This window comes from Eleginops maclovinus, chromosome 22, assembly GCF_036324505.1.
Source record: "Eleginops maclovinus isolate JMC-PN-2008 ecotype Puerto Natales chromosome 22, JC_Emac_rtc_rv5, whole genome shotgun sequence".
NCBI lineage: Eukaryota > Metazoa > Chordata > Actinopteri > Perciformes > Eleginopidae > Eleginops > Eleginops maclovinus.
The window spans coordinates 5,436,127-5,724,484 of record NC_086370.1 but is presented as its reverse complement, the minus strand read 5'-3'; the positions used below and the strand labels follow the sequence as shown (position 1 = coordinate 5,724,484).

The window sequence follows — 288,358 nt, the reverse complement described above, 5'->3', positions numbered from 1 at the left end:
ACAACAAAACAACATATGTCAGGCCCTCAGAGACTGGCAGCAGCATGTCCTGCAGGCTCCACAAATGATGAGTGATGCTTAACAAATGAACACTAGATTGGCTACATAAATTAGCCTCTCTGTATAGGCACCATTTAACGACAGAAGCCATGCAATCACATCAATCAGAGCGGTGAGTGAGGGAGAGCTGAGTGATAGATGGAGGAAAAAACTAAAAAACAAAGAATGGAATATTAAAAGTATTAGACAGCGGGAACTGAAATGGATAGATAAATGTGATGGAAATCAGGAGGAACAAGATGTGAAAAAGTGCTCAGATCTTGAATTTAGGATACACTTCCACAATGTAGCAAACCATTTATTCAAGTGGAATCTAACTGTGCAAATTATATGATTTTCACGGCCCTACTCTGTTGTGTTCGGGGAGACAACAGATAGGGTCCAAATCCGACCAATTTAATACTTTCATCGTTCATAAATATTGTGTTTTACATTTGATTGCCTCAAGGCCATTTGAACATATACAATTACTGATCACCACTTTCATCGATTTGTTGTGGTTTAGTCCACTTTGTTAGACCTGTGGTGTTCCCAGTCATAAATGGCTGCCATAGGAAGTGAATCGGTAACTACAGATTATGTTCATCATCAGATAGTACACACCCACAAATCGACAACTTTGTTAATTTGGTATACATTTTCAAGGTCTATTCTTTGAACATTCACTGCAGTTATTCATGTTGACCAGTAGTCTGAGAGACTGAGCATACCTTAAAAGGGGATTTAATAAAATGTGTTGATAATTAAACACCAAAGTATGGGGGAAAACAACAGAAGAGGTTAAAGCTGCATTACTAATATACTGTATATTCAGAATATAATATAATTGATTTTAAAACGTAGTATTATACGAGTGTCTGCAGTTCAAATTAAGAATATCAAACCCATATTGTTGACAAAAAAACAGACTGATATACATATAACTTTGTGAAAAGGTTAACTTTAAACTGCCAACACATGAGGCCAGGCACGGTCCTGCACCAGGACAATGGGTCAGACCTTACGCCGGATCAGTGGGCCCTGGGTTCCTACAATGGGTCTGAGGATGTCCTCCCCTAACAGCAGTCAGTGTAACGCTGGCTAGCACATGGAGGTTTGTGCGACCCTATAATATTTGTTTTTCCCAGACCATCACTGAACTACCAACAGGTCATGCTGAAAACATTTTCAGGTATCATAATGTTTGCAACAGCGTCTACAGACTCAGGAGAGAGAACTGTTCTGTGGCCAACATCCAAACAAACATTGTCGCCTCTTCTGTCTAGCTGTTGTTGATTCATTGGCACTAACAGAATGAATTTGAATCACAATCAGTTATAATTTCCTAGCTAGACAGGTTGATATCCCAGAAGTTTAATTGACGCTGTCTTACTGTGATGATTGTGTGTTTGCTTAATTTTTGGGAGTAGTGTATTTTCCCCTGTGTATCTTACTTCTCACATGGGTGTTATGCGACTAACTCAATGCAAGTGTGCTGTATATGAAATGCAGGGTGGAGTTTGAAGACGTTTGTACGAGTGGTCGTTAAGAAAGCTGAAAGCAGCAGGTTTTACGAGCACTGCAAACTTTTGAAAGAAAAGACACTTTTCTTATCCACTTAATTACAATGTATTTATTTTTTCCACATTTATTAACATTAATTCTTAAAGATGTATAACAGATCCACATTTCATTTTTATAAACAACAATATCCAAGATTACCTAGTCTTGAATGACTGATGAGCCATAATATGACAACAAATTAAAACAGGCTATAATAACAGTTACATACTTTTAACAAAGCAATTAATCGCATAAAACAGATACATTAATGGAAGGTCAATCCCATCCTGGCTGAAACCTGATTAAAATCCTTAAAATGATTTCAAGGTAATTCCTTGATGAGTTTGACCACACTCTTTGGAATGTATTACATGTCAGTCGAGAGTGACACATCGCACAATTCAGTACAGGACATCAAGCAGCGAAGCTGTTTACAGGGACATTATCGGGTTGGGTGCGAGCCTGGTGAAGTCTTTGTTTTTGGACACTATGGCGAACCCCATAACCAAAATAGATGATGAGCCCTGAGGAAAGAGTTGTAAAGGCTTGTTAATGTTTATTCAAGGACACCTGTGTCTATTAAGATCTGTCGACCATCTCCAAATGATGCACAGAATAAAAACATTAAACATCGAGCTGGTTATGAAACCAGGAAGTCCTTACCTATTACCATCCAGACTGCATAGCTGATCCACGTTTCCCCTCCCAACTGAACCATCAAGTAGGTATTGATGAGGACACTTAAAACTGGAACAACAGGTAAACCGGGAACCTATAAAAATATAACAACTTATGACTGGTTTGCTCAAGCAATAGTTTGAAATTCTGTTGTGACAGGAGTTAGCTTTTTGCAGCTAAAGATTGCGGCAGATAGCACGAAGAAAAGAGTTGTGATGTAAAAGTCTTGTTTGCTTATGAATGGTCCTAATGGAGTGGAATGGCTGCGTTTTACAACTTACCGCTATTATAAAATCACGCAACAAGAATGCACAGGGCAAAGTATCTGGATGTGCTTTAGAATAATTACACACGGAACATTTTAGACTCCTTAGCACTGTGGTTGTCTTTTCCAAATTACTTTTGAATTTTCCTTCTCATCTTTTCCTAACCCATGATTTCTTTTTTTATTTTTTTAACAGAGGCTAAGGTTAAAGTGGTTAGGTAAAGACATAGGACCTGATTTCTTTGACTTTCCAACCGCAGCCTAGAAACAAGGGAGGAAACAACTTTGTATGCAACAATACTCTTAATACCTCGGTCTCAAAAGATGTTTTCAAGGGAGTTATTGATGCAGACAATCACTGGTCATTTAGTTAGGGTTTAAATTGGGTGGCCTTTTTTGTTTTGTTTGTATCAAGTCTTTGCCATTAACTTTGTGTGCCCTGCAACAAACCGTCAGTAAGGCCCACCAACTGACCCAGCTAACCGGACATCCTCATTGAAACACTAAAGAGACAAATGTTCAAGATGCATGAAATCTAGCCCACCACCACCCCTGCAGTTTACCATGAAAGTAGCTTTAGCAGTGCTCTGTGGCTGTCTCCAGATGATTGCAACAGCGAGGACCAGTATCAGCACAAGGAGAGAAACGATCAGCACGCTCCACAGCTCTCTGTTCCGGAGGGAATAAGCAGCCTCGGACAACAGCAGGCTTAAAACGACCACCAGGAACACTAAAGAGGAATATGAGCAGGCAGAAAATACTTTTATATTGTGTTCAGCGCCCAAATTTCAAATAGGAGATTACTTACAAATGATGATGGTGATCATGTTGACATTCTTAGAGGTGCGGCGGGTGGGTCGAGATGGAGGAATTAACAGCCCCATTACAGTAAATGGTTCCCGTCTACGGACGAAACCAGGGTCTTCCTTGTACCTGGTATAAAGATAAGCAATAAGCGTATGCTATAGTATATGTTATTTTTGGTCTGAAAAAGATTTAAATAAAGAGTTTTGCTTTTCCTCTGAACAAATTACATCTACATTTAGTTATTCCAAGCGTACAGTACATACCTTAATATGAGAATACACACTGCAACAAGAGTGTAGGCAAAGATGGTCCCAATTGAGCTCAAGTCGACCAGTGCCTTTAGGTCAAATAACAGGACCATGAAAGCTGTGAAGAAAACCAACTATACATTACTGAGTCTTAGGGAATAGATGACATTAAGGCCTTGGTAAAAACTCTAACATTTTTTTCTTTCAGTGTCAAAGACTCATATCAAGCAAGAATATGTTCAGTACCAATGTTTCTACAGGAGTGTCTAAGTAGAATTGTCAGCCAACCCTAACCCGTATCTTCAAATCTGTTTTGTGTTTTTGCAGAAAGTTGGATCCTTGGTCTGATTCTGTCTGCCTTTTTTAAAAGCTTACCCTAAAACTGAAGTAGGTACCATAACCCATTGCCACCGGTCATGCTGTAGAAATGCTGCACTGAAATGTTGGATGAAATGGGGAACTTTTCACAGACCTATAGATATGGACACACTGTCTGTTATTTCAGGTCGGCCAAATAGATATCTAACTTATTCTGCCAGTGAAATATTACATAATGTCCTTGCAAATGTACTACTACAGTGGACTGAAGATAAGGGCCTCTCACCTAAAGGCTGTTGCAAAGATATATTGAGTTGGTTCCCCTTGGATAACTTACAAAAGTTCAACATGCCAAATCTGACCAGTTCTAACAAATCTGGCAGCTTTACTAGGATTTTCTTGGGGCTGATTTGTCAGCTAATAGTGTTCTTACAAATGAACAAAAGTAATAACTCATTAAAAAGCTTCCCCTCGGCGCCGGCCGTGGCGCAACTGGCTGGGGCACCTGCACCGTACGACGGCAACCCGGGTTCGATTCCCGACCCGTGGTCCTTTCCGGATCTCTCTCCCACTTTCCTGTCACTCTCCACTGTCCTATCCGATTAAAGGCAAAAAGCCCCGAAAAAATATATCTTTAAACATTTTTTAAAAAAGCTTCCCCTTGGGCAAACACATTTTAAAATCATCTCCCTTCATTGCTATAATGAGTATATTATTTATACATCTATATGTTTCATATTGTCATTTAAAACACAGTTGTGTTTTGCTCTCGTCTCAGCTATGGTTTTTCCTCCCAATATCCAATTCCTAATTAAATTCAAAGTTCTTGGGTTTAAACAAAAAAGAAACTTAAACTCCAGAACTTTTCAATATAAAAAATGTCAAAAACTTCTATATACAGTGCATGCTATTTCAAGCCACAGGGTTATTAATCTCATTTTTATCCCTTTTGCATGTAGTTCTAGGTATAATTGTAATTTCTTACCAGCCACTGCTCCTGAAGTCAGTGTGGCAAAGACCGGACTCTGCCTGGAGCTCATGTAGTGAAGAGGCTTGAAGAGCAGGCCGTCTCTCGCCATGGCAAAGAGCACCCGTGGCATTGGAAACATCACTCCCAGAAGACTGAAAAAAACAAAAACACACCACCAACAATTCAGTGGAATGAATTACACAAATATAAATCATTAATTCAATTTAATTCGATCTACCCTCAGGATTTGATTCATTCGTGCACATGTGTATAAACAATTGGATCCCTAAAAAGAATCATTTTATTTCTATTTTGCCTCTGCAACAAAACACAATACATTTTCCTTTGGACGGTCTCCCACCATTAGGTTTCAGTTTTTACCCTCTAATGAAAACAGTTTCTGACAGCCATGCTCTTACTGGAGCGGTGTTGCAGGCCACTGGTTACATATCTCGAAACTTTTGTAAAATAAAAATTCTTATGTTTACAGAAAAAACAACAGAAAAAAACCCACAACCATGATGATGAGAAAAGGTCACTCGATTGATGTGACCTTCCTGGATGGGATTGACATGATGTAGTATTGTGTGTGAACATCTAGATTACTGCTCGCATTAAAAGGGGTAATAATATTATATAGTTATTATTTTCACATGCAAGAAGCTAGTTTTCATCTCAATAATGGCAAAGTCCATTTAGGTTTAGTTTTAAAACAAATAAAAGTCAACTGGAGACACTCAACTAGCAACTGGAACTGGGCCTTTTACAACATAACGCGAGAAAAATGTACATGAAGTTTTTGACTTCCTACTTAAATCTGAAAGGTTGACTTTACCCACCCCTTGTGTAAGACTCCAGATTAGTACCTTGTTGACAGTGCGCAGAGAGATCCCACAGCCACAACATACTTTGCGGGCTCCCAGTGGATATATTCAAAGGCCACAGGAAGAGGGCTGAGGCTGTCGAGCAGATAGTAGGGCATCATGAGAGTCAGAGCAGCTGACACGCCAAAGTAGGCAATGAAGCAGATGAGCAGGGACGCCACGATCGCAAGAGGTATAGCTTTCTGCGGGTTCTGCACCTCCTCCCCTGAAAGAGCATGTCGATTAGCAATTAGCTATTGCAACATATCTTGGGCAATACCACTACAGACGTCTCATATTTAGTGATATATTTGAAATGTTGTGGTATAAATAAATGTTTACATGTGAAAATGGTAAAGTCGTTTTTTTAAACAAAGTGCTTATTCATGCCAAGACATCATTCTTCTCTTGTTATCAATTCAACCAAAAGGAGCTTTACTCATACTTATCTATTCAACATTACCTGTTGTGGCAATGCAGTCAAATCCAACAAAAGCATAGAAACAGGTTGCTGCTCCTGCAAGTGTGCCATCAAAGCCAAAAGGGAAGAAGCCACCAACCCCATAGTCAACCGTTTCATTTTGTGTTGGGTCAAGTTTCCTGTACAAAGAAAACTAACAGCTTTAAAAGTTTGCTTTCAGTTAGGAGTGTAAAGTATCCTCAGGCAGCAGCTAAAGCACCTCTGCTTTGGTTTTGACACTGGTGGAAAATGTTTGTGACCCTCACACAGATCATTCATAAATCCTTTCCTGCCCTCAAAGCATTGACAAATTACACATGGCAATCTTTCCAGATTCAGCTCTGGTTGCTATGGTTAATTAAGAGAAGCCACAGCTCTCTTTGGTTGTCGAATAAGTCGTTTCAAGTACTACAATGTGTAGCTCGCAGTTAGTTTCAGAATACCGTCAAGCATCTCTGACTTGGACCTCACACTTATCCCCTGAATAAAAGTTTTGTTCTTGTTCTTTGCTAGTTTGGTTTGCAGTCGATTAAACGGTTTCTCTCTATCACATGGATGTGTAAGCATAGCCACTATCGTCAGTTTGACTATCTTCACAACTTGTTGCCATCGTAAGCTGTTTTCTACCAGCATACTTTGCCAGTCTATTTTTCTCTATGATCTTAATTGTAATAGTCTGACATGACACTTGCGTAATTATGTACAGTATTGACAACACTTAATTGCTGTTATAAAAGATGAAGCCACCAAAGCAGTGTGTAAATGCTCAGGTGTAATCCCACCCTAGCCTCTGGCATGAAGCCCTGACTTGTATGGTTCTTGGCTCCAGCCCAGCACATTGTTGGTTCCAAATCAGAACCAGTTTTCGGGGCATACAGCCAGCGACGAAAATTTGTTCGCAATAGGGCACCTACTCCAAGCCGGCCCTGAAACCGCTTTTGTGGAAAAGGGGTAACACTATGTTTGCCTAACTTCTTTCCCTTCACAAAGAAAACAAATGACCTAAGTTTAAATGAAAGACGCAAGTATCTAAACAAGTAGCATCTGCATGGCTAAATACTGGAGTTCATTTTAAACTTAAAAAAGATCCACCTACACCTGTGAATTTATATTTAAAAACAGAAAAAAAGGACCTGTCTCTAGACCCAAGAAGACCATACTGGTAGGTACGATTCCGTTTTACATGTACTTTAGGTGAGCTGATCCTCGAAAGAACACAACATGATCATTTGAATGCCAAATGGGTAAAAAGGACAAATCTTACTCCATGAGTCGTGTTGCGTTCAGGATAGTCTCCTGACTGATGCGCCAGTTGTTGATGTCTCCATTTACAAAGCCAGAGATGATGATAAAAACCAGAACTACTATGTTAACTGCAGTAAAAATAATGTTCACAACGGCCGATTCCTTCACACCGTAGGCAAGAATACCTGAAAATAAAAAGGAAAAGCTATAAAATGTGACTGAATTCTGCTTTTGCTTATCTTTACAGATATTACCGGCAAGCAGCATAATCAGCGCAGCAGCAAAGAAGTCTGGGTATGTCGCCAAGCCCGGTGAGTCCATTGGTGTATGTTCTTCCAGAGTGTCAGCAATAACGTTGTGTATCAGGTCATCAAAGGTCCCAGTCCAGGCTTTGGCTACACTAGATGTTCCTGGGAAGAATGAAAAACGATACAACCAGTGGTTTGTCAGTGATTTACCACCAGATAAATATGGTCAATAATTCTTCGGGACTGCAATTGTTTAACGGTTTGTTTGTGTGGGATGAATGAGAAACATTCCCATGACAACAACTTGTAAACTTTCTTCAAGATGTTTGCGTTATTCAAGATTAAAACATTTCATCCATTCGCTTAAATACATCCATTATAATTTAGTAAACTTGTTCATGCACTTTCATCAAAGTCTAATCAGAGCTTTTGAAAATGTGGAATTATGAACTGCATGTTGACATGGATGCTTTTTACATATTTACAATAACTCTGATATGGCATGAACACGGCATAAATGGGAACGTTGGCTTGTTCCTGATTGATATTTACTGACCTGTGATGGTAAATATGGAGACTTATGGAAGTAAATTTGTTCAGCAATTGGTATTTGATGTTGAAATAAAATGGCATTTTACTGAAAAATCAAATACCGAATAATTATGCACCAAAAGGATGTATCTGAGTCTTTTGCAACTGAATTTCATTGTTCAAATTTTCTAAAACTCATTTTCAGCTTGGTCACAAATTCAGAATCAAAACTTAAAAAATAAAAATACATACACCATTAAAAGTAACTCAAATTCAGTTGGCCAATTCATTTGCAAAAATACCATCTATAAAATTCAGATTAAACATTCGGGAACCCAAGGAAAAGCAATCGATTCTAGATCAATTCAAACTAACATCCAAGCGAAACTCATAGGCTTCCTTGGTCAAGGCCGGCCGTTGGGGGAATTTAGTCAGTTTAAAACATGGAATCCCGGCTGAAGGGTGGTGATCTGTCAGTATAAATACTCTTCTATATGCCATTGTTAGTTTGTTTTAAGCTTTAGTTATAAACAAAAAAACTGACAGGGCATTTCAGTCAAAGTACGATGCCACAAGATAAACATGCATCTTATTGTGTGTTTAATTTACCTATCACGTATGACAGCAGCAGGTTCCAGCCAGTCACAAATGCCCACACCTCTCCAACGGTCACATAGCTATAAAGGTAAGCCGAGCCCGTCTTGGGGACCCGGGCTCCGAACTCAGCATAACACAACCCCGCAAAGACCGAAGCCACGGCTGCGACCAGGAAGGAGATGATGATGCTGGGGCCGGACACAGTCCTGGCCACCTCTCCAGACAGCACGTACACACCGGCTCCCAGCGTGCTACCAACACCCAGACCCACCAGGTCCAAGGTGGTCAGGCATCGGCAGAAGTTTGACTCCTCGCCTTCTGGCTCCAGAGGCTTCTTACGAGTCAGGCTCCGAAAGAACCGTAACACTTTGGGACCATTAATTCTGGAACAAAAACACAAAAATGAATATTACCAGAGAATATACGAAGAGTTTCGTCTTAAATTCAAAATATGAGCTATTCTTAACTGAACGATAAACAAATTCTGTATGAACATCTTCAGTGTAAAGAAAATGTATAGATAGAAGAATGTTGTGTCTTGTACGTTACTGTAACATAGTTCATTATTGGCAGCTGCAATTGACTGACCATCTATTTTTGAGTAAGGGGTAGGTAAAATAACACCCTTTCTCCCTGTTCCTTTCCATTATGGGCTATACACACTGCTCAAAGTGTATGTAAAAAAAAAAAAACTTTACTGAAAAGAGTTCAGATGGAACAAAATAAAACAAATAAATAAATAACAAGTATGGAGTTAAAGAGTGGAATAAATTATAAAAGGACAATAAAATAACATGTTACAAAATTCAAGACAATGTAAATATATTCAAAGAGCTCAACAGTAAAGATTTCGAAACAATTAAATGTGTCTAAAATGCTATTGTTTACTAAGTTACTTACTAAACAATAGCATTTTTAAAAAACACCACCTGCTGTGTAACCTAGGCAAAACACTTTATTTGAATGAAAAACTCAGTATAAACGATATAAAAGAAAGTCACAGTTTAGGTGGACATTAAGATCCAGAAAGCCTGTAAACTTGACTGAAGCAAAGTGACATGATGAAACCTTACCTGCCAGCCATTTCCAAGCCGGTGTGTTCAGACTGCAGAGGACATTGGGAGAAACAGCGTGTGTCCACTGCTGTTTGATCAGAGCTCCTTCCTCCCTGCAGACTGCCACCTGCACTGCAGCCCGGCACTGGTCCACACCTGAAATCAATTCAGGCAATCAGTGCACTGAGGAGGCCTCCTGAGCCGGGCTGGGAGAGTTTTTCTTTAAATGCTTTCTCTGCTTTGTGAGTTTAGTTTATCAATGTTTGTGGGGGAGCTACGGAAAAAAGGAGCTTTTCTGTTGTTTTTGAGCAGTGACTAACATAGTTTTATCTAAATGTTCTAAATAAATACAAGTATTTCGTAAGTCTCTTGGGTTTGAGATTTCACTTATATGTTGGTGTCACAAGTTGAGCCACAAAGGTAGGGTGACCAAACGTCCTCTTTTGCCCGGACATGTCTCTTTTACGTCCTGTCCGGAGCGTCCGGAGGGGTTTTATAAATTCATGAAAACGCCCGGTTTTCACTGTTGGGACCATTAAGCGTGTATTAAATTGACTGGCGCTTCCCCCCACCCCCCAACAATCGCAAGTGTCCTCTTTTTCGCCACCTCAAATCTGGTCACCCTACACAAAGGGTTTATTTTGACTCGCCTTAACACAATCTTAATTAGATTTTACACATTGTACTTTCACTATTGTTATGTGTCTTTTCAGCACACACAACTTCTAATTCAAATCATGGAGGAGAGACATCCTGTCCTTACAGAATATGTAAGGGAATAAAACAAAACAAGTCCCAACTTCCTTAAATAGTTGGAGAATATAATAAAAGGAAGCAAAATATTTCAACTTATAGGTAAACTTGATTGATTAGCACATCAAAGTCAGTGCTTAAATAATGATGGAAAACATTTCCAGCCTGTAAAATGCACATAATACCACAAGATGGCAGCAGCAGTGTTCTGAATAAACGCAGGGCTGTGTCCTACACCCTTCTCTCCTCTCATATCTCAATCGATGACATAATCCTTCCTGCAATGAAAAGAAGGGGATTCTGTTTGAAATCAAAGAAGATAGGGAAAGCAATATGTCTCTGTATGCTAACGAGTAAGAGGGTGGTGGCCAATTATCATTTTTGGCCTTGTCCATTTCAATAATGATTATGTGTTCTTTTAAAATGTAATAAAGTAAATCCTACACTTTCCCTCATTGACTCTGATATGTTATGACATCTTTTGGATTTATGGCTCTGCTTCTTGTCCTGTCCAATTCATTATTTAGCATGCTGAATTAGCATGCTCATTTGACAAAAACAAAATACCAAACACATTTCCACTCTCTACTGTACCCACCTCCCACATCAGTGTGTGTGTGTTAGTAGTTGTAGTAATGCTGAATGTGTGGAAGGCACAATGCCAGCAGTGTGTGTGTGGCTGTAAAGTTGTTCTCTACACTATCTTTCTGCTCTAATGAAGTGGTAATTGTTAGCAGCGTATCAAAGCAATTTTTTAACCTGCTCTTGGCAGAGGGGTGGCAAATCGATGCTGTGTGTCATTGTTCTCACCGCTGTACAACATCACACCTATGTGTGTGTGTGTGTGTGTGTGTGTGTGTGTGTGTGTGTGTGTGTGTGTGTGTGTGTGTGTGTGTGTGTGTGTGTGTCTGCATCTGAGCAGTGCAAGCTTGACACATCAGAAGTTAAGGCTGGTCTCCATGGAAACCCCCTAGCCTGGAACAATTTCCCGTTTGGCAAACGTTTGCCTGGATGGGGTGGTCCTCAGTGAGGAGGCTGCTACTGTATGCAAATGACGAGAATGCTTACTGTACATATCAGCCGGAGGAAACAGACCTTTCCTTGAAGATTAAACAGGCAGCTTCAATAATTTCTAAAGGGTTTACAGAATGCAGTCTGATTTTTCCATATGTACTAAGACACTGATTATTAATTGATCATTACTAGGAAGCACTCATAGAAATTGGTATATAAAGCATCATACCAAGTCGACACCGTTAGGCATAAATGTTACCACAATACTTTGAGGCACAAATGAATGTGATGGAAACTTCTGGAGCCAATGGAGACGAAACTCAAGAGAGACACAGGGAGAGCTGGAACTTGATGGCAAACAATGAAGGTTTATTATGAAGTTAACGGCCGGAGAATTGACAAGACATGTGCTACAGCCACGAGTTGACACAGCGTTTGCCCGACCAATTCTGAAGAACTCTACTGCAGTCTGAGGTTTTAACCAGCCTATAATCAACATTCCTCATTAATGAGACTAAACAAAAATGGACCCTAAATCTAACTAAAGCTGTCGTTCATGGAACCTACGTTCCAGATAAGAAGGGCTTCTAGACGTCGTTAAACAATGAAATCTCAGGTCAGCTTGTGCTCGTTCAGAAACTGGCATCAACAAAGCGCCCAAGCTGCCCCTTCTTTTTTTTTTTTTGTCAATGTATTTTTATTGAGGTTTTAAACATAGACATAAACAAGCCCTTGAGACAACACATAGGAAATTGAGACAGAAATAACAGCAAATTATCAAATAGAGATACAAACAATCACACAACACACAAACACACAACAACAACAACAAAAAAATATATACAAATAATTAAAAAAACATCCACAGTGATTACCCAATTACTTCACATCTCAGTCAGAGTGACCCCGTCAGCTGTTCTACATAAGAAATAGATGGACGCCATGCTACATCAAATTTCCCCATTGAGCCATTCAGTGTGTATCTCAGTTTTTCAATCTTAAGAAAAAACCTAACATCACAGATCCATCTACCAAATGAAGGCGGGCGGTCACTTTTCCAGTGTAAAAGAATGAGCCGCCTCGCCAGGAGGGAGGAGTAGGCCATACCATTCAATTGTGGCTTTCGTAGCGGAAGATCCTCCATTGGTACACCAACAATTCCAATAAAAGGACAAGGATGAATAGTGCAACCTGAAATTGCTGAATATATCTCGAATATTGAGGACCAAAATGCTGTTAAACTAGAGCATGACCAGAATGTATGATAAAGTGTGGCAGGTGCTTGCTTACACCTATCAAACATAGGACTTACCCCTGAAAAGATTCTGGATAGTTTAACCTTGGACATATGAAGCCTATGTACCATTTTAAACTGAATAAGGCTATGTCTCGCACAAATGGAGGAAGAGTGAATTCTTTAAATTGTGCTATCCCATTGATCCTCAGATATATTTGTATTCATATCCATTTCCCAGTTTTCTTTTATGATGGAAAGGGAAGAACCTTCTATTTCAAATATATATGTGTGTAGCCTTGATATCGTCCCCCTCACCTCAGACGGGGTTTCAAGGATCTAATCAAGCAGTGATTTTGGTGGTAGTGAAGGAAATTGAGTAAAGTAATTCCGTACAAAATGCCTGACTTGTAAGTATCTGAAAAAAATTATGAGCTGGCTAAGAAAATTCCTGTCTAACCTGATCAAATGACATGAAGATGCCATCCTTGTATAATATCTTTAGACTCGACACTGAGTAAATGTATTATCCAAAAGAGAGGCAGGGAATAAGTGATTGGCTGTGATGGGAGAATGAACTGACATGGAGACTAACCCATCATGTTTTCCGAACTGCGACCAGATTTTTACGGGGTGACGAACTACTGGATTCAGGCAGGTCTGGGGAAAATGTAAGGGAATAGAGGAACACAAGAGAGCAGAAAGTCAGATGGGACAACAGGAACTAGATTCTATTTGCAATCAGCCTGGGAGATCCAGGCAGGACATATCCCATCGCCAACACAACAAGCTCCTAATATTGGCAGCCCAATAGTAGATTTGAAAGTTAGGTTGAGCCATCCCACCATGTATTTTAGGTCTTTGCAGGAACAACTTCCCGATCCTAGGTGTTTTATTATTCCAAATAAAGGATGAGACGAGACTGTCAAGTTTTATAAAGAATGCTTTTGTAAGAAAATAAGGGATGCATTGAAACAAAAATAGAAATTTGGGGAGGACATTCATTTTAATGATGCTGATTCGTCCAGCTAAAGATAGGGGCATGGTGGACCAGCGAGTGAGATCCCGCTGAGTACGGTCCAGAAGTGGTGTAAAATTGGCCCTCAAGAGTTGAGAATGGGACTTTGTGATACACACACCAAGATAATTAAACTTATTATCAGTCACCTTGAAAGGTAGAGAGTGAAATGAGAGCTGACAAGATGCTGTAGTAATGGGTAGAAGCTCGCTTTTGCCTAGGTTGAGTTTATACTCTGAGAAACTGCCAAAAACCTTAAGAATGCTAAGAAGGCGAGGAATAGATGTAAGAGGGCCAGATATATATTGAAGGACATCATCCGCATATAAAGAAATGTTGTGTTCCTGGTTTACTCTGAAGATCCCCTTGATGTCTGTACACTGTCTGATGGTGGTTGCAAGAGGCTCCATTACTAAGGCAAAAAGCAACGGAGACAAAGGGCAGCCCTGTCTAGTCCCACGCTGAAGAGGAAAATATGATGAATAATTGTCATTGGTTCTGACAAAGGCCAAAGGAAAACCACACAACTCTTTGACCCTAGAAATAAAGCTATTCCCAAAACCGAACCGCCCAAGAACATAGAGCAAATAATTCCATTCCACACGATCGAAGGCTTTCTCAGCGTCCAAAGCCAGAAGTACTTCTGGACACTGAGATGAGGAAGATGAATAAAGGATATTAAAAACGCGCCTGATATTAAAAAATAAATGCCTATTTTTTATAAATCCAGTTTGGTCAGATGATATAATGGCGGGCAAAACAGATTCAAGGCGGAGAGCCAACACTTTTGCCAGAATCTTTACATCGACATTAAGGAAACTTATTGGGCGGTATGAGGAACAATTGTAGGGATCCCCGCCCTTTTTAAGAAGAAGGGATATTGATGCCTGGCGCAAAGTGGGTGAAGGCTCTGAGAGTCCAAACTATCTTCAAAAACTTTTTGGAGTAAAGGGCTTAATTGCGCTGATAATTTCTTATAAAATTTGGTGGGAAAGCCAACTGGACCTGGACACTTCCCATTTGCATGCATGAAATAGCACGACTAGGGCTATCTAAGGATTCCCCCAATTCCTCCCCCACAGTGGGAACATCCAGACCTTCAAAAAAAGTGTCCATTACCCCCAGGTCAGTGGGCGGTTCAGATGTATACAAATTGGAATAAAAATCACAAAAACATTTATTGATATCCGTAGGGTCCGATACCAATCCTGACTCAGATTCAATTTGATCAATGACCTGAGTAGTGGTAGTATGTCTTCAAGCTGCCCCCTCTTAAGGGAGATAACAACACACCGAGGCTGAAAGAACTATGCCATGAACTAGGTCAAAGGTTACAAAATATTCCCAAACAGATTCCACATTTATATTTTATGTACGTGTTCCCTTTTTATGTTAAATTGTTTCTACATTACTTTTTATATTAGGTCTATTTTTGCACTTTTTGTTACGACTTATAATATGGGCCCTATTATGCTTGTTGGGGTTTCGCTTTCCTGTAGTGTGTTTTAATATAGGTTTTTGTGCATGTAAATGGTCTGCGGAGGCAAAAATCCTAAAGTTCCTTCCAGGGAAAATTTCTCTCCCACAAATCCCCCGCCCCCCCCTGTCTGCAACGCCTACACTCTACACCTTTATTTACTTCTGTAACACAATGAAATCACTATGTAACGCTTACGCTTCCAATCAGAGCAGACTGGCTGGTTCAGACAGAGGGTGAAAAGAGCTGTGTGTCTATTCCTCTATAAGTACATTTTGATCTTGTACTTGCAGAAATAAAATATACATTTTTGAAAAAACACAACAATTAAGGTAAAAAAGACTTTCAACCATCTTAAAAATATAGAATTGTGCTGGTTTGATTCCATCCAGAGACAATGGAACTAGTGTTCTTCTCTCATAATGTAGAGCCGTTCATGTAGTTCAGCTATTCACAAGGCCAGACACCGTAAACCAAAGTGAGACAGATGGTCAGACCTGCAGCATCTCTGTATGCCGTGTGTGTGTGTGTGTGTGTGTGTGTGTGTGTGTGTGTGTGTGTGTGTGTGTGTGTGTGTGTGTGTGTGTGTGTGTGTGTGTGTGTGTGTGTGTGTGTGTGTGTGTGTGTGTATTGCTAAATCTAAGTAATATTGTGAAACACTCTCAAAACACTATGAATCCCTTGTACCATTTGTCACTCAACTCCTTAAAATCCAGCAAATTGTAGAATGGCTATTTGTGGAGGCTGTATCAAGGAAGAAATAGGTTTAAGTGTTTATGTTGAGTATAACTTGAGATTTAGTAAAATGTCCTCTTTCTTTTTTGTATATATAAAGTGGAGGATATTCTGTGAGGAAAATGCGTAAGGTCTGTTATTCCTTTTTACTTTTGTTGCTATGGTTAAGGAGGTAAAGCGGTCGTACACCAATTGGAAGGACAGTTGTTTGTTCCCAAGCCCCTGCAGTTTGGCAAGAACCCTAATTGCTCTCAATGGAATGGCGACCGGTGTGTTTGAATGTTCATTTTCCTGAGCAGATGACACCTTGTAAGGCAGCCTCTGCCTCTTTATTAATGTGTGCGGTTGCTGACTGATGTAGAAGCACTTTTAAGGGGCAAAAAGACTGGGAAAGCTCCATATATGTGCGTCAAACATAATATAAATAGTCTTGAATGCAATATATGATTGTTGTGCAGGTTCAGAACTGCTAGAACTGCCTCTGTGCAGGAGGATAATATTGTTCTTGGGGCTTCAAATCAGTAACATGTTTGTTTAAACAGATGGATGTAGACCTTTGGATGACCTCTAACTAAAAATCATACCTTATGTATCATCCTTGAATTGTACTTCACTGCTTAGTAACAACGGTTGCTGTATAGAGTTATCTGAGATCCGACACAAGGGCCAAGTGATTAGATATGGCTTAATCACTGACAAATCAACATCACAACGCATGCCTCCAACACTCCAAGGAGCTGATAGATAGTACGCCTCCTCCTTTATAATGAAGACAGCTCTTTCACTTCCTTTATGTCTACTACATCTCACGGTCAGAGGCCCCCTGCGAAATCCTGCACTCGGAAAAGGTGACGGCCTTTAAAATATCGAGGCATTTGCCACCGCGGCACCCAGCGCAGCCCATTAAATACTAATTTCGAGAAGGAGACATTTGTTGGGAAGGGGGAGGGGTGCACAGAGAGGGTGAGATATGTTACACTATTATTAACACGGTCAACACGGGCCAATTATCTGCTCTGTCTTCATTTAGAAGACGGCAGAAAGAATGAGGAAGGCAGGAGGGGATTATGGAGTTGCTGGAACAAAATAGTGCCACTAAGAACCATTTATCTTGTATTATCTGAGTGCTGCTACTCATTTAATGTCATTTAATTTTACATTGCCATAGGGAAAAACATGACTGAAATTACCATCTTTTTTCAACCAAAGTAGCTCCTGGATTAATAACCATTTACATCCTGTTGTTCTCTAGCAGGAAAACGTCTGCTTTGACTGTCCAACATTTTTCTATGAGTAGGTGTTACTAGTAAACACAAAAAATTTAAAAGATCATAAAACAATCATCATTAGTGTCAGATGGCAAAGTTTTTTTTAGTTACAGTATATCTCATGGTTTTGGTGTGTTTTATACTTTTTATTCAGATTTTATTGTGTACTTTTATTTTGAAGTGTTTGCACTGTTGAATTTTATGTGATTATACTTCCTTTAGCATGCTCTTATTTTGAAATGTTTTAACCTTATTTTAACGCCATGATGATTTGGACAATTAGCAGCACCTGGGGCCTACCTGTAAAGGGAGAGAGAACACAGGAACAAAACAGGTAATTGTCCAAAGGTTATACTGTTGCTGTAAGAGGGTTAGGGTTAAGGTTATGGTTAGGGTTAGGGTTAGTGCGGTTGTCTTTCAATTGGAAAGTTGATCTGGACCCGACCCTAACCTACTCTCAAATGCACCCTCTCTCATCCTCCTGAAAAAGCCGGACAGGCGAAACGTCGAGGAATCTTCCTACTCTGCTTCCCCATCCTTGCTTTTATTTTGTTTTACTTTTAAGCTTTTGGATGGCTCAGCCTCACAGGGCTCACTTTTAAAAGCTCCAGGCCAACTCATATTAAACAGGAAAAGCTACAAGACCTGCAAAATCAACCTTTTCCAGCGCTGCACAGCTGGATTTATTGGGCTTATCATTCATCCCCAGACCCAAACCCAGACCCGACTGGAGCTCAGGGCGGACCTCCATGCCTTCCACAGACGGATAAACTGCTGGATCATTTCTGGGGTAAACAGGGGCGAGAGCCTGTTACATTCACCGGACCTTCTATCTTGGAACCACACACGGATACTGTTTATTATTTATAAATGCAGACTATAGTGTGCAGTCTCAAATATAAATGACGCTGCCAGTGTGACACAGCAGGAAGTCTGTAAGGGGAAGTCTGAAAACGTTTTTTGACCCCACATATCCGTATGCCTGTTGGTTTTTGTTTGTATTCATTTATTAACAATGCTGTGCAAAAGTTGCAAGTCGGAAGTGGGCCGCCAACGGATCAATTGGACTATCGAAATAAGGATAGGTTAAAGCGAGTTAATACTCAAGTTGGCCTCGAATATTCTACTATGCATAATCGGCCACTACAATTATTATAAAATCAATCCATTATCCAAACTCCACCCCAGTTACAGTGGGGCAAAAAAGTATTTAGTCAGCCACCAATTGTGCAAGTTCTCCCATTTAAAAAGATGAGAGAGGCCTGTAATTTTCATCATAGGTACACTTCAACTATGAGAGACAAAATGAGAAAACAAAATCCAGGAAATCACATTGTAGGATTTTTAAAGAATTAATTGGTAAATTCCTTGGTAAAATAAGTATTTGGTCACCTACAAACAAGCAAGATTTCTGGCTCTCACAGACCTGTAACTTCTTCTTTAAGAGGCTCCTCTGTCCTCCACTCGTTACCTGTATTAATGGCACCTTTTTGAACTCGTTATCAGTATAAAAGACACCTGTCCACAACCTCAAACAGTCCTACTCCAAACTCCACTATGGCCAAGACCAAAGAGCTATCAAAGGAGACCAGAGACTAAATTGTAGACCTGCACCAGGCTGGGAAAACTGAATCTGCAATAGGTAAGCAGCTTGGTGTGAAGAAATCAACTGTGGGAGCAATTATTAGAAAATGGAAGACATACAAGACCACTGCTAATCTCCCTCGATCTGGGGCTCCACGCAAGATCTCACCCCGTGGGGTCAAAATGATCACAAGAACGGTGAGCAAAAATCCCAGAATCACACGGGGGGACCTAGTGAATGACCTGCAGAGAGCTGGGACCAAAGTAACAGAGGCTACCATCAGTAACACACTACGCCGCCAGGGACTTAAATCCTGCAGTTCCAGACGTGTCCCCCTGCTTAAGCCAGTACATGTCCAGGCACGTCTGAAATTTGCTAGAGGGCATTTGGATGATCCAGAAGAGGATTGGGAGAATGTCATATGGTCAGATGAAACCAAAATAGAACTTTTTGGTAAAAACTCAACTCGTCGTGTTTGGAGGAGAAAGAATGCAGAGTTGCATCCAAAGAACACCATACCTACTGTGAAGCATGGGGGTGGAAACATCATGCTTTGGGGCTGTTTTTCTGCAAAGGGACCAGGACGACTGATCTGTGTAAAGGAAAGAATGAATGGGGCCATGTATCGTGAGATTTTGAGTGAAAACCTCCTTCCATCAGCAAGGGCACTGAAGATGAAGCGTGGCTGGGTCTTTCAGCATGACAATGATCCCAAACACACCGCCAGGGCAACGAAGGAGTGGCTTCGTAAGAAGCATTTCAAGGTCCTGGAGTGGCCTAGCCAGTCTCCAGATCTCAACCCCATAGAAAATCTTTGGAGGGAGTTGAAAGTCCGTGTTGCCCAGCGACAGCCCCAAAACATCACTGCTTTAGAGGAGATCTGCATGGAGGAATGGGCCAAAATACCAGCAACAGTGTGTGAAAACCTTGTGAAGACTTACAGAAAACGTTTGACCTCTGTCATTGCCAACAAAGGGTATATAACAAAGTATTGAGATGAACTTTTGTTATTGACCAAATACTTATTTTCCACAATCATTTGAAAATAAATTCTTTAAAAATCCTACAATGTGATTTTCTGGATTTTTTTTTTTCATTCTGTCTCTCATAGTTGAGGTATACCTATGATAAAAATTACAGGCCTCTCTCATCTTTTTAAATGGGAGAACTTGCACAATTGGTTTTGACTAAATACTTTTTTGCCCCACTGTATATTGGAGGACACATAGGACTTTGTTCTTAAAATCAATAACCTTCAGGGACCCCATCATAAACTCTTCTTCTCCATAGACATGGATTCCCTTTACACAAATATTCAAACACCACTTGGCCTTACTGCCATCAGACACATTTTCAATAAACATCCAGACCCATCCAGACCCGACAGCCAAATTTACAGTAACTCCACATCACCCTCACAAGCAACGGCTTCCTCTTCAATAACCAACACTACATCCAGCTGTGCGGTTGTGCCCTGGGCCGGAAGCACCCGCCATCGTACGCTGATATCTATCAGGAGGAAGCAGTTTTCCATAAAACTCCCTTACAAACTCCTCCTGTATTTCCGGCACCACAGCAGACCCGACTTTCATGGACACATTACCCCAAAATAAAACTCAAACACCATTTATAACCTATAATAATAAGACTATAATTTCAGTCACATTTTGGACACCTGTGTCTTCTTTCGACTCCAGCGACCACGATAAAACACTTTCCACAAAGGTTTTTTTTCAATGATACGTCATGCTCTCCTCCATCAAACTAGTTAACCCTAGGCACACGTACAGAGGCTTAATTAAATCCCAGCTGATACCCTTTCACAGTTCTAGTGCCTGTAGCTCCTCCTGTCTCCCTAAGCCAGATTCCTTCCCTCTTCTTCATGTGGAAAAATGTATAGAAAGAGTTGGAGCTGCCCGCTATGTTACAAAGTTAGACCAGCTGAAGTGCCCTTCACTGCCCGTGCTTCTGAGATCTCTGCTTTTGTTACTCCTGACAAAATTCTGCAATATACTGTGATGGCATTTGGAATGTGCAACGCCCCTGCCAACTTTTAGTGCCTAATGAAAAGGGTGTTAGGTAAAGTTGCAAACTGTGAGGTCTAACTTGAAGATGTTGTGGTTTACTCTGCAGACTGGCATTCTCATGTGGAGACCCTGGCCATGGTGTTTAATGTGTGCAAGATATCGCTCACTTTGAACCTTACAAAATTTGAATTTGCTAAGGCTACCATCACCTATCTGGGCAAGCAGGTTGGGCGGGGCCAAGTGCGCCCAGTTGTTGCTAAAGTAACTGCTATTTCCTCACTTGGATGTATAACAGCAACCAGCGACTTATGCGTTGGACCCTTAGGGTCCAACATTTTAATTTAGAAATCCGCCACAAAATGGGGCGAGATAGCATTGTTAAATGTTCTTAAGGATGACACCTGTTTGGCATCATCTTAAGGAAGGGGGTGTCAGTGTGTCTGCTTGTGTGTGTTGGGGTGTGTCTCCCCCTCTTCCCCTGATTGTCTCACCCAGGTGATCCCCCACTTGCTCCATCACTTTTCAGCTTCAACCTCACGTCACCCACACGGAGCGATCTACTCTCCCAGTACTGCCCACACCCCCTGCTCCAATCTCCCCCTACCCTAACCAGGGTCTGTATCCTTACCCAAATCCCAATCTCCCCTACCCAAAAGCAGGGTTTGCATCCTTGCTCACCTAACCCTAACCTTAACCATTCCCCCCCGGCCACACATTATAACCACCAATACCAGGAGTGCCATTTGTAAAACCTTGCGTATAGGATTGACGTGAAAAGATGCCTTACGTACGTATTGCTTAGGCGCAGCTTTTGCGGACTTCCTGTATTGCCCACGCTTTTCTATAAATAGTCAGTGAAACGCCCATAATAATATTCATTCAACCGACTGCAGAAACTATGAGCATGGCAGACTCTGAAAAAAGAGCAGAAAAAATGAACTTCTCTTAATGTGAGGTAGAAATCCTTGTAGGAGTGTTTAACACAAGGAAATAAGTTTTGTCTGGTGGCCATAGGGTTGGCGTAAGAGTGGCAGCATGTGGCAGATGCCGTTAACTCTGCTTCAGCACAGGGTCCAACTGCTGCTGAGGAAATGAAAAACTGTCCGGAATTATCGGTGAATGGAGCGGAGTGGCAGAGGAGGACACCAATGTTCAGGTCGCACCGGATATACCAGGTAACCAAATGTATATTCTCTTGTCTGAAATTAGAGAAAACCAAACACATTCAAGTTGTGTTCAAGTTGCTGGTATGTATAGAAAAAAAACGTGTCTATTTTGATAAAGATATCATTACTTTATTAACAAAACAATTTGCATTCAGAGGGTGCTTGTTCCAGCGGGGCTCCTTCGAGGAACCTTGTGCATCGAACCCTGGTGCCTCCTCCGCACCTTGTCCGCAGCCGTGTCCTCACTGATGCTGTCCTGCAGATGCAGAGGAAAACCATTTACTCAGTTAACGAGTTTGCAAGAGCTTCCAAGAGACAAATGTGTCATGTTTGTCTGATGTAAGCACCTTCTTAAAAAATGAGCTAATAAATATTTTTGTTTCCATACCTTGGTGATCTGTTTTACAGCATCACCTCCAGACGCTGTTGCAAGGCGCCAGCGTTTGGCTCACATTCCTGGGGAAGGGGGTTGGGATCTTGTTCAGCACAATCAGCATCAGGGGGTAACGCCACATTCTCGCCCTCAAAAATTGGCACATCTTGTCAGGCGTGTGTTAAAGTTTCCCTCCAGTGGCATTGAGGCAGCTTCATCTGCCTTTTAGCATCCCAATAGTGCGCTCTACAACAGATCGTGCCTGACTGTGGCAAGCATTGTACTGTCTCTCTTCTGCACTCTGCGGGTTCTGAAACGGGATGAGCAGCCACCGGTATCCACTGTCACCCATAGGGTTGATAAATAGGTTATGTAAAACCCAGATATAAAAAACAAAAATGTATTTAGGTGTTTCACATTAATCATTCTTACCCAAAAGCCAGCCATCACGCACAGCTCGGCCCTCAAGTCTGCGCCCAATACTGCTGTTTCTCAGTGTGAATGAGTCATGGGTTGAACCCGGCCATATGTTGAACTGGCTTCATCGTACAGGCCTCTGCTCCAAGTGTCCCATAATTCATTGATTGCTGGTCAGGCAGCAGCTATTTGAGTTAAGGTGGTCTTCAGAAAGAGATAAGAGATAATTGAGAAAGCCAGAGCAAGGTATACATCTTGTTAACAGTGTTGACATGTTGAATCGCATCCTTCATTTGCAGTAGAACGTAGTAGCCTGTAAAAACATTTCGCTCTGCTTCAGTGCTTTCATTATATGAAAGGATGCCTACACGGACTTGAATGTACTTTGTACTTTCTCTTCACTAAATATGTTTATGTGTGTAAAAGAACAATTAGAATTGTATTGATGTGAGGGCTCTTTTATATGCATTAAAGGTGCAACAATGAACCAATTACAGTGGGGCAAAAAAGTATTTAGTCAGCCACCAATTGTGCAAGTTCTCCCATTTAAAAAAATGAGAGAGGCCTGTAATTTTTATCATAGGTATACCTCAACTATGAGAGACAGAATGAGAAAAAGAAATCCAGAAAATCACATTGTAGGATTTTTAAAGAATTTATTTTCAAATTATTGTGGAAAATAAGTATTTGGTCAATAACAAAAGTTCATCTCAACACTTTGTTATATACCCTTTGTTGGCAATGACAGAGGTCAAACATTTTCTGTAAGTCTTCACAAGGTTTTCACACACTGTTGCTGGTATTTTGGCCCATTCCTCCATGCAGATCTCCTCTAAAGCACTGATGTTTTGGGGCTGTTGCTGGGCAACACGGACTTTCAACTCCCTCCAAAGATTTTCTATGGGGTTGAGATCTGGAGACTGACTAGGCCACTCCAGGACCTTGAAATGCTTCTTACGAAGCCACTCCTTCGTTGCCCTGGCGGTGTGTTTGGGATCATTGTCATGCTGAAAGACCCAGCCACGCTTCATCTTCAGTGCCCTTGCTGATGGAAGGAGGTTTTCACTCAAAATCTCACGATACATGGCCCCATTCATTCTTTCCTTTACACAGATCAGTCGTCCTGGTCCCTTTGCAGAAAAACAGCCCCAAAGCATGATGTTTCCACCCCCATGCTTCACAGTAGGTATGGTGTTCTTTGGATGCAACTCTGCATTCTTTCTCCTCCAAACACGACGAGTTGAGTTTTTAGCAAAAAGTTCTATTTTGGTTTCATCTGACCATATGACATTCTCCCAATCCTCTTCTGGATCATCCAAATATCCTCTAGCAAACTTCAGAAGGGCCTGGACATGTACTGGCTTAAGCAGGGGGACACGTCTGGAACTGCAGGATTTAAGTCCCTGGCGGCGTAGTGTGTTACTGATGGTAGCCTCTGTTACTTTGGTCCCAGCTCTCTGCAGGTCATTCACTAGGTCCCCCCGTGTGGTTCTGGGATTTTTGCTCACCGTTCTTGTGATCATTTTGACCCCACGGGGTGAGATCTTGCGTGGAGCCCCAGATCGAGGGAGATTAGCAGTGGTCTTGTATGTCTTCCATTTTCTAATAATTGCTCCCACAGTTGATTTCTTCACACCAAGCTGCTTACCTATTCCAGATTCAGTTTTCCCAGCCTGGTGCAGGTCTACAATTTTGTCTCTGGTCTCCTTTGACAGCTCTTTGGTCTTGGCCATAGTGGAGTTTGGAGTATGACTGTTTGAGGTTGTGGACAGGTGTCTTTTATACTGATAACGAGTTCAAAACTGTGCCATTACTACAGGTAACGAGTGGAGGACAGAGGAGCCTCTTAAAGAAGAAGTTACAGGTCTGTGAGAGCCAGAAATCTTGCTTGTTTGTAGGTGACCAAATACTTATTTTACCGAGGAATTTACCAATTAATTCATTAAAAATCCTACAATGTGATTTCCTGGATTTTATTTTCTCATTCTGTCTCTCATAGTTGAAGTGTACCTATGATAAAAATTACAGGCCTCTCTCATCTTTTTAAATGGGAGAACTTGCACAATTGGTGGCTGACTAAATACTTTTTTGCCCCACTGTAAGTGTGTTTAGTAGAGCACCATAATTGCAACAGGCAGCTTAATGCTGTATTTGTAGCTCTTTGTCATTTCTTAAAAATAAAAAACGGCTTGATAAATATTATTTGTGGTGTCCCCGATATGTTTCAGAAAAACGTTTATTTTATTTAGTGAAGTCTCCGGTGACTTGGGAATTTGCTATTCATTAGTAATGAGGTTATTGCCCTGAAAAAAAATCATGAGATGTTTGCATAATAGCACATTTTTGTCCTCATCATGTGTGTTGGTCAATGGGTGTGTATCTGCCCCCTGTGTTTTGAGCCCGATGACATCATGTCAGTGAAGACTCTCACCCTGTCTGATGCCAAGCCATACATCATTCCTCTCAAACACACACAGAAACAACAACAAACACAAATGTTCATGCAACAATAAACTACGTATTGTATGGAAATAATGTGCCGCTCATTGTCACATGGCATCAGAGCATTTTACTAAATGTCCTGTTTTGCCCTGAATTCGGCAGGAAACCATGTGCTGACCAACACACACACATAGGAACACTGGAGTGCTAGCGGACATTGGCTCAGGTGCTCACCCCCACATTAGAACACACAGACTCTGGTGTGATTGAAGCAGATGGATCAGTAAACAGGCCAGTCTTTATGCCAAGTAAGCTAACCATGTCTCATCTTCAGCTCCCTACTAATAAAGAGACCCGCGAGTTGTATTCATCTCATCTCAAAATAAGCTATGTAGCATTCTCACTAAAGGTTGAAAAAAATGCTTTAGCTTGCATTAATTTAACCAGGGCTGCCAACTCTCACAAATTGAGCGTTTTTGTCCAAAATAAATATATATAAATATAAAAATAAAGTAAAGGAACAGCAGACCGAGCAGTCTACGAAATGAGGCGGTCTGGCCTACGGAGGACTTCCTGTTTGCGTCAACTGGCACCCGCTGCTCCGTGGCACTGTGGCCTAGCCACCTGGACAGCTGCAGTTAAAAAATCCACGGAAGATGAGTGCAATGGTCATTTATTTGTCGGACCCTATACACAATACATTTAAGGAAACACTGTACACATGAAAGATTCTATTTTTTATTCACCCCCCTCTTGACCATAGATATTTCATAAATAGTTGTGTTCCTCTGTCTAGGTCTATAAAATAAATGCAAAAGTTAAATATTAAATTACAGTAGTTGATGTATTGTGATTTTAAGGGTGTCATTATCATCTGGCCGGGGACAACAGCTGGAAATGAGCAATGTTGGCTAAAGCTGCCCCATTTGCTGTTTTTTTTGTGTGACTTGAGTTGATTAACGGGGACTTTCCAAGACACTCTAAACCAGGGGTGTCAAACTCAATTTCATCGCGGGCCACATTAGCATTCTGGTTGCACTCATAGGGCCGTTTGGAACTTTAAGAATATATATATATATATACACACATAATATCCATCCATCCATCCATCGATCTTCTCCCACTTTTCCATCAGGGTCGCGGAGGTAACAGCTCGAGCAGAGAGCCCCAAACTTTCCTTTCCCTGGCCACATCAACCAGCTCTGACTGGGGGATTCCAAGGCGCTCCCAGGCCAGCGAAGAGATATAATCCCTCCACCTGATCCTAGGTCTACCCCTCGGTCTCTTCCCAGCTGGACGTGCCTGGAACACCTCCCTAGGGAGGCGCCCAGGTGGCATCCTCACTAGGTGCCCGAACCACCTCAACTGGCTCCTTTCAACGCGAAGGAGCAGCGGTTCTACTCCGAGTCCCTCCCGGATGACTGAACTTCTCACCTTATCCCTAAGGGAGATGCCAGCCACCCTGCGGAGAAATCCCATTTCGGCCGCTTGTATCCGCGATCTCGTTCTTTCGGTCATGACCCATCCTTCATGACCATAGGTGAGGGTAGGAACGGTGGCCCGGTAGACGAAACAGAGCTTTGCCTTCTGGCTCAGCTCTGTTTTCGTCACAACGGTGCGGTAAAGCGACTGCAGTACCACTCCCGCTGCTCCGATTCTCCGGCCCATCTCACGCTCCATTGTTCCCTCACTCAAGAACAAGACCCCGAGATACTTGAACCCCTTCACTTGGGGTAAGGCTTCATTCCCTACCTGGAGTGGACAGTCCATCGGTTTCCTGCTGAGAACCATGGCCTCAGATTTGGAGGTGCTGATCCTCATCCCAGCCGCTTCACACTCGGCCGCAAACCGATCCAGTGAGTGCTGAAGGTCACAGACCGATGAAGCCATTAGGACCACATCATCTGCAAAAAGCAGTGGTGCAATCCTTAGCCCACCGAACTGCAGACCCCCTCCCCCACGACTACGCCTCGAAATCCTGTCCATGAATATCACAAACAAGATTGGTGACAAAGAGCAGCCCTGGCGGAGGCCAGCACTCACCGGAAATCGGTCCGACGTGCTGCCGAGGACCGATTTCCGGTGAGTGCTGGCCTCCGACACAGCTCTCGCTTTGAGAGTACAGACATTTGATGGCCCTGAGTAGAGACCCCCTCACCCCATACTCCCGCAGCACCTCCCACAGTATCTCCCTGGGAACTCGGTCATACGCCTTCTCCAAATCCACAAAGCACATGTAGACCGGATGAGCGTACTCCCAGGCCCCCTCCAGGATCCTTGCGAGAGTGAAAAGCTGGTCCGTCGTTCCACGACCAGGACGAAAACCGCATTGTTCCTTTTCAATCTGAGGTTCGACAATCGGCCGGCCCCTCCTTTCCAGCACCTTAGAGTAAACTTTCCCAGGGAGGCTGAGTAATATGATGCCTCTGTAATTGGCACACACCCTCTGATCCCCCTTTTTAAAGAGAGGAACCACCACCCCGGTCTGCCACTCCTTCGGTATTGTTTCCGACTTCCACGCAATGTTGATGAGACGTTTCAACCATGACAGTCCCTCCACACCCAGAGCCTTCAGCATTTCTGGGCGGATCTCATCCACCCCCGGGGCTTTGCCACTGTAGAGCTGTTTAACTACCTCAGTGACTTCCCCCCGTGAGATTGGAATTGATCCCCCTTCATACTCCAGCTCCGCCTCTAACATGGAGTGCGGAGTTGTCGGATTCAGGAGTTCCTCAAAGTGTTCCTTCCACCACCCTAACACACTATCAGTTGAGGTCAACAGCGTCCCATCCTTACTGTACACAGCTTGAATGGTTCCCTGCTTCCCCCTCCTGAGGTGTCGGACGGTTTTCCAGAACAACTTTGGTGCCAACCGAAAGTCCTTCTCCATGCTTCTCCGAACTTCTCCCACACCCGCTGCTTTGCCTTGGCCACGGCTGAGGGTGCTGCCCTTCGGGCCCGTCCATACCTTGCAACTTCTTCAGGAGTGCCCAGGGATAACATATCCCGGAAGACCTCCTTCTTCAGTCGGACGGCTTCCCTGACCACCGGTGTCCACCAGGAGGTTCGAGGGTCACCGCCCCTTGAGGCACCTAAGACCTTGAGACCACAGCTCCCCGCCGCAGCTTCGGCAATGGAGGCTTTGAACACCGCCCACTCTGGTTCAATGTCCCCAGCCTCCACAGGGATGTCTGAGAAGCTCCGCCGGAGGTGTGAGTTGAAGGCCTCCTGGACTTAGGACTCCTCCAGACGCTCCCAGTTCACCCGCACTACACGTTTGGGCTTACCAGGTCTGTCCAGAGGCTTCCCCCGTCACTCGACCCAACTCACCACCAGATGGTGATCAGTTGACAACTCCGCCCCTCTCTTCACCCGAGTGTCCAAAACATGCGGCCTCAGGTCAGATGATACAATAACAAAATCTATCATGGACCTTCTGCCTAGGGTGCTCTGGTACCACGTACACTTATGAGCATCCTTATGTTCGAACATGGTGTTTGTTATGGCCAATCCATGACTAGCACAGAAGTCCAGTTACAAACCAACACTCCAGTTCAGATCAGGGAGGCCGTTCCTCCCAATCACGCCCCTCCAAGTGTCTCCATCATTGCTCACGTGTGCGTTGAAGTCTCCCAGCAAGATTAAGGAGTCCCCTTCAGGAGCCCCATACAGGACTTCTTTCAGGGTCTCCAAGAATGCCGAATACTCTGAACTGCTGTTTGGTGCATAAGCACACACAACAGTCAGAGTTTTCCCCCCCATGACCCGCAGGCGTAGGGAGGCGACCCTCTCGTCCACTGGGGTAAACTCCAACAAAGCGGCACTCAACCGGGGGCTTGTGAGTATCCCCACACCCGCTCGGTGCCTCACATCTTGGGCAACTCCGGAGAAGAATAGAGTCCAACCCCTATCCAGAAGTAAGGTTCCAGAGCTGATGCTGTGCGTAGAGGTGAGCCCCACCAGATCCAAATGGTAACGCTCCACCTCCAGCACAAGCTCCGGCTCCTTCCCCCCCAGAGAGGTGACATTACACGTCCCCAAAGCCAGCTTCTGTCGCCTGAGTCGGGTCCGTCGAGACCCTCTGCTTTCACTGCCACCCTTCTGGCAGCGCACCCGACCCCGTCGTTGTTTCCCGTAGGTGGTGGGCCCGCGGGACGGAGAAGCGGGCCTCCGTGGCAAGCCCGGCCACCAGACGCTCGCTGATGAGTCCTCCTCCTGGGCCTGGCTCCAGAAGGGGACCCCGGGCTTCCTCCGGGCCGGGTATCCTCGCTTCCAAGTGTGTTTTTCATGAGGTCTTTTTGAACCAATCTTAGTCTGGCCCCTTACCTGAGACCAATTTGCCATGGGAGACCCTACCAGGAACACAAGGTTCCAGACAACACAGCCTCCAGGTTCATCGGAGCACACAAACCTCTCCACCACGATAAGGTGCTGGTTCTATATTCATCGTGTGAATATAGAGAAAACTAATTCATAAGCTGTCAAGTCAAGACCTCATATCTTTCTCATATCACAAAAGTGGAAATAACCGTAATGCAAGTTTCTTTTAAAACATAATTTAATAGTCTAAACAAATAAACTAAATTATAATTCAGCTGATGTATAATGCTTTTTAACATGATGCTGTGATGCAAATATCCACTTTGGGATTGTTACAAATTGGCTCCTCCTTGTAACAAAAGAGAAGATTCACACAAGAGCTGAATTTAGTTGACCGAACTGAAAGTCTAATACAAAATAAAAAACAAATAGAACCGTTGCAAGCTGTACTGTCCGCAGCGTGTGGGAAGAGAGGGAGAAGGTGGTCTGCAGCCCTCTTGAATGCCGGTGAGCCAGGAGCTGCAGGTGTGCCACATCTACTCTAACGACCCAGGCACTCTGAAAGACAACCCACATGAGCACACAGACACACACCAAACATCGGACAATGCCAGGGTTGTCACACGATAAATAAAGTATCCAGTCTAATCTATAAATGCTTTTATTTTTTTAATTAAGTTACATTCATCATCATTTTTAATATTTAAACCCTTATGTCACTACAAAGTTTACCTAATATGCACTTAACGTCAAGGTAACCAGACACATATTTTACAGACAGATACTGCTAGGTTTATTATAAAATGACTACCAATTAGAAATAATCACTCTACAGTAGATGAACAAATATAATTGATGTATTGATGTATAATTGAAGCTTTAGGGTTATCCAAATAATACGAAAATGACATTTATATGTTTTTTTTCTTTATGGCCATTGAGTTGTTGCAATTCTATACCAGGAGAAAAAGTGAGTGACTAGTCAATACATTTACCCTTACCCATACGGCTATGGCCTGCTCTCTGCATGGTGTGCAACAAGGCTAAAATGTGGCAAAGGCAGTGAATCAGGTTAAAAATATCTGACTCAATCTGGGTCATAACAGGGGTTAAAGGATGGATGGATGAAATGGCTCATGTTCCACTACCAGGGTGTACCTTTAAAAGTCAAAATGACTTGTCTTATTATTAGAAAAGAAATACAATCACAAAAAAGCTGCAAAGATTAGAGAAACAATAATAACTTTCTCAGGATTTATTTTTCTTCTAAGTCTGTCTCACTGTCTATTCTGTTTCTGTATGTATTTGTGTGTCGTGTCTCCCATAGCCTAAAACAAATATTGGCGGTGCAGCAGGAAAGAAGCGGTGTTAAGGGTTTCTCACACTGTCTCCACTTCTTCTAGAGCCTATAATTCTTTTCTTAAATTTAGATCATGGCACGATTTTTCTACCTCATTACTTTTTGATGTCAACCTTTGGCCGATGTAGATTTCCTCCATGAGTTTAAAATAGAATTTAGATGATAATATGTATTATTCAAGGATAATTGAAATAGTTATCAATGGTGTGTCTTAAAAATAACTCTGTATCAAAAGATAAATTAGAAGATGCAAGAGATTTTTAATCAACAAGTATTGGAAGCAACCTGAGGCATGTACTATGAAGCCAGTTCCACAGAGCCTGGATATATTTGAGTTATCTGGCTTAACTAAACCTAACAAACGGGATATCAATGCACGGTGCTCCAGCGCTTGTTATCAATTCGGTAAGTCAACCCAGGATTTCTCTGTCCGGCTACAAGCACATACTGATGAAAGGGTTGGGGTTATTAACAATTGACTAATCTCAAACCTGGAAAATGGGCCTAACAGCGCAGCGTCATACTTCATGAAAAGAAAAGTAACATGTTAGACAAATATGGAGGGTAAGGTGCAAAAGGTTTGGTTGAATGTGTAACTTAATAGGTTTATGATATCACTGCCCCATCTAAGGCACAGGTGGATCTGACTGAATTACATTTGAGTGTTTTGTTAAATTAATACGCTGTTTTAAATATCACTTCCGCATAGAGTATGCTGCACTGAAGTGCTCGGCTCCGGTGTGTTGCACGGCAAAGAAGCTGACACAGATAAGTGAATATGATATGGTAGGATGTGATAATGAGATGTGCGACTCGTCGGCGTCCACACAGTGCCTCAGACTGTATGCAATGCTCTGAGTTACTTGAACTTCAATACAAGCAGAACTAATTACAAGGACAAGACACAGCTGGGTAGAGCAGGCAAAAACAGAAAGGCAGCAGGTGAAAACAATCAGACAATCACACATGTGGGAAAACACAGGAAGTCAAAGCAAGATAGAATATGTGAATCAGTGAGCTTTAGATGTCCTGGTAGTTATATTTGAACAGAGCCAAGCTTGCTGTTCCCACCAGTTTTCTTAGCCTTGGTGCTAAACTTGGCTACCCGGCATATTAATCCTCCAATCTAACTCTTTCTCAGATAGCAAGGTAGTTCCCTAAATATGAAACCATCATGTCACAGCCTTTTTCAAACAGCTCCAGGACAAAAGTAATGGCCTTCAAGCAAAGGATTTGCTGATTAAAAAAAAGAAGCAAAATGAAGAATACAGATGACACGAGACCTTCGTTTTTCTCGATTGCTAAGACACAAAACCCAGTACTCTAAACCAAATGACCAGTTGCCTAAACACATTTAGTAAAACTACCCCCCATTTGCCACAACCAAAAACACAATTCACCTGTAGACACTGTTCACAAAACCCATCCCCTTTTTCTCAAAACTCTAAACACATTTTGCCTTGCTAAAACACATTTAGCATATATCTCTGCTCAAATATGCATTGTGAAGCTCATGTGATGCAAAATGCCACACACAGTCAGCAAAACCTGAACACAATGAACACACCTGGTGTAATTCAGTAAACACAACGACTCATAATTGAAAACACCTATTGCAAATGATGTGACCACACCTATATAAGTCAGTTTGCTGAAGGTTCCAAACAAAAATGGATGATCAAGGAAGAAGAAGAGGAGTTCGTGCCAGAGGAGGGAGAGGAGTTCGTGCCAGAGGAGGGAGAGGAGTTCGTGCCAGAGGAGGGAGAGGAGTTTTTGTCAGAGGAGGGAGAGGAGCAGGCCAAGGAGGGAGAGGAGCAGGTCAAGGAGGTAGAGGAGCGGGCCAAGGAGGGAGAGGAGCAGGTCAAGGAGGTAGAGGAGCGGGCCAAGGAGGGAGAGGAGCAGGTCAAGGAGGTAGAGGAGCGGGCCAAGGAGGGAGAGGAGCAGGTCAAGGAGGTAGAGGAGCGGGCCAAGGAGGGAGAGGAGCAGGTCAAGGAGGTAGAGGAGCGGGCCAAGGAGGGAGAGGAGCAGGTCAAGGAGGTAGAGGAGCAGGCCAAGGAGGGAGAGGAGAAGGAGGGCGAGCAAGACAACGCATCTTCATCACAGATGAAATGAGAGCAACGGTCATTGACCACGTCATTGTCCACGGCATGACAATGACCGAAGCTGGACAACGAGTCCAACCAAACCTAAGCCGATTCTCAGTGGCCACCATTATTCGGGCCTTCAGAGAACACAACAGGTACTGTATGTACTATTTTTTTAGTCACTACACTAGATGTTTACAGTATACAGTAGTATAGTGGAGTGCACCTACATACAGACAAGTGCAATAATGGTTACAGTAAAAGTGTGTACTGCAAGGACCATTTCTGACCAAATGACTGTTTCTCTAGAGTTGAAAGATTGCCATATGCAGGTGGGAGGGCTTCCAGATTCACACCAGCCCAAGAGGTCGTCATTGTGGATATGGTTCGGGAGAACAATGTGCTGAGACTACGGGAGATACGGGAGAGGATCATTGGTGACAATATGAACTTTCCGAACATTGACGATGTTAGCCTGACAACCATAGACAGAGTCCTCAAGCGCCAGAGAGTACGCATGAAGCAGGCCTATAGGGTACCCTTTGGCTATGGACCTGGCCTGTGATGATGTGGCTGTGGAGGCGTTCCAAGGCTGGGTGCGGCATGCCAGGGCATTCTTCCCACGATGTTTGGCTATGGACAATATTGCCTGTGACGTGGATGAGGTACTGTGGCCCGACCCAGTCCGACGACGTGATGCCGCCCAATGATTGCAGTGTCAACATACTGTGTCAATTTACATGTACAACGTAGGCCTAATAAAAGAGATCGCACCCTGAACATTGTGTTTTCAATTGTTACTGTACTTTATCTATTGTGTGTAATGGATCCTCCATGGAGTTTACAGTACTCATTTTCTGCATTACGTTGTGATATTACTGCATTTTATGTATTATTCATTATTCCTATGAAATGCACAAATCTATAGTAAATGCCCAATACATATTTGAGAATAAATAAGGGTTGCTCAAATGCATCCTGGCAGTTGTGAAACTGTAAAAAAAGAAGTCTCACACTGAAAATGGTGTTTTCAATTTTTTGGGTAACGTGGTTAATGATGCTCAGTAGTGTTTACATTTTTGCAGGCCTTGAGTGGTATTGTGGTGTCAAAGTTTGCTTTTGAGCATATGAGCCACTGTTTAGGTGTGATGGGTTGGTTTTGAGCATATGAGCAACTGTTTTGGTGTGATGGGTTGGTTTTGAGCATATGAGCAACTGTTTTGGTGTGATGGGTTGGTTTTGAAAAGAGACTGTGAGGTTGTGTGTACGTAGCTTTAGAAAAGTGTTTTGTGTTTAGAGTTTTGTGAAAAGTGAGGGCAGTATCACAAAATGTGTTTAAGCAATAGAGAAAAACTGTAACACATGTTTTCATACCTTGTTGGTACCTGGCAAGTTGCTATTTCTTCATAGTGTTAATTGATAAATGTAACAACATGTCCATAAACATTATTTACCATTACACGCATAGCTCCTACTGAAACACTGTGGATCTCCATGCATCAATGAGTATGTATGTGTGTGTGTGTGTGTGTGTGTGTGTGTGTGTGTGTGTGTGTGTGTGTGTGTGTGTGTGTGTGTGTGTGTGTGTGTGTGTGTGTGTGTGTGTGTGTGTGTGTGTGTGTGTGTGTGTGTGTGTGTGTGTTTGCTTGAGGGGCATTTTACAGTTCAAGCTAAGTCAAGCATGGCACTGAGTGACTTGAAAAGGAGGTAATCTTGACAAACGGTGGGATTCAACAGCTGGGATCTTCATGGCTCTGTCATGCAGAGAGGAAAAGTGACGTATGATATTTAACAGAGACACATTGTATTTAGGTCTTGCGTGCAATGTGTAAAATATTGCAGAAATTACATTTGAAACATTCAGAACATGAATTAACTTTATGAACAGAATGATGTGTGATATGTTAAAGATGTTTTTGATTTGGGTCACAAAGATATCTACCAAATTCATCATGCTAAAGGACTCCTGTGTTGACAACATTGAGTCGCTGTACAGCCAATATGCCCTCAGTACAGAGGCAATAATGGAATGGTTTTACTCTTTAAAATATGTTATTAAACACACCACTGGCTTATGTCTGAAGCAAATACGTGTCTTAAAAGCGGCGGTTGCTAATAGTATCTCATTGAGACTACTAAACATCATTTTGCCAAACATTAGCCGCCTTTAGCTTAGCGGTGGTGATTTGAAGTCATGTGACCATGATGAAGTTTGTTTATAGCATAGGAAGCATTTACGCTTCAACTGTAATGTAAATATATTGAAATATCCTGCGAAACAAAACATTCAAAGACAGTAAACTTGTGTTTTTTCTGCAATATTACACAATTGTATGGAATAATCCCATTGTACTTTGTAAAGTGAGCACTTATGATGCTAAATTCGGTGTCGGCTTACAAAAACCCTCATCGCTGCAACACTCTATACAGCCATGGTACATCTCGGTGTTATATTTTTTTGTAGGATTAACTTCAAAGTAGCATAAGGAGAAAATAACTTGCAATCTTGCGTCATCCGGGCGTTGAGAAGTGGGACGAAGCTTCAGTTAGTGGTTAGCAATGAAGGTTATGCAGCTGCTGACTTAGGCTTTAGGCCTTTGACCACTTACTGGCAGGCATCTTTCATGTCAACAAGGTGGACAGGACGGGTGCCGCTCGTTTACTTGCTTACTAATGTGAGGGGACAAGGACCGTACAGAAGAAAAACATCAACTGTACATTAATGCCAAACACAAAGATTACAGTGTTATCTTGCCCTGTTGTTCTGTAGTTTTTTAGGAGTAGGCTTTTCCGGTGATAACAACATTAAATTCTGCAGGCTTGGTAGTAGTAGAACTGAAATGCTTCCCCTTATTTCTTTGGAGCAAATGGCTTGGTAGCACACATTGCTCCTTTAAAGAAATAATCTGCAATGGAGCATTTAGAATTGCTCAATTTACAGTATAATTAACATGGTGGACATTTCAGTCCATTTATTATGCTGTTAAGTCATCCATCCACCCACATTTGACAGCTATATTTTTCTTGTCTTTCCTTCTCTCCTATCCTGCCCTTTTCCCTCCATCAGTCTTTTCCACTCACCATGAGGATAGCAGAGAAATGCAGGAACAGATCTAGCCACTGGCATTTGTCACACCTCATCCCCATGCTTCATCTTATTCCCATGTGAGTTGTCATGCTCCTGTCGTTGCTGTCAGGTGAAGCAGGAATGCTGTAAAAGTAATTTTTAAAATGAATCATGTGCTTCTGGGGGGCAGGGTTGAAGAAAACGTACAATTGTTCACAGTTAATATGAACCCTGCTGTTCTCATGCCATCACACTGCATGCAATCACTGGTGGTCTTAAATTGTAAAGATTTAATCGCTATGGAATCAGTAGGGAAAGTCTTTATTTATATCTCATATAAACTTTTTGTAGGATGTTATTCAGATTTGGCCAAGGTCAAGGTCATTGCGTTTTAAAATCTATTCAATTATTTTCAATATGACTGATTGGCGGATTCATACAACAGCAATGTGAAAATCTGTAGATTTGAGATGGATGAAACAATATGTGTACAAAGGAGTAGTTCTTGAGAATATCCACAGAACTACACACAGTAACCAGAGCTGCTTATTGTGTTAACAAGATACTGGAATCAACCAGCTTTGGGATTCTGTGACAGTTGTATTCCTGCCAAATTCCAAGCCTGTTGTTTTGTTTTAAAGGGACATCTGAAAGAAACTGGTGTGTCATCAAAACCCTAACCCTGTGTCACTGTGTCTCTCGTTGCAACTGCAAGTCCCATTACAGTACATTCAGATGATACAGCAGCATGCATGCAATTGCTTTTTATCCCACATACGCACGCATGCTAACTCACAGCTAGTTAACAGCTACAAGGATTCCAAGGAACAGGAGGGCTTTGTGCTGGGTGATAACTCTACAAGTGGTAGTCTTCCCTGGAATTCTCTGGGTGCAAAGCCTAAGAGTGAATCATCTCCATGGGATTTGGGAGGATGAATAACCGGCAGAGCCCAGCGCTCTGAGGTCTGTGATGCGACCGACTGGCCTGCATTGATATAACCCAGGCCGAGCGCCTCCTCAACCCCAGTTCATACTAGGAATCAGCCGTGGACAGCTGCTAAAGGGAGGACTGCAAACAATCCTCTTAAACAACCAAGCGTGCCACTTCAGAACAGATATGGTCCACTGACACAGAAGAAGATCTTTTTCTGATGACCTGGATAACCTGTCTTCTTCACACAGCAGGGTGAGGACCAAAAGTTACTCGGAAAGTAAAAGGCTACAGGGAAAGCTAACGACTAGGCCTGAAACTCTGATTGTTGGTGACTCGGCTGTAAGAGATTTAAAAAGTCAAAACAACACCAAAGTACTCTGTTTTCTCAAGGATATGGTCTCTGACTTGGCTATCAAGATCCTGCATATTGGGGCTGAACACCCGACTGTGAAAAATGTGGTACTGCACATTGGAACAAATGATGTCATGAAACAACAGTCAGAAGTGCTGAACGAAGACTTTAAATGTCTCTTGAAAACTGCTCTCTAAATGCTGTGGTGTTCATCAGTGGCCCTCTACCGCCAGTCAGAAGAGGATTGGACAGATTCAGCAGATTGTTTGCACTGAACACGTGGCTCTCAACTGCCTGTACTGAACACTCTGTCCATTTTATTGACAATTTTAACTTTTTCTGTGACCGCAGAAATCTTTTTCAGGCAGATGGAATTTTTCTGAACAAGTCAGGAGTAAAATTGTTTATTTCCAACATATTCAACTGCCTGCGTCATCAATCTGCTCCCTATGCCAAGGACAAGCAACAAGAGGAATCAAAACAGGAGAAAGACACAACACAGTGCATAGAAAGCCTTGAAGACCTATCACTGCACCTGCCTGAGGAGAGTCGTGATTATAGACCTATGAGACAAAAGGAGGGGTCTCGACTGCCACCCATCCTCCTTATCAACGCCTTTGAGGATACTCTCCCTTCAACACCCAAACCGCCATCCAGCTTTCTGAGCCCAGACTCCTCCAACCAGCAGCTCAGCGACCGCCTACAATCCTGCCTGAACATGGTTCACGAGATTCGCAAACAGACCCCTGTCCCTCAACTACAATCACCGAAGCAGACATGTGCACCAGCTCCCCCGTATTCATCACCATGCCTACCACAATCATCCAAAACAAAATGTGCACCACCTTCTCCCCCTTCGAGACCGAATCAGCTGTCTCTGGAGCCTGATAAGGATGTGTGTGTAGAAAAGGCAACAAGCTCTAACTGATATGTGCTGGGTCCAGGCTCAAGGTCGTATGGCACTTTCAACTCTTTCCAGAACATGCCAGGACCCTGCCTGCCAATAGCTTGGCCGATATCTGTGTTGATAGGTTATAGATTACGAACGGTGAATCAGCTTAGAAACAGAAAGCGCTCAACAGTTAGTGTGAATTTATCAAATTTAGCTGTGATTCCACGTCAGTCACAGCTTATCACACAAAATCAGACTGATGGTGTATTCAACGAGCTTAAACTAGCTTTATTAAATGTCAGGTTGTTAGCAGGAAAGACGTTTGTAATCAATGATTTTATCACCAAGCACAATCTGGATTTTATGTTTTTAACTGAAACTTAGATAGACCAAAATAACAGCACAGCTGTTCTTATCGAATCAACCCCTCCCAACTTTAGTGTTATGAGTCAGGCAAGAATGCATAAGAAAGGGGGTGGAGTTGCTATTTTGTTGATTCCCTTCAATGCAAGCAGACATCTTATGGAACCTTTCCATCTTTTGAATATGTGGCCCTTCAGCTGAAATGCTCCTCTTGAGCTATGTTCCTAAACATCTATAGACCCCCCAAATACTGTGCAAGCTTTTTTGATGACTTTGCTGAACTGCTGTCTATAATGTGTATTGACTTTGACCGCCTCGTCATTGTTGGTGATTTTAACATCCATGTTGACAAGCCCGAGGACAGAAGTGACACGAGAAATGACGCGGATTTCGATCGTTATTATGTTTTACCTAGAAACTGTCAATAAGTTACTTTGCTTAAGCTTGTTAGCACATCAGCTAACGTTAACTTCAGTGAATTGTGTAGCCTAGCTACAACTTTACAGTTCAAAATCAGGTTTCAAACAGCTGTGTCGTCTTGTTGTGTTGGACAACGCTTCTTCTTCCTTTTAGAAAGTTGTGCAGCTCCTCCCCAGGGCTTTTCCTCACCCCATGTCTTGGGCTCTCATTGGCTGTAGCTCGTCGGCGCAGCCATTACCAGGCACAACCCTTTTCACACTACAGGATTTGGACTCCCCGACATATACGTGGCGTCGATGAGTCTCTCAACTCGCTCTTGAGCAGTTCACACATAACGATCAAACGCCGACTGCGAGCGCCGATTTAGAGCCGATTCGTCCCTGGCCGATTGGGCTAAAAATCGTGTAGTGTGAACTTGGTATAAGGAAAAGTAGGTATGTGGCAAGAAATTATCTCCATGGAGAAAGGCCATGAGCGTGAGAACAGAAAAAAGAGAGACTAGAAAAGCTGAACGCAGGTGGAGAAAAACAAATCTCCAGGTTCAGTTTGAAATCTATAAAGAAAGACTTGCCTTTTATAATTTGGAATTAAAAAAAGCACGACAGTCTTTCTTCTTTGACATCATTGCCAAAAACACAAACAACTCACGTGCCTTGTTTGCTACCGAGGGACTAACAAAACCCCCAGTGTCAGTAGCATCAGCATTTCAATCCACCAGGGCCTGCAATGAATTTGCTTCCTTCTTCACTGACAAAATTCAGAAAATCTGACAGGCAGTCTGTGTTTCTGTATCAGGTACAGCAAATGTGTTGTCCTTATGTCCACTTAAAATCAATTCAAACACCATGACACAATTCCATCAGATTAATGATAAAGACCTAGAGGACATTATTCAACATCTGAAGTCCTCCTCCTGCTGCCTTGATATTATACCTACAAGCTTTTTCAAAACAGCAGCGGCTGAGTCAGTAGGGGCTTGGACTGGGAATCGTAGGGTTACCGGTTCAAGTCCCTGAACAGACTTGAAATATGGAAAGTGGACTACTACTTGGAGAGGTCCCAGTTCACCTCCTAGGCCCTGCTGTGGTGCCCTTGAGCAAGGCACCGGACACCTCCAATCCCCATTGCTCCCCGGGCACTGCACAATAGCTGCCCACTGCTCCTAGTACTAGGATGGGTTAAATGCAGAGGACTAATTTCACTGTGTGTGCTCTGCTGTGTGCATGTGTGTGATTAATAAAGAGGGTTTCATCCTCCGATTCTATCTAAAACAGTTTTTCATAGCATGTCCTCAGAGATACTTCATATAGTAAACAGGTCTCTTCACACAGGTGTATTTCCACAAAAAACTGCAGTAATTAAACTGCTCTTAAAAAAGAATACTTCAATGGACACTTCAGTAATGAATAATTACAGGCCCATATCAAACCTCCCATTTGTAGGTAAAATCATTGAAAAAGTAGTTTTTAAACAGCTGAGTAATTTGTTGGATGCAAATAACTGTTTTGATGTGTTGCAATCAGGCTTTGGACCGCACCACAGCACTGAGACTGCTCTTGTTAAGCCCTCCAATGACATCCACAACACAGACAGCTGCAGAATCTCAGTGTTAGTATTATTAGATCTCAGCGCTACATTTGACACTGTTGACCACAACATATTACTAGACCGACTAGAAAACTGGTTGGGACTTTCGGCAACAGTTCTAAATTGGTTTGAATCCTACTTAAAGGACAGGAAAGACTTTGTTTCTATAGGCAGCTACACATCAGAGATGACAAATGTGACATGTGGGGTTTCTCAAGGTTCCATCTTGGGGCCTCTTCTCTTTAACATCTACATGCTACCACTGGCTCAGATAATGAAAAGCAACAAAAGAAGTTACCATAGCTATGCAGATGATACACACATTTACATTACCATTTCACTATGCTCCAATTAAAACACTAGTAAGTGCATTGAACAAATCAATGACTGGATGAGTCAGAACTTTCTCCAATTAAACAAAGACAACACCGTTTTTGGAACCAAGGAGGAACGACAAAAAGTCAGCGCTGAGCTTCAGTCAGCAATGTTCAAAACAACAGCTAATGCCAGAAACCTAGGTGTGGTCATGGACTCTGACCTGAACTTCAACAGTCACATTAAAACAATCACTAAGTCCGCCTACTATCACCTGAAGAACATATCTAGGATTAAAGGATTAATGTCACAGCAGGATCTAGAAAAAAGTTGTCCATGCTTTTATCTTCAGTAGACTGGACTACTGTAATGGTGTCTTTACAGGTCTCACTAAGAACTCCATTAGAAAGCTGCAGCTGATTCAGAACGCTGCGGCTCGAGTCCTCACTAACACTAAGAGAGTGGATCACATCAGTCCAGTTCTGAGGTCTTTACACTGGCTTCCTGTCTGTCAAAGAACTGATTTCAAAGTTCTGCTGCTGGTTTAGAAAGCATTGAATGGTTTAGGCCCAAAATACATTTGTGATCTCCTGCTACATTATGAATCATCCAGAACTCTCAGGTCTTCTTTCTGGCCCCAGACTCAGAACTAAACAAGGAGAAGCAGCGTTCAGTCATTATGCTCCAAATATCTGGAACAAACCCCCAGAACCCTGCAGGGCCGCTGTTACTCTTACTACTTTTAAATCCAGGCTGAAAACATTTCTTTTTGCCGCTGCTTTTAATGGAACTGTTCTGATCTAACTTTGCACTGTGACTTTTATTCTGCACTGTAACTTTTATTCATGTATTTTACTTAAATTACTGTTTTATAATGTAGTTATACTCTACTATTTTTTAACGCTCTTTATGTCTTTCATATTTGTAAAGCACTTTGAATTGCCTTGTGTTGAAAGGTGCTATATAACTAAACTTGCCTTGCCTTGCCTTGCTTCTCATTGGTTCCCTATAATGGCAGATGCCATCATCCATTACATACTGCCTTAGGCTCCACAGACAGTGCCACGTTAGGGAGGGTGGGCGACTCCCTCTCATTAACCCACCTTGGCAGTTAGGATGGTAATCCCAGCCATATCAATCAAGCGTAATTGGTGTAAGGCTGCAGGAAATGCTGCGTTAACGTGTTAACGATTCCCCAGTGGAGAGGAGGAGACTACTATAAAATGCAAACAGTGGGAGTAGGTAATGGGGATTTTTCCTGGGTCATATCTTCTTGTTTTAACATGAATGTAATGAAAGCCTCTTTAGAGTATGTAACTTGTTTTCAATGAGGTTAACTGAAAAAGGTAAAATGTACTGGTTTGTGCAATAATTAGTATCGTCCATCTAGCAGTGGGTTTGTTGGAAAATGTGTCACCCAGAATGACAGTATTTTATTTATTTATTTTTGCCTGTGATATACGTCAAGTTAAATTATATTTCTATTTTGCAGATATTTACTTCTAATTTAAGCTTTTAAATGGGTGAATACAAGTGTGTGTTTCCTTATGTAGTACAATGCAGAAGACCAAGTTCACCTTTGTTCAAAATAAAGATGTGAATTTCATTGCTTTCGCCAGGTGCCTTTACCTTATTTTAGTTAGTACATTGTAAACAAGAAAGTCAAGTTTCGACAAAGTAGTGCAGTGATGGAGGGTGTTTCATTTCAACCCAGAAATTAGCATCACAAGGTCTCCCTCGAGTAAAAGCGAGTACTATTTTTTCGCATATTTGTGGTACGTTTTGCCAGAAATAAATGGCCAACATAATACCATAAATGAGTGAATGACTTTTGCAAGACTTCCCATTAACGTTGAGCCTAAGGTTGACTGGTTTTTGGCGTGTTGACATTTAGGAGTCTCATTTAGCCTAGCCCTTAGTAGCAACAACAGTTTTTAACATGTAAAAGCTTGGTTTATGAGTGGGGTTTTTCCTGAAATATTGTATGTCCAAGAACAAAACGTGAAAGTCTCGTAAGCTTGTATTAACAGCAGATCTTATTTTGAATCTGTAACCAAAAACTAATTTGAAACACATTGACTCCGAGATGATGGAGCCCGGATGCTGACCCTTTTCTGAGTTGAGGACTCATTCCTGCACATCTCTGTTATCATAGAACAATTAAAAATGTTACTTCACACACGGGAGTACACACTACTTCATGCTTATGCTTATGCTAAGGTTATGCAATGCTTGATGATAAGTCCAGTGATCATAATGTTAGCCGTATGTCTCTTACTCACACGCTGTGATTTTTACCCCTTGAATGAGCACGAGTGGTTATATTCCCTGGCACGAACGCACACAGAGGGGTGGCATGATAAACGAGCTGATGTAATATTCACATTTAAAAACTAGCACACTGCATTGCATAGTCATACTTGAGGTGAGAAGACATGAAGAGAAGAATGTAGGAGGAGATATTCCTATCACTTCTTGTGAATAATCTTCCTAAGAAAAAACAGACAGAAGGAGTTTTACAGTTTGGGTTGTTTGTCAGTTTGGCTGCTCTCCAGGAGCAGAACACTTTGTACAGAGTCGTCCCCCGACTCCCCTGAATCTAGCTCTATCTTTTTGGTTCTGGGAGAAAAAATCTCATCGACTTTTGGGTGGACTGCCATGACCTTCGGTTGACAAATTCATGTCCCCACAGAATGAAGTGAGATAACTTTGCTGATCCATTGACTTTACATCAAATAATTGCAAAACTAATTCCCATGAGCTTCAGCTGTACTTTTTCCAGTCTGATTCTCATTTGCATGTTAGAAGTGTTGGAATTGTAAAATGCTTTCCTAGGCTGGTGACCAAGTTATTTTTATGTTGTAACAAAAGGTCAAAAGCATCACCGTGCCAAAAAACATACTTACAGAACAGTTAGCATATGGCTTTAGGCCTAAAAGGAATACAGCTATCCTCTATTGTTGTTATTGGCAACACTTTCCAGGAATAGAACAAAACCAACAATGAATTATTCCTGCTAAAAGAATACATGAAAAGCCTTATAATTATTATTCCAATGTTGTCAAAAAAAAGCACCAATGGGTTGCACTGCTCTTTTCTTTTTCTAATTCAAGGTCATAATGTCCTTGACGACAGGAGGAGAATTTCCCTGCTGATTGGCAAATTGTAGGTCAATACGCAAATTACCTTCATTTTATCGTCACTTGCTTTATTTGCATCGCATCATTGGCGTCTTTTGTACAACCAGGACGTGAATTAGCTTCCTTCTGCATCCTTGCCTTTACTTTATCTGTGAGACAAAATAATCACTTAGCGTCTGTTGGATAACAGAGAAAATAAATAAAGGGGAGCGTTATCGTTTAGGTCTTTATTTTGCTGCTTTAGGACTGGCATGATACACCTTATGGTTTCTGAAAACAACATTATCCATCTAGAAAAGTTAAAGGTAGACAATTTGACATCAATCGTTGGTAAGTGGATTTATCAAAGTATATCAAAGCAATTTAAAGTAATCATTCAATATCAACTTCACATTTTGCTGATTTATAAGTGTTTCACAGCTGGCTCCGCCTCATGTTGTATCCCATGATGCATCATTCTCAGAGGAAACCCTTGGGCTTGACAGTAATTCTTCTAAGCCAATTTGCCATCTGATACTGCTTCAATTGGATAGAGAACTCTGGGGATCTTTATTATGTGGCTATACTTAGATTGGAAGCTGTTCAGTGTCACACATAAATGTAACACCTCACAGTTAAGGAGTGTGGGAGTTGGTCGATTTCTGCATGTGTGGAAAAAAGTGACTCCTTGTATGCATGTGGTGTATAAGACATTATGCCACACACACAAGAAAGATGTTGGATTAAGATGTTCTTCTCCTTTGCCCTTAGTAACACCATTCTTACAGATGAAAGACTAAACAAGCATCTTAACCAATCAGAGCAAAGATGGTGGCCAGGGAATGGGAGAAACCCAGGTAAAGACATGAAAGAGGACATGAGTTAAAGTGATTGAGGTAGCGAAGGAAGACAGAATGATGATGGAAATTATACAGAGAAGAGCAGATCCAAGGCGTCGTGGTTGGGACTGCTTGACACAACGTTTCCCTTTGAAATGTTACTGAGCCTTTGCTCTCCTGTGTTGAGACGATTCATCTCAATTTGCTCGGATATCAATAGTCAAGCCAGAATCACAGTATCCTCCCCCTCTCTCATTCTTCTTATCCTGAACTATTTTTCCTCACATCACTCTATTTTTTGCCCAAGCTACTGCAGTTATTTTGCTAAAAGTTTTTTGGTGTGTAAGCCCCAAAAAAATGATTTATTCAACAAGCTATTTACATATTCTCATTTACATGACTCCAATACAACATACTAACCAGGAAAAAATATTTGAAATCCACCTAACAGCTGTACACTTTCCATAGAAATACGGAATGATTTGCCCTTCCAATACTGCTCAGTCAAAAGCTCAGAAGAATATACCCTTATTGGTCCCACAGAGGGGAAATTTACATCCTGCATTTGACCCATCCTAGTGTTAGGAGCGTTGGGCTGCCATTATGTATGGTACCCGGAGGGCAGTGTAGGGAATTGTGCCTTGCTCGGGGACACCTCGGTAGCACATGGTCTTTGGGAGACTTGAACCGGTGACCCTACGGACTTCTCCACCACTGCAATAGACCTGCAATAGTAACAAGCAAAAAGTCTGAATAGGACCTGCTCTTCTAAAATCAGTCACGCTAACTGGAAACATATTTTGAGTGGTGTACACTGTTGGAAAGAGGAGGGTCTTAACTTGCCAATAATATTCTTAATGTTTTCCAAATATTTAACTACATGTGTCACATAAAGTAATGGCAATTACCCAGACACCATTCTAGGAAATAGTCCTGAATAGTGTAGGACCATTGGATAAGCCATGATTCTGAAATCTTTGTCAATCTACAATAAAGCTTGTTCACAACTTGTCCTTCATAATGTTCAAACAGTCGGCAGCTTATTGTTCACAGAGATCCATTCACGGTATTGAGCCAGTAGAATCATGAATCTGTGAAGTGGTCAAACCTGCCTTTTCAAACGTAGAAAAATGCATGTATCGTCTTTAAGGTACATATTCTGAAAGCCCGGCCTTTGTTTTAAACCAGCAAACCCCCATACCACCTCACGTGTGTATCAAATCAATACCACCTAGCACTCCAGTCTTATTTCATGTAACAACATTGGTGTAACAAAATTCAATTTGGGATATTAAATCATAAAACTAAGAAATTTGACAGAACAAACTGAAAGGCAAGCATTTACTTTTCTGAAGAACTAAATGAATGTGTGTCATTGTGAGACGGCCGTTTACCTTGAATTATGTTTAAACGGCAATCTATAAAACTGACAGAGAGAAGAATAGAGAGTTGTATATGGCTCCATTAGGCTTACGGCCTTTTAACAACCAAAGCAAAGGGAGATGTGATCAAGGTAAAATATGTGGCTCAGGATGATGATCACTGTTCTGCATGCCAACCAAGCACCAACCCTTTTCTCTTTTCCACTTCTGTCTCTGTTTTAATCATTCATCTTGTTTTTTCCTCTCTCTGGCACTGTCAGTTTCTCACTCACTGAGGCGAGACACTGCTCACCTGATCAACTGAGGCTACCGTCAACAATAAAACCCACATTTAATAACCGCAATATCTCACAAGCCAACTGGGCCTGCTCACTGACTACGCATTGTGCCATAAAAGCCTCCACAAAGAAAAGTGGATAGAGTAATGTGTGCCTCTTTATACAGCAATGGATTAATAATTTCTCTTTGTAGGCAAGAGCTCTGGCAATAATTTGAAATCAATCGCACCACTAATGGTAAAATATATTTGACAGTTTTGTCACTACAACATGGCTTTTATATGGAAAAGCCCTTGATTCTAGCCCTCTTTTGTAAGCGTACTATAGTATTTTAACAAGACACCTCCCTGTTTTCTAATGTGCACACGCTATTATTTGCTCTAGTGCTTGATGAAAATTCCTATTAAAAAAAAACATGTCAATGAAATTTTAAATACCCGTAGTTTACAAATTAAAGTAACAAGAATGACCAAAATTACATGACTTTTTGAAATGTATCGCCACTTAGTACATTACAAATTAATTCAAATATAAAATATTCCAATATACTTCTAATTTAGTTGTTAAATTTGTGCTTCTTGGTTATTAGATGCATTTGCAAAAAAGGTTGTGAAAAGTAAATTATTCTATCAAATCATCAGCAATTTTGCAACAGTGTGGGAATGGGGCAACAGTTGGACTGTGTCCCTTCATGTACCATATGTGTGTACATTTGACCATCAAAGGAATGGATGTATGAGACAGATCTGTAGTTTGGGAGAGAAATGCCTCTGGACTGAGCTGGCTAAAAGGATTTTACATGCAGAAAAATAAACACACTACAGGAAAGGGAACACCTCCACAAAACAAAGCAAAGCAAGCATCAAAGTGGTATTCATGTTTTAAACAAGCTTCAGGTAAGCTAACATAACCTGCCTGTGGTAATCCAAATGTGATGATCAAGCCCACATGTGTTTTTCTATTTTGTATTATCCCTTGTATTAAGTGTATGTACATTTGTATCAGCGAAGTATTTGTGCATGCTAGGACAGAGACCGTCAGAGAAGAGCCTTTGAGGGCTTTACAGCATTTAGTATTCAGCTTTCATTTGTAAGCCCTCAATCTAAAGCTTTAAAACAGCTTGAAACATCTTCAAGGTGTCATCCAGCTAATTTCCAGTGAAATTGAAGTTCTGAAAGCCGGCTGCGTGGATCAATAGCAGGGCCTCTTCACCAGTCAGTGGACCGGCTCACTGAATTGGACTCTGTCACCAATGTCATTTTCTGTTAGCATTAATTGGCTGAATGGCATTAGACGACTTACAAGTCTATCACACGGTGATCCGCCCACTGTGTGTGTACACAGAAGAACACATGGACACACACTCACACATCCACTCACACATGCACATACAACACGAGTAACCTTCAGATGTGCTGCACAAGCTGTTTACCTTGGTTACCTCACTTGTAACCTTTTCACAAGTATCCCTGGCTCTCATTTTTCACCCACAATCCCTTGCAGCTTTTTGCTGTCAGCATAGGGCTATTGGGACCTGGCTTGTATCCAAATACTTCAATTATTTACCCCAATAATGTCATTCATTTCACTGACCAAACCTTTACATGTGTACACAAAACAGAACATATTGGTCTTATCATCAACATTTGAAGCCATTAATGTATTGAATACGCGCCTATGTTTTCAAAAGACCAAAAATATATTAGTATTCATCACGCAGACACTGACAAATCTAATTCAACTCTTTTTGTGACCTTCTCTTATTATACATTTCAATGTTTCTAAAAAATCTAAGAGTCCCAATCTGTTTGACAATGACTTCAAATCCAGATAATTTTACAAAATTTAAATGAGATTATACTGTATGTCAGTATTCTATGCTGCACCATTGAACTACCAAAACTAATGACCCTGACACAATGACTGCCAATCCAAATTGTATCATTCTTTGGTTAGTTGGTAGGCAATGCGCTGTGCTAAAATACTAACATTAAAAACAAATTATTTTAATGGAATGTATGGCATGTAAATGGTCCACAAAGTGCAGGCAATATCAGAAAAATAAAGAACTTTTTGAACATTAAAGCAAGGAGACATGTCACAGTACAGGCAAACAAATACCAATATGAAGCTGAAAATGAGCATTATAGGGCCTCTTTACGATACAAAGGAACTGTGTCATAGCATGGTTTTAGCCCTCAGCTGCTTCCGAATGACTTATGGCAGAAACACTTCATTTATTGTTTTCAAAATCGGCCCCTTAAATACTAGATGAGCCCCCTGTTAAACAAGAAAAGGCTAATCGGAGCAAGAGTTACGACCTCTGGTATGCGCCTGTTGGAGCTTGGGAAGCATCGTGTTCTCAAGCCCGTCGTTACTTCTTTATGGCTCTATTTCTTCTTCTTTTTATGTCTTGTCCAGCATAAAGCTCTACACACACACACACAACACACACACACACACACACACACATACACACAGTGCGAATAAAATGAACACACTGGCCTTCGGGCTGTGATCTATGTTAGCCTATCCACAAGATCTATGAAACCAAGAGCAGTCATAAAGACCCTTGAGAGATTGTGTGTGTGCCTTTGCTGACATAAACAGGAGTATAAAGGCAGAGGGGGGACAAGCACTGCACAGCCTTTTATTCTGCCACGCTGAAGGGCCTTTAAGCAATACTGCGTACACTAAAATGTAAAAAAACTGAAGAATTTGCACCAACCACAAACTCTGTCCTCTAGGAAGTCATGAGAACTACGTTAAATCTGGACAGTTGGTTGTAACATGCAACATGCAGAAAGCCACGGGCCATTTCACTTTTCTATTATGAAATCTTGCTGTACAGTGAAGTATCCTGTGGTTCTTGTTTCCCCTCATGTAACTGCACACTAACAGCCGTTCTGTTTTTGCTGACACTTACAGTTTTAATACGATTTCCGCTTTGCTTGTTGGGTTGTTACAAGATGAATCACTCCAAATGGACATTTATTTACTTTTTTATGGAAATCGAACAAGAGAAAAAGGCAAGCAAGTACAAAATGAGAAGTAAAGTAATAGGATTTACACTACAATGAAATTATGTAAAACCCATCAACCTGAAAGTGATACACACCCAGTAACTGAAAAGCAGGGGGGTCATTGAGGAAACATCTTCCAGTTTCAGAAGTGATGTGTCAAAGTGTTGCTATGGGGATTTTTTCATTTGTAGACCATTTACATACACTAAAACCTATATACCACACAACAGGAAAAGGAAAACCCCAAATAGTGCCCATTTTAAGCTCTTTTTTGGTTTTTGCTTAGCTGCCAAATGTTGACCAACTGGTTGATTATTTTTGTAACGGTGGATTTGTGAGTATAACTTGAGACAACGTTCTAACACCAACTTGGTATGTTACGCTAGAACAGCGGTTCCCAAACACTTTTTTGCGGTGCACCCCGTCTACGTCCCAATCGGGTTGACGCACCCCCCAAAAAAACGCAACAAAGCTTTGTTTTATCGCCATATAAATAACTTTGTCATTCCACTTGACAGTTTCCCTGATTTCAGCCAGTTAATCATATTTGAAAGAATGAATGAAACGACTTGGCGCGCATATATCCTAGGCTACAGTGAAACGTAGAAGAAGACAGCGGCTGTGCGCACCACACTTTGGGAATCCCTGCGCTAGAGTTCATTGGAACCTGATAGAGTACAACAGAGTATGGGGAGAACAAGTTAATATATAATATATGTGATGCCTCACGCGTCATGCCCATAGATCACGTAAATGTAGCAACATTGGATTGCCACCATCTGTTCTTAAAGTTCTGCCTTCTGGAGCATTTAACCTGTGCTGGAATTACAAGTCTTCAGTATATAGAAAAAATATATGGGAGTTCTTTACTGCTTCATATATGTGAATGTGTTAGTGGATCCTACAAGAAAACCTTAACTAATTCACAAAGTCATGTAATTATTATTTTAGACCACATGCAGCAGATTCTACAGAAAGACAGTATACGTGAAGTGCACCCACTGTTAGACCCTAACACTTCGCTGCATGTTTGTTCTCTGCCTTCTATTTGTCTGTATGTGTAACCTCCATCTTTCCGTGTCCTTGTGTTTTTTAGGACTTAGTCAGTGCAGTCTTCATTTAATTAACTGTGCCCTTGATTAGTCAGTCTTTGAACTAAAAAATGCGTGACAAATAGACTGGTATACCTGCAGAATATATTAAAACTAAATCCATGCATTAAGATACATTCAATGTATCATAACTACATATTCAAATGGAGTTACTGTAGTACTTTGGGCCCTTTAAAACAGGTGAGTGTAGAGCCCTGTTTTGCGTTGACCTCCTGATCTGCACCTATACATCTCTATACAGACGGACAGACAGTGCCCTAATGGAGATCAATAGACCACAATGCCCTGCTGTGACCCTTGACCTGGAACACTGTGCCGAGTGATTTGGCACCGGATGGCTCCTGGCTGGGTTGTTTCAGTTAAAGGCAATACCAAAATGAATAATACATATACTTTTAATCACTCACTTTCCATCAGGATTTACATGTTATATCTAAACATTTTTATCAAGGATCAATTAAAAGAAATGCATTTCACAGTCGAAAAACTATCCTGATGTTTAGAACAATTTAGCGGTTGCCAAGGTTTTCTACTGGTGTTTTTTGCTGTTATGTATTCCCCCTTTCTGGCAAACAAATACATCTTCAATATGAAATGTTTTAAAGGTCACGTGTAGTACAAAATCTACCTTTTCATGGTTTTATACATGTGTCCCCTCTGTGTTTCGGGAAAAAATAATTCCCTCTGTTTTTGTCCTGATCCTTTCATATAAAAGCATGTCTGAAAATGAGCTGATCGGATTTTGGCCACTTTGTGATGTCACAATGTTTTTTGGGATGTGCAACCATTAGCCAATAACCAACCATGGTAACACCCGCCCACCTTTTCACCTGAATCTCCTCCTAGAGCACCATTGCGATATTTAAACCAATCATCTCTCAGAGGGGCGTGGCCAGCAGCAGCTCATTAGCATTTAAGGCTACAGACACAGAATCAGCACTTTTAAAACAAGGCTGAAACAGAGGGGTTTATGGGATGCTATAATGATCTGTTTGATATTTGGACCCACACACATAACTGAAACTGAAAAAAAACACATTTAGCCTGCTATTGAATTTCCTAATCCTTCAAAATGATTGAGGACCATCATTTATTAAAAAAAAGAAAATGTTTAATTGATCAATTTAAATATTCATTCAAAACGTGGTGATTTGCAAATTCCTCTTTGCTGACCGCGAGGTTTGGTGCACAGCCTTGCGTGAAAAATGGCAAGTTATGTTACGTTTCTATGGTGGCCGCTACATACAGCTGTTATCTGATTGATCAGCGCTTAAAAGGTGAAAGTTGAAATAATCTGAACTTTGAGCGTAGTGCTCGGCAACAATATTGACATTGTACATTGAGTGAATGCAGCTTAAAAGTATTAAGTCACATACTGTAGAAGAGCACAACATATACACATTGTTTTCTGCCATTGGAGAACCTTATTTGCCGATGGGCTGATGTCAGGAAAGAGTTTGAACATCATCCATGTCCGAGTGATATATCGATGCATTTCAACCAATAACTGCCTCTTTCTCCCTTGCTGTGCGTTGTTGTTATGAATACAATAAAGTGTTCTCATTATATTGGCAATGCCATAAGAACACCTCTTCAAAACTCAAAGATGATCAATATTAAACAATGAGGTGAGAGGGCAAAGGTCGACAGATCAATAACAGTGTTCTCAAAGTGTTCTCTGTGCTTTCATTACTGGGCTCTATTTAACGAAGCAATTGGGGCATTAAGGAGCAATAATTCTGCCTTCTAGGTAATTTCTACCACAGAGTGGAGGATATTTCCATGGAAAACCTGCTTGGCCTTGTTCATTACTGCAATTTCCCCTCCTCATCAGGGAAATAACACGAGACAGCAGTTGAGTGCTTAAAAAGTAGGAGTAGTGGCTGTAGAGAATTGATTTGATTGTTTTCAATGTGACTGGTTTGTTTATAAGCTGTTTATTTTCACAGCCAGGATGAGGAGAGTGATGTTTTGGAAGCTGGCAGTTGTGCTCTAAAAAGGCCAGTATTTCAAGGTAGAAGAGTGGAGAGAGAAATAGCCAAATAGCTTGCTGTAATCTTTTTAAATTTCTATTTAATAGCATGAGACATTTATTCTATCCGATATTACTTTAGTTTGACATTGTACATTTCTTTAGATGTTTCTTCAGTTCCTTCTGAAGGGCACTTAATTGCACAGATCTTTCTTTCTATCTTATTTAGGATCCCCATTAGCACTAACATTAACATTGGTTATTTGTCCTGGGGTCCTCACATTATTCTTAAAATAAATCATTAAGACATATCATTACGGGTGGTGGTGGCGAAGTCTATAGGGCCTTGGCTTGGGAACCAGAAGGTCATCGGTTCAAGTACCCGAAAGACCAAGTGCTACCGAGGTGTCCCTGAGCAAGTCACAGTTCCATACACTTCTCGCAAGTCTGCAAGTGTTTCTTCGGCTTTACTATATCAGAAAACTAAGGAATTTTAGAATGATCAATTCCATGCATTCTCAACATGGATATGTTGACTTTTTAGCACTGACATTTTTTCCCAATGCCTCAGTATTTCATTTAATGCACTTGGCACTGAGTTGGAATGATAGCATGTACCCATCAAATTCCTATATGAAATGTCTCTTCTGTTCATACGAGTTGGCAGAAATCACGGTCAAAATTTGTTAGTTAGTAAGCTAGCTATGACAACAAATATCTGACCTTTCAAAAAATCACCTGTTGAGAAATGAGATGCCTACATTCTTCCTGCTTCTCCAAAGCCAAGAGTTTTGGGCCTCTTATGTCTATAAAAGGCTCCAGAAATCCTCTCCTTTGCGGCCGTTGACTTATCGGCCACATGTCAGGCCTTTGGAGATACGGCCCACGCTCACAGGGATTATTTATCCCGAGCTGTGACCTCTCGCATGTCAGGGTTCAAGGGTTAACTTCACATCATAACTCTTGTGGTCTGCTGGGCTGATAACAGTCAGTGGGGAGAAAGAGATGGAGGAAAAGCTGAAAGGGAAAGTGAGAGGTACAGATGAGAGGTTGTCAGGGTCAGGGGCACTGCTTTAATCTCGAAGAACAACAGGGAGTATTGGAATAAAGGAAGATTAACAATCATTTGGATATTCATTTGGAAACATTGTCCTATTTAGTGCACTTAAATAGATAGGAGGATTAAATGGGTATGTTTTAAGGATGCTGGAAAATACTTAATTCAGCTTCATTTGAATTATGAACATGATCTGTAACCTCCTTACCTCGAACGATGTGAATTATTTTTAAAGGACTGCTTTACCCTATTTTTACCTGCTTTTCCACCAACCCGGAGCCGGAGCTGGAGCTGATAAAGATTTGGTTTTTCGTGTTTCCACCGCAGCGGCACCGGCTTTAAGTGCCGAAAAAACGGATCTTTCTGTACTGAATCGGCTGCCCGGCAAGATCCAAGATCCAATACGTCACGCTTACTTCGGAGGGGGGAGATTAACCTGAGCAATAACAGTTCATGGCGAATACAAGTACAAGCAGTAACGCTGAGCAAAGTGACTACAACGCGACCTCACACTTATAAAACACACACTTAAAGTCAGGCAACACTAACAGGCTCAGTGTGATGCTGTTTATTTTTACCGTACTCTAATCACCATCCGTTCAGTGTTTTTGATCATTGGGAACAGCAGGCAGACGTTCTCCTGTTGTTTTGTATTATTGCAGCTATCGGATGGAATCAATACATGGGCTACACAGGTTGCCATCAGAAGTAAAATCATAACGAAAACTACGCCGGTAGAAAACGGATTATGACACAATAGGATAGCAAAGTAGTTAAGATAGTCAGAGTAGCCTCGCTTGCAATGCTAACATCACCTGTCTAATGCCAGAAACACTTTCCTAACAGCGTTGTGATGCCAAACTGACTGAAACACATTCAGTTATTGAGAGGGGGTATGCATCAGCTGCTTGTCAGACAGTGGAAACTTTTCAGCGAACAACGGTGTGAGTTAACAGGAGACTAAACGCTTCACGTCATGATGCAAACGATGATGCAGCTCCACTTGAGCTCCACTCGGCCTCTGAGTGGTGGAAACACAAGGGGTGCTACAGGCTAGAACCAGAAAAGTGAAAGAAAAGCAAAAGATCGGATCTTGAACCGGATCCGGTATGGTAGAAAAGGGGCATTAGATGCCAAATGTTTTAACAATATTCGCGGGCACTGACTTTTCCCTGACAGAGGACATATCTTCGCACTCACATCTTTTTCAATTAAATGACCAACATTGAGAATTACGGAAGAGTATATCAGATCACAGTTCTGAGATTGGAGGGAGCTTTCTAAATCTGGCAGATTTAGTGTTATGACTGCCGGATTAGGCACCCCCTGTGTAACTTTGAACAGGATGGTCACAATCTCACCAAAATCATACTGGTATTGGTTATTCGCATTTTACTTGTGTTTTATGGTGTATAAAGTGGCAGGGGGGGTCTCCATGCTTTAATGTTCAAAAAGCTCTTTATTTTTTATCATGCTGCTCTGCTGCACCACCTCTATTCACCCCCCTGTCTGAACCACTTAGAGATGTTTCTGAAATGTCCCACCTATCACGTACATTGTGTTGGAGTGCTTGCCAATAGAAGCACTACTGTTACATAGTGATGTCACTATGTTGCGGAAGTAAACAAAGGAGTCCTACGGAGGCATTTCAGGCGGGGGGGGGGGGAGTTTGTTGGAGAGAACACAGGGATTTTAGCTTTTGCAGACCATTTACATGCACGAAAACACTCTAACACTCTACAGGAAAGGGAAAACCCCCCCAAAACATAAAAGGGGCCCTTTAAAGTCAGAGCTTTCGCAGATTTCAGAGATTTAAGTCAGAATTATTTAATCTCAGAACTCAAAAGAAAAATGACTTTTGGTAGCACAAAGATATTCTAAGGTAAACAATAATAATAATACTGTGGTGCTTAAGCAATGTGGTTATTCCTTGCAGCAGTGCCATGATGGCAATCATTAGTTTTTTTCTCCTGGATTTTCGATCACAGCTGGTGGTCTTCTTGACTTTTAAGCTGCTGAGCAGAAGCAAATTTAGCGTTCAACAATATTTAGTTTTATTTGACAAGACAGGAGGAAAAAAATACAAAGCAGTGAGATAAAAGGAGTGTGACAAAAACAAATTGGGTGCATTGAGGGGATGACAGTGCTTAATGCAGACTGCAGTGTGACCTCCCACTGGTAGAGGAGGTGTGTGACGGATATGGCTGCTTATGGAGATGACAGAGACAAGAGTGTTAGCGCCGAGCGTGCGGTACAGTATATCGCTGCCCATCGAGGCGTGATCACCCCCACAGATTAGAGGTGTCAGAGTCTGAGGGTCAGCATGCCGATGAGGGAAGGCAGCATTAATCTTTTCACTGTCCCTGCTAACACATATATCAAACAGTTTCAGACAAAAAGCTAAATTCTAATTAATAATGACACAATAAAAACATACAAATGATTAGTCTTTAAATTACCACTGACAGCATCCCAAACATATTTTCTAATATTAAATACCTAAGGGGTTTGTACGACGGAGTATTAGGGCCACATATGAAGAAAAAAAATATTTTTGCCGTGACGAGATTAAAGTCGACACGGCGACTTTAAAGTCAACATGTCGACATTAAACTCGAAATGTCGAGAATAAAGTTGAAATATTATGTCGAGTTTAATCTCGACATGTCGAGAAAAATCTCGATTTTATGTCAATTGACACTGAAAACTATTCAGAGAGAAAGCAACCGCTCCACAGGTGCAGTTTGAGTCACGCATGGTTCTTACACTAATCACCACACTGTGGTTCTGCGCTAAAACAGCGAGGATCTCTTTATTGTTAAATCCAATTCGGAAGTATAATTTCACCAAATGATCTACACAAGCCATTTCGGATTCAGTGCAGGACCTGTGGGAGCGGTTGCTATGTCTCCCAACTAATTTCAACTATATTCTCGACATTTCGAGTTTAATGTCGACATGTCGACTTTAAAGTCGCCGTGTCGACTTTAAAGTCGCCGTGTCGACTTTAATCTCGTCACGGCAAAAATATTTTTTTTCTTCATATGTGGCCCTAATACTCCGTCGTAGGTTTGGCATGGAAGCTTAATTATTTGGCCATTAATTAAAAAAGATAAAACCAAACTGCCTTAATCTAAAAGTCTCTTAATTGATGAAGTATTTAAGGTGTGATTCAGGTATTGTTTATAAGGAGTTCTTAAAAACAACATTTAATCTTCTCTTGACACCTTGTTTATTCAAATATTTAAGTAGATTTTATTTCCCCTTTAATTTACGCATGTGGTGCCATTTATACTAGAAATAGAGCATGACATTTAAACACATTGCTTCTTCTTTTCTAAACCAAATCTGCATAGCAACTATTGTCAAGGTAACTCAACACCAGAAAAGCCAATACACCAGACACATGAAAAGCCAAGGTATATTTTAGGGGATAGTTCTTTTCTTATAGTGTTGTTGAACTTTGTATTTCCAAGCAAGCATGGACTTCTAACCTTATGGGGTCCATCAGTTTAGGTCAGGGGTGTCCAAAGACCACATACAGAAAAGCATACAAAAGGCTGGGCCACTCACCAGAGGTTGACCCAATAGTTAAGTTATAAGTTAACACAATCAATCAAATGTAGGTAAATGCTGCTTGATACTTGAATATGCTTTAAGAAAACAAACTTTCATCACAGCCATAGCCACTCCATAGGGTTTCATTTATTTGAAAAGTGTTGGCAGCTCATCCCTTAAAACAGGAGCCTCAGATTGTTATAATAAGGGGAAATAAGAGGGGCATATGTTACGCTTGTTATGAAAATACGTTTTTTTTAATCAACAAAAATGTGTTAGAAATGTTCTCAACTTTAATTGACTGAATTTATTTGAAAAGTGTGCTTTTCAACACATGAGTACTGTCTAATATATTTTTGAATATACAATTCAGAAGTACAATTTAAGACAAGCACAAGTTTCAGTCATGTTCCAGCATACTTTTAGAATCTGCTGAGGGCCGATTCCAAATGGACAACGGGCCACAGTTGGCCCCCAGGCTGTGGTTTGGACACCCCTGGTTTAGGTTAATTTGAAGAATTCTGAAGAAGTACATTTTACTGTACTGAAGTACCATTTTCTCATCCTAGTACTTTACTTGACTATTTCCATTGTATTCTACTTTGTACTTCTACTCCACTGTGTACTTCTATAAATTGTGTACCTTGATCCCATTACAGATAAACTGTTGAAGATGGATGGATGGATGGATGGATGGATGGATGGATGGATGGATGGATGGATGGATGGATGGATGGATGGATGGATGGATGGATGGATGGATGGATGGATGGATGGATGGATGGATGGATGGATGGATGGATGGATGGATGGATGGATGGATGGATGGATGGATGGATGGATGGATGGATGGATGGATGGATGGATGGATATTTTCATGACGCCGTGACAGTTTTGAATGAAGTTAAATAGTGAGTGAAGTTGGTGTGAGAATGGTCAGCAACTGCTGCTTTGATTTAATATTTGTATGAACACTATATGATAGTATATAACTATGTTCTCTATTTTCCCCTTCTGAATAGTGAGTACACACTTCCGTTCCCACCGTTATGGGAAGATATTTCCTACCACCCAGGCGCACAATGTACGTGATTGTTAGTTGTTGGCTGTAATTATTAAAGTGTGTTGAAATGCAGCTTTGTGGCCTTGTGTCATTAATGTGAGGCGACACAACACTTGTGTCTTCACAACTAGTTATGTGATGTTGCGTCAGGACTTCATCATGCAGCTGACAATGAAATGTGTGTGTGTGTGTGTGTGTGTGTGTGTGTGTGTGTGTGTGTGTGTGTGTGTGTGTGTGTGTGTGTGTGTGTGTGTGTGTGTGTGTGTGTGTGTGTGTGTGTGTGTGTGTGTGTGTGTGTTTGTGTTTAGGTGTCCAAATCTGTCTGCTGCCAGTAATTTAAGCCACTTGAGGCGTTGCCTCTGACACAAGTTTTTCTGGCGTTGTCAAGGAGTCAGACACCTTTGTTAGCACCAGTTGTTTTCAACACTTCGCTTGGATGGCTGGAGGCAATGATGAAGGAGTGAAGGGAGAGAAAATATACCGTACTGGAGACTAAAAAGGAAAAGAAAGTAATAACAAGTGATGAAACGATATAAAATGACACACAGGAAGTCAGAAAAGCCACCAAAGCAGAGCTCTATAAATTGGAGTCCCTCTCATCAGTCTGGGGATTCTTGTTGGTGTCTTTTCTGTAATTGTGTCAACATTATTGTATCTCCTGCTGTATGTTATGTCCAACAGCAAGCTGGGGACAAACAGGCAATGGAAAGTATGTTAAATTATTTGTATTATAAGTCATTTTGTTTAACATGCAAGTGAATATCTGGTTGTATTTGCCCTTCTTGCTAAAACACTTAATTCAATAGACTCACCTCCACTCAATTCTAGCATAGGTTAAGAAGGGACCGAGGGATGGGGTTTCCATGGTAACCAACAGGCATGCGGCCAGACCAAACCTTTAGGTTGCCCTCGGCCGGAAAAAAAGATGTATGGGTGTATTCCCCCGAGGCTTGGCTCCTCATGGCCGAAAACAAAGGCAATAAATCTTCATATGTCATTTCCATTGAAAAATCAATTAGAGGTATTGTCATCCCGTACTGCATGAGTCAAAAGTGTATCTTAATTCTGCTATGAATCAATGCCAGTGCATGAAGGACTGTTCTGAACCGTATAGAATATACAATGTCCTTCTAGAGCCTTAACATGTAGATTGTATTTAAATAAAATGTTGCCTGATGCACCAGATGGTTAAAGCTAACATTAAAAGAAGCCATTTCTGCCTAAAATCAAGAAACACATTGGCAGTTCTTTGACAGGGTTTTGCACAATGCTCCCTTTAAATTGCACCTACATGTGTTTACGTGTTGTGTGATATTGCTGTGTGATCTTTTTAATTGGCTGCCCCAGATGGTTCCTTTGACATTTCCACAGGCATTCCTCTAGCTTGACTTCAATATCTGTACAGGTTGTTCTGTTCCCTCTGGATAGTTGTGAGGTGGTTATTTTCACCATCCTTTTTGTCTAGCTTCATACCCAGGAATGTAAACCCACATAAGTACCAATGACGATATCAACGATGTGGTTGTTCAATATTTGTGCAAGTATAATTATTTTGAAAATGGCTAGCTTTAGTTTTTCGTGGGGGGGGGGACCTCTTTACATCACAATCTTTCGTTGTGCACAGATTGTGATTAATCATCATCATAAGGCCTCTTTAAACTTGACCTTAAATTGCCACTATGCAATTGCTACTGTACAACAGGCTGGCCAACTCTCAGACATATTCTCATTTAATTCTGCATAAAAAATGTGACATCATTTGAAGGTATATCCCCATCCACAGCTCTATTTCTCACTCTCTGTGTTCCCCACCTTCAACCTCTCCTCTCTGTTGAGGTGGGAGCAGAGGTGACACCAGCACCAACAATAGGGAAGTTTCAACTGGAGACATTTTGCAGCTTCAGGCGTGTAATATCCTTGACAACAAGAGCCGCACCAGGCTGACTGCTAACACCGGCAGACGAGAAGCAAACTGGGAAATTACATTACTTCTATATTCAATTCTGTTAGATTGGACACATTTACAGATCCTAATATTGAGTTTGGAATTCAGCACAGGGCTGTCTGCTTCACACAAGGTCATCACTTACATCTTAAACAGAAATTCAAAAGAACAAACTATTGGTTATCCATGACCCTGCTGCCACAATTTCACCATTAAGACATTATATAATCAGTATTACGTTTTTCTAGCTTTTCAGATTAATGCAGTCCAGTGTTAAGAGGTCTTGAACATATTGTCTTCTGTGATGTTGCAAATGGAGCGGCTGGTATGCAAGAAAAATGTCAGACTTGATATGACAAGTATTGTTGTATCATATTTAATTGCATCGTACCAAATCGAATCATACTGTGTCGTGAACTATGTTAATTTACCAAATCACATTGTATCATGTCATGTTGTCCCGATCGTATTCACATCATATCGTACCTTATAGTATCGTAACTTATCAGATCGTAACTCATCGTATCGCATCGTAATGTATTGCATCATATCGTACCGTATCGTCACTCATCGTATCGTCACTCATCGTATCGTCACTCATCGTATCGTCACTCATCGTATCGTCACTCATCGTATCGTCACTCATCGTATCGTCACTCATCGTATCGTCACTCATCGTATCGTCACTCATCGTATCGTCACTCATCGTATCGTCACTCATTGTATCGTCACTCATTGTATTGTAGCGACCCTGCAGCACTGACGGGGGAGAGACTCAAAAGGGGGGGGGGGGATTTATGGGGGGAAGATGTTGCCATAGTTAGCTGGACAGGGCGGGTAGAAAGAGGGGGTGGGAATTAAGAGAGTAGAAGAAGAGTGTGGAGCTGTGGAGATTGAGCAAAGCGAAGAAGAAGAGAGAAAGACAATTGGGGAGAAGAACGTGCGCCTCCTAGATAGTCTAGCCTGTTTTGTTGTTTTGGGCAGTCTTCCAACCCTGGGGTTAAGTCTGTGGTGAGGGTAATAAAACCCGGTTCTCTGGTTCAACTGAATCCTCTGTGTCCTCCTCATTCAACTAGCTAGCCAGTCGCGCGGCGGAGCCGCGACTACTACAGTATCGTAACTCATCGGATTGTAATTCATTGTATCGTTACTCATTGTATCGTTACTCATCGTATCGTTACTCATCGTATCGTTACTCATCGTATCGTTACTCATCGTATCGTTACTCATCGTATCGTTACTCATCGTATCGTTACTCATCGTATCGTTACTCATCGTATCGTTACTCATCGTATCGTTACTCATCGTATCGTTACTCATCGTATCGTTACTCATCGTATCGTTACTCATCGTATCGGTACTCATAGTATCGGTACTCATAGTATCGGTACTCATAGTATCGGTACTCATCATATTGTAACTCATCGTATGTATCGTAACTCATCTTACACATGCGGTGTTGCTTTCATGTTACTGTCTTTAGTTTTTTTTAATCACCTGGCAGATGATGCAATCCATTTTAAAGGAGGACTTCACCAGTTCTTCACTTGATGTTCATGGGGAGTACTACTCCCTGACAATCCAATGCTAGATTCAGTTTAATTCAGGCATTTAATAGAAGGCCAACCAGCTTCACAAAGTAATAGTGTGGAGGTTGAACGATGGGGCATGAGGAAACAAAGAATGATATTTTCTATCAAAAATTTAGGATTTTCTTTTGGCTGTTGCTGCAGAATGTTCTAACGTATCTGCCAAATGTTCATCAGCTTGCAGCAAATAAAATGTAATTTGTTGATGAAATTGATAGATCATGGTCAGATTGTGATTTATAGAAGACATTTTTATTGTTAAAAGTTATTGGTGACTAGAAGCCCAAGAGAAGTAAGGCTTTTGTAGTTTTTTGTAAGTGGTGTTTGTTTGAGTTTTAGGCTGTAATGTTTTCTGTAGAATTTCTGAATTAAGTGCAACAGAAGAGTGTCAAGACTCAACACATGACCTTGTTTTTCCATTACAACTTAATGTTTTATTCATGATAACATCTATTGCAGGTAGCCATTAAGAGCCGTTAATTAGCAACCTGGAGGTGTCCATGAAGAGGAGACCCGTCATTACTACACGCAGGGTGCAAAGTGCTTAGGCTGGCAAAAAAAAGTCCCTACCATTCCCCCTTCTCAGTATAATGCAGCATGTAGCTCTGCCACAGACACCATGTTATCACATTGACCTCAGACTGCAGTTTGACTGGAGAGCAGACAATGTGCAGTACAACATGTCAAATCCTAATTATGTAGCATGATATTATTAAAGGTGCTTTTGCTGAACAATATCGGAGCCTGGCATAAGAAGACTCTGCTCTCAGTGGGTGTCAGTGGAGAGATGTTTACTTCTTTTAAATGTACACCATCTATGCTTTAATTAAAGCCATGACCTTTCAAACAGCTTGCATTTCCAAACCAAGTGGGATGTTTAGTGCACATTTAAACAAGGTTCTCTGAAACACAATAGATCTTTGTGACGCCCTCACCACACATTAACGTACGTACATGTCTATGCAGCAAGTTTAACACTCATCCAATTAAAAAGTGGTCAAACAGGAGCTGACTTTAGGGTTTTTCTGTTCAATGGGAATGGTGTGAAATAACACAAAAGACGTTTACTGTCCACGTAACACATTTACATTGTGTATCTATCCATGGACATACATGAATCACTCTCAATGATTTCACTGACTGAATAGCTCTCAACCCTGCCAGCCAGCTAACAAATCAGAGCAGACTGCAGGACATGTTTATATTTAAGACCTAACTAAATAAGGAAAACTATTTTTCAACACAAATCGAATGAGACCAATTATTTTGTTATGGTTGCAGCTTGAACTTCCAACTTAGCGTTCGTTGATGTTGGACCCAGGTGTGGTCAAGCTAAAATCATAGATTCTGAAAATGCTATAACGCTACCATCAGACAGTTAACAGTTGCTGTGTGGGAGGAAAATAAAAGAAAATGGCAAACAAGGTTAAAGACTCATCAGAATTCTGTCAGCATACCGCACATAATTCTCCTGATTCACGAAAGATGAATTCATTAGCTCCTGAAAAAAGTGTGAGATGTGATTGTGAGTCACTCTGGGAGTGTCTTCTTCGTGTCACTCTCTCACTGCTAGAAGATGAATTTGCCAAGGTGAGAGGGAGCCCCGGCTCGGAGAAGCATCCTAAACATTTTAACAGCTGCGCACACACTCCAGACTTTTAATGAGGGACGAAACTGCTGAGTCATGCTTCTCACTGTCGGTGTCACTATGTGCTGCTACCATTTCAATTTCCCCCTCTATCCTTTAGTATGAGACGATAAGGCCGCATTTTACTTTAACGATGGGTTGTTGTCATATTTTTGCTATTAGGGAATTATACTGTATGACTATTTGGGCAAACAAACAGGCCACACTATAGCCTCAGAAGGATCCCAATATAATTGCACACTCTCACATCAATCCACTGTGTGCTGATTTATTTGTGGGAGATTAAGTGTATTGATTGTAGTGTCTTGCTGAAGAGCTGAATGCTTGACGTGAGCCAATGCTGTGCAAAGTTAACAGCAGCTTGTGTGAAGTATTGGATCAATTGACATGTGGGCCTCAAACCATTTTCTGAAAAAGTATTTTTCCCCTGTCTATTTCATGTGACCATCAATAGAGTGGTGTAGTGATGTCGTATTTTTGTAGGACGCCCTATAAGTTAGCATTGCAAAGCGTCCATTGACTAAAAGCATTGGAATATTTCCAGTGGATTTTTGAATATTGGCAAAAATGGGATATTGACAAACACATGTTTATGATACTTACACATTTTGATAAACAATATACTTACACAATCGCCAGAAGTAAACAATCTAACGTTATCAACAAAGTACATGATGGTCGTAAAATTTCACATCAACACTGCTAAGCTAACGGCGTCTTATGTACAGCGTGATGACGTTAAGAAGATTCATATAGTCACTTGGCAACCGCTGTTTTTAAGCCATGTAATAACAATTCAATTAGCCAGGACACTAGTGGTAAAACCAACGTTTTTGTGGTCACTCTAGAACCTCAGCTAAAGGCTTCATGCATGTTTGGTTTCATGTTATGTTTTTTTTACCCACTAGCACATGTTGTAATCTATGTAAAAGGGGCACCATTTCTAAACACATCGTCTATGGGGTGTACTACTCAATATATGAAAACACAGTTCTAGATTCAGTTCAATTCAGGCATCTAATACAAAGCTAGCATCAGAAAGTAGCAGTGTACAGGTTGAAAGATAAGTGCATTTTCAAGAGAACGGGTCCCACAAAAGATGGTATTAAGTTTTACTACGGAAACTGTAGGTTTGCAGGAGCTTGACTCAGCCAATACAACACAGTGGGACGGGGAAAGAAATCTTTATATATTCTCCAGTGGGGTATTCATTTAAGTATTTTATGTTATAGAACATCTTGTATTAATCACATACATTTATTCTCTGTTATCCAAACAACTAATTAAAAAAAAAACATTGACTTTGAGAGTAAGGAAGTGCTAAAATGCTAAGTGATATTCCGAGTTTAGGAATCATTCCTGTAACACTTTGCAATACCAAGTGTGGCCACGGCACAACACTATATGTTGTGAGAGCTGTTACAATGCTACCAAGACCATACTGGTTTAACATTGTGTATCTTTGTAGGTGTATATGCTTATAAACAATTGCTGTGCTGGTGATCTATCATTTTGTGAGAAAACATGTAAAGCTGTAATAAATCAAAGTAATGTACTTATTCAGTTCTATGCAGGCAAAACTTCACATGCACTCATTGTAGACTACTATAGTCTCAGGCCCACTGCAAAGGCATTTATCCATCTGGCCTGCAGCCACAGCGGCCTCGTTCAGGCAACACTCTTATTGATTACAGTTGGAATAAAATGGATTTCCTCATTACTGGGCCGTTGACAACAAGACCAGCCCATAACACTAACAAGAGATGTGTTAGTGCTTCTAAATACTATCTGGTAATTAATTTGTCTGCTTTGTCTAAAACACATTCATGTCAAAGATACAACAGAACAAGCTTACAGTAAAAGAACAATTTAGTGCTCCGTTGTCAGGTTGAAAGACTTGTCATCAGCATAAAACATGAGCTCCTCAGCGGATCATTGAGGTGTATAGACTTTTTCTTCTCTCACTGAAAATCTTTGCTACCTCCCCAAACGCAGAGTCACTTGGAATGATGTGATTGATCCAATTAGGTAGATGTTGTAGAGAAAAATAGACATATCCTTAAAACAAACCCTGCAGCCGATTCAGAAGAACTTGCTAAACATGTTATGTCCCCTGAAGCTTAACATTGTATAATTTCTGAATATCACAAGAAATAAACTATAGGCGGAAGTGATTTTGAGTACGTATTTGCAAGGGAAACACCACAGCCTCTCAATACTATCTCTTTATAATCATAATCAGATTCAAAGTTAATTACCAGGTACGTTTACACATTCAAGGAATTAGCTTCGGTGTCTGGTTATATCGATATATTACATCTTTTATTTATTAACTCAGTCCTGTCTCCATTTTTTTTGAAAATAAGAAGGATGGACACATATTTTGCAGTAAGATAACCATGTGTGATAATTGGTGACAAACACCAGTCAATGTATTAATCATGTCTGCACAGTTTTAGTCGATTCACCCTTAATCTCCTGTATTCGCATTAGGACTGCCAGTCTATACACTAGTCAATAAAAAGAAAAGTGTACAGTACAGTTTGCATAAAATGAACAGGAATGAAGGCCTCTGACAGTAGATGCATCAAGTTACATCATGACTGTTGATATAAATTGTTCTTGCATTATAATTACAGTAAGTCATCACATTCTGTATAAGCAAAAAGCAGCTATGATATCTCAGATAGAGTGAATGAATTCTACAATCTGGAGAAAAAAAACCTAGCATTTTACCTGTTCCCTCTCCAATGGTTTTTTGAACGTATGTAATGAAGCCTGAAATAGGGTCTGTGGTTAACACAAGCTTACAAGATGTTCATGTGTTGTTCCACGACATAAAATACGTCTGTAAATACTCTACTTGTGTATGACTGAAGCTTCAGTGTCAAATAAACAGTCCATACGAAGCGTCATTACAACGACCCAAGTCAACCGTTAGCTTACTGGTGGTGATGCGCAGCCATATGAATATAATGTTTGGGGTTTTTTAGCATCACGTTAGCTTTGGATTTTTGACGATTGCATTTATGCTTCCAAACTCACAAAGTGACGTTAATACTCTGGAGATTCTCCTGCTGAACAAAATGTGTAAGTATGATAAAAGTGTGTTGGCCACAAAGCTTGTTTTCTGCCATATACAGAAATTCAATGGGGAAAAACTAAGACAAAGTGAATGTAATTTAGATTTTCTCTCTTCTAATCAGGTTTCAATTACACCCTTCATGTTATCGCTGCCTTGTCATGCAGAAAAAAATCTTATTTTTTCAAAAAGGAAATTAAGTCTAACATTGTGAAGCTGCCTCAATTATGGCGATATGAGTCATCCACATGGATCCAGACGAGCAGGTTGTTGAGGAGTTGATCAATAAAAGTCATCTCTATCCATCTTCACCGTTCTGAAGTTACTTTGCAGCGTGGGAAAACAGCATTAATCCACCAGATTGACAATTCCCATTCCAAGTCCATTATCTCGATATTGTGAGGTGGATGAAGCAACTGGGAATGTGTGGAGCATGGAATGGGCCCCCGCCAGTCTTCAGTCAGTCTGTTTAAATAGCACGGGAGACTAAGCCCATCCATCACCATGGGAATCTCATTTCCACCATGTGTCCAATGCAAATGAACAGCGCTTGCAATCAGGGGGCTGTTGTTTTGCCAATAGTGGCAGAGGAGCAGGAGGGATGTTAGCTCATCCGTCTTGGCTTTGAGTAAACAAAGCATTGCTCACATGAGGGCTCAATTCACATTTGCATATCCAAGCTGGCCACACAGTCATTGTTTGCCATTTATTAGCATGTGTTGGCAAAGTAATGACAGTACTTTCATTGTAGAATGTTACTTAATACTGTATTCTGCTTGTGTTTTTATGTTAGATTTAGAAACAGAGGGAGTCCAGAAGGGTAGAGGAGATGGATGTCTTTCTGTTGTAAGATTGTAATTTATGTGAGTTTGTACGGTCTGACCTTTTCACCAGTAACAATGAGCCCTCTCATAGCCATTTTCACCAAATATCCCCAGGAAATAATGATGATCTAACATCCAAGGATTTAGATTTGTCATGTCATGATCCTTGTTTCTAGTTCATCTGTTTCCTGTTGTATTGTCTTTGTGTGTTTTCCCGCCTATTTTAGTGTATTTCCTGGCATTGCTAGTTTTACCTGTTCCCCATCATCCAAGCAACCGCCTGACCTCCTGTACATCTTTAGTCCCCTTCAGTTCAGCATTTGTTAAAGTCCTAGTCTTTTTCGGATTCTTGTATGCCGTGCAACGTGTTGTTCTGTTCTGTTCGCCTTACCTTGGCTTGCCTGGATTAAACTTCAATTAAAAGGTATTTTTCTTGCTCGTCGAGCTGCTTCAGTAGAGAGACGGCGTCCCGCCCAGTCATTTACAGTGGCTGATGGACGTGTTGTCCTGCATGAAAATTTAAAAGATCCAATATTCACCTCCATACTCAAACAGGACATATCAGGAAGCCTGGGGACCTTATTTAAATGCAATCCGCACTATGAAACGATATGTTATTGGTATAGCTTATTTACAGAATATGTATGTGTGTATGTATACAGTATATGTGTATGTAGCATGTATGTATATGCATATGTATTACATCCATATATATTCATTTAACAACATTTCTGGTGAATATTCGTGTGTCTGAGGCTCAATGGCAGTGAATGTATGGGATTACTTTAGTCATTGTTATGGTTTGTTTGTGTTTTTCGTTGCTATTTCGTTTTCTATTTGTACATAAAACAGTAAAACAATTGTTTCAATTTGTATATTCATATATTTTGCTTTCCATTGCGTAATGACAAACCATGATTATTTTTGATCAGGAAACATATTTTCTGTCTTCCTGTCTCCTGCATTTGGGTCAAACCTGCTTCACTCACCATGACAAATATCTTGATTGAAGTACAGATCAATTATAGCACCATGATTTCTAAGATTGATTGTGCAGTTAAAGAAAGTGACCCAATACAATGAGCTTTAAAAGATATTCAATGACATGGTTTGTCAGTCTCATCTGGCTCAGAGGAGAGATGAAGCTGCATGTCACAAGATACTTCTAACATTTGCTGGTACAGTCTATCACAATCAAAACTGCCTTCAGTCTAATCTGTATTTATATGTTCAAACCACTTGACACAACACCTGTATTTGTGAACCATTATGTGCAGTCTTTACCAAGTGTTCTTTATTTTGAAGCTTCCCCGAAAGCAACATTTTGGATCGTTCTTGTCCTTTTTACAAATCCTTGCAGGCTGGATGGCAAAAATGAAAACCTGATGTTCAAACCTTTAAGGTTTTTCATTGGACCAACACAATTTGGTTTTGAGGATTTAGGTATTTGTTTGCTACTGGTGTGTATCTGTATTACAAGTTTCACAAATAAATGTTGTATCGGTAATCACTTGTTACCATTTGTGATAAAAAACTGTATTATGACCTAAACATACACAATGCAAATAATATGTGACCCAAGACAGATCCGTGAGGCACACTGCTGGAAAAAAAACTGGAATTTCAAACATATGAAGGGAGAAAGTGACTGGTTGTGAGCTACTGTCCCTCTCCAGGGGGACAGTAGGTCTCAACCAGTCACCCACTATCTTCCTAAGTTTTTCAATCAGGATGCTGTGATCTCTAGAGTAATAGAGTGGTGCGGAAATTAGTCCTAAAATGAAGAAATGACAAAACATTTTTTCCAAAGAACTCAACAGTTTTTCGAGTGTGTTTGTGGTTGGAAGTCACAGAGCCTTTGCAACAAAGCTTATTTTCTGCATAAACCAAAATGCAATGGTGAAATGACAGTTTAAATCTGATATTTGGCTAAAAATACAGAGTTATATCCATTGAATCAGCTCTGATCTAATGACATCCTAACGTTGCTTTAACATGAGATATGTGTCTTTTCAGATGTCAGCAAAGATCTGATGAACAGTTTAACATCAGTTTGATTCTTCTTTTGCTGGCTGACTTGTATGTCTCTGAAATTAACTTCATGACCTCTGCAGGTTTTTCATGCAATGATTTTTTGAGAACAATAGGATATATTTTTCCTTTTTCCCCTCTCACTCTCTCTCTCTCTCTTCCTCAGGCTCCCATCCCAGCAGAGTGGCAATAGAGATTTTGATCTCATTTCTTAAACACCCAGATCCTTTTATAATGTCTCTCTCACACACACACACACACACACACACACACACACACACACACACACACACACACACACACACACACACACACACACACACACACACACACACACACACACACACACACACACACACACACACACACACCAGAGAATTGCAAGACAGTGGCAGCCCAGCTGACACTGAAGGATGAGAAAGCAATAAAGCTACTGAGACACTTTTTCATCATCTGTCTTTTTTGCACACACACACAAATCCAGATACACTTGTGTGTGGATGGTCAGAGTGCATATCCTGTACATGCTTGTGTTTATGCATGGTTACTGCTCAAGGACATTTTGAAAAATGGCTTAAATGATTTGCTTTTCATCATCGTGATCATTTGAATATGTGTTGCCATAATTGTTTTACTAAACATTCCATTTGTAAATAATGTTTTTTTGTGGTAGCTCATTTATTAAATATTATCTATTAATTGTACATCATTTAGTGAGGAAAATGATAAAACAGTATGTGCTGTAGGGTATGAATGGCATATAGCAATAAAAATTCAAATCAAAACGGAATCCCATTTATCATGTAATGTGCCTGGTGAGGAACGCTTCATTTTAATGTCCTTAGTGGGTGTAACCATTGATTCAATGATGGCCTAAAAACTGCATCTCCAGCATTTCAAGTCTGATTTATTGTCCCACTGGTGGTGATACATAGTTAATATAATGTTGAACTAAATCAATTAATCTGTAGTAATATATCTTCCCCTGCATAAAAAAAATTAGGTAATCTGATTAATGCTACATTTCAAACAAAGTGTGCATTACAGGCAGGATTACAATGTTAGTATACAAATGCTGTCATAAAACAAAAACAAATACAAATGTTAGTATGAATTTAAAACGGACTTCTTGTCTCATTTGTTCCTCAGGATTCATTACCTGCCAAGCTAACTGATTGAGCTAATATAGCAGATGCTAATGGTTTGCAATCTGACCATGGCTTTTTTTTTTATGTGATTAAAGTTTAATGTTCAGATGTATCTTATTGTTGGTTCGGTGTGAATGTGTATGTGTTGCATCATGTAAGGCTGGATTAAGTATCAGGATCAATGCGTGTTACCCTCTTGATCCTCATCATGAGCAACAATCCTTTACACTAATAATCTGATGTAACCTCGTGCCAATTTATGCAGTATCTAATCTGAAGTAACTCAATTCAGTACAACATATTGTAAATCTGATTCTAAACATAGAGTGGTGCCGTAATGAGTACTACAACGAGGAAATAACCAGAGGTGGGAAGTAACTAGGTACATTTCCTCAAGTACTCTACAATTTTGATATACCTTAGGATACTTTATTAGGGTATTTCCATTTTATGCTACTTTGTATTTCTACTGCACTGCAATTCACAGGCAAATGGTGTACTTTTACTCCATTAACTTTCTTCTTGTACCTTTAGTTACTTTACATTTTTAGATTATTACTATGAACTGAATCAACCCTTAAATCAGACTTTAGTTCACCTGGAGTAAATCCAGCAGCTACCCTGCAGTATGCAAAGTTAAACTAGCTGCACCTTTACCAGCTCTGAGAACACTTTAATGATCAATAATTATAAAACATATCAGAGATATTATTCTGAAATGGACCAATCAAACAATGACTACTTTTACTGTTGGTACGTTAAATATATCTTGATGCTCATACTTTTGGAAGGAACATTTTGAATGCAGGACTTTTACTTGTTTTGTCTTCATTTTTGAGACAATACTTTCTATTAATGTTTTGTATCATTATAGCATTATCACTTGAAAACATCTGGAAATATGTCCAATTAAAACTCATTTTGGCAAACAATAGAACGACAGGGAATGTTGCATATTGAGAACAGTTAATATATGAAAATGTAGTAAACAATAGATTGGTGTATAACTACCTTTACCCCTTCATGATTTTTGGAGTTTGACTCCACAGACATGCACCAGCTGTTTGGTTAGACTCAACTAAAGATAGATAGAATCGGAGGATGAAACCCTCTTCATACATGCACACAGCAGGGCACACACAGTGAAATTGGTCCTCTGCATTTAACCCATCGTAGTGCTAGGAGCAGTGGGCAGCTATTGTGCAGCGCCCGGGGAGCAAGGGGGAGGGGGGATTGGAGGTGTTCGGTGCCTTGCTCAAGGGCACCACAGCAGGGCCTAGGAGGTGACTGGGACTTCTCCAAGTAGCAGTCCACTTTCCATATTTTAAGTCTGTTCGGTGACTTGAACCGGCGACCCTACAATTCCCAGTCCAAGCCCATACTGACTGAGCCACTGCTGGACTGCTAATCACAAAGTACAGCTGTGGGAATGTCATCACAGGATCTCCAAAGTTATTGTAAGGTATCTTGATGGCAACATGGATGTCTGTAGCAAATTCTTTGGCACTTATTTGAGACATTTAACGTCAGAAACAAAATTGTCCCAAATTTGGGGGATTACGAAAAGCACCAAGATTCATCACCTGGACACCCTGTGTTCAAGCAGTCACCTGGAAATCCATCCAATAGCTGTTGATGTATGGCAGTAGAAGACGTAGCTATCCCTAGAGTGATCGCAATAGCATAGCAAAGTTTCAAAAATCCTCCTTGCCTCTTTGGGTGTTCGTCCAGTTAGCCCTCCACAACCAAACATAACAACAACACTACTGCCTTAAAGCCATCTGAAAAGGACTTGCTTTTAAAACTGCAAGAGGACTTTTGCTGTAGCTTTATTGAACTTCAACAACAGTGTACAGTAAATCATTGTTAGTTAAGGTACAGTTCTTGACTGGAATCGATTCACTGAACAGTCAAAAAATGTGCCATCAGGATGGGAGGATCTCTCCTGTGCCGGAATCAGATCAGCTTGTTTGTGTTTGCATTGTGCCTCCTTCCAAGACACTGATATTGGTTTCATGAAATTTAAACAAAGGAAACTACACTGAAAATGTTGTTGTAGAATGTGTTAGAATAAGAACACGTTTTATTAAAATAGACATTCAAGTGACAAAATACAACATGTAAGGGTTACCAAATTCATCCACAGCCAAACTAAATAAAAGTACCTACAATAGGCGTGTAGGCAGACGCGCAGCTTGTGAACAGGCGAGGCAGGCAACTGCTTGGGGCCCCGAGCCGCTAGGGGGCCCCCAAGAGCTGGCATGTTAAGCCAACTACTAGTGAAAGTAAGTGTTTATCGCTGTCAGACTGATGCTAGAGAGATAGCAGAAAACCTAGAGATTGATATGAAGTTTCCTGAAAAAAGAAAGCGGAAAACAACCAGGCAGTTCCTGTATGAGGGCAGAGAAGAAACGCAGTCCACTCCAGATGAGCACTTTAACGGAGAGTTTTTTCTGCCCCTAGTGGACACAGCCCTCACTCGTTTGGATGAAAGATTTTCAAAAATGGAGGATGTTTATGCCCTTTATGGTTTTATCTTCTCCAAAGAAAATATGTCAAAAAATATTCAGGGTGGCAAACTTGAAGACAGCTGCAAGAAACTGGAAAACACACTACATGACATTGATTCTGAGGATTTGGTTCTGGAGATCAGGGCTGCTGTCTATACCTTTCCTGATCATGTATCTGCCTCCCCAAGAGAGATGCTTGATTACATTTACAAGGAACAGCTTCTGGATCTTTATGGAAATCTCAGCATTGCCTTCCGTCTGCTATTAACTCTTCCAGTCACTTCCGCAGGCTGCGGAAGTTCAACATGGACTCCAGGATACTCTGCAACTTCTACAGGTGCACCATCGAGAGTATCCTGACTGGCTGCATCACCGCCTGGTATGGCAGTTGCACCGCCCTCAACCGTAAGACTCTACAGAGGGTGGTGAAAACTGCTCAGCACATCACCAGGACGGAGCTGCCATCCATGGAGGACCTCTACACCCAGCGGTGTAGGAAGAAGGCTGGTAGGATATTAAAGGACCCCCATCACCCCAGCTACAGTCTGTTCTGTCTGCTGCCGTCTGGCAGACGGTACCGCAGCATCCGGACCAAGACTACCAGACTCAGAGACAGTTTTATACCACAGGCTATAAGACTACTGAACTCCTGACCTCTGTGAATGTCTACTCACATCTTTTTATAGTACACACATACATATATATATATATATATATTATACACATCTGCCATACATATCTGTTTATAGTACACATATCTATATATTATACATATCTGTTATACATAATATATGCATCTGTCCATACCTCCTCATTCAACAGTGTAAAGTATTTAAATACTCTCAATGTATTCCACATATGTATTTATTTCACATCCTCAAATCTTTATTGTTGATATTGTAAATATTCTTCTCTCTTTTTGCACTATTTTATTTATCTTATTTGCACCATGTACAGTGGGGCAAAAAAGTATTTAGTCAGCCACCAATTGTGCAAGTTCTCCCATTTAAAAAGATGAGAGAGGCCTGTAATTTTCATCATAGGTACACTTCAACTATGAGAGACAGAATGAGAAAAAAAAATCCAGAAATCACATTGTAGGATTTTTAATGAATTAATTGTTCAATTCCTCGGTAAAATAAGTATTTGGTCACCTACAAACAAGCAAGATTTCTGGCTCTCACAGACCTGTAACTTCTTCTTTAAGAGGCTCCTCTGTCCTCCACTCGTTACCTGTATTAATTGCACCTTTTTGAACTCGTTATCAGTATAAAAGACACCTGTCCACAACCTCAAACAGTCATACTCCAAACTCCACTATGGCCAAGACCAAAGAGCTGTCAAAGGAGACCAGAGACAAAATTGTAGACCTGCACCAGGCTGGGAAAACTGAATCTGCAATAGGTAAGCAGCTTGGTGTGAAGAAATCAACTGTGGGAGCAATTATTAAAAAATGGAAGACATACAAGACCACTGCTAATCTCCCTCCATCTGGGGCTCCATGCAAGATCTCACCCCGTGGGGTCAAAATGATCACAAGAACGGTGAGCAAAAATCCCAGAACCACACGGGGGGACCTAATGAATGACCTGCAGAGAGCTGGGACCAAAGTAACAGAGGCTACCATCAGTAACACACTACGCCGCCAGGGACTTACATCCTGCAGTTCCAGACGTGTCCCCCTGCTTAAGCCAGTACATGTCCAGGCCCGTCTGAAGTTTGCTAGAGGGCATTTGGATGATCCAGAAGAGGATTGGGAGAATGTCATATGGTCAGATGAAACCAAAATAGAACTTTTTGGTAAAAACTCAACTCATCGTGTTTGGAGGAGAAAGAATGCAGAGTTGCATCCAAAGAACACCATACCTACTGTGAAGCATGGGGGTGGAAACATCATGCTTTGGGGCTGTTTTTCTGCAAAGGGACCAGGACGACTGATCCGTGTAAAGGAAAGAATGAATGGGACCATGTATCGTGAGATTTTGAGTGAAAACCTCCTTCCATCAGCAAGGGCACTGAAGATGAAGCGTGGCTGGGTCTTTCAGCATGACAATGATCCCAAACACGCCGCCAGGGCAACGAAGGAGTGGCTTCGTAAGAAGCATTTCAAGGTCCTGGAGTGGCCTAGCCAGTCTCCAGATCTCAACCCCATTGAAAATCTTTGGAGGGAGTTGAAAGTCCGTGTTGCCCAGCGACAGCCCCAAAACATCAGTGCTTTAGAGGAGATCTGCATGGAGGAATGGGCCAAAATACCAGCAACAGTGTGTGAAAACCTTGTGAAGACTTACAGAAAACGTTTGACCTCTGTCATTGCCAACAAAGGGTATATAACAAAGTATTGAGATGAACTTTTGTTATTGACCAAATACTTATTTTCCACAATCATTTGAAAATTAATTCATTAAAAATCCTACAATGTGATTTTCTGGATTTTTTTTTCTCATTCTGTCTCTCATAGTTGAGGTATACCTATGATAAAAATTACAGGCCTCTCTCATCTTTTTAAATGGGAGAACTTGCACAATTGGTGTCTGACTAAATACTTTTTTGCCCCACTGTATATGGAGTTGTTGGAGGAGCACGCGACATAAGATTTTCATTGCCAACATATACGCTGTATCTGCTGTGCATATGACAAATAAAACCTTGAAACCTTGAAACCTTGAAACCTAGAGAGAAGTTTCTCAGCTTTAAAACGAATCAAAACCTATCTCAGGTCAACCATGTCACAAGAGAAACTTTCAGGACTGGCTCTTATTTCAATAGAGCACAGTGTGCGAAGGTCTGTGGATCTGGAGGACATAGTGTCAGCATTTGCACAAGCCAAGGCCCGTAAGCAGCATTTGTAAAAGACACCGGTCGGAAGGGCCCCCTGGGAATTTTTGCTTGGGGCCCCAACAGACTCTAGAATTGCCACTGCGTGTAGGCATGTATGACAAACAACTGACTATCTTTGATTTCACCATCAGTTAAATATATCCTTGTGTGTGTAACCAGTATTTACTAATTTCTTAATGATAGTTCTCCTGTTTTGCTTCCCCCATTATCAGGCGATGATAAGTATAGCTCTTGGCACCACTAGAATGAAGATTGGCCATCAACAGGGAATTATCTCTCAATAACGAGCTAATTAAGTACCAGCCTGATGTTCGGTGTGTGTGTGTGTGTGTGTGTGTGTGTGTGTGTGTGTGTGTGTGTGTGTGTGTGTGTGTGTGTGTGTGTGTGTGTGTGTGTGTGTGTGTGTGTGTGTGTGTGTGTGTGTGTGTGTGTGTGTGTGTGTACAGTATGTCTACTTTATATTTCTAAGGGTAATGGCAGGGCAGGGAGACGTCTTTGGAACATTTTGAACATGTTCAAAATGAAACTACTGATAACAAATTGATTAGTAGTAAGTATTCAGCTATCACAATTCCTATAGCTGCTAAACAAATCTATGTTTAGTCCTTTTTTTCTGACAGAAAATGGACTAAATAGCACTAAGGTGCTTCAGTTTGGTCCTTTCTGCTAAGCTAAAGCCAAAGATAAGATAAGATGTGCTTTATTGATCCCAAATGGGGAAATGTTTTCGTTGCAGGCAGCATAAAAAACAAGGCAATGCACATTAGTAGAAATTAGAAGAGAAGAAGACAATTCTAAAATGTAAACATCTCAAAATAGAAAAATATATACAAGTTGACCGTGAAGATCAAGGTTTCAAGGTTTTATTTGTCATATGCACAGCAGATACAGCGTATATGTTGGCAATGAAAATCTTATGTCGCATGCTCCTCCAACAACTCAACAAGCATGGTGCAAATAAGATAAATAAAATAGTGCAAAAAGAGAGAAGAATATTTACAATATCAACAATAAAGATTTGAGGATGTGAAATATATACATATGTGGAATACATTGAGAGTATTTAAATACTTTACTCTGTGGAATGAGGAGGTATGGACAGATGCATATATTATGTATAGCAGATGTATATGGCAGATATGTATAATATATAGATATGTGTACTATAAACAGATATGTATGGCAGATGTGTATAATATATATATATATGTATGTGTGTACTATAAAAGGATGTGAGTAGACATTCACACAGCTCAGGAGTTCAGCAGTCTTATAGCCTGTGGTATAAAACTGTCTCTGAGTCTGGTGGTCTTGGTCCGGATGCTGCGGTACCGTCTGCCAGACGGCAGCAGACAGAACAGATTGTTGCTGGGGTGATGGGGGTCCTTTAATATCCTACCGGCCTTCTTCCTACACCGCTGGGTGTAGAGGTCCTCCATGGATGGCAGCTCCGTCCTGGTGATGTGCTGAGCAGTTTTCACCACCCTCTGTAGAGTCTTACGGTTGAGGGCGGTGCAACTGCCATACCAGGCGGTGATGCAGCCAGTCAGGATACTCTCAATGGTGCACCTGTAGAAGTTGCAGAGTATCCTGGAGTCCATGTTGAACTTCCGCAGCCTGCGGAGGAAGAAGAGCCGCTGTCGAGCCGTCTTGGATATGACCCTGGTGTGATGTGTCCATGTCAGGTCCTCACTGATGTTTACCCCGAGGAACCTGAAGCTGCTGACTCTCTCCACAGGAGTCCCGTCGATGGTGATGGGTGTGTGTGCCTCTCTCTGCCTCTTCCTGTAGTCCACAATCAGCTCCTTTGTTTTGCTGACGTTGAGATGGAGGTTGTTGTCCTGGCACCAAGATGTCAGGGCTCTGACCTCCTCTCTGTACGCCGTCTCGTCGCCGTCTGTGATCAGGCCGATGACGGTCGTGTCGTCAGCAAACTTGATGATGGTGTTGGAGCTGTGTGTGGCCACGCAGTCGTGCGTGAACAGGGAGTAGAGGAGAGGGCTGAGCACACAACCCTGAGGGGCTCCGGTGTTGAGGGTCAAGGTGGAGGATGTGATGTTCCCCATCCGCACTGCCTGGGATCTGCCCGTCAGGAAGCTCATGATCCAGTCACAGAGGGCGCTGTTGAGCCCAAGGTCCCTGAGCTTAATGATGAGCTTGGAGGGCACAATGGTGTTGAATGCTGAACTGTAGTCAATGAACAGCATTCTCACATAAGTGTTCCTCTGGTCCAGGTGGGAGAGGGTAGTGTGGAGGGTGAGGGAGATGGCATCATCCGTGGACCTGTTTACTCTGTAGGCAAACTGCAGGGGGTCCAGTGAGTCAGGGAGGGAGGAGGTGCTAAAAGTTTTGACTAACCGCTCAAAGCACTTCATGATGATGGAGGTGAGTGCAACTGGGCGGTAGTCATTGAGGCAGATGGGTTTTGTCTTTTTGGGGATCGGGACAATGATGGACTCTTTAAAACATGTGGGGACTACAGACTGGAGCAGTGACCTATTGAAAATGTCTGTGAACACATCTGCCAGCTGAACTGCACACACCTTGAGAGCACGGCCAGGGATGCCATCAGGTCCTGGAGCCCTGTGTGCGTTGATCCTTTTCAGAGATCTACACACATCTGCACTGGTTAAAACCAGTGAGCAGGGATCCTGGGCCTTTTGTGCCTCCACAGCCGGGGGCTTCTCAAAGCGTGCATAAAATGTGTTCAGTTCATCTGGGAGAGATGCAGACACTTCCTCAGCACCACTCGTTGTCCTTTTGTAGTCTGTTATTGTTTTTAGTCCAGACCACATATTTCTGGCGTTGGAGCCCTTGTAGTTCGACTCCACCTTGTCCCTGTATTGTCTTTTCGCACTGCTAATAGCTCTCCGGAGTGCATACCTGGAATTCCTGTACTCATCCAAATCACCGCCGCTGTGCGCGATGGCCCGTGCTTTAAGTTTAGCTCGGACCTCGCCGTTTATCCAGGGCTTCTCATTTGGGAATGTCCGTACAGTAATCCGCGGCACGACGTCATCGATGCATTTGCCGATGTAGCAAATGACCGCGTCAGTGTGTGTGTTTATATCGTCCTCCTCAAACACACACCACTCCGTGATGCCAAAGCAGTGGCGGAGAGCAGAGTCAGACTGCTCGGACCAACGCTGCACTGTCCTTGTCACAGGTCGGTCCCTCTTCAGTCTCTGCCGGTAAACGGGGAGCAGAAGAAGAGATATGTGGTCTGACTTGCCGAAGGGGGGGCGGGGGAGGGCTTTATATCCATGCCGGAAAGGAGTGTAAACATGGTCCAGTGTATTTTCACCGCGCGTGGGGCAGCTGACGTGCTGATAGTATTTCGGCAGGACTTTCTTCATGTTGGCTCTGTTAAAATCCCCGGCCACAATAAATGCGGCCTCTGGCCGAGAAGTCTCTGTCCTGTCGATAATCCCATACAGCTCCTCCAGCGCTGTGTTGTTGTCAGCGTGCGGCGGAACATACACTGCTGTTAGAACAACAGATGTGAACTCCCTCGGCAGATAAAAAGGCCGGCATCCGATCATGATGTGCTCTAGGCTGGGAGAACAGTCCGAAGAAATGATCTCCACATCTGAGCACCAGTTGTTGTTAATCATGAAGCAGACACCTCCTCCCTTGCTCTTCCCTGAGTTTATTGTCCGGTCCTGGCGATGAATGGAGAATCCGTGTGGAGCAATGGCGGCGTCCGGTATCGTGGGGTCGAGCCAAGTCTCCGTGAAAACCAAAACATTACAGGTCTTAATGTCCCGTTGAAATGCCACCCTGCTACGGAGTTCGTCCAGCTTATTATCCAGGGATTGGACATTTGCCAGAAGTAAACTCGGTAGAGGAGGCCTGTTTTCACGTTTCCTCAGCCTGACCAGGACCCCGGCCCGGGAACCTCGTGGTCTCTTCCTCCTGCGCTCCACAGGTAGAGCTCCAGCAGGTAAACACGGAGACTCTCCATTGTTTGCAGGTCGTCGTGGATTATTGCTGTCCACCAGCGACCTGACGTGTAAAAGTTGTTCTCTATCATATTGGATGATAGGGCTCGCTTGGGCGGTTTGCATGTTGCAAAAAAAAGTTAAAAACAACCAACAAAGTAAAACAATAAAAACACTAAGATGTGGAGTTGTTGAGGAGCTCGAGACACGGCAGCCATCCTCGGCGCCATCGAGATAAAAACTCTATAAAATATTTGACAAATAAAACACTATTGAAGGGCCAATTACTATGTTATATAAAAGCAGGATATCATGAACATCACGTGTGCACGGAGTGGAATATTACATTAAATATAAATGTACAATGTACAGTGTGAAGCTGCTATTTTAGACAGCCTTTGTCACAAACTTTAAACACAATGCAGTGGGACTCAAATGCACGACCCCAGGAGACAGACTTAAAGTATTCAAAAATACTGTATTTACAAAAATGCACAAAAAAAAAAAGAGATCTCAAGACACTCACATGGAGGAATAATAAACAAAATGCTGGTATGCTGGTTACTGATCCACAGACAGGACAAGACGAGCTGGGACAAGACAGCGGGAGACAGGACTATTTAAACATGAGGTAACTGGGAACAGGTGGAAACAATCAGGGGCGGGGCTGACGCTGACGAGGGCAGTGACAGGGAGCCAAGAGACCTGGACGACACAGAGGTGAGCACCAAAATAAAACAGGAAGTGGGAGACAATACAAAAATGACTAAACGAAACATAAAACATGACCAACCATAGACCTGGGGCATGATGACACAAACAAGACACTTGGCAAGACTAACATTTTTGACAAGACACAACAGCCTTAGGGTCTGATCTGTTTTAGGGTATGTACTCTAATCACCACCTTCAAACCAATCCACTCCTCCATCCATGTCTAGCTGCTTCCGTTTTCAAATCAGAACAGATTATAAAATGTATAATGATCCTTCAATTGAACAGGATAACCATGCAGCTTTGAGTATTGGCAAAATGCAATTGAACTCTTAATTGTGTTGACCTGAATCATCATTTCTGACGACTCTTAACATAAAAGATGAATGAATGAATGACTTGAAATTGTAATATTCACATGACCTTTCCAATTTGGCAAGAAAAAAGTCCTGACTAATCCCATGGTGGCAGTGTCACTGTGTTATAAATTACAAAAAGACCATAAAGGATGGAAACACATTCAGCAGTCTGCAGGCAGTATCAGCTCTTAGGACATGCATTCATTCAATGAGCTGCTGCTGAGCAAATGTCTGATCGGACAGACATCGTCACCCACAGCTTCTTTCATTCAGTCTGCAGTATGAACAAACTGATCTCAATACAGCTGAAGGGAATGAGAAACTGCACACTTGGCTGTAAAGTCATGATGCAACAAGGAGCAAAAGTGAAGTGCATGTGAATAGAATGCATAACTTTATTGAAGTACATGAGTCATTAGAATTACATCGAGTAACTGATGAAGAAGAAGAATTACCCATTTATATTTGACAGAAATGGCTCTGTTTCCGTAGGGACACAAACATGAACCTTACGCCCTAGTAGAATAAATACAAATAGTTTGAACCTATGTGATTATACGTGAACAATTAGCTGGCAACCATGGTGCCCCCTCAGCACACACATATAAAACACAACAAAGCCGTAAGCTGTGAATCTGTCCTGCACCATAACTCACTGCTCCCTCTGAAAACATGATGAGGCACAGCAGCCCGCCATGTCTCATATTGCATAATGCAAAGTCAAGTCACTATTTAGCATCCTGTCTGTAAATATCTGGAGTCACAAGCTGAAATCCTATTGAGTTTGAAATGTTTTATTAGGCCATGCATCATTTCTTGGGGTAAATGGTCTCTTTGTTGACAGTTCTCGGAGCGTATTGACTCCTGGGAAAATGAGTTTTTAAACATCCCGGATTAGTGGAGCACAGCGACTGAGACTAAACCAGCGGAACACTGCTAATCACATCATGGCATGCTAGGAGAGTTTAGGTCTGTTACCATTGTGACAAGGTCATGTAAGCCAGCAGTTGTTTACGGCTCAGCACACAATTATGTTAGAACAAGCAATGGCAGTGAGGCAGAAAGGAGTGTGTGTTTGTGTGTGTGTCTGTGTGTGTTTGGGTCTCAGTGATGTAATGGACTTATGTGAACAGAATATATGCCTACATTAAGCTTGACTATCTGCCTCAGTGCCCATTGCTCACTTATGACTGCCCGTTCCGAACAAAGTGAGATCGAAAAAGGTAATTTTAAATGACATCAAACTGCCCACTTCTCCAGATATTCATGCCAAAATCTCAAAATAGGCCCTCAGCCTCGGGGCTGGCAGTAGGAGGGCCAGGCACACTCATGACTTACAAAGTTGGCCTGTGAAATAAAGTAGATTCAAATCTTATTCAGATATTCCAGAACCTTTTATTCGACCCACAGTAGGGACATTTACACAATAACAGCAAAGGTGCAGTGAAGATAAAAGGCACAAATAACAAGTGTACATTAACATATTAAATAAATGGGCACATGTTGATCAAATAAACAATAAACTAGTACACATTTATTGTAAAAACATTATTAAAAAAAGAGAACATATTAGGCAACTGAAGTTGCAGCCTGTTGTAAAAAGTCTATATTGCACAGAGATTATGTTTCTCATTAGCAGTGTACTTTATTATTGGTGTATCATAATGCACCAAAAGGTATGTCGTCATATCAAGACAATAATATGATATAAGACATAAAAATCTTCTTGTGTTTCTTAATATTTATTACAGGCCATTGCAGTTACTTGGTGGCAATACAGGATTGTTCTGTATGTAACTGTGTTATTATCATATTGCACTCAACTGTTGGTTTTCATAGCGACATGCATGCTTTTTTTCTCGTATATTGCATGGCTCTATGATAAGAGCTGGTTTATTATATATTGTATGTTGCAATGTGCAGTGGTTCCATAGCTGGAGAGATGGAGGGTTAGTTGGAATTGCAGTCGCACATGCATGACCAGTAGAAAGATTGTAATGCATAACCTTTTCGGTAGGAAATCACTGCTGTATTGTGTGGTATTATATTTTACTATATGGTGTTTTGTATATGTATATGTTTGTAGGCCGGTCAGGAAGTCACCATCACCAGGTTTCCTTTCATTCAATGTCAACTTTTCTATTGGATTTTGGAATATTGGTTAAAATGAGATCTGTGCAAACACGCGTTTATGATCCTAACATGTGTTGTTTAGCAAGATAATCTTCACACATTGACACCACATTTATTACTATTGAAATGTAAATGCAATCGGCATGAATACTTAGCTTAAAGCTAGCCCTTTAAGCAAAAGCTGGACTTATAATTGTTGTGATGATGTGTTGTAGTCTCATCTTGTCACATGTTAGGAGCCGGAGTTTTTAAAACAAGTAAAAGCTTCGGGAATTTAGCAGTGGGGTGTTTACTGACGCATTTTATGTTGTAAAACAAAACGTGAAAATCTCGTAAGCTTGTGTTAACCACAGATCTTATTTCAGGTACCAAACAATCATCAAAACTTTGACTTCAAGACAGAAGAGGCCAGAAGTGTATTCATTTATTCAAAAACAGCTACCTTAAAACCATGTGCTTTGTCAGGTGAGAGAGCAAATTGACATTTTTTCTCAGAGCATAAACTTGGGACGAGTGACTTCTCACATTGGGAGGCACTCCTGTAGGTTCTTTCTCCCAGTTTGAACAGAGCAACACTTCCTCCTGTTTTTCCTCTTAACCCTCTCAGTGACGAAAAATAAGTAAGTGAGAGAAATTGTATGGAAAAAGGACATAGACTGACACAAAATCAGACAGGGTGACTCACCAGCATGGACAGTGGAATTGAGAAGTGGAGGAACTGAGACGACATGTTCCTATATCTCATACTGACAGACATTGGCCTAATTCCAATCTGACCCCTACTCCCACGCAATCCCTGACAGAGAAACAGCGTCTGTAGTCTCTCTCAGCTGAGGCTCTTGGTGGAGGATGTAAATACACCAGCAAGCTTTGGGACAAACTTTTGACTTCCAGGAACTGTCCTAACCTTTTGTAGCCATCGTTTCAAATCAGCTTTGGGGCGAAAAATAATAAATAATAATGACAATATAACTTTATAACTGTAATGAACTTTCATTCCTCATTTCTAAATCTGATATTTGTGAGCTGCTTGGTTTTTGCAACATTTCCTGTACATATTTGCACGGAACTGTTCGTATGGAGCGTGCTTCATGACGACCACAAACAGCATTCACGTGGTCAGGTAACGCAGCTGGTTGGGTCAGCATGGTTGCATACTTGCTGTTGAAGGGTTTATATCCCACTTCAACTCCCCGCTTGTTTGTTTGGAGCAGCACCTGACGTGGCGTCACAAGAACGCACGATCAGAGAGGAAGTGAGCGGTTGTAGGTGTCGGTTTGGATTTGATGCTGCATTGGCAGTTGTGGCTCAGGATGTAGAGAGGTGCGTTGGGGTCGGCTCTTCCAGTTAGCATTTAGAAGAGTTCTTGGGGAAGAGACTCAACCTTAAATTGCTCCCCAAGGAACAGCCTTTGTGTGTGAGTGTGTGAATGAGCTTTAGATTAGATTCTGATGAGCAGTTTGGTAGCTGCCTTTCCTGTGTGAATGGTGAAATGTAGGCATGTATTGCAAAGTATTGGCAAGTCCACTTAACTCTGTGTGGTAAATATACAACCACTATATATGGTGGTAACATGGTGGTGTATGTTTTAATATTAAAAGGAGAAAGTGAGTTTATATATGCTTACAATGATGCAACTTAATCAGCAAGTCACCTCCTCTTGCCTGTGTGTGTGTGTGTGTGTGTGTGTGTGTGTGTGTGTGTGTGTGTGTGTGTGTGTGTGTGTGTGTGTGTGTGTGTGTGTGTGTGTGTGTGTGTGTGTGTGTGTGTGTGTGTGTGAGTGCTGCGTGGGTGGCTTGTATTCAAATGAGTTTGATCCTTTGCCATCCCAGCTAATAAATAATAGGGGACCATTTCCTCTGCCAGCCAGCCATCTGTTCACTGTGAGCAGAGCACAGGCACATACAGAAAAATACACATACACTGCTGCTATAATTGAATAAAATAAATAAAGAATTCCTGATCTGCTTAACATAAAAAGACCGAACACACACAGCAAGTACTGTTATTGATCGGCCAGCAGTATATGCATCATAAGCAAAGTGTGTTGCCACAGGGCACATTGATTTTAAACTAGCATAGAGTGAATGAGTTTCGTTCTTGATTGATAACGTTTTAATATTACTTCAGTTTATACCCTGCTTGTGAATGTGCAAAGCTTCTATGTGTCTACTAACAGGGTTTTCTATTAAGTGACTAAAAGAGACTACTAAAAGTCATCACTCCGAACAGTAGCCACCTTTAGCTCAGCAGTGGTGACGTGAAGTCAATGATTATTGCATTTACACTTCAAAACTCATAATAGTAATTATGATGTGGAGATTATCCTGCTGAACAAAACATGTAAGAATCATAAATGTGTGTTTGCCACGGATCTTATTTTCTGCAACGTTCCAAAATGCAATGGAGAAAACCCATTGCTCTTGGTCAAGGGAGCACTTGCAATGCTAACTTCTGGGGATTTGGTGGGGTATTTACTGACATATTTTGTGTCGTAGAAAACAAATTAAAAATCTCTTCAGCTTATATTAACCACAGACCATGGTTAGACGCCACATGTCATGCTCCCACTGAAAAACACATTCAAAATAATGCCAAATTCTAGATTAAGTACTGGAATTTGTAAAAGGCTAACTTATTTCCGGGTTTTAGGACTTATTCCTGCAACACAGCTTTGGTGTGTCACCCTGCCTTTAGTCTTCATGCTAAGCTAGGCTAATCAGCTACTATGTTAAGCTCAACTTTTATGCACAGGCTAAAGCGATGCGGAGTAGCGTACGCAAAAACAATAGCAAATACATCACATGAACACGTTCTGCACAGGAGTCAGTTTTACATAAAGACACTTTATTAGCTTATACATACATCTCTGGTTATAATAAGTAGTTATATAACACCAGTAAGTCAAAAATAATAACTGTAGTTATATATTTATAAAACTAAGCAGATATACTACTCTTGACTTTTAGAAACATAAAGGTCTTTGATAATATATTATATATTTAGTACTTGTTTCATCTGTCACCAAATCTATAAAAAAGAAAGGGTGAAGAGGTTATACAATATGGATTCAGGATAAATGTGTTTCAGTCTGTATGTGTGTTGTGAGCCACTGTGTGTGCACATGGTAAAATGTAAAATGTTCCACACATCCACGCATCGAGTTTTATGAGGACAACAGGCCTTGATCATTTCATCTGGTAGTGACAATCCTGGAAATACTTTTCTTAGGATAAAGTAAATATCATGGAATAAATTAGCTCACATTTGCTGGCAACAACAGACATCAGCTAATGCTAATCCTGCTAAAGCTAAGCTCCCTGTCAAGCAATGTGGCAGACTTGATGCATCACTAATAGATGTTTGCTAATCACTACGTTTTTTTTTATTGGATCCTGTCCTCAAAAGCTCCACTAACCCATCCCCAGTATATCTGGGTCTAATGATGGTATGGAAACTTCAAGAAAAATAATTATTTGAAAATTAAACCCAAATAGTTATCGTTGTATTAAAAACTGTTGCTAATTTCACTGACAATATCGGGAAGTGTTTTCAGCGGAATTTGTACCATCTGTAGAACAAAACCGAAGGGAGTTTTAATAGAAAAACTGTTACGACATGTTTCTTTTCTCAAATGTACTGGTTAAATAAGACTTGGGAAGATCCTAAACCACAATAATGTAATTTAACTGACTGTGTTTGCTTCTACCGGATTATACTATTGGTTTAATTAAAACAATGCAGTGCAAAAAGAGCTCAGTAATTTAATTTAACAAGAGCAATTTATACCATTAGTGCTTAAACAATTAGATATGTTTCTTAAATAAATCAGGAATTGCTTAGTTTACCTAGGTATATTATCAGAAAAGGACTTAACCGAAACCAAAACTTAGTGTTGCTGTATAGATGTCTTCGGGCTCCTACACTTTATTTTCTTAACATGCTCTGAAAAAATATTGAACAAGGTATGTTGTCCATATTTGAATACCTGGAAGTGTGGAAAATGACAAGCACACACACAGAGAACCGTATACTGTATAAGACTGAACGCTGACACAAGGTTTAGGATACTCTAACACTGTCAGTATAGGAACAGACCTTGACACAAAAGCATGAAGAATGAAAGCAGATAATTAGTAAAACATTTCTCCTTCCATAAACAACATTACAATTCCTCCACACATCCCTGTGTCTTCTCTCTGGAACCCCTAAAGTTACAGCACCCTGGGTAAATGCCTCATAAATACACAGGAAGTTAACTTTACATAGAAGCTACTTCAAAATATGGCAACTAACATATTTCTCACTTCAAATGGAGGTAAATTCAGTTAATGCTGGTTACTGTATTGTTAATTGTGTTGTGTTTGCGAATGATGCTCATAGAAAGAAAAACCTTTTGTAAGCCTGAAATCTTTCAAGTATAATTAGTGTTTATTGCAATCTGTTTTTTAGTGTGGTTTGTTTAGCCATCATTTCTAATAACAATGTTCTCACCAATATTAGGGCTGCGATGGACTTCATTATTGTTTATTCTTCCTAAAATGCCTTACACCTAAAACATACAAATACAGAACTTGGCAGAGGTTAAGTTGATGTCTTTAAGTTAATTGCTGAGATCTGGGAATGCAGTGACATGGCTTAAAAGTTTGATGGGAAAAGAAACACAATTGCTCTATAAAACTTTAAGGAAACCTCTAAGTCCACCATAGTTTGTCTTATTCATGCTGTTTTCGTTTCAGGTGGGATGACTTGTGTCAAGTCATTAGCAGCTCTAACCTTTGAATGTCAGGTACAGCACCTTGATCTTTTATGGAGGATGTGCTTGTTTGCACAAATTCACTAAATCTGTCTCTGTAAATGTTTCCAGAGGCAGATTTGAGTTTCTTTTTTTACCTTGATCCGCTTACAAAGCAATAACGCATATGTTCAAATCTTGTCAAGCCCACTCAACAAAGCTTTAGCTAATGATGGTAAATAAACATTGTATTATGAAAATGTTTGAATGTTAAACGCTTTTACTGGTTCCTGGTGAAACATTAGCAGCAGTGAGAGTCTGTAATCTTACAGCTCTGATATTCATGACAGGGATTAGCTATCTGCAAGATATCTTTTAAATCATGGCTGCCACAACAATCTTAAATGTTCTCAGTAAATTGTTTGGTCTTTAGGATGTCAAAATATTGTCAGAATTCCTCAACTAAATGTCACATAACCCTAGGTATATAATGTCCAAAAATGTCTGACAGTTTGAAGTCCAAAGATACTAGAAGAACTCAAAAACATTTATGTATGACAGTGGAAAATATATTATTGGTTCAGATGCTATTTGAATCATTGGCAGTTGATTCTGTCAATACACCAATACCTTGTTGTAAAGAAAAGGACCATATAGTCAAACTAAATCGAAACCACCAGAGATTTAAACATTGCAAATGTACCGGGATTTAAAACTGTACGACTTTTAGAAGTGGCAAACGCTATTCCTGGATCATGTGACCATACTTTTCATGTGCAGTCTGACTACTGGCATTTGTGCACTCACTTTCAGTGTTACCTCAAATCCATCTTTTTATCTATGAACTTAGTCCGACCTCCTTTGTTTTTTCCAATGTTGGGGCAATGTTTCTATTTCCGCAGATCTCAGCAATTATTTAGTACAATCTTACTAGTAAACAGGCTTGGCCAATAATGTGGTAACACAGATTTAGCTTCTAGAAAAGCTTATTTAAAATGACTTATTTTGTGCTTTAATTCCAGGGCCATAATGACTTCATAAAATACCGTCGTCACATGTTGCATTTAAGTTCAACATATTATAGATGTAGTGATTGTGGGGCTGTAACTTCCACTTTACTTCATGTAAAAGTTCTTCAATCCAGGAAATCTCTGTCTTTCCAAAGAGGTAGGAATAGTTTGTTGGCACACAAAGACTCACAGCTGTCGTATTTGTTTTCCTTTTCATATGGCGAGCCAGCCGGGATGAGCCTCTGTCTGTACGAACAACAACATTCAGTCTTTTTTCTGGTGGTCCACGGGATATGCATAGCAGCAGCAGCAGCAGCATAGGGCAAAGAGAAAGTGTCTCCAGTTTTTTTCGCCTTGTGTCTAATCATCTGCTCACTGGCCCTCACTGCTTGATTTAGAATTTCATGATCATTTCTCCATATATGCCTCGATCCATTTGTCCTTCTTTCCATCCATCTTGTTAACAACCCTCCTTTTCGTCCTCTGGGGTGTGTGTTTTTGCAGCAGCATCTGATCAAGAGGCATGTCATGGTCAGGAAGCATCAAAGCTGAAAGACAAGAAAGAAACCAAGCAATTACTTTGTGTGTGTGTGTGTGTGTGTGTGTGTGTGTGTGTGTGTGTGTGTGTGTGTGTGTGTGTGTGTGTGTGTGTGTGTGTGTGTGTGTGTGTGTGTGTGTGTGTGTGTGTGTGTGTGTGTGTGTGTGGAGCCTGTGGTCAGCAGAATGCAGAGATCTGTCCTTTCCAGGTAAAGATGGAGGCTGATTTATTCAGCCATTAGGAACTGCTTCATCATTAAATATTAACCCAGCGCCATCACTCACTCACCCTTAGGCCAAACCATTAAGGCATGGGTCACACCAGGGTGACCTCTCTCACACACACACACACACACACACACACACACACACACACACACACACACACACACACACACACACACACACACACACACACACACACAAACAGTAAAGATGTTTTTCAAATGTCAACTTTGATCAGTCATCTTTTTTTTCTGAAGATTTGGTATTATAAAGGAATATACATTGAATTTTAGATTATGTTTTCAGGGGCTTTGAGGTGGATATTGCCATTTCCAAAGTCAGAATGGTTTTTTAAAAATAAATAACCAGAATAATTTCAGGCATTCACAAAAAGCTAGAATACACAGATAGATTCCACTTCGCCCAAAAGAACGACCAATCAGAACCGGTAAACGACCAATCAGGTAAGGGAATTTTTAATGTAGTGTCAATCCATGTTTGTGATCTCTAAACAAAGTCAACAATGATCAAATATTAATCATAATCTGCTTCATTTTGTATGTATCGCATACTCTTTTTTTATTTTAGAAATATATTTAGTTAAATGTATCGTTTATCGGTAAAAATAGGAATATTTGTTACCCTGCTTTCAAGTTGAAAACAGTTTAAACAAAACCAAGCATATACCAACAGCCTGATAAAATATTTCACATCCAAACAGTTAACCAAAACATTAAAACTAAAGCATGTTAGGCTAGAAAAAGTCAATGCAGTCACTATTTAGGCCCACATTTCAACAGAACTAATTCATGTTTAGACATTTACTAGGGATTCAATTAATATGTGCAATATGAAAAGGCTGACACGTGTTAATGTTTAGCTCAATGTTTTCTAGATTAAGCTACTTTCAGATTGAGTATTTAGCCGTTAAAGAACAGGATATTTTTCTCACAGGTAGCTGGAGGCCAAACATTTTTTTATAGAGCTAACAGAGTGGGCATGTGACTCACCTGTCCCAAAGATTTACACTCCTACAGGAATTGGTGCAGCAACCAGCAGAAATCAGAGCTGCAAAAGAAATCACAAGAAACATTTATTAATCACATCAATTCCAGCACTCGTGGTCAAAAATGTGCTTTGTGTGTGACGAAGAGGCCTTAACATGTTAGCTAGTGTCAATGCAAACCTACACTCACAGTGTGAGGTGTATCTCCTCACTCTGAAAAACACAGACACTTTGTTTGCTGTCTATCCACTTTGATTCCCGTCATGGATGGGCAGCCACTGGCAGCATTTTCTATTACCCATCATCCTCTGCTGTCTTTCCTTTGGTGACAGTCACCATAGATATGTCAGCCTGTCTGAATCTGTTCCGGCTGCACAACCGTATTTTTTAAATTCTAATGCATTTATGTAAGAGAGGAGCTTTGAAGTCAGACCTTGATAGTCTACTCTATGCGATAACGATGGAAAAGAACTGTCAACAAAACGGTTGCCTACTATGATGAAAATAACAATTAGATCAGGTTTTATTCTCCAGTTGGGACTCTTTTTTTATGAGACACTGCTAGCTGAAGTATGAGGCAGAATAAGAACATGATAAGAACAATGCCATCCATGACAATTGTTGTGACTGTCTACCACATTATTAATGGGAAAGTAAGCTGAGTTCTAAATTGATATTGAATTCTGCTCTGTTTCAGTTCAAGCAGCTTCTTGTCGTAACAACAGAGGGAGTGTGACAGATGCCAGCTTGGTTTGACAAGGCAAAAAGAAAATGTCTCATTATCCGGCAAATAAGCAGTTCTACAATTCACACAAACATTTATTTTACCATCAATACGCCGAAGATAAATTACATTCATAAAGATTTGATAAGATTGTCTCGTAATGTCTGTATTTTTTCAATAATATACTCACAACAGCTTTAATCTTCCTTAAAAAAACTGTGCTGTTTCTTTCTGCAATATGTATTATACACAGATGGGACTGTCATCTATGCAATCTGTTTTGAATGTGGTGCACACAGGAAAGTAAAAGTAATGTAAGACTGTTTCTGATGCCAAATTAGAAGAGGGAGTTATTGGTAAATACAGTTCAGGTCTACTTAGATAAAAACTTGAATATATCATCATCAATTATTCTTAATACAAAAAAGGTAACGTTGTTATTACCAATTATTACAAAGTTGCCTCTGTGTATTCTTAGCTCTAGCAATGTAATATGAGTGTAAATACGTTGACAGTTTAAGCAAATAAAAGAAAGTGTGTGCAAATAAAAATTGTTAAACTAAAGAACCCTTAAAAAGTTTGGAAACATTGCAATTCAACTGATCTTTGAACATGTTTATTAGGTTAATCCCTTTTTTTAAATTGTGTAAACTCATGCTGCACACCTAACCTGGTCTGGAACAGGTTAAATGTTTCTGATTCAAATCAGCTCTAAAAGCTTCTTTGGATAGGATCAAGATTCTTGCCTATTCCTAAAGAACGGTGGGAGGTTCTATTCAGAATGAGAAAGCAAATACATGCATAGCTTTTCCTAATTCTTCTCCATGAACGATATAGATTTTTGAGGGGAGTTGTTGAGTGCTAGTAATGCCATAGAATGAAGCCATGCAATTACAAAATTGCAGCTTTTTTTTTACCAAACATACTCTGCATTCAAATGGCGATGCAGAAAATCTAAGAATATTGTCTTTCATTATTTATAAGGATGTTCTTGCTGAACGGAATATATATGTCGCCATTTGCTAATGCTAGCTAATAAATAACCCTTCTTTTAAATCCCAGGTAGTACACATTAAACATCATTATTTTATGAATAAGTGTGACGTTGGGGCCTGTACTATGGAGCCAGTTCAACATTTATTAGGCCTAACGAAGCCTAACAAATGCAATCTAGCTAAATTGTCCTAGAACGCAGAGTTTCTCAGTCCGGCAACCAGCCCGTTCAGATGAAAAAGGCGGGGCTAGCAGCATTTGACCAATCACAGACATGAACAAGCGAGCAGACAGTGGGGCGTCACATTTGACAAATTGAGAGTAAACTATACTTTTTGACAATTTAACCTTATAAATCTACGAGTTGAACACATCATCTAAGCTGACGTTATTATATCCAACATAGGGACAACAGTTGGCAGAAAAAAGATCTCCAAGTGTGTGAATGCAAAAATGAACAGGTTGATAAAACCACTGCCCCATCTTAAACACGATTTCAAGTAGATGTGACTTTAATGGCATTTGAATGTTTCGTCAAATGAATGTGCTTTTCAAAACATGCCCTAACGTTCCCACTGTGGAAAATGGTTCTCTGGATTCAAGATTCAATATTCAAGAGTTTTATTATCATGTGCACAGCAGCTACAGTGTAGTTATGGCAATGAAAATCTTAGGTTCCGAGCTCCTCCAACAATGCAACAAATGATATAGGACATGTTTGTTTTTAAGCTTGGTCCTGATTGGTTGATTTTTAAACTCCTCGTAATGCAGCTTATAATACACAGATTATTTAACATACGATGCTACAACATAACCGTTTCCATCATTTAGAAGAGTGAAACTAGGGGCCTGCTGTTTTACAAATCCAAGCGAGCATGTGGCAGAGCAGCTGTGAGGAGGAAGAGGAGCTGACCACTGACTGTGGTCATTTATCAACCCTCAAACACAGCTTAACCAGTGTGTGTGTGTGTGTGTGTGTGTGTGTGTGTGTGTGTGTGTGTGTGTGTGTGTGTGTGTGTGTGTGTGTGTGTGTGTGTGTGTGTGTGTGTGTGTGTGTGTGTGTGTGTGTGTGTGTGTGTGTGTGTGATGAATATTCTAATTAAACGGCAAACACTGACAGTTCCTACTCTCCCTCTCTCTGTTCATGCATCCATGCTGCCCTCTTTCTCATGTTGACCTGCTTAAGGCTTCTGGTTGTGTCTCAGTGGTCCAGGCTGTCACACACACACACACACACACACACACACACACACACACACACACACTGGGTTGGTTCACAGCTGTGTGCTCTGCTTCGCTTCAATGCTCCTCGCTGAGTGTGTCAGAGAGAGTGATGGACGGAGGAAGGAAGGGATGGAGGGAAAAGAATAGTGAGTGTCATGGCGAAAGAAAGAAAAGGCGTAGTGTGTATTTAAGAAGTGTAGAAATAGAGGATCCCTTTGAATGATAGAACTGGCCTTCTGTTCTCCATCAAAGGGGAGACACAAACACACACACACACACACACACACACACACACACACACACACACACACACACACACACACACACACACACACACATACACACAGAAGGTGAATATGCTGCATCTATTTGAATACATAACCCATAACAGACTTGGAGCAGACAACTGGACAACTGTGTGTGTACACTTCTACAAAGGGGTTTTAAATAAGTGTGTGTGTGTGTGTGTGTGTGTGTGTGTGTGTGTGTGTGTGTGTGTGTGTGTGTGTGTGTGTGTGTGTGTGTGTGTGTGTGTGTGTGTGTGTGTGTGTGTGTGTGTGTGTGTGTGTGTTAGCATCCATTCATATACAAATTGTTCCTGTGTTGAAATAAAAGGAAAACAGGGCTTCAAAGCTGACTAGATATGAATTGCCAGGGAAGCAGCTGTTGGCCTAGTTAGCAGGCCTGTCCTTAACATAGGACCTCAGATCACACTCATACAGTTTTACAATACACAAGCTCATGCACGCTCAAACACAGCCTGCACTTGAACGCAACAACACAAGGTAGCAGCTTCCGTCCAACATTGCCTAAGACCTTTGCTGACCTCCCTGATTGTTGCACCATTATGCGTGCATGTGTTTTATTGCATGTATGTTTGCTTCCATTGCTTCAGCTGGGGCCTGTGTGTGTTTTTGTGTCACTGATTTCCCTATGATGTAGCATAGCATAATGCACAAGGCCTTCAGGTCAACACCTGATTAATATTTTCAACTTCCTGACCCACTTACTCGTAAAAATGAGTCCCCCCATTACATTTCATTTACAGAAAACCTGAACAAGGAATGGTTTTTACCTACAAATCCACCAGTTCTATCAGCCAACCTCATGGAATATGTAGCTATAAGAGAACGTTTGGCAACTGTTTGGAAATATATCGCACCTACAGAACATTACAAATCAAACGTCACGTACAAAAATACAAAAGCAATACCAGTGAGCTTACTCCGAATGCCTGAACTCTACATACCCATTACCTGATGGTATTTGTTGGTAATAAGTATTTGGACAGCCATGTAGCCTAAAACACGTTACCAACTATTCTAAATGAATTGTATATTCAGAAGTTTTTGAAATGTGCTTTTTCACTGTCTCATCAAGTGATATGGATTAAGACCACTTTTATGTCAAATACACCCCAGAGGTTTTTAGCCTAGCTTAGCAAAAAGACTTGAAGCTGGGGGAAACAACAAGCTAGCTATGTCTAAAATGAAAACATATGCCTACACACACCTTTAGATCTAAAAAAATAACCCGATTGTTATTTTATTCCAAAAATGTGAAATGAACATGTGTGGTATAAGAAAAATGTATGCAATGTAGCTGTAGATTGGATGTGTTTAGTCTCGATTAGCATTTTGACTTTAAATTGATACAGCTAAATTGGCAGCATCCAACAACACACACATTCGAGTCATTTGAGGATAAGTAACCTGCCTTCATTTGAGAAGTCTGTCTCACAGTGACATAAAATACAGGAGCAGATGAGAATTTGCTGATGGACGCTTTAACAGGGACAGGGATGAAAAAGGATGCTGCTGAGAGCCTTGGCTAGCTTGATAACTGCATCATTGCTCCTATCATATTGCAGTAAACACACACACACACACACACACATATGCTCATAGAATCCTTTCTCATAGGGACTAGGAGTTGAGCTGTACCCAACCATTTTTGGGAAATGTTTGTTTGAGGGGCAATAAGTGCACTAGCACGGTCATCCCTCAGGGGGTGCCACTGTGCTATTCACACACACGCACATGCACGCACGCACGCGCGCACACACACGCACACACACACGCACACACACACACACACACACACACAGACTGAACGAAAAACACACCTTATGTGCTAAAACTACTTTCACAAAGACTCCTGAATCTCTTTAAATAGTTTTCCTTTTGTAAACTGTTTTTTTTTGTCCCCAAACGTTGCGAGGTCCTTATGAGGTGAGGGTGTGAACAGATTAATGTCCCCAGATTGAGATAAATACCAATTTACAAACCTGCTAGAGCTATTGGGATGTTGAGAGTTGAATCAATGCTACTTTATGATATATGCAGATGCTTGAGTCCACAGAGGACACTCAAGTCTCTCTTTCCTAAATATAAAATGCTTTCCCTAGCTCTGACTTTAACGGTAAATACTTCAAATAGGATTATGTGGATTAACTTCCACTGAGGTAATAAACAGAGTGATTCTCTCATGAAATTAAGGACTGTCATCACTTATTCAGCCCAAAGCTAACACCAACATTATGCATTCACTACATCCCCTGTCATATTTGTTTTAATGCCATTGTGGTTATCTGTCCTGGCCTTATTAGTTTCACCTGCACCTCATCAGCCCTGCAATCAACTAACTTTCTGTACATCTGCATGTGGTGTCCTAAATAGTTCTGCTTCCATTTAAGTCATGGATTACTGCTGTATTTCTTGTTTGTCATGTTGAGAAGTTCTGTTCTGTTTCTATAGCAGAAGTTATCTAATGTGCTAAGATGTCTCAGTTTAAGAGTCTTTGTTCCCTCCCAGGTCAGCTCTGACATGGTGGGTTGCTAAATGTCATGTTTGGCCCATTCATTTAACCACCATAAACTATTAATTTCTCGTTAAAACTGATTGTTCTGCTGAGGAAATGGTACAGCTGGTGTGTCTATGCATTAATTCTCTTGTTTGGACACTTTGGAGAATCATATAGAAATATTATGGACTAAGGTTGATACGGCTATGTGTACGCAAGCAAGCAATAACCAAATTGCAAACCTGGTATTCATGGAGAAAGACTTATTAGTTAATTAGTGATTCAGAGTTGTGTTCTTGGCAATGCAGTACATTCATCTATGTACCACAACATTGCGTTGACACACCTACATCAGGAGAGCTGAGTAAAAGTCAGAACAAGAAGCCGAAGGTGTGCTGATCCCTCCCCCACACATCCCACAGCTCCATCATACATCACTCTGTCAGACTCCAATCAAAGCCTGAAAAATATCCTGATGCTATGCAGTGTCTGAAACCCTAGGGATTAAACTACTCTCCCACTCACACATATAGCACACGCAGATACATTTACTCAGCCTGTCAATCTGACACACACTGTGTTTTAGCCTCCATCTCTAAAGGGAGCTGCTGGCAGCACAGGGAGCAGATGCAGGTGAGTTTAACGCTTTCATGGAAACACAGTTACATCATGTTCGAGTACATGTGCATCCGTAGGGTGAAACTGGATCACACCCCTCTCCATGTGATCAAAAACAACATAATCAACATACATTATCTTTCTTATTAATGACTTCATTACAATATTACAAACAGGGTGAAAACCTGTCTCATATTTTAGCATGCTTTAAAAAATAGGATTAATTTTTTTCCATTGGAGAAATGATCATGTGTTCAGGTACGCTTAATGAGTTTGTTAGGGGCTTGTTCACAATGCACAATAAATGAAAGAGGAATGGTAAGGTGTTATAACTGTGGGGGTAACAAATGTAACAGAATAAGAACTCACATCTGGTAGTTCTTATTTTTATTTATTTTCGCAAGTTTGCGAATACTGCTCCTTTATTTTTGTCGATGTCAGGTTTTCTTTTTGGATTGACGTAAAGGGTCACTATTAAGTTTTGGGGGTTTTTCCTTTTCCTGTAGTGTACTATACATATATATTGAGCAGGTAAATGCGAAAATCCCCAAGTAAATGACTTTGCAATTCTTCGAGATCCAGTTGTGAAGCTAAACATGTGAAGTTTTCTTCTGAGGATGGTGAAAAGGTAATTTGGTTTGCAAACCTAAGAGGGTTTTTATCTCTTAAGGATATTTAATGTGCTCTGTTACCTTTGTGGCCACAAACAGGATGAGATGAAGCTGGTGTCCACAATATGAAGGGTTTATATGGTGGGAAGCATTCATGAGTTCAGTTACATTTACAGAAAAATCTGATTGATGGTTTTATATTTTAAGTAAACAATGTTTGTCGGGGAGGATGAAAGGTGAAGGGAGTTTCCAAACCTCTAAGAGTCATCCTTTGAAACCACAACTACCTAAAGCAGATTTCAAGAAAACCCAGCCATTTATACGACAGACCCCTTGTGATTAAATTATTTTTTGTCTAAAAAAGGCAAACAACCTTTTAATTTGATCCAGTGAATCTTTCAGGTGATTTTCAGATGTGTCCTTTTTATTTTCACATGTTTATTTTCACAAAATCCTAAATAACAGCCCCATGCTGTTAAGCAAAACAAACTTTGGGAAATTGGAAGCTAGTATAAGTGGTATTGAGGTAAAGAAAGAAAAAAAGGGAAAGAGGAATTGGCAGCACAGATATCGTACACAGAGGAGGGACGGATGTGCGTGCTTCACCCAGAGTTACTCACAGTGATTCTGAAGACGCAGCAACCTTCAGCTTTGCACATTGCTGCTATGACACATCACCAAGGTAAATACTGAGTGTTCGTCAAACAAAGTCACAGTCTGCGTCAGCCAGTCAACTTACGTCACACACATTGTTAGTCGACCTCTCTTCAGTTCAATTTAAAAAGTCTCAGTAATGGAGTTAGATTCTTTCTCTGTTGGTGTGAAGCAAGGGATATCGTTATTCTGCCCACACACTTTGACACACAAACACCCAATTTGATTTCCTGTTTTCCATCAAACGGAGACATACCAGTTGTCAGTAGCTGGGGGAACAGATTGTGGGGGCTTAGCTGGCATTGAGGGTCATGAACGTCTGTTCCAAACACCCCACAGGGAATTCTCACTGGGATAAGAGCCAGTGAACTCTCCCTTCGTTCTGCCCTGCTGGACTTTCATCCTAACAGACCACAGCCGGATGAGGGAACACTCGCCCACATGGTGGAGATAGGATGAGATGTAGGTTTAATAATGCCCTTGGAGAAATTAGATCATCGCAACAGCAGATTTTATGTCGAATTATGAAACAAAAAACTGAGACTAGATAGGAATGAATGAACAATAGAAGAGAGCTGGATATGTTTGGAAACATAGTTAGAAAGTGTCCTTTTAAAGTCATTTCTCCTGCTTTTTGTTCTGTAATTTAAAAAAAACTCATTGCCTGTGTCAGTGTGTCCACTTATTAAAGTTCACAAAGTGCTTTATCATGACTGGATTGTAGTTGGTGGGATTCAAATACTTAAATTGACAGACTTTAATGTCATTATTAAAGATCCTGAAGCTAAGTCAGCCTTACTGATCCATTGATTTTGCAATGAAGTAATTTTACATGATGGATGTTGTCTTTCTGTTTAGTTCTGGGTGGAATAAAAACACAAGAGTAAAAGAATTACCTCAGCTGACTGTCATGTCTTTTCAATAGAATATTCAAATCCACGGCACTACTCACACTGCTAGAATGCAAGGTGTCCGATTTTGGAAAATTCTCAGATCAAATACAGAAACTGTCACCCCAGCACATGGGTGTGTTTGACCCTGTTGCTTAACACAAAGACGCAATATTTTAAAAGATGTTTTTCAGAAAGTGGTAAGTGAAGGACATTTGATTGAGCAGGAATTTCTAATTCCCCTAAGGTTATTGGTTGATTTTCATTAGAAGTGTTCTTAACTAAAAAAGACTGATGCAAATGCTGTGTTGATTTTGTTTGTTGAACCAAAGCATTGGTTTTTAGGTTGTACAATATAGGCATATTTAACATTATTGTAATCGTGGTATTTTCCCTATTAGATTTCTGTGATTGTTGCCTATAGTCTATATCAGTAGCTGCATTGGTTGGCATGTAAATGTATCATAAACGAGTGAACATGCAAACACCCACAGAAGAAATTAAAAGTACCAGAAAACCCAGCCGGAGGATACTTCACCTACCTTTTTGTCTTTGCTTAATAAACGTGTTAGCCTCAAAGAAGTCCTCCTCCTAAAATGCTTTGTGAATCGCTTTTATCTTAACCATAAGCTAGTCTTAACCGTAACGGGATATTCTTTAGAAAATCACAATTCTAAGGAATGTTTTAGAATTTGACAATTGGAGAAAATATTTGTACTAGTAGGGTTAGGGTTAAAGTTATACAGAGGCTTAATGAACACAGAAAACTAACAGGTATTAAGAAGTTTCAATAATCTACATCCATGTCACATTATATTCCCAACTGCAACAAACGATTATTTTGATCATCGATTAATCTATCGATTATTTCTACGATTAATCGGATAAAAAATTGCGGCAAAAAAATGTTTTCCATTATTTCATTCAGAAAACTTTATTTCCAAATTGACAAAATCAACACACACGACAACCCAAATGTAGGCGATGTTCAGATTCACTAAAAAACTATTCAATGTGTCATAGTTCACTCCTTACCTTCAAGAAACTCATAAAAACTCACCTCTTCAAACTGGCTTTTAATGTGACTGTTGTTACATTGCTCGATTGTAATGGGACTTTGACTTTATTTATTTGTTTTCTTCACACTGAATATGTTTATGAACTGTATAGGCGTATCTTTATGATGAAGAGTGGAAGTACGTTCACAGTCAGTGTGCACCACAGTGATGGAAAAGCAAACAATGTAAAGAATAATCAGTGAATTGTGTTTTTTGTCTCCAGCTGTCAAACCAGCTTTTTGTTATTATAATTCAAAGTATAGTCTAAGTCTAAATTAGCTAATTTTACTGTATGATCTTGCATTGGCCATTGGAATAGCTGGATAAATACTATTACTGTACATGCTTGTTGCCCTTTCAGTAAACATGTTCTCTATGCTAACACATTTAGTGTTTTGTGCAGGTTTGATTCATCTAGGTTTTGCCACGGTAATTTTTCACTATTGGCATTGAGATACTCTGCCTAGGTCGTAATTTTGGTATCTTAACAGCGCTTGTATAGGATGCCAATATTTCAACGATGGCTGTCCACGTGTCAGTATATTTGGAGACACTTGTGTCTCTAAATGAACATGAAATGTACCTGTAAATGTTAAAATATCAAACCTGACCTTTTAAATATAAAGTGAAGCAAGTTTCGCTTAAGCAGCTCAAAGGGTCACACATTTCTTTATCCTCAGGTTTATTTAGTGACAGCCCAAAAGCTGCAGGTTTTCAGGACTATGTGGTTTATTATTATTTATAGCAACAGCAATGTAATATATTATGTGCTCCCTTGACAGAAACTGGATGACTGTGTGTGTGTGTGTGTGCGTGCGTGCGTGCGTGCGCACTTTCAGCTTGTCGTGAAGATACTTTCTGCCTTTGAACAGTAATGTGATAGCAGGCAAGCTAAACCCCCACAAAAAATGCTGTGTTTTCAATTGCACCTAGGGCACTGATGTAACACACACAATAAAGCTAACACACACACACACACACACACACACACACACACACACATATACACACAATGACAATGAAACATAGACACAACCATGCATGCCATCTGTTGAAGTCAACACTGTACATGACCCTTGCAAACAAAGAAAAGCACACCCAGAATACATGCACCCACACACTCAATAATTAATTGGGGAAGGTTATTTTGCAGTACTACACAACGTAAGGGTAAGGAAAGGTCTTGTGTCACTCAAAGCCATCCCACACTTAATTAAGGAAACTGCGTTAAGTGTGTGTGTGTGTAAATAGCAACATATCATTTCTCAGTGGTAAATGTAACCGAGAAAAGCCATTGTTGAGGATTCAGCTAGTGTAACTCTGGGTCCATTTGCAGATGAATGATGACAAAAGAGGCCTTTCTCATTTCCTAAATCTGCTGTCAGTGATACTGCCAGTGTGTGATGTAAGAGCCCTAAATCCTATAAGCCATTTGGTGGGATTTTAGATAGGGAAAGATTTAACGAGGTACCTACTTCTTTTAAAATCAGTACCTTTTAGTAACCTGAGTTTACCTTTTGACCTGTGCTTACTGGTATGCAGGCAACAGAGAGGAAACAAATCAACAACTGATGCAGAAAGAATGAGAAAATATATGAGAACTAAAACTGGGATTTCACAAGTGCAACCTTTTGTACAAACGTGTACTTCTGAGTGACTGACTTTAGTCTGTAGGAGACTATCGGGATGGCAATACATTAGGGAGATCAAATAGAGGTTTGTTATACTGTATGTACAGATAGGAAACTAGTGATGATCAAGGGAGGGAATGGGAATGAGGAAAAAGTTTAGCTTACACACATAAAGCAAATTAAAAAAAACAAGTTTAAGTATTTGAAATTGTCCGGATCTTACCTTTAAAGATGAAAAGTTGGATTAATCTGGATGATTCCCTAAGTGTACTGCCTGTCAGGTATTGTGAAAGCTCATGCAATGCATACATTGCCCTCGTCATAAGTAACAATCAACACCGTTAGCTAGACAGCTCGCTAGCAAAATTGATTGTGGAACCAAATCATTACAAACTGCTTAATTAACCCTAGAAAATGAAGAGTGGCTTGTTAACCACAATTTCACGTCACCACTGCTGAGTTTAAGGTGAACATGTTCGACGTAATTAGGTTAAGTAGTCTCATTTAGCCATTTTTTGGCAACCTTTCTTAAGTAAAAGCTACTCCAAATGGGTTTGACCTATTTTATGTTGTAGAACAAAACGTGAAAAACTTGTGGGTTGTATTAACCAAAGACCTTCAACACAAGGTAGCACGGGAATTGCTAAAATGCGAGCTAATTTTCAGGTTTAGCACTCATTCACCGTCACCACTGTATAGAGGAATTCAGGGAGGGATCAAGTCAGCATTGGTGACTATTTTAACTTGCTAGGTTCTGCTCTCACTTTACAGTTTGTCTGCATGTTCTTTGTCATTGTTCTGGCCTCGAACAAAAAGTACCACCTTGGAGTGATGGCCACATGTGGTGATGAACTTAGAGGGCTATTCTGTGCACAGAATAGATGGGTCCAAGACCTTAAAGGGAGGTGGATTTTGATCTTTTTTTTTAACAATCTATTCTGCAAGGACAAATAAATAGTCTCTCAGTTCCACTCGTTAGTGTGGAAACAAGCAACAATAAACTGCAACAAATTATTAACTTTGGTATTTTAGTCTCTGCAGACCATTTACATGCACACAAACATATACAGTATAAATCACGACAGGAGATGGAAAACCCCAAAAAGCATTATATATATACAGTGGGGCAAAAAAGTATTTAGTCAGCCACCAATTGTGCAAGTTCTCCCATTTAAAAAGATGAGAGAGGCCTGTAATTTTTATCAGGGTTATACCTCAACTATGAGAGACAGAATGAGAAAAAGAAATCCAGAAATCACATTGTAGGATTTTTAAAGAATTTATTTTCAAATTATTGTGGAAAATAAGTATTTGGTCAATAACAAAAGTTCATCTCAATACTTTGTTATATACCCTTTGTTGGCAATGACAGAGGTCCAACGTTTTCTGTAAGTCTTCACAAGGTTTCCACACACTGTTGCTGGTATTTTGGCCCATTCCTCCATGCAGATCTCCTCTAAAGCAGTGATGTTTTGGGGCTGTCGCTGGGCAACACGGACTTTCAACTCCCTCCAAAGATTTTCTATGGGGTTGAGATCTGGAGACTGGCTAGGCCACTCCAGGACCTTGAAATGCTTCTTACGAAGCCACTCCTTCATTGCCCTGGCGGTGTGTTTGGGATCATTGTCATGCTGAAAGACCCAGCCACGCTTCATCTTCAGTGCCCTTGCTGATGGAAGGAGGTTTTCACTCAAAATCTCACGATACATGGCCCCATTCATTCTTTCCTTTACACGGATCAGTCGTCCTGGTCCCTTTGCAGAAAAACAGCCCCAAAGCATGATGTTTCCACCCCCATGCTTCACAGTAGGTATGGTGTTCTTTGGATGCAACTCTGCATTCTTTCTCCTCCAAACACGACGAGTTGAGTTTTTACCAAAAAGTTCTATTTTGGTTTCATCTGACCATATGACATTCTCCCAATCCTCTTCTGGATCATCCAAATACCCTCTAGCAAACTTCAGATGGGCCTGGACATGTACTGGCTTAAGCAGGGGGACACGTCTGGAACTGCAGAGGAAGTCCCTGGCGGCGTAGTGTGTTACTGATGGTAGCCTCTGTTACTTTGGTCCCAGCACTCTGCAGGTCATTCACTAGGTCCCCCCGTGTGGTTCTGGCATTTTTGCTCACCGTTCTTGTGATCATTTTGACCCCACGGGGTGAGATCTTGCGTGGAGCCCCAGATCGAGGGAGATTAGCAGTGGTCTTGTATGTCTTCCATTTTCTAATAATTGCTCCCACAGTTGATTTCTTCACACCAAGCTGCTTACCTATTGCAGATTCAGTTTTCCCAGCCTGGTGCAGGTCTACAATTTTGTCTCTGGTCTCCTTTGACAGCTATTTGGTCTTGGCCATAGTGGAGTTTGGAGTATGACTGTTTGAGGTTGTGGACAGGTGTCTTTTATACTGATAACGAGTTCAAAAAGGTGCCATTAATACAGGTAACGAGTGGAGGACAGAGGAGCCTCTTAAAGAAGAAGTTACAGGTCTGTGAGAGCCAGAAATCTTGCTTGTTTGTAGGTGACCAAATACTTATTTTACCGAGGAATTTACCAATTAATTCGTTAAAAATCAGACAATGATGATTTTCTGGATTGTTTCTCCCATTCTGTCTCTCATAGTTGAAGTGTAACTATGATGAAAATTACAGGCATCTCTCATCTTTTTAAATGGGAGAACTTGCACAATTGGTGGCTGACTAAATACTTTTTTGCCCCACTGTATATGTATCTTCAATACATGCCTACAGGCACAATTTGGGGTTAGGTATCTAGAGACAGGACACTTTAACATGTTGAATCCAGGCCCTGAGGATCAAACAACTGACTGATTGGCAGACACCTGATAAACCCCACAACTGCCCACTTTTATTGAAAAGTAAATAGCTAAATTGATGAAAGGAAGGTCAAATGAGAAGATAGACCTTGATACAGAAAGCAATGGAAAAAGAGAATAAGCAGGTGAATAGCTGAGTGATTGGAGGCTGTCTGAGGTGGATGGAAAATGTCAGAGCCCACTCCATCCGTCCCTCCTATAGCCAGGATCTCTGGAGGGCACAAATTACATTCTAGTTTGACACCAAAGCAGCTGAGGTTCATGTTATGCCCTGACACACATAGAAACACACACACATACACACACACACCACACAAATCACACTCATTTCAGTCTGGAGCAGACAAATTCAATTAGACCAGCACTGGCTAAATGGGTTTATCTGAACAGTGCGAGCTTGTTACATAGAGCCCCTAAGCCATGCGTGTGTGTATGTGCGTGTGTGTATGTGTGCGTGTGTGTGTGTGTGTGTGTGAGAAAGAGAGAGTTTTAAAGTATAAACCACAGAAGCTCAACTCACATGAAGGATTGTTGTGTGTTTACAGTGCTAACAGGAACACATGAATGGAGAATGATTTGGCCCACACAGCTAACTGACTTACAAGAGGGTTGAACAGCAGGACATACGAGAATACAAATGACCCCCCTGCCTTGTATGGCGGCGTTATGTCTTTGTTTATAGGGCTGCTGCAGGGCTGTTGTGGTTACTGATGTTACGGATGCATGATTAATTTCCAGTAAGATGCTAAAAGGTCTTACAGTAAGGTTTCTGCAGCACAGATACTGCAGATCGATGGACATTAGATGGAAAAGAAGTATGGTAATCGTCATGTGGTGTCTTGCTTTTGTAGTAAAGAATCTTTATTTTTTTTCCACATTGACTTACATCTAGATTTCCTTAACCCAATCACCCAAGTCCTTTTATCTGAAGTATAAATGCATGTTACTCAGCATGCTATAAATTGTAATTTTCAGGCTTCCCTACGACAGGTTTTATTGGTGTGAAGTTTGTGCAAGGGTTTGTTTTGCCTGCATATGTTTGAAGTCCCTAATTTGTGAAGGAGGTTTCCATAGATGTTCAATAAGTTCCTTAAAAATCATTTTAAAATGGTACAGATTATAGTTTTTTAATAATATTTGCTAGTGAACTCTTTATGTATTTGTACATGTAGTCTAGTAGTTTATGTCCCTGTGCCATTTCTGTTTTTACTTCCTGTCTGTGTGTGTTTCCCGCAATGTTTTATTCTCCTGGCCTTATTATTTCCACCTGTTACCCATCAGCCCTGCAACCACCTGACCTTCAGTACACCTGCAGTGTGTCCCTTTAATAGTTCTACTTGTATTTAATCCCCCTGATGCTTATGACAGCAGAACAAAAAAGGAAGTGTAATATTAGAGTAAAATAAGTTAGCCGGAATAGGAGCTGTGAAAATGCATCCTGCTTCAGACAATGGCTGAACAGACAACAAAAACAAATGAAGACTTCTTAATAATCCTCCTTCCAGATCCGATAACCATGTTGACATAAATCCTAAGTAGGTTTATTGGCATCCACACATTCAGAGAATCAGGAACTGGAAAAAGTACCATCTGTTGCGCTAATTCAAAAAAGTGTTATGGCTGTGTTCATTCTTCAATCAAGAGAGATGGTGGGTTCATGATGAAGCAGGTGATCAAAGATGTTTCCTCAAACCTACAGTCATTTATACTGAAGCCTTCTTTGGGTTATGGCTGTGTACATAGCCTAATGGGTTTTGCACATTCATTTTCCACATCCTATTCAGCACATTTCCAACATGGCTGGCATCCCCAGTTTGGCTCAAGAGAGTTGTTTCACCACAAAGAAATACAGTAGATACCGCAAACTACAGTAGCGAAATACTAGATTTGTAAACCATTGCCTTGTTACAGCAAACTGAATGTAACAAAACATAATGTATACAAGGGCCAAAGAGCAACTCCACACATGTTACATATAAATATCAGTTTACAGTCATAACTATTACTTAGCCTATAAACCGCTGAATTTTGTCTGCTAAGGCTCTGGAGGATTTTGCCTGAGAAAATAAACCCGACGATGTCACAATGATGTCAACCATCTACCCTTGGTACATTAATAACTGAAAAGCTCTGCTATAAACGTAATGTGGTTGTTAACCAAGCAGAGAACAAACACTTACTTAGAAATGCAATCATTTATCAATTACCATGATGTAATTAAGCTGCATTATTGGGTTGATCAGCTTGATCCAAAGTAGCAACTAGAAGGCAGTCTCTATTTATTAATTGTTGGTTAGTTGCCTGAAATAAGAACTATGATCAACCTAAGCTTAAGAGACTTTCACAATTTGTTCTATAAGATAGAATACTACAGTAAATACCTCACGGGTGAATGTTTGAGGCTTCTGTGTCATAAAAACAGCAGTTGCTAATAAGTGTAAAAATAAGACAACTATACCGTAGTCTCGTATCATACTGCACATTAGCCTTTAGCTTAGCATTGGTAATACGCAGCCATGCGACCATCCTGCCAAACAAAATGTGCAAGTGTCAAAATTGTCCTGCTCGGCTTCCCTAAAATATATCATGACTGCATCACTCTATTGTCAGCAATTGCTCCAGGGTAGGAATGAAATGTTATTTGTTGTGCAATCCTAGGTAGAATCACATTTTCTTGTCAAGTCAAATCAAATTGTATAGCGCCAAATCATAACTGAAGTTATCTCATGATCCTTTGCATACAAAGAAGATCTGGACATACTCCACACCGCCAATGTTCTTGATATCTGTACTTCACTTTCTGATGGCCTAATTTTTGACTTGTAGAAAATGTCAACCACTCACAACATACTGCTGTGTGAAGTAACTCTCAAATGCATGAACCACCCTAGAAATGAAAGTAGGATAACCCCAACCCTAACACTAAATGTCATATGACGATGTTTAGAAATCTCATGAAAGAGAAGCTTTGAATCACACCAACTGTAAACCCGGTGGACAGCCTGGGGGTAACATTAGTGTTAGAAACAGCATTAATTGATACTACCAGTACAACTATAAAAGGGGAATATCACAGAGGGCCCTTTCAATTATTTAGTGCACTGAGGCAGCAGTGCAGAGAGACCACCAAAGTGAATGACCGCAATTTGTAAAAGAGCTTTATGGTGGACGCTTAATGAAGATTTACGCTGCACGTATGCTGGGTGGCAACACTGCGTTAGAGAGCTGCAAAGATTGGAATTACACGCTTGTGTACGTGCACAAACATAGGGCGAAAAGAGGTTAACAGGAAAGAAGGTAGAAGTGGAATAAATGAAGGATGAAAGAGGCAAGAACTTAGTAAGAGCAGTGAAAGCTTCAGGCTGCTGAGAAAAAACACTGCTAATAAAAGAATGTATTGTCCAGAGGTTTCAGCATTACAGAACCAATTAAAGAAGCTAAAGTTGGGGCTGAATATTATAATCAAAATTTTGACACAGTATGTGATTAATCAATTGATTGTATTCTGCACTTTCTGGAACTAAGGTCTTATTTCTAGCTTTGACGTTAGCTTAGTGGTGTCTCAATAAACGCCTAATAGAGTGGTGCAGTAATAAGTTCTGAAACCAGGAAAAGACTTCCGGTTCCCTTTTCTCGAAGTCAATGTTTTTTTGGTTACACGGTTGTCAAGTTTTTTTCTACGAGAAAAAATGCGTCAGTTAATATTCCACTGATGAATGTCTGAAGCTTCTATTCATCATTAAAACAGCAGTTTCTAATAAGTGACTAAATAAACTAATAAACGCCATCACGACGACACAAGTCTGCCTTTAGGTTAACGGTGGTAATGTACAAACACACGACTGATGTAATGTGTTTATTGCCAAACTTTAGATTTTTAATTCTGCCTTTTGCATTTACACTTCAAAAAATCACAAGGTGGCTATTTTCTGTATAAGCTATGCTTTCTGCCCTCCCGCTTTGTTTGTTTGTCGGACTCATAAACTGTCTGTACTAATACTGAAATAGTAGAATAAAAAGATGTGGAGTTCATCCTGCTGAGCAACAGGTGTTAATCTTATTTTCCACACTATAGCTAAACTCAATGGGGAAATCCCTTTGCTTTTTGTTGAGGGAACCCTTACCGCGCTAACGTCCAGGTCGGCCTACAAAAATACACCATCACTGCACCACTCTTATATCGCAGTTCTTTATAGTAATCTGCAATTCTATTTAGTTTTTACCAATTGTTAATGAGATGGTGATTGGTTTCACATTAACAAACACATAAAATTACAAAATAAATACATATAACCATGCATTAGAGCCAACAGACTAACAATGACTCTGAATGCTAGTTTAAAGGCCAGATAAATGCTGCTGCTGCTGCTGCTGCTGCTGCTGCTGCTGCTGCTGCTGCTGCTGCTGCTGCTGCTGCTGCTTACGACTTGAACTTCCACTCACATTTCCTGGCACATATTGAGAATGTGACTGTGACTAAGTAAATAATTGAATCCTAAATCTGTGGTAATTCATTAAGATTCTATAATTAGTTGAGGGCGTGGTGAAACCATTTAAATCTAATGTGTTTTACGTGGCAGAAGCCATCTGAGTCATTTGCTGACCTATATTTCTTTGGAACTGGACACAGCATTTTCTTCCAAGTATTCCACTGAGAGCTATAAAGCAGAAAAAACTGGAGAGAGCTGAGGATTTACTCAACTTTAAGCAAATAGAGTGGTGCAAATGGAATTAAGATGTATGCATCATCTCAGTTTTCAGTACAGTACATCTCGCCACTATTGTTCCTTGTTAACAGCTGAGTCAGGGATCCTGCGTCCACCCAAGGTACAGAGCTATTTCCCATGGCCTCAGCTGTAATAAAGAGCACCTCCACTCAGCAGTACAGAAATCATTACTGCTGCAGGAAAACCATAGTACAGCAGCAACACACGTTCATGTTACAGAGAACAGAAATCCTTTCATGTACATATTAGCATTTCTAACGAACATAGATGTTTGTCCAACTACAGTAATTGAAAAGTTTTATTTTTAGAAAATAAAGAAATATGGTTTTAACCAATTCACCACAGCTGTTAATATACCAGTGGACTGTGCAGAATATTTACCAGTGCATTGTTTCATTAAGGGTCTAACACATGTTTCTTCTGCACCATTCATTAGCTGCTGGATGCTGAATATAAAGCAGCAGTACTTACACAACACTACCCATGTGTGTGTTATTGTAAATGTCAGGATGTGGTGCATTTATTAGCTAGCAAATGCTACATATAAAATCACATGTTGATATTTTTCTGCACCTCTGCACAATAAATCAATTGGATCGTTACCACATTGTTGGCAGACCTTACGAAGGACAGAAAAATAATTGTCAGCTATCTGAGATAAGAAAATGTCCTGCTTTTTGTAAAGTGAATTTGCTCGGGATCTCATATAGAATGGATCTAATACTGGATATGGTGTAAAGTGTGTCTTTTCTTTTCAAGTTGATATATAATGCAATTAATACGTTTATTTATTTTTTATTTCTCTAAAATAGCATCACTTTGTGCCTCTCTGGCTCCATATTAGAGAACTTATATAAAAATGGTAATTGTAATGTCACTAAAGCCCCATTCGAATTAGATCAAATTCTCTAGGGGGGTTGGTATGGTATTAATAATACCTGCACAATACCAGAGATTTATGTTTTTAACAACAGTAGAATTCCATGAATTAATATGGTAACAGGGGCAACATCATGTCAGCCAAGCCATCTGAACTATAAACTAATGAATGGAATTAATGAATTCGGACATTCTGCACACCACGTCACTGGCATTCCACACACTTCTCTTGTAAAACCTGATGGTGGGGCAACGAATTAGCAGTGGAAATAGTGTCAATGTTGTACTGTACACACAATGTACATGTGATAAATGGTACTTGGACTGCATTTATATGGCACATTTTCCAGTCTTTGCAACCCCTTTACCTTTACATATACCAGTCAGCTTTCACCCATTCACAAACATGCATAGAGAGGCAGAGGCTACCATGTAAGGTACCTACCAGTAAAGGAGACCAACATTCAAACACATTCACAAATCATTGGCCATGCCACCGTGAGCAACTGGGGGTGAAGGGTCTTGCAACACCGTCATTGAAGGACACAGTCATATTGACTGCAGGGACCTGGGATTGAATCTGTTCTGGAGCACCGGTAGATTAATGTAGTATAGGTAAGATTTATCATTGTGTGAAGTTCTGTTTGCACTTTTGATAAACAATTGGGTAAAGGCGATTCCTCTACTTGATAAGCCACCATCCAACCTCAGGCTTGTAATGGTTAGGGTTTGGGTCAGGGTTCGGGTTATGTAAAGTATGAATGCAAACCAACTAATGGAAAAGCAAATGCATTAACAAGAAATACACATCGCCAAACATGTCTCTTAAAGAAGTAATTTCTCCCAATTAAGAGTTGGCACGGTTGGACCATCAAGTTAAAATGTATATATCGATCAAAGTAAATAATTCATATGATCTACATATAAGACTGAGTGTACGTTTTACAATTATTTTTCTTTGGACAGAAACCTTAAGAAACCTAAATGCTTAATTATGGTTGATAACAAACTGAATTTAATATCAGCCGGGTCATTGGGGTGTTAATTCCATATGTAAATGATATATGACATTTCTTACTGGATCAAATTCTAAAAGTGCAACTAATTATTTTTGTTATAGAACAGTCAACCATGTTTAAGCTGTTACAATATGTACTGAAAAACAACTGTTAAATGTATCATTGTTGTTTCTGAAAGTAAAAAACAGAGATTGTTTTATCCTAAATCATAGTAGTTTGTACACTTGAAAGATGGGTAGAGTAAAGCCTAATTTATGGTCGTACGTCAAAGGCTACGGAGAGTCACGGAGAGCCCTCTCCGTCATTGCAAACCCTCCCGGAGACACTCTCCGTACCCTTGAGTGCACCGGCCAAAATTCCTAACCATACGTTGAGGAGACGGAGACTCGCGGAGACCGCAAGCGTTGTGATTGGTCGGTAGACGATAAGGTAATTGGTTGTTAAAATTGTGAAGGTGAGCTTCCACGCTAGCAGTAGGCTGTGATCAGAGAGGGACAGCTCATTCATTTTGCAAACAACATACGAGATAATTGACGATAAATGTGTCTGCATTTTGAATGTGATAAATGCAATTGCCCGTTTCTTCTGTCAATGTAACTGTAGGCTTTTTACACATCGCCAGTGCTATAACAGAGATACCTGGCCATTGTCCACTGTGTGGAACAGAGCCAGAAGGTAACCAATCAAGGACTTTAACTATAGACGTCGTGAGATTAGGTCATTTTGCGTAGCGATGCCTACTGATCGAGCGGTGAATTGCATTGCGTATCCGACATCCCCCACGGAGAAAAGTTCATGAGCCTCTGCGGGACCACGGAGTCGGATTGACGGATAGCTACGGAGTAGTACGCTGAGACCTTTAGTTGAGTCAGTTTTACCCTCCACAGACCCTGAACACAACGCATAAATTAGTTACATTCATCACTTTAAAGTAAACACTCAGAAATACATAAACCGAGAAAAAACGCTTTTTGTCACAAGAGAGTGCTTAAGGGTATATAATGCCTCCAGAATTATTCAGGCTTAAAATCTCAGACACACATAAAACCTTCAATATTTTGTTTGTGGGAAAATATTTCAACATATCAGAAATGTTGAGCTTCTGTCAAAAGTGCTATAATTAAAATAAGCATACAGCTCAGAAACACACTGGTGTGCTTCCTGGCTAAACACACACACCTAGCGTACCTATGTAACCCATAAGCCCTGGAGAGTTGCATCACCCACGTTCCCCTGCTTACAACACACAGATGAGTACACACCTCCCTCAATGTCTTCCTACACCTGAGTGTGTTAATGTGTTTGATTGTAATTATGTCTCCTAAACTTGGTCTGAGCATAGGTTAGGTTTTTAGATTTGGGTGAATTTGACCTTGTCTTTACATCCGTACATAAAACGAAGGTCATCTATGACCTTGGCTGCATACATCAGAACCATAGGCCCTATAAAATACTGATTCTGTGTCTATTCTTTACATCACCCATAGGGTTTTGTAGAGCGGTTATGTAGCTAAAAGTGGGCAACCAAGCGCGTCGCCATGTTGGCAGGTACGCCAATTCTCGACTATCAGAAAATTTGAATCTTTAAGTAAAAAATAAAGCCTAGCCAAACTGCATTGGTTGGCACTTCCTGAAAAAAGCTATTAGTTTAAAACACCATGTCAAATTATCTAATGGTCCATTTATTTCCCCATGCTTTTTCCAGAGTCTTTAACTGCATCTGATGGTCTTCACAGCTGATGGTGTTTGCTAAGTTCCATGGAGATGGTTGATTTGTAGATAAGTGGGAAATGTAGCTGCCTCTTAATCTGCGCTCATCTGTATGTTCACATGTATGAGTTTTCGGTAGACTCAAACTCTTAAGTGACATGGGGATGGTGCAGAGTTCATATAATGTATAATAGTCTTTCACTGCAATATGTATTTCCACTAAACCTCTGTCTTGTCGTTCCACAAAAGTTGTTGAACGAGGATGTATCTATTGTGCTGGTGGGTCCCTATGCAATATTCTGATTTGGGATGGATACAGACCTGGTTCAGGTCTTGGTTTAAGTCCAGGGCATAAATACTGCATAGGTTGTGTGTTTCTGTTAGTTTGTTGGAAGCTAAAATTGTGACTCAATCAGACCAGATGCTGGTAAAATGTTGGTATAACTTTTGTATTTTTCTAAATGTTCTTGGTAATGGGTCATGAATGAGTAATGAATTAAAATACAAGATAAGAGTTACCCTCTGCCTACCGTTGTACAGACTATGGTGGTGGGGGGCTATCTCCTCTCCTGCTGCTCTCCTCTGATCCCTGCCAGGGGAGCCACCGCCAAACCTCGCCTTGTTGTGCTCCATCCCGGGGCTGTGCTGATAGTGCTGGTGGTGACGTATAGACTCCGGACTACCCACAATCACCCGCCCTTTCCTCAGGTGCTCTGGCGTCCCCATCGCTGCAAGCTTGGCCTCCGGACTCCCACAGCATGCCCCCCCCATGTTACGGTGTCTCTGACTCAACTCTGGGCTTGACTTGGCGGTGTTCTTCCCACGGCCGGGTGATGCCTGCCCTGACATCAATAGTTGTTTGTGGGCTAGTAGGTCAGAGCAGGGGGGTTTTGGGTTGGAGTCACATGGTATCCTGGTGGGAGACTTACTGTGTTTCTCAGGGCTGTGTCTCCGAAGACCACGAGGGTCCAAGTCAGTGAGGGATCCCCCTCGGGGGCGACACGATTGGGGGAATGTGTAGTACTCCGGGGTGGAGCTGTGCCTCCTTCCTGTGGATTCACACACATCTCCTGGTTTCCGGTGGTGTTCCGAAGAGATGTTCCTTGACCCAGGACTGGCGTTGGAACCCAGGAGAGGGGGTTTGAGGTTATCTGGGCTGTCTGTACTCCCTGCGCTGGAAGTGCTGCTTCCATCGCCTACATCCCGCAGCAAGCCAGGTGCCGGGACACCTCCACCCACTTGAGACGAGCTGCTCTGACTGTCAATGGAACTCCTACGCCCGGAACCTCCGTGCCCGCCCACACCTCCTCCAGCAACGGCCGCAGTCCTCTCCTCCTCCAGCATGAGGCACACTTCCTTGAGCTCCAGGTTTTCACGAATGACCTCCAGCTGGCGCTGCTCCAGCTCCTTCAGCTTCTGCAGGTAAATGGCCACCTCCTTCCTCATCAGGCCCGCACTGTATCGGCCCAGACGCTGCCACTCCCGTGAAACCCGCTTTCCTTTCTGCCGGTCGTCGTCCAGGAAGCAGCACAAGTCCCGCAGCTCCTGGTTGTCCTCCTGCAGTTTCTGGTTCACGTCCTGGTTTACATAAGCACACACACAGAGGAAGAAGCACAGAGCAGAAGTAAGGGATGACATCCATATTTCTGCAGGAATTTCTAAAATGTTCGATTCTTCAACCCCACATGCCCCTTCACGACCAATAGCATCGCCAGTACCACAGTACCACATCATTAGTAAGTATGTTATTTTTGTTATGTTTCCAGGTTTTCTGTTATTCGCAGAGCTGAGGGATTTGTAAAGCAGGAGCTGAAAAACTCAAACTTGTTTAATTGTGACCACAGTATTTGAATAAATGTATTGAGTGTGTGTGAAATTTCAAATGTGGCTTGGATTGAACATAAAGCCAAAAAAATAAATAATGAATATTGTGTAATGCCATATTACGATTACCGTATTAAAAAAATGTGTCCATTTGCCCAGCGCTTATACATCATTTTTATCATTCGACCTAAAGACATATACTGACATACTATGAAATAAAACACAGAAAAAACAGAAAACCTGACACTGAGCTAGAACAAGGTAATAATTGGCTCAAAACGTGACTGAGCTGATTAACCTGTCAAATCAAATAGCTGCCGATAGATTTCCTGTCAATCAACTAGACAAATCAAACAATTATTACAGCTTAAATTAAATGAACATTAGCTGGGAATGCATCCAACACAATTCATTTTCTACAGATAAAATGTCATCATGTTTTATATGTAACAGCAAGGGGATTTAACCAAAAAACTGTTTCATAAAACATAAAACATAAAAAAAAAAAGAATTCACTACAGCGTCCATCATTGCTTTCTGTCTATGTCAAATGCAAAAAGTCAAGGCTAAATAAGTCATTTTAGCCTTAATTACTTAATGATGCATTTACTTCAGTACCATACTCAAGTACTATTTTGACATACTTGTACTTGTCTTGAGTATTTCCTCAAGACAAGTACAAGTATTGTATACAGTATTGTATACTGCACTACATTTAATTAATATTCATAGTTCCTTACTTTTTATACAAACACATGATGAATGATATAATGCAGTCCTGTTCTACTTATATACCCAATATGTTAATAGGATTTAATAGGATAATATGATTGGCTCCACATTGAACTGACATATTTGTTGGTTAAAGCATAATTAAAAAACTCAAATATATATATATATAATTTAATACTGTGAAGAAGGTAGTCTGTATAATGAGTACTTTTACGTTTTGCTGATAATACTTCTGTTCTTTAAAATGTTCAGTACCGGATTATTTATATCAAGTATTACTTTACTTGGTACTACGACTCAGTATTGTAAGACCACAGTACTTGTTATATTACTCAAAGGGTCTGAGTACTTCTTCCACCTCTGCCATTTTGCCTTTAGTGACAGTTGAACCATTTGGCCATATTTCAGATTGCTTCCTCTGTTAGTGATCCTGCCCTACAGAAGATGATTAAGGCCACATGTGATTATCTTTTTTGGGGTCTGACTAAAAGTGTTTTTTTTGTTTTTTTGTTTTTTGTTATGAGATTATTCAGAATTTTGAAAAAAATCACATTGGCCCTAATCCTCTTCCATAAGGTGCAGATCCAGAACAGCCTATCCATTGCAGCTTACTCACCTGTATAAAACACTGAGAAACCAGTTAGACTATGGTTCACCGTGGTCCCCCCCAACGCCCCCTACCCAGCTCACCTTTAGACTACGGATCTCGTTCAGGTGCTGCTGGAGTCTCCGGTTAACCTCCCGCATCAGATTGCCGTGCTCCACGATGGCGCTCCTCTTCCCCGCCTCTGCCCTCCGCAGTCTCCGAACCAGCTCCTCTTTGCCCCACTTCTGCATCTCCTCGTCGCTAATTTTGGAGATGTCCTCTGCCGGACTCTCTGCGCTTTTGGACACCTGCGCGCCTTTCTCCATCCTTTTAGTTGAGGTTGGCAAGGAAAAAAAGTCTGGTGGATTTCGGAAACACCAAACCAAGTCTGACAGGGATAACTCTGATCCTACTTATGTTCCCCCCACCCACCTTTTTTTACGTCCGTGGAATTACATCGCTTTAATTTAGGCTGTGCCTCGCCCATGCTGCAGCTCCGATCTCCGCCCAGGTCGCTGCTGCTGCTGCTGCTGCTATATCCCTGCTGTCAGAGCATCAGTCCGCATGCTGCTGCGGCTCTGGCTGTGCCCTTGCACGATTTGGCGGGGCGGTTTCTCTCCAGGTGCATGCCGGCCGCCTTTGCGCACTCCCGCTGTTCAGTACGCGCTACCGCTGCCCGACCGATGGGGAGGAGGAGGGGAGGGAAAGAAGGAGGACTGCAAGGGGAGGTTCCAGGTGCATGTCCAGGATGAGAAGGTGCGTTAGTTGGAAGGAAAGAATCTCCCTTCTCTCGCTCCTTCACCCTCTCCCTCTCTCCTAACGTCTCTTTGTCGGGTTGCGCCATCTGCTGATGGTATCAGGCCATTACTAAAACATAATTATAATAAACTGTATTCATATAGCACCTTTCAAAAGTTATTTAACATAAAAATACACAGACAGCAAGTCAATTGAACAATAGCATCTAAACATATGAACACATAGTAAAACACATAGAAACAATACATAGAATAAGAATAAATGAAACATAAGACTATAAAAGAAAAAACATTTAAGAAAAAATGCAGAAGTTAGTCAAAGTGATTTCCTCAGGCAGGTCGTTCCAAAGTCCAATAGCTCTGACCACAAAGGCTCTGTCTGCTTTGTGTTTTGACCTGGACCTTGGAAACAGCGATGTCTCTGAAGATCTCAGGGTGCGGGACAGGTCAAAGGGCTTTAAAGGGTCAGATAAATAACTCCCATCCAGTTGCAGGATAGAGAAAAAAAATATACACATATAAACTAAATCTATATAAACCCATTTCCAGGGTGGAAATAAAATGACAAGGTACAAACTAAATTCTTACATGTCCATGTTCAGATAAAGGACAGTTTCATTTTTCATCCTACTTGTATATAAACTATGATAATTATGATAATAGTAAATATTGTTATTGTTATTATTATCATAAATCATATATACTGTTTTAAGTGAAACTGAAAGCACAATGACCACACAAAACAAAAAACAAAACAGCAGCTATGTATAGCTACCCATGTTTGGGTTAATTTGAGAAGTCTGCTAATAAAGTATTACAATATTTAAGTATAAAGTTAGAAACCAAATATAAATCAGAATACGTGTGACTTGAACTCAGAACTCAATAAAGTAACTTTTACGCGGCTAATCATTTACTGTAACTAAGAAGTCTTCATGCAACTTATTTGCACATTGGAGTGCTACATTGGCCAAAAACATTTGTATTGAGAGGAACGCACAGCAGCTTCAGCAACGGTGCAAGTTAATCTAAGCTATTTAACCGGAGATTGCATGTGTACGTGACATTTTAAAACGCTTAACGTGAAAAGGCTTAACGTAGCTTAATGTTCCAAAACGGCGATCAATGATCACCATTTCTCTTGGACATGTCTTGTCATTAACACGTTCACCTGTCAAAAAATCAAAACCAAAATCCTATTATTATGGACGTTATAAATATTAAGTGTTTTCCTCTCCATTGAGGGCCATAAGGAAAAAGCTTAACGTAACTTAATGTTCCAAAACTGCGATCAATGATCACCACATTTCTCTCAGACATGTTTTGCCATGAACACTTAATGTAAGATAATATCCACAATCCTAGGATTTCTGTTTTGATTTTTTGACTCGGGGCAAAACATGTCTGAGAGAAATTTGGTGATCATTGATCGCTGTTTTGGAACATTAAGCTACGTTAAGCCTTTTCACGTTAAGCGTTTTACAATGTCCCCATTTGTACTTCAACTATTTTAAGGGTGGTGTTAATATGTAGAGGGCCCTCTTTAGTGGTTCTCAAACTGGGGGGTGCGTCCCCTAGTGGGGCGCGGAGGTCCTGGCGGGGTGGTTGCGTGAAGCTTGGGAGGAAGTTGTAAACAAACATTGGTTGCGCTTTGTTATTATAAAACAAATATAGATTTGTTATTTATTATTGCTACATTAAAGTTATCTTGCACCGTTTTTTTTATCGAACAAAATGCGTTTCCAACTTGCAATATCATTATTTCCGCTCTCTTCATAAGAGAGACCTCTCTCTCGTGTGTGTGCGGGGGGCGGGGCTGCTCGCTCACAGACACGCTGCATCCCGGTGCACACAGATCTGCCAGGGACAGGGAGCACGGAGTGTTCAAAACGTACACAAAATGTACGCTCGATGTGGACAACGCTCGTTTGACGTAAGTATTTTCGCGTAAACAGGAGAAATCTGTCCATCAGCTGGCCAAAAAGCATCATATTCAGACGGAGAAATGCAGAGCTTTCTGCCATAAATCGAAGCTCAGTTGCCCCAATTACGTGTAAGGTGGGAGAAGTAGGGGAGAGTGGGGGCGGTTGCAAACACTTTTTTACATTTCCTTCAGTTTCTCAGCGACCGTTTGTATTAGAAAGACAAAATCTATATATACTAAACCATTATGTCACCTACCTGCCCTTACTGCTCCAACATGTGTACATATGATAATATGGAAGTAATTTGTACTTAAATGGACCCAAATGTTGGGGGCAGTTGCAACAGTACCGAGGGGCAGTTGCAACAGATGTAATAAAACTTCAGCATTTTTTTATTTATTTGAGACCAGAGTTCATTGAGTTAACTCATTAAAGTAAAAAACAAGTACACAACCATGCAAGAATAGGCCTAACCATTGTGTATGTAATGCCTACAAACTGATTTCTATAGGCCCTAAGGGATTATTTCAAATTAAAAATAAAGGATCATTGGATCACTCATTTGTCACATCTATTATTTATCTTTGACCAGACATAACAATAATTAAAAGGCAAAATATTGAAGTTTACAACTTTATTAACAAGCAGTAACAATTTCCTAACACCACCAAAAGCACACAAACTGATTATTTTAAGTAAAGCATCAAGTATTCACAATTCCCCATCTGACTCACAATTGTGGCAAATGTAAATGGAGCCACCATCAGTGCAGGCTTCATGAGCCCATGTCTTGCACGGCCAACATTGCAGCCACACTTCTCTCGTTCTGGAGTAGCTCTCCAAACAGACAATGCAAACATCTTCTTCTTTCTCAGAGTCACTGTCCTTCTCTGTATGCTTTTTCTTCTCGGTTTTCTTTAGGCCTACCTTGGTTTGTTGGCTTGTGTCCATTGTGTTCTTTGTCAGTTTTCTCTTTACCGTTGTTGGTTTTCTCTTAACTTCTGCTTTCTCCTTTTCCAAAGTCTCCTTTTCGGGGGTGTCTGTCAAGATGGCCGATTTGCATTTTCTCCTACCGTTTCCTTTTGTCATCTTCCGTTGTCCTGCTCTGGGGTGAGGTCTAACAGTCTCAGATGAGACCTCTTGCGCTGGACAAACTGTAGAAAAAGCAGAAGTCACAGCTTGCACTGGAGGATCTGCAGAAGAAGCAGAACTCCCAGCATGCACTGTTTCCAATTTCTTTAGTGTTAAAATAACAAATAAAATACCATTAATCTCACAGTTTTTTATGTTCTATCCATAATAACATACACAATGATAGTTGGATCTTTGTGTGTTGTTATTATTAGCAGAGAAAATGTAATGTTTGTACAACTACATACAAATAATTCTACTACTGTAGGTTGGAACCGGGTTCGGGGGGGCTCCAAAATATTTCCGTTACCCAAAGGGGACCTGACTGTAAAAGTTGGAGAACCACTGCATTAATTGGACTCATAGAGCCCTTTCACTTTTGTTTCCTTAAACCCCGCCCACAAACTCTGCCAGCACATCGTCACGTCAGAGCTCGGCTCAGTCTAATTACTTCAGAGGGAAAATGACTCTGGATTTGAATTTTACACAGCTTATGACTAAATGTTTTTTTAAACAAGGCTATAAAGTGGTTAACTTTGAGGAACAACAAATCCAATGATTTATGCTGATAATGGAAAAAAGGCTTTTTCGGCCCAATGACCTTATGGACTGACATGGAATCGGTAGTACCACTGTTAGGCCATGACAAAATGTTGCTCCAGCTCACTTCCTGGGGGCTTGCTCTATACCATACAGATCTAGAAGTTCTAGTCTTCATTGAATTGATAATGTGCATCAAAACAATGAATCATTCAGAACAAGACACTTTCATTATCTTTCGAAAACAAACAGTATGTACAACAGAGAGGCAAAGACTGCCTGGAAGAGGGGAACAATGTGGGAGGGCCAGTGTGACCTGATAGACTGGTTCCTTGTGATGGGACTTTTCACTTTATAAATGAGCAGGAGTGTGTCTGCTGCTGCGTCTGTGAAGATACGTTAGAGAGTCAGAGAGGATGCAGCTGCTACTCACCCTGCTCGTTCTGGTACCGTTCTGCGGAGGACAGGAATGGAAGGCTCCAGAGTATTGCCGTGGCAGCCCATGTCCTCAATTCACGGTTGTTGAGAAACAACAGGTAGGTTGTTGGCGAAGGTATTTGCTCTTTCTCTAGAGTAAAACTTCTATAAAAAAAATGTTTCTATTGTCTACAGGACTTTGAGGAGCGTTTGTATGTTGCCAGTACATGGATTACAACCAATATACCAAACCCTCAGGCAACTGATCTGCTTTCTGCAAATGCAAGGCTGAAGAGTGCTGTTGGTATGTCAGTTGTCTTTGGTGGTTTACTAATCTATTGTCTAAAGAATGCTGAACAAAATCACACTGTTTTTAGCTGAAATGGTCAAAGATAAAGCCCCCGGAGAAGCAAGATATCTAACGATTGCATAAAATACATTTTATATGAATAGTATCAGGGTGGGAAGAAAACGGAGAAGGCCGGCACCCTTTGTTATGTGAAAGTTCTTGGTTATCTCTTCTACTGAGGGAACTTAGCACAACATTCACAGAGTTCAGAGTGTTTACAACTGTGGCTATATCAGAATACATTGGGTGAATAGCTGTAAAACTAAAAGCTAACTTGATAAACCATGGAAATTCATGTGCTGTAATTAAAGTACTGAAACCAGTGGTGGATTGGAGTACATTTCCTTCGCTTAAGAACTAGTTAGACATGACATTTTGGAGGCAAATATTGAACTTTTTACTCCACTACACTTTCTTAAACTCCTTGTTACTTTTTACATATAATACAACACTATATACTTATGTGAATTTGCATTGTGTTAATTATTTACCCAGTATCTAACTGGGTGTCTAAAATAAGCTTACATTGACAATGTTAATATACTCCTATATACAGTGACAGGGTAATTGATATTATTATAATATAATACTGTGAAAAGAGCCATTCTGCACCCTAAGTACATTTTTGATACTTTGAGTAAATGTTGCTAGAAAAACGTGTGTACTTCTTTCCAAGTAACAGTTTGAATGATTGACTTTTACTCGTAACATAGTATTTTAAGACCAAAGATTTGCCACTTTTTAGCAAAAAGTCTAAATTCTGACTTTTTTTTCTCTGAATTCAGACTTTTTTTAGAATAACATTTTTTCAAATGTGGCCCTAATCGTTTTCCGTAAGTTAGACATTTCCCTGTGAGTGATTCACTTGCTATGTAATAACCACCTGACACACCCAAACAACAACAAGGACAATTAGCTTTCATTCCTCCCTGGAACTCAAGTGTCGAGAATCAATCCTGGCTCTCATGAAATGGGTGAGGTATATTATTGGAAGAAGATCAACATGCCAGAGATGAATTCGTAATACGTCAATCAGATTGTCCTCCAGATATTGTTGAATTTGTCTAACCTCTCAGATTTGTTTTAACTCCATAAAATGTGTTGTCTTAAACATGTTTTGGTTTGTTCAAGTGTTGTACTCAAGAAATGTTTTAACACAAGCTTTGCCTCCTTACATCTTCCAAATCATTATCTCCAAGGATTGTGAAACATTTTCTAACTGTTGACAAGATGACAAACATGCGTACGTCCTAGTGCTGTACAGTTTTGCATATAATCTTGTTATTATCATGTCTCCTCCAGGTCACATTGACTCCTGGCCCGTTCAAATCAGCATCACAAATGGCGAAGATTACTCGCTATCCTGGTTTATTCCTCCTGCCATGAACATAACTAAAATCACTGATCCATCAGTCCAACTGGAAAATAGACCTGAAGTCAACGTCTATGTCAGGTAAATAATGCCTCCTTTTTTTAAAATATGTTTTTTCTATAGAGTGGTATTGGAATGACTCGTGAACCCCAACATGGGTTAGCAATTCAGCACTTCTGGTTCCCTTGTATCAAAGGCAACTGTTTTTTGAATATCAGCCTGTCTTAAAAATTGCAGTTGCTAATCAGTTGCTAAATGAGTCTATAAAATCATCATGCCAAAATGTAGCCGCCTTTAGCTTAGCTGTGATGTGAAGTCATTATTTTATATCATAACTTTAACTGATTGCTTTTAAACTTCAACTATATCAAAGTGGTGTTAAAACATAGAGATGATGCTAATGAACAGTGTTAACGTGTGTTTGCCACTGATAAAAATCTCATTGCTTTTGTGGAGGAAACTATGCTAGCTTCCGGGTCGGCCCAACAAAAGATGAATTACTCTATGCTGGGGTATTTTTAGACATAATAAACAATTTAAATATGTAAGATTTTTACAGATCACAATTGGATAACAAATCTAAATGAGACAAAAGCATTATTTAAACTCAGAACCAACCAGATTGAACCTTTATGGGGCCCCTATTTTACTGTGGCTAAGAACCCAATTCCATTAGGAGAAATGTGCTGCAGCTTAAAAAACAATGTAAATATAAAAACACAAATGTGCCAAAACACATACAAATAAAGAAAACATCTTTACCAACTTGCCAACATGTGCATCATTTAGAAAACATTTAACTACATCACCGAATAGCATTTACGTTAGCTCGGTTAGCTAGCTATCTTAGGCCTACAGCAGATCTGCAATGACATCTGATCACATTGTTAAAATAAGCCAATCAGACTTACATTTTAGGTATTTATGGCCAACTTTATAATCCCTAAACTTCAACAAGAGCTCCTGAATGCATCACTTTTTAGCGTCCCCGTTTCCTTTGTGTTTTGAGCTTCTTGCAGCGTTTTGTTTATGCATGTTTGTATTAAACCCTGTGCAAGTTTGGTGAAGTTGGTGAATGTTTTCTAAATGCATTATGCATATGCATTTTTACATTAGCAATGTTTTTGAAACTAAAGCGCGTTTTCACTTGTCAGCCATCGTCATTTCAACGAAACTTAACATGCATGCATGCAAATCAAAACTGAAAATTTGTGTGAAAAATGAAAACATTAACACGTCACACAGCATTCTAAACCTTATAGTGAATGGTGGAAGTATTTGATAAAACAATTCATTTCTGTCATTGTTTCCGCATCATATTAAAGGGTCTTTGGTGGCACGCCGAGCATCGAAAGTGGAAAAGAAAATGCAGAGAAGCTTTGTGACTCCTTGCGCAAAGCTGGAAAAACCTGCAGTGGTACTGAGAAATTTGTCGGGAATGCGTATGAATCCTATTTCTCTATTACTCACCACGATGAGGTCTGGATAGACAAAACCCAGTAACATGTACATCGTATAATCACTTGAGCAGCACTGTATTCATCCTCTATATCAAGATCATCAGTGTTAGACTTTTGTGTTAAAAAGTTTAGTAAATGTAGCAGAAATAAACACATATTACACTCATGAATAGGGTACTGTCCCTCAATGGTACAGATGCACAATGAAAAAAATGTAAGTGTACATTTTTGGGGGGCAGGGGGTCTGTAGCCTACCAAACAAATGTAATGCTGCGATAAATATCTGCAGCATAACATTAAGGATATTTTGACAAATTAGGGCTTTAACAACTATTGTGTTGACAGTGACACAGATTTACAGCTCCAGAAAAAAATAAGAGACCACTTTAGCATTATCAGTTTCTCTTGTTTTACATTTATAGATACAGTATGTCTGTGAGTTTAAAAAACATTTTTAATTATTGGATTTTATAAACTACTGACATCTTCTCTGTGTTGGAATTCAACAGACACTGGAATAGCTGCCATACATGTAGACAAAACAAAATGTGGAGTGGTCTCTGTATATGCACTGCAGCTTATTTTGTGATTTTGATAACCTTTCCATTACTTGTGCAATGGGTTCCTGCTGAAATACACAGACATATTGTACCAGGTGGCCAACAGACGGATGTGCTCGGTTAATAGTGTTGCATGCTTTTACACCCATTTAAGGAATGTTGTGATATTTCCCAGCAACCCACTCTTTACTTTTTAATGATTATAGTTTCTGGTAAAAAAATATATATCTGTGTAAACAATCAATAAACAGTTTTGAATGCTCTACGTGTGCATGTGTGGTTGATGGCATAAGCATTTGTTCAAACCCCTCTGAACAGAAAGTTCATTAAAGGCCAGCCCTGCAGGACTTCCCTGACAGCTGTTCTCCAATTACACAAAAATGTGACAACGACATCCTTCATCCTGGTTTAAACTACTTGCGCAAAAGCTGAAGGCATTTGGCTTGTCTAAGAACTCAATCTTACAGACAAAACAAGAACAGAGATCCTGTTACAATCCGGAACGTCAGAGTTGTCTGTCATTAAGAAGCATGGTTAGACTGCATTGCAGGAAGAAAGTGGATGAGGGAGTTGTGAGCAGAGCGAGAAGATTTGAGTGATTTACGTTTTTTCACCTACACACCCTGTGAATTGGAGACAAAGTTATGTTAAAATGGAAACAACCCATTTGCTATGCATATGAGTTCTTTTTTCACCACAGTCCACGGGCGGTTGCACAAAATTCAACCAGCAGATCTGCCAAGTCGGCTGGGGAACAGGCTTGTGGAAAGAGAGGTAACTGTATTCCCTTACAGTTATATAAAAAAAAATACATAATCAGATTACATTTAGACAGAGATGGTAGAAGTACTCAGATCTTGTACTTGAGTAAAAGTAGAAGAACCAGAGTGTATGAATTCTCTGTTACAGTAAAAGTCCTGCAATCAAAATGTTACTCAAGTAAAAGTAGAAAAGCATCAAAATATACTTAAAGTAGCGACAGTAAAAGTAGTCGGGCCCAGAATAGTGCAGGACCAGCCCTGTCCCCCTACATCTATAATAGTAAACACATTTTACAGAATGTTGCACACTCATTGCAATTCACTTATGCGAGCTTAAGCTACCGCCAACGCTAACATTCCACATCCGGTCTGCAGCTAAAGAGGCAGCCGATGCTCTTATTCTGACAAGTCATAGATATACTACTTGCACATTGACACAGAAGTTATAACCTTAATCATTATTACAGAACAACATAACATGCAGTACTGTGGACAAACAGTCATCTTCATTTACGCACACTAATACAACAGCACGCCGACAACTTTCCTGCAACTACTTCTAATGACTACCATCTGACGTAATGCTAGGTTACACAAAACACGTGAGATAGCCCCTCCTCACTATGACACCATATCATCTATAGTATACAGTGGGGCAAAAAAGTATTTAGTCAGCCACCAATTGTGCAAGTTCTCCCATTTAAAAAGATGAGAGAGGCCTGTAATTTTCATCATAGGTATACTTCAACTATGAAAGACAGAATGAGAAAAAAAAATCCAGGAAATCACATTGTAGGATTTTTAAAGAAATTATTTTCCAATTATTGTGGAAAATAAGTATTTGGTCAATAACAAAAGTTCATCTCAATACTTTGTTATATACCCTTTGTTGGCAATGACAGAGGTCCAACGTTTTCTGTAAGTCTTCACAAGGTTTTCACACACTGTTGCTGGTATTTTGGCCCATTCCTCCATGCAGATCTCCTCTAAAGCAGTGATGTTTTGGGGCTGTCGCTGGGCAACACGGACTTTCAACTCCCTCCAAAGATTTTCTATGGGGTTGAGGTCTGGAGACTGGCTAGGCCACTCCAGGACCTTGAAATGCTTCTTACGAAGCCACTCCTTCGTTGCCCTGGCGGTGTGTTTGGGATCATTGTCATGCTGAAAGACCCAGCCACGCTTCATCTTCAGTGCCCTTGCTGATGGAAGGAGGTTTTCACTCAAAATCTCACGATACATGGCCCCATTCATTCTTTCCTTTACACGGATCAGTCGTCCTGGTCCCTTTGCAGAAAAACAGCCCCAAACCATGATGTTTCCACCCCCATGCTTCACGGTAGGTATGGTGTTCTTTGGATGCAACTCTGCATTCTTTCTCCTCCAAACACAACGAGTTGAGTTTTTACCAAAAAGTTCTATTTTGGTTTCATCTGACCATATGACATTCTCCCAATCCTCTTCTGGATCATCCAAATGCCCTCTAGCAAACTTCAGACGGGCCTGGACATGTACTGGCTTAAGCAGGGGGACACGTCTGGAACTGCAGGATTTAAGTCCCTGGCGGCGTAGTGTGTTACTGATGGTAGCCTCTGTTACTTTGGTCCCAGCTCTCTGCAGGTCATTCACTAGGTCCCCCCGTGTGGTTCTGGGATTTTTGCTCACCGTTCTTGTGATAATTTTGACCCCACGGGGTGAGATCTTGCGTGGAGCCCCAGATCGAGGGAGATTAGCAGTGGTCTTGTATGTCTTCCATTTTCTAATAATTGCTCCCACAGTTGATTTCTTCACACCAAGCTGCTTACCTATTGCAGATTCAGTTTTCCCAGCCTGGTGCAGGTCTACAATTTTGTCTCTGGTCTCCTTTGACAGCTCTCTGGTCTTCGCCATAGTGGAGTTTGGAGTATGACTGTTTGAGGTTGTGGACAGGTGTCTTTTATACTGATAACGAGTTCAAAAAGGTGCCATTAATACAGGTAACGAGTGGAGGACAGAGGAGCCTCTTAAAGAAGAAGTTACAGGTCTGTGAGAGCCAGACATCTTGCTTGTTTGTAGGTGACCAAATACTTATTTTACCGAGGAATTTACCAATTAATTCTTTAAAAATCCTACAATGTGATTTCCTGGATTTTTTTTTCTCATTCTGTCTCTCATAGTTGAGGTATACCTATGATGAAAAATTACAGGCCTCTCTCATCTTTTTAAATGGGAGAACTTGCACAATTGGTGGCTGACTAAATACTTTGTTGCCCCACTGTATATGATAACTGAAATTATAGAGCATTAACATAACTTTGGAGCCTTTATTACAATATCTGATATGTTTTATAATTATTGATCATTAAAGTTCTCAGAGCTGGTAAAGGTGCAGCTAGTTTGAATGGCTCTGTATACTGCAGGGTAGCTGCTGGATTTACTCCAGGTGAACTAAAGTCTCATTTAAGGGCTGATTATATTTCACATCATTAATCCAAATCTGTAAAGTAACTAAAGGTATTAAATAAATGTAGTGGAGTAAAAGTACACCATGTATACCTCTGAATTGTATTGGAGTAGAAGTAAAAAGTAGCAAAAAAAGGTAATGCTTGTGTAAAGTACAAATATCTCAAAAGTGTACTTGAGTTAATCGACTTGTAGTGTTTGTTGTAAGCTGTTCTGTTCTGTAGTAATACTTTAAGAGTGAATCTATACGTCTACTGCCTGAATCTGCTTTATGGTTTTCTCTTTCTTTGGTTCATTTGTTCAGTTTTTAATTCAGCAGGTGAACCTATATGTTCATAAAATAGTGTGTGTGTGAGCTCAACTGTGTGTATTAAACTAAACGGAGCATTTTCTGTCAGCTCAGATTTGATTTCTGCTTTTTTAAACTGTAGTATGTGCTCATGTGTTTCATTGTTGGTGTATAGACTGCTGCCTGAATATGCTGAATGAAAGGCAGCTTCCCTTTAAATTAAATCTCTGAGCAGAGGAAACATTTGTAATTTGGTTTCTTCTTTTCTGAGGTTACTGTCACGGTGTGAGGGAAAAGGAACCAAGCGCAGAACAAATTGAGGAGGCAGGTATGGTGTTCAAACTAAAAGCGAGCTTTATTTAAATTAAAGCAGATAACAAAAAGGGGGGAAAAAACAACAAACTACTAACCAGGGGACAGGAGATACGGAGCAAAACACGGACAGGGACAGGAAGAGCAGGAAACTTCGACAAGACTGGGTAGGGAACAACGACGACAACCGGACAAGAAACAAAAGGGGAACCAAGACTAAATACACATGGGTAATCACAAGACAAGACACAGCTGGAGAGGGGAGCAGAAACACAGGGGCAACAGGTGAACACAATGACACAATTAGGCACAGGAGGGAAGCTCAGACAGGAATTGAAACATGACTCAAGAGGGGAAAACATTTCAAAATAAAACAGGAAACAACAAACACAAAACAAGAATCAGTTATATTGTACTCCAAATGGAAAGTAGTCAGGGTACATTACTTAAATAATTAGATTACAATAAAACATTTTACAGGTATTTCAAAAATACCTGGAAAGTAAATGGAAAATTAAGTTACCCTCCCAACCCTGATTGTGAATAAGGAAACATTTATATCCACTGATGAATTCCAGAACAACCGGGCAATGGAGCCTGTGATGCCTGATACTGAGCACTAGATGGTGCTGTCAGTGTGGTCAACAAATGAGAGCATGTGTGCAAGGAGCAGCACAAAACAGCAGGCTGAATAAGACAACTTCCCTCCATTTGCTCAGTCAAATATGTGCAGTCATTAGTATTTTAGGCACACTGTTGGGCTGTAAAGGTTAAGGTGTTGCTCGCAATTAATGTGGAAACCTCAACGTGTTAAAAAATGTAAGATAAAATGAGATTTACTTTATTAATCCCAGACTGGGATTCTTTTGCGTTGCAGCAGCAAAATACAACACCATACACATAGAAATCAAATAAAATAAGAACTTAACAATTCTAAAGAGTGAACATCTTACAGAACAAACATAAATACAAATAAACCGGCTTTATATATATATATGCATTAAAATATGAACATAAATAACAAGTAAACTGAGTGACAATTGGACTATTGAATTTACAAAATTTAATGCAGGATATTATTTCCATTAAAGTGCAGTTTAGGGATTATTAAATAAAGAATAAATGTACAATGTAAGTGTAAATTGACAAGTGAGAGTGAAGTGTTCCCGTTAACAGATAAGATATTGAGCAGAGAGTTCTCTGCCAGCCAGAGGACAGTTGTTGTACAGTGTTATGGCAGTGAGCAGGAATGTTCTCCTGTATCTGTCCTTGTGACAGCGGAGCTGGAGCAGTCTGTTGGAGAAGGAGCTCCGCTGTCCTTCCAGCTGCAGGTCAGGAGGGTGGGTGGAGTTATCCATGATTGATAACAGTTTGTTCAGGGTCCTCCTCTCCACCACAGCTTTAAAATTGTCCAGTTTGATGCTGATGACCGAGCCACCTTTCTTAATCAGTTATTTAAGTGCTGCCCCCCAACCCCCCACCCCCCCACCCCCACCCCACCCCCACACCCCCACCCCCCAGCAGACCGCTGCAAAGTAAAGTGCACTGGCAACAACCGACTGGTAAAAGATCTCCAACATTTTGCTGCACACGTTGAAAGATCTCAGCTTCCTCAGGAAATAGAGTCGGCTTCCCCTTCTTGTAAATGGCGTCAGTGTTGGCTCTCCAGTTCAGTCCATTGTCGAGGTGCACTCCCAAGTACTTGTAGTTCTCCCCCACAGCCACATCCTCACCCAGAATGCACAGGGGCTGTGGAGACATCCTCTTCCTCCTGAAATCAATGACCATCTCTCTGGTCTTGGCCACATTCAGAAGCAGATGATTCGTACTCCTCCTCCCGTCCATCCCTTGTACACCCTACCACTGTAGAGTCATCCAAGAATTTCTGCAGGTGGCAGGACTCTGAGTTGTATTGAAAGTCTGTGGTGTATAGGGTGAGCAGGAAAGGAGACAGCACAGTTCCCTGTGGGGCTCCTGTACTGCCAACCACCACATCAGACAGAACACTGCCCAGCCAGACATACTGTGGCCTGTCTGTGAGGTAGTTGGTAATCCAGGAGATGGTGGACGCGTCTATTTGTCACTAAGTAGCCGTGGCTGGATTATGTTGAATGCACTGGAGAAATCAAAGAAGGTGATTCTCACAGTGCATCCCGATCCATCCAGGTACGAGTGAGCACGCTGCAGCAGGTAAATAATGGCATCGTCCACCCCCAGGTGAGGCTGGGTAGGCAAATTGCAGAGGGTCTAGAAATGATCTCACCTGCGGTCTGAGATGGGACAAGACCAGTGAGATGATTTTTTAGACCCTCTGCAAAATTAAATTACATTATCGAGTTTGAGCTCAAACATCTTTCTGGTATTCATGGGCAGATTTACCCCAAAAAAAACAAGACAGGGAAACTGGAGGAAAGGCATTTTTTCAAAAACCATACACCAGTTTCTTAATGAACAGATATTGCTTGCAGTATGATAGCAGCAGCATGAATACTACTATGCAATCATAAGCTCTTTGTAGGGCACATTATACAAAGGGCAATCACAGCGGCTCTCTGTGACAGTGACTTTCGCTAGGTTTGTATTGGATTGCATATAAACTTTTTTGAAATCATGATATATTAAGTTTAAACAACTCAGATTTTCGTACCAGTTTAAAATGCATTTTATTTATTAAAACACCACATGTGTATTTGTTTTCTCTCCCAAAACGTAACTTGGGATTAATCAGAGAGAGGGGATAATTATTATGGCTGTCCAGAAAAAGGGCTAAAGACGGGAAAAAAATATTTCGATGGGCAACAATAGCTCGCTCCTCTCCTTTAATTCTTCCAAAAATACAAGTGGCGACTAGTTATTGTAGAGTTCCTTGTGTGAGTGCAAAAGCGATGCCAGTGTGAATGCTGTCAAAAGGATATTAATATGGTTACGCTGTATCCCGAGTCGTAGCTGTGCTTGTTGCCGTGGTTCCACCTGACGCCCATTATTTTTGGCGGCACCTGCAAGATTTTTGACATTTTCTTGGATCCATGTTCATATACTGTATATATCACATTATCATTTGGATTGTCCAAGTTGCATTTTTGTCACTTTTTTGAGGTTTCTTCCATTTTTCCCATTAAGTGTGGGAGTTTCTCTGGGGAGTTTTTCCTTGTCACGCACAGAGGCAGTTGTCCGCTGTACACTGTAAAGCCCCCTGAGACAAATGTGTCATTTGTGGTATTGGGCTTTAAAGATCAAATCTGGAGTTGAATTACTGTGTTGTCTTTTTCTAACATGTAAAGAACCAATCAGTGATACGGACCAACAGCATCTAAAGAAAGCTCAGTAGGCTCTGCTCAGCATATCACTGTTCCCCAACACGAGACCCTCATCCACTCAAAAGGACACTCTCAGTCACCACAGCAACCGTTTTTATAGCATAAAGCCAGGCCCAGTGCGTCAGGTATGTCATCACACTTTTATAGAAAGCTGGAGTATGACTCATACTTAATAATTCAACCATCTACACTTTTACATGCCTGTCAATCTCGAGAGATGGAAGGAACTCTTTTAGAATCAGATTTTACTGGTTATGTCTTTGAGAAATACATGGGTAAGACACATTTTTGAACACAGACTCTTGAACAGGACACCTGTATGTGCTGCTGTTCACTATACTGTAAGTGAGATGGGGATATAATTTGGCAGATTTAAGCAAAGGCCTCCAACAGATTGAGCCCTGCTTTCAAAATACACTGAACAAGAAAGCAATGGAATGGATTACCCTTCTATTACAGAAGGTAATTTACTGACACTGTGGCGGTTCAGGCAGCAGTAGCTGTACTTGGCTTTGGAACCAAAGGGTCACTGATTCAAGACCCAATCCGACCAAAACGTATTATGTGGGTAGCCTTAGTGATGCCAGTTCCCCTCCTGGGCACTGCCGGGGTCTCCATTAGTGCATGTCTATAGGTGAAGAACTGAATTTCCCCTTGAAGATTATTAAAGGTGATCTTTTTTAAAGTAGACCAAGGAATTTCTGATAAATGTTTGGTATATGTCTGTTTCACTCAGGTAAACATCCTATTCATAAATGTGTGGACACTGCTTCTTTTTTACTGTGACTGTATAGCTATGGTTTACGACAGGTAACTAACCGCGCTTAAGCCAGCATGGTGGTCGTAACAACGACTATCCCCACTGAAATCTGGAGGAGGACATATAGAATGCATGGTAAACCGAGGAGACAAAGCAGTGGAGCTGTGTCTAGATTTATGGAGAAAATGAGATATAAGCCCTGTCGCCCCCTCTCATCATGGACAACAAAAGAACACAAGCTAATGATGGACAATCTAACAACGTTAGCTAGGAGTCAGACAGAATATTTGGAGTGTAGTTTAATGTACTTTATAGAAACATGGCTGCACCAGATCCCAGTGGCTACAAGGACTTTAAATGCACATTTTAACCTCAACTTCTTATGGTTATATAAATATTTATTTATTTTGTTCTAATATGGTGTAACTGTCACAAAACCAATTTCCAACTGAGATTAATAAAGAATTGTGATTATAAATCCTTACTCTGCCAGCTCCTTAGTACAAAGTCTGAGGATTATCCAATTGAACCCAAATGTGAAAAGATCCATTTATTGCTTGAACATTATCTTCAAAGCAAGGTGTGTGCTGACAACGTTACTATCACTGTTGGCGCTAAACCTTAAAGCCAATGGAGCACTAAGCATTTTGGTAAAAACAGATAGATAGTTTTGCTTCTATGGCAACATCCCCTGCTTTCCTGTGCCTCTTCGATCTGTAGGGTTAGGGTTAGGTCAGCGGCAATTGAGGTCAAATGGGAAATAATTTCAACCTTGAGCACTTGGTGACAACTTGGTGAAGAATGTAACGGTTAGCACAATGCCTAATAGGGCGACATCTCTCTCCATATGAAAACAACAGCATTGTCAGCGAAACAAAAAGTCAATGAAGGACAAAAGACTGGGTTGTTTATGACCAAATTATTAAACTGGCTATGTAACAGCCGTTTCAATGGGTCATTTTGTGCCTCCTGTACACAGCTGCCACCACTTGCCTTACCTTAACATTTTTCAAACATTAGCTTAGCATTAACTCTAGGCTAGAACTTTCTCAAACAAACAATCTGTGTTTGTAGGCTAAATTTGTGGGGTGGACACTCAGAACCTTTTCAGGCTATCCAGGGTTTATATTGACTGCACAGGAGGAAAGGGAAAAGAGCAGAAAGTGGAGCAAAGCTAACCAAACTAAGACCTAGAATGATTTTCCACTACCCAGCATGCTCCTGGCTGAGGTCACAGGAAATTAACTCTCCGGTTTGCTCATCAACAAGACAGGGGTCCATCGTGACAACCCATAGGGTCAAGCTGTTGCACTTGACACTCCGGTGAGATGAGTGTGTAGCATTATCTAGTGTACAACTGCATGCATGCCATTGTAGAATCCATTGTTGCAGAATGACAATAAATGATCCTTGAATCCTTGAATCATTTATGAGCATGAAACTGTTGGTAATGCCCACACTGATTTCACGGTATCAAACTTATATGAAGAATGACTTGCTAGAAAGTATTTTCGGCTATTTTTAGCTTTGCAGTTTGTTACGAAGTCCCTTTTTCTTCAATTTTTTTTTCCTCTCCCTCCGTCTCTCTCTGACGCACATACACAACAAAGGTTTGTCCTGAACCATGTATGTCCGTTTGTCACGCCAATGGGTGTGTGTATATGTGTGTGTGTGTGTGCGTGCGTGCGTGTGTGCGTGTGTGCGTGTGTGCTTGCGTGCGTGCATGCGTGTGTGTGTGTGTGTGTGTGTGTGTGTCCTCTTCAGGACCGTGGAGTCTGATAGGAGAAGTCAGTGTCAGCCCTGAGGGAAGATGCCTGCTAATAGAGTTTGCTCTGTGGAAGAGAGTGCTCTAAGAATGCTTTCTTGTATATGTGTGTGTGTGTGTGTGTGTGTGTGTGTGTGTGTGTGTGTGTGTGTGTGTGTGTGTGTGTGTGTGTGTGTGTGTGTGTGTGTGTGTGTGTGTGTGTGTGTGTGTGTGTGTGATTTTTTACCCCAGAAAACAAGTTTTTTGAAGTTAAAAATAAAATACACTCATAACATTGCCATCCATGAAGTGTTGATCGTCGCTTAACTAAAAAGGCGAGCCAGTAGTGCAGGACACATTTTAAACAGGACATACTATGATCATTTTCAGGTTCATATTTGTATTTTGAGCCCAGTCAGCTCTGATTGGTTACATGGTCGGCTCTGTTGTGAGTGGTCCACCTCTTAGAGATGTCACACCTGTTAGCTTATTACATAGAAGGTGTTGGAGTGCCAGCAAGTCCAAGTAACATAGTGATGTCACTATGTTACAAAAGAAAAAAATGGAGTACAATAGAGATGTTTCAGGTAGGGGGGAATGTGGAAGATACTCGATCTAGGAGGAACTTTGGGATTTTAGCCTTTGCAGACCATTTACATGCCCTCACATAACACACTACAGGGAAGGTAAAATATTAAAAGAATGTAGGGCCCCTTTAAATTCTTCACAATATCCTGGTTGTGCACCCGAGTTACTGCAGCTCATTCAGTTATGAAACCACTCCACGTTCGTATGCTGTATTTGCATAATACTAGCAAGAGGAATATTTATTTTGTCATCTTTTTTAAATGCATGACACATGACTTTACAGTGTTAGGGGAACGCATTTACCCTGGAAACACAGCACAGTGCATTATCCTAATGCAGTTTATGTCGCTGCGGTCCCATTGCAAGTGTACAGTGTTGACTTGCATGGATTATTCGGCATTAGTTTGCCCACACTGAGTTTGGTGCAGGATTAGTCAACTCACTTGAGCGGGAAGGCAGATTTTCTCAGTCATTATCTCATATTCTCTCTCTCTCTCTCTCTCTCTCTCTCTCTCTCTCTCTCTCTCTCTCTCTCTCTCTCTCTCCGACTATGTCCATCTCTCTGTCAATGTACTGTAAGTCATGTACACACACACACACACACACACACACACACACACACACACACACACACACACACACACACACACACACACACACACACAAACACACACACTCACATGCACAGCTCCCAATCCCCATTCTACAATCACAGGGCAAGAAACGTGCTGTGGTCATACACAGATGTGAATGTGCAGACATCACTCACTGACTTCAATCTAGAGCCAAAGGTTAGATTGTCTGAGGAACATCACGCATTTTATTTTTTTTTTTTAAACTATGAGTTATAAAATACAGTGGTATGCAAAAGTTTGGGCACCCCTTAGGAAAACCACTGCATCAGTTTGTCACTTGCTGAGCTTTTGAAGCAGCAACTTCATTTTAACATATGTTATACCTTATGGTAACAGAAACATCTCAGTAGTGAAATAACTTTTATTGGTCAAACAGAAACATGTTTATGTGCATTCAAACAAAAATAGGCATGTGCATAAATTTGGGCACCCCTAAGAAATAATTCCATTAATATTTAGTATTGCCTCCTTTTGCTGCAATAACGGCCTGTAGACGCCTCCTGTAGCCACAGACAAGTCCCTTAAGCCTGGCAGGTGGTATTTTGGCCCATTCTTCCACACAAAACGTCTCCAGTTCAGTCAGGTTTCTTGGCCTCCGTGCATGGACAGCCTTCTTCAAATAAATCCATACATTTTCAATGATGTTAAGGTCTGGGGACTGGGATGGCCATTCCAGAACATTGTACCTGTGCTTCTGCATGAATTCCTTGGTGGATTTTGATCGGTGCTTAGGATCATTGTCCTGCTGAAAAATCCAACCCCGGCGTAGCTTCAACTTTGTGACTGACTCTAGAACATTCTTGTCAAGAATCTCCTGGTACTGTAAGGAATTCATGTGGCCCTCAACTTTAACAAGTTTTCCAGTACCTGTGCTAGCCACACAGCCCCATAACATGATAGATCCTCCACCAAATTTTACAGTGGGCAACAAGTTCTTTTCATTGAATGCAGTGTGTTTTTTTCGCCATGCATACCTGTTCATGTTATGACCAAATAACTCAATCTTGGTCTCATCTGACCACAGTATTTTGTTCCAAAATGCTTCTGGCTTGTCCAGATGTGCTTTTGCATACCTCATGCGACTCTTCTTGTGATTAACACTCAGGAAAGGCTTTTTGCTCATCACCCTTCCAATGAGCTCTTCCTGGTGCAAAGTACGCTGGATTGTGGAACGGTGAACAACTACACCATCAGCAGCCAGATGTTGTTGTAGTTCTCTGGAGGTGGTCTGTGGCTTCTCTGTGACCATTTTCACCATCCTTCGCCTGTGCCTTTCCCCTATTTTTGTCGGCCTACCACATCTTTCCTTCACACGGACTGTTCCTGTGGCCTTCCATTTCACAACTACGTTTCTGACTGTGGAGACAGACAGTTTAAACCTGTCAGATAATTTTTTGTACCCTTCTCCTAATTTATAATGTTGGATTATCTTAGCTTTCAGGTCAGTGGAGAGTTGTTTTGAGGTCCCCATCTTGCCACTCCCTAAGAAAGAACCTAGGCCAGGCACAGCCAGCTATTACCTATGTTAAATAGCCTTTTTCATGATTGGTTCCACCTGTCTTTGTAATTGAAGGTCTAATGAGCTAATCAAAGCAATTTTGTGCAGCAACCTGTCAGCTATAAATCCGTACAGGTGTTGAAATGAATGCTATTTATAAGGGTGCCCAAACTTTTGCACATCCCATTTTTTGCATTTTATTTTATTATAATAAAACTATGTAATGCTACCCTAACAATTTTGGTCTGGAAAACACTAAAACGTCTACATCTTTGTAGGAAAACAAATGTTGTTGCTGTGATCTTCTATTATAAAGGAAAAGCAAATTGTCATGAAATCTCAGAGGGGTGCCCAAACTTTTGCATACCACTGTATATGGGATGCCATTTCAGGTAACATTTGCATTTGATAAGAATCTGAATCAGAAATCCCTAAATGTTCCCACAGTGGCAGTAGCTCCGGATGAGGATGAAATAAATAAAGATAAATAAAAAAATAGAACAAAAATACTATACAGACAACATTAAAGTAAACTGTTCATTAAAGATAAAATAAAGCAATAATACAATTGAAATTGAAACACAATGATCTATGTACATACTGGCCATCTGTAAAGGCTTACCGGCAATTTATATTGAACAGACTTCTCCATATAGCATCACACTCTCTTCTGAGAAACTGAAAGCATGTGGTTATGAATTAATGGTGCTTATTTTGAGATTCCATTAATGCTAATGTACGTGTGTGTGTGGGTGTGTGTGATTGCTGACGCTAAAGAAGGCCTGTTCACACTGATTCGCCTCCCACCACCTGCAGCTCCATGTCCCTTCACATGCTGACCGGTTCCCTTTAAAGAGAAACGTTCCTTAGTGCATGCTATACCGTCTGAGATTGCTCTTGCTACGAAATGTTCTCCCTGCATCCAGCAACGTCACCTGATCCCAAAAATATTTAAGTATTTAATTACAGGAAGAATTTACAGGGTCCGACATGTGCTAACGCGTTACAACTGCTAAAAACACATACATTGGGAGAAACGAGCCACACTTTCAAAAACAATGCAAATTAAAAAAATTACCAACTTGACAAAAAATCCAGCATTTAGAAAACATACGCCAACTTGACAAAACATGCGCAGTGTTTACTAAATGCGCTGGATAAACGGAAAAAACAGTTTTTTTGCACCTGTCACCTACTGTAGGAATTGGATCTAAAGCACTGACGAACTTAAGGGCAAGTGGTGAAAAAGGTTGAGGGATTTCATCTTTGTTGTTGTCCTCCACTGCAGAGGGTCTGAATACCTGCATGCGGCCCAAGTTTAAGTCAACAAATTAGACTTGTGTTAGGCTAGTTTAAAGCAATGATATTAAGTTGATTTTTATTCAAACCTAATATTTTAGCTTTCAACTAACCTATTACAATTGTGTGTAATTCGTTGACATATTACATTTAACTATAGTTACGATTCAGTTTTTCATTGTATGCTATGGACATGTTCACGAATGGATCAAAGAGATGGAGGACCCAATGCATCCTGTGTCATGATCCTTGTTTTCTGTCTGTTTCCTGTTTTATTTTGAAATGTTTTCCCTCTGTTGTGTCATGTGTTTTACTTCCTGTCTTTTGGTTTTCCTTGTGTCTGATTGTTTTATTGTTGTCACCTATTGCCCTCATGTTTCTGCCTCCCCTCCCCAGCTGTGGCTTGTGTTGTGATTAGTGTCTTTGTATTTAGTCCTGCTTTCCCTTGTGTTCTCTGTCAGTTTGTTATCGTCTTTCATGCGTTCAGGTCAAGTGTTTTTCATGTCCTGGATTTTTCCTAACTTCGTATTTTTGTAAAACAGCTTTTGGAATAAAGCTCGCCTTTTGTTTGTACCCATACCTGCCTCCCTTGGTTGCTGCACTTGGGTCTTATTTCCCCAAACCCTGACAGAACGAACTGACCAAAAGATGGACCCAGCAGACAGCCTCTATGAGGTAATTTATAATCTAACTTGCCTAAAAAATGACTGTCGTTACGCCTCCAGTACAGAGGAGAGGCATGCCATCATGGCCGAGGCACGCATGGAGATGTGTTCGAGGCCGTGGCTAAGAGACTTATTACCCGAGTGGGTGGAGGAGTTTTTTGGAAGCTGTGAGGCAAAACTTGTTTCCCGGCCTGCTAGCCCCAGGCATACTAGCTCCCTGCCTGCCACAGCTCCCCACTTGGAAACTTATGTGGACCCTTTTGTTGGCTCCCGCCTGGATTTTGGAGGTCCGCGGAGCCTGCAACAGTCCACTAAGAGACGCAAAGCCAGGCGACCAGCCCGTCCTCCTGCAGCCAAGCCTCCTGCAGTCATGCTTCCGGCTCAAGTTTTGGCCCTAGCAGCCATGTTTCCAGGCCGACTCCAGGCCCTGCTGCCCTGTCGGCGGCCCGGCCGACTCCAGGCCCTGCTGACCTGCCTGCCGTCACCTGCTCTGATGGGGGTCCCGCCAACACCTGCACCTATTCCGTTGGGGGTCCTGCCGTCACCTGTTCCGATGGGGGTCCCGCCAACACCTGCACCTGTTCCGTTGGGGGTCCTGCCGTCACCTGTTCCGATGGGGGTCCCGCCAACACCTGCTCCGGCTCTGTTGGGGGTCTTGCCGTCGCCTGTTCCGATGGGGGTCCCACCAACACCTGCTCCGTTGGGGGTCCTGCCGTCACCTGTTCCGATGGGGGTCCCGCCAACACCTGCTCCGTTGGGGGCCCCGACGTCAGCTGTTCCGATGGGGGTCCCCCCAACACCTGCTCCTGCTGCGTTGGGGGTCCCATTGTCACCTGTTCTGCCGGGGGTCCGGCCAACTCCTCATCCCGTCAAGTCGCTGGTCCCTCCGACACCTGTTCCGTTGGTGGTCCTACCGATCCATGTCCCTTTCTAGTCGGGGGCCCGGCCGAACCATGTCCCTGTCCAGTCGGGGGCCCGGCTGACCCATGTCCCTGTCCTGTCGGGGGTCCCGTCGACTCAAGTTCATGCCCCGTTAACTCAAGCTCATGTCCCGCCGACTGTAGTTCATGTCCCGTTGGTGGTCCAGCTGATGCCAATACTACCGGGGGTCCCGCCAAAGCCATGTCCTCCCTCTTCCGGGGTCCCGCTGACACCATTACCACCCGGGTTCCCGCCAAAGCCATGTCCTGCCTCTTCCGGGGTCCCGCTGACACCATTACCACCCGGGTTCCCGCCAAAGCCAAGTCCTGCCTCTTCCGGGGTCCCGCTGACACCATTACCACCCGGGTTCCCCGCCAAAGCCATGTCCTCCCTCTTCCGGGGTACCGCTGACACCATTACCACCCGGGTTTCCGCCAAAGCCATGTCCTGCCTCTTCCGGGGTCCCGCTGACACAATTGCCACCCGGGTTCCCGCCAAAGCCATGTCCTGCCTCTTCGGGGGTCCCGCTGATGCCAGTACCAACTGGGGTCCCTGACACCCTTGGTTGCTGCACTTGGGTCCTATTTCCCCAAACCCTGACATCCTGGTACATGTAGGATCAGCCAGAGGAATATATTTATTCACCTGACTGAATTAACCAAACACCTTATCTACAAAAGGTGCCGCGTTTGAAATTTTTAAATGAACAAAACATGTATACAGAACAGGACGAAACAAGTCCAGTCCTTAGGTGCGCAGGTGTGTTTGAAAAGTAATTCCCTCACAGTTCGTCCTCCTGCTGTGTTTTGGCTCATTCTGATGTGTTCCATTATGCATCCTGCCAGTATCACAGTTTGTTGGGAGAAGAATACGGGTCTTCCAGACAGATTGGCCTGACAGTAAATAAGCTAATTTATTCACCCTCTTTGTTTTGGTTTAATCCCAGGATTCTTTCGTCCAGGTTTCCTTTCCAGATGGAAGGTCTCAGTTGGCTGTCCCCTACCATCTGGAAAAAAATCATCCAATATTGGCCCTAGAGTTCCAATTTAACAATTTAGCTATTGTTTCAATGTTTTGGTAATCCTTTATCATTGAAGTTGCCATTGTACTTGCAGCAATAATGCACATACTGTTTTTGCTTATGTTATGACATCAACATAGTCTGGCGGACAAGAAATGTGAGAAGTCACGCAGTTCAAATCCAATACATGTCAAATCAGAAAAAAAAAAACATTTAAAAAAACATTGACTTCGAAACAAGGGAACCAGAGTGGCTAAAATGCTACATATAAAATTCCTACATATAAGTACCATGAATAAAAACACGTTTATTTGTTAAAGCACATCTACTGTACATTTTCATAAAGCTAAACTGAATTCAGTTAAATTTAGAACTTTTGTTTTTTATATTCTATTCTCTGCCCTTCAACTCTCCTCTCCTCACACTCATTTTCTATCCTTTATCAAACCCTCCCCATTCGTCTTGCTCTTTGTCCCCGGAGTGACTTTGCAAACGGATCTCGTCCAAATATAGAGAGAGTATTCTAACCATCACTACTGGAATAGAGAGCAGAGATGTAAGTGCTGTGGAGAATCCCCACAGGGAAAACTTGGCTGCTGAACAGAGCTGAAGAAAGGCAAAGCGCCTGACCAACACTATTGATCTGGAGGACCTAATTACATCTCTTGTGTACACAAGCACACAGGGACAAAAAGCCATGTCCTCTTCACATGTTGTCCAATAATTCAAGAAAACATGTGGAACAACCTACTTTTATATGCTGTACAGTACACAGAATAAGAGTGTTTGCAACATACAGGAACAACCGTTTCTAGACTGTACTAGACAATCTTTGTCTCTAGGAAGCAGCAGTTGGTAAAATAATCTCCACTCCCTACTTACTCTAAAGTTGAAGCTCAACAGGAAAACACACAGATGCAGAGAAAACTTAAATTTCGAACTACCCCTTAGGGTTTTACTTTGTCAAAAAAGCCTTCTTTACTTCTGCAGGTATGTGAGATTAAAGGACAAAGTAAGATACCTAGATCTGGAACACAACTCAGTGACTGTTTAGGCAGGAAAACAGGTAAATGAGATACAATAGACCAATTGGCTCTGTGACTATTGAGGAGAAAAACCTGTGTACCGTGGACAGCTCCTGGCTCAGCACTCGGAAATGGTAAGTTAAATCAGAACACAGATTCAAGGAAGACATTCTGTACATCCATGTTACTTGTCATGTAATTTAGTATGTTCCTGTTCTAGTTGTCCTTGTGTCATGTCTGGTGTCACATTTTTATAATTGTTTGCCCCTCCCTGATTCTATCTACCTTAATGTAAACATTTGTACTTACTGTTTATTGGTGCATTCGATTTACAAACCAACTTCACTGTTACATATGGTTGCATCATCAAAAGGTATGCATGGACAGATCATTCCTAGTGAGCCATTTTCACCCAAATGGCAAGGATAGTTATTAGCGGATGCAACTGTTGCTGTGTCTCAATTCAGATGCTCTGCTTAGTACACTGCCTAAGGGTTCATAGTGACAAGGCAGTGTGTACATTTCGACAGGGTAGCAGTGTCTCAAAATCGTACAGGGCTCTTGTGCCCTTACCGTAACTGACAATTGCTGCTCTTAGCTAGCTAGCTAGGACTGTTATCATTCATGGTAGCAACACATTACAGACTGCTCATTTAACCTTATGAAATTAGCGGCAGCTGCTTTTCAACATTAATATAGTGGTAGATGTATTAATAGAAGAAAAAAAAGCACATGTATAACTATTTTGGTTATAGTACTGTGATGATCAGAGCCCTTCGTCTGTTGTGTAGAGCAGATGGAGGTAGTTAAGTGTGAGAAGTTTCCAGCATTCCAGACTCAACTGTTTGACCATAATGAGTGCACCATACGGGTACTCGTATTGCATTTTGCCATTAATCTCATTGGGACACACTTAGTTTCAAAATAGCACATGCAAGCACAGAAATAAAATGAGAGACAGCATATGGCATGTCAGATGTACTGCTCAGTACCCAGTGTGGGGTGAAATATCTTTGTTAGCAGTTCTCAAGAAAGCAATTCCAAACCGGAATCAGCCTTTTCTGAAAAAGCACATTTTTTTTGTGCATTAGTAGCATTTAAAAAGGAGAGCACTGGAATGAGTATCCTGATTATATGACTTTGTGTGCAGCTGCATCTAAAATTTCCCAAGTACATCATTCTGTTCACTCAGGTGTACCTTCATGTGTGTGTGAGTACAGTGAAGAGCACATTTATGACTGTGTGTGCATGTGGTGTGTGCACAAATCCGTGTGACTAAAAACAAAAAAACCTGAACAAAAAGCTCTAATCTTCTTACAGAGGACAAGATTATTTAACAAGAGGGCAGCAAAGATTTTGTTAATACAACCTTTCCTCTCTGAACAAGCTGCAACTACCGTATTCACTGCTTCACACTTACACATATACATATGTTTCATATTAAACTCATATAGAGTTCATCCCGGGTAAACTGCACATACCATATGTAAAACAACACAAAGCTCAAACATAGCCTCTCTCTCAACAAGATTTAAAATCTGATTACCCAATGGTGACCCACTTAAATGATGTTCATTACATAACACAACACAAAAGTACTCCACAGAGGAAACAAACGACTGACAAATTGTGCTAGATCCATACCAGTTTTAGAGCAAAACGTGTCGAGTTTGTTATACAGTGGTGTAAGGGTATAGGTCATGATGTCAGTAAATCCCGATAAACTCTTCCCTTGGGGAGACCTAATGTTCGCAATCATTTTCAAAGAAATCTAATGGGACTCCCAAGTGTTCAATAGAAAACAATTGTGTTACAAATAATCTATCAAATACAATGTGTAAAATATACAGTATAAATGAAATAATAATTAAATACATATTCATGTAATTCTATGGTTTGAAAAGAGCAGTTTTCATTTCAAATTGCCCCTTTTCAAAAGTCAGTTTTTATTTCATAAAGGCATTGTTCCCAATGGCTGCTTTTTTAAAATAACAGATTTTATATTACTAACCTCACTTTTCATAATAACATTATAATATAATGTCACTCTTCATGGCAGTGGTGTTGTCACCGTGCTCTTACCTTTACCTTACCTCAGCCAATCACCTGCCTCTGTTATACTACCAAACACATATCAACATCTGCTACCAGATTCAGCATGTTAGCTGTTAGCTTGTCACATGTGTACCTTTCAACAAACTCTCTAAATGTATTAATACTTGTTATATCTCGTTATTTTGAGGTAAATGTTTTTCTTAATAGCTTAGCTTAACAAGCTCCAATAATCCACTTTGAGAACCACTGTAATGAACAGTTGTAATCCGTAATGTTTTAATGAATTGAATTGAGTGTTGTAATACCTTCTTTAAAAATACGAATATATGTCAATTATGATCATTTAGAAACCGTTCTCATGAGCTGAGCTACGCAAGGGGGAAAACAAGCATTTTACGTTCAGCCATTGTTTCTTACTCCGGTTTTGAATTGATGGATTGTGGAGGAAGGTTGGTTAAAGTTTATTATAAATATTTGTGAGGAATACAGATGGACAGACCAAACCAATGGTGTTTCAGTTGGTAAGGGTGGGACAGTCCTTTCTGTCTTATTTAATGAATTTTAAACACACCTAATGACATTTCTTTGAGAAAGAAAATCCTTTTAACTGTTCCACCCGAATCCCTGATGATCAAAAGAGTCTATGAGCAGCTTCAATGGTTCACACAGAAAGGAATAAACATGGAATCCGCGAATGATTTACAGGACAATGCCTGGACTAACAACACATCAAAGGGGAAGTACATCAAACTACAAACACAATTTGTGTGTCTGTGTGTATTTAAGTGTCCAGAGTAGAGTATAATAAAGTCTTGTCTAGAATATACTTTTTTGACATGTCTTTCATTGATTCGTATTTACAGGCTTTTAAACTCTAAAGCCTACACTTTAAGTGGTCAGTTATGAAATTACACAAACTCAGGTCAGGTGTGCAGAAAATTGAACGTTTTAAAATGTGAAAAAACAAATTACCAAGTAATATTGGTCAAGAGAATCAAGGACCCTTGGTTTTTTAATCAAATTTGGCCTGCCCCATTGTGCTGATAAAGTATTGATGAACAGACATGGATGTGCACAGACTTGGACAGTTACAGAAAAACTTGATCAGTGCTGCTGTCATTTTAAGTTATGTTGCTGTCGCTGCAGTTCCAGCCATCGGTACACAGAGTAAAAGACAGAGTAACAGACCTGAATATGATCAGCAGTGAAATGGCTATTCTCTGCAGTTGCTGTTGTTCGATGGAGAGAGCGGTGCTGCCCCACTACGCAGAAGTGCTACCCTCTGCATTGCACAGCGCCTCAATATGTACTCAAATGCGGCACAGTTGTAATTATTTAATTGTTATGACCTCTATTGACAATCCGATAACAGGTGTATGAAGCGTAAAAGCAACCAGGGGACGTAACCAGGGAAACTACACTCACTAGTTGTTTTCACTGTAAGCCCACTGCCCAAACCCACACTGAGCAAAAAGCAAATTGCGCTTCATCTATTCTCACTTGGTTCTTTTTCTGTCTGTATCCCCTATGAAGGGACTCATATGGTGACCCTGGAATACAGACAATAGAAAAAAAATATTTGCATGGGCATTGCAGTACTGTTGTCTTTGCCATGTACCATAAGTGTGGTGTAGGAATCTGATTCTTCGTGTTGATTATGAATCAATACTCTTGAATAGGTTATGGGACAGTGGTACATTCCTCCAAGAATCTTGATCATCAGATCAGGTCACCATTGCTGTAAGGAGGCTGTGGTGCAGTGGGATAGTGTGCTGATCTTCAGATCAGGGGAGAGCAGGTTTGAGTCCCACTGCAGTCAGCATGTCGCTGGGTAAGACATTTCACCCCAAACTGCTCCTGTGGGGATTGCCCACAGTATTGAATGTATGTACTGTAAGTCGCTTGAGAATAAAAGCATCTAACAAAAGACATGTAGTGTAATTGTTGAATATTAAGTATCAACAGTATGCTATTGAGTTGGTAAATAAACTATGAGATATGTGGTCTCATTCTGCACGGAAATAAAACAAATAACCTTTTATAAGTAAGAGTAGATGATGTCAAATATAACATGTAGTTGTGTTGGATATTTTTCCAGAAGGATGAGGGTAAAAATCCTCGCTGCCTCCTAATCCAGGAGGTCATTGTCATTGTCTGGAATCACGGCTGTCAGACGCTATTGCTCAGGTTGAGGATTATGCCCAATCCGTCATGAAGGAAGTGTGTGTGTGTGTGTGTGTGTGTGTGTGTGTGTGTGTGTGTGTGTGTTTGTGTGTGTGCGTGGGGGGGGGGCTTTTGATGTGGGTATAATCTGGGAGCTCTGCCACACTGCCTTATTTCTCTGACATGACATATGGGTCTCCTGTTTCATTCCTCCTTGTGATGATATCATTACACAACTCGGCGGGAGGGAAGTAGTGACCTAAGAACCTGAGTGATTTTTGCTGAGACTTTACACAACAATCTTCAGTGCAGTCAGATAACGTGGTCCACTGTAATGCAAATATGAAGGATACATTTCAATCTCAATTGCCTTTTGTTGCGTTCCAGTTGTACTGGGAAATGGCAAGATCCGGGTTCCCAAGTCAGATATTTCAACTGGAAAGCCCCCTGAGGTGGGACTTCCTACTTGGAAACTCAGGGATACCACACTATACCCGAGATCATCATTCAAAATGAAATCTCCGCATATGAACATTAGGAGAACACTTTGATAATATAACCCATTGTAATTTATTTATTTTTAAATCGACTGTACATATGGTGCTGCTTTTTTCACAAAATAAAGTGTAGTTATCAGCCGGTATTGCTAACAATGGCTAACCCGAGGTGACTGCTAAAGCTGTAAACAGGGCGAAGAGCTTTCCTGCGGGCGGCCATCTTTTTCCAACATCTCGAATGTGACGCAACTCCAAGTTCCGAACTCTGATTTCCAATGTAAATGGAACGCAGCATTACTAATAACTTTCTCCTTCCCTTTAACTTATTTCTCTGCTGTGCTTTTAGAATAAAAACATCAATCTAATTTGTCATTATAGACAGGTCAGAGGCCTCAACCTTTGGCCCCTCGTCAGCTGGAGTGCCTTTGAGAGCTTGTGCCTGTATTGAGGGTGAAAGATCAATCCCATTGTTTTTAATGGTTATGCTCATGGCTGTCTCCTTCAAAAGAGCTTTTGCTGAGTTATAATTACAACATATTTTCTACCCTTCTAGCACTTTATTAATTCTCAAGAGACTTATTTTCTAAAACATGACTTCAGTCTTTTTCTAGGTTTAGCAAAGAATATATATACATATATGCATAAATAGTAACAGCAATCTGTAAAGCTCTGGAAAATAATACATACAAATCAATTTTAGTTTTTAGAGCCAGTAGTAGTAAATCAGTGTGAGGCATAACATATACATACCTAAATGCTTTTAAACATAAGGTAGGTTTACTAGAATATATTTTTTAATGATATGGCTTTTTCGTTTTGTGTAAATAAAGGGGTTCCAATACCAGACCATATTATAAAACGTAATTTTATGTACACAATTCCCTATCGGAATATAGGAAATGTAATTCAGTTAAATGTATTTCAATTCTGCTTCACTGATACAGGAACGATTGGTTTTGCCCACGCCCCTCCCTCGTGTGTCTCTCTGTCACATCTCCAGCTCCTCAGCAGCACAGCTTCAGATGAACATGACACGGAACTCCAGGGCTTCTTCACGAACATCACCTCAGAGAACCACACTCCTATAGCGGATTGCTTGGCCAGGAAGCCCGCCCTCTGACTCCAAACACGGTGATGGCTGCACTGTGGGGAGATATATCAACCACTTCAAGCTGCGTCAAACGTCTCACAGATAGCTAACAACCGGAAATGGGAAATTCAAAATAAAAGCATATAGGCTTGTTTGTTATCAGCTTTTAAAAATGCATACTAAAATATCTTTGAGCCATTCAAATGTCATTCCTTATTATAGAAACAATTCCTTATTTTTGGGATAAAAACAGAAGTATGTTAAATTTACATAAACACATTTTCATTTCACAAATAACAAATTTGTATCTGATTTGGTTTCCATTGTCCATCTAGCAATTTCATTACACTACGTATAGACAGTAAATGATCTTGAACTAACTTTGACATAAATAACTTTCTATCTAATAACCATTTTTGCTGTAACTAACAACGTTTTGCTAGATAGAGTTTTATTTTGGAATACATTACCGGACGTTAAAGCTTATACACACTGTTCAACTTTACAAATCCATCGACAAGCCAGTCATATCTTCCCTGGACGAGGGACTTCAGTGCCCATAGAGCACCTCGCTGTGTCTCTTCCTCTTGCTTCAGTTTCTCGTACCTTTGCACCACCACCGGGGGTTCCGCCGGAACGCTCGCCGAGAGAAGAGCGACATGGCCCGCGTGGTGGTTGAAGGGATGCCGGAGACGGCCGCCGTAGGAGGAGGGATGGTGAACCGACGGAAAAGCAAAGCCAGGCGGAGAAAGCGAAAGGAGTTGTTCGCCATCCAGATGTGCTTTGCGGGGGTAATACTCGGGCTTGTCGTAGGGCTCAAGTCTGTGGCTCAGAAAGCAGGTAAGGGGAAGTTCAGACTTCCTTGTCTCCTACTGTCAATTAAATGAATATTTATTTTGTGAAGAGGACAGCGTTTATTCGAAGTTTGGTCAAGCTGGAACAACAGGCAGTTTGGCAAATTAAACATACTGTCATGGTTATATTTATGAATTTTCTGATAATTCTTTGTGGTTTTGTGTCATTTAATATTCCTAAAACAACACCATAATATGCTTGAATGGAAAAAATAGGCTTAGAGAAAAGGTTTCAATATAACTAATATTTAATATATTATAGAAACATATTATGTTTGTTTAAATCAAGTAATGGTTGTACTCTAACATGTTTATTAATGAACAACACTTGCACATACAATACAATAAACACATGCAATTGAGTGCCACATATAGTACAACCTGTAAACGTATCATTGAATAAGCTGTCAAATGTATTAAGAAAATAAAGACCCCAACAGGATTAGTATAGAAAGGCCTGTATTAGATTGTGTTTCTGTTAGGGTACAGCTTTATGGGTATCAGTGCAAACATTTACAACCACTGTAAAGAACAAAACAACAACATGCCTTCTTGCAGCTCAACATCTGTAACTAATAATCCCCTGGACATGGTAGTGTTTCTCTGCTGCTCTGTGAATTACTTAACAGAAATCCACAGCTACAGTAAGCAGAGGCAGCCGATGGGCTGGTTATGAATTTTGTTGTAGGTACGCCGGCAGCTTATTCTGAGAACACTGGTGACATTGACTGAATGTCAAGCTTGAGGGCAATATTTCTTAACTGGAATTATCATTCTAATAGTTTATCACCTCTGGCTGGGATTTTCACATCGACTGGGTTATCAGTATTCATCTTATCGTAATGGAGGTGTCAGTTGTGGGGCTGCACAATTAATTAAAATTGTTTTCGAAAAATATGGACTAGGGCAACATTTCCAGAAAGCGCAATATGTGGTAAAGGCAAAAGTAATTCAAAATATTCTTTATAAAATGTTTTGTTGCTTTAAAGAAGTTGTGGCCTACAAACAGTATTCTACACTAAATAATCCTTGTTCTGTTACAGACCCTCACCATTTTCACTCTTATATTTTTTCAATTGTAATCTAAGGGATATTTAAAAAATGGTTATTCCCTGTAATATTGTTAGTCACATCGAATTTGTAATATCAGTCAAAATAATCACAATTAATCTGGGGTTTTTCTAAAAAAAATATGGTATGAGGGCGCTAATGTCAGTTCTGGCCAAAAATACAGCCCCGCCCACTTTCCGACAAAAAATTCTTATTTAAAAAATGCTCCTTATTTATTCGGAAAAACAAAGCTGTCTATTCCCTCAGATGGTCTGTTTAACACAATTTAATGATACTGTTTTGGACAAACAGAAATGTTGTTTTCTGTCATCACTTAAAATGTTTACAGGGAAAATTGGCATTTTGGTATGAGGGCACATGCCGAAGAAGGGCGCATGTTACCCGGTTTAAACAAAACCTTATTTAGTTATTATTTTCCAAATCGTTTGAGTAGTGTAAACAAGTATGCTCCAATATTTTAGTGTCTTTGTCAGCTGCCAGGTGATACTTAAAATAACCAGTGATGTCATCAGGATGTGAATGAAACAGATAGCTGTATACTGTAGAATCATATAATGGACTAGGGTCTTCTTGTCCATCATTCAAAACACATTGCTGATAACCTCTAGGCCTAGTAGTTGTGTTTTGTTAACATTAAGTCAGCTCGGCCAGAGGGATAGCATACGTTAGGATTCTCTACTGTTACTCTTGATTGCACACTGACTGACTTTTTTGTGCCGATGACAATAATGAAGTTTGGGCACCTGTGTTCTCAGCTAGGGCACGAATGATCCTCTTGATGGACATTTTCCATTTAGAAAAGCTCATGGTATGAAGTAAGCAGGTTGCAAACATTTGAAAGATTGCAAGGAATAAAGAGCCAGAATTATCATCCTACCATTGTTTTATTATATTTTGTTAACTTGAGTTTTTGAACTTACCATAGCAGATTCAATTTAAGTTAACTTATATTATGTCAACATGAAACCAGTGCTGCTCAATTTGTTAAAAATAATGTATTGTGATTATGATGATATTTAGATTTATTGTGAAGCCCTAATGACAACTAGGGAGGTTAAAAAATACCAGTAAGAGGACCTTGATTCAACGTGTTCCCTGGAAACCATTGGTCGATATTGCCTCAGCCAGAAAATTGACAAATCATTTCAGCACGAAACTGCATGTCAGAACACTTTAATGTCAACAATGACCTGGCCTGAGAAACATGTGCTGAGTTGCTGATTGACCAGGACCTCTTCTCATGTTGAGTTCCCCTACGGCTGCACTAAGGTTTTCAAGGTCTTGGACACACAAACAACCACCATCTTTTTAAGGTGTGTGTGTGTGTGATCCTCATATCTTTGCTTTCCCCCCACGGCTTTGCGCACAAACACGTGGATGTGCACCCAACTCTCCACACTGTTCTCCATCTGTCCTTATTTCACCACCATCCCTCTAAGCTCATGCATCCATCTACCTCTCACCTCCTGAATAAACTCAAGGTAAAAGCTAAACCCAGGACAAAAGCACTAAAGGAAGGAGGATTACCCATATGAGCAAACACATGTTGCTATCATCTGGAGGTTTTAATATCAGTGAGCCTTGCTACTCAAGCCAAAGTCCCTCCATCATCCATCTGTGACAAATCTAGAAGATGTACGTACCAGCCAGACAAATGGTCATACTATAGAGAAGCCACTAATGGCTGTTTGGTATATCTGGTGTACAGCATTAGTCTCCAGATGATCTCATTACATAATATAAAGCTCGGTGGGTCCCCTTCTCCTTGCACGCTAGAGCACAGAGCGGGAGGGGGGGGTAGAGCGGCCGAGCACAGAAGGAGCACTTTGCGCTGACGAAGCCTCGGGACTCGGAGCCAAATTAGACAAAAAGGAAAAGAGACAAGAGTGGAGAAAAACGTGGAGTGGGGGTGGTGATGTGAAGAGGAAAAGTGGGAGCAAGCCAGGACATTGGAAGTGATGGGAGGAGCTGAGATGCTGAAGGAGAAGACAGGACAGAGGAGCATGAAGGTGATGAGGTGAGACAGGCAGACATAAGAAGAGAAGAGAAGTCCATGTTGAGACCCGTGAAGTTAGAATGGTAGGTGGAAATGAGTCAGAAAAAACAGGAGGGAGGTTTGAGAGATGTCAAGTAATATGACCACTGCTGTACAGTTATCTAGGAAGTTCCCTTTTTGAAAATGTAAGACAGTCGTGCCAAAGAGTGGTGCAGGAATGAGTCATAAAACCTGGAAATTAGTTAGCATTGTAGCACATCCTGTTCTTTCATTTGAAGTCAATGGTTTTGAATTAGTTTTTGGTTAAATGCCTGAAATAGGGTCTGTAGTCAACACTAACTTCTCACATTTAAATTTATGACCTTAAATATGTTTGTAATAATCCTACTCTTGAAATCCTCAAGCTTCTATGTGTCATAAAAACAGCGGTTGCTAACAAGTGGCTAATTGAGATTACTACCTCCACATGCCGGACATTAGACACCTTTGGCTTAGCGGTGGTGACGTGAAGTCATGTGACCGTAATGTAGTTCATTCACAACGTAGGTTCTATTTATAACATCAACGCTTTAAAAATGCTTGAATTGATGTTAGTATGTGGACATTATCCTGCTGAACAAAACGTTTCACATTTCTGCCATATGACAAAATCCAATGGAAAAATGTGTTCTCTGGGTAAATGTTGCTATAGGCCGATCTGACATTTATTATCAATAGACTAATGCTCCTCCATCAGTGGTACATTATAATTTGTGATAGATTGGATTATTTATTATCTTAGTTAACTTGAGTTACATTGTGTGCCAGATGGCACGGCAGGTTGTGAACCGTGGCATACATGTTCATCCAAATGAATTTGAAGTCTTTTATCAGCAATAATAATACTCACTGAAAGAATCATGTAGGTCTCAAGGGTGTGTCCTAACAATTGAGGATGTTAACTGCACTCGATAGGGAAATCCATTTGCACAGACATTTACATTTAGAGAAGTTGCATTTCCCTCTTTCTATGTGTTCAAACAGTCATAAAGAGTATTATAAAACACATTTAAGATGCATTAAATTATTCATTTCGAAGGCCTCATTTTGGGGTTTTAAATGTGCAAATGCTTCCAAAACGTTATGAATACATAATGGAAATAAAATGCCCTCAATCCAGTACAGATACCAAAATACCACCATCACAATAACATTTTGACCAAGCTCCATTAAAGCCTCAAAATCAATGTGCTTATGGTGCGGGGTTAGGGTTAGATGTGTCACCTTTATTATATTGATTTAGCTTTTCTTTTTATCTTGTATGAAACTCAAACCAGAGACATATCTGCTTGGTACACCAATTCCCTCTTTGCTTTCTCTACTCTTTTACCATCATACCTACGCTGGCATCAACACAGACACAAACAATAATGCAAAGTGAACTTCCAGAAACAGAACTGTGTCTAATTCAGCTGCATCTGGGTCATCCTGTGTGAAGAAAGAGCAACGTTCCCCCAGTGTGACACAAACAACTCTCTCACCTTTTGCCATGCATCCATTTTCCCCTCCTCCGTCTCATTTACTCTTCTCTCATCCAGTCTTCTCCCTCTATTTTAATGGCACTATTATGTAGGTATGTCCCCCCTGTAGCAGATTATATTCCCTTTAGAGGTGCAGCTGCGACGTATGCTTCTTGCCCAGCTGGAAGTTAGCATTGTAAGGGCTCCCTTGACTAAAATCAATGGGATTATTCCATTGGATTTCAGAGAATTGCTAAAAAATGGGCCATGGCTACACAAGTTGTTGTTTTATGATGTTTAAAATGTAAATGCATTGCCAGGTGTAAAAACGTAACAAAGGAAAGCCATATAGCTCAGTTTGTAGATCTGGCAACCCATGTACTGTGGCTTGTTCCCCGAGCTACGAATCCAGCCCAAAAATATCAAGCTACAGTATGAAGGAACTACATCGCGGTCGCGTTACTTCATGGAACCGGCGCTAAGCTAAAGTCGGTGTGATGATTTTAAGTGGTTAAATTTAGGCACTTGTTAGCAACCGCTTTTCAAAAAATAGGTTCGGACATTCACCAGTCGAGTATTTACTGACATATTTATGTTGTAGAACGAAACATGAAATGACCAGACCAGTGCAGCTTTATCTTATAAAATCTTGAGCTATCAATCAAACTCATTTCAATGAAATGAAATAAATAATGCACCTGTGAGATTATAATTTGAATTGTGTGTGTTAATGTACAAACAGGAATACATAGATTATTTTCTCCACTTTGCTCAGCATGGAGAAAGTGACCTTCACCTGCGCAGAATACAATAGTTGCACATCAAGGTTACCACAAACAAACATAGCCTTTAAAGAGTGTTAACATTTCTCACTTGAAAGGAAAATATAGACACCATTGTTCACTGCACTGCTGTGACACGCACAGCTCCATGACACAAAGCAAGTATGTGTGTGTGAGTCTGTGTGATAAATGAAACAGTTAGAAAATGAGGTGCAAATGGCTCACTGGTGTTCAGCAGGGACTACAATATATGGATTTCTCTCCGTCTCTTCTTCCCTCATTTGCTTTTTATTACTTATTCTTCATTCTCTCTCCTCTCTTTTCTCTCTGCCTGCTCTCTGTACACCCCTCTCCATCCGATGGTCGTGCAGCACTTCATTATAGAAGCGCGCTTTGTGAAAGCAAGTCAAGGTTTTGATAGATGGCTTTGTGTTGCTGAGCACCTAATAGAGTCTTCTCCCTGGATTAGAATGCTGAGGATTATATTGTCCACTTTTGACCAATGACGGACAAGAGTATACCTTTGTTGTAGCGTCTAAATCATAAAGTAATAAAACTGAAACTCAACTCAAAATAAATCCGGGTAAAGATCAGTTCATGTCAGTAGAGTGCTAAAGGGATGAGGCATATTTTTCTAGGCCGACCCAGAGATAAGCATTGCACTGGTTCGGTTCTTACTTTGGATTTTGGAGAAAATAAGCTTCTTGGCAAACAGAGTTTAATGATACTTACAGATTTAGTTTGAAGCATAATCTTTCAAAGAAATGCCACTTTTATCATTTATTTAGGGTGTAAATTCAATCACCAGAAGTGTTAAGTGAATATTTAGCTGTAAAACACAGACACCGCTAAGCTTAATGTGTTTAAATCCCTAAAAGCTTCAAAGTGAGTGTATTTATTGTTGTTTTTATGTTCAGGAAGTGTAAATGTCCTAATATTTTACCAACAAGCAAACTTATTTAGGCATTTTACCATGAACCAATTAAAAAAAACTATAAACAACAATTATCAAGGAACCAGAAATGCTAAAAAGGCTAATCGTGGGGTTTTTTGGATTCATTTCTGCACTTCTTTTTAGCAGTTATCAAAATATATTTGCTGCTCATATATATAGTTGTGAAACGTTAAAGATACAATATTATAAAATACAAATCAAATATTTATATAAAAGTAAGAAGCTAAAGTAAAAATGTCCACATTGTACTGCAATATATAACATGTATCTTCGAATGTTCATAATGGTGTTGTAGTGTAGACATATGTATTAGTGCTAAATTGCACAGTTTTAAAGTGTTTGGATTCTAATGGCCAAAAACTAATCCATCAGTAAACTGACATTTCACTGACTTCCCGGGCGCAGACATTGTCCAAGATCACATATTAAATGGAATTGAGAGTAGACTGGAGCCACTTCAGACACTTATGTCTTCGCCCTCTCTCTTTTGGTCAGAGTGCATGCATTGTATTTTTGATTGACACAGGAAGTGAGGATTTCCTGTGCATTGTGGTCGAGCATTCTGTAACTAAAGGTGCTTCTTTGCGCAACCGACACATAGAGATGCTTCATGATGCTTACTGAGTGCTGTGTCTTTCTACACTCTGGATCACAGATGTCGCCAAATTGAACTGTACTATTTATTGTATGAATTTACAACTACATGTATTTTGATTAATTATGTCTATCAGTTTTGAATCCTTAATGCCAAACAGTTGCTGGTTCCTGCTGCTTTTCTCTGTTTTGTAACGTTAGGAATGGAATATCTTTAGGTCTTGGACTGAGTGGTCTGACAAAACAAACATATTTTCACTAACCTTCTATTGAGTAAGCTATCATGAGTCAATTAATCAGTAAAATAAGTCACCAATAATCCTTAGTTGTAGTCTTATATTGATGGCAGGAGTGGCTAACATGGATCAAATCTTCCCTATTGATGGATGGAGGATGGATTGATGGATGCATGGGTCGATGCTGTTTTATATATTTTCACTGTAGACAAAATATATCTAAATCATTTAGAGAATACACAATATAAAATGTACAGAATAATAACATTTACACATAAGGTATTATATACGTACATTAATATATGTGTAAAGTAGCTGTTTTTTTAAATGTAAATTCAATCCTGTGACCTAGTGTAAGTACAGTATGTGCAATTCAACTGAACAATTATTAATCCATTTATCAGGAATCCTTTGATGGATGATTCATCCCTAGTTAGGAATGAGTTTTTTGCATTTTTAAAAGTCAGTGCACAAGATTTAAAAATATTTAAGAAAATAGAATAATATACAAATATATGCGTATGGTATCCACAATATCAAATATATAAAATAAATAACTACATAACAGACCAATCTACTAAAGAAACATATAACTATGTATACATAAAAATGGGGCAAAGTAGCTGTTTTTAAATATTTCAAGTAAAATTACACAACAGTAATAATGGATTGCATTTTTATAGTCTTTCAAGGACCCAATGCCGCTTTACATGGTGTAAGGAAAGACAAAAAGACAACAAGTAGGGCAAATAATATTATGTGCATATTGTTCAGGGTTATACGAAGGGAGAAACTAAACAAACTATGAAGCTGGGAGTTCTCCGCCAGCCAGAGGTGATTTGTTGTACAGGGTTATTGATTTTGGCTGGAATGATTTCCTGTATCGGTCTGTGGGACTCTGTGTGTACAATGGCAGAAAATAATCAAAATTGAGTCCTGATGCTACATCACATCTTTGAAGTTCAGACAATCATGTGGTGTTCGAGGACAGTTGGCGTAAGGTTCTGCTGCTGTGACACAGTGGGGGTAAAAGGATCTGCTAGATGGTGTATGTTTTCTTAAAGGAATTCTTTGAGAACTCATTATGGGAAACCATTGCTGAGACTTGTGGAAAGGTTGTACAAGCAGCCCAACTCTACCATTCCAGAATCTTTAGATCTTTCTCTTTTACATTTAACAAAGTATTTCCTGTGAAGTTAATTCACAAACTCTTTGTTCTATAGGGATGTTGTGGAGTTTGCAGGGTTCACATGGAATTCAGATGTTAATTGAGAGACACGTGTTTGCTACATCAAAAACAAATACAGCTCCAGTTCAGATCAGATGTTAAATCAGCACACAACAATCTTTTATGTACAGATTGGTCCTGGAAACACATGCAAATAGAAACAGGGTACTAAGGGATAGAAATATAAGGCACACAAGGTGATTAGTAAACCCAGAAACCTTAGGGAAATGTATTTTTGTGTACTCTTGAGCTGAATTTATTAATGATGTTTTAGTTTCTCACAGTAAAAAAGGTTTAGTTATGACACTGATGTTGTATATGATGCTAATGTTGAGCGCTATATCAAAACCAAAGAAGTGTAGGGCTGCATTAGTTCATCAACTAGAAATATTCAAACTTTTTCCTGCAACATTTTCATCCCAGGTTAGCAACTAAAGGGCTCCCTTGACAAAAAGCAATGTGAATTTTTCCATTGGATTTGGGAATTACGCAGAACACAAGATCTGTGGCAGACAAACGTTTATGATAATCAAACATTTTGTTCAGCAGTATAATCTCAAGATATTATAGATATCTTCTAACACTTCTTTCATGAAGCCTAAAGGCAATCGCTTAAAGTGAAAAGCTAATGTTAGGTAGTAGTCACATTACTTTGCGTCAACACCACTAAGCTGACCTAACCATGCTAAGCTAAAGGCAGACCCGTCTTCGTTGTGATGACGTTTAGTAGTCTCATTTAGTTACTTGTTAGCAACTTCTGTTTTTATGACGCATAGAAGGTTCAGACATTTATCAGAGGGGTATTTACTGACATCTTTTATATCATAGAACAAAACATACAATCTTTTCAGCTTATTTCAACCATAGATCGTATTCCAGGCACCTAACCAAGAACACGTTCACAAACATTGTTGCTTTGAGGCAAGGGAAGTGGAAGTCGTAAAATGCTTACTCATTTCTTGTTTTTTTTTAATCATTCCTATACCACTTTATACAGTTCAGTCAAATCAAACTGTGTCAAATGGGGGGGGGGGGGGGTCTGTAGTGTCTAGACAGACTGTCATTGTGGGTTGAACCAGGTGTCAGCCTTTTTCATTTTCTAATGCTCTGCTTTATCAATGTACCTTCAACAAAACAGTGCACTGCAGGTGTGGCTAACTCAAAGCTAAGCTCTGTTCTCCCATTGTAATGTGTGGGGAACAGGTCCACTCATTAAATACTAGGCATGAGGCCCCTTAACCCTCATACAGAAACACATTCACTCAAACAGTGCTGACATATCATCATTGTCTTTAGCTGGTTTCATTTAACAAAATCAATAGCCCTTGCAATATATGCCCTTTTGTGCTTTTTGGGCTTTTCCTTTTCCTTTTCCTGTAGTGTTGTATAGGTTAATGTGCATGTAAAAGGTCTGCAAAGGCTAAAACACACTCCCCATCTGCCTGAAATGCCTCCATTGGACTCTTTTGTTTACGTCCGGAACATAGTGACATCACTATGTAACACTTTCACTTCTATTGGCTAAGGCTCCAACACGTTGTATGTGATAGTCTAAGTGGAGGGACATTTCCGACACATCTCTAATTGGTTGACCAATCACAACAGAGCCGGCCGTAGGGAACTGTTCTTTCCCCTTTTCTGTTCACCCTGTACACCTCAGACTTTCAGTTCCTCTCTGAGTCCTGCCACCTGCAGAAGTTTACAGACGACTCTGCAATTATTGGCTGGGTCAGCGAGGAGAAGGAGGAGGAGTACAGGGGTGTCGTGGACTCCTTCCTCGAGTGGTGTGAGACTAACCATCTGCATCTCAATACCACCAAGTCAAAGGAGCTGGTGGTGGATTTCCGCAGGAAGAAATCTGCCCCCACACCCATTTCCATCAACGGTGTGACTGTGGATGTGGTCCAGGATTACAAATACCTTGGAGTACACCTGGACAATAAACTGGACTGGGCCAAGAACACTGAGGCTGTTTACAAGAAGGGCCAGAGCTGACTCTATTTCCTGAGGAGACTCCGGTCATTCAACGTATGTAACATCATGCTGAGGATGTTCTACCAGTCGGTGGAAGCCAGTGCCATCTTCTTTGGTGTCGTGTGCTTGGGCAGCAGGCTGAGGGCAGCAGACGCCAACAAGATCAGCAGGATCATCAGGAAGGCTGGCTCCGTCCTGGGGGTCCAGCTGGACTATTTGTTGGTGGTGTCTGAGAGAAGGATGCTGAGTAAACTGCATAGTATCCTGGACAACAATGCTCACCCTATCCACCAAGTGCTAACCTCGTACAGAAGCACCTTCAGCAACAGAATCATTCCCCCCCCCAGTGTAAGACAGAACGCCAAAGTAAGTCCTTCCTTCCTGTGGCCTGTTTAACTTATCTACCCTAGGTCAGAGGAACAGTGGAGACACTGCGTCCTGAGGCCAAAATGTCACTTTATCCAATTCCTCTGTATGACTTTATTTAGTTTATACTTATTTTGTTTTTATATTTGCTGCTAAATTGCACAGTGCGTATTGCTGCATATTGTATACCTTACGTATTAACTGTAATTTTATTGCTTCTACTTAGTTAGTTTATGTTAGTTTGATTTTACCTCTCACTTTGTATTAGTTTCCCACTTTCTCCTGCAACTGTTGCACAGTAATTTCCCTCGGGATAAATAAAGCTTATTGAATCTTGAATTCAACCAATCAGAGCAGACTGGGCTCTGGTTTCAGACAGAGGGTGAATAGAGGTGCTGCAGCACAGGCAGTATGAGAAAAATAAAGAGCTGTTTGAACATTAAAGCATGGAACATAACAAATATGAACCTGGAATTTAACATAATAAGAACTCTTTAAAATGTTGTTTTACTGTTGATTGGATCCACTTGTTACCAGAGTGACTGATATCGTAAAAATAAACCTTTTTGCATTTAGAAAAAAACAAGTGAAATTTCTTGAAAATCAGCATCCTGCTGTGGCTGGAGACAGTGGGGATGAGATACTGAAAATGTTGCTGACTGTAAAACCAAAACATTTAGCTGAAAGACACTAAAATGTGAAGAAGAGCTGCAGACTGTGCTCACAATGATCTGTATGCCCTTCGAACGTAACAGAGCTTTTCTTTATTTACAGTTTTAGGTGAAGTGGCCTACAAATACAAGCACTTCACACACACATATGAATCACAGGCATCTTGCAAATAATGAAGTTATGATAAGGGTTCTGTTGATTCCTTGGAAGTCACTGCCCATGTTTAATTAAAGCCTGGAGATGAATAATTAATCAAAAGCAGAGCAGATACAGTATGTAACAGAGTTAATGACACTTTGAACTATGCTTGAATGCCAAGTTAGAGAGCAGTGTGGGATCATGTGGGTGATGCTGCTATACCTGACTGCTGGGTGTATAGAACCTGTGATGCCGCATAATGTATTGAGTTCATACTGTGAGAAGTGGTTGGAAGAAATGGTCAGGATAGAGAAGGAAGTGAACCTTAAAGCTAACCCTGTTTACCCTATGATATGATACAACCCTAACCCTAATTGTATACGAAATCCTCCAGTACAGTAGTTTGCAGTAACGCTTTCAACCCACCATAAAAAAAACAAACAAGAAAAGGAAGCTGAAGGAAGGGGAAGCTGAAAGTTTTGAAAGGACAAACATATGGAGCCTGTAGAGTGGTGCAGGACTGAGTCCTAAACATGGAAATGAGCTAACATCTCAGCACGTTCGTGTCCTTTTGTGTCGAAGTCAACTGTTTTTAAAATGTATTGTTGGGTTGGATCCCTTTGAAAAGTTAGGTTAATGGTATTCGTATTGAAGTATCGGAATTAAATCGAATTTCCTTACATTGGTAACTGTATCATTTGAGTATCGTATCGCTGACCATGTATCAAGATACATTTTGAGTTGACTGAGGAGAGAAAGATGAACACTTCAATTACTTTTTTTGTTACACCACGGTATGATATGTCAAAGTATAGAATAGAATTGTGTAGTTTGGCATAGTATAGTATGTTATAGTTCAATTTACTATGGTTTAATGCAACCAGAACGTAACGTATATAAATATCGATGGAAGCACCATTTGTCCAGCACCTTATCAGTATCCCTATACTGACCAATCATGCATGGGTACCAATTATAATAGGTTCTCAATACCCATCCCTAGGTATATAAAAGTGTCCCATAATAGTCAACATGGAATGCACTTCTTCAATTGGTTTGTTTTGTCCTAGTGATAATATATGTGCGTCCAAAGATTTTACAGTGGCAGTAAAACGAGAAAAAGCAGCACACCTCAAATGAACCTCACCTGGAGAATTTTTGATGTATAAGGTGTGTTCCTGTGTGTGTCACAGTGTCCCCAATTTGTTAACAACAGTTTAATCTCTCACGCCAGGGGCCTTTTCTCACATGTTCATAATTAAATCATATGGTTCCAGACACACACACACACTGTCATCCCATAGTTATGATGAATGGACAAATCCAAGCAAGGGTCACTGGGTGTGTCTGTGGGCCCTTTACTGTATTAGATCAAGCTGTGATTAAATATTAGGAGCTATTTTCTATCTCTCACTCTTTCTCTCATCTCTCTCTATCTCATCGCTCCATTGCTCCCCAAATACGCCCCGGCTAATTCATCACCCAGCTCACAGCCTATTTTAGTTCCCGCCATGTGTATTCTGGGATCTTCGCACGGCTCAGAGAGAAAGATGACAAGAGGAAGAGTTAAAGAGCGGGGTCCATCCCTGAGGAGTGGGACCATTGTATGAGATTCTGTAGACCTGCTGTGTTCTTTAATCCTTCCTTTTTATCACTACATATTCTCATCACTTGCTTTTTTCACATTTGTAATGATCTTTGGGCAGTTTAACAAACAAGGTGTTTTCAACCTTCTTTGAAAATTCCTCAAATGATAAGCAGACTACAACATAACTATAAGCAAGTTACTATGAAGAAAGGGTGTTATCCCAATCTTTTTTCATTATTATAAGGGGGTGTGGGTCTTTGCAGAGACAAAAAATGATCGGTGAAACTGTCTGTATTCATAAACGTATTCTGTCTCACCCAGCCACATTTCTGATATGAATACTGACTTCTTATTATCATCAAATGTATTACGGACCAATCAAAGACAGATTACGTTGGATGCATACTATCAACATCAAGGATGTATGACAATTAGTCCAAGACATAAAACAGTGTCGCAGGAGAACAAAAAGTCCTCATTAAGCATTTCTTTGAGGAGCTTGGCAAAGAAGTGCCATACCTCTCACAAGCCCCCTACATACTGTCTTTCTATTCAGAGTCCTTCCATCCACATTAGAAATGTAACAGACCTGCTGCTTTCCCCAAATGATACAAGTTTAAGACGTTATATATTATATATGGGTTTTTTTTGCATTAAATTGGTAAAATTGAAAGAAGAAACATCAAGTTACAATTCCTCTGTCATGCTAACGGCTAGTTGAGGCTTAAGTGAAAATCCTTGAGTGAGTAATATTTGCTATATAAGCATGAGAGTAGTACATCTGAGTTTGATTGCTGTATTTACTGTAGTACAAATACCACCGTTTCAACCTAAACCTAGGTGAACAGAGACCACCAATGTTATCACAAAAAATCCTGGGTGGAACATACATGTTGTATCTGTTGTCTTGTTAATCTAACCAATAGTTGTTAAGCTATTTTACTTTTAACCAAATATGTCAACTTCATTTTGGCGCAACATGAAACGCCGGGCGATCACTGTGAATGTCTCCATCACATTCTGTGCCAATTCCTCAAGGAGATGTTTAGATATTTAGCAAGGTGAAAACTTGGAGCTATGCTGGAATCCTCATTGCAGTAGGATTCTTAATCACAGGACCATATCTGGATACAATTTCACTGCAATCTATCAGTATTTGTGAAGATATTTCTGGACATAGTGGTGAACCGACCTACAATCAGTACGTTGCCATCCCTAAACTTTGGCTTCTAGCATGGATAATACATTAGGTAATTCCAATCAAGTTTACACTGGTTTTGTATGTTCTTGTGGACATTGTTGTCATGAACAATAATCAACATCCTTTAACCTTTCTTCAAGAAGATAAACCTCTTTTTTTCTTGGACATAAGCCTACAGAACCTAAACCCTACTTTTTATTGTTATATATTACCGCTGTCATACTAAGACACGGAAAACAATTGTTTAATCCGACTTGATTTCTTTCTGAATGATCTAAGTGGCTCTTGTTGATGACACAGTGGGATATGTGATTGAGCTCTCCTTCAGTGATTAGCCTGCAGGGCCCGGACCAATGCAAACACAATCACAGTGCCATTCACCTGCTCTTAGCACAGCCAGAGGAACTCAATATGCTTTTAATTACTCTGGTCAAATTAATCAAACTCTCAGGTGACTCTGAATGAAATGTGTCTGTGTGCAGATGTGTGTTGGAGACAGTTGGAGAGAAGCTTATGATGGTATTAATTAGAAAAGCGTATTTGAAAAGACAAATGTGCTCAGGATATTTATCTCCTCACTGGAAAGATAATGAGAGGAGCTGTCGATTTATCTGCCTCTTCATTCAGAAAATGTGCTTTTCTTATTAGATAGGGTGTCTGGCTGCCTGAAGCCAATCTATCAACGTCTTGCCCGATAAGAAGTGTTGGCATAGATAATGTGTAATATTTACTAAAAACAGAACAGCTCTGTGAGATGGGTAGACAGAGGATTTTAAAGGTTTTCGTTAAAATGTCTTGGATTTTAAGTAGTCTTAAGAACACATTGAGTGACAGTTTGACATGTAGACAAGTAGACAAAGCCACTTTCTACTATGCTTCTCAATGCAGAATTGGGACCATGACGTCAATTCCGCATAAGAAAGTGTACAAAGCAAACTCTGTGACTCGTCAAATCAGTCATTTGACCTGTAGTGGCATAAAAGACTATTGAAATCATATAGTTGTTCTTTCCTCTGTAGCTCTGGTATTCGGTAGTAACCATTATTTAAGGTTAACACTAGTTGGCTTCGGTCTTGGAATAGCTTGTACATGTAACAAAAAAGTCTGGTACTTTCAGTTCTTCTATTCAGGCTACTGTACCATTGGTCAGCCACCAACAATTATTCCTGTGACAGTTTATCATTCCCCTGTTATTATCCAAAGTTACTGTAAACTTTTGAATAATGTAGTCACTCTACTATTAGTAGTTTGTTTAAATTAATTAGGTGTTTTCTTTTGTTTGTCGAAGCACACCATTTATGGATTTATTGAAAAATGAATCTGAACTTCTTGATCTGTTACGATTATAAACTGAAGCAATTTAAAAACTAACCCCATTAACTGAGCTTTATATTCATATATTTTTGTTGAATCCTACGTAGTTTATCAGGAAATGATGAAGTGGAACAAACTAAATGTTGCAAAAATAATGTCTCTGCGTGTGCTGACGCTGTTGCGATGGGGGGATCAAAATGATCGGGGTAATGGAAAGTGGGCGATGCTAGTGTTAAAACAGCTACATGTTGTAATAAAAGCAATTCCTTTAAATAATTTCTGTGATCAAGAGTTTGCTTAAACAGGAAATGTATATCCACCCAAATCTCTCCCATGTTCATTCTTGCAGTTATGACGGCTATGTCTCGACGGTGCTTATTCTTGAGTGAAGATTGTCCAATCATGGAACACCCTCCCACGTTAGCCATGTTGCACTAGTGATATGAGTCCACTCTAGTGTGGTCTAATGTGGTTGGCGAATACGCCTGTTGAAAAACTTTTAGAGCAGTCTGATTAATGTCCTGGTTGCGCTCTGATGTAGCTACAGTCAACTAGGGCATGACTAGCAACTTAAGTTCTTGGTTTGCTCTTGAACTACAGTTATTGGCCAATTAATCCTGTGAGTAGTCTCTTTATCACAGATATTCCAGTACTATCCCTAATTTGTAACAGAAGCTAAAAGAAGAAGGCATAATATTTACTCAGTACAGGCCCACAAACCCATTCGTACACCCATAACTCCACAACACATTATATTATGAGACATTTTTAAGCTTTGTTTATCTCAAACCTCTTGTTACCCACAGACAATGCACCACCACTTCCCCTAGTTCATTTTTAGATAATGTAAGCAGATACTCCCTGATTACATAACTACCTTTTCTAAAGACGTTTCTGCATTTGATCAACAGTTTTCAGTGTGTGTTTTGTCCAGTCCTTCTTTTTGCTCTGTAGCTCATACATTATTTGGTGTGTGTTGCAGGTGCAGGAGCATTCGTGCAGTAAGTCTTCGTAGAGGCAGTACAAATCTGTTTAGGTTATGGACCTGGACTTTTCTTGTGTCACGTGCGCTTGATTGACACAGGGAACATGGCACTTGTGTTATACATTTACACAGTGTGACATCAGTAGCATCGTGGTGATATCATGTGGGTTATTGTATGTGACGTGTATTGGGTAAGCTGCTCATGCAAAAAGACATGGATCTGCTATGGGCCAGAAAGAACGAGCGAATTTAGTTCAGTTGGCTCGAGGAAAGGTCAACAAAGTCAAATAAAATGAAACGGAATCAGAATGAAGATTATTATGTGTCCCTAATTTCTCTTCAAGCATTAGGACTTTCTTCAAGAACTGCCTCTTGGATAATGTTGCCTCATTAATTTCTATCCTTTTTGTGTCTTTATTGTATTTCTCTTTGGCTTTACTGAAAATGATAAGCCTGTTTTTGTTGTTACTTCTTCCTACAATTACATGAAGATACCATTTTTTTGAAAAGCTTTAGAATAGATTCCTGGTCCTGTTATCCATTCAACCATCTGTGAAGGATTTACAACGCTCAAAGAGCCTTTTCCCATGATTTCCTAAAACAAAACCGGCCGCAATGCTTTTTTCCCTGTTTTATGACAATGATATCTCATATGACGGACTAGAATCGACCCAAATTGTTTTATTATGTATGATTTGGCTTCAGTCTCAAAGCAAGGAGAACAATCCATGTACGGAGATAAAACAATAATACTGACTTGCAGCAACATTCAGTGTCCGCTTGGCCGATCAGCCTAAACTAGCAGGTTTGTCCATCATTGTTATGATAGTTTCCGTCTGAACGATAAATCGAAAACAAGTGACCAGCAGCTTTCTGAAAGTTGAAAAATCCAAAGTGCTTGGAGTGCCTGCACAACAAAAGCAGACTGCTCAGAAAAAAGGCACTAGTTGCACTGTTTTTTGTTGAGGTGACCTCATGCGCCGACATTTACTCTGTTGAAAAAGGCACTATGTGGACACAGGCACTGTAGTCGAAAATATTTTTTTCTGATCTTATATGGTTTTACTGCACTTCTGTTTCATATCGCTTTCAGGTGTCGTCTTAGATTCAGAGCCTGTCATTATGAGCATGTATGTAGGTCTGTAATAATAATAATAATAATAATAATAATAATACATTTTATTTCAGCGACACCTTACAATTCCTAAAATATTCTAAAAAAGGTTAAAACCCTTGATAAGGAACGCTGTCTGAAGTTGTTATTTTAACAGATGTAATTAATTGCATAGTGCGTACCTTGTTCCACCAAATCCATTTGCAATATATAATACATTTTACAAACTGAGTTCTGCACCTCAGCCAAAAACAGAGAAATAATTTTCACAGACCCAGAAAACAAGGCACGAAAACATTTAGCTCTATTTTAAACAGAGAGAAATCAATAATACCATTTTTTTAAAGCTGATGAGTAGCAGAAAAAGGACAAGCAAAATAATCGGCTGACAAGATAATCGTGCTTCAAAACATCTGTATTGGCACATGCCTGAGAAAATGATATTTGACAGACCTTATGTAAGACAACTAAACAAATGACAGTCCTTCCTTCCACTGAGCCTCCTGCCTGGGTAGCATCCACAGAGAGAGAGAGAGAGAGAGATGAGAGTGAAGGAAGATGGGAACAATGTGAGATGACAGCGCTCTTGCACACTCACAGCAGGCGCCTGACACTTTCAGCTAAAGACACCATTAACGACGTGTCACGTTCGTTAAGTAACAGTAATAGGAACCCTGCGACGGTCCTTGCATGTATTGATTGCTTATGTTGCCATATGTTAACCATGAGTTTACATAACATTATAAATATGTTGTACATGTCCAAGATGAACCAATAAGTGTCAGCATTATCAAAGTAATATAAACCAATATTAAACTAAACCAGGTACACAACTGAATTGTAAATACAGTGTGTATTGCATGTAAGCAGTGCACAACAGTGGTGGTGTTTGTGGTGGTCTACAAGAGACCGTGCTGATTGTAGAGCACAGTAGACCAGTCTCATTTTAACCACTGATGGTCATATTGATTTATTGAAGGGCAATCACACGGCAAGGCTTAGCTGGTGTGTGTGTGTGTGTCTCCGGTGTGTCACATTCATTGAGTGGAAGTCTTCTAGAAAGAATGTTTCCGAATGTCTGTTGGCAATGTAGGCCTAAAAGTCCAATTTGGCAAATCAAATGAAGTAAATGAAAAAATGATGTTTTGAAGTCATGGACTGATGCTGCTGTGTTTTCTTTTGCTGCTGAGAATACATTCTCTTTTATTTTGTTTTTAATATAGTAAACAATGTATCTAAGGGACAATGTGCAGTGAGCAGGGGATTAATGAGAGAAGAACAGCGACCCGAAATGATCCTCCTTACTAGGATACCAACCATTTGATTCACAATACTGTATTATTTAAAAATGATTGACTTCATCTCAGAAAAAATGGTCTGTTCCATGGCGTACCATGACTGGAACTACGAGGGTGGCAATGTAACTTAAAATGATGGCAGCCCAACCTCTTTCCTTCTCTTGTGCTCTTTTTTCTCTTTATTGGGAACGGTTCAGCCATCATGAATCCAACGTTTCACACAAACCCAATATATGATAGTATTCAAATAGTATTTTTGTTAAGGTATCAGATGTAAAACTAGTCTGTTTTTCAGCCATTGCAAATGTTAAATTGACCAGACATTTTTCAGCGGATTGATGAATATTTTAAGAAAGATCTGAATGTCCTTAGCAGTGGTCTGTTATCAAGAAATAACAGATTTCTGAATCCCAAAAATTTGACCAATCGTAATCAAATATTTAACCAAACCAGACAATAATGGGGCTTAAACCAGATGACTCAAAAATAATAAATAAAATCCTCACTTTTCCTTGATGTTTGACACACCATTGACTCATGCCAGCGCAATATATTCTGCAGCCAATTGTTTCCTATTATTTAACCTTCTTATCAATAAATGTCCATTTTAAAACTCATTACTTACTGAGGAAAATAATTATTTTAGTCATTATTTTAGCCTTTTAAGGATTAATTTAGTGTTTTACAACTTGGGTTGGATTTTAGGAGTGTGTGAATCATTTCAGCTGATAACACTATACTTAAAAAAAGTGTATTTCTGGAAACACAAGACTCATAATCGAAATCCCTTTGCTGACAAAACAGAAAAAAGAGTGCAGTTGAAATCATAGTTGGGTAATAAAGGCTTTGTTGTAATGCCTGCTTGGCCTGCATTATTGTATATCTCAGGAATGACATTTCTAAAATACAAAAGCCATGAACAGGCGTCAATTTATGATGAAACTCAAACTGCAATATGTAACCTTGGTAATTCACTGCAGTTATGTAAATACAACCCAACATAGTGGCTTTGATGATCTGCTGAGTCATCACCTCCTCTGTCCAGCTCTCACATTAGCTCAACATTTAACATGACTTCTCCAAAAGAGAAGCATTTACGCTCAGCTTCAAAGTGTGGCACATCATCTTCACACATACACTCGTGTAGACACAAGAGTGCAGCATGTACTCTAGCCTAACCTTTAAAGTGTAAGAGTAGTAGCTTTGAATGTTTTGGATTATCCAGGATTTCTTAGTTGGAGGATTGTTTTTGATTGTTCTATGGATATCGGTTGCTCATTTTAGCTGATGCAATTTTACTTTAGTTATCGCTCTGAGTTATTGGCATCTGGGGTTAAATACAGGACATATACTTAAGGAAGGAAAGAGTGACATTAAGAACTGGTTTCTTTGCCACAGCCGTAACCTCCGTCACTCAAACAGTCCATGTCAGCCTTATTGCCTTATTGTTATGAAATGCGTAGAAGATCTGAAGAGCCTTGAATACATTATATACATTAAAATATCGAAAACGAATCGACAGTTATCACAAAATGAACTCATTTTTGTTCCTCAGATAATAAACCCTTTCCATTTTGGACAATCTGTTATCTTAAACAAGGACCTTTCATACCTTCGGCAAAGGCTAAAAGACGCCCCCTACCTGAAACGCCTCCATTGGACTCCTTTGTTTACTTCACTAATATAGTGACATCACTATGTAACAGATAACTTTTTTTTTCTTTTGGCTAGCACTCCAAGACAATGTACGTGATAGGCTAAGGGACGGGTCATTTACCTCACATTTCTAAGGGGTTGGCCAACCACAAAAGAGCTGGCCAGCTGACCAATCAGAGCAGACTGGGCTCTGGTTTCAGACAGAGGGTGAGGAGAGGCAGTATGAGAAAATGAATACCAAATGAATCTGAATGAGCAAATGTGCTTTTTCTTTGTTCCACCGTGAAACCAATTTTGCAATAAGGTGCAGAAAATGGCGTATTTCACATCCCTCTCCCAAATGTATAAACCTATTTGATGCAGAGACACCATGGTCCTTCCTTTGTGGCAACCTAAGTAGAAATAACACTTTCTCTTGCTGTTGTAGATAAATTGCCTCAATGTTTTAGATTTAAAATAGTGCAACATTATATAACAGCCCCGGAAAAAATAAGAAGACCGCTTCAGCTTTATCATGTTCTCTTGTTTTATTATTTATAGGTATGTCTTTGAGTTAAATGAATATTTTTTTTAATTGTACCGTATTCTACTGACAACATTGCTCTGTGTTGGAGTTCAACAGACTCTGGAAAGGCTGCCATACATGTAGAGATAAAGATTTAAGAAAAATGTGGAATGGTCTCTTATTTTTTTATGGAGCTGTATGTGCTTCCCATCTAGAAGATTTGTTTTCCTTTTTTAGTTTGTATTTATCGTACAATAGTATAAGTTGCTGTTGGTATAGTTCTGTATGTTCCAGTTTATTACAATGGTCTCATGACACTTCATTCCCAACATAAAACACATCTAATCTTTGATCAACACTGGAGCTTGATGTAATATAATCATGTATGTATATTTATGTATTTCTGTGATTGTATAATGTGTCTGTTGTATAATATTGCATACAAAAAAACAACCTAGATATTGTATGTCCTATGATGAGGAGCCAAGGATGTTGGAATCACGTGTAGCATGTTATAGCGCTGTATAGTAAGAGCCATATGCTCGTGGCCTGATTCTTTTTTCTCAAGGGACAAGGTTGTATCTAGAGCTCACCAACAAAAACGCACAAACTTTAACAGACTTGTGAAAGCCCTGCACACACTTATACAATGTACGGATACATACACACATGCTACGTATAAAAAACCCACAGATGCACAAGGACTCAGATGCGTTTTCATGGCTAGAGAAATGTGCGCACACATATGTACTGACATGCATACACACACATGCCTGCCAAAGGAACCTAATGAAGATAAAGTAGCTAATTAAACGTGACAGCGAGGAGCGATGGGCGGCCGTGTTACGTGACGTTATGGGGTCGGCTTGGATGTACAGTATAGACTTTAGCCAATATAGGTGAGTGTGTTAGTGAGAGGCAGAGATGAATGAATGAGTGTAGTGGGGAGGAACATGTATCAAGATATGTCAAGATGAGTATGTTTGAGGTTCATCCCGTTGCCCTTGGTGTTGATTCCCCTGGAGTCCCATGACTCACATACACTGCTGACCTAGATCTATAAGGTGGGTGATTCTTCAGGTACAGCACATGTTGGCGAACTCCATACTGTCTGAAATCTAGTGGAATATCCATACATTTGTAAATCCACTTAATATTTATCTACCTTCTTTCTGTATTAGGGTTAGGGTTGGGGTCATGGCTCTCCCTTTAGCTGACTTTCTTGATAGGTGCACATTCCAATATGGTTTTACAAGCACAGTATTAAATTATACTGAATCATCTGAAAGTAGTTGCTTGGTGTCACAAACCCAGAAAGAATTATGCGGTTCCTTTCACCTCGCTACTTTCAGTTTATAGTTTTGTTTTTTGGGGACTTTTGGCTACACAAAATGTCAGCGAAACCATCAGGTGTTCTCTAGGGATCACAAATAATCCCAGATTTAATTCCAAAGTCAGTAGTCGTCAAGCTCTTGCTATTCGGCTCAGGAGATTGATGGTCCTTCATCAATCTGAAGGTTTATGGTTCATAAACCAAGCCCTTTCGATCAACATGCTGATGTGTCCTTGGGCAAGATACTTAACCCCAACTTTGCCACAATTTCTGATTGTGTAAGGATGGGTAAATGCTGTCTTGTGTCTAGTCAAGTCTAGACTTATAGCCCCCAATAAAACTAAACAAAAACAGGATTGATGTTTGTTTCAGTGACAGAATGTTTGTCAATGACTTCACACAATTGTATTAAATTACATTATTCAAAGAAAGACATTCTTGTTTTTTTCCCGCCATAGTTACAGCACAGTGTTTGCTGTCACACAATCACAAACGGTATTATCATGAATATTTCTTTTGGATGGGGGTCACAGGAGGGTCCAAGCTCAGGGTCAAACCCCACCCCCCACCGGTGAATTATCGTTGCCGCTTGGATTGAAGTTTTTAGTATTTGCTTCATTTCAGCATTTCAGTGTTGTCTCGCGTTAGTTAATATAAATTAGATCTCGAACATTAACAATTCAATATAAATAATTATCAATCAACTCTATTTTTGAAGCACCGAGCACCATTTATGTTAGCAAATAATTGACCTCTTATTATCCAACTAGAGTCCTGCACTCTGTCTCGCCTGTCTGTCAAATGCAACAGCTTGATTCGGATGCACCTGTGGAGCCAGAGCTCAGTAAAGATGTGGGCAAAACAGTCTCTGATCTGATGGGCCAAGTCTTATTTCATACATCTCACTTTCCGACAACCTTACATCCGCAAGAGCATGTAGCAGTAAAGCTTTGGCTGGGTTAGCTTAGCTCCCATCTCAGGTCTAGTTTCTTTCTCCAGGGGCGGTCACTCTGTACAAAAACGTTAAAATCCACACATTCAGCGTTACAGTACAGAGTGTGCTAAGACTCTACATCACTATGAATGAATGCACCATAAGTCGAGTACTGTAGGTACAATGCAACAAAGGTGTGAATCCCCGAGAAAAGTGTTTAACCTCCTAATTAATTATTTTCATTGATTATTATATTCTAACGAGCCCCTTTCCAATTGAAGGTCATTTTCTATAACCACCCTTTTTTTAAAAAGGTATTTAAAGGATTAGTGCAACCAAATTACTTACCATTTTGTTTTACCCTTTCTTGCTTTTTGGCTGATGTGTTTAAGATGTTTTGTGTGCCAAGATCAAAGTAAAAAGATTAAGAGTGTAACACTAAAAAGGCTAATGTGCTTCATCTGGCTGACATTGATTTGATAGACAGTGGCTTAACTAGAGACATGTCCTCTGGTTATGACTTCTTTTGTCTGCATGGTCCAAATGGTTTTAGTCCTAATCTGCAATGACAACAGTGATGTGAGCATTTAAGTTGTGCTGTATAGCCTTTTTTGGAAAGAAACAAAGTTGTATTTTTTCTTTTTAAAAAATGTAAAAGCTGAATTTTTCTGCATGAATATTAGAAGACAGTTCTCCACATGGTACCTTTAACCTGTGTACTTCTTTGCATTTAGTTCTGTACTTTCTGTATCTATTGTTAATATAAATATACACAGTATTCATAGGATATACAGGACATGAGTGGGGGAATTGATGCTGTTCAATAAGCTGGTCTACTTTATGGCAACCCTGGATTTATATGGGATTTTTTGCATCAGTGAGGGGATGATATACAATAATGGTAAGGTAAATAAAGGTATCTTAGATTAGCCCCAAATAGATATAGCTCTCTTTCTACAAAAAAGCTTCACCTTATGGTGTGCTCTGGGAACATGGACAATGATTTTGCTGTTAAACTAATTAAAGAGGACATATTATGCTAATTTGTAGGTTCATATTTGTATTTTGTGCCTCCTCCATGCTTTAATGTTCAAAAAGCTATTTATTTGTCTCATACTGCCTGTGCTGCAGCACCTCTTTTCACCCTCTGTCTGAAACCAGAGCCCAGTCTGCTCTGATTGGTTAGCTGGCCGGCTCTGTTGTGATTTGTCAACCAACTTGAGATGTGTTGGAAATGTCCTGCACCTTAGCAAATCACATGTGTTAAAGTGCTAGACCATAGGAGTGCAAGGTTACATAATGATGTCATTGTGATCTGTGAGTAAACAATGGAGTCCAATGAAGGTGTTTCAGGATGGGGAGGAGTGTGTGGGAGAGAAATGTTGGGATTTTAGCCTTTACAGACCATTTACATGCACAAAAACCTATACAACACACTCCAGGAAAGGGAAAACCCAACTTCCATTGTATTGAGAAATGTCAGAGACTTCCTAAAACCTGGACAAATAAAACTAACCTGAACCTCTAGATTCATGAGCGAGCCTTTACTATCAGCTGCAGAAGAAATGTTAAAACAAACACAATGCACAGCTGCGCAGCGACACTTGCTCACAGTGTGTATTGTTCTACAAAGACAACTGAAGGGTGAAATCCGCCAAGCTTCATCAGTGCCAAAGCTTCTATACAGCTGTGTGCTTTTGCCCTCTTACTGTATGTTATTCCCCTGAGCCGATGTGTGTTTGTGTGTGTGTGTGTGTGTGTGTGTGTGTGTGTGTGTGTGTGTGTGTGTGTGACATTAGTATAAGACATTGAACAACTTTACAGTTTGTAACATCCTGAACGGAGCCCTCGGGAATCCTTTCTATCACTTGTCATTACTTATTAACTTAACTGTGAATTAAACAGCGCACACACACACACACACACTCGCATGCACACACGTACACACACACACACATGCACAGAGGCAATAATCAACACAGTCAAGGTACAATCAACCAGTGTGTAATGGTGGTACACACACTCACGCTGAAACACACACAGACCTTGGTGAAGTGTTTTAGGTGACTGGTGGTCCAGTGAAGCATAATGCATCACAAATGCTGCTGTTACTATGGTGATGTGACGTAATAGATAAGATGCAGAGGGTGGGAGGTGCATGACATAACACTGAGTTACACATGCACACAGATGGAAGCACACACACACACACACACACACACACACACACACACACACACACACACACACACACACACACACACACACACACACACACACACACACACACACACACACACACAAACACACCATTAAAACGATCTATAACAGCCACTGCAAAGGTGTACAAAAATAAATTGACAATGCTAAAAATGGCATTTTGGTTTTAACCTGACAATTATTGGTCCTTAAATCCTTGTTTTTGTTCACAGTTATTAGCGTAACATAAATTTCCAAGCTGCAGCTACAATCATCTCTCTGAAGCATCCTGTTCTATCCATCTTACCTTCTGCCTGTGACATGGCTGTTTGCAAAAAAAAACCTTTCATGTTTCTGCTTTTTTATAAATATAGTCTAGCTCTGTACTATTTATAGTAACCCTGGCATTCTCTGCACCTAAGTCAGGGCCTGTTGCATGGTGGGAAAGGAGATGGGTCGGAGGTGGGGCGCTTGAGGATACCGTGACCTAGATGACTGAGCTGGAATGATTGGCCTTGCGGCGCTCAACGTGCTTCCATACCAATGCTCCCGCAGGATCGTAGTGACACAAGATGCATGTCTCATCTGCCTTTGTTCTGTGGAGATGAGGTTTGGAGTGTTCAGGAATGTCAATTAAATACGTAACTAAGAGCTCCTGCAGCACAGCCATTGTTCTGTTTCTGAATTTGAGTTCATGAGGGGCATCGTAACATGCATCTATTTTAAGAATACGACGTCACTACTTAACATATAGCTGTAGAAAGAAAAAGAAAAAGCTTTTCTTTGAAAGTATTATTATTTTGTCAGATAAAACCGAGTTTCTCAAATGCAACGTGATGCATTCATGAAGCTAACTGCCCTGGGATAGAGCTGTCACTAATGGTTTGTTTGGTCATTTGTTTGCAGGGAATAGGTTCTTAATGAAACCATTCTGACCATTCCCCCCTCCCTTTCTTTTCCTTTCTGTCTTTTTCTGACTTTCAGGATATTATGTTTCCAGTTCCATGGTTGAGGAGGGTCTGAAGTGGGAGAGTCGTCACCTTTTACAAGAACTCTACGAAAATGATTCAAAGCTCTTCTCAGAGCCTGAAAAAAACTGCACAGAACCAGGTAAGATTAAGACTGAAAAATGGGAGGATAAATGCAAAAAACTACACAACACGAATCTTATTAGTGTATTATACATACCTACTGTATATTATTGTAGAGTTGCCAATCTCTACTATGCCTAATCAGAGCCAAAGCCCAATTTGCCACGTTATATTTATGTTTCTATTTGGCCAAAATGTGATACATGGCTGTTAATCTATTTCTTTGGACATGGTTATAGACTCCTGTTATGGTAAATAGGGCATTTTATTGAACAGTCCTGTTAAATGTGTTTGCTATATAACTGAGGTACTCTTGGGAAATAGCTGGTGTTCCTCAGGGAAGCGTAATGGGACCACTTGTGTTGTCACTTTGCTGTTAAGTTCTCTACTACTGCATGTTTTTTTTAGATTATTTTAACAAAGAAGTGGTGTTTGCTACATGTCCATATGCAGGCAGTGATGAATATGCAATGTACTTTATATAGAGAGAATTTCCAAGGTCCACATTTCTTTTAAGTTCTGTTCTGGAGTAAGTCCCGTTGCTGCAGCAGACACCTATTTTTAATTATAGGAAAAACATTCTTCAAGGGCCGGTGGTAACTTTAAGACTGTATATACAGTGGGGCAAAAAAGTATTTAGTCAAAACCAATTGTGCAAGTTCTCCCATTTAAAAAGGTGAGAGAGGCCTGTAATTTTTATCATAGGTATACCTCAACTATGAGAGACAGAATGAGAAAAAAAATCCAGAAAATCACATTGTAGGATTTTTAAAGAATTTGTTTTCAAATGATTGTGGAAAATAAGTATTTGGTCAATAACAAAAGTTCATCTCAATACTTTGTTATATACCCTTTGTTGACAATGACAAAGGTCAAACGTTTTCTGTAAGTCTTCACAAGGTTTTCACACACTGTTGCTGGTATTTTGGCCCATTCCTCCATGCAGATCTCCTCTAAAGCAGTGATGTTTTGGGGCTGTCGCTGGGCAACACGGACTTTCAACTCCCTCCAAAGATTTTCTATGGGGTTGAGATCTGCAGACTGGCTAGGCCACTCCAGGACCTTGAAATGCTTCTTACGAAGCCACTCCTTCGTTGCCCTGGCGGTGTGTTTGGGATCATTGTCATGCTGAAAGACCCAGCCACGCTTCATCTTCAGTGCCCTTGCTGATGGAAGGAGGTTTTCACTCAAAATCTCATGATACATGGCCCCATTCATTCTTTCCTTTACACGGATCAGTCGTCCTGGTCCCTTTGCAGAAAAACAGCCCCAAAGCATGATGTTTCCACCCCCATGCTTCACAGTAGGTATGGTGTTCTTTGGATGCAACTCTGCATTCTTTCTCCTCCAAACACGACAAGTTGAGTTTTTACCAAAAAGTTCTATTTTGGTTTCATCTGACCATATGACATTCTCCCAATCCTCTTCTGGATCATCCAAATGATCACGTCTGGAACTGCAGGATTTAAGTCCCTGGCGGCGTAGTGTGTTACTGATGGTAGCCTCTGTTACTTTGGTCCCAGCTCTCTGCAGGTCATTCACTAGGTCCCCCCGTGTGGTTCTGGGATTTTTGCTCACCGTTCTTGTGATAATTTTGACCCCACGGGGTGAGATCTTGCGTGGAGCCCCAGATCGAGGGAGATTAGCAGTGGTCTTGTATGTCTTCCATTTTCTAATAATTGCTCCCACAGTTGATTTCTTCACACCAAGCTGCTTACCTATTGCAGATTCAGTTTTCCCAGCCTGGTGCAGGTCTACAATTTAGTCTCTGGTCTCCTTTGACAGCTCTTTGGTCTTGGCCATAGTGGAGTTTGGAGTATGACTGTTTGAGGTTGTGGACAGGTGTCTTTTATACTGATAACGAGTTCAAAAAGGTGCCATTAATACAGGTAACGAGTGGAGGACAGAGGAGCCTCTTAAAGAAGAAGTTACAGGTCTGTGAGAGCCAGAAATCTTGCTTGTTTGTAGGTGACCAAATACTTATTTTACCGAGGAATTTACCAATTAATTCTTTAAAAATCCTACAATGTGATTTCCTGGATTTTTTTTCTCATTCTGTCTCTCATAGTTGAGGTATAGCTATGATAAAAATTACAGGCCTCTCTCATCTTTTTAAATGGGAGAACTTGCACAATTGGTGGCTGACTAAATACTTTTTTGCCCCACTGTATATAGATTATCTATTATTCATATTATCACATTATTGTGTCAGCGTTTGTGTATTTTTGGTTTTATTAATTACTTAAAAAATAACTATCTCTGAAACTGAAGTTTAGGGAAAATGCTTGCTAGCAGATATTGAAGTGTACAACAGTTGTACAATTTTTTTTTTTAAATAAGGTCTGGAACATAAAAACACATGCATTGATGTATTTGCATGGACACAAAAGGGATCCATGTCCCTAGGGCCAATCGCAGAATGCGCCCTAGGGACATCCAACTGGAGTGTACGGAGAGGGTCACATATTCTGTTCAGAATGCTGCATTTTAGTTCTTGGACTTTTCTTGCTTTTATTGATGACTGAGGCTAGCAAACTTGGCTCTGTGTTTGGTGTCGATCCATCGTAAATGGTATTCCTTGGGCACTGCTTTGTAGCAGCAGCACACTGCCTGGAGTGCAAAATAAGGTCACCAAATAAGAAGCATTGTGGGACATGTAGTTTATGGACACCATACTTCTGGAAAGCGGCATACAGTTATATAATAAGGATATAATATATTTTTTTTTTGCGAAGGAACTGCTACGTCCGACCTCGGATAAGCGGGAGAAGATAGATGGATGACAAACTCTCTTGGGCCGTATAAAATCAGATGGTATGTGGGATTTGGCCCGCGGGCCATGAGTTTGACACACGTGGTTTTAACCGATGTATTACATTACACGTTTTTATACATAGCCACTGACAAATAATCAATACCATAGACATGCCATCTGGAGCAAATATACTTTTACATGTCCACTGAAGGGACTGGGAATTGAACCACAGCCCCTTTGATTGGTAGATTCCCATTACCCCCGAGCCACATCACATTCACGGTGCCATGGACTTATCCAGCACCACAAACAGGTCAAAGTTTTTCATCACACACACACACCAACACACACACACACACACACACACACACATACACATACACACACACACACACACACACACACACACACACACACACACACACTGAAAGTCTCAGAAGAGCTTTCTACAGAGAAGCTCGAGTGACGGTAAGAAATGACAGCACTTCCTCTGTGGAGCAGCTCATGACAAACAGGGAGAGAGAGTGAGGGAGATGTTGGCATTCAGATGAAAGCGGATAGAAAAAAAAACTTCTCCCAGGTAGAAATCCTCTTTTTTTCTACAACAGATGAAACGCTGCTGTCGTCACACTGCTCGTATCCCTATGTGTCAGATTCCTCTGTGTGCACCAAAAGCTCTCATGTTGTATGTTTGTGGTGTGTGTGTGTGTGTGTGTGTGTGTGCGTGTGTGTGTGTGTGTGTGTGTCTGTGTGTGTTTTCCCCATGGTGCGGATTGTGTGAGTGTTTTCCATGTGGAATCCTGGAGCTTTACAAGGCTGACGTTCTGCCAAGCATTCTCTTGATCTCATTGTAAACACACCGCCCTCAACTAATGCCTGCATCCACACACACATTCACACACATGCAGCGTTCCTCCTGCCTGCAGTTTGGGGTGCACAGACGCTGGATTGTGCAGTCTGCAGACTGAATTTGTACAGATGAGTTATATTTATAGCCTGTTTCTGTTTAATTACGCTTTGTCTCTTGAAACACTAATTATCTTAATAGGGATTATTCCTGCTTTCCTGCACTAAAAGGGCCCTTCAAAAAGTGCTCCTTATGCCTCACTCGCTCTCTCTTTTTCATTCTGTCGCTCCATTATCATCTGTTCAGCTCTCTTGTCCCCCCAGAGCACTCGCTGTCTCCTGCTTTTTTGTGTTTTTCTATCTCTCTTGCTCTTTGGTAACATAAAATCAGCAATTTCAAGTTTCAAGCCTTAAAGATACAGCACACAATGAGGAGATGTAGGCACAAGCATCTCGCTGATGATGTGGAAACATGTGCACGCACGAATCCATCTAAACAAATATTTGATCTGATGTGGAGGAAGCACAAGTTTTACGTTGGGTGGGAACATTGGGACTTTAGCCTTTTAGACCATTTATATGCACACAATCTATAGAACACCCTACAAAATGCATAATAGAGCCTGGCGTTTGGCGTTTAGTATTCTCATTTAGTCACTTGTTTGCAACTGCAGTTTTAAAGACAAACAACCGATTCAGATGATCACCAGTGGGGTATTTAATGTTCTGAACTAAACAGACCTTATTTGAAGCATCTAACAAAAAAATCATTCAAAAAAACAATTGACTTTAAGACGAGGGAACAGGAAGTGCTCCAATAATTACCGGGTTTGAGGACTCATCCCTGCACCCCAATACGGCAGCATCTGTCTCTTCAGCTTCCTGTCTGTAATTGGTCAGATCAATGGCACTTCCTCCTCTCCTCTCACCACACATGTACACAGACAGACTTTTAAAGGCACACACATGCTGGAGGACATTCAGATACACACACACACACACACACACACACACACACAGACACAGCTGTTTGTGAAACAAACAGCTGTGCACACATTGTGTTTTTCTCTCAGCTCATGTCTGGCATGGCTGTAACTTTTTTGTCATTTGTCATCCTTCTAAGGTCAAATACCAACACACACACATTCAGCTATGATTTGGCATCATATCAGCGGAGTGTCTTGGATTAGAGATAATCGTGTTTACAATTGCTGGCTTTCTCCTCTCTGCTCATGCACCGCAAAATACAACCTCTGCCGCATTGGAATTTCTGTGTTTATATCTCAATGTGTATGTGTGTATTTGTGCCTGTAGCAATGACCTCTGTCTGTCATTTCCCTCTAATTCAATAACCCTCCATCATATAACATCAGCATGGACAGATCTGGATGTCTGTAGTGCTTGTGATCCAGCAGACTCCTAACTTGCCTTATCAGTTTCACGTTAACTCACAATGCTATACATCAGTTAACCATAACCAATGATTTGATACTGTCAGATTACACTTTAGTTGCACAAATTGGGCACGATATAAGAGTTATGCTTCTTTAAAGTTAAGTCATGGATTGGAGTGTATGGGCAGTTCTTACATATGAAATATGGGCACACTAAATGGCCAAGTTGAATTTTAAAAAGGTCAACCAGAATCCCCAATAGAACACAAAACTCGTCCAAACCAAATGTCCAAATTGGGCACTGTTATTGAAATGTTGTCCATGTATTCTAATTTATCCTACTCTATTTTTTGTCTTATGTCCTATATATAATATGTTGCATTGTTGGAGGAGCTCGGGTCACTGCCATAACTACACTGTAGCTACTGTGAATATGACAATAAAAGCCCTTGAACCTTGAATTATATAATGCTAATAAATACTAATTTACGCATTTTAGGCTTATTTTGCAAACATATGCAAGTTAGCATCCAGCAGTTTCCAGATGCTGAGGACCCATACTTTACATTTATAACATTAAACCTCTTGACCAGGATGATCCAATGGGTATTAAAACTGTTTTCCAGTGAGACAGAGTTACCTTTTTTTGTGGTATTTGGACGCTGTAGGATCGACACTTGGTTTTGTGAAATTTTAAAAATGCAGGGTCAGTTCTCCAACAAATTTGTCTGAACAAAAGGTCATATCCCACAGAGGATCAGTCCCAATGCCAATGTTAACTGGTTGACCTTTTCTGTTGCATATCTACATTTAAATGTGAAATACAGTTTACAAAATATGTAAAAAAAAAATGATCATGACTACCATGGTGCGGATTAGAAACTCTCAACTTTACTTGCAAGATATCTCTATCTATCTATACTAATCTAAATAGCGTGAAAAAAACTCATTATGCTAACAAGATGATACACCTTTGGGTTGTATGACCCCATGGTAACACCTGCGATCATTTTTGGCACCTTAACTAGTTGGGTTATGAGAAAAGCTTTATCATTTATTAAGACGTTTTACTTTCCAGTAAGTATTGTCAGTGATGTTTCCTGCTGCAAGTCAAATGCTCTGCAAATGTTCATTATTTTAAGAACCCTTGCCCTGCCTCGCAGCACAGCATGTGTGCTGCAGGTTATCCAAACATGCAGCTATTATCTATTTAATGGGACTATTTTGCCTTTTTCCATTACTGAACACTAAGGCAGAGAGAACCTAAAAGGCAGAGTGATGGTCTATTTGGATACAGTTCTGGCAGCTAAACATGGCTGAAACTGGATTTAATAAAACATTCAAAGCATTTCAGTTACAAGGAAAGGAACTTGATTATGAACAGTTTTAAATCTATACTTCTCTCTAGAAATTAAACTAATGAACCTTGCCTGTTATATAAAGGGTAATGAATGAATACATGAATGAATGAATGATTGAATGAATGAATACATGAATGAATACATGAATTAATACATGAATTAATACATGAATGAATGAATTAATGAATGAAGTAAAAATTAAGAACAAAGCAATTGCCATTGTGTGGATGCTAACACGCTAACTTCAGAGCCTTTATCTCAACTGTTACCATGACTAAATATGGGCATTCTGAAGCTGAAGAAGACAGACAGGAAGTAAACAGCCGGAGACAGACAGGAAGTCAACACTTTAGGGAACAGCAGAAAAAGACAGACAGGAAGTCAACACTTAAGGGAACAACAGAGGAAGACAGATAGGAAGTAAACACTTAAGGGAACAACAGAGGAAGACAGATAGGAAGTAAAAATTTAAGGGAACACGGTATGGCCTCTGGCAGTGATTAAAGACTGGTTAATGGAAAAGAAATTTAAACACAGCTATAAAAAAAAGCCAGATCACTGCTTCTGTCATTTTGAGCAGACACATCCTTTTTTCCACAATTAAATTCATGTTTAAATAAATATGATTGGTCAAATTATTGATTTATTTAGTAGGAAGCCTTGTAATAAGTTGGAAAATATACAGTTTTGTTTTGCTTTAAGGTCCGGCTCACTGCATATTATCCCTTGCTTATATCCCATCCACGGTTTATTCTCTGGCCTGTGGTGCTTGGCAGGGCAGGAGAACAAACAGGTTGTGAAAGGCAGGCAGGTCGTGCATCCCCATGTGTGTTCAGCCCCAGGGATCCGGCCCTGAACTCCACACACCGTGGGTGGAGGTAAGAGAAGGCATGATGCTCCAGCTACATGTAGGCTACGAAGCTCGAGTGCTGACGATTGCATGTGTTCGCCCCCATGCAAATGTACATGTAAGTCTGTGTGCGCATGTGTGTGTGATTATATGAGTGTGTTTACCAAGCCATCTGTCACTCTAAGAAAGCTCACTAGGCATGTCAGATACTGCGGGCCAGCTAGGGGTTTGTGTGTGTGTGTGTGTGTGTGTGTGTGTGTGTGTGTGTGTGTGTGTGTGTGTGTGTGTGTGTGTGTGTGTGTGTGTGTGTGTGTGTGTGTGTGTGTGTGTGTGTGTGTGTGTGTGTGTGTGTGTGTGTGTGTGTGTGTGTGTGTGTGTGTGTGTGTGTGTGTGTGTGTGTGTGTGTGTGTGTGTGTGTGTGTGTGGAGGATGGGGGGCGGGGGGCGGGGTGATCTCTGTCACTCCATATCGCATCATTTCCTGTTAAGGAAATGCACAAAATAATCTGAGACCGTTAGGATGGAGCACCACATTTTGCAGGATACAAACAGGTTCCTTTTAAGTGTGATGCAATCGTCTGAAAGTACCCAAAATTAACAAACATGGTTGATCCAAACGTAGGTGCATTTGACAAATTCGAAAAACAGTTTTACACCTTATCTATTGAGTCCAATAAAAAAAGGTTTCCTCACATTTGTCACATATTTTGGTATCATTAATAACAGTTCGATATTTTGAGACAAATCATTTTGAACTTATTAATGACATGTCTCGTGACTCTAATGTTCAAAAAGCTCTTTATTTCTCTCATACTGCCTGTGCTGCAGCACATCTTTTCACCCTCTGTCTGAAACCAGAGCCCAGTCTGCTCTGATTGGCTAGCTTGGTCAACCGTTTATATCGCATATGTCATGTCCTTTAGCCTATCATGTACAATGGTAAATGGACTTGTACTTATATAGGGCTTTATCCAGTCTTTTTGACCCATCAAAGTGCTTTACATACTACATGTCATTCACCCCATTCACACAGAGCAGTACACTTTTGCTCTAGAACTACCTTTCACCAACATTCATACACCGTTGGCCATCGGGAGCAAATCGGGGTTAAGTATCTTGCCCAAGGATACATCGACATGTTGACTCGGGCTGTGATCGAACCCACAACCTTCTGGTTGAAAGATGACCGCACTACCTCGCAGCCACAGTCACATGTACACTATATAACACGGGAAAGTGGAAACCCTCAAAAGCACAATAGGGCTTTTTAAGATTCTGAACGCAGGACTTTTAGTTAGAACTTGTATGAATGTTATATATTTGTATATTCTAGTATTTTAAGGCTTAATTTAACACAAGTAAGACCTGAATACCTCCAACACTGCTGATTTTCCAATTTTCCCAATTACTTTGAAGTTCATAATATTGCACATCACCTTGATGAAGTCAGGCTGTACGATAATAACACTGAGTGAAATATTCAGATCATGTTTCTCTGGCTCTAATTGCCAGATATTCTGGGAAGAATTAGCGCTTGGAATATAGTGAGCTACCCAGCATATACATGGTGGGTGTAGGATCTTCAAAGGATATACAGTGGGGCAAAAAAAAGTATTTAGTCAGCCACCAATTGTGCAAGTTCTCCCATTTAAAAAGATGAGAGAGGCCTGTAATTGTTATCATAGGTACACCTTCAACTATGAGAGACAGAATGAGAAAAGAAAATCCAGGAAATCACATTGTAGGATTTTTAATGAATTAATTGGTAAATTCCTCGGTAAAATAAGTATTTGGTCACCTACAAACAAGCAAGATTTCTGGCTCTCACAGACCTGTAACTTCTTCTTTAAGAGGCTCCTCTGTCCTCCACTCGTTACCTGTATTAATGGCACCTTTTTGAACTCGTTATCAGTATAAAAGACACCTGTCCACAACCTCAAACAGTCATACTCCAAACTCCACTATGGCCAAGACCAAAGAGCTGTCAAAGGAGACCAGAGACAAAATTGTAGACCTTGCACCAGGCTGGGAAAACTGAATCTGCAATAGGTAAGCAGCTTGGTGTGAAGAAATCAACTGTGGGAGCAATCATTAGAAAATGGAAGACATACAAGACCACTGCTAATCTCCCTCGATCTGGGGCTCCACGCAAGATCTCAGCCCGTGGGGTCAAAATGATCACAAGAACGGTGAGCAAAAATCCCAGAACCACACGGGGGGACCTAGTGAATGACCTGCAGAGAGCTGGGACCAAAGTAACAGAGGCTACCATCAGTAACACACTACGCCGCCAGGGACTTAAATCCTGCAGTTCCAGACGTGTCCCCCTGCTTAAGCCAGTACATGTCAGGCCCGTCTGAAGTTTGCTAGAGGGCATTTGGATGATCCAGAAGAGGATTGGGAGAATGTCATATGGTCAGATGAAACCAAAATAGAACTTTTTGGTAAAAACTCAACTTGTCGTGTTTGGAGGAGAAAGAATGCAGAGTTGCATCCAAAGAACACCATACCTACTGTGAAGCATGGGGGTGGAAACATCATGCTTTGGGGCTGTTTTTCTGCAAAGGGACCAGGACGACTGATCCGTGTAAAGGAAAGAATGAATGGGGCCATGTATCGTGAGATTTTGAGTGAAAACCTCCTTCCATCAGCAAGGGCACTGAAGATGAAGCGTGGCTGGGTCTTTCAGCATGACAATGATCCCAAACACACTGCCAGGGCAACGAAGGAGTGGCTTCGTAAGAATCATTTCAAGGTCCCGGAGTGGCCTAGCCAGTCTCCAGATCTCAACCCCATAGAAAATCTTTGGAGGGAGTTGAAAGTCCGTGTTGCCCAGCGACAGCCCCAAAACATCACTGCTTTAGAGGAGATCTGCATGGAGGAATGGGCCAAAATACCAGCAACAGTGTGTGAAAACCTTGTGAAGACTTACAGAAAACGTTTGACCTCTGTCATTGCCAACAAAGGGTATATAACAAAGTATTGAGATGAACTTTTGTTATTGACCAAATACTTATTTTCCACAATCATTTGAAAATAAATTCTTTAAAAATCCTACAATGTGATTTTCTGGATTTTTTTTCTCATTCTGTCTCTCATAGTTGAAGTGTACCTATGATAAAAATTACAGGCCTCTCTCATCTTTTTAAATGGGAGAACTTGCACAATTGCCCCACTGTATTTAGTTGACTTGCATGTATTAAAAGAAAAACACTGCACTACTTAAACAAGCTAGGGGTTTGTGTGTGTGTGTGTGTGTGTGTGTGTGTGTGTGTGTGTGTGTGTGTGTGTGTGTGTGTGTGTGTGTGTGTGTGTGTGTGTGTGTGTGTGTGTGTGTGTGTGTGTGTGTGTGTGTGTGTGTGTGTGTGTGTGTGTGTGTGTGTGTGTGTGTGTGTGTGTGTGTGTGTGTGTGTGTGTGTGTGTGTGTGTGTGTGTGTGTGTGTGTGTTTGAATCTGCCAATATGTGCATCTTCTTCCGTACGCATCAGGATGTAAAGTTGCACTGCATCATGGTCTAATATTATGCATAGTCTACCACTGCACTTACATGGGTACATGTACACACACACTGACACAAACTAAACCACAGACACATATGGAGATTAAGGCTTGAATGTCATATTACTCAGCAGCATCATGGCTAGGCTGGCTACACATGAGGTGTCAGATTTCATCTGTGTCTGGGAGGTATGTTAGTGTGTGTGTGTGTGTGTGTGTGTGTGTGTGTGTGTGTGTGTGTGTGTCTGGGAGGTATGTTAGTGTGTGTGTGTGTGTGTGTGTGTGTGTGTGTGTGTGTGTGTGTGTGTTTTGCTGTGTTCTGCTTGCATGGATTATCACAGTACCAGGTGTGGTGCTTCTCTCTCTGCTTCACCTTTATCTGATCCAGGCCATACAGCATGAAAGGTGTGACAGTGTCGGGGAAACATTAAGTGACTACTTATGTGTAGCTGTGAATGTGTGTATGTGCTGTAGTCTGCACAGTTCATGCTTACCTTCTTATACCATCCGACCTAGTTGCTCTTCATCCTCATGGTGCCCGTAGCTTTCACTGAGAGTCCTGTCAGCACGTTCTTTTCTAGGGATTTGAATTAACAGCAGAGGCAGGGAAACTATTTAATATCTTACACTGTATCTAGACATCTTTGGGTTCATTTGAAGTGCAAGGAAAATCACAGGAAGATGAGATGGTTGTGAAATACTGCATAATACATTTATACCCAAATGACTAGCAATGTAGTGCCGTGAATCGAGTCATGAACTGAATTTATAATGTGTTGGGTCTGTGTACTTTTTAAAAACAATTAATTGGGACTTGACTTTGGAGTTGTTGTTGAATTGGGACTTGACTTTGGACTTGTTGGTGTTGACACCAAACTTGACTTGGAACTTGTTGGTCATAAATTGGGACATGACTTTGGACTTGATGGTCTTGCATTTGGACTTGACTTAACCATTGTTAGTCTTGGCTTAAGACTTGGTGTTCTTCAATTGCTAATTCATATGGCACTTTTTGGTTTTGACATGGGACTTGAGGGTCTTGAATTTTGACTTGACTTGACATCTTTCTGGCAGTGACAGTAATTATAAACAGTCAACATGTTCTTTAGTCTGGAGTCCAACAGGGTGCTATGCTAGGGTACTTTAAAGGTTCTTAATAGTGGAGCCATCTACAACAAAAGACATTACAGAGTTATAAATCACAGTATGTCCTCGCTAGAGATTTTGGGCCATTTTCAAATCCTGCCACTTGCAGAGGATGGATGGAGTACTGTTATTCCATCCCATTGCTGCAGTGTAGCTGTGAATGATCCAAAAGTAATTGATTCTTTACAACCCAAAGAACTAACACATGCATTTGAACAGGAAATGTTAAAAAGGGCGTGGCTACATAAGGTTAATCAACCTCTAAGGAAATTACTGACTAGCTGTTTGTCAACCGTGACTTTGATCAGCTATTAGTGACCCTAGATATATTCCTCAGAGGGATGACTTTTTGGGCATGTTTTCACTGCAGGATTTTTGATTTAATTGAACAGTATTATAAGGCAGGCGCTGTAACCATTTGGCTACCATGATCTAGAGCGTTCCCATCTTCTAACTTGGCATGTCACAGTTTTCTTCCTAACTGTCCTTTAACGTCCCTAGGCATCATACTAATTATTCTATCCAAGGTTAATGATTTTAACCATCTGCCTCACAGTCTGCCATTGCACTCTGAAGAGATTCAATGCATTTTTGGCAATGGTTGAGTCCAGTGCAATCACATCCAATACTCAGAAATTGGAGAATAATGTAAACATCTGGGCAGTTGGTTTGCACATTTTACATATGCAATAACTGGTCTTTATTTGTTTGTGCATGCCACATATGTTGATAGAATGTGAAGCTATCATCTGAATGCAATCTTTTTTTTTAGGATCTACGGTTTGGATTTTGGTAAAATACTCTCCAAAGTATTATCCAAATTCAAACTAAGAGGAGGTCTAATTAGTCAGACAAAGTTGAAATGGGGTCGCATACCACTGTAATTATACCAAATTATTTATAGCAGACTCTGAAACAGAGTGAATTCCCCCTTTAACCACAGGAATTCACTACATACGTAAAACATGTCCTTGTAGACCCCACAGAGGATAGGATGGTAACATGGCGCTGCTGTACAACCTGCAGCTGAAGTGTGTGTGTGTGTGTGTGTGTGTGTGTGTGTGTGTGTGTGTGTGTGTGTGTGTGTGTGTGTGTGTGTGTGTGTGTGTGTGTGTGTGTGTGTGTGTGTGTGTGTGTGTGTGTGTGTGTGTGTGCGTGTGTCTGGGTAATGGAGGTACACTATTTAGGAGTATTCTGCAGCTCAGGCAAATCTTCAAATCTTTTGCTGATGGGAATAGACCCTCCTCCCTTTGCTGCCATGGCAACCAGTGAACTGTGTGACCTGCCAGTGGATTTTGTCTCTATGTGTGCAGGGGTTTATGTTTTGCAAAAATAGAAGAGAACACACACCATGTCTGATGCATATTCCATTACTGCACATCTCTCTTCCTGTGCATTGGTGTCTCATACCTGCACTTTTTTTTCAATCTGCATCTCAGTTGATAGCCAGTAACAGTGCACAGTGCCAGCTGTTGGCATACCAAAGGCCTTGTAGTGGTGCTTGGCTGTCTCTCGTGCCCCGGCGTGCCGCTCTGCATTCCTAAGCTCCACGGGGGATGTTAACATTTCCAAACTTTCCCAGTGGAAACGAAGGAACCGTAGCTAACAGACCCGAGTCAGAGGGTTCAGGGGGAGAGGGACGTTGACACTGTGCTACAGAATATATTAGAGATGTTTTGGTTATGGAGATTTGCTGTGCGATATTAAATTGCATTACAGATTTCTTCAAAAGCAACTTACATTTGTTGACAAGGGCTAAGGGTGGAACTCATGGGTGTATAAAAAGAACTGGATACAGTGTTGGTGGCGGGGCCTTTTCATTCCCATGAGAGTTGCTCAGTGGTACATAAATCCAAAATGGAATGACTGTAGATTCAAAAGTACAAGGGACATGGACCCTTCAAGCATGCTCATCCTTTGAGTTTCCCTTAAATAAGGGCTATACAAATGATCGTACTGGTCAGATTATTTAGCTTTAAAAAATAAGCTGATTTACCGACGTCTCTTTCCCAATGATGTCACTATGAACATTTCGCCACTGACCCTCTTATTTGTAGATGCCTATTCCCTCCTGAGCCGTCTTAGAGTTTGAATCAGGAAACTTTGATACTGATGAAACTCAATTTCAATCCTACTGACAGTGAAACTACATCAAACACTTTATTAATCAGGTGCCACGTGACATTTTCTGATCTGTACACATGTAAAGGTAAAGGTTTGGTTAAGTAACAGGAATACATGTCTGTTCAAGCCACTTGTGAATGTCTGCATGTTTTATTCACATTTAGTTTAAAAGAAGTGTATGTCCATAAACTGCAATTTTATCACAAACAAATGCTGCTTCTGCTGTTCATCCAGCTATATCTGCAGTGTAATAACAGGGTTTTAAGGTTAGACCTCTAGCAGGGTAATGTCAATGAGGTCTGTAGAAGGTGCCTTTTTTATCAGTAGCACACACATGCTTAAGTAATATCCCACCGATATGACAAGGATAGTAGTTTGCTTTTTTTTTTAGCATTTAAAACAAAGGCATTTTAGTATGAATGGCGAACTTTGCCAAAATTACACTGACAAGCAATATCAAACCTGCTCTAGGGAGGTCATCTGATTAAGTTTTTGTAAATCTTGCTAGCAGAGTCATGAATATTCACCAAGCTTTCAGAACAACCTGTCTAGCAACGACTTGCAAATGAACCTCGCTATGTCATTTTCTTGTTTTACCGGGGCCTAAGGTAGTCTGTCTTGGCGAATAATCTTGGGAAATAACGATATATTATTTTAAATAATAGGAAAACGAGGACCTCAGACACATGTTTTCACCAACTTTCTCAATGAGTGTCACAATAGCTCCATCTTTGCCTGTGACAACAGATATTATTTGCACAACCCATAGTGACCTACTTTCACTTGCCACATACAACAGAACACAGAGGCTAGAGACGCAGTGACAGGAAGTAAACATTTTTGGGGGATTCTTGTAAAGATTTCTGATACATTTCACATAAAAGATTGTTTGGTTCTATGTCACAACAACTCGCTCCTCTCCTCTACAACATGGTTTATTTTCTGCACCAACTAAAATGATTTATTTATGCCCAGTTTTATCTATCATGATGCTGTTGCAGTGGTGTAGATATCACCTGTTCCAGGTCAGAATTAAAGATTATATCCCGACCAAACACAGATACACACATAAATGTGTATAACCTGTATATCTATACTTGCTACACTTGATAGCAATGATTCAGTTGCCCTTACAATCCATTTACGTAAGGCTATTTTTTACTGATTTTCACTGGATATGCACATCTGATCTTGTGTTCGCATGTATCAAAAGTTGAAATTATACATCAGCAAAGAGAAGCATAGTGGGGAAAACGCTGCTGATAAAGCTTAGAGATCAGCCAGAGTACACACACACACACACACACACACACACACACACACACACACACACACACACACACACACACACACACACAAACACAAACACACAAACACACACACACATGTTAGGTCTACAGGGTGATGTCATGATTTGCAGCAGAGATGAGATTTGAAGATCATGTCAGTCCAAACAATAAAACGGACACTGTGTGTGTGTGTGTGTGTGTGTGTGTGTGTGTGTGTGTGTGTGTGTGTGTGTGTGTGTGTGTGTGTGTGTTGTGTATGTGTATGTGTGTGTGTGTGTGTGTGTGTGTGTGTGTGTGTGTGCGTGTGCGTGTGCGTGCTGTCATCCGCATGTGTGGAGCAGGGCCGGGCTTTATGAAGCTGTACAGACGATAATGGTTTAAGAGGATAGTGTATTCCATGTCAAAGGGGGCACATGCTAAAGAGTGCACATGTAATCTCCCTGTTGGTCCGAGGAGGATTGAGATGATGTCATGGTATTAACTGTTGTGCAGAGCATCAAGAGAGAGGCAGAGGGTTGTGTGACAGAAAGCAGATGCTGGGAGTTCAGAGAGGCCATTGGAAACACAAAAGAGGCTGAGGGTCGATAGAACACAAGAAAAAGGGACTCACATTTTTCATGTTTATGCATATTCTATATATTGTTGAATAAATGCATTTCTGACTTTGGCGTTCCATTAACAATTATTAACAAATATGTTAACATGGTCATAGGGGGATTTTTTTACAGACAGTATGTACCAATCAAGGAAATCTTTCGAACGCTTGATGACCGGGATTTCGCTGCAGCACCACAATACTTTATTCCCATATTTTCAGATATTTTGCCTTTACCAAATATCGCATAAGCTGCGATTTGGATATTGCACTAGTCCATATTCCTATACATTTCTTATTGATTGTGCAGTCTTAGTACAATACATCCGATATCCTGTTTTTTACCCAAATAGGCTTAGTGATGTTCTCATTGATGGCAGGGTTCATTGAGTTTACTTCCTGCATAGCTAGCAACTTTTGTGTGAAATAATGACAAAAAATGATGTAGCTCGTCACACTTGTGCAATAAGACCATTCTAGCTGTAGAGGTAGTTGTCAGAGGGTATTTGAGCTTGGTACCAGACCCAACATGGAACAACCTATCAGAATCCAACTCTAAATGTGGCTGCTGTTAAGGCAGTTTATTAGTAAAACTGTCTTGAGTGTTGTAAGCTTTTTCCTGGTTAAACTTTCTGTGTGAATTTCCACACACAGTCACCCTTCCATTACAATTAACATGGATACTGTGGTGGTAGCAACGAAGCCCGTTCCTGAGATCAGAAATGCTGAATTGAGTTTCCAATGAAATCCAAAGGAAAGGGGAACCCTAAACATTAGTGCCAACAACAAGAAAAGACCTTAAACCTGGAAATGACTTAGCATTTTATTACTTTTGGTTCCCTTGTTTCAAAGTCATTGTTTCTTAAATGTGTTTTTGGTTAGATGCCTGAAATAAGGTCTGGGGTTAACACGAACACATTTTGTTCTACGACATAAAATACACCAGTAAATACCCCACTGGTAAATAAAGGAAGCTTCTATGTGTCATAAAAACGGCGGTTGTTAACAAGTGACTAAATGAGACTACTTAACCCACACACGGCAAACACCAGCCTCCTTTAGCCTCAGTGGTGAGGCACAGCCATTCAACCGTGACATACTATGTTTATAGCCTAAGTCTGCTTTTTATTTCTGGCAATTGCATTTACTCTTTAACTATTATAAAAGTGATGTTAATAAGTGGACAACCTGCTGAAGAAAATGTGTTAAGTATCATAGGTTGCCAAAGAGCTTTGTTTTATGCAATATTCCAAAAGCAAAAATCCCATTGCTTTAATCAGAGGGAGCCCTTGTGATGATAAATTCCGGGTCGGGCTACAGAAATACATCACCGCACCACTCTTTGCTGCAGAGTCTGCCAGAATAGATTGAGTAAAACTTCAGGCCAAGCTGGCCACGCCCCTTTGGAGCACCACACATGATCTCTCTGTCTGAAGAGAGAAGTTTCTAACAGAGACTCTCAGCTAAACTCTGCCGTGATTAAACCCCATATTATGTTCCAAACCACATCAAGCATTATTTCTGAAACACTTCTCAGTGTTTACCACTAGAACAGAGACATTATATGTATTATCAACTCTAAGTCCCTCCTGCAGACATCCTGCTGAACACACAGACACACAGAGGTGCTGCGGAGGGGATTCAGCTCGCCAGTGTATAATGCAGACGATAAATTGGGACGTGTCACGTGGGCGGGACGTTGCCAGGAGTTCAGTGTAAAGCCAGCCCACATTTCAGTTATGACGTCATAGCGGCAGCAAATCTTGATCAGCTCGTTTGTACCCCCGTTTTGTGGGTAAGGAGGAAAAGAGAGAGGGTTGTATTTTCTGATACTTTGTGAGTCTCCTTACACACCAGGGACACATATTTATGTAGAAAAGACATAAAAAAGTGCATTTTGCATAATAAGGGACCTTTAAGATATCGAGTCATGCATCTGGTGCAAAGGACCTGTCTTTGAAGGCTCTGAGTTCAGAGATGACTCATTAAAACCATGGTTACTGAAACAGCCATGTCCTGTTTACCGGCCACGCTACAACACTATAGTGTGTAAGTGTTCTTGCACTAAATTATTCTCACATCCACTACACAGTTGTTGTATCATCTCCCTGCCTCTCTTCACACATCTGCAAATCCACTCGTTTTGTACAGGGTGCCTCTCTGTGTTCGTCACACACACGCTCATTGGTGAGCAATCGCCTGTGCTTTGAGCAGCAGGGGGGGAGGCACAGCTGAAGAGGGCTCAAACGCTCTCGCAGTGCATTAACCACTGATATTTTATTAAAACAGCTGAAGTGAGAGTGTGCCTCTGTGGATAAAACGTACACACTGGAGTGGATACATTTTAGCTGTCTCAGAAGAATATCCCCCTAATACATTGAGCTAAAGTAGACTTAAATGTTAATCTCTGACAGTTTGAAAAACTGTCCTTCAACCAAGGTCTTACATCATTAATGCAAGGATGTGAAAGAACACCGTGCTGCGATATCGCTGTATCCTTCAAACGATTGCAACTCTGTTTTGTTACAGAGGCTGATCAACATAGGGCTGTGTAAAGAAGGCTTTTCCTTTTCCTGCCGTGTGTTATGTAAGTTTTTATGCATGTAAATGGTCTGCAAAGGCTAAAATCTCAAAGTTCCCTCCAGTGGGACTTTACTCCACCACACAACCATTGGACTCCTTGGTATACTTCATGACAACTAACACTTTAGCTTCTATTAGCTAGCGCTCCTACACATTGTACATGATAGGCTAAGGGGCCGGCCATTTTAGATACAGTTCTAAGCAGTTGACCAATCAGAGCAGACTGGGGAGTATGAGTAAAATAAAGAGCTTTTTGAACATAAAAGCATGGAAACATGTCTCAGTAGAGGTACAAAATACTAATATGGTCCTGAAAATGAGCAGAATGGGGCCCCTTCACCACATTTATGTTAAGTAGACATCTACAAATAGCCTTTAAAGCCAATTCAGCCTATTTAACTCTACTCCACAGTTCTTGTGACCTGCATATCACCAAATCAGTATTTATTTCGACATGATATGTGGCCATCTAAACCTTATGGACAACAGAGAAGGACACGCTGTATGAATTTCCCTACTTTGGGACGGTAAAATATAAGGCATTACAGCCATGGAAGCAGTAGTGATCATAACATAAAAAATATATCGAGCACATATCATACTTTATCATCAACAGGTGATTTTACTACGCTGTATAATACGAGTCCCCGGTCAGCGCAGGTCGTAATCTGATATCTTGCTGCCCACGTTTGCTGCCTGTCTGATCAAATGCCAGCATTACCATGTAACCTTAGGCTGGGAAGTAGCACACACACACACACACACACACACACACACACACACACACACACACACACACACACACACACACACACACACACACACACACACACACACACACACACACATGCAGACATACAGGCCCCCATACACAGATACATTTACTTTCTCTTGCTCACGTTTACGCACGGTTGCCAGTTGAGCCCCCAGTGACCCTGTTTCCTGTACAGCATGATTTAAACCTCCTTTCTCTTTCCTGTTTTTTCTGCTCACGTGTTTGCTTTAAGAGTCAGAAATAGAAGCATTTACATGAATATGAAGTTTCCCTGGGGGGGGCGGGGGCTCCATGGAGATGGGAACGTTGAAGCTGTTCTGACGAAGAGAGAAAAACTGTTCCAGTCAGAGCTTGTTAAAAGTCAGTGGTGAACTTTTCATTGTGGAGAGGAGGGTGGTGCCATGGGAATGTTTCAAGGGCACTGTGAAACCAGAGTCATGTCTTCATCTCGCGGTTATCTGCTGGGTTTTACACATCGAAGAAGCGCTGTGTAGCTCATTTGGTAGAGCGAGACCATCTTCACGGGCTCATTCCCTGCTGGAGGACCCTGGTTGGATTCGAACCCAAACCTGGGACTATTTACATGCGTCATCCCCTCTGTGTCCCCTTCTCAACTCTGTTTCCCCAATAAATGCAATGTTGGCGCCAGAAGAAAAAAGATGTGAAGACGCATCATAAATAGAATGAGGGATTCATTGGATGTCTTGAAATCAACAAATATAAAGACAAATCCATTTCCTCTTTATTGCACTGACAGCCTTTTTTATTATTTATTTGATCACAAATCATTATTTTTTTGCCCGTCTGCTTTTCTGTTTGAAATTACAAACATGACCGGCAGCAAAACATTGCAGCTGTACCAAATAAATGTTATTTCCTTGGATGGGATTCATTTTTATTAATACCAAATGGGGAGACTATAAACAAGACAATAACCAATACATCAACATTATGCCATTCATACAAAATAATATTCACATTCCTTCCGGCTCTAAATATGGTTTCTTACCAATCCTGAGGGAGATTTCTGGCTTTTTAAATGTTCAGCAGCTGGCTGCTAACTTTCTTCGTCTGCCATTTGCTGCCGGGCAGGTAGTGTTCACTGGGTTTTTTCGAGCTTTTTCACTGAAAACAGCTGCTTGTTTTGATTGGAAACTATGTGGAAGAGCAGAAAATGAACCTAAACATTATATTGGCTGGCTGTGAAACGAATGTAAAACCAAGATAAAAGAGCTGAGGGGAACAGTCATCACTCAACACCTTCCACATGACACCTACGGATGGATCACCTGTCATTTCCCCACTCTTTTTGATGGGGCCCTGGCAGATCCATGATTGATTCTTCCCAGATCCTTCGCTGTAAGGAAAACTGCCTTGGTGATGTGGTGAATACATGTATAGGAATCAAAAACATTTACTAAATTGGTACCTATCTGATCGCTCAGTACAAAAATACAGATAAGCTGCTGGACAAAGGGTGCTGCTATGTTATCTGCATCATACATTACGGTTTGTGAGGAACACGCAGCTCGTGTGATGGAAGGCATTTGAAACATTGAACCCTTTTCTAGGTTATTGTCATATATTTACAGTGGTCACTACAGTGGAGTCTGGGTTTTTTAGACTCTTCGGTAGCCAATAGCTAGCATAGCAGGGAAAATCAACAGTGGACAAAAACTGCTGGATGATGAATAGATTATGTTTTGGGGCGTTGGCTAAATACAGATCCCAAATGTTTGTTCTTTAAATGGTTTTTAACGATACCCATCCCTATATTTGTCTGACTCTGTAACACCTCTATGTCGCAATGTTTTGCAATGGTTTATCGATCCACCAGGTGGAGCAGGGATTCGACCTTTCAAAATGAAATATATTTTTCTTATAATATTTGATCTGAGGGTATGTGCTCCTTTAATCGACACGGAGCCTGCTTTAAAAGGATTACCGTATTTACATGTCATGATCATCAGGTCATGAGTATGTTATGCTCAATGATCAACAAATATGTCAGACTGGAGCATTAATCAAACCTAATCTAATGGCGGTCTTAAAGGGAGTCTCTGGAAATACTGTAAATGTTAATACAAAACTCAGAGATGTTCTACTGGGAGAGAAAACTAATTATTCATGGGAAGTCTTCACATGTGGATACAGCCTGGGAGCCTGGAGTGCTTTGATTGTTTATTTATAATTATTAAAAACATGTGCAGAGAAAGGCAGCTACTAATGCTGGAAATATGTTATGCTGACAGAAAATGGTATAGAGCTCCTGCAGATGATGTCATATATGCTGGTCACGTGACGAGATACGACAGGGGCAGCCATTTTGGCAGTCATCGCGGCAGTAAATTGACAGGCACTGGCAGACTGTCAAGGATGGTGGATAACTGCTGTGCACCAGGTTGCACAAATAGGCGTGGGAAAAAGAAAGGTGTATCGTATTATCGCATTCCTAAAGACGCGGAGAGGAGGGAGAAGTGGATTGGAGCGATTAAAAGAGCCAGGAGCCTTCAGAAAAAGACTGAAAGATGGGACCCCCCGGCCGTTGGCTTTCGCTTATGCAGTGATCACTTCATATCAGGTGGGTGAAGGAATACAGTACAATGCTACAAAAAGTTTCTGGTCAGTTTAATTAAATTTAATTAGTTTAATTTAAGAAGTAGCACCCAGTTATTATAGCTAACGGACACTGTGATGTCCCTTTTTAACTCAACAAGTGTGGCTCTGGCGCAGCCTAGCCAGTTAGCAAGTTAGCTTGTAGCAAGCTAGTGGTAAACAAACCCTTGTTGAAATATTCCTTCTTATTTTGTAGGGAGAAAGAGTGATAATCCGTTGAGTCCGGATTTTATCCCCTCAATTTTCGATTACCTTCCATCTCCAGAGAAGAGGAGACATAAAACGAGACTGGAGGTTTTTAACAGAAGGCAGAAGGCTAAACTGCACAAAGTAAAAAAAAAAAACGCCAGCCACTTTGGTTGAGTACGATCAAAAATACAAACTAGCAAGTTACAGATGCACTGCAGTAGCTATCCAAGCTAAAAAACATGCTAACGTGACACTTCCGTAGCTAGCCAAGCTAATAAACAAACAATGCTAACGTGACACTGCCTATCAAACTGGAATAATTTAATACTTACCCTTGCAGTGATGATGCCGAAGTTTTTGGATGTAAGACTCCACAGTTGAATGTTGTTTACGAAGCCGGACTGACACCATTTGTAAGCCTCCAAGCTTTTGTACGCTCTGAGGGAGTCTCCTGAGTACACTGATGGAAAGCTTACAAGATAGCTGTGGATGTCTGCGTAGCGCAAGTCGGGTACATCGTCTTCAGAGCAGGAGGTTATGCTCTTGAAAAGCACACCGGGTGAATTATATGGGTCGCTTATATTTAATCTCTCTAATTTTGTACTATAAAGCCGAATTTCACTTGAATTAAAATGAGAAGTATACTCGCTCGGTAAGAAAACACTGGCACCGGTGGTCATGTTGACTGCCAAAATGGTGGCTCCCAACCAAAAGTCACGTGACCGCAGGAGCTCTATTGTATATATTCTGTACACATAGGAACATTCTTAATCTAAACTGAAATATGTGTAGATTTGTTTTTCTATGTGTACTAAGTATTTATGTCCACTAGCTCTGCTATCTTGCTTTTAAATATTATGACATCACTATGTAAGTAATCACTTCTATTGGCTAGCACTCCAACACATTGTAGGGGATAGGCTATGGGGCGGGACATCTCTAAGCTATCACAACAGAGCCGGCCAGCTAACCAATCACAGCAGACTGGGCTCTGGTTTCAGACAGAGGGTGAAAAGCTGCAGCACAGGCAGGATGAGAAAAATAAAGAGTTTTTTGGACATTTAAGCATGGAGACATGTCACAGTAGAGACACAAATACAATTATAAATCTGAAAATAAGCAGAATAGGGCCCCTTTAAAACATGAACACATGTTTTAGAGAAGGGGCATTTATAGAAAATAACTCTCTTGCCTTTGTCTTGAAATGGACAAAGACTACTTACACCTCTCTTTGCTTGTATTTGAGGTATAGATAAATACTTTTGGGCTAGTGTGAACCTGGCACCTCCCTCACTGAGCCACCTCTGGCTTGGCGGGGTCAGACTCTTATTGGAACAGTTTATTGAGGAACAGAGCAAAGGGCAGCTCCAACTGCACCGTTTTCTCTTCTCCTACTGGTTTCCTTTCAAAGTAATTTCAATGAATTCTTTTTTCTGTAGATGGCACGATCCATTATGGAGTTTATTTGTATTTATTCCACAATGATGGTAGTAGGCGCTTTACAGGAAAAGGTTGTGTAGAGAGACAACCTCTCTTCGTGCTTCCCCCTCATTTTCTCTAATTTCTACACATTTCTTTCCTGCTGATGAATGTCCGATGTGTTAGGTAATACCACCCACTTACTCATAAGCACTTGTGGCAGAAAATAAATGCAACCACATGCTGCCGTTTGTGTGTGTGTGTGTGTGTGTGTGTGTGTGTGTGTGTGTGTGTGTGTGTGTGTGTGTGTGTGTGTGTGTGTGTGTGTGTGTGTGTGTGTGTGTGTGTGTGTGTGTGTGTGTGTGTGTGTGTGTGTGTGTGTGTGTGTGTTAGGTTCAAAACACAGTGTCAGTAGGTAGTAGAGCCAGGGTTGTGTCGGTTCCTTTAATAATGAATTGCGTTACATTTACTAGTTAGCGGTAAAATAAATGTAATCAGTAACCTAACGTGAGTATCTAAATAGAAAAGTATTGTAATCTTATTTTCCGTTACTTTTGGATTACCTCAATATCAAATTCAACACAAGTAAATACATAATATTAAAGCAGAACAAAATAATATATATATATATAACAGTTTACAGAGGGGAGTAACATCTGATCCTTTACAACAAACACTATATGATCTTTTTATTGTTTTTTACTAACATTGTAATCCGGCTAGTAATCCCACATTTTTAGAAGTCTATCAACAATCTGATTGCATCTGTGTTATGTAACTGTAAGGGAATATACTTACCTTTTTGTTGTATCCTGATAACATCATCCAGTTACATATTCCCCAAGCCCGAGTACATGATATGTAGAACACCCAACACAAAATAACCAAAAACATAAGTATATTGTACTATTGATGAAGAACAATGTGAAAAAGTAAGCATTTTGAACATTTTCCACTACAGCCAATAGTGGCCGTTACTTGAAATGCATCTCTCCATCACAACAGATGCTAACCATGCTTTATGATAGATTGAGGAAAAGCCATTTGTCATATGCAGAAAGCTGTGTCTTTTCTGCTGCTCTTAAATCCCCCCCCCCCCCCTACATCCCTTTAATGATGTATAGGATTTAGAGGATAACTCTCCTTTTCTGTTTGTCTCTGTTTCTATTGGAGCCGCGCAGCTCTTATGCAATTGCTCGTGGCATTACGTAAGTGTCGGGGGTGGCAGTGACCCAGGTTGGGGTGGTCAAATGTTTTTCCTCTGCCCCTAGAGGAGTGAAGTGCCGTACTTCTCAGCCCTGGTCAATCCACATTGATCTCACACAGCTTGGGGATTTGCGCGTGACTAAAGCCTCACGTTTGAGTCATTCTCATAACCAAGCAGCAGAGATTTATTGTGCATTATTACAGTATTACATTTTAGTCAAGGTTTTCATTTTTGCATGACCTTTTGGGGTCTCTACAAGTAGTATATCAAATTAAAGAACTATTTCACCAAAATTAAAACTAAAACAAACAAAATATCATGTGTTATCTTGGTCATGCAGATAGGTTTGGTTATATTTTGATTAAATTAGATGTACTTAAATTTTTCCAAATTGAGAATTTTCTTCACTGCACATGAAATAAAAATGAGGAAAATAAACAAAACATTAAGATTGCTTTTCCTCAATCTACACACTTACAGTGAAAGATGTATATCTTAAGAATATCTCTATTAAATATACAATATAAATATACCCAATTGAGGTTAGTGTACACTTTGATAGGCATGATATAATTGTTAAAACTTGTTTCCATAGTTGACTTATTCGGATAATCAATGTGCATGGCTAGGTAAAACAAAAATGTTGTTAGATTTTACAAATGTGCAGCTATTGACTTGTGTGGCCTCAAAATTCTATTCCTCTGAACCTCTTTGCAAAATTTCAAAATATGATATTGCAAATGCCACTGAAAAAGTGTCAAAGAATACCAAAGATAGTTGGGGCTCATACAAAACTAAGACGACCATGAATTAAAAAAAAATCAACTGAATAAACCTAACTACAACAGTGACACGAACATGCATCATCCATAAGTGGAACAAGAAGCGGATTGTGTTAGATAGGGTGATTAACCCCGCTCTTCCATTCACACATTCAATTAAATGGTTGTAAGCTGTCACTAGTCCCTGCAGCACGGAGGTATTTAGCTGCCTGGGAAATCAGTTAAAGAGGACCAATTCTGCTCATTTTCAGGTTGATATTTGTGTTTAGTGTCTCTACTGGGACATGTCTCCATACTTCACGTTCAGAAAGCTCTTTATTCTTCTCATACTGCCTGTGCTGCAGCCCCTCTTTCCACCCTCTGTCTGAGACCAGAGCCCAGCCTGCTCTGACTGGCTCTGTTAAAGTTGGTCGACTGCTTACAGGTGTATCATAAATGTCCCGGGCATCATATTATTCTCTTAGAATTCCAAATATTTTACACTGACTTAGGATAAGATAGGTGCTTTTGAGTTCATGTTTATGCTTTTGAGTATATCCTAGTATATTCCCGGGCTAACGACATGAGCAGTCTAATAGAGTCTGTCCCCACCCTTTTACTTTCTGCTGTGTTCATCCTATACTCTACAAATCCGTTCAGAGAAGCTGCAGACTGCACTTAAACCAACAAAATACCAGATTATACATTTCCAGAAAAAGCTTTAATGCCGCAGCTACTGTAAATCATATTGATTTTTTTTTCTTTCTCTAAATCCGGGGATTATGCAACGCTTTTGTTTCACTCACTGTTTGACATCCGTGTTTTTCACAGAATATTTAACAAGATAAGTGCGTATGAGAGGGTGACGTAAGGCCGGTCCATCCACCGTCCTCCGTATGAGTTTGTTTAATCCTAAATCATGATGGATGCACAAATATCACTGGTGGTGCTTAAAAATAAGGAAAGGAGTATTTTGACATTTACATTTAAAGCACTTACCAGAAGCTTTTATCCAGAGTGGCAGAAGGCAAAAGGAACATAAATCCTGTGACATACATGCACTCATGCCATTTAACCAAAAGCACAAGAAGGTCAGCGGTCAAAGAATTAAGTTTGTGTCATATGTTTAGGTCATTTTTATTTGAGTAAATATTCCTGTATCTGACGAAGTGGAAGGACTTTCTGTTCGTAAGTCTTTCTTAAAAACTGTTTATCCGATCAACTTCACACTTGGTGGCTGTATTGCTGAGAACTCAAGGAGATGTTGAATGCAAGCTCTGGAGGGCATTGTGAGTAGTACATTAGTAGAAGAGTTTGTTAGGGATGTACCAATTGCAAATATATCAGCCAATACTGATACCAATGTTTTGATGCAGATACTCCGATGATGATGTTTTCTGTTCATTTATTTGATTTTAATTATTTTTCTTGACCGATAAAAGCATTTTGTCACTAGCCTAAACTGCCAAATATGAACAATGCAATTTTACAAAGATATTCTTTGTGTCTTTGCCTGTGACAGACGTCTTCTTGGAGCTGTGTTTATTCTGCTTTGATTCTGTGATGCAGACTGAATGAGCAGCACCACTTAAGCCAACTTTAGAAGTGGTAAAACCTTTTTTTCCCAGGAAAGTGACCCAATTGGGAAAACTCTCAAAGACAAGGGAGATTGTAAACAACGGAACCCGGTCAGTCAATACATGTACCTCTACGGGAAACACCTCATCTCAGATACTGTAAATTATGATGCTAGTCACGTCAATCCCCAAAGGAACAGTAATGTTAAAGTCAAAGTAGTGACTATAGATACTGCATCAAATATAAAACAGTGACAAGCCAAGGCAATACTACTTTCAGTGTTAGCCTGCTGCCCCTCGTCCACCAGCTGATTACTTTAAATGTCACTATATCGACGCCGAACATCGATCTCCATTTAGATTGTGTAACTATTTGCCTGACGGACATCATAATTGTGCTCCATGTAGATAAAAAAGGCACGGTGTTATTCCTTTTTTAATGTGATTGGCAAAAACCTCAGAGTCTGTTTGCCAGACGATCAAATGACAGTGAATGTTCTTATCCGAAAAGGGGCGTGGCCATAACCTAGAGGGAAAGTTCCAGGACGTGTTGCACTCATGTATACTTAAAAAAAACATTACATTATGGCATCTGCAACAAGAACGGCTACAGTCATCAGTGTATTATTTTCTGATGTGCCGCTGACAGAAAATAGGACAAACATCAGCCAATGCTAATTTTCTACTGCACTGACACAGTATTTGTTGGTGTTTAGGTGAGCTTTTCCACCGAAGGGATTTAAGAAACAGATCAGGTTAATTGCCAAGCAGGTGAGCATCTGTATCGGTGCCATGTTGAGGGAAAGAAAGAGATTTGGCCGGTGTCCATACCTGCAACGGCCAGGGTCAGGGAGCCTCTAATCTGTGAGGACAAAGACTGCTTATAGATGCTCCAAAAGCACCAGTCAGAGGGTGTGGTGGTTGTTTTTGACTATGGTATTTTTTCACCTGTATGTATAGAAGCCTGTGTGGGGTAATGTGGGGAGTGAGTGTGTGTGTGTGGCTTTGTATAATATTGTATTGTGTATTGAATTTGCATACAATATGAGTCAGATGTGAGAATGGAGAGACTGAACTTCATTGTCGTCTTCCATGCATGTTCTGTGTATTGTGTGTGTCTGTGTGTGCTAGTGTGTATGTCGCACTAGTCTTGGCACAGTCTTGACTTGTTGTGAATGTTCCTTTCGAAACACATTTCGCTGCGTCAAAAATAAACCTAATTTCTTCTGTTTATAGTTGAATGACTGTGATTTACACATAAGGTGTTTGACCAAAGATTTGATAGGAACATGATTTTGCACGGTTGTTAATTCAATGTTCTTTGGAGCCTTTATTCATATTGTCACCACAATACTTACATAAGTGAGGGAATTCTAAATATTGAGTTATTTTCTCCTGATGGAGAAGAGGCGGCACCATCTGCTGGCAAAACAAGTCTCTGGTTGCTCAAGGTCAGTCACAATGCGAAGTGTCTGGATACTATGCAGTGTGTTCAAGAATAACCTAATTGAAGTCCAAGAAACTTCCAATCCTCTGTTTGATTTCTGAACAGTCAAGCATGTTTGTTCCAAAGTCCATGTATGACTAAAGCCAGTTCTCCTTACAGTCTACTTCAGATTCATCCAGAGACATGCTAATCACATCAGATGTTGCATCCTTTTAGAGTTGATTCCCTCGTCCTCCTTTCCAAGTAAACACACTTTATAGTATGTTGAAATATTTACACTTAAAATACAATTAAAGGTTGTATGTAACCAAGCACCATCACCATGCCAACATCAATCTGTCAATCTTAAATCTTTGTGGAGTTGTATTCTTAACGGAATAACTTTATACCTCACACAATTGGATAGGTGATTTGCCCTTACCGTTGGTCTGTGGATAGAGCTACCTCTATATTTTTCTCCCAAGTTGATTAAAAAAAGTGGTGTGGGATATTACCATTTTGGGAAGTTAGTTTTGAAATGTAGTTTTTCCAGGATTGTTAGCGGATCTGAAGAACATAGTAAGACACCTGGTTGTCTTTGCAACAACTGCAATGTCGGGGTTCTAGGCAAGTAAATGATGTGCTTGTCACTTTTCAAAAATAGGTTAAGAAACACCAACCGAACACCATCTAATGTTGACTTTATTTGATCATTTGACAGCAGTTAGCATAACGTTCATAGTTCAGTTTAACATAAAGTTTCAATTTCAAAACACATATTATGCCAAGATAGAAAAGGCTAAATAGGCACCGTGACCTACATGATCCGCCTTTTGTTGCTTTTATTGTACAAGATAATTGCAGACAATTGCAAGAGTTAGGGTTAGGGTCATTTTAACGGCAATCCTTCTTTTGCACCTTCATTTTGAAATAGTGAATTTACAAAAGACAAGTCATTAACATCAGATTTGTTTAACTTTTTTCATCAACTATGCAATCTAAACTTTTAATTGAAAAAGCTAATTGAGGGCAGCACAAATTTAAACATTTAGGAATTGAAAAGTTCTTACTTTTGTGATGTATTGTGTTTTAATAATGAAATGTCCAACTAAGGCCAATAGAAGACAAGCGTGAGAGTATTGTGTTCTATAGATTTTTGGGCATGTGAATCCGCCTGAATCGCCCACGAAGGACTCCTTTGTTTACTTATGTAACACAGTGACATCACTATGTAACACTCACGCTTCTATTAGCCAGCCCTCCAACAAATTGTGAGTGAAAGGCTAAGGGGTGGGACAATGCAGACACAGCTCTAAGTGGTTGACCAATCACAACATTTCCGGCCAGCTAGCCAATCAGAGCAGACTGGGCTCTGTTTTCAGACAGGGGTGAAAAGAGGTGCTGCAGCACAGGCAGTATGAGAGAAATAAAGAGCTTTTAAATTAAACCCACAAAGAGGCACACAATACTAATCTGAACTTGAAGATAAGCATAATATGTCACCTTTAAAGGCCTATTTTATTCATTTATTTCTATTTGAAGCTTTTTATTGTTTTTCCTACCTCCACATCATTTGAGATTCTTCATGTTGCCTCTTTTTTTGTTTCCCTTCCTACCACTCGCTTCTATCTCTCTCTCCCCCTCCCTCCCTCTCTCTCCGTGCTGCTGTCACTTCCTTCGAACGGACGGGCCCGTGTTGTGTTTGGGCCACACAGGCCGCGTTGAAGCTCAAGCCGCCTGACTCACAAGCTCTCGGCTGTAGAGAGAGAATGTCACTGCACATTGGGCTGCCTTTCGCGTTACACAAGCGCAAACACACACAGCAAACAAACACAGTCTGCGTCGTGAAAGTACACACACATGCTCGCAGCACACAGACAGAGCAAGCCAAGCAAATCCCAACTTACACACACGATCACACCAGGCTATTTTTAGACGGGATGCAGACTCATATGCAACAGGAATGCACTCGAAGGCGGTGAATTTATGAATGTGTGGCATACTTTGGTTTGTTGTGATGGGCCGCTGCTGTTGGACATCGATTGAGTCACGGTATCCCCTCTGTTGAGTTGAGGTTCGATGGACGGAGTGATGTCATTGTAGCCCTGTGTGAATCAGTGTATTTGTTTCAAGTTATTACGTTGGCTTGAGCAATGCAGTTGTGTAAAACCTGAGATCCAAAAGAGCTGGGACGTGTTTCAACCATTGATGTAAAATAGAGAACTGGTTTGCAGCGTTGGAGGCAGTGCCCTGTCTACTCCTATGAAAGTTGCTCAGTGGTGCATATAGCAAAAAGGTCCTTACTCTCCAGTACAAAAACCCAAATCTGGGGGATCTGGGCCCAAAGACCATGCACAAATGAGTTTTCCTTAAGCCCCGCCTCTAATCCTCTCTGTCTCTGCAGCGTCATGTCTGGTCACGACCTTTATATAAACAGTCTATGGTCACGACTCAGTCTTTTAGGACCAATGATTTAAATAAAGAAATATCCGCTCATACAGGCGTCTCTTTCCCAATGTTAGTCAACAAAAAGTATTTTTGGGCCAAATTAGGTCCCAGACTGACAAACAAGTTGTACCACTGTTTTGCCACTATGAACATTTGCTTTACATTTCCTGGGGGCTTAGTTGTTTTATTGAAAGTAAAAGCACCATTATCTGTTCTGGTTACTGATATATGAATCAAAAATGTCAGGTGACAGCTGGGCCGAATTGAAGAATCAGTTACGCATCGATTTCTTTTGCATCTTCAAGTGATTTATTCAATCTTAAACAGACTAGTTTAGCCGTAAAATGAATTCAGAACTTGGCGGGAAAATATTTGTTTTGCAAACTGACTTTATTCAAATAGTCTTATACTAGCACCCACTAAGCTAGCATACACACAACCATTCACACTGTGGCCAAGGTGCATGTCGGGAGCACTGACTATCCAAATACATAAAAGCACTAATGGGTTTTCTGCGTTCGGTAGTGGTTGACTGCTAAACCTCCTGAGTACCTGGCACCACTTAAGATTTGTGTGTCGATATGTTAGGGAAACAAACAAAAAATGTAATTAAATGAAATATAAAAAATATTTGAGGTTGTAGGGCAAGAGTAGGCTACATGTCTTAGCCTCATATAGCAATCAATTATGCTAATGCTTATTATGTAAAATGATGTACCCCCTCACTTATGCTATTCTCTGTTTGTTTTGTTCACGAAACCTTCATGAGTCCCTCAGGATATGTTTGTTTCTCATCTGCAGTTGATCAGTAATTTTTCACATGTATTTTTTTTTTCTCTGCAGCAATCCATGAGTTTCCCAGGGATTACTTCACCAACCAGGAGCGTGTTGATGGAGCAGTGGGCCTGCACGTCCTCTGTGTGAGTGTGACCTGCAGCACTGTACAGTACATACAGTTTGTTCATGTTTCATACAAAAAGGGGGCCAAAGCTCAATAGAGTCATTGCATTTCTATTACAAGATGGTCAATATAACAGAAACCGCGCTTAAATAAAACAAAATTGATACAATACATGCCAGATAGTTCATTGTTATTACTTGTTATATTTCATACCAGTGCTCTGATGTGTCTTTCAGGGTTATCATGCAGTGGCATCAGTGCACTATTATAGCACTGAATCATAAATATGTCTAGTATATACTGTAGAACCGTCTTTAGCTTGAATATTAAAATGAAGGTTATTTTATAAACTTTATATACGAATATTTTCAGTAGAGTGTGCAGCTGGGGAAGATTCAAACTAGTTCTATCGTTAGCATAACAAAAGCTTAGTTAGCAGCTAATGGTTTAGGCTTTAGGTTCATCATCAACATTTGCAGGCTGTAGTATTTCAGTACAATACCTGCAAATAACTCTCCTAAATGTGTTATGGTTTTCAAGGGAGAAAAGGAGGACACTGAAAGAATTGAGGCTTTAAATAATGCAAACGGACTGATGCTCTAGTACTGTGTCTTCATCAGAGTCAAAAAGGACAAAGACATTTATATTTAACCTACAACATGTGAGCTATTCTCTTTGGAAATCTGGCTGAACAACATTTAAAATATGTTAAGGAGTGGATCCAAATATGGGAGTCAAATGAACACTTAACACTTTCCCTCCAGCTGCCAATTCAGGATATGGCCGTAAAATGGTGGCCATATAACCCTGCTATCTGGTCATGGTCATGTGAAGCATCTGTGTATAGCGTACCTTTGGGATCTTTGTGTTAACTGTGCCACTTAGCGAGGGTTGTACAGAGTACGTTCAGAATGTGTACGTTGTGGTCCACTGACAGACACAATACCTTCGAGTTGCCACAGCAGCCAATTGAATATAATTCTTATTTGAGTATAAAACATCTTTGAGAGTGCCTTTATTGGATATACAGTATTTTTAATGCTAACACAGGTTATAGTTGTAGCAACATAAGGAACTAATAAGTGAGAGGAATAAGTATTTCTTTAAAAGACAATACAATTAGAACAGAAGACTTGAGCATGGTTGATATGGCGTTGCAGTGGACCTTTTTTTATTTTTTCAAGAAAGGACAGCTGTTTGATGTAAGTTAAAGCAAATAGCAGCAACAGCAAATGTAACTTTGAGTATGTGATCAAATCAAAGATACTTTGACTAAAAGATCAAACATTCTTGCAATTCTGTATATGGGTTGACCATTTGAAAGATTGGTGGTTTACCCTTGTGGAGGGTATAACATCCCAAATGTCTCCTGATGTCACAGCTGAGTGTGTGTCAAGGTTTATAGCCTCTGACAAGCAGGTGTCATCACAGATGGGTCAATGCCATATTGTGTTGTAAAAGTAATTTTAGTAGTCACAGAAAGTGCTTTATAAATGCAGTTTGCACACCATTTCCAACTGGGAAATTAAACATAACTGCCTGTGTTTTATACTAACTAACACACACAACACTTGGAGGATCCACCCACTGTGCAAAGTGCCAGAGGGGAGTAAGTGGGAAGTGTTTGGCAGATGTTAAAGTGAGGCTTATGCATGATCTAAGGACACACTTACTGACTCTAAAGACACCACAATTGCTCCACAAGTCATTCCCTCTAATAACATTAATTTAGTTTGAGGCCTGGAATATGATCGTATTTATTATATATGTATGTCAACTCACTGCATAGTAACCAACAAATATGTAAATGCTCAAATATTGGAAATAGCTTTTATTTATCTGAATTGCAGAATAAACTATTTGTATACTACAGACCGGCTTCATATTACTCTATTGTGCTTTTAGATAAACAGTAGCCTGATTACTTTGTGCCAAATTAACCCAAATGCTGTTATAGGGACTCTGACTTTATGGCAAAATAAAAATGCAGACATGTTTGACACGCCTACAGAGGAAAGTTCTACAATAAGCAAATCTCCACAAATGTTTGAGGATTCACAGTCAATAAAGTCAATAAAGTTCCATTTAAACAAAATGCCTTAATCAGCAGACAGGTATCCACAGAAATCGAGCTAATGTTATTTACCTATTCTTCTACACAACAAAATTAGGGTTGGGCACTGAGTTGGGTTTAGCGATAGGACAATTTTTCTGGTACAAAAGTCTCTGTCAGGTAATGAGCAGAGCCTCATCTCAGTTTTTCATCCCAAAACTTTCCCAGCTCTTATTTAAATTTTTCTATGACCGCCAATTTCCCCCCCCAAAAACGGGATTTGGTCTTTGTTATGATAGTTTCTGAATGAAAGACATGGTCAAATACAATGGTTTCCTTCATCTTCAGACAGTAACCAGCCCTTTACAGGAAAGTTGAAACTCCAACCGCCTTTTTTTTTATCATAGAAGCTTCGGACATTCACTACTGGGGTATTTAATGATGTATTTGAAGACATAGAACAAACAATCTCTTAAGGTTGTGTTAACCACAGACATTATTTCAGGCTTCTAACCACAAACACGTTGAAAAAACATTCAGAAAAAAAACACTCTAGTGCTTTCGCGGCTGCATGATAACCCTTTGATGCTGTATTTATTTTACTAAACCAGCGTCTGAATAAGAGTTAGCAGTATCTTCTTATTCAAGTTATTTAAGGATAAGTAAAACACACATGTTTGGTAGATGGACAGTGTTTTGCTCCACTTTCTTAAATATCTATGTATGTGTGTGTGTTTGGCTCCTTCAGGCGGTCTACATGTTCTATGCCTTGGCCTTGGTGTGTGACGACTACTTTGTCCCCTGTCTAGAGAAGCTCTGTGAGGTAAGCAAACCCTCAGGTTATTATTGTACTACCACTGAGCTTACATCACAACTGTTCTTTTGAGGCACTTATATATTTCTTTCTGTGAAGAAATGTATTTCGTGTTTCTCTATCTCTTTTATCTTCTCTCAACAAACAGCGTCTTCAGCTGAGCGAGGATGTAGCAGGAGCGACCTTCATGGCAGCTGGAAGTTCTGCACCTGAACTGTTCACGTCTGTCATTGGTGAGAAACACACACACACACACACACACACACACACACACACACACACACACACACACACACACACACACACACACACACACACACACACACACCTCTGGGTCACCAATGGCATTTAACAGGACATCAAAAGCCTATTAAAAGTGTTTAAAATATGAGAAATTGTGAATGTCACGATGTTACTGTACACTATATGGAACCACAGAACTCAACCTGAAATATGAGTAATATGTTGAGGCCGTTTTGAAGAGTGATAAGGTTATCTGCTCTCATAATAGCCTTCTTCTGTTACAATTATGTGCATTTTGTATTTATCGTTGGTGCTCTGTACATTTTCATATACAGATCATTCCTTTTTATTGCAATGTGTATGTTTTTTTCACAAAGTTGTAGAGATGATGAAGATGATAAAGGGTTTTTAGACTTTATATGAGAGTATACACAGAAAAGGGAAACAAAACAAAGAGCATTTCTTGTGAAGAGTTTTGGGAAATATAACAATGAAAATGCCAAAGCTTCAATTGAAAAGTATTGGTATTTCAATCATACAAGGTTTTATTCCCCAAATTAAGCTAAATGCTTGTCAAGTGAGGTAATGGGTATTTTCGTTTACAGGAGTTTTCATCACGAAAGGTGACGTCGGGGTCGGCACCATCGTTGGCTCCGCCGTCTTCAACATCCTCTGTATTATCGGAGTGTGTGGCATATTTGCCGTACAGGTACAGTCCAAAACACACATACACACACACACACACCCACACACACACACACACACACACACACTTATCAGTGATTTTTGTATGGCTCTTCGCAGCCTCGTTACCCATCGTTAGCCTCCCTCAACTATATTGCAGAAAATAGGCTCTTTGGCAAACATAGGTTTATGATACTTACACATTTTGTTCAGCAGGATAATCCCCAAACATTAACACCGCTTTTATGGTTTTAAAGCTTAAAACCAATTGCTAGAAGCAAAAGGTTAATACCACAGGCATAACTACTGCTAAGCTAAAGACGGCTAATGTTTGGCATGATGACGTTTAGTAGTATTATTTAGTCACAGGAAAATCTTGGTTGTGTTAACCACAGATCTAATCTAATCACTGACCTAGAGATGAGGTGTGAGAAGTGGTATAATACTAACTAATTCCAGGTTTTAGACTCATTCCTGCATCCAAAAGTATGCATCCATGAGCTGACCATGTGCTGACATGATGTTCCCATAGAACCAATTTTCAATTTCCCTCAATACCCCTAAGTTGATGCAAAAATAAAACCTCAGATGAAAACTACTATCTCTCTCTCATCTGAATCAGCTGTTATGTGTCTCGTTCCCTGTTATAATCCTGGGAAAAAAGGCAGCCTTGAAAGATTTTTCCTATTTTGGATTGCATGTTATGCAAGCCGAGAACTGACATGCACAAACACAAACAACCACACACACACACACACACACACACACACACACACACACACACACACACACACACACACACACACACACACACACAGCTTGCTTTATCGTGTTAGAAGTGCAGAGCAGTGAGCACACTGTGGGATGTGTTACTCAACAGGACAGAACATTTGGTCCAGTGTGTGCTAGGCCTGCAGGGTTTGGAAAAATTAATTATTGAGATTAATTTAGCGATTGCAATGATTCACGATTTTGGAGAGATTCATGTTTTTTAATTACAAATTATCATAATGATTGAAAAATATACTAACTGATTATGGTGGATTTTTGTTTTTTAAAGATGATCTGTTCCAACAAATTATGTTTTGATAAGATTGTAACAAAATATATATGAAATAACATTTGTAGGCTGGGTTATTCCTGCAGCTCGTCAATTCTACATTCAAAATGTATTGTATACAGTACATGTTTAGCCTTTAACAAATATTGTGCTTCCTGCAATTTGAATAATGCACTTACACACGAGGATTAGAGCCATGTACATTTTCTTCAAGATTTGACCAAAAGGATACTTTTTTATTTTTGAGTTCTAAGATTAAAGTCAGAATTCTGAGGATAAGGTGGATTTCTTTCCCAGAATTCAATGATTGAAATCAAAATTCAGACTTCTTTCTTCAGAATTCAGACTTTTTTAAAATTAGAATAAAGTCAGAATTCCCCAAAAAATAAAAGCACTTTTAGTTAGACCTAAACAATTAATGTACACTTGGCTCTAAGCCTCTCACCAGTCCATATTGCCATTCCAATAACATGATGGTTAATTGAGCATCCTGTCTGTAAGTTTTGCCATCTCTCTCTCTTTCTCAGGCGATCCATCTCACCCGCTGGCCTCTGATCAGAGACTCTACATACTATACCCTGTCCATCACTGCTCTTATAGTGGTAAGGAACAGCTTCATGCAACCCACAGTCACAAACATTGCAAATAGAAAGATTCATCTCTCAGTACCGGAAATATTATTGGATTTATCATCTCTCTTAAGTTTGCCTGATGTGTCCACATGTAATTATGCACTTTGTAACCAACTCTATGAACAGAATTCACCTTTTCTCTGGTTAAACACAAACTTTAATATAATTGTTCTTTGCTGATTTACCTTCACACTAATACAGTAAAAATGTTTAGTGTTAGTGTGTCACTATGGTAACGTACACTGTGTAGAGTAACGTTCTCCAACAAATGTCTCTTGAGTTGTTCACTGTGTGAGGAAATGACACAGTTGTTTGTTTTAATTTTCCTCCTCACCTTTATGAATTTACAATATTCAAGCCTTCAACTGCTGTTTTAGTCACATATTTAAACGTCTGATTTTCACCTCTGTCATTTTTTCCTCTCCCATATTGCAGTTCATATATGACGAAAAAATTGTTTGGTAAGTCTTATCTTTACAATTGATGATGTTCAAAATGAATCAGAATAAGAACAAATATCAACGTGTGCTTATAAAATGATTCACATAAATGATCCAAACTGTGTTTTCCAGGTGGGAAGCTCTGACGTTGATTCTGATGTATTTCGTCTACATTTTCATAATGAAGTAAGTTTTCTTGAAGAACACTCATTGACAAAACAGGAGTCCCCTAGCTGTTCATCACAGTTAACCCGTCTAATCATATCAGTAAGATTTTGATCATTACCAGTAGTCAGAAGGCTCTTCATATTGATATTCAGTATGCTGTGTTAAGTTTATAATTATGAGCACTTCCTGCTGCTCTGATTTCACATCAAAAGTTTACATTGACAAAACCTGTCAAGGTTATTCTACAAAGGCAACTGCAGGGTTATGTTCTGCTGTGTTTAGCCTCCATGTGTTATTTTGCACACACTCATGGGTGAGATGAAATTATCCTCTTACTTTAATAAACTTACATTTTTGGGAACAAAGGTTCTGGCACTTTCTGAGTCGACCTTTCGAATACTCTTACTTTCCGTCACTTGAATATTCTCTGTGGCCTTGGTATAAATAATATTAATGTTGATGTAAATAAAATAAAAAGTATTGAAACTCAAAACATCTTACGTAGATCTCCCCATGGTAGCACAATCAAACAAAACCAATGAGCGTTTTTGTGATTACAGATTTTAAAGTCACATACTGTACATAAATGTTTGATGGGATTGGACTTGACCTGACCTTTGTTTCAGGATGAACTCCCACGTTGTTCGTTTTCTGGAGAGGCGGAAGAAAAATTCGTCCAGCCTGAGGAACGGAGTGGCCAATAACGGCGAGCTTGACGACGGCTGTGACGCAACATCTGTTCTACTGAAGAAAGGTTCTCTTTGTGGCAAACACGTTTATGATAGTTATGCATTTTATTCAGCAGGATAATCAACACCACTTTTATTATTTTTGAATTAATTGCAATGTTTAGAAGTAAAAAGGTAAAAACGATGAACAAACTACTCGACAGTTGGATGACCTAGCGTTACCACCGCTAAGCTAAAGGCAGCTAATTTTCAGCATGATGACATTATTACCCGTCTGTGATGTTTTTCTGTCTCACACAAAGTATTTGTCGTACCAATATTCACACAACATGCTTTATCAAGGATTTTAAACATTGTATTTTTGTGGGGCCCCCCGGTAGTAGGCATTGCAAGGCCTCCCTCAACTCAAAGCAATGGGTTTTTCTGTTGGAGATTTGAATATTGCAGAAAAGTATACCCTTAGCAAACACGTGTTTTTGATACTTACTGGTTTTATTCATGAGGATAATCTCGATATAGTAATACCCATTTCCCAATCAATCGAGCGTAAATGCAATCACCAGGAGTACAATGCTAAAACCACAGGAATAAACACCGCTAAGCTAAATTGGCTAATGTTTGACATGACGACATTTAGCAGTCTCATTTAGCCACCTGTAAGCAGCGGCAGTTAACAACGAGATAAGCGATTATGATCGGCTAAGGCCAATGTTTCATGGTAGCCAATCGGAGCCAGTGTTTTTACACACAGGCCAGGACACGCACGCCACACACACACACACACACACACACACACACACACACACACACACACACACACACACACACACACACACACACACACACACACACACACACACACAAGCACCAAACAGATTCGAGGAAGCAGCAGAAATGGCGAGTCAGGATCAATCCGATGAAAAGTTGTCATTTTCAAGGTGGAGATATAAGCACTACTTCAAATTCATTGAGATCAAAGGCAAGAACGTCCATGTAAAGTATACATTATGTCCAGAAGGGAAGACTTTGTGGACATCGGTTTTAAGCAACTCTAATTTAATGAAGCATCTCACAGCGACACACGCATCTACAAAGCTAGTGGCCCAAAACACTGATACCTGTGCCCAGGGCCGGCCCTGCCTGCACCACAGATGATAGCTCGCCATCCAGTAGCTATGTACAAGTACCTGTCTGTTCTACTCATTTCAACTGACTTGTGGAAACTGCTGAAAAACCCAAATTCTTTGACATATAGCAACTTCTTTTTTACAGTAACGCAAATTGTTACTTTCCGTGGTAACTAGTTACTTTTATTATAGAGTAATTCAGTAACTAACTCAGTTACTTTTTGGAACAAGTAGTGAGTAGCTATAACTAATTACTTTTTTAAAGTAACGTTCCCAACACTGGTCACGAGGTACGGACAATAAAAGATGCATGTGTAAATTGTGTGATAACATGCACGTGTCTGTGTCCCACAGCGAACCACCACAGGAAGCCGTCTGTTCTGATGGTGGACGAGTTGCTGTCAGCGTATCCCCACCAGCTGTCCTTCTCTGAGGCGGGCATGAGAATCATGATCACCGACCACTTCTCCCCGAGAACCAGGCTCACCATGGCTTCACGGATGCTCATCACAGAGGTACACAGGCGAACTACAGCACCTTAGATTGAAACAAAAAAAGGTGGCTGCCATTTCCAGTTAAGTGGGTTTTCCTCAGTGGGTTGTGTGTAAGCCTAAACCTTAATCTTTACATCTACATGTTTGCTACTACAGCATACAAACCATATATGCTCCTCTGATTACACGCCATGAGCTGTGTTTTTTTAAGTCCCACAGCTGGGGGAAGGACTTCATCCCCCAGCCTGTAGTGTGCTGTTTTCTCAAAGGGGCCGGGCCCTTCACCTAACTCTGACACTCTTATCTCTACAGTTCTACAACTCCGCTGTGTAGCTACTGAAGCTAACATCAGCGCTTTCTTCACAGACTGGATGAGCTGCTTTATAGCGCTTAAAACCATAATATGAGGTTATTAAAAGCTTAAAGGGAGATGCTAACAACTTTATTCACCAGCTGTCATTTAGACTGAGCAACAGCTTTCTGAAATGTCATGATCATCTTGACTGCAGTAAATACTCACTATTCGGTCACTCCTTTATGAACAGACCATTACTATATCTTATAAACATTAAGAAATGGCTGTTCAATAATTAGATACAACTTTGAATTGCTCTCGCTTGTTACACCACTTGTTTTAAATGTATAACTGAGATGTACAAAAATTAACTCTTTTGAAAGTGCATTTTCAATATGTGTGCTCAATTCCGGGTGCTTCTGAACTCATTTTTTCAATGTTCTAACTGTTAAAGAGGACATACATTGAAAAAAATGCAGTAATTTGATTGGTCAACAAATTCTCAACTTCATATTAAGAAAAATTAAGCAGCCTTACAAATTAAATACAGCATTTCATGTAGGATCAGGCTACTGCTATTTTATAACTGTGTGTGTGTGTGTGTGTGTGTGTGTGTGTGTGTGTGTGTGTGTGTGTGTGTGTGTGTGTGTGTGTGTGTGTGTGTGTGTGTGTGTGTGTGTGTGTGTGTGTGTGTGTGTGTGTGTGTGTGTGTGTGTGTGTGTGTGTGTGTGTGTGTGTGTGTGTGTGTGTGTGTGTGTAACAGAGACAGCGTCTAATCCACTCAAGGACTTTGACTAACGGTGACTCCGATGTTCAAGTGAAAGGAGGAAGTAGGCGGGGCGTAGAGAACGGGATGTCCGGACCCGAGAGGGGGATCGGAGTTCGCCGCGAAGACCGAGAGGCGGGCAACGAGACGGAGAACGAGGACAACGAGAACAATGAGAACGATGAAGAGGAAGAAGAAGAGGACGGAGGGGGGCCCTTCGTACCCTTCCAGTGCCCAGGTACCTGCTGGAGATGGATCTGTGGGCAACATGTTTACACTGTTATTGGAAATGATGTGTCACTTATGTTTGTTTACCTTCCTTAAGAGACTCCAGGAAGATGCATAAAGTCACTGCAAGAAAAAATATCCGCACCTAACTGTTACAAAAACCACAGAGAGCTTTGACATCTAGATTGATGTTCTCGATTAGCGTCCTTCCGTACTTAAATCTGCTGTTTTAAAGTGCATAAGTGTGTCCCAATCTGAAGTATGGCTAAAAGCAGTGCACTTGGTACATGGATTGTGCAAGTTGTGATGGAAGTTTTGGAACCAGCTGCACTTATAATAATAATAATAATAATAATAATAATAATAATAATAATAATAATAATAATAATTATAAATAAAAGTTATACAAATGTTTTTTCAACGTATACAGTGGTATGCAAAAGTTTGGGCACCCCTTAGGAAAACCACTGCACCAGTTTGTCACTTGCTGAGCTTTTGAAGCAGCAACTTCATTTTAACATATGTTATACCTTATGGTAACAGAAACATCTCAGTAGTGAAATAACTTTTATTGGTCAAACAGAAACATGTTTATGTGCATTCAAACAAAAATAGGCATGTGCATAAATTTGGGCACCCCTAAGAAATAATTCCATTAATATTTAGTATTGCCTCCTTTTGCTGCAATAACGGCCTGTAGACGCCTCCTGTAGCCACAGACAAGTCCCTTAAGCCTGGCAGGTGGTATTTTGGCCCATTCTTCCACACAAAACGTCTCCAGTTCAGTCAGGTTTCTTGGCCTCCGTGCATGGACAGCCTTCTTCAAATAAATCCATACATTTTCAATGATGTTAAGGTCTGGGGACTGGGATGGCCATTCCAGAACATTGTACCTGTGCTTCTGCATGAATTCCTTGGTGGATTTTGATCGGTGCTTAGGATCATTGTCCTGCTGAAAAATCCAACCCCGGCGTAGCTTCAACTTTGTGACTGACTCTAGAACATTCTTGTCAAGAATCTCCTGGTACTGTAAGGAATTCATGTGGCCCTCAACTTTAACAAGTTTTCCAGTACCTGTGCTAGCCACACAGCCCCATAACATGATAGATCCTCCACCAAATTTTACAGTGGGCAACAAGTTCTTTTCATTGAATGCAGTGTGTTTTTTTCGCCATGCATACCTGTTCATGTTATGACCAAATAACTCAATCTTGGTCTCATCTGACCACAGTATTTTGTTCCAAAATGCTTCTGGCTTGTCCAGATGTGCTTTTGCATACCTCATGCGACTCTTCTTGTGATTAACACTCAGGAAAGGCTTTTTGCACATCACCCTTCCAATGAGCTCTTCCTGGTGCAAAGTACGCTGGATTGTGGAACGGTGAACAACTACACCATCAGCAGCCAGATGTTGTTGTAGTTCTCTGGAGGTGGTCTGTGGCTTCTCTGTGACCATTTTCACCATCCTTCGCCTGTGCCTTTCCCCTATTTTTGTCGGCCTACCACATCTTTCCTTCACACGGACTGTTCCTGTGGCCTTCCATTTCACAACTACGTTTCTGACTGTGGAGACAGACAGTTTAAACCTGTCAGATAATTTTTTGTACCCTTCTCCTAATTTATAATGTTGGATTATCTTAGCTTTCAGGTCAGTGGAGAGTTGTTTTGAGGTCCCCATCTTGCCACTCCCTAAGAAAGAACCTAGGCCAGGCACAGCCAGCTATTACCTATGTTAAATAGCCTTTTTCATGATTGGTTCCACCTGTCTTTGTAATTGAAGGTCTAATGAGCTAATCAAAGCAATTTTGTGCAGCAACCTGTCAGCTATAAATCCGTACAGGTGTTGAAATGAATGCTATTTATAAGGGTGCCCAAACTTTTGCACATCCCATTTTTTGCATTTTATTTTATTATAATAAAACTATGTAATGCTACCCTAAGAATTTTGGTCTGGAAAACACTAAAACGTCTACATCTTTGTAGGAAAACAAATGTTGTTGCTGTGATCTTCTATTATAAAGGAAAAGCAAATTGTCATGAAATCTCAGAGGGGTGCCCAAACTTTTGCATACCACTGTAAGTATTGTACTACTAAAAAAAGCCTCGGTTAATTTTAGTCGGTTCATTGAGTAGTATGTAATGATTTAGTATCGATAGGTAGCTGAATGCAGCGCTAAAATGTTCAAATAAAAAATATAAAGACATGTATTCAAGACAAGACGTCAAAGTAGAATGGCAAATCAATTCTTAAATAAATATAACACAAATATGTACATAAACATAATAAGGTGAATTGTACATTAAGAATAGAATACATTTCTTTTATAGACACTGAGGTTAAAGTAAAAATGTGCAAAAAATACAAAGATATGTTCTTAAACATTAGAAGTTAAAGTACGATGTTTAATAACATATTGGAATAGAATAAAACTATTGATATAAAACAGAAGTTCAAATGAAACTAGTGAATTGTACTACAATATGGTGCATCTATATTACAATATACATGAGATATCATTGTCTTCATAGTAATATGTGGGGGCTTAATAATCGTTTTAATAGGCCTTTTAGCCTTCCTCCCTCTTCATCAGTGTATTGTTGTCTTTTTATATTTATTTTTTACGTCTCGTAAAGCACTGTTGAGGAACCTGCGATCGAAGTTTTTTCACACATTACATAACAACACTGTAGTTGTGTAAACATTATGACAATGCTTTGAATCTTGAATCTTGAATCTGAATCTATATCTGCTTTTTCTTGTGTGTTTCCAGCGGGGGGTTTTAACAAGCTGAAGTGGCTGATAGCCTGGCCTCTCTGCCTGCTGCTGTACTTCACCGTCCCCAACTGCTCCACGCCTCGCTGGGACAACTACTTCATGCTGTCCTTCTTCTGCTCCACCCTGTGGATCGCTGGCTTCTCCTACATCATGGTCTGGATGGTGAGAGACTGGGAGGAAAATGACGGGGGGGGACTTAGTAGAAATGGAGATAACAGAACGAATAGAAAGATCTCGGTGATTCTTTCCCAGCAATTAACATAAACACCTCAAACAAGAGGAATAGAATAAAAAGCAAATGAAATGAAAGGTTTTTTGTTCTGTTGGTATGACAGATTATATAGTTGTGGAATATTGTTGAAAAGAATTCACCTGTTTCTCATTTTTTTCTATATTGATATATGTCGACTATGCTTGTTTTCTGTTTGCTATTATTGTGTTTTAAAGGTCTATATGATATTATTTATGACAGGTGACGTACCACATCAATGCTAATGGCCATAACAGTTATCCAACTACAGTATGTGAGTGAGATGTTGGAAGTAAGGAAGTTTGGATCGCGATACATTTTAGACCGTGTTACTGTGTTTTAGTAATTTAATGCTGTGTTATCAAGGTGCAAGGGTGTTTATTGAAAATACAAACAATTTTCAGAATGAAACGTAAAGTAAAATAGTGCATAAATCATGTCATTTGGATAGAAATAACCAGCACTGATGCCGTCATTTACTCTCAATAAACCCTCAGTCAAGTGTTACTTGCTTCCTGTGACTTCATGGGGTCCTCACAAAGGGTCTTGAATTTTATGTCCAAACTAAGATATCCTCGCAGTGGTCTAGGAACTTGGTTCATTGTAAAACCATTGATGTATTGGAGAGAAGTGGATACAGCTTTAGAGGCGGGGCTTTGTTTATTTTTTTTGTGGGTTGCTCGGTGACCAAAATGAACTCTCAAGTACAAAAAATACCCTGATCATCCAGGGATCTGAGCCCATATAGCGTCCAGACTACATTTTCCATATAAGAGGGAATATAACTCAAGCATTTTACAGTTTGTACGACTTAATGGTTTAAATAAATGGCTATTCACATGTTCATCCTGGCCAGCTGATGTACGTTACAGATCTCTCTTGGTCACTGTAAGTCAATGGGAGTTAAGCTTAGGCTTAGTTTTCTGAAAGTTAAAGTACCATCAGTTTGGCCACTATGAACATTTGCTTTGATTTCTATTTCCTAATAGAAAGAAACACACCTGCCAAAAGACAAGCGGTAACATTCTGCGTCTGCCTTCCTCTGTCAGGTGACGGTGATCGGCTTCACACTCGGTATCCCGGACGTCATCATGGGCATCACCTTCCTGGCAGCCGGCACAAGCGTCCCTGATTGCATGGCCAGCCTTATAGTGGCACGACAAGGTAAACCGACACACACACACACACACACACACACACACACACACACACACACACACACACACACACACACACACACACACACAAATAACAGGTTACAAAACTGTCATTTAACACAAACGAACACACACACAAACAGCCCATCGAAGCCAAACAACAGAATCAAAGTGAATGCAGTATCAAAGAGCCAGAGAGGGAGGAGATGACAGAGATAGAGATGGGTGGGGGGAGTGTGGAGGGGCTTTTTCCGCTGTCCCCCATCCATCCCTGTGGCGAGGCTGTAAAAGAAAAGGGGGGTGGTGCGGGCAGACAGCCTGACAGGGTCCCTTCCTCCATCCTTTCATCTGTATTTATTCTTTTTCCTGTTATCAAATATTTAAACTGCTCTGTGTGTGTATGGGGGGGGGGGGGGTTGAGGATTCTGGATGGGTCTTGCTCGCAAATCCACTGCTGTCGCCCGTATCAACCTGCCCATGTCCCAACCTGACGCAGTCCGCTCCCCCACCCCACCGCATTGTAACTTCCTGTCTCCCTGTTACCAACTCAATGTTTTTCTTTTATGCTTAGTTAATTCACATCCTTTAAGGGCGTTTAAAATAATCAAATTAAACACAACAAATAAGAATTGGCTGAAACCATTAATGTCACTAATTAAGTTGAAATGTGTGCCATGTTTAAAAATGCTTAAAAGATGAGAAAATGAGTTTTTCTTGCTTGTTTAAGGATGCTTTTCTAAGAACTTCAAATTTAGTTTTCAGAATGATGAGCTCTTTCTCAGACCTGAATCTCTTAACCCTAACCCCAAATCCCCCCCAAAAATCACTTTTGGTCAGAACAATTTCAAAAATCGAGTTGAATAAAGTAAATACAATCTAATCTCAAAACTATTTTTTATATGTGGACCTTATCATCTTTCATAAGTATGTGACAGGTTAAAATATTCTTAATCTAGCATCCTCAGGTCGATTGCTTCTGTCTCCATCCACATATCCAGGGAACGTGGGGTATTTTTCTCATTAGTGTAAAGTTCTTTGAGGATAATTTAAACTTAGTTGATTATTTCCTCCCATTTATCAGAGGCGAACCCCCTCTCTGTAACTGTCTTTTCCTGTTTCTTTCTATCTTATTTTCCTTACAAATGTGTCTGTATCTGTTCAGGAATGGGAGACATGGCAGTGTCCAACTCTATCGGCAGTAACGTGTTCGACATTTTGGTGGGGCTCGGGCTCCCCTGGTCCCTGAAGACCCTCGCTATCACCTACGGCTCTGATGTAAGTAGCACACTCCCCAAGGTGCTTCAAACCCCCCTCTCCTCATGGTCAAACCTGAACTAGCACAAATAAAAAGTGCAATGCAGTTATCTGCAACGAATGATAAAAAGAATCAAAAAAAGAAAGACAAGAGAAAAAGAGTTAAGTTGCTGAGTTACTGGTTTTTACTGAAAAGCAGCAAACAATGAACACAAAGGAAACAAAATGGTTTAGAATTAAGCTGTTATTTGATACATTTTTCCAAAAATAATACTTTACAAAAGCATGAATAGTGTTCAGTGGTATTATGCTCTGACGGTGTTATTAGTATCCGTAGTTGTTACTGTCTCTCTTTGCTTGTCACAACTGTAGAGAGCTTGCGTTCTGTAGATATACGTACATACTTTTTTAAATCCAACATCCAAATGTACATTTTAAATAAGCAATGCACTGTATAAATAAGCACATTAGCGTCCATCATTTGTCAATAACAGTGAAATGTCGGAGCAGTTGTAAGGTTTACTCAGGATTGTACAAAGACTCACTAGAATGAATTGATTTTGCAACAAAAGATATATAAAATATACAATGTATTGAGTTCTGATCAAAGGTGATCATTTTTAATTTGAAGTCAGAATCCTGAGAAAAAGACAGAATTCTGAATCCAAACATTTTTAGTCAGAACTCAAGACATATTTTATATTTGGCCATGATCCTCTCGTACAACTAGCTCTGGAGCTGAGAGAAAAACAAATCAGCATTCTGAAATGTATGAGGATAAAACTTTCTGTTACGTTTCCTCTTCCTTCGTCCTAATGTTATAGTACTAATGTCTCACACATGATATTTTTGCAGATCAAAATCAACAGCAAAGGACTGATCTTCTCCGTCGGGCTCCTGCTGGCATCTGTGTTTATGACTGTGAGTTTGTGACATCTTATCACAACTACCTCTGATACCCCTTTTCCACTGAAATGAGTTCCGTTCTAGTTTCGTGCCGGGGCTAGTTTGGTTCACAGTTCAACTTGGGAATAACTTTAAGATCGAGTTTGCTTTTCGGCTGACCAGCACCGGAGTGATGTCACGTCATGACATCACTGTTTGCGTTGCTGCCCAGCCTTTGACGTATATGGCTCTTGGTTTTTGGTACTGGCCGAGCAATTAGTTGGCCCCATGCTCAACCAGTTCCCTGGCCAGAGAGCCGGCATAGCTGCAGTGAAAACACTTAGAACTGTCCCTGGAACTGCCTCGTGGGAAAGGGATATAACAGATTTCAGATTTCTGTCCATGTGTTTGTTTCATCAGCCTTTTCATCTGTTAATCTGACTTTTTATCTCCCCCCGCCTCTCTCCCTCTGTACAGGTCCTGGGAGTTCACCTCAACAAGTGGACCTTGGACAAGCGCCTGGGTTTCACGTGTCTCCTCCTCTACTCCGTCTTCCTGTGTGTCTCCTGCCTTATTGAGTACAATATCTTCACCTTCGTCAACCTGCCAACCTGCCGCGACGATTAACACACACACACACACACACACACACACACACACACACAGACACACACACACACATACACTATAGAAATGGTGTTTGCAAAGAATTCCAAGATATTCCGATGATAGGATTAGAACGTATGATTCTTAATATATTTAACAGCAAGAATTACTTGCAAATACCATTTAGAACACACTCACTTTCCTGCTTTTGCTCTCTTTTATGAGAAGACGTCCCACTCTGCTTTTCTTTTTTTTTGATGGCTTTTCTCTGCTCAGTGCAATTTGGAGCTTCTCTGATGTGTGGATTGGTTTTCAGCAGCTGAGATAGAAATGACTGACTTGGCCTCACACAGGACAGCACTGAAGACAGGAGCCACGACAAAAAAAAAAAACATTTGTCCGACTAGTGCTTGCTTCTGACCTGAGGACCTTCAGTTTGAAACTCCCTGTATTTAGGTGTGAAAGTAGTCATGTTTACTAGCTGCTAACCTTTCCTGAGAGGAAAGGTGGGTCTTTAGATCTTCTAGATGAGAATAATAATTATAAAAGCAATGATGTAAATAGGTGGGAGGTTGTAGGTTAGCGCTGTGGTTCAGATAACGATTTTAAAACACAGTTAGTGAAATGTTCAGGCAAGGAACAGAAAATGGTATGCAGATTGGTCCGTTTTTCAATCACCATTATCTTAAGAATATATTTGATTTCCATCATGAGGTCATAATCAAGTCTGTTTTGAGAAACGTTTTAAGAAACCCCTACACAGAATCAGGGCATTACCCAATCAGTGTTTTATAAAGGAAAGCTGGGGTAGGCCGAATACTTTTGGGGAAAATTGGGCATAAAACCCCTCTCAGCGTATTTTAATTTAAGCGGTTAGGTCAAAAACTACACCTTATCCTCCTCTTGGATTTGGTTTTTCAGGCTAGAAAAATGTTGGCAAAGTGATTCAGAGATGTGTACAGAACATGATTGGGGCCCACGTGTGAAATTGTTTTTGAGATCTGACCAAAAGTCAAATTCCTTTTTTCAGTTCTGAGAAAAAATTAAAACATTCTGAGTTTCCTTTTCAGAGGTCTGACTTCAATCTCAGAATTAAAAAAAGTGTACTGTAGGTTGAGAGAATATTTAATTAACACCAACATTTTCTCTATATATCTCTACAGTACTTTAACCTTCTTTGAGATGTCGCGACACAGAAAGGCGCCTCCCCCCAGCATTCCATCAAAACAACGCTCCCACCGTTTTTTTATTGATGCTATGACAGCGATTTATTGGTAATGTATCCCACTTTTTATGGCAGACTAGCATCTACCTTTTGTATTTGATTGTCTGTTTTCAGCTACTATATATTAGTTTGATTTGATGTTTTTTTCACCAGTCTGAAAGATGCTAGCTCTCACGCTTTGTATGAATGAGCTGCATGATGAGACTTTGCCGGACTGATCGATCCGAACAAACAGGCCTTTATTGTAATAGTTTCCGTCAGAGACACACGGTTTCTCAAGGTGGCTGCTAGCAATCACATATGCTCTGTCTTCATTGGAAACAATTGAAAAAAGATGCTGGCGCTCAACAAAAGGCGCTTTGTGGACACAAGCCGTTAGCCGTAAGCAGTTAGCCGTTAGCAGCGACAACAGCATCTGGTTCTCTGTATTTTTGCCTTTTTCTGGAGACAAAAAAACATAAAGTCGAATTATTTTGCCCAATAATTTCCAAAGTAAACTTCCTCCCCCAGCTTTACCATCAATAGCATCACAGTCGTAGCTTCTATATTTTTTACTGGGAATTAAATAGCTTTAAGGGGAGATTTTCTTTTTAGATCTTTACCTTCTGTAAATAGACCACCTCTGTAAATACCCCTTGATATCATATTTATTATTTATTCATGTCATTCGCACATATCCCCTCTGGAGGTCACTAAGCACCCGGGCAGGTTTTATTTATGGACCCAGTTGGTTGGAATCAACCACACATGTTCGAACAAGCACAATTTCCCCGAAAAGGTATTTTGTCTTGTTGATTTTATCAATGACTTTTATGTTGTGTGTTTGGATGTTAAAAAAAAAAAATTCAAACTTGCACTGAAGAGCGTGAACTAGGAGACTTTAAGTGTTTCTCCTGATGCGTGCTGATTATAAGGATGGCATCCTTGTAAAATGAAGCAGTTTTTATGAAAGTATTGTGTTTTAAAGGAAGTAAATGTTGTGAGAGATTGTTGCAGAGAGGTGTCGTAGAGTGCGCGGCCACCAAGGGACAGAACGATGAACTGCTGCTTTTTTCTCTTCTTGAAGACGCCGACCAAATAGACTGAAAACAGTGGTGGCATTAGTTCAAACAGGTCGCTCGAGGTACTTCCTCTGTGGTGGATTTCCTGCTTCACTCGTGAGGTAAAGATGCAATACGAAGCATCAGGACTTTTATTCCAGCTCTAACACTTAAAGGTTGAGCGTTCAACTTTATTTTTATCCAGGAGTTCTTTGTATTTTGTAACGCCTAATGTCTAGATTTGTCCAGATTTGGTAGGTTTGTGGTAAAATTGAGATAAATATTCTTACTAGTTTTTTGGAGCATGTACAATGTGGTTCGTGAAACCCTGCAGAAGATTTTTATTCCACTACTGGAGTCACACTATTCCTCAAAGACTTCCAGCACAGAAATGAACTGTTCATCGGATTCTTCAAAATGTCAGATTTCCTCTGTTTTGAAGTGCTCTACTTTTTCTGTTTTTTCCTTTTTTTTATGGAAGACAATTGCTAAAAAAGTCTGATTTGTTTCAGGGAAATGTTTAATTTATTGACGAGTATTATAAAATACAAGATCTGGGAAAATATTGTCTTTCGAATGTACAAATAATTTATGTTTTATGTCAATATATCATATATCACATTTATTTATACAGAGGCAGAGTGCTATGAACGGGAAACAGGGTTTACGTGTGTCGCAAATCTTGTGTAATGCAATAACTATGAGCTTATAAATGTGTAAATATGAGGCTTTAATGATCAAAGACAAATTTATAATAGAGTTTAACATGATGTCTGTCAATATGTGACTCTGTAACAGCATTCCTAATGAAGATATGTAACTATGACTATACACACAATCATCACAGGACTGTTATTAACACATGGAGCCCTACAATTCTTACCATGGTCAGTTCTTCCACACAGTATAATCAGATAATAAAGGGACACAGAATTATTTAAGTTATTCTCAAATACTGTAGATTGTGGTTATAGTGTCGTCCTGAAGCTACGTTTTGAAGTTTTCAATTTGAGCCTTAAAATATACAAACTAATTTCCCATTTTTTATAATGATTTATTCAAAAGTTATTCTGAAATATCAATTTAATCTGGTGCTATTTTCAGTGAAACGGAATAATCTGAGATGGTATGCAAATTGTTCCTTTTATTTGAAAAAGTTTTGTGGAGTTTCTGATTTTCAGAGGAAATGTATGGAAGCCCATTTCTGCCAGAAAAAAAAGGATGGACACGAAATGTTGTTAAATAATGAGACGCTAATGAGTCAACAGTTTGATACGGGAACTCAAAAATGATGAGGTAGTCAAAATTGTGATAAATTAAGTCAACCTTTTGATGAATGATGCAATACTCATTTAAAATGATGAATATATATTTTAAATATATAAACATTTTGACTTGCATTCTTAGGGTTTAAGTTACTCCGTCATTATTAAGCCTTTCTATGTAATACATCTCATCTCAAGTCAAATTTTGAAGTAACATAACTTTATTAAAATGTTGACTCATTATTACGTTATTTTAGATAAAAAATTGAATTATCACAACTTCTTGTTTCAAAAGGCCTTCCATACATACCCTGAAATATCTGATTATATGATTCATTCAATCCAAGTGAATTATAGTTTATAATAGAGTGGTGCAGGAATGAGTCCTACATACAAATGGCATTTTACCACTCGTGGGTCCCTCGTCTCGAAGTAAATGTTTAGGTTAAATGTTTTAACCTGTTCTTTGGTGAGAAGTCTGAAATAAGATCTGTTGTCAACACAAGCTGAAGAGATTTTCATGTTTTGTTCAACAACTTAAAATACGCCGGTAGATGCCCCACTCATGAATGTCCGAAGCTTTTATGCGTCATAACATTAGCTTTTTATTACTGCTGATTGAATTCAATTTAAAAATCACAAAGTGATGATGATGTGTGGACAATATCCTACTGAACAAAGTATCATGAAGCTGTTTTGGCCAAATATTTTATTTTCTTAAATATTCCAAAAATCAATGTTTAAATCCCATTGATTTTTGTGACGGGAGCCTTTTGCGATGCAAACTTCCGGGTCAGCCTACAACAATACGTCATCCCTGCACCACTCTATAGGCATCATATATTATGTTTGGAAGCCATGGGACCAATAAAACAAAATGTATATCTTTTGAAACCCATAATGCTGATGACTGTTCAAAGTTTAGTTTCGAGACAGTCTGTGTTTAAGCATGTAGCATTCCTAGCTATTCCTAGCATATTAACAGATACTCACTTTATTATACACTACGCTGGCTGAAACAACACTGGTTACAAGGCATCGTCATCCTTTCACGTGTTGAAGTGTTATCAGTACACCACAGGGCATTTTTTCAGAAATATTTGTATCACGCACTTTACCACTTAACAATTGATGGTACAGATGATTCGGTCGAATACATTATTTGCTGCTAATCATTGTTTGTACCGAAACATAGGATCTTTGAAAAACCAACCAAACTATCACAAAGAGGCTCACATTTTGGAAAGAGGTGTCTTGTGTAGGAGATTTCTTAATCTTTTTTGTGATATTCACATGGGTGATATTGCTGATGTACATACTGTATATAGATAGGTGTAAATGTATTTATATATTTTTTGTCTCAACCTGTATATCTGTTGAATATATTTTCATAGATCCTAGGTGCCCTTTGTACCCCCCTTTGATGTGTTTGAGACCTCTGAAGCTATTGTCCTTTGTTTACTCGCATGGAGATATTTCAATATGATAAATAATTTAAAGTAAATCTTAATGTATATTGGGATTAGGGTTCAATGCAGTTTTTTTAGATGGCACTGGATTTAGTTTGAACTGGATATCCTAGATGACTGCATGCGGTTGCTAGTATGGGATATAAGAGCTAGAGAGTGCGAGTGTTTGCAGACGATACGTTATTCTATGTATCCAAGCTTTACCTCTTCATACACAAGAAAACTTTTCAACAGATAGGTTTACTTTGTGTTTAGATGTTTTAAATGTAATTTTGAGAGATTATTGTGCTACCTTAGCATTAATAAAGTTGTCTTTGCTTAAGGAAAACACAAACCTTGTCCTGTGGTAAGTTTTTATTCGATATACAAACTCACACATGCATGCAGAAATTCCTTCAAAGGACTGACAAGTACCTCTTATATTTGTCACTAAACGGTAATTGTATACTTGTACACACTCCCTGTTTAAGTGTTATGCTTTGGCTTTACCTTGCCATATTTTTAGTTTTTGCCAATATCCAATAAATACGGATGTGGAGCTTTTATGTACAAAGTCGTAAGTGTTGGGAGGGTTACTTTAAAAATGTTTTCTGTAACAATTACTTAAATAATAAAAGAAATGTTATCCGTAACCTAATCTGAGTATTAAAAAATGTAACTTTTGGTTTCAGATACATAAATATCAAATGCAATAACAAAAAGAAGAATTAACTGAAAAGTATTTTGGATACATCGTTGATGAACCATGAACGTCTTTACAAAATGTGCCATCATCACATCTCTAAACCGTTAACCAATTGAACTACTTTCATTGCATTATTACAAGAAGATACTCTCTACTTATATTTACCTCAATATTAATTATAACTTTTCATTATTTTCTCCAATAAAGACTTTGTTGGTCAATTACAGCACTGTTTTTTTAATCTAAATGACAATATTTGTATTTAAAATTAGGGAGAAATGTTTTCAGTGGTTTATAGAATCAAATGAAAATATTAACTTAACCATATACCTATAAATAATAAACACTGAGAAATTGATCTGATCTGTTTTAGTTAAGGTTTAACATACACACCAGTCTAAAGGTTGTTGTTATTGGTTGCCAGCCTAATTTATTTATGTTATGCAAAATCATCATTAATCGTACACCGACAATACTAAATTCTTTCTCCCAAAACTCGTCAAAATGTAACTGATTGCATTTTGTGATGTAATACTGCCATCTAGTGGGCATCTAGGAGAACTTAGATTATTATATTCCCATTAATAACTCGTGTGTACAATGTTTTGTCACTTTAGGCATTACAATTATAAACCTCGAGTTCTAACTTGGGTAGTAAAAGGTTTTACATCCTGTTGAAAAACATTCTGTATATTAGTCCCTGGTTTATTCACACAGACATTAATGAACAAATCATTCAAAAACAAGCAACAGAAATGATTTCGACCCAACCAAGTGCACAATCGGGAAGGGGTGGGAGGAGGTCAGAGGGGTTTTCCTTGACAAACGGAAGTAAACGTAAAACAAATAGGAAAAAAGCATGTTGATAGGTTTCATAAAATCAAATGCAATATATTTGCGGGAAAAGACACCACATTCCCCGAAGATGTAAAGACTACACTCTCTAAACTTAAGTACGGATGTGTTCTCTCTCTTGAAGTGTTTTTGTAGGAAACTATTTACTTGTTGCTGTGGATGTGTCTCACAAAACTACAACTGTACGTATTGGTCCAATCCGCGCTACTGTTGCCTTGTGGGAAACGTAGTTCGGTAGTCGCTCCCAATGTTCTTTCAACATTTGGATGACGTTTGTACAACGTGATATTGGAAATTCCTTTTCTTCCGCTTCTTTCGCTAGAAGAGAGCCAAGAAACGTTTTTAAACGGTTTGTACAGGTTTTGGGAACGTTTAGAAAAAAGTTAAATGGAGCACGATAATGGGGATAACCACAACTGGCCGGTGCAACGACGAGAGGAGGGTTTAGTGAACAAACATATGGCAGACATTGATCGGGAAACCCTCCAGCAGAGGCTGTGTGCTGGTGAGATCCACAGTCTGACTGAACGAGTCTCCAGACGCTCAGGGGAAGAGTTCCCAGACGAACCCCGGCGAGGGGGCGTTAGTTTCGGGGAAGAGCCAACGCTTTCCTGTGGCTCTGGAGCTGAGCTTTCTGCCCCATCCACAGGTAGACGGGCACTGACTGCAAAACCCTGGAATAGTTTTTTGTTGTCTGTCCTTAAAGCTGCAAGTGCACTTGAACATGTGTGCTTTGAAGTATTTAAGGCAACAATTTATTTTATTCTCAAAAAACATGTTTTACTGTATTATATTTGCAAGACATTATGTTTATTATTTATTATTATGCCCTTAAAAAAGCACATAGTAAATCAAATGTAATGCATGCTCACCTTTTTGAATAAATAAACGTATACTGAAATTATAAGAATTGACTCGGATAATAAAATTAGACTGAAGAGATTTGATCAATAATATCTTCGAAACTGTCATTTCCATAGTAGTGCAAGTGTTAATGCCTAGAAATGTAATAAAATATATATTAACAAATATCCCAAATCTGTAAATCTTTGTGACAATGTAACAAAATATCCACCTATATTTCGATATGCGGAACAAACGTTGATTTTCTTTCTTTGTTTTGAGCTTTAAATAATAATTCTGATATTAAAGTCAGAATTGTTTTCAGAATGCATACTGTTGGCTCAGAATTCTGAGTTGTTTCAAAAAATTCTGAGTTTAATCTCAGATCCTGACTTGAATCTTCCCCGCTGTTGGAACACCAGTGGCGTATCTCACAGCAAACAGGTTTACTACCACGGAACTCCAACAGTACTCATTTCAGTGAAAAACAGGTCAACTTCCCTCCAACTATTCTTCTCTAGAGACTGCTGCTCAAAGGAAGATCATCGCCCTACTGGTGGAAATCAAAGAGGAGCAGCAGAGGCAGTGGGCGGTGCTGAAGGATCTTCAGGCCAGACTGCAGGGTCAAACCAGCTACGAGGAAGAGGATGTAGAGGATCTGGACATGGATCTCCCCCTGAGGACCCTTGAGCAGCTGGATGAGATGGAGAGACAGCTGGAAGAAACAGGAACTCAAAAGAGAATGGTAGTTAAAATAACATGTAATGTGATGCTTGATCATCCTGCTGTGTGAATGCTCAGGGCATACTGTGATGTTGATGCCTTGTCCTAATTCAAGGTTTCTTACCTCTCGCGGATGGGCGGGGCTACGGTTGACGACGCGGTGAGACGTCTGATGCAGTCTGTGTTTACATTCGCTGTCGGCTCTGAGCTCAACTGGGTGGGTCGAGGACGGAAGAGAAGCTTCAGGAACACTCGCCTCCAGGGTGTCCTCTTCTGTGAGTAGGCATTGCTACCTCAATCTACTTAAGAGGACCTATCATGTTTTTACTTTTTTCCTGTGGTGTGTTGTTTTTGTGGATATTACTGGTATGCAAAGGCTCCCTCCAGAGGGAGATTCTCTCCCACACACTCTCCCCTGCTGATGTTGCAGCACAGGCAGTATGAGAAAAATAAAGAGCTTTTTGAACATTAAAGCATGGACACATGTCACAGAAGAGGCACTAAATACAAATATGAACCTGAAACTGGGCATAATAGGGCTCCTTTAATATAAGATGGCCGAAGTTACATACAGTATACAGTATGGCTCTTAGTCATTTATATGACTCATAAAATGAAAAACAACCAACATTATTGCATTGTCAGCTTCCGAACAGAAATCGACACACCAATGACGACACATGCTTCTTATATATTATCCATGGGTGATAAACAGTGGTGGCAGCAAGGCCTTCTCTGCTGGCCTAAACATCATCAGAATATACATTTAATTTTGATATATTTTTTCCACAAATACGTATTAAATTATTCCCCATAGTCTATTCTCTTCATTTTATAGCTTTCCTCTTGGTTGCACTGCTTCCAGCCTCAGAACGAGATTTGGAGGGCTGGCCTTTATGTTAGAGCTTTTATCCAATCATATTTCAGCCATAATGTGTTGCTAGGGTCAAAGAAATCTGCCCTTAGGCCTTCAGAATCAACATTGCGGGGGCCTGTAGCTTAAAGTGAACGCAAACAAAACTGTGGCGCTAACCAATCAGATTTTGAGTTGGCGACAACGGGCCAGCTAGCAGGCGTACGCTAACGTTAGCACGTGCACGTCTTCTGATTGGATACGCACTATTGAGAGGCAGAGCTAGGCAGTAGGCAGAGCCATACAGTCTATGGGCAGAGCTAGCAAACTGAACTAGAACTTGAGTGAGCTAATTTGTGTAGATTTCTACAAGCTATTTTTTTTCAACCCACAATGGCTGAAGGAGGAGAGGAGATCGATTTGGTCGCAGATATATTTACAACGCCATTTTGAGGAAGAACTTTTCAAGAAAAGTTACACATCTTGAGAAGGGAACGACCAACTCCAACGCTAGCGAGCCTAGCACAGCAGGCAAAAGGGTTTGGCCGCCACTTTCAAATCACTAACTACGAGCGGTACCCCTGGCTCACAGCCTCCGAGAGGCACTGCAAATTGTACTGCTGGGAATGGCCTGCTATTTGCAACTGATCGATTTGGTGTTTGGAGACTCACTGGATTTGCAAACTTGAGTTGTCTAACCAAGGCAATAACGAGACACCAAAGCACAGCTGGGCACTTGCAAGCACTGGTGCTTTTGAAAACCTTTGAGGACACCCGAGTGGATCTACAGCTCAACGAACAAGTGCACAGGGAAACGGAGCTCCACAACGAAAGGGTGAACAAAAATAGGGAAATATTGAAAACACTGATTGGTTGTGTCCTGTTTTTGGGTAAACACTAAACAGACACTTTCATTTAGGGGACACGATGAAAGCGCAGAGTCCAGAAACAGAGGAAACTACGTGGAGCTTCTTTCTTTTCTTGCTGAGAACAACACAGATTTGCGTTACCACCTGTCCACAAACAAAGTGTTTACTGGGACGTCAGGCAAAATACAAAACGACCTGATTTATGCTATTGCTGAAGTGATGGGAGAAGAGATCAAAATGAAGATTACAAAGCACCCTTTGTCGCTGTTATGGTGGACGAGACGTCAGACGTGGGTAATGTAGCACAGCTGGCACTTGTCCTGCGTTATGTGACAGACACAGGTGTCAAGGAGCGGTTTGTCAGATAATCTGATTAATTAAGTTAACTGTAAATGCTGATGTATTGATTATAAATGCTTCGGAAATATTAATACAACTCTGTTGTACTTGACTATGTTAAGTTGATGCAACGCCCGGTTATACTGCGTTTCTGTCTAAATGTATAGTTTCTAGAGCCATGGCTTCATAATGATGGTATTAAGAGGTGGAATAATTCAGGTAGGACTGTGTAGGACATCACTGAAGGCCTAGGTGTGAAATGCACGGCCCGCCACTGGTGATAAATGATAGTAATATGTGTCAGTTAGTTAGCTGCAGGCTATAACTTTAACCCTATTTCTTTAGCCCATTCCTTTTGCTAAATTTAAACACATTTATCAATTTAATGTAAGGGTTGCCACCTTCTGATGTGGAGGTCCAACCAGGTCAAATAGTAAATGAAGCCAGTTAAACCACACATTCTTCAGTTTGTGCTTTTCTTTATTAGCTCTATAGTTTGATTCCAACAATGAAAATGGCATTCCAAAATATGAGTACAAAAAAAATGTTATGGACTAGGATACATTTAAAAGTATCCTGGCTAATAACATTCGTATTTCATATGAAGACACGTAAAAACTGTTGTCTTCAAGACGTTTGAGCCTGAAATTGCTACAATAGAAATTGCTAACTCGTTTACCTTCTTCTTTTAGGTGCTCTGAAACGAACACCGGTGGGTAAGGAGGCCACACACCATCAGTATGCCGACGTGGTGAAAAAATGGCTGCGCTTTGCTCCGTTCAGACAGGGGGGGAGCGGCCGGCGCTGCTGCAGACCGTCTGTGGATTTTGCAGATTCTGAGGAAACAGACAATTTTAACCAAAGCTCCACACGATGACATTTATCTCACTTATCAGGTATCCTAAGTTTCAGAATTAAGGCATTCACATGGTGAAAAAAACAGATGTGCATGAAAAGGATATTATTATGTTTAAGACATAGCACACTGTACACTTCTGGAATGTTTTGCTTATAGCGCGAATGTGTCCTTTTAAAGAGCAATATTGTGTCCCATTTTTTATTTGTGAAGTGCTTGTTCACAGTTTGTACTTTAGGAGGCGACAACATTTAAGGAATTTGTCTCAAAGTGGTTTAAAGGTCTCCTATTATGCTCTTTTATGGCATATATTATAGGTCTCAAATATATTAAAAAAACATGTCATGTCTTTGACGTGTTTTGCTCAAAATACGAAACAGATCATGCATTTTAGCATGTCCACTATCCCTCTGTTTCAGCCCCGTTTTCGTAAGTGCTGATTCTGTGACTTTCCCTTTCATGCAAATGAGCTGCTGCTGGCCACGCCCCTTTGGAGTGCATGGAGCTCTATGCTTGAACAGAGAAGTTTCTAACGGGCCATCCACACGGTTCCATTGTTGATGCTTGACGCACCTTCCCATTCACTCTGAATGGGGTGACGTCAAGCATTTCCAAACTGCATTGTGGTTCCGTTGCTTCGCAAGTTGAAAGTTGAGAAAAGTTCAACTTTTCAAGCATCGATGGAAGCGCCAACCAATCAAATCCCGCGTATGCAAATACGCCAGTACAAGCGCTAATCAATCAAACCGCGTGTATGTGTGTCCAGGGCGGGAGATTAATGTGATTGGTTGTTGGTCGCGTTAACCCCAAGCGCCAGACATGCCCACTGGCAAGCGTCAACGGAGCGGTGTACGCTGCTTAACGGAGAAACTCAGCTAAACGCTGCCGTGATTAAACGCCTTGTTATGTTCCAAAACATATACAGCATTATTTCTGAAACACTGCTCAGTGTTTACCACTAGAACAGTGACATTATATGTATTACATCAACTCTAAGTCCCTCCTGCAGACATCCTGCTGAACACACAGAGGTGCTGCGGAGGGGATTCAGCTCGACTGTATAATGTGGACGATAGGTTGGGACGTGTCACGTGGCCTGGATTTTGCCAGGAGTTCAATGTAAAGGAGCCCACATTTCTGATATGACGTTATATCGGCAGCAAATCTGGGAACCTTGAAACCTTGAATCGGCAGCAAATCTGGGGTTGTATTTTCTGACAATTTTTGAGTCTCCTTACACACCAGGGACACATATTTATGTAGAAAAGACAGCAAAAAGGGCATTTTGCATAATAGGGGACCTTTAAGTTAAGAGGGGATTATTTTATCTCACCCCTATCATCTCCTGCCTTAGAATGAAAGGGTAACATCTAATAAAATGTACAAGTTTCAGTAAACTGAAGATGACTCCCAATGACAGTTTCCACATGTCCTCGTGTCTCATTTGGATTTTCTTTTTTTTTTAGCTTTTTCTTCCAACTACAAAGATGGAAAAGTCATGACTTAGTAAAAGTAGTATTGCATTTTGTCAAGTTTTTCATATTTAGTATTTGTATTTTTTCCTCTACATAAATACAAGTTCTTCAACATAATTCAGTTTTTACTGTAATTCTCCTTTATCCACTTTTGATAATAGTGCTAGATTGCAGATGTTTTCTTTTTACAATTTATGATTGCAACTTTATGGACTTGGTAGTAGCCTACTGGTGAAAAAATGCTTCCCATTTCTTTAAAACATCACATTGCATCTTTTAAAATCATCTGAACTCAATTGAAATATTACAATAATCAGATAAATACGATTGCTAGAAAGTAGACATACAATACCATGCGTAAGGGTTATATTAAGCAGTGCTATCCCCAACTCATAAATAAAAAATGCTTCTATCTCATTGATGTACAATTGCCCTTTATTTACTGCGTTTAGGTTTGCTGATTGGAGATTATCATGCTCTTAAAACATAAACTACATGGTCTTAATCTTAATTGTTCAAAAGGGCATCTCAGTTTGTTGTAGTTTATCGGAACTGGAGCCAACCCTCCAGCTTTGTAGAGGGATTTGTAACTTTTTTCCCCAGGCGGGACACGTGATATGGAAGTTAATGCAGTTTGATTTTGTTCCTTTGCAGTTCTTCGGGGGGAAGGAGGCAGTAGCATCAAGAGCCAGTTAGAAGAAGAAACCTCCCGGAAGTAAGGCGGGTTTAACCTTCAAATAAAAGCATGGAATTTTACGCTAACAATATTCATGAATGAAGTGCTGCTGCATGTCAAAACTGCATTTAAATGTAGTCATCGTGTCGAACGTGGCAGCAATGTGGAATTAGACCAGATTAAATATCGGAAGTTAGTTTTTATCAGACCAATTGTCATAATGTGGCCAAATGTGGCTATTATGGTTATGAGTAATATTTTTGATCACTTTTACTGCATTTAACGTGGTGGTTAACTGCCTTGACTAAGTTTCACTGGCGAATGAATCGAAGAAAAACAATTATTAGAAAGAAACGGCAAGTTTATTTATATAGCATACAAAAACAGGGCAATTTAAAGTGCTTTACAAAAACAAAAAAGAGTCGCACGATGTAAAAATTCTCTTACCCAAACCATCTTGTCTTCTAGGGTCGTATAGTATGTTAAATGGAAAATAAACATGTGCTCTTAAATATTTTTGTTCGTGAAGTTGTTTTATTTTGAAAAGTTGCAACGGAAGTCATTTCTTCTTGTTGTGAGGGTTACACTGAGACCAACGCACGCAGACAGCTGCTCCTCAAAAGAATGTAGGACCATGGAGGTATCCCTCGGCACAACACTGGTTCTATTTACCTGTTTTTCCTAACTTGAAGATGTGAACACACGTATTGAACATCACAACTTCCCAACATGGATCTATAATGCGTGCATTTACACGCGAAGCAACTCGTCGGACCAGCGGAGTTTTCTTTGGTCAAAGTGGATTTACACTCCGTAAACAGGCAAGAAAAACCTTCCCTTTGTTTTAACATTTGGCGATACCTCTACAGTGTTTTTTCTCTCTGTAGCTAACTTCTAAACTCACATTCTGCTTAGTCTCTTGAGACAGCGTACTTCTCAGTCATATGGTCCTGATTTATTGTTTCACTTTTAGTAATAAAGTGGAATTGTGGTGAATCCTGCAGGACGTGTCGTGCGAGTTATCGCCACCTGTTGCAAGACGTCACTGGTTTAACCATAACGCAAACGCACCAATTAAACGCGTCAATAAATGTTTGTTACCTTTTGGTTTGCAAAGACCACAAGTGGTGGAAAGTAACTAAGTATATTTACTAAAGTACTCTTAAGTACAATTTTGAGATACTTGTACTGTACTCAAATATTTTCATTTTCTAATAGCCTATGTATACTATATTTCAGAAGCCAACTTTTTACTCCATTACATTTATTTTACATGTTTGTTTACTAGTAACTAAATAAATCCTGATGTAAACTTATAATAATCAGGAAGAACCTTTAAAATGTGATCGTTTTGAATAGATTAAACTACCGAGCATTATATTTAGGTAACATAAAGAGTTGGTTGCCAGAAAAATCAATTGGCAGCAATTTTGCTAAGATGTGTTCTCTGTTAAAAAATGTTTCAAAGTTCCAGCTTCTTAAATGTGAAGATTTGCTGCTTTTTCTTTAAAATATTGATATATTTGGTGTGTTACTTTTACCCCCTAATTATTTAAGTACAGTTTCTTAATCGTACTTAAATACCCAACTTAAGTATAATTAGTAAGCATCTTACCAGAATTGCACAAGAAGCAGTAAAAGTGCATTTGTATATCTGTCATATGTATGAATATACATATGAGAGATATACAATGTTACATTATACAGAATGGATATAAACGCTGTTAAAAGTAGGAATTGAATACACTATAGAGCAGGTATAAATGTAGACAATAATATAGACACAATAACCCAAATAAACTGAGGACCGTTATTGGCAGTTATATAATAATATGATTAAATATTGAGTTTTCTTAAGCTGTGTACCCTTCAGTCTATTGCCGGTTGAGTATTAAATGAATTGAACAGATTTAATTGAGTTTGTTGATTGTCAATATATTTGTACTTGGTAATCCTTTTTGACTTGTGTGCTTCCTGGTCTTATAACACATTTACACAAATGATACAAAGAGTTTTAGTGAAGTTAAGAAACGTTTGAAAGATACAAAAGTGTTTATGCAGAACATATATTTAGTTTTTAATAAGAATTAATGGATTATGGATTTAAAAGAAGACAACAAATTGAGTGTATCCCAAAAGCTCTTGAGTCCATGGCATCTGTTGCTATATGTGATTTAAATTCAGCCTAGAAATTCACCTTCTACAGTGTACAGTTGTTTAAGTTGTGACCCAAGACTTTACTTTATTCAGCTCACAGATTGACGTGTCATCTATTTTGCTTGGCCAGACTGCTGTTTAAACGTGTTTTCTGCCCTAAATTGTGTCACCAGTGTTGCAGTTCGCACATCCTATCATCTTCCTTCCTTCTTAACATTGGAGAAGCCGGTGTTTCCTGGTACAGGCAGAGACTTTGGGTTTTTCCAGTCTCTGCAGAGGTCTGCTAATGTTTTGTATACCTCCAACATGAGTCACAGGTCAGGAATTAGAGAAAAGTGCATTAGTCTGGCAACCTGGTCTGTTATTAGACCCGCTTTGAATGTCAAGCTAGTTCTTTGTCCTCAGTTTTGTCAATTGGGTTTTCAAGAAGTCACATTGGATTTTCACATATTAATGTAGTTACATTAAAATATAAACATACAGAGAATAAAGCCACAGGAAGGTCACCCAGCAAAAACGTTATCAAATAACAAACAAGGTATAACACAAAGAATGTCAATTACACATGAATAGCAATTTAAATAAATGTATAATGCCCTAATCCATGAGTTATGAGAGGGGGGAATTTCAGGCCTAGGCTTATTAGGAGAGTCAGAAAGGCTATGAGTTATTTTTATTTTGGGAGTTACAGAATTATAGGGATCAAAGCAACTATATACTCTGGAGATGGGAAAAATGCATTGTATATATGAGAAGTTAGAATATAGCTATAAGAGCTTTGCTGTCTCCTAATTAGTGTCATGGACTGTTTTGTTTTGCAAAAGGAACCAAACAATTGAATTTAGATCTTACATATCATGACATATTAAGAGTAAGGAGTAATTCTTTAACACACTTAGATCGTGTTCACACCAGCCTTGTTTAGTCCAGTTGAATCGAACCCTGGAGCGTTTCATCCTTTGGTGCGGTTCATTTGGGTTTGTGTGAATGCAGTCTGAGACCTCTGATCAACCGGATTCTGGTCTGCCTAAAAGAGGTAGTCTCAGGCCACATGCTAGTGAACTCTGGAGCGGTTCATTGCTGGTGTGAATGCAGTCCGCACCGAAACATAGGAAGCGCTATCCAGATTAACAGCAGCATGAAAGTGACCTACCGATGCTCCATGGTGGAGGCTACGGTAGAAATTCTCGGGATTTCCGTTTTTACCCGCTTAATGTTGAACAGCATTTCCGTGCACATGACTTTTTTTACAGTTTAAAGTAGAACAATGTAACAATCTTGTGTCTTGTGTGCACCAAAGAAGCGGACTATTAGGTGTGGATGCGACCTTAGAGACCAATGTTCTATAGCCCTGATTTGGACAATAGTTTGTTGCTGTTGGTAAGTTCCTATCAACGTAAAATGACAGCAGCACTAAGTCTGTCAAGTCTGTCTCCTTTTTTTCTTCCATTAACCGGTCTCTAATCTCACATAGGCCTACCGTTTTCCTGTTAGGCCTACTTCCTGTCTGTCTACTTCTGTTGATTCCTCTGATTTCCAGTTCTCTTGCACTATTGTCTTGTAATTATTCTCTTCTCTGGGGACAGGTCAGCAGTCGTCCCTTGATCAAAGCATCCTTAGCAACGGTCTGGCTATCAAACAAGAGCATACCGATGAATATAAGAATTGAGCAATCACAAACAAGCATTCAACCAAGCCGTGTAATAATATTTGTTATAACCATTCTGTCCTTCCCACAATTAAATGAAATCCTGCAATATTGACATTTAAATGTGTGCCCCGCTCAAAGAAATCTCACTTGGTTACCAAACAATATTAACTGCATACCATATTCATTTTTCAACTTTTGAGTTTCATTAAGCAGTAATATGTGCTTACAGTTGAAATAATACATTTCGGGGAAAATCCAAGTAGCACTGTAGATATTGCGCTTAGACATTTGACTGTAAAGACGAGAGAGTGAGACACACAGAAATGATTCATTTCCCCATTTTGCGTATTTCTACTGCGCAGACGATTTGTTAATTTGTATTACTGTCAGAGCCATGCAGTATATGACTAATTGTCAAACAGTGTACATAGATGGATGACAAATGAAAGGACTAAACAAATGAATAGTCTGACTCAGCCCTGATTTTTCCATTCTACCTTTCCACCAATTGTAGTTCCTTAAAGTCTCGCTCACTTGCGCACCTCTTTCCACTTTTCTTTATCAGCCCGGCAGTATATAACCATCCCCACCTTATCCCCACCAGATTGTTGTTGCGTTCACTTACTTTCCAGTTACTTGAACCATAGACTTTTACCCTGTAGCGCTGTCCGATAATAGGGAAATCAACCAAAGAAGTGCAATACAAAAAGACGATCATTGCTAACCCATAATCCCTACCCCCTGCTTTACTACTCCCACCATACTTCGTACTACCTGTCCCTCAGATGTAATATGCTCTCCCTCTGAGGTTAAACCTGCCTTCCTCTAACGCTTCAACCTTCTCTATATCCTCCATCCCTCTAAGTCCTCTGTTCTGTTCTCAAAGAAAAACTCCCCAAGGACTTCCCACCTGATAAAGTAACAATATCCACGTATTCTCTAGGTCAGACGTTCAGACTGAAACATTACTCCCTCTAAAGAGATCTTTAGGAGCTGTGCCCATCTCTCTTATGTGGCACACCAAAGTGGAATTAATGACCAGCACCTGTTTGATCACATTCATCCCCACCGACAGAGGGTTAGCACAAAGCCTGAAAGAGACAGCTCTGAGCACGGACATGTTTCCTCTATCTCCTCAACCAATTTCAGAATGCAGTTGTTAAAGACAGTCAAAACTAGGGATGAATCAATGCATTGGCTGAACATCGCCATTGAATTTAGCATTTTTTTAAGAAGACGAAGAAATAATCCTCCCGTCATTTTGAATGATTTATAAACTGACTGAGGGGGATCCTATCTCAAAAGTAGTTCAGATGTGTGATGCATGTCTTCACTGTTTAGCAAGATTTTTTAAAAGGATTTTTACATGAAATCCAATGGTCATATAGTATTGCCTTATTCTGATCCCTTTCCTGACTGCCAAGGTCCAAAGTGGCTGAATTGGTACTGTTCATTCAGTCTGCCTTGTCCTTAAAAAAAAGACTTATACGGCCCCCAAGAAGTCGGCTGTCCATCACCCAAAGCTCTTTTTGATTACATTGAACTCTTCCCAAACACATTCCAACACTGACGACAGGGCTGCCTTACAAGGTGCCAAACTGTCCCACACTCGTACACCGATGGCCTTCAGGAACAATTTAGGGTTCAGTGTCTTGCTGACTCAGTGTCTTGCTGAGTACTGGAGATCAAACCTCCCATCTTCTAGTTTATTATTCTCTGTACCTCCTGAGCCCCAGCCAAGAAAGTAGTCCCCTCGTTCAGCTAACCCTTAGTTCACTTTCTGACCCTGTTCTGGCATTCTGACAACAAATGAATCAACATTTGGTCAGCCAATAAAGACTCTTGATTTAATTTCGAGAAAGCTGGAGGACGAGTTGGATCTACACAGAGAGATTGAAGCTGTGATCATTAAAAAAGAAAATAATTCCATGTGGTGGCTTTATAAAAACGTGGGTTACTCAGTATGGAATATGCAAACAGAGAGACTTGCGGGGAATTTAGTGTAGGCCTACAACTGGCAGTCCGGTGTTGAATGTTTGACTTGACTGACAACCACAGGGCCTTACTGTTTACCAGGCAAGCACTGTGTGAGTCACACACAAGCTCCGTAAGGCATAAAAGCACATACACGCACTTCTCCAAAAGCCCCTACTGCTTTGTTTTGACGAGAGGTTGGCCCAACAGAGCCCCTCTGGAGACGGGATGGGAGGAAGAAATGCAGAGTGAGAAAGAGGAGAAAAAAACCACAGCAAGGGTACATACCTTTTAGCAATTTGGGGCTTTTGTTGCTTTTGCTTTCCAGTAAATGAACCTGTTCACCTTTCTGTAGCACACGCATACCAGTGAAAAAAAGTCTGGGCAAATATTGATGTTTATATTATGTGTTTGTCGCTTAACAAGTTGGCGTTTACATAAGGACATGCCAATAAAGCCGGTTGAATTAGACAGAGAGTGGGCACATTCTTTTCAAGAAAAGCTGGCAACATTTACTGCAGCTATGTCAGTGTAAAACCAGAGACTGAAGCTGTGATCAGGAAAACAAAAGAGTGGGATGCTGATGACACCAATGATGGAGTTCTAATTGGGAGAAGCAAGAATTCCAATACATTCACAATGCAACTATTGTTATTGTTCTAATCGAGAGACCCCTTATGGCAACAAAATAAGTCTTCCTTTTGAGAGCAATGATTTTAAAATTTGAAATATGATGCCGGCTAAAACCTTGTGTTGCTTTATTTTTTTCCCTCTGGCTATAAGTTCTGGATCCAAGCTGAACTTGAATTTTAACTCAGTATTATCATACAGCTTCAAGAGTTGTAACAATCACATGCATCAGTATAATAGTTTCAGTGTGAATAAAATCATCTCCAGAACAATGAATCTGCTTAATCGTTGAACCACCAATAATGTTATTAACCACCTACGAATGTTGCTCTGTAGCAGGAGTGTCAAAACTATGGCTTGGGGGCCAAATGCGGCCCGCAGGTTTCAGGAGTGGAATATGGCTCACACCTGAAACTTGTGCTTGTCTTATATTGTACTTCTTAAATATATATGTAAACATCTATTACACAGTAGTATTCATGTATTAATAAGCCCAATTTCCAATACATTCAGTCAATTCAAGTTGAAGAAATGTTCTAACAAATCTAAGTTGATAAGAGAAAAGCCAAATAACTTTTTTGCATAACAAGCTTGAAATATACCCTTCATATTCCCCTTATTTTAATAAATCTGAAGCTCCTGTTTTTAAGGAATGAACTACAACCACAATAAATGAAACCCTATGAAGAGCTGTGATGTAGGCAGTTTTGTTCTTCTTAAAGCATACTTTACCTACATTTGATCGATTTTGCTAACTTATAACTTAAAGGCAATATACCTCACTTCTGTGTGTGGCCCATCCCTTCGTATATTTTTCTGTATGTGGCCCTCGGTGAAAAAAGTTTGGACACCCCTGCTCTATAGGTTATAGTAGTCTATATGTTATGAGCACCAAAGGAAGCTTCTTCACCATCTGCTGTTTTGTGCAAAGCAGATAGTGAACTGCAGATCTTTAAAACTCTTTTTTTTTTTTGTCCTTCACAGACAGTTCAGAAGACCGGCAGAGACAACAGACAACATGTCCACCACTAACATGAGTCCACCCTGCAGGCAGGAGAAAAGAGGCAGTTTCTTCAAGGTACAGACACTCAAATAGTTCCATCTATGGGGTTAAATTATGTCTGCAGACAAACCTGTGAAGACAGAAGCTTTTTAGCCATTCTACTTTACATGAAAGTCCTTTGGTAAGGAGCTGTCCTGTTTGATGCAGGACGTCCGAATATTATCAGGCCTACAGTATGTCATAAATGTGTTAGAGTATTATCAGACTCTTGTCATGATGGAGTCAGAACAGTGTCAGGCTTATGTCATGATGATGTTAGAATATTATCAGAACAATGTGAAAATAATCGTTGACTTGACGTTGACTGTTTAGACTCTAAACATGATGTATATCATGGCAGTTCCTGCCCACACTCACACACAGGGGCACCTGGCATGCTTTGAACCAGAATGGGTATTCAGGGTAGTATTGTGTGTCACAGCACACATTTACCTGGGGTAGAATGTAGCTGCTGAAACAGACACTCTGATTGGCTGTGAAGGCATCCAATCAGATTGTCCGATTCAGAAATGTAACTCCTGCACTCTATACATCACCAACAGAGATGGTGGATTAGAGTATAGCGATAAAACACACAGAAAACTATAAGCAAAGCCAGGAAAAAAGGTGAAACTATTCCCATCTTTTCAAACTTTACGCATTCGTTTTTGTAAAAACGGCATGTCTCTTGCTCAAACTGCAGAGAAGTTATGACGCTCTGAAGATTACGTGATATTTGGGAGCATATACGATCCCGTGGGTCTCATATAAATATGATATAAAAGATGTTCAGCATCTGTAACATTGTCCCACACACACCCTATCCTGCACAAATATGAAAAACACTTTAGGTAGGGAAAGAGGTTGGGCTGGGGGGCTCAGAAATCATGTAGGAGATTAAAAAGCATGATAGAGGTGTAAAGCGACCACTGTGTCCTCCTGTCAGTCCTCTCCCTTCCGACGATTGTTATGTTATCAGAGCTGCCACGTGAAAACAAGGGTCACAGTGGTCGTAACATGAAACCGAAACCATGGAAAACCCAAAGCATACCATCACAATATTCTGTATTGTTCCCTAGCTTAAATGAAGCTGCTTACTGTGCTCAACTAGACAGTTCAAAGACTTGCCGGCCCCTTTAGAGGATGTGTCACTGTGATAATTACAGGCCTGTCTTAAACATACAGCCTTAAAGAGTAACCACACCTCACAGGGACCCTGATCATTAGGTCGTAACGTGGTTACTTGAGCAGCAATATGTTTACACCTAAAGTTACATAAATAAACAATAACACAATTGAATTAGTAAGGGATAATGTGCAGCAAGGCGGTCCATAATGAAAACAGAACACCAGCAGGGTGAGCAGGATCTTGAAACACAATGAGGGTGTCTTTATAGCATTTTCCCCCCGTAGTTTGAATGTCTTTTTAATAGTTGTTGCCACAGCGAATGCATGCCGTAATCAAAGCTGAAGGCGGTCTAACAAAATATTAGTGTGTGTGACCTTTTTCTTTGGCCAGGCAGTGTATTATCATACCAGTAAAGCCTTTTAAATTTAGAAAAAAAACGTTTCTATAAAAAACAATTAAATTAAATTGAACAGGCCTGCATTCTCTGTCTGTACAAAGGGGGAAAATAGTCCAGTGCACAATGTAGAATTGTTAAGATTTAAGTCCAGATTGTGAATTTTCCGAGTGGTTATCCTCAAATGTGCCTTAGGCAAATAAAACAAGTCTACATTTGCAATTTCCTTTGAAACAGCTGAGCTAATTGTTTCCTCTCGGCTTAAGCAGCTGATGTGATGTTACCCAACAGACACATTTCCCAACTAGACAAATAATCGGGAAACGAAACAAATGACGGCAGCTTAACACTGAAGGAAAGCGGACTCAATCTTATTTCTAAGCTAGTGTAGTTGAGTCCAATGACAGTGGGGGTGTCTGCAGACTGCAGGACATTGACAGGCTGGGGAATGGAGGTGCAGATGTTGCTATCCAGGCCGAAAGAGCAGAGAGGACCGAATGCAGCTTTTTGGGGAACCAGTGCTCATGATCCAGGAAGTGAGCATCCTATAAAGCCAGCCTCTCGTCTCCAGCTATACCAAGCTTACCACAATACTTCCTGTTCCTTTTTATTGTGAATCTTAATTTTGTTTCGTACTAATTTCAATATAGTGATCTTGCTTGAGTTGATTGATGCTTCCCTCACCAAGTTCTAGTTTACCTGGAAGCCTGCCGCCCAGAAGAGGCTGTGCTAAAACAAAGAGGATTAAAAATCTGTCTGCTGAGAGGCAGTGAACTGGTCAGGCTACACCTGGATTTAAGTCTTAAATGTGAACAGAACTTTTGTTGAAGCTTCGTTGGTGTGAAAAACAACACTACTGAAAAACAGATGGAAAATAAATGATGGAAACTGGGATCTGTGGAAATCTGTGATTTATTGCAGCTGAGTAAGTTCTGGAAAATAAATCAATATTATGTGATATGAAACTACATTTAAGAAGACTGTGGTTAGTGAGCAAGTCAGTGGGAAGAGTTTAGGCTTGGGATAGTTTGCCTTTTACACACAGGAAACTTTAAGCTTGCAGAAGTGAGAACCAGTCATTACCTCAAGCAAAACAAAACAGTAGATTCGCCAGAACACCTACCGGTGTGCTGAAAACACCTCCAGATGAATATAATTTGGACTGATCTCTGACCTTTCCTTAAAATAAATGTCTTTTGTTTCTGTCCTGGTAGCTGATCGACTCATTTGCTGTGGAAATCGTCACGTTGAAGAAGGAAATGGGGAAGAAGACTGAGCCTGCGGAAGGAGACCCACAGACAGATACACTGCTTGGGTGAGCCCTTAGGGCATCTGCGTATAAGAATTATATTATGTGTGTGTGTGTGTGTGTGTGTTTGTGTCTCCCTCTGGGGTTTCACAATCATGGCCTAAATTATGTTTTGATTTATGTCGAGATGATTTATTTCAATCATTCAAAGATTTTAAGTGGGATGGGCTTAGAATTTCCTTCGAACTTATGTGCAACCATCTTCCTGGTTATCAGAACGTTTCTTAAGGCTGCGAGACGAAAGTAAAAATGTCAACCTAATTTCCAAAGAACTTTAAAAAGTCATCCACCCCGCCCCAGTACCTGCTTTGACATGTCTCCAACTAAGTGTGAAGAATCTTTGGCAATCTCTGGCACTAGCAAAGTTGACAAAATTAATCCCTCCCCCCACTTGGGACCTGTCTGTCTCGCTGGTCCCTTCATCTAAATTGGGATGTTTCCAACCCATCACTGTACCCTCCCTTTATAAAGATTGTTCCCTCCATGACAACGTTCCTCCCTGCCCTTTTGAGAAAGATGCCCAGAAAACTTCTTCATTATTAACAACTTGCTGGCCACTGGTATTGTTGCATTTATTAGATGCTTTTACCCAAAGCGACTTACACACACTCAATACTGTGGGCAATCCCCACAGGAGCAATTTGGGGTGAAGTGTATGTCCAGGGACACAGCAACATGCTGACTGCTGTGGGGATTGAACCTATGCCCCCCTGATCCAAAGATCAGTGCACTAACGCACTAAGCCACACCCTCCAACCTTCTTTTCAAACCTTTTTCAAGTGGTCCAGCCATTCTTGAAAAACCCTAACCCTTACATTTAATTAAACCAGACTCTGCCTAGTAACCTATTACTTGTATTTCATTCCTTTCAAATGTTAAATTGCTGCCCCACCAACATCAAAAATAACACCTTTGAAAGATCACAGTCAGACTTTTGTTCATGGCACAGCTGAAAGTGTAAAATGACGTGCTATCCTGGACTCCGGTGACTGTGCCATCCTGATCCTTCTTCACCTAAGGGCTGCCTTCTGTTCAGTGGATCATGACATTTTATCTACTACGCCGTTGTGTTGATGGCACTGCCTTGAATTGGTTCACATCCTCCTTGAAAAATAGATGCTTATCCGTCAACATGGGCAACTTTTCTATTCACCCAGCTGGTGTCCCGCAAGGTTCCATCCTAGGTCCCATTCTGTTCTCTATGTACATGTTCGCCTTCGGACAAATCATTTAAAAAAAGATTCTTCCACTGATGTTCCAACCACACAGCTTAATCTCCTCTTGAGACCAAAATACCAGTCCAATCTTATGAGTCTCATTACCTGCCTGAGCAATTTCAACACAGGGCTGTTTTCAGTCTGAAGCCCTGCTAAGTGATTTAATTAAGCTTTCATCTCTCTATTTACCAAATGAGGGGTATTTCTTAACTAGCAACCCAGTGTGATGTTCATGTATGGTAAATGAGCTGCTTTTTATATAGTGTTTTATCTGTAAGGGGTTTTAAAGTCTGTTAACTTAAAGTAAATGCAAACCTTCCTGCTCATGCTTTCGTTAACAGAGAAATTGCTGTTGTCCTTCCATAGTAAACTCATTATTAGAGAGATCATACAGGAGTTAGTCTGACATAAGTTTGCTGCAATACTCAGTGGTGATATAAGTGCAGTCTTATTGCTTTTATTGGGAGGTGGTGGCGAAGTCCGTAGGGACTTGACTTGGGTACCGGACGGTCACCGCTTCAAGTCCCCGAAAGACCAAGTGCTACTGAGGTGTTCCTGAGCAAGGCACTGTTCCCTACACTGCTCCCTGGGTGTTGTACATAATGGCCCACTGCTCCTAAATAGGATAGTTCAAATGCAGAATGTAGATTTCCCCTCTGTGGGACCATGAAGGGTCTCTTCTTCCTCTTAAATTAGAGGGATTGTATGATCCATATTTGTTGTATCTTTCAGACTTGGTGAAGAGGTGCGAAGTCTCTTCCTACAGACTTCCCCCTGCACCGGGATCAGAACCGGGCTGGCTGGAGCAAGAGATTCGGGCTACGATTCCCTCCATCGGAGGCTCACTGTTCTGGACAGACTGGTTCAGACACACACTGTGTGGCTGCAGCTGGCCCTCAGCCACCAGGAGGCCACAACTATACTGCAGAGCCAACCAGCTGGGGTGAGAGGACAGCAGCCACTGTGACCCATTGTACCACACTGTTTACTTAAAGCTTTTACTGTTGTGTTAAAGGTCATAGTTGTTGGAACAATAACTCAAAAAACGTGTTGGTATATTATAATATGATACAATAGCAACGGTATGTTTTCCATCATTGACTGCTTTCTCTAACAATGACAAATTATACTATTAAAACAATTGATGGGTAAAACGTTAAATTAAAGGGCCCTTTTAATCCTTTTGGGGTGTTCCCTTTCCTGTAGTGTGTTCTATAGGTTTCTGTGCATGTAAATGGTCTGCAAAGGCTAAAATCCCAAATTTCCCTCCAGAGGGAGTTTCTCTCCCACACACTCCCCCCTCCTGCCTGTAACGCCTCCATTTGACTCTTTTGTTTACTTCTGTAACATAATGACATCACTACGTAACACTTGTGCCTCTAATGGCTAAGGCTTCCCCTCACATTGCACATTTTAGGCTAAAGGGCGGGACTTTGCCCAACACATCTCTAAGCGGTTCACCATTCACAACAGAGCTGGTCAGCTAACCAATCAGAGCAGACTGGGCTCTGGTTTCAGACAGAGGGTGGAAAGAGGTGCTGCAGCACAGGCAGTATGAGAAAAATAAAGAGCTGGTTGAACAATAAAGCATGGAGACATGTCCCAGAAGAGGCACTAAATACAAATATGAACCTGAAACTGGGCTATCAAATGAACTAATCATTAACCCATTCCAACAAAACAGTTCATTTAAGTTTTATCTAATAGGGGCCAAACATGTTCATCACATTGAATGGTACCACTTTATAATAAGATTACCCTTATAAAGGATTCATAAAGGGGTTATAATTAGGTTATTAATGAAGTTGTAAACACTTTATTAAACCTTTATGAACCAGTTCTAACATAGTTTTCATACATCAACACAGGCTCACTATTTGGCCAGATGACTAAGCCTTGTATTGGCTGCCTAGCTTACTTCATCTTCTTCATCAGCCAGCATCCTTGGTATCTGTTGTTCACTGAGTTGATTCTCCCCACATCCATCTTGATGTTTTGTTTATCTCTTGTCTTATAAAAGCTTATTAATGGTTTATAAAGTGTTCACAATTTAATTAATAAATGAATTACAAACTATCGGTAAACCCTTTATAAGGGTAGTCTTATTGTAAAGTGGTACCCATTGAATCAACTATTGCCAAATCCTGATTGGTGCGTGAAAGCAAATGAGACACTCTTTTAGTAATTAAGCGCCAATCCTTTAAAAGGTAGTGGTAAACCAAAGACAGTAATCTGTTAATGACACTTGGGTTAAGTTTCATTTAACAGCTAAACTCCACATTGAATGACACAGTTTCAATATCTGTTTTGATGGATATTTCCTGTGCTGCAGTCATTCGTGGTGAGGAAGTCGACCAGCCTGCAGAGGAAAGTAATATCCCTACGCATGAACAAAGACTCTGCCGTCACCGTCAAATACTTCCCTGTGAAGGAGAGCCAGTACAGTAAGCCTCTGTTAATTTTTCCTCTTAGTTTTTGTCCTTGGCATGAAGCTGCCAATCAGGTTTCTTCTTCTTGTGCTCGCACCAAATGCAGAGCAAATTTTAAATTGGACCACCGGATAATATATGTTTGTACGAAGCACACTGAAATCATTTCAGATCAGGGTACAGTGACTTTGTTTGTGTTAACCCACAACACATCTTGCAATAAAACAAAAGTGTAATGGAATGAACAGATGTCATTGGAAATATCCCCCCTTACCAATGTACTCTAAAGTGGTGTTTGTGCTAAAATAAGTAAGACACCAAGTGTGACCGGTAAGAAGAGATAGTGGTGCCGTGATGACGTATTATTGCTGGCCGATGAAGTTAGCATCACAAAGAGCTCCTTCGATTTCGGTAAAATGCAGAAAACATGTTCTGTGGCAAACACACATTAATGATAAGTAAAACAGCAGGATCATTTCATCAAATTGACACCACTTTATGATTTTCCAGGCTTAAATGCAATCGCCAGAAGTAAAAAGGTAGCACTATAAACAACAACATCACGGCCACAATGCCTCACTAAGCTGAGGGCAGATAACTTGATGACTTTTAGTAAGACTTATTTAGTTGCTTGTTAGCAACCTACATTTTTTATGACACAAAGAAGCCTTACACATTCACAAGTGTGAGTGTTTACTAATGTTTTTGTGAAAAACATCTTGGTATTTCTTCAGCTTGTGTTAAGCACAGACCTTATTTCAGGCTTCTAACCACAAAGACGTACAAAAAAAGAAGGGAACCGGAAGTGGTAAAAAAGTCATACCTATTTCGGACTCATTTCTGCTCCACTCTATTCCTGATTTGCACATTTTAAAATTGCAAAGCAACATTTAAAAAAAGAAGAACAATATACCCTTACTCGTTCCACAGAGGAGAAATTTACATTCTGCCATATGTACGGCGCCCAGGGAGCAGTGTAGGGAACGGTGCCTTGCTCAGGGATACCTCGGTATCATTTGGTCTTTTGGGGACTTGAACCGGTGACCTTCTGGTTCCCAAGCCAAGGCTACCACCACCACAATCTATGGAAACACTATATTGCGATCCGCCCGCCAAGAGCTTTATTTTGGACGACATGATTTCCTGCAAACAGACAACAGCCAGGAGCAGACTGGGGGGGGGTGTAAAAGCATTAGCCCCCTGCTGTATTAGCTTAGCTCCTCTCTCGGCCCTCTCCCCTCTCCTTCTGGGTGCTGGTTTTGTAGCTTCACCGGCTTGGTTGTAATGATGCATTGGGTAGTGATCATCACAGTTTGACGTAAATGTTGGCATTCCGGATTTGATACCCGTTGTTGATTTGGAATTTGGGTTTAACTTAAACCAATCTAAATAAAATGAATTTCCCTAACTATAAACGTACATAAGGAACAGACAAAGTGGAGGGTTTAATTCTTGTAAAAATGATGTTTTCTTTACATTGACCTTTCATCGTCTATACAGTAATCTGGAGGCGTTGTTCCAGAGCTCTGATCTAATGTGTCACAGGCTTCAGTGTACGATATCTCAGTCTGAACCATAACCTGTTACCTTTATTAACCATCTTCTGCCTACATGATGCTCACAATTAATATATCACTACATCTTTTGTTTTATTTTCTGTTGCTTGAATCACGGGGCTTTTCCTAAAGCTGTGATTAACCACATCCCTGCACTGTGTGTTCTTCCTGTACCTGTATGCTCTGAAACATTGGCACCGACTGGAATTTCGACAGTGCTTATCTATTGAGATGATGTGCTGCTGGGAATCCCCACCCACCGCAGCCTTTACTGTCCCTTATCTTGTTTGCTGATTATTATTAAAAGTGTAGACTAAAGACGTCACTTTTATCACCTGAAGACAGCCATCACTTCTTAATAAGTCAGCTTCCAACACATAATGTCGTCCTCCATGCATTCACAGAAATTGTATTCATCTAATTTGTTCATTTATTGTGAAGCAGTAACAAATGATTGATAGAAGTGTTGTGTGCTCCTGCAGCGTTCTCTCTGGTGGGGTCCAGCCTAAGGTTTGCAGACCTTTTCCGTCTGGTGGCGTTCTGCTGCATCAGCAGGTGAGTTCATCGCTCAGAATGACTCACGATCACAGAAAGACATGTTAACCACACAATGTTTTATTTATAGGTCTAATACAAATGTTTTACACAAATTTGAAGAACAGGGGTGATTTAACAGCATCCCTCTCTTGAGTCATTCAAATCAGTTTAGACATCATAGGAGACTTCAGAGAATGATCACATTATCTTTTAGTATTAAAGTTATCCAGTGATAGCTGTCTTTACAGACATGGCTACAGTAGTAACAGAAACTACATCTAGCTAATTCAGGAAACTTCTGATGCTGACAATTCAATCAATGTTTTATAATGTCACCTCCACATGGTTCTTATATCTGTGGAACACTGAGACTCTCCTCTACCCATTCAGGTTCAATCTGAATGCTGTTTCTTTTGTGTATAAAATAGGGCACTAAGTACAATACACAAAAGACCTAATGTTAGTATATAGATGTATCAAATAAAATCTGATTGGTTCTCATAATCACTTGTTGCTACGGAGGAAGTTAGGGCCACGTGAAAACAGTGTGGAGATCTGAACTAAAGGGTTTTAATCTGAGTTCTAACTCAAAAAGGAAAATATTCACTTGTATATAAAAATATATATAATATACATTAAATAGGAATACTGATACTTTTGTTTGCAGTATATACATATGTATTTATTTAATTCTATTGTGTCACAGAACTTAATTTTGTTAAGTATTTTTTGATTGAATCTTTTTTGGTCCGATTTTGAAAACATTTCTCCCATGTGACCCTAATCCCATTCCATATTTTTCCAAAATACACACACAGTCTATATTCACAGAGAGAATATCATAATGTTTTACAGTATAACTTGAGTATATGTGTTTTTTGTGAAACAAATCATAGCAAAAGTAAAGAAGGAAGTAAAAAAAAAAGAAACACACACAATGATCCAAACGTAACCATTATTAAAACAAGGAAGTACACGCATATTTTTGTATAACAAAGTAAAAATAGAAATGTGTGACCAACTATTCCGCAGACCGAAACGCCACTGGGACCTGAGGGTTACTTAGGATGTTTACTTGTGTGTGATTTCATGCAGTGAGCCTCTCATCATCACGAAAATTATTGTTGCAAGGTTTGATTCCAATATTTATGTGATAATAAAAATAAATCATTGCATTTATTTAGCGCCTTCCCAGTGCTTTACATTACATATTACACTTACACCTCCGGAAAAGATGAAGAGACCACTGCAGCATTATCAGTTCTCCGGTTTTACTGTTTATGTCTTTTGAGTTAAATTATTGCTTTATTTTTTAAATTGTATTCTATAAACCAATGACATCTTTTCTCTGTGTTGGAATTCAACAGACGCTGGAATGGCTGCCCTACATGTAGAGAATAAGATTTAAGACAAATGTGGAGTGGTTTCTTATTTTTTTTCGGAGCTGTATATTGGAGACACTTTGGTTCTTTTAGTACACTCACTTGTTTATCAGCATGGCACATTATTGAAATGTACAGAAGAGGACTCCAGCCTCATTTTCATTTAGTTTAATTTTTAAGATATGACCAGAATTCTGACTTGAATATCATTATTCTGAGAAACAGTTCAGGATTCTGGGGAAGAAATCACGTTAGAACTTTGACTCTTTTCTCATTAAAGTTATACATACTTTAATCCAACAATTCTGACTGTAATCTCAGAAAGAAACAAAAAGAAGTCACGTATGGCAATGATATTTAGAACAAACAACCCACACACGGAAAAACAGTTATGTGTTTGTGCTGCTCGGGGTAAAACAAAGTTGAATTCACCCACTGTTTTAATGTCTCCATTCATATTACTTGCATTGTTTCCTTTATATATCAACATTTTACACGTTTGTTTTTTTCTGCACCCTGTAATGTCCTTAATAGTTCCAGTATATAATAGTTAGGTGGTAAAGAGATTATATCCTTTACAAATCTGTCAGGTAAAACACTTTCCTTGCGTCAGGCCTTTTGGAAAGCTTATAAAAGTTCCACAGAGAGGAGCGCAGCAGGGATACATGTTACTCTGCAGCTGTGTGGTTAAAGTCCCTCCACACACCCTGGTTAAACCACTCTGACTCACATACTTTTACAATTAGCCTTAAGGTCCTGCCCTCTTTCTCTTGAGTTTCCTTCTCTCTGTTTACCAGCTCTTTCCTTCTTCTTCCCTTTTTCTCAGGGATGTGTTGCCCTTCACTCTGAAGCTCCCAGAAGTCATCTATTCAGCCAAAACATCTGCTGATCTGGAGGAGGTTGCTAAACTTGGACCAGGTTTGTTCTTTTATTAAATGTATCGGTGCATTGGGGATGTGCCGTTGTTGCTGCAGCTTGGGTTAAGAAGGTTGTGCACGTTTTGAAGCTAGCAACATGACAGTCAACACATCATGAGTGCAAAAGATCCCAGCTTTGATAAATCCTTGGGAAGGACTTGGAGCCAGTGCAGAACCCTGAGAACTGGGGTGTTCTGCTCTTTAAGTTTTAGTCGGGCAGCGTTCTGAATGAGTTGACTGATCACGCTTAATACATACTGTATGCATGAACACATTTCTCTAGCTCTTCTTGAGGAATTAGTGTTTCCAGTCGGGCTATGTTTTATAGGTAGTATGCTGATTTTGTAATAATATGAGTTTTGAACAGAGGTGGGAGAAGTATTCAGATCTCGTACTTAAGTAAAAGTACAAGTACCAGAGTGTAGGAATACTCTGTTACAGTAAAAGTCCTGCATTCAAAATGTTCCTCAAGTGAAATGTACTTAAAGTAGCGACAGTAAAAGTAGTCATTGTTTGATTGGTCCATTTCAGAATAATGTCTCTGATATGTTTTATAATGATTGATCATTAAAGTGTTCTCAGAGCTGGTAAAGGTGCAGCTAGTTTTAATGACTCTGTATACTGCAGGGTAGCTGCTGAATTGACTCCAGGTGAACTCAAGTCTGATTTAAGGGCTGATTATATTTCATCATTAATCCAGATCTGTAAAGTAACTAAAGGGATTAAATACATGTAGTGGAGTAAAAGTACAATATTAACCTCTTAATACTAGTTGAGTAGAAGTACAAATTAGGTCATAGTCCAGAACTACGCCGAGATTCTGATTGTCTGAGGCCTTAAACATTAAGGGGTCGAAGTATTGGTGTAACTACTGGTGAATATGCACCAACATCTGCTGTGTGTAAAAATGGTTTCCCCCTGAGGCATGGTGTGTCCCACCCCCCCACCCTCTGTGTTTTCAAGGATTAACTGGCATGACTGTGCTAAATGACTCACCCCCAAAGGGACAAAAGCCCCTGTCCAAATTAGTGCTGCTCAGCTGGACCCGGGACTCAGGAATTTGAATTTTCCACACATTTTTTTCATTCGCCTCGTCTAGAAACACTATTCTACACATTTGGATCATGATTTTGTAACCTATTCCAATGTTTTATGCTCTGTCCTTGACGAACAAATACGTACGTTTAGCACCATTGTATTCAGGTCCACGCAATCAGGCTACACATAAAATCAGGGGACAAAAGGGACATTTTCATTGTTGATATGGGTATTATGACCAATAGAAAAAACACAATCATTTTTTTTCTTAAGGCTAACCAAACAAAGCAACGCCTAATCATCGGAATAATATATTGAGTACAAAGAATCAGTCTAAAAGTACTTCAGTGGTTTTATCGTTCACCCCACTTCCATTTCACACCCCACTCAAATTGACCTTTCTGTCCTTTAGCCTCGCGTGCTGTGACTCAGCTCTGAGCTTGCTTGTAAATGTCCACATTCTACATGTCTATTCTCTTCCTGTCTTGTGTTCTTCAGTCTCTCTTCCTCTCTTTCATTCATAAAAGGCTTCTTGTTTAGTGAGTGGGCACAATGGTGCTTTTTGTGTCTATGAAGGTGCTTGAGTGGCAGTGAATAGCGGCAGTTATTGACGTACAGACGGTCATCATCAATGGCCGGGAAAGATCAGACAAGATTACTGTTGACGTTGTGACGCTCCACCTGTACGGGTAGATTGGATTAGGAGGCAGTTTATTATCTTTTGTGATGCACTTTAAAGGCATGTCTTTTGTTCATAAAGTTACAAGATTCATATTTTAAAGCATGAGAAGTTTGGCAGTGCCTGTTCAGCCCACCATTGTGAAAAAATTAGCTCTTTCCCTGACACCCAGTGACCTTCAAAATAAAAGCATAGAAACAAATTTAACTCATTTAAATAACAAGACTAAATAACAATAATATTACATGCATTATAAACAAAAACAGCATGTAAATAAATGATTAACTATTAAATAATATATGGCAATTTATACCTCCAACCCTAACCCTTATTCCGTGGTGGGATGTAAAGAACCCAAAGACTTCATTCTGTTTATAATTTGAGGTAGTTTTACTTTACCTGATTATTATCAACTTGATTGGTGATAACCAACTACATTTTAAAGGCCAGTATTGTTCTTTTCTCTACTAGATTCATTTGACAGGCATTTTGTACACGCATAAATATAGGTTAAGCTATCCAGCAGCAAGGCAAGTTTATTTAAACAGCACCTTTCAACACAAGGCCATTTAAAGTGCTTTACAAAAATGAAAGACATTAAGAGCATTTAGAAACGCATAAACAAATGGCATTTACAAACAGTATGAACCAGGATGAAAGTGTATAGCTTCACTTTTAAGAAGCTGTGATACAGTATATGATTCTTTGGATGAACACGTTCGCTGTCATTTGACATGCAGTTAATACAAATTCTGAAGTTTCTACCAGTCACATGAATAAATTAAGAAGGCTGAATTTGTTTAACTACAAGGAGCACAATAACAAAGCTCAGTCTGGCGAACAATCACACAATGTCATTGGAGATCGATGATCAGCGTCAGTGTATGGTGAAATTAAAAAATAATAAAGGATTGAAGTCCTTTAAATCTGCCGGTAGACGAGTGGTAGGCAGGAGACTAACACCTTTATAGATTGAGTCGGAGGATGAAACCCTCTTTATTGGTCACATACATGCACACAGCAGAGCACACACAGTGAAATTGGTCCTCTGCATTTAACCCATCCTAGTACTAGGAGCAGTGGGCAGCTATTGTGCAGCGCCCGGGGAGCAATGAGGAGCAGGGATTGGAGGTGTCCGGTGCCTTGCTCAAGGGCACCACAGCAGGGCCTAGGAGGTGACTGGGACCTCTCCAAGTAGCAGTCCACTTTCGATATTTCAAGTCTGTTCTGTTTTCTTTTAGGTAGAACAAATACATTGTTGACTAGTGACTGGTTGATGAGGATGTCTGCAGAATGAATACACACCACTGTATCAATGTCTTTGTTTCTGCTATTGCTCATCACTAAACTGCGTGGAAGCCGTACTATATTTAGCAACTTGTCAGTGCCACATTTTTTATAACAGCTTTAGATAATGTTGCATTTGACTGTTGTAAACACATTTCTGTAACAACAAATTATTGACTTAAACGGTTAGTCCACTGGTTCATTTATTTTATTTGCATTTTGTGGAAAGTAGCTAAAGATCTTTAATAAATGTAGTGGAGTAAAGGTAAAGTTGCACTAAATTGAAATCCTGAAAAGTGACTTACCACCACTGCATATACAGTATTAGTATCCAGTATTTTGTTTTATAATTCCTTTACATATCCTCACATAACAAGATATTAAACGTAACAGCTGCCAAAAGGGGACAATCTGCAAAGTAAAATGGACATCCTGCACATTTGCGTTAATATTATTTACCTCTCAGCTATCATTTTCCGACCTTTGAGATGAGACGTTTATCATATCAAGTCTTATGGCAGGGTAAAGGGCATTCAGTGTGGTAATTAAGATAAAAGCTACTTTCCACAATAGCATGCATTAAGCATATGTTTGTGTGATCTCCTTTTTTACTGTAATTTTTTACATAAGCATGGTTAGGAGTTCTAAAATAACGCCAACTGCCACGAAAGCAAAGTGAATGACTTGTCATGCCTTGTGTAAGCTCTGTCTATTATTGGCTGTAGTTCAGCTGTCATGCAAATGCTTTCTGTTGCCCGTAACTTCACCTTCAGTTTCCCAGACCTTGCATCAACCTAACCAAACCACATTCCACAAGTATATGAGTGTGTGTATTCACAGCAGCTCATTACATATACTTTGTAAACTGTCTTGCATGTAAAACGTAGTAATCAAAATAAGAAAAACAAAACTAGGTGTGTACAGAAAACATTGTGAAAGATACAGTATCTATTAAAAAGGACTTACTAGGGATCTAGATTTATTCATATGCCAAACATTGGATAACACTAAATGTATTTTCTGTTTGTTTGACAGAGGGGTTGACAGGCAATATATTCTCCCTAGCTGGATAGCTCTACCAAAGGCTGAGAGGCAGCCAAATTCTGAACATGGGTATTGGTTGTGATGAGAAAGTTGCGATTGATGCATTTCTGGAATTATCAGAACATAAAGATGTCATATAATGCTCCTTTTCAGGTTCATATTTGTATGTTGTGCCTCTGCTGTGACATGTCTCTATGCTTTAATGTTCAAGAAGCTTTTTTCCACCCTCTGTCTGAAACCAGCAGTGAAGAGCAAGTTACTTCCAAATTGTAATACAGTACATAAAACTTGTTGTCTTTTTAAAGTAATAAGTTACATTACATTATTACTGTCTCTGAACTGTAATGCGTTACACTGCTTGTGCGTTACTTTGAGTTACTTTCACAAAAATAACCCCAAAAGTATGGCTTTAAATGCTAAAATGTAATTTATTGCAGCTCATTAATTAAAGCTATCTATCTATCTGGCAGTACATGCTGAACATTAGGAAAATAGCTAGAAATTCAACTCATGCTCCGTTTAACTGGGCTGAATAATAGGATACCGGTAACATTACGTCGCTGTGTGTTATTAATACATGTCAGTGGAGCCTCTGCACGGCCCTGTAACCTGCTGTATGAACGAGTCTCTATGGCAGTGTTAGCTCACCTTGTCATTGTTGTGTTAACGGGGTTTTGGCTGACAAGCTTTCTAAAAGTCGGCGATTCCACAGAGGACAGAGGCTGCAGATCTTCAACACTCTGCCACGAGTCTCTGAACTTCTCGGGGTTCAAGAGGCAGACCCAGAGAAAGTTACCTTCTGTTGCTTTGGCCTGCGCTCACTCCTCCTGTCTTTCTCTTGTCTTTTTCTTTTCTTTTCTCCGAGCCTGCAGCTCTGCACTGTGAGCCTGCAGCTCTCCATTGCGAATCTGTTTCTGCAGCCCTCTTAACCAATAGTAAACAGGTTTACTGAGTTATTATTCTACCCACACAATTATTTCTCTGGTGTCGGAAATTGTTGGTGAATTCTTAGAAACAAAACTACTAAGAGAGAAACTAACTACTGAACTACTAAGAGATGACCAGCTTCTTAGAAAATTACAACAATGTGTTGGATAGAGGAAGAGCGAATGTTTTCACTGTTATGAAAGTAAACAAAGGAGTCCAATCAAGCAGGGGTTTCAAGCAGAGTGTGTGGGAGAGAAACTCACTCTGAACTTTGGGATTTTAACCTTTGCAGACCATTTACATGCACTAAAACCTATATAACACACTACAGGGAAGGGAAAACCTTTTGAATTAATGTTAAAAAAACAGTATTATAGTCGATCATGTCGTCCACTAAAATGGAGAAGATACTAATAGAAGTAAGAGTAAACAAAAGTAGTGTAAAAGGACACTAAACCAGTTTGGTTTGTCAGACAGAGTGGAAGTGAGAGAATGAGAGACATCAACATGACACCAACTGAAAGGGAGGGATTGAGGGAGGGGAGGGAGGCGGGAGCACTGGGCTAACAGCCGGCCCATCAACAGGAGTGAGTCATAACACAGATTGAACGTGAGTAAGTCAGAGAAGCCAGTCGAGTTTCAGCTTGTGTGAACACTCTCACTTCAACACGATCAGAGCTGTTCAGAGAAGTTTTCCTGAGGTGAAACCAACAGCGCCTCTGTGTGCCACCACAGTGAGTATTGTTGCTCTGCTGTCTGCTCTCGCTGTGTAGAGGAGCTGCTCTGAGTCTGGTACTAGTTTTCCTCAAGCGGTATTGTTCCCCTCTGGTTGTGTCTGTGTTGTTTTGCTCTGTCTGGTACGGTTGCAAAAATGGTTGTGTTACAGTAGAGTAGTCTAGTTTACTCTTTCTCCCAGACAGGCTGAGCCTCATTCTGCAAAAGTAAACAGCAGTGATTTCGCACAGAGCAACATTTAAGAGTTTTTTTGTGGTTTTAAATTGCAGGGCTTTTATTGAGTCATTGGGAGTGGATGCGTGGGCAAATTATAGTTGGCAAGTTAAGTTTATTTGGCTGCCGCTCGCTGTAGTATAATGTCACACGTATAAGAATGTTAAAATGTGTTATCAGCCGATGTATCGTTGTACAATTGGGAATTTTTTGAAACAATATTCTACACATTTGGATCATGATTCTTTAACCTTTTCCAATGTTTATGCTCTGTCCTTGACAAACCACAACATACATTTAGCTAAATTTGATTTGAGTCTATGCAATTGTCAGGTTACAAATAAAATCAAAACATTGATTGTTGATATGGGTATAATAGCCAATAATGTACTTTGACTGTGTTAGACTACAGAAAAAAACACACTCATTTTGTTTCTTAAGGCTAACCAAACCAAAAAAAAGATGCCTAATCAGCAGAATGTACTACACAGTCCAGAAAATGTTTTTTTACTGATGAATGTGCGTTTATATCTCCAATTTGTTTGCCGTCAATAGTGAGGGGAATTCATGCTTTTAAAAATCATCCATGTTCTTCTGAAAATAACTGGAATAGCTGTCTCTAGACAAGGAGGTGTAATGTTTTCACTTGTAAGTCAGCATCGATTGGGGCTTGAAGAGTTTAAACATTTTAACATTCTGGGAAGTTACAAAAAAGGTGTGTCGATAAGACTTTGCAGTACATTTGGTACTTGCAATCACATTTCATTACCTTTGTGTTCCTATGGAGAGATCTGTGCCAGGCCCACTAGGGTTTTTATTGTCGCCGAGCGCTACGATCAAAGTGCAAATGGTTTAATCTTTGACCATGTTTAACGCTGACTATCAAAGCTCAATCATTCACATGCCAGTGGTATCTACAGCGCCAAAAGCTAGCAGGGGGTGTTAACCATAGAAGCAGGACTTCACTAGCTGTTTTCACTACAAGGCTCTTCGCCCCATCTCTAAAAGCAAATGGCGCATCATGTGAATGCATCTTTACACGTTGAACTCTACCCTGTCCAAACAATTTGTTTTTCTCACTCTTTCTCATAGGCTTCTGGGATTCTCCTTTGTGCCACAGGAGTAAGGACTCAGTCTTATTGTCAGCTGCCCCCTCTTCCCAGACACCGGTCTCCTTGGTGACCACCCCAGGGCGCCCTCGACTTCTAACTCGCACCCCTTCAGAGCTCGATTGTTGCCAGTCCAACGGAGCACTTTGCTTTATCAACCCCCTCTTCATCAAGGTTCACCAACCAGATGATAACGACAGCACCACTTCACGTCCCTCTGGTACAGCAAAGGAAAGCCAGAGGGAGGCACCCGTTAGCGACAGCTTAGAAACCAACAACAACGACACTCAGCTTCATCCTCAGGGTTCTGATCAGGCAGGTCAAAGCAACCCTCAGAGTCTTGACAGAAACCCGAAGCTACAGGACGATAACAGCCCAACCAGAGGCAGCATTCAGAAACCAAGTGAGTCACGTTCCCCACCTCCTCGGCCACCCCCACCTCAAATTGTGTCGCAAAGATCAGCCCCTCCAATCCAACAACGCAGTATGCCAGAAAAGATCGCTTGGATCAACTTCTCAAAGGGGAAGGGGGAAGAGAGGGGCAGCAGCCTCCTTTCCCGTTTGGGTTCTTCCCTCAGCATCAGCCCCTCATCCTCCCCTCCCAAGAGACTCAGCATCAGCTCCCCCATTTCCATCCCCCGGCCCTCCCTGCCCATGACTCTGCAGTCTCTCTCCTGCTCACCACGTCAGGCTAAGGCCTCACCGTCATCAAGCCAGGAGGATGCCCAATGCCACTTGGCGCTGGAGGACCAGACCATTGAGAAGGCCGTCATCAGGGCCAGACTCTCTCAGCGTAATGCTAGCAGAAACCCAACCCAGGACTCCAGGAGTCCTCCAGACCCTTCAACAACAAGCAAGCAGGTACATGTGACAGGAGCAGAAGGAGAAGAAGCAGGGGAGGAATGCAGCGGGGGCGGGCAGCGTCTGAGTGACATGAGCCTTTCCACGGATTCCTCAGACTCTCTGGACTTCTCTCAGTCTTCAGTCTTTTTCCTTCCTCCTCTGCATGATCCCAGTCCCCCCACCATGGCTGACTTTGACACCCACCTCCCTCTATCCCTCCCACCATCCCACCTGCCTTACTGCAGCATGGAGGAGGACGACGATGACGAGGACGATGAGGATGAAGAGGAGCACGACTATGGTGTCAGTCTTGAGAGCGACCAAGACCAAGACCAGGACTTAACGATGGTGCCACCAGGCCACCGCACGAAGCGCCGCCCCAGCGCCAGTGCTTTAGTCCTGCAGAAGGCGCTGCGAGGGCACCTCCGCAAGATGAGTGGTGTTTTCAACTCGCTGCTGACGCCGGAGAAGAGGGCGATCCGCAGGGTGTTGGAACTATCAAGGGACAAAAGCTCATACTTCGGCTGCCTGGTGCAGGACTACCTGAGTTACATGAGTGAGGGTGCGGGCGCCCAAGCTTGGCAGGGCTACGCCTCCGGACTGGAGCTGCTGCAGACTCTCCGTCAGTTCATCACTCAGATGAAGAGCTACCTGAGACAGAGCTCTGAGTTGGAGCCACCAATCGAGAGCCTCATTCCCGAAGAGCAGATCGGTGGGTCCCAAATAATTCCTCTCTCCATGATCTTTTTGTTGTTGTTTTGTCTGTTTTTATATTCATAGGAAGTGTGAATGATTGATGTTTTTGTGGAAAATATTAACACAATCACTATGAAGGCATGCTGACACAGCAGTTTCACTTCACTATTTTAGCGGTGACTACATCGGAAACTTTTCCTCGCGTGTTTGCAGTTGGATGTGTTCCAGTGTTTTTGTTCATGCAAAAGCTTTTTTTTTATATATCCATCCTTTATTGCATCCAACAATACCATGGCAATAACATGAAAGGGGGACCAGACACAACCACATAGAAACATACCAGCACACACACACCTGCCGGAAGAGCGGTCTGAATCATCGAGGCCAAGTCTCAGTGGCTGCCCGGAGCAGCATGTAAACAGAGAGCACAAAGAGGGTTTTATCTCAAGACCAATGGGGGTGTTTCTACTCGCCCCGCTCAAATAGTTTAGCACAGGGCTATAATTATGTTATTGTTAAATCTTTACTGAGCTTTTTTGTTGCTTTGTGAGACTACTATGTACTTTGTTATGCATTTATAAGCAGTTAACTACGTACGTATTAACAGTGTACTGGAGTATGCAGTACAGCGATGCCTGGAAGCTACAAGGGTCTAAGGCAAGAAAATTGCATTATTAAGGTTATAGATCCTTTTTTCTGAACTTAAATGTAAACCACCATGACCAATGGTGTGTAAGTGTGCGTGAATGTTTCACTGGGCAGGTCACACTTTGTATTGCAGCCTCTGCCTCTGTATGAATGTGTGTAGATGGGTGAAAGCTTACTTTTGTATGGATACGTATTTTGAAAGGTCGCAAAGAATGGAAAAGCTGTATATTAACCCTGTGTTTTGACCATTTACTATTTACTCACAAGTTTACAACTTCATCCAAGTGACGTCAAATGTTAGGTTGCATCATTTGCTAACTGAGTTAAAAAAGCTTTAATATTTTCAGACAAAACATCTATTGGTGCACAGGAAACAATAATGTGTTTTATTGCATCAGAGTTTTTGGGACGTTTTGTTAGCCACTTGTTTCAATGTTTGGGCAAAAGAGTGATTGGGTAACCAGGTGTTTACCGGTGACACAATACCAGATATTTATTTAACAAAACCAGTGAAATTCCACAATTCTGAATACCAAATTCGATTACCACAGCTAAAAAAAACAACAACAATAAACCTAGGTCCCCCTAAACAGCATTTTGAAGGTACAGATTACATTCGTACGGAAAAGGATTACGGCCCATTATGAATCTATTGAGTTCTGAGATTAAAAAATCTGACTTTTTTTATCGTAATTTTGACTAACTGAAAAAAAGATTTCACTTTCAGTCAAATATAAAAATAAATTAAACAGCTCTCCTAAACACTGTAGAGTTCAGTCACTTTAAGAACATTTGGGAAATGACTTGATTGAATTAACAGATAATAACACAAGTTGAAAATTCTTAACAGATTAAAGCTTTCATTTTTTAAAGATCAATATTAGTAGTAAAAGTTCTAAAGCAAAAGGGAAAACATATTCATGTGTGTATGTCGCGTGCCATGGGCTGCCTGTTTCCCAAAAGGCCTGTTTTCCTCAAAAATGACTCAATGGGAACTGTTGTGGTTTCAGTTCTGGGAATTATTGTGTAACATTTTGTTGTGGCAGCTTCAGGGAGAGTTTTCTGATGAACTCAAAGACTAGCCGGTCCAGATGTGTTTGGGTCCAAGCTCTGTCTCAATGCAACTAAACATCTTTTAAATTTGCTCTCTCTGTGTGTCCCATACGTAGTCCTTCGACACTCTTTCTGTTTTTTTTCCTTCCCTTTCTCTCCTTCTCCATTCTCCCACTCGCCATGCGGCAAAGTAATCTGGCAGTATTTTAGCTTTGACAGTTTGTGCTGTCCTGCAGTATTTTGTGAAAATCAGGGATGGGTGATGTAGGTATTTCCACACTCAGTATCGTCTCTTATAATTAACTTCCTTATATACTAGTAAAAGCAATCCATCATTTATCAGTGACGCAAACACAAAGAGAAGAAGAAATGTGCAGAATGTAACAGAGTAATTCACAGTTTAGGCATGATGTTGTTTTCCACGTTTTGTGCTCACTCAGCAACCCAAACATGTGTGTGCTTAAGTTCAGGATGTTTAAGGGGGGCAGGGGGGGCAGAATAGAGTTCCTTGTTTTCCATTCATCCAGCACTGCTAGACTCTCCACTGCCAGATAGCCTAAGACAGCTTCATGTCATGAAGCTCTGTTTGTGGAGCTTCACAAAGTTTCCGTGAAAGCATCAACAGCTGGATAATCCGTCAAGGAATTTTACAAATCCAGACTTTCTTTGCAAAAGCTGGCTTAACAATCCAGAACCCCAATCAAAAATAATGGATGGTGATCATGACCGACATTCCGTTTTATTCATTGGGCTCTTTGCTATAAAAAAGATGGGGCATTTGAGTCTTTGGCGCACCAAATGGACCGATCGTCCATCGTCAACAGGTCGTTATCATAAAAGGCTCAGAAGAATTTTTTGCAAAAAGCCACAGGGAAACTGGCAGAAGATCTTGCTAATCCGGAAAATATTTAAATAGTTTTTTCTCTAAACATTCAACCAATACATCAAATGGCATTTCCGACGGATATTCTCATTATTTTCTCAGATGCCAGAATATGAAACTAGTTCAGCTTTACATTAGTAATGCCCCCAAACAAAGTTGTGACATTACACAAACTATATAACTTACATAACGTTTTTGTAGGTTTAGGGTAATATGTTTTTAGTATTCCCAGGCCATTTCCACATGCAGACTATAAAACAAGCCTTGGTATTTATCACCGATACAATTCAAACCATATCATTTATTGGCTAGAAACTAAGGTGATTTTAACGTAGCCTTCCTATAAAATATATATAACATACATTTAAGGATTATAAAGTTTCTCCCAGCATTCCACTCTTGCTATATTTTAACAGTTTATATTTTCCAGTGATACATAACAGCTCTTCCTCTTGACTGGAATAGGCCATTGGTCCATTCCATGAGATAGAAGGCCAGAACCTAATGAAGCACCAAACTCCCTCTTTAATGGGTAAACACAGTGAGCCTGAGAAAGAAAAACCTGTGTATTCAAATGATTGATCTGATTAGGGCTTTACGTTTGCAAACAAAGAGCTTCCTTCCACATCCCAGAAGTTTATTCCTCTTCTTGTTTGTGGGTTTTTCAGAGGTGGCTGGCACCCAAACGTTACTACTTACCTGGAAATAAAATAAAACTCCATTCTCCAAAATCCCCTGTTACAACTACCACAGAGTTAGAAGGAACAGAGAGGGGACGGTGAGAAGTGTTCCTCCTGCCTGCACAAACGACGTTCATACTCTGCAATCCAAGACTCTTTGTTTTAAATCCTAGTTTTTCTAAAACATAGATCCATGTGTGTCTTGGAGCTGCAGCTTTTCAACACTAGGTGCGTTTTTTCGATACTTGCTCTTGATTTGCGCCTCCCTCCGCCATATTTGCGAGACCCCCGGTGTCCCTCTATTCAATGCGACGTTGCTACCAGGTAGTTATTTTGAACTATAGAACTTTATGTCGAGCCAGAAAATCAAAAAGCAACGTTACTACGCTATAATCGATTATGTTCTGTCACTGCATCGATGCAGAATCGTCCACGTCGCGATGAATCTTAATCTTAATTTCCACACCCATACCTTGAGGAGCTACAGGAAGTTCTTGTTTTCCATGTTGGTTTCCTGTAGCAGAACCACCAAGTCACCTCGCTCTTTTCTATGATCTTGGAGGTAGTAAGGCCTTGAACGTTGAGCTACAATATCAGAATCCCTCCAGGAGATGTTGAAAGACTCAAGCATTGTTTGCTACTTTACTTTATCAACGCAAGGACATAAACAGGTGCAAAGGCTATTTTAGGATGCGTATTATCGAAGCAGGAAGTGAACAATCTGTGTCTCAGGAGACGTCCTTGGTTCAGTGACAGCTCAGACTGTCACACCTCTCCTTCTGATTACACCAGGCTACTTTTAGTCAGAGACAGTCCTATAGTCTACATGCCTTTCTATGAGGAATCGTATTTATTTTGGTTTTCTTTGTTTTTTTTTCTTTTAATGAAAATGGTCAATTTCTTTGTTTTAAATTGATTTATTTATTTATTCTAATACTTTTTTTTAATTGACTTTGTTCATTAACAGATGCTCTTCACTCAGAATGCAACCTATCTGCAATACAACCTTTATAAAGCTTGGTTAAAACACAAAAGAGAAAACAAACAAAACAAAAATAATACAAATAATGGAAGTAAAAAACACAAATATATTTAAAGATAAATTAAAGCTAATTACATCAGAATTATATTAATTGAGGATTTTATGTGCTTTGACTTTTCTCCCTCACAATGGAAATAAAAATACTTCTTCAATAATTGGGAAAATCGACATTGAATGACAAAAAATAACGGAATTCCCTGGCCATAACTTCAAGAGCGACCAACAAAAATACTCGGCCTTTTGAGGACAACTGCTGTTAGTGTTTAAATTTGCTTGTAGAAATGTCTAGGACAGTAGGTTTATTTAAAGGCTAAAATTGCACCAGATAAAGTTTTACGAGAGGATGTTTATATCAAGCGGGAAGAGGCCGTGTTGTTGCCAGAATTGTGTATTTGTGTCAGGTTGCCTGCTTTAGCTGACCTTGACTGATAAGTTGCCAAAAGCAGACGGACTGCTCTGAGTTTCCTGCCATCTGTCTGTTGATACAACACAAGAGACACTCTGACGTAGACTGGGGAAGTCGCAGCCCAATGTACACAGATTTGAATGAACTTTGAAGCCAGAGCAGGACACATGGGTCAACATTCCCTCCTGCAAGACAAGTGCGACTACAGTGAAGCTTCACACACACGCCTGAAAGATACACAACTCTGAGCAATTTCATTTGTATGTTTGTCAAACTGGACTTTATCGCCTTCAGAGTCACTTAGACAGCCTCACCTTTATGCCCAGAGAGAAGAAAGTTGGCCTTGTTTTATAATTACTGTAACTGCCTGTCGAGGGAACGTTGAGCTGGAGGAAAGTATTAGGACATAAAATAAACAGTACATATAAGGTGTGTACTGAGTGTTTCAGACCTCAGTGCACAGTAGTTTCTTCCATGGTTCAGGCCCTAAGGCAACAAATTATTATTATTTTTATATAAAATAGTCTGCTCCATCTTTAAAGTAACGTTTCCAGCCAACATTAACAGGCTCCAAGTTGTCAAAAGTAGATGTTTGCAGCTTTTCTCAGTTCTTTATTATAGTACATTTATTTTTTTTGTAATTTGAACGGAAACTGTTTAAACTCAAGGTTCAAGGGTATTTATTGTGATGTACACAATTATGGCAATGAAAATCTTAGGTCCTGAGCTCCTTCAACAATGTAACATAGGACATAGGACATAGGACAAAATAGGAAAAGAAAATTAAAAGAAAATAATCGCAAATAGTGCACTTGAAATTGAGTAGGATAAATTAGAATAACATAGTGCGGGTTATGTTGCTACACCAGTCCATAAAAAGTGCAGATGAAGTATATACACATGTCATAAAAATAAATAAACACAATAAGCTAAATTATGCAGGGAATGTTGAAAGTGACCAAGTAGATGCAGGATTCTGTGTACATGTAAATATAATAAAATATACAACAACGAAGCAGGGCACTATTGTCTGACAAACTTTAGTATCTCTCTTTTTATTCTTACCCCCCCCCCCCCCCCCCCCTGTTGTAGAATACATGTTTTTGTATAAAGAAATCTCACTTTATTCGGTAAACATAGTTTCATCCTCTCTCTCTGAAAGTGGAGTAATGTCACTTCTCACTTTGTAGTTTCAGTAACTCTTCAGGGATGAATTTACAGGATAGGAACATATTGATTCCAATTAAAAAGCTAATACTCCATCCAATACTAAGATTATCCATCAAAGCCAATAAAAAATGTTTTAATTAAAAAACATGCCGGTTCAACATGCTAGTTGCCTTACTCCCTGGACACTCTTATCAGTATGAGGTGGTAACATGAGGAAGTGAGACTACTCTGTCTGGTATCAGCAGGTACCGGTAAGTGGGTGAGCAAGGGAGGGGGAATTCATAAACTTGTAATGACTGACTTGTTACAGGCAGATGCTGGATGCCATCCTAGTTTAGTGGAAAGTAAAATCTGTGTCTGCAAAAGAAAGACTGCTGACATCACCAGGTTTTTGAGGAGAATCAGCACCCATGCACAGAGAGCATGCACACATGTTCCTTATTCAGCAGCTCTGCGGTCTGCAGCCATCCGCTCTGTTGATATCATGGTTTCTGCACAAGCTGAGCTCGTAAAAGTTGCTGTTGACACTGGCTGTGTGGATTCACACCCAAAACTGCAATCTGGAATATTCTGCTCCAGCAACAACTGTTTTGGACTGTGATTGTTTACATATGGGGAACAAGGAAGGTGTGGGTATCACACGTGACAATGCTAGTGACTTTTGCTGTCCTCTCGGAGCTGAAAAACCTGACTGATGTTTACCTCGACCTGGTGTTTGCTCTGATGCTACTGAATACTGAAAACATAAAGAAAGACATCTGAAGAACAGACAAACGGCTTACCATGCTCATCTTCAGAGGTGGTTCTACAAATAGGTGTTTCCCAGTCAGAGAAATCTTTGGACTCTTCTACAATGCGGTTTATCTGAGGGTTCACTAGCAAATATGTCAGGGAAAGGCCTGATAATCAGTGATGTATGCGATACAGGGGTCCAGAAGGTTGAGGGGTGTTATCAGGACACAGGTTCCCAACCTTTGTTGTGTTGAGCTGATCATTCTATAGGAACCCTCTCACTCATGTGTGATCCATTTCTTGTGTTAAACCCTTTGTAATCATATTTAACCCATCTGCTCCTTAGATGAAAATCACTTGTATAACTCACCCCTTATACAAACGCATTTAAACTCTACATTTCTGACTGGAAAAAAGAGTATTAAAACCCACTTCAGTGTCAACATCTTTTGTAATGAGCTTCTTTTTTTTTTACATTTGAGTTTGCTTGTGTTTCATAAGCTTTGATAGTTCTTGGGGCAGGACAGCAGGTGGGGGCAAGCCCCTCAAGTACCCCCAGTTTGGAACAATTGTTCGAGGCTGAGGGAAACACAGGGTGCCCGAGCTGAAAATGTGCCCCAAGACTCTACCTAGAATGAGACAGGGGAGGTAGGAAGAGAGGACGAATGGATGTAGGCATGAATCGTAGAAGGGAATTAGGAAGGTAGGGATGAAGGAATAAAGGGGTTGATATAGGGGGGGAATAATAAAGGGACAAAAATGGTTGTAGTGAGGTGGATTGAAGGGAGGTAGGGATAGATCGCCGAAGGGAAGTAGGAACGAAGGGATGGACGGAAGAAGGGATGAAGGGATACATGTAGAGAGGGAGAAATAGAGGGTCAAAGGGGTGAAGGGATGGAGTGGGTGTTGCAAGAGAGGGATACATTGTCTCAGGGTTGTAGGAAGGAAGTGACAAAGGTGTGTAGTGAGGTGGGATGAATGGAGTGAGGGAAGAAAAGATGATGTGGTGTAGGGACAGAGGGATAAAGGGGGTTATGGATGAAGTGGTGTGGATGAAGATGAGGAAGGAATGGACATAGATACATGTATGGTTGTGAAATCGTAGAGAAACAAGACTGGATGTGTTGACCAGGTATATATAGTTCAGCAGGTGGATAGAGGTGTGGTAAAGCTGTGCCTCTGCTCCAGAACCTAAGAAAACTAAGTAACCGCATTAGTTTTAGAATAGTAATGGTGTTTGATTAGGCGTAAGCTTAACACATGTCCTAGTAATGTTAAAATGATGTTACTAATAACAAGTTATGGAAGTAGGTCTACCAAACACAGGTGCTATACACAAACTTTATTTGTAAAGCACCTTTCATGCACAAAGCAGCTCAAAGTGCTTGACAGAACAAGAAGAAAGCTTAACAACAATATTAAAATGAATAGATTATATAGATATAATAAAAATCCCTTGAAGTGAAGCTGACAAGAAATTAAAATAGGTTAAAATTTTAAAAATTAAGAATATAATATGAAAAATAAAAGCAAAACTGAAAAAATTCAGTAAAACCTGGACTATGTTTCTAACAGCTCTCCCATTTCCTCCCCTCCCAGACCAAGTCCTGGAGAAGGCTATGCACAAGTGCATCCTGAAGACGCTGAAGCCGATGGTGAGCGTGGCCCTGCAGGAGTTCCAGGTCCGCAGCGGGGAGTGGCAGGAGCTGAAGGAGAACCTGTCATTAGCCAAGGCCCGGCTGCCACAGGAAATGGGCGTGGCTGACACACTGCCCCCGGACCCCGTGGCTATAGAGAAGATCAAGCACAAGTTTCACACCATGACCAAACTGTACTCCCCCGAGAAGAAGGTCAGCGTGCTGCTGAGGGTCTGCAAACTCATCTACACCATCATGGAGGACAACTCAGGTAGAGATCGCAACATCACAACAATAATACCACTATTATTGATGGGAATTCTTTAAAAGCAATCATTTATTTATTTTAATTCCACACATGGCAGGTATTTGAAAACAAAACAGTACACTTTACACAGATTGTATAGCACATGGTGGAAAGGAGCAGGGAAAACAAAATCTTATTTTACCTGCCCCTTCTTAAAAAAAATAACAACAAAAAATGTAATAATAATAACAACCATAAAAAAAAGCAATATTCTGTCAGTCACAGCTGATGATACAGAAACACACAAACCAGAATAATAATATATACATAATACTGGAAAACACAAACAGGCTGCCGGAAGCTGGAAATTCTGTCCTACAGTTCTCATGATTTATACAGAGTCTTAGGTTTGTTATGTAGGAAAAACCTAAGACCAGAAGAAAAGCAAGATATTTAGTATCCAAATGATGTCCTCTGCTCAGAGATGTTATTGATACAGTAGGAAAACCTGCCTTTCATGAAGCATATTCAGGCAGCAGGCTATACACCAAAACTGAAACACATGAGCACATACTACAGTTTAAAAAGCAGGAATCAAATCTGAGCTGACAGGACATGCTCCGTAGGCAGTAGGCGCATAGATTCACACTTAAAGTATGATCCTCCAGAACAGAACAGCTTACAGAGGAGAGAGAACATCTGATCCTTTACAACAAACACTATGTGATCTTTTTATTTGTATTTCTAACATTGTAATCCTGCTAATAATCCCCAATGTTTTGAAATGTTACAGTTATCTTATCAAATTAAACCTGAAGGATCTCTGTGCCCCTCAGGTCGTCTGTACGGTGCTGATGACTTCCTGCCCATGCTGACCTACGTGTTGGCCCAGTGCGACATGCCCCAGCTGAACAACGAGATACTCTACATGATGGAGCTACTGGACCCCTCTCTGCTTCATGGAGAAGGTGGGTTTTTTAGGAGAGCCTCCGCCATGAGAAAAAAATCATTTATTTGTATCTTTATAAATGAATCGTTAACCCTCTTCCTCTGCATGTCCAGGTGGCTACTACCTGACCAGCGCGTATGGAGCCATGTCGCTGATTCAGAACTTCCAGGAGGAGCAGGCGGCCAGAGTGCTGAGCTCTGAAACCAGGAACACGCTCCACCAGTGGCACCGCCGACGCACCACGCAGCGCTCCGCTCCGTCCATCGATGACTTCCAGGTAAGTCATACTGGAGACTTCAGAATCAGAACCAGAATCAGAATACCTTTATTCGTCCCACAGAGGGGAAATTTGTATTTGTTACAGCAAAAAGAGCCAAAGACAGCTAAATATTACACCCAAGATACAACAATACAAAAAGTACTCTTCCTTTACATCCCTATATTGACAAAGCTCATTCTTATAAGGGCACTAGTAGTTTTTCTCCCCCACACTTCCCCACCTGTCTGAAATGCCTCCATTGGACTCACTGGATAGTGAAGTATCATAATGACTTCACTATGTAACACTTGCGCTTCTATTGGCTAGCCCTCCAACACATTGTACGTGATAGGCTAAGGGTCGGGACATCTCTAGCCAGTATGAGAATAATCTCTACTCTTCTACTCACTAAGCAACCATTAAAAGGCTCCATGATAGATAGACATATTTATAATAGATTTTTGTAGAGAATTTGTTCTTTACAAAGCTCAGATTTTCTCTCCATGTGATGAAACGTTTTCAGCTGTATGTTACAAAAACAATAAAGGAGGAAGTCCAATTTGTTAAACGTTGCTGTATCAAACTAAAGCATCAAATATTGTTTAATGGCTAAGATGTAGGTTTAGCCAGCCATGATTCAGTTTTTGAGTTCTGCTGTTTGTCTGATGGTTTGTCCCTGACTGTCCCTCAGAATTACCTGCGGGTGGCGCTGCAGGAACTGGACAGCGGCTGCACAGCCAAGACTCTCCAGGTCCGGCCGTATGCATCGGTGGAGGAGGTGTGTCGTCTGTGTGCCCAGAAGTTCAAAGTGTCCGACCCCGAGGAATATGGCTTGTTCCTGGTGATGGAGGGCAGCAGCCAGCAGCTGGCGCCGGACACCCACCCTCAGAAGATCAAGGCGGAGATCCACAGCCGCTCAGAGGCCACGCCTTTCCACTTCGTCTTCCGCCGGGTAGCCCAGTCTCCATCTCGCCTCGATCTTATACCCAACCTGAACGACCTCGCTGACCCCCTGGACAACCTGCATGTCCTCAGCAAAGACCAGTCTGCACCCTCCCCCGAGTCCACCCGCAGCTCAGGCCTTAGTCCGACTCTGAGCCTCAGCCTGCCCACCACCCCCCTCAACGGCAACTCTATTTCTGTATGACTGTAACAGGGGGCTGATGGACATGGGTTTTGTCCCCCAGTATTGACAGTATTTCCTGCTATCTTGAACAAACAAAGGGCAAACGATGCGTCTTTACAAAGCCTTACTTCTCCATTTGGATTTCACCTCAATTTTGGTCTGTCAGACAGACGAGGGGCAGGCGAAAGAGGAAAAGGAAAGGAGGGAAGGAAACGAGAGGAAATGAAGTGTAGACAGCTTCAATGGTTCTGTTTGGCTTCAGAGCAACAGTTACTGAACACTGCCCTCAAAGTCTAAATTGTTAAGGTAAGATTTAAAGATAAATGTTAAAGACGACATGAACACTGGCATGTGTTCAACAGCTCCTCATCTTCAGGGTCAGCTGTTCCTGTTGTGGGAAATCAGATCCCCAATATGGGGGGGGGGGCTAGTCTTTGATCAATAATTTTCAATGTGCAGTGATTGTTTGTTTAGTAAATTGGTTTTGATATGATTTATTTGTAACAGTTGCTGGTCAGCTGTGTTATCTTGTGTGTGTGTTTTGAAACCGTTCATTCTTCAGATCCTTTTAATTGTTTTGTTGACTTGGGCGACACCCAGTGGTGACTGGTGCACATTGCAAGAGTTTATTCAAATCATTGTTTACAGTATGGCCTCAAGCGGGAAAAATAAGCATCAAAATGAATCCGAGGAAACTGAACTGCACAACCTTAAGCCCCAACACACCAAGGCTACCGTTATTAGGAAAGAAAATCAGGTCCTTTGTCTTTTCTTAACCACCATTAACCAAAAAAAAAAAAACTTCATAGGGTAAAGCAAAGACGTGAAAAAGAATTCATCAGGACAGGTGAGAACAGTGCTAAAATAATCCGTGATAATGATGCAACAGAGGATGTTATTGACTGTGAGAAAAGAAGAGTTTTTCCTCTCAAAAGCACAGAACGTGATAGGTTGCTGTCCACTCTAGTCTCTAAGGTGTGGGTTTTAGGTTCAAATGCAACGTTTTGATCAAGATTCATGCAATGTATAATATTTAACATTTTTATATAATACCCTTAAGAATTAACATTTTTAAGTATTGTTCTTGCATGTAGTTTGTTTTAAAGTGTAATGTTAGAGACAGACAGGTCTTCAGTGTTTAACATTCATGTAAATATGTGCTGATTATCCTGGGGATATTAAAGATGCTTTATCACACCTGATATACTGCTTGCTTAAAGGGCATATTTCCATTCAAATCGACAAAATGTGAGCAACTGTGGCTGCCACATTACATTTTCAACAAGTCTCTGTACTACTGACAAATGTTAAAGGTTTTTATCCTGAGGAAAAACGGTCAGTATGGCTCTCGTAGATATTTGGACAGAGGTGAGTCTTACTGGGCTAGTCCCACTCTGTACTACAGTCTACATCAGTTTTGGGCTTAGTACTGTAGATAAAAAGAAATACTTGAAATGTTTTATGAACTAAAAGGTTCCAGTAGTTGCAAAATCGCATTGACATGCTGTTTATTTTCTGAGTGTAATGAACTGTAACACTCCATTCATCGAGGTAAATGTCTACAATGAGGAGAGGAATCTTGAAGCGTTGGGCATTTATCCTCTGTTTGTAATGCTTGTATATATGTCTTTGGGGAAAGTGTTCAACAGACTGCCATGTTATTGGTCATAAACAGTTTTCTTTGATAAAGTGAGTATTTATAGGTCTCTGTGCGGGGATTTTTCACAGAAGCCTTTCTCCATGTCTATGATATTCTCTATGGTGTCATTTGCATCAAGGTGGCATCTTTCTGTTTATTATTTGTCATTGAATGATATCGTAAATATTCTTTTGCACTTAATAAATGTTTGAAATGGAATTACATGTCTGATGCTGTATTTTTCAAACCTGTCCTTGCATGCCCTGCTTTACCAGCACATAACCACGAGATGGTGCCTTTCACAACATCGTCATGTTTTCACAATACCTGTTACAAAGCACTATTCATGGCCCTAGCATCGACTAATGTTTGGCGTTTTTGCCATATTCCAAAAAAAACTAATTAAAGGTAGTGCACCTGGATGGATTTTCCAAAATTGAGTTTTATAAGGGGGTGGGGCAAATTGTCGAAGCCACACCTTCAAAGACATGTATGACATGACATTTGGTAGGCATTTGTAGCATAATGAGACAAAGCGTAAGACAAAGCTCATCAGTGTCTTCTTTAGAGGTCATTTCAATGTCAAGACAATAAATTAAAGAAATAATTAATTTCAGTCTCTCACATTGGTCATGTTCAACTAACTTACACAATCATTCGTAATATTTCAACAGACAACAACAACACAGACCTGTGTTGATTTCTATAGAATATAGACACTTTTGGAATAGAGAAAAAGAGGACCCAGATAAACTTGAAAAGAATGCAATAAACTAAAATCGTAGTGATGATTATAGACATTATTTTCAGAGATCAGAAGTAAAATCACTTACTATCAATTATCAAGTTTGTCAGGGTAAAAAGTAACAGCTAAATGGGATTTGTTTTCAATGCTACATTATACACAATGATCAAGACAGTGTCCAATAAATATGCCCTTAAAGTACAGCAGCACATATTCAATAGACACTTTGACGTTGTTGAAAGTTAAGTTTATAGAGAGAAGAATTTTAGCACAGGGATGCAGGTAGTTACAGGTTTTTTAGTCCAGCAGGTGGTACTATTGCAACATTGTTCGTTGTCAACCGCCAATAAACCTCTAGGAAGAAGAGGAAGAAAAACAAGAGGGCGAAGAAGTAGACTGTCGCACCCGGGAAATTGGAAGATGTAGCGGATTATTCCCGTCCTGAAACCTTCGGATAGTGAATCTTTGACCGGCTAAATCGTCCCCAGAGAGAGACTGAATGTGGTTTGTACTTCAGTGGAGGATCTGGAAAACGTTTCTCATCGCACCTAACCAGGTAACACTAATAATGTGTATGAGAGTTAAAGGCTAACTAGCCGAGTCAAACCGTTCAATAGAAAACAAACAGAGACAGGCGTTATTGTATTCACCACAGGACTGTCAGGATGTAATCGTAACCAAGTTACCAGAACCAGTGTTACTCTGGACACTAGAAACAGCACGACACAACAAATACAGTCTGTCAGGTTAAAGCTAACACCTGCTAACAAGCTAACTGGCTTCACTTTTCCCATCGACCTGTTACCATGTCAACTAAGTATCAGTATACTGTTCTACACAGCTGTCCACTTCCCATAACAATGCTGCACTTATTCATTTATTCATTCTTCTGAGTACTTGGTGTATCCAGTTTTTTTTTTTACAATTGTTTAAATATCTTTCTGGTTGTTTTTCTTTCTTACTTTATTTCTTCTTTAACTGTGTTTATGTACCTACCAGGGCAAGTCCTCGTACTGTACATGTAAACCCGTAATAAAACCTGTTTCTGATCCTGATTCAGGACTGTACTTGCATACCACTTAGAGGAACTGGTCATTTACTTGAATATCTGCATTTATTGTCCTACTGATATTATTGGATAATATTGGACTATTGAGATGGAAAAAAGTCCAACAACAGATGTGTTACTTAAGTAAAAGTAGCATTGCTGCAGTGTGCAAATACTTCCAAATGAAAGCCATACATTTGACATACTGTAAGTAAAAGTTCAAAAGTATTAGCATCATAATTTACTTTAAGGACCAAAAGTACCTTTAATGTTCCACTTGGTAAAAGTGAGGTTAATTACTGGCTAGCTTAAACTATAATAATCTCTAACAATGATTTAGTTCATTTGTATGTTGTATTAAAAAACAAATGTTTAAACTACATCATTTGTAAAATAAATGCAGTGGAGTTAAAAGTACAAAATTTACTTACAAACTGTGAGTGAAGGTATAAAGTAGTATAATGTGAAAATAGTTAAGAAAGGAATAAGTACCTGCATTTTTTTAGTTGAGTAAATATACTTAGCTACATTTAATCAAGTGCTGTATACTCAACTGTCCTTATTCATAACAGCCCTATTGTGCTTCTATCAGTTTTCCCGCTCGTGTTTTTGTGAATGGAAATGGACTTCAAAGGCTAAAATCCCACACACATCAACTAATATATGATGAGATACTATTATTAGTTAAGCTGCCCAGCACTGAACAAAAATACATAATCTGACACACTAGAGACTCTGTAATAGAATATGTCATTTTATTTACACAGAATACATTAAAAAAAACAGCTTTAAAAAGACAACCTTTTTCTACTTCTGTTCGTTATACCATTTCTTGGAGTGTGTCTTGCAATCTGAGGATGTTTGTCATATTCTGTCTGTCACCAATTTTATGAAAAGTAGTTGAATTAATTATTTATGTTGTGAGGAGACCCTCGTGTGATTTAAGCGCACAAAAATGTTTTTTTAAAGGAGCATTTCACTAAAAAACAATGTTTTGCTTTATGTTTCCTGTCAGGATGAGTTCCTCCAACCTCCTCTCTACTCCTAACTCCCCACTCCCTCTCCCCCAACCCCTCCCCTACTCTTACCCTCTGACTCGCTGCCCTGAACTCGACCTGTCCGTCACACTCAGCCCCGCTCCAAAGACCAGCCACACACACTTGATGCACGGTCATCAATGTGACAAACCCCAGCCCAGGCCCAAAAAACAATCCAGAAGAAAGGGCAACACACAGGTGATTACATCGAAGTGTGTGTGTGCATGCGGCGTCAATGCGTGTGTGTTATTTCTTCATCCTGTAGTTCTAGTGTGTGTGTGTGTTGACAAAATGCTGTGTGTGCAGGTGTGTTTTGAAGACCAGAGCATAGACGTACCCCCTGCCACAACAGCCAATAAGAGGTAAGAAGAGAAGCAGAGGATGTCACCAGGGTAACCAGTGAACATTTAGGGGAAATAAAACAAATGATGGCACATTGTGGATTAATTGTTTAGAACGACAACATTCTCATCTTCGTGTAGTATCACATTGGATAAACAAATGCACCCTGGTGTGTGTGATGACCTCATCCTGTGTCTGCTCGTCTGCAGGTGTGTTTCGACAAACAGAGAAGAGACGCCCGCCCCACCTCAACAGCCAATCAGAGGTCAGAGGAGGAACAGAGGGTGTCCCCAAGGTAACCAGAGTCTTACAGTGAATTCTGTGGGGTCATTTCATCAAAGGATGCACAGCTCTAAATATCCAAAAAGAGCGCTTCCTGTTCAAAAGGTAGCATCTGAACATGCCGCAAAGACAACTGTTAAAGCCAGCTAGCATTCTGAGCCTGTGTGAGAAGAAATAACAGCCCAAATGGCAGGCAGTGTATCTATTCAAAATGATTAATGAAATGAAGATCTTGGCAGAGGTGTAAAATTCCATGTTTCGGACAGAAATTGAACACAGACCTCCTCACCAACATTTTAATCATCAGTACAGTTAAAAAGATTTGGTGTCCTCACAGGTTCAAAAATCGCACTGGAGACAGAGTTTGATGCACAGGGGTTTTTTGTTAGAATGAAGTCACTATGTCGTAGGGTTGCGACCAATAGGCATCAATTCAGACAATTAGTCGCCTAATTGTCGCGCTTTTATGATACATTAGGATTAGTAATTCATATTTATTCATCCGTCTATTTAAGAAGTTTGTAATTAAAGATATTTACATTTTAACAAAAGATTCAGAATGAAGTCATAATGTTGTAATTGTGAAGTTAGCTCGTTTGGTTTGCAGTTCATGTTAGCGCAGACATGCTAATTTGTGCAATTCAATGTCTCTGCCACACCCTTGCTGTAGTAAACTGGTTATAGGAAGCTGACCCAGTCTCACATTAATGAGTATCTGTCCTGCTACAGCTGAATTCACATCACCTAGTTATGAAGAAAAGTCAAGACGTTGAGCGGTCACAGTTATTTCTGCTTAAAGTTTTTTTGATTTGAGTTAGAATATAGTTTTGGAAAATGTGGTACTTCTGGTAACATGAGTTTGCAGGTAAAATATATTATTGCCACATATACAGTGGTATTTCATTGATATTATTGAGAATTCATGAGTGATTTAATTCAACAACTGGATATTATATTGCTTCTAATGTTCAATCATGTATGGCAAACAATAACAGAGGCAATTGTAACACCAACAGGATTAAGGCTTGTGTACATGTTTTTTTAAAACAAATATATACCCAATAAAAACACAGTTCAACAGTTTGAATCCTAATCCTATATAGAAGAATACAGCTGCATATTCTATATAATGTCAGTCTTTGAACCTCTTTGGTTAAACATGGAATACATTGTGTTTCCACCATGTAAATGACCTCCAAAGTGCAGAACTTCATCTGAGTTTTCTTTCATAATTCATTCTGTAAAATAATTCTTATCGTGAAGTCAGACTTTTGTCTCCGCTAGAGTTTACAAACTATATTTCTTGTCACCACCTGCTTCATTGGCCGCTGATAATTAAAAGGATCAATCAATAACTCTTCTTCTTCTTTTCGTAGGTGAAGCCCCCAGACAACGGGTGAAGCCTCCTTCCACGTTATCCAATCAGGATCCCGGTTACCTGGAGAGGCCGGGGCTCAACACCACTCTTGCTCTGAAGGCGGAGCTTCAGTCACTGAAGGTTCACATAGTTTGTCAGTTTGTCATTCATAAGTCATCACTTAGTTCCCATGGTAACCTGTTGGTTGTCCTGCAGGAAGCGGAGTTCAACTCTCAGAAGGCCGTTCAGGAGACTCTAGAGAGGTCAGAGAGGACTAAAAACCTGATCAACACCAGAGCTACTGAAGGTAACACACACACACACACACACACACACAAATACTAGGGGTGCCTCTCAAGTGAAGTCAGAATGTTGTCAACGTCAAGTCTACAAACACCTTTTTCCTCACAAACTAATTTTCAGAGTTTCAAGTAGATTTGACTTTTGAGTATTCCATTTTGGATGTAAAAAGTAGGCTATATGAAGAAGCTCTATATACATTTGGATTTCAAAACCTTGTTAAGTGTCTTCTGTCTCTTTCTGTGTCTGTAGAAGTGAATGTCTCTCGCTCTCAGCGTCTCTTCACCTCACTGGTCTGTGTGGATGTGAAGGAAGATCAGCTGATCAGCCAGGTGCTGCCACATAGGATGCTGCAGTCGCCCTGTACTGGCAACAAGGCCGCAGATGGGCCTTCCCTTCACCTCTTCATGACCTCTGACCACATCCGACAGAAGCCTGTCCAACTAGAGGAAGTGCCTGTCAACTACAAGTCCCGCCCCTCTACTTACCCTGCCGGCTCCACCTTTGACCTCTACAAAAGAGGGAGATGCTGAGGCTGTAGAGCTGTATTGTAGTAATTAACTGGAGGTACTGAGGCTCTTATTGGTCAGACTGTGTTTTATTTAATTGAATATTTATTATATTTTAAGTTATTGATTCCTGTAAAGAGCTACATTATGTTTTTTTTTAATAAAGTCTTTTCACGCACTCTGTGACATTGGAATTTCTGATGACATCACACCCGGTGCAGGTAATTCAATCATAATTCTGCATTTACTAAAACATTCAAAGGAGTGTGAACCAATTCTGAATTCTTTAGATGAATACAGTAACCATTGTTGTAGTGACAAACTTAAAACCACATTAACTGTGTGTACACATTCATTCACAGCTATTTAGCAAGGTTAGTGTGCTTTCCATTTAGCAATGCTTTTTTCAGGAAAAGCTAATTACATAATCAATAAGTCCCAGCAGCATTACCAACATACAATGAATGAAAGGGAATAGTCTTTGAACAAATAATAACTTGAAATAGCCGTCCCTACATTTGAGAAGCAAATGTGTAATAACAGGATTCCTTTAAGCCTCCTGCTGCTGAGTTCATGTTCAAATATTCGACACAGTAACTGATGAAGATGACAGCCCATTTTGATGTGGTAAATATGCTGATTTAGGGTCAGAACTTTTAAATTAATGTTATTACTTGTGGATTTGTTGTTTAAAACAAACAATGTAGCTGCTACTAGCGGTTTAAGTGTGGAGCTGTTATGGAAGTTGAGTTGCAAAAGTTGCTAGCTGATCAAGTTCACACTGTTGTGCTTATATACTAGGACATACTAGGCTGTATGTGGACATACAGCCTAGTATGTCCACATACAGCCTAGTATGTCCACCAACTTTATCTAAAATTGAATAGAAATGTGAAGATTTTTTTTCACACACACACATTAAAACAAGTTCAAGTGTTTAGGTCTGTTTATGGATACAATCTGTCATATTATGTCCACTATCAGATTTAGCTTTGGCTAACGAGTTCATTAATAGCTCTGCCACTGTTATGCCTGCTCAGTCACTCTTTTTATTTTATGGTTACGTTATTGCGTGCCAAATTGACTTAAACCAAAAAAATGACGAGGCTTAACCTAATTAGGCTAACTTGCTAACGTGAGCTTATTTAATAATATCTCCGGAGCTGTGGTCAATGTGCTCAGTCACTGTTCTGATTTCATAGTTGCATTACTTCAGACTAAAATTAGCCCAGCAAAAGATGCACAGTGTATGTTTATATATATATATATATCCAATACTAACTTCATGGAATATGTAATAATGGCATGCACACACACACAGTGGTGCTGTGATTCTAAAGAGAAGGTCTGAAGCTAATAGTGCACCTATTGCCAGTGATTCAAGGTTAACCAAACAGCAGTGCCTGTTTGAGGGATTTCCCTGAACTTGCTTGACAAATGGCTTGCAGAGTTACAGCCATCACTGTCAGAACACAGCTCCGGGTACAGCATTTGTTTGCTAGTCCAGCCATTTGTTGTACACAATGGAAAAACCAGGCTGCGAGCCATCTGAGAGTGTCTGGGAACAGTGTGGATTGTATAGTGCTGTGGTGTGTGTGTCCAGAATAAATCAAGAGAGAGTGATGTTTTGCTGCCTTCATATTCAGGTCGTAAATAAGTACTCTTCGAATTGTTACTACACTACTAGGGGTTTTGTTTGTGTGTGTTTGTTTTCTAGACTCTCTATAATGGACTGTTCCCTTAAACTGTACTGCTATCTTGAAGAATTTAAGTCCTTGTTTCGACTGGGACACAGCGCCTTAGGCACAGGAACGAGGCAGGACGTCTTCTACAGCACAGAGACCCTGAAGACTCATGATGAAGACTCAGGGTCATGATGAAAACATGAAGACTCAGCAGGCTTCATTGACTGTAGCGAGGCTATTTAAATATTCTGTGTTTGTGCAGGATATCGTGTGTCACGCTGAAGGCGATCTCTCTGACCAGTCGGTTGTTTGCAGCGTTTCATTTCCAATTCTAGCATCGACTCAGGAGCTTAGAACATTGCCCGAGGCTGAACTACAAAAAGGACCTGGTCTTTTCAGGGCGAGTCGAACTGAGAAGCGCTGTATCATGCAACGATATAACTGGGCCCTCTTGACTTATGTAATGCTATTTCCATTAAATGTCAAGCAGCGCCAACTTTCCCATCATGCTGCAGAATGTATCGCTACCCACCAACCTGTAGAAGGGCAGAAACATATTTCTATGCTAATGGTGTTGACAAATGTGTTGGGATCCGGTTGCCATTTTGAGTAGATTTGTAATACCCTCCCTGAATTGAATTGTACTGTGAATTAGCATAAAGTTGCATTTTCAGCCGTGATTCATGTGCACATCCAGCCCAGGCGCTCTTGTTAGTTGGTTCTGGCATTTCTTCATCTGGTCTGACTCCAAACACTTGCAGGATGTTTTTCCACCAGTAAGCATCAATCTTCCCCCTCCTCCTCTAACTGCTCTTTTTCTTTCCCCACTCATTTGGTCTTTCTCTCTTTCTGTCTCATTTGCTTTAATATATTCATTATTTGCTCTTTTCTTATAGTTACCCTACAGACAGTGCTTTCTCTTTTACACTTTCCATCGTTCTTCTTCCATATCAGCTCTAAGTTTCAAGGTTTCAAGGTTTTATTGGTCATATGCACAGCAGATACAGCGTATATGTTGGCAATGAAAATCTTATGTCGCGTGCTCCTCCAACAACTCAACATGCATGGTGCAAAAGATAAATAAAGTAGTGCAAAAAGAGAGAAGAATATTTACAATATTAACAATAAAGATTTGAGGATGTGAAATATATACATATGTGGAATACATTGAAAGTATTTAAACACTTTACACTGTTGAATGAGGAGGTATGGACAGATGCATATATTATGTATAGCAGATGTATATGGCAGATATGTACAATATATAGATATGTGTACTATAAACAGAAGAATATTATAACAGTGAGGTGCCTTCAGGGTTGTACAGTAAACTTCCTCATAATTTACACATGAAATTACCAACACATTCCCAATTTGATATGGGTCGTTAATTCAGTTTAGATATTCGAAATACGGCTGAATGAAGGATTTTCTGATGAAGACTTACAATACCATCATGGTTTTAGGTGCATTCTTCAGAGTTGTTTACACCACTTTTGGAATATACGTTTCAATATGGTTCTTTACCCATATTAGCAACACACAGCCTCTTGCCTGCTCGCTCCGTGTGTTGTACACACAAACCTACTAACATAGCCCCAACTTGCTCCCGATGTTCTGTATGAAAGGATGTGAATGGGTGAATAAGGGCTTGTACATTTAAAGCGCTTTAAGGATTCATAAAGCCTGGATTAAGTGCTATATAATGGCTTTCCATTTACCATGTACAGCAGTACATAATGTTTCTGAAGCAGAACTGGTTGTGACAGAAAGGTAGTATCTGCTGTTATGATTATGTTCTGTATTCTAATTATTCACACTTGGAACCTGCCAATTATTTTCAAGGAAGCAGTTCTTTCAGTTGTCATTCATATTTACACACTGATCATTTACACAGTAGGTGACAAGCCAGTGTGACAAGAGATGGACAGGTGTGACAAAAGGAGAGAGCGAAATAAGATTTTGTCAAAGATTGATGGAGCAGGGAAGGATTTGACGCTGGACTGACATGACGAGTGCAACCTCTAATGGAAGGATTAAAGCGGGCAGTGAGTACATTTGTTGTGGTACCATGGCATACACAGAGAGGATGTAGTTGTTGATTAATTCCAATGACTCAAACATGATTTGGCTTGCTGCTACGACTTAGTCTCAACATGAAAAACAGTCAGTTATTGCTACGCAAAAAGTTTCCAAACCGTTGATTATATGGTGTCGAACATTTTCCAAGATTTCCAGTTCTTAGAGCAATCTCCTCTTTAGAAGCTCCTGTTTCTAATTTTCTAAATACATTACAAATGCTGTCCTTCCTCTGTGTAAGCTACATATGTTTGAGTATTGTCAATTAAAAGGATCTCATTAAAAGCACACTGCAATATTTGATGAGAGAAAGGACATGCAATCTAACTTGATAAATGCATATTTTTCTTTTGTTAAACTGTCTTTGGCTCTGTTGCTGCTGTAGCAAATTTAAATTTCCCCTCTGTGGGACGAATAAAAGGATTCTGATTCTGATTAAAGCATCTCAATTTAATACTGGACTAGAGCCCGCGGTGCAATTTGTTATCACCACATCAGTCTCCTAATCTACTCATTAAGTAGCCTATTACTTGGTTTAAAACATTCACCCAAATCAATGAGCATTAGTTTGATATGAAGTCTCCTGAAGTAATTTGTTGGAAGTGCCAAACATAGTGCTTTAAAAGTACTGCCAGTAAACATAATCTTTTCCCCAGGCTGTTACTTAATCCAGGCTGTTTTAAAGCTGCTTTCATCCAGTTAAATTATGAACTTGTTTGCCTGCAATTAGTTTGGTGTGAACTGACTCCATTAGCGAGGCAGAGGGATTTCTCTCCGCTTTCCTCCTGACAGATCTCCTGATCCGCAGTGTGTGCCTAATTAACCATCAATGATTAGCTCCATCTGAAGTGGAGAACAGCAGTAAGCCTGGATTTGGTAAGGTTTCTGGAACCTCTGAATGGATCCACAATGGACCAATGATCCCATGCTGTACATTAATACTACTTTGTATAGTCAGATAGACGCAAGAAACAGGAGAATCTACACTGTACAAACAAAGAATGGTGTTCTTTTTTTATTATAACAAAGTTTTTTAGGTTGTAGTATTATTTATTTAAATGACTTCCATCATGCAAAAATAATTTAATAATGCCGATTGTGTGGTTAACGTTGGAGTTTGATTCAATAGCTTACACATTATTTTACTACCTTTTATGATTTAATTTCTCTGTGCTGCTCAACCCCAACACTGCACTGAAGAATGTCCGAACACTGTACCACCTTTAACCACACAGTAAATAGTGTAGGTACATGCTTTCAAAGCAGGCAGGGCCTTACCCTATCCCACGACTCTAAAAGGTGCAAGGTACCTTTATCAATGCAACTTCAAAAATGTTTTGAAACTCTGTATGAAGAATATTTTGATTTAGCAAAATAACGTAAATGTACAATGAACATAAATAATTAAGAAAACATTTAATTAACTTTTAGTAATATTGCAGTAAAAGGGGTTAGTACTGCTGATAATAATGTTGGAAGTTGATTCCATAATTTACTGTGCGAACATAGGTCTTTACTATTGAAGAAATGCTATTTGTGCCATATAATTAACATGAAATTACCATACACAATTACAAAGTTGCATTTAAAATAAAAAACACTCATAAAAATGTTGTTTTACTTACTAAAGAAACACCATATTGCCATATCATTAACAAAAAGTTACTTTATACATTACAAATACAAAATATACAAAAGAAACATGAAAAATGTTTGGCTTTCATAGAAACACTCTTTTGGCCTCATTAACTAACATGCACATACCATGTGCAATACATTGTTTTGCTTTTAAATTAAAAAAACATTCACTATAATAACTTCAGAAGGTATTTTTCTATTGTAATACCTACTGTTTTTGTCATAAAAAATAAAAGAGGTTATATATGTCCCTATAACTTCCTCCCCAGTAATGTCCGATCTGCCACGACTTTCAAATACTTAAAAACAAACTCACCTTTTCACTCATAATCAATAATCCTCTAACCCCTCGCCCCTATTCCACCTGGGTTAACAGTTATTTGTTTTTAACTTTTGTTAGTTTTCTTTAATTGCTTGTAAAGTGCTTTAAGCACCAGGAATAGCGCTATATGAATAACATGTATTACAACAAACTACACAAGAGAAGTACAAAAAAAAACATTCCAGAATATCTGCCACTCAGGAGACACACTGCAGGGCTAAAAGTGAAGCCAAGCTGAAGTGTCTTAAATATATATTTCCTCTAATCTCCAGCAGGGGGGGCGAATTCACTGGCTGGAAAGTGAGAGAGAAAAAGAGTGAGGGTGAAACAAGAGTCAGGCTGTGTAGAAGTCCATGAGAAAATGACATCACAATACAATGCTTTTAGCTGACGCTCCAAACCAAAGCGACCCAGATACACTTCAATACCGTAGACATGCCTACTTCCCACCTAATTCAATATTCAATTGTATTGTTTACTTTTATTTTCACTGAGTGAGTGGGGGTTTGAATACACTGGTTTCGGAATTTCAACATGTTACAAAGTTTTATTTTATTACAAATAAGAAAAAGATACCACCAACTTGTGTTAATGACACAGAAAAAGATAAGATGTACCTTTATTAATCCCTGTGGG

General features: G+C 40.2%; 7 protein-coding genes across 10 annotated transcripts; 5 read left to right on the top strand and 2 right to left on the bottom strand.

The window, feature by feature from the left end:
* Positions 1–1,657: 1,657 nt before the first annotated feature.
* On the bottom strand, positions 1,658–10,072 carry LOC134858340 (cationic amino acid transporter 2-like). 2 transcript variants are annotated; one of them, XM_063874174.1, is made up of 12 exons: positions 9,906–10,072; positions 8,845–9,215; positions 7,711–7,866; positions 7,476–7,641; positions 6,215–6,351; positions 5,755–5,977; positions 4,904–5,040; positions 3,616–3,718; positions 3,354–3,478; positions 3,109–3,275; positions 2,266–2,374; positions 1,658–2,126 (listed from the first exon to the last, which is right to left on the bottom strand). In XM_063874174.1, the coding sequence occupies exons 1-12, from the start codon at positions 9,914–9,916 to the stop codon at positions 2,017–2,019; spliced, it is 1,815 nt and encodes a 604-aa protein (XP_063730244.1). In that variant the 5' UTR covers positions 9,917–10,072; the 3' UTR covers positions 1,658–2,016. The 2 variants fall into 2 exon arrangements, with proteins under 2 accessions (XP_063730244.1, XP_063730245.1); XM_063874175.1 differs by lacking the exons at positions 5,755–5,977; positions 6,215–6,351.
* A 22,310-nt stretch (positions 10,073–32,382) lies between these two features.
* Positions 32,383–33,693, top strand: LOC134858409 (uncharacterized protein PF3D7_1120000-like). The gene is made up of 2 exons (XM_063874271.1): positions 32,383–33,315; positions 33,470–33,693. Exon 1 carries the CDS (start codon positions 32,751–32,753, stop codon positions 33,186–33,188), a length of 438 nt encoding a protein of 145 aa, XP_063730341.1. The 5' UTR covers positions 32,383–32,750; the 3' UTR covers positions 33,189–33,315; positions 33,470–33,693.
* A 52,452-nt stretch (positions 33,694–86,145) lies between these two features.
* On the bottom strand, positions 86,146–117,012 carry ccdc85a (coiled-coil domain containing 85A). Of its 2 annotated transcripts, none has more exons than XR_010164953.1 (4): positions 116,390–117,012; positions 113,663–114,721; positions 90,773–90,830; positions 86,146–89,548 (listed from the first exon to the last, which is right to left on the bottom strand). XR_010164953.1 is itself a non-coding variant. In XM_063874244.1 (4 exons), exons 1-4 carry the CDS (start codon positions 116,609–116,611, stop codon positions 89,533–89,535), a joined length of 1,344 nt encoding a protein of 447 aa, XP_063730314.1. In that variant the 5' UTR covers positions 116,612–117,012; the 3' UTR covers positions 86,146–89,532. The 2 variants fall into 2 exon arrangements, 1 of the variants encoding a protein (XP_063730314.1); XM_063874244.1 differs by having other exon boundaries at positions 113,674–114,721.
* Positions 117,013–148,395: 31,383 nt separating this feature from the next.
* Positions 148,396–225,526, top strand: slc24a3 (solute carrier family 24 member 3). Its single transcript, XM_063875006.1, has 17 exons — positions 148,396–148,716; positions 175,353–175,478; positions 207,161–207,237; positions 210,020–210,094; positions 210,234–210,318; positions 210,934–211,037; positions 212,600–212,674; positions 213,140–213,165; positions 213,277–213,330; positions 213,939–214,066; positions 215,483–215,643; positions 216,681–216,921; positions 219,683–219,849; positions 220,987–221,101; positions 222,257–222,369; positions 223,204–223,269; positions 223,711–225,526. The coding sequence occupies exons 1-17, from the start codon at positions 148,536–148,538 to the stop codon at positions 223,858–223,860; spliced, it is 1,944 nt and encodes a 647-aa protein (XP_063731076.1). The 5' UTR covers positions 148,396–148,535; the 3' UTR covers positions 223,861–225,526.
* A 5,080-nt stretch (positions 225,527–230,606) lies between these two features.
* Positions 230,607–237,474, top strand: si:dkey-187a12.4 (uncharacterized). Of its 2 annotated transcripts, XM_063875160.1 has the most exons (5): positions 230,607–231,027; positions 231,743–231,966; positions 232,060–232,219; positions 234,698–234,901; positions 236,991–237,474. In XM_063875160.1, the coding sequence occupies exons 1-4, from the start codon at positions 230,766–230,768 to the stop codon at positions 234,880–234,882; spliced, it is 831 nt and encodes a 276-aa protein (XP_063731230.1). In that variant the 5' UTR covers positions 230,607–230,765; the 3' UTR covers positions 234,883–234,901; positions 236,991–237,474. The 2 variants fall into 2 exon arrangements, with proteins under 2 accessions (XP_063731230.1, XP_063731229.1); XM_063875159.1 differs by lacking the exon at positions 236,991–237,474 and having other exon boundaries at positions 234,698–236,280.
* Positions 237,475–237,598: 124 nt separating this feature from the next.
* On the top strand, positions 237,599–276,597 carry rin2a (Ras and Rab interactor 2a). The gene is made up of 12 exons (XM_063874998.1): positions 237,599–237,833; positions 244,409–244,502; positions 247,204–247,304; positions 249,248–249,458; positions 250,848–250,959; positions 252,983–253,055; positions 255,246–255,337; positions 262,352–263,923; positions 272,121–272,429; positions 273,242–273,373; positions 273,468–273,631; positions 274,305–276,597. Exons 2-12 carry the CDS (start codon positions 244,443–244,445, stop codon positions 274,758–274,760), a joined length of 3,282 nt encoding a protein of 1,093 aa, XP_063731068.1. The 5' UTR covers positions 237,599–237,833; positions 244,409–244,442; the 3' UTR covers positions 274,761–276,597.
* An 879-nt stretch (positions 276,598–277,476) lies between these two features.
* ppp1r35 (protein phosphatase 1, regulatory subunit 35) lies at positions 277,477–282,181 on the top strand. The gene is made up of 7 exons (XM_063875200.1): positions 277,477–277,679; positions 279,187–279,406; positions 279,515–279,570; positions 279,760–279,845; positions 281,209–281,330; positions 281,406–281,496; positions 281,742–282,181. The coding sequence occupies exons 2-7, from the start codon at positions 279,188–279,190 to the stop codon at positions 282,020–282,022; spliced, it is 855 nt and encodes a 284-aa protein (XP_063731270.1). The 5' UTR covers positions 277,477–277,679; position 279,187; the 3' UTR covers positions 282,023–282,181.
* Positions 282,182–288,358: the final 6,177 nt, after the last annotated feature.

Bases quoted from the DNA above. Each gene is read 5' to 3' on its own strand.
- LOC134858340 (XM_063874174.1), bottom strand. The intron at 5,978-6,214 runs GTAATGTTGAAT...ATGCTCTTTCAG, and splicing joins TGACTGCATTGCCACAACAG to GGGAGGAGGTGCAGAACCCG. The intron at 5,041-5,754 runs GTACTAATCTGG...TGTTTTTTTCAG, and splicing joins CTCTGCGCACTGTCAACAAG to TCTTCTGGGAGTGATGTTTC.
- LOC134858409 (XM_063874271.1), top strand. From the start codon at position 32,751: ATGATCAAGGAAGAAGAAGAGGAGTTCGTGCCAGAGGAGGGAGAGGAG.
- ccdc85a (XM_063874244.1), bottom strand. From the start codon at position 116,611: ATGGAGAAAGGCGCGCAGGTGTCCAAAAGCGCAGAGAGTCCGGCAGAG. The intron at 114,722-116,389 runs GTGAGCTGGGTA...TATGTAAACCAG, and splicing joins ACGAGATCCGTAGTCTAAAG to GACGTGAACCAGAAACTGCA. The intron at 90,831-113,673 runs GTAGGCAGAGGG...TTTCTTTTGCAG, and splicing joins CCACCATAGTCTGTACAACG to CTCTGATTTCTGCTGGTTGC.
- slc24a3 (XM_063875006.1), top strand. From the start codon at position 148,536: ATGGCCCGCGTGGTGGTTGAAGGGATGCCGGAGACGGCCGCCGTAGGA. The intron at 148,717-175,352 runs GTAAGGGGAAGT...TCTGACTTTCAG, and splicing joins GTCTGTGGCTCAGAAAGCAG to GATATTATGTTTCCAGTTCC. The intron at 221,102-222,256 runs GTAAACCGACAC...GTATCTGTTCAG, and splicing joins CCTTATAGTGGCACGACAAG to GAATGGGAGACATGGCAGTG.
- si:dkey-187a12.4 (XM_063875160.1), top strand. From the start codon at position 230,766: ATGGAGCACGATAATGGGGATAACCACAACTGGCCGGTGCAACGACGA. The intron at 231,028-231,742 runs GTAGACGGGCAC...ATTCTTCTCTAG, and splicing joins GCTTTCTGCCCCATCCACAG to AGACTGCTGCTCAAAGGAAG. The intron at 231,967-232,059 runs GTAGTTAAAATA...TCCTAATTCAAG, and splicing joins CAGGAACTCAAAAGAGAATG to GTTTCTTACCTCTCGCGGAT.
- rin2a (XM_063874998.1), top strand. From the start codon at position 244,443: ATGTCCACCACTAACATGAGTCCACCCTGCAGGCAGGAGAAAAGAGGC. The intron at 255,338-262,351 runs GTTTGTTCTTTT...TCTTTCTCATAG, and splicing joins GGTTGCTAAACTTGGACCAG to GCTTCTGGGATTCTCCTTTG. The intron at 273,632-274,304 runs GTAAGTCATACT...ACTGTCCCTCAG, and splicing joins CGTCCATCGATGACTTCCAG to AATTACCTGCGGGTGGCGCT.
- ppp1r35 (XM_063875200.1), top strand. From the start codon at position 279,188: ATGAGTTCCTCCAACCTCCTCTCTACTCCTAACTCCCCACTCCCTCTC. The intron at 279,407-279,514 runs GTGATTACATCG...CTGTGTGTGCAG, and splicing joins GAAGAAAGGGCAACACACAG to GTGTGTTTTGAAGACCAGAG. The intron at 281,331-281,405 runs GTTCACATAGTT...GTTGTCCTGCAG, and splicing joins CGGAGCTTCAGTCACTGAAG to GAAGCGGAGTTCAACTCTCA.